At 45.2% G+C, this 288,358-nt stretch overlaps 3 protein-coding genes and 1 non-coding gene across 11 annotated transcripts; 2 read left to right on the forward strand and 2 right to left on the reverse strand.

Moving 5' to 3' along the window:
* The first annotated feature begins 9,380 nt into the window (after positions 1–9,380).
* On the forward strand, positions 9,381–39,378 carry LRRC32 (leucine rich repeat containing 32). 2 transcript variants are annotated; one of them, XM_061629036.1, is made up of 3 exons: positions 9,382–9,908; positions 22,188–22,278; positions 34,031–39,378. In XM_061629036.1, the coding sequence occupies exons 2-3, from the start codon at positions 22,192–22,194 to the stop codon at positions 35,960–35,962; spliced, it is 2,019 nt and encodes a 672-aa protein (XP_061485020.1). In that variant the 5' UTR covers positions 9,382–9,908; positions 22,188–22,191; the 3' UTR covers positions 35,963–39,378. The 2 variants fall into 2 exon arrangements, with proteins under 2 accessions (XP_061485021.1, XP_061485020.1); XM_061629037.1 differs by lacking the exon at positions 22,188–22,278 and having other exon boundaries at positions 9,381–9,908.
* A 36,935-nt stretch (positions 39,379–76,313) lies between these two features.
* Positions 76,314–129,509, reverse strand: EMSY (EMSY transcriptional repressor, BRCA2 interacting). 6 transcript variants are annotated; one of them, XM_061629040.1, is made up of 22 exons: positions 129,256–129,509; positions 115,002–115,110; positions 114,158–114,257; positions 112,862–112,936; positions 112,047–112,222; positions 110,748–110,900; positions 108,696–108,955; positions 107,468–107,750; positions 104,933–105,202; positions 104,171–104,320; positions 103,439–103,612; positions 102,078–102,113; positions 101,335–101,471; positions 98,685–98,858; positions 97,500–97,698; positions 95,627–95,791; positions 93,521–93,676; positions 91,322–91,381; positions 89,008–89,162; positions 83,658–84,209; positions 81,581–82,105; positions 76,314–78,458 (listed from the first exon to the last, which is right to left on the reverse strand). In XM_061629040.1, the coding sequence occupies exons 2-22, from the start codon at positions 115,069–115,071 to the stop codon at positions 78,267–78,269; spliced, it is 4,062 nt and encodes a 1,353-aa protein (XP_061485024.1). In that variant the 5' UTR covers positions 115,072–115,110; positions 129,256–129,509; the 3' UTR covers positions 76,314–78,266. The 6 variants fall into 6 exon arrangements, with proteins under 6 accessions (XP_061485024.1, XP_061485026.1, XP_061485022.1 ...); XM_061629038.1 differs by having other exon boundaries at positions 76,315–78,458; positions 112,041–112,222; XM_061629039.1 differs by having other exon boundaries at positions 76,315–78,458; positions 112,041–112,222; positions 129,221–129,509.
* A 12,706-nt stretch (positions 129,510–142,215) lies between these two features.
* Positions 142,216–162,857, forward strand: THAP12 (THAP domain containing 12). 2 transcript variants are annotated; one of them, XM_061629046.1, is made up of 5 exons: positions 142,216–142,485; positions 147,763–147,883; positions 155,315–155,422; positions 158,103–158,139; positions 159,626–162,850. In XM_061629046.1, the coding sequence occupies exons 1-5, from the start codon at positions 142,397–142,399 to the stop codon at positions 161,566–161,568; spliced, it is 2,298 nt and encodes a 765-aa protein (XP_061485030.1). In that variant the 5' UTR covers positions 142,216–142,396; the 3' UTR covers positions 161,569–162,850. The 2 variants fall into 2 exon arrangements, with proteins under 2 accessions (XP_061485030.1, XP_061485029.1); XM_061629045.1 differs by lacking the exon at positions 142,216–142,485 and adding an exon at positions 142,492–142,713 and having other exon boundaries at positions 159,626–162,857.
* Positions 162,858–250,563: 87,706 nt separating this feature from the next.
* TRNAS-UGA (transfer RNA serine (anticodon UGA)) lies at positions 250,564–250,639 on the reverse strand. Its single transcript has one exon. It is a non-coding gene; the product is annotated as a tRNA-Ser (tRNA).
* Positions 250,640–288,358: the final 37,719 nt, after the last annotated feature.

Here is a 288,358-nt window from a genome sequence, read left to right on the forward strand (position 1 = left end):
AGAGTGCAGGACACGGAATAATTGGCTCAACTTGCAGGAAGCCAGATTTCGACTGGACATCAGGAGAAACTTCCTAACTGTTAGAGCCATACGACAATGGAACCAATTACCTACAGAGGTAGTGGGCTCTCCGACACTGGAGGCCTTCAACAGGCAGCTGGACAGCCATCTGTCGGGATGCTTTGATTTGGATTCCTGCATTGAGCAGGGGGTTGGACTTGATGGCCTTATAGGCCCCTTCCAACTCTACTATTCTATGATTCTATGATCTTGCTAGGGGTCATCTACTGAACTTGGGCTTCCCAACAATAAAGTTCAAGTCCACATCTACCTTGAACTTGCTAGGTGATCTTGGGCTTAGCATAAATTATTTCTCTAAAATGGAAATAGCAGCTTCCTCTCTCTCAATCAATCACTCATTCTTTTAAAAAAGCTGTGAGGGTTGGAGAGACATCAAGACTGGAGGGAGAGAGATTTCTTTCTTTATATTTTGTAAGTCACTGTGGTAATGCTATATAATTAAATAAATAATCTGAACAGAGCTTACTAACCATCAAGGCTTAAGATGAATATTATTCTACACAGGGAGGCTGTTTTACACTATCAGACCATTGGCCCTTCTAGCTCATATTGTCCACATTGGCTGGCAGCAGCTCTCCAGGGCTTCAAACAGGAGTCCTTTTCCAGCCCTACCTGGAGATGCCCTTGGGGACTGAACCTGGGACCTTCTGCATGCAAAGCCAACGCTCTACCACTGAGCTATGGCCCTTCTTGATTTTGAGAATCCAGAGCTACGCCCCAATCCCAAATGCCATGTGTGTGTCCAATTACACATGCTGTGCACACTCATCGGGACAGCTCAGCTGTCAGCCAGGTGGAGAGCGGTGAGCTTATTGCAGTGAGCCCTGAGTCCACTTGAACTGACGTGCGCCCACAGATCACTAGTGGGGAACTGAATTTAAATAGAGCATGGGGTTCAGAAGAATAATAGAATAGTAGAGTTGGAAGGGCCCTATAAGGCCATCGAGTCCAACCCCCTACTCAATGCAGGAATCCATCTTAAAGCATACCCAACAGGTGGCTGTTTAATAAACATTAAACTCAATGATAAAGCTGGGCATGCTCAGTAAGAACCAACTGTCAGTGTTCTAAAAGCCAGACTCACAGCTGCTGGACTTGGCTAATCAGGGGGCCACACCCACACCCAGGGCCGGCGCCAGACATGCTGGGGCCCTGGCATGCATGTGCGCATGCACGTATACATGCGTGCGTGCACCCAGGGCCAGCCCCAGACACGCTGGAGCCCTTGGGCAAAAGCCTGACCCAGGCCCCAGCACTCCCCTTCTGCGATTTGCGCATGGTGAGAGCTTCGGGACTCCGCCATTCCCTTTCTTAACTTACCTTGTTCTGCAGTTGAGCATGCAGCAGTGCCCTTAAGGAGGATGGCGGCTGAGGTTTCCTTAAGGAGCTGAAGCCTCTGCCACCACCTTGGTTCATGGCAGGGATGTGAGTGCGCAGCACGCATGCGTGCCATCAGCCAAGATGGCGGCAGAGGCTTCAGCCCCTTAGGAAAGCCTCAGCCGCCATCTTTCTTAAGGGCACTGCTGCATGCTCAACCGCAGAACAAGGTAAGTTAAGGAAGGGAATGGCGGAGCCCCAAAGCTCTCGCCGTGCGATCTGCTGCAGTAATCCTGCCGCTAATCATGGAAGGGGAGCAGAGGGGCCCCTCAGGGGCTCCTGTAGCCTCAGGGGCCCTCAGGCCAGTGCCCCACCTGGCCTCCCCTTGGAACTGGCCCTGTCCAACCCCCTACTCAATGCAAGAATCCATCTTAAAGCATACCCAACAGGTGGCTGTCCAGCTGCCTCTCGAATGCCTCTAGTGTTGGAGAGCCCATGCTTCCCTAGTCATTGGTTCCATTGTTGTACCGCTCTAACATTTAGGGAGTTTTTTCCTGAAGTTCAGCCAATATTTGGCTTCATGTAACTTGAGTCCATTATTCCGTGTCCTACACTCTGGGATGATCAAGCAGAGATCATGGCCCTCATTTGTGTGGCAAAGAGTGCTATCCTATCTTCCCTTAGTCTTCTCTTCTCAAGGCTAAACATGCCCAGTTTTTTTCAGTCCCTCCTGACCGGGCTTTGTTTCCAGTCCTCTGATCATCCTCGTTGCTCTCCTCTGAACCTGTTCCAGTTTGTCTGCATCCTTCTTGAAGTGTGATGTCCAGAACTGGGTGCAGTACTCAAGATGAGGCCTAACCAGTGCCAAACAAAGGGCAATTATTATTTCACTCAATTTGGAAATCATGCTTCTGTTAATGCAGCCTAAAATAACGTTTACCCCACTGGATGCGGTAATCCAGTCAGGGAGAGAGATGAGGCAGACTATGTTTAGGGCACCTTTTCTAGCCCCCTCCCCATACGGGGTGAGCAGAGTGGATCCTGGACTGCTCAGTCATGGATATAGCTGCCAGACTACTCAATTGCCTCGGTCCTTGAGCCAGGACGACTGAATGTGTAACCACCGTCCATGTGCCGGTCCATGACTAGGGGCTTCCAGATTTCACAGTCCTGCCCCGTCACCATTTGCCGATCGCCACGGGACTTTTGGTTTGGTTTGGTTGGAAGATGGCTGTGCATTAATTTGTTTTATGTGGGGAGATCAGTGCACAACGATCAACACACAAATGGCATGGATACCACGACGATTGGAAGTCTTTTATCTGCTGCAGCCTTCATCTGCCTTCACAGCCGTTGTAACATACATATTGTTATCCTCCTCCTGTTCTGCCATTGAGGACATTATTGGATCATTCTTTGTCTGCTTCCTCTCCCTCAACCTTACCGCCATGGGTGACCCTGCTGGGAGTACATGACTCCCGACGGCAGCGCTCACAGGGTTCATTGGAACACACAAGCCCACTCACCACTACAAGGTGACGATCCAGCGAGGGGGCCCTGCTTATAGGACAACTTAAAGCTATGCAACTATTAATTTTTAAAAAATAAATGGAGAGACCATTGTGGGAATGGAAGTCTACATCAAAGCTTTTGCACTTGCGACAGAGCGGGGTACAAAGATGACTTGCAGATACTGCAGAAGGAAACACCTGGGTTAAGAAAACAAAGAACGAGAATTGCTTGGTGTATGACTTAAAAGGAATCTAGACAGGAAGGTGTGACTTCCAAAGTGTGCCAGGAATATGGCTTGGAGTGTGTCCATGGCAGAGTTCATTTAGGACGACAGAACAGAAGCTGAAGGTCAGGCAGAGGACACCATCCGGTCAAAGATTAGAGGCCAGGAGTCAGAGACGGAATGAAGGATTAGAAGACTGAAGCCAGCATCTCCCCCACAACCCCTGCAACCCTCCCCCCAAATAAACATCAATGCAAAACAAGAACCCCATGAGGAAACTCCAAAAAGTGTAGAGTTTAAAATGCTGCTTCATGCATTAACATGAATTAGTTGTGTTCACTAATTATATCTTAGATCAGGAATAGGTTCAAATCCCCATTCAGCTAGGGAGCTCCCTGAGTAAGCTTAGGTCAACTACTCTCTCTCAGCCTATCCTGCCTCATAGGGTTGTTGTGAGGATGAGATAAAGAGGAATAGTATTTATGCTGCCTTGATGGAAAAGGTGGGACATAATGCTGGGAAAAACAGAAGGAAGTAGAAAAAGAGGAAGGCCAAACAAGAGATGGATTGATTCCATAGAGGAAGCCACAGACCTGAACTTACAAGATCTGAACAGGGTGGTTCATGACAGATGCTATTGGAGGTTGCTGCCTCATACAGTCAGCATAAGTCGAAATTGATTTGAAGGCACATAGCAACAACAACCAACATATAAAAATAACAATATATTTGTTTATTATTTATTATTTATTTATTAAATTTATATACTGCCCTTCCTCCCAATAGGATACAGAATACTAATGCAACCTAGTAATTACAAAGCATACGAGTGGAAATTGCCACTGCCCCAGACTCATAAGAATCAGTGCTAAAAGACTTTTACTGGAGGGGCTTTGAGCTAGTCATCCACTATCGTTCAGCCTTGCCTACCTCACAGGGACACTGTTCATTCATTCATTGGCGATCACTCGTGGAGAAGGCTGAGGGGAGATATGATACCACTCTTCAAGTACATAAAAGATTGTCACATAGAAGAGGGCCAGGATCTCTTCTCGATTGTCCCAGAGTGCAGGACACGGAATAATGGGCTCAAGTTGCAGGAAGCCAGATTTCGACTGGACATCAGGAAAAACTTCCTAACTGTTAGAGCCATATGACAATGGAATCAATTACCTAGAGAGGTAGTGGGCTCTCCGACACTGGAGGCCTTCAAGAGGCAGCTGGACAGCCATCTGTTGGGAATGCTTTGATTTGCATTCCTGCATTGCGCAGGGGGTTGGACTTGATGGCCTTATAGGCCCCTTCCAACTCTACTATTCTATGATTGTGTTCCAAGATAAGGTCTGACAGTGGGTCCATAAGTGACTGTGGTGGCCAATTCTGGATCCACACAGCCTTCCACAGTGAGGACATAGGTATGTCATGCATGCTGACCTGAGCTCTCCCGAGGAAATGGCAAGATGCAATTGTGCAAATTGCCACTGAGCTCCAGCCCTTCCCCTGGGTCCTTTCCCAGTGTCCCAGTGTATGCTTAAGTCAACAATCTTGGTGAAGCTATATAGGGCTTTGTACACCAAAGCTAACACCTTGAACTTGGCTTGGTACGTTCCACCTTAAGTGGCATGAGTAGCCATCCTAGAAAGAGAAACTTTGAATACCATTCCTGGTTGCCATGTTCAGTGACAGCTGTGTGTTTACAAGGACAGTTTGTTCAGGTTTGCCAATTGACTAGTTAATTTGTTTAAGATTTGTCTGGAGGCAGCCAGGTAAAACCCTGAGATAAGCAGAAGCATAAAACATTTTTTTTTTAAGAAAAGACCGGAGGGGTGAGGGAAATAACAATCCAAAAACATTCATAAGAACATATGAAGAGCCCTGCTGATCAGGCCAGAGGCCCATCTAGTCCAGCATCCTGTTCTCATGGTGGCCAGCCAGGTGCCTCAATGGAAGCCCGAAAGCAGGAGCAGAGGGCGTCCTCTCCCCTCCTGCGGTTTCCAGAAACTGGTATTCAGAACCTTAGGTCGAGCAAAGCCATCATGGCTAGTAGCCACTAATAGCCTTATTCTCCATGAATTTGTTTTAAAGCTATCCAAGTTGGTGGCTTCTAGCGGGAGCCAATTCCATAGTGTAACCATGCTCTGGGAGAAGAAGTCCTTCCTTTTGTCCATCCTGAATCTTCCAACGGTCAGCTTCACTGAATGTCCATGAGCGTTAGGAGGGAGGGAGAAAAACTCTCTCTCCACTTTTTCCATGCCGTGTATAATTTTATGCATTTCTATTGTGTTGCCTCAATGAAGACTGGGCATGCTCAGTGGCCTTCAGAAGCAGAGCTTGGAAAAGTTACTTTTTTGAACTACAACTCCCATCAGCCCGATCCAGTGGCCATACTGGCTGGGGCTGATGGGAGTTGTAGTTCAAAAAAGTAACTTTTCCAAGCTGTGTTCAGAAGCCATTAAAATATTGAGCGTCTTTCAGAAAAGAAAAAACTGCAAACTGGGAGAGAGAAGCAGGAGAGTGAATTGGTCTGCCTGAGCCCCTTAGCTGAACGGATTGTGGGGAAGGGCATGATGAGCTGGCTGGAACCTTGAACAGGAACACTTTTGTGGAGGGCAATAATACTGGCTTACCTTACAGAGTTTTTGGAGGCATTCGGCTGGAAGGCAGTCCATCCATCACAACTAGTTGTGGCACAAAAAGCCCCATGAACATGCAAAACCAATGGGCAACTGTTAAGTATTTGTATTATTGAAAAGCACTAAACTTCACAAGCAGATACTTAAAGTTATTACCTTAATGTGGAAGGATAGTCTAAGAATTAAGCGGTGTAAAATGTAAATGTACTGCCTTCAAGTCGATTCATGCCGACCCTATCAATAGGGCTTTCATGAGGCTGAGAGGCAGTGACTGGCCCAAGGTCACCCAGTGAATTTCATGGCTGTGTGGGGATTTGAACCCTGGTCTCCCAGGTCGTAGTCCAACACCTTAACCACTACGCCACACTGGCTCTCTATTAAGGGGTGAGCCAGTCCCTTTTCACCACACCCTCCCTTCAAACAGCTCCATGTATGGGGTTTCCTTATGAACATGCTTTTTTCTAGGGATGTGCAGCAGATTTGGATGAATCATGAATCACAAGACAAAGCAGGGTGCTTCAGAGAGATTCTGTCTGAGATGAAGGTGCCTCAAAGTGAAGCAGGAGCTCTCCAATATGCTTTGAGGTGCCTTGGTGATTCAAAAAGAACACTGTAGACAGGTGTCTGCTAAAAGCAAAACTCATCTCTCTAAGTTTACCATCTAAGGAAAACACCAGGGTGAGGTGGGGGAAAAAGAGCAAATGCCAGAGTGGGGATCAGGAAGAAAAGTTATGTCATGATTGACAGGTCACACATGCAATTAGAGGCAATGACGGTCCAATCCCAGTGCTTTGCGGGAGGCATATTGAAGTGCCTCCTAGGGTACCTTTCACACTATTGAATCAGTACTCAGTGCCCACAAAGAAAAGTTACTGGAAGGAGGAAAGTGAATTCCTTTTACTTGTCTCCCCGGCCCCCAATCAGCTTTAAAGACTGAACACACACACACACACACAGAGAGAGAGAGAGAGAGAGAGAGAGAGAGAGAACTCTGCACAAATGGCTCCCTTAAATTCTGCACCCAATTTGTTGGTAGAGAAATGGCATGTGAACGATTTCATCCCTAGCAGCAAGAGAAAGTCTCCAATAGCATCATGGTGCTCACCATTAGCAGTGGCATTAGCACGGCATCTTCTCTCACCCTCCCACCCCACCCCCAAGGTGCTTTAATAAAATTAATATAGCTGCAAGTAGAGCATCAGCGAGTGTGTTGGCAGCTTGGCCTCTATTCTACGTCCCCCCCAAATGCCACAGACCTTGCAGAGAAAGGTCCATGGCTCAGTGGTAGAGCATCTGCTTTACATGAAGAAGGCCGTAAGTTCAATCCCCAGCATCTCCACGTGGAGCTGGAAATGCCCCATTTGAAACCCGTGAGAGCTGAGCTAGATGGATCAAAGGGCTGACTTTGCATAATACAGCTTCCCATGCTCCTGTGTTCCTAGCATACTTCCAGGGGATTGTAGGAAGGAAATGGTAACCACCAACAAAAAATGGTACAGAATAGTCAGAGACAATTATGCAAAATGGCCTTTTCTTTCTCTCTCTTTCTCTGTATAAAATAAAAATCTCAGAAATTTTCTCAGAGAAATAGAAATTTCAGCTGAAAGCCCTGAGCTCTGGTGTCTCCCCAGTGTTAGATCAGTGCCCCTCAATGTGCAGAAAGCTATCCTCATGTGAGGGCTGTGTGCAAGACTTTGCCGTATGATAGGCTCAGACAACATCATGCCCTATTTTTTTTTTAAATAAAGTACTCCTTAAACAAATTTCCAGGGGGGCGGGGAAGAAAGAAATTGGATGAGATTTGGAATTCCAAAAGACAGGATCTGAAATGTTGCCAAACGTTCAAATGTTGTGAACTTACATTTTAAGCACATTTTCTCTTCCTAAAAATGTGTGCCAAAACATTTTTTCATTGGGACTCAAATGAGGTGTGAAATTTAGGTTAAAATTCCCATTTTGGCCTTTGTATTTGGTTTATTTGTGAAAAAATTGTTTGCAGACATTAAAAGCTCACATGTTGCTTGTAACGCTGGAGAATGAACCCCAAATCTGGGCTGAACATCTACAGTTGCTTCCAGACAACATGCTTATTGAGCATTCATCTTGATTCGTTTGCAGAGTTTATGGGGAGGTTAGCCGGTGTGGGCTGCTTACTGACCATTAATTCTGATTTGTTTGTGGGGAGGCTAGATGATGTTGCATCCAGCAAAGGTTATCCCACATTTTCCAGTGGATTTCTCTACCACTTTCCTTATAGCAAAGAAGGCTGTTTGGGGAAGTGAGTTTGCTGCGCAAGAGCTCCCATAACAACTTTAATTGTGCAACCTGAATCTGCTGGTATGTGATTGAATCCCATCCAAAAAACGCAATAGTCTGGAAGCACCCTAGGATAAGAACAGAGGAAGCTGTTTTTATACTGAGTCAGACCAGTGGTTCATCAAGCACAGTGCTGTATGCACTGACTGGCAGCAGATTTCAAACAGGAATCTTTCCCAGCCTTACCTGAAGATGCTGAAGATTGAACCAGGGACCTTCTCATTGAAAGCAGATGCTCTGCCACTGACCTACAGCTATTCCCCTGTAGCATTTTAAAGACCAACAAATGTAGAGTGGCATTTTAAATTGTCATAAGCTTCAGCGTAACATAAGACATAAGAATTGTTCTGCTGAATCAGTCCAGAGTCTATCTGGTCCTCCAGTCTACCTCCAGCAGCAGCCAGTTTTGGGTGGAGCTCACATTGCCTTATCATTTGCCCTCAGCTTCAACACTTCAGAGGTACACTGCCTCTATCCATGGAGGTTCCACAGGTATAATAGCTATTGAGAGACCTGTTCTTCATGAATTTGTCTAACTCTTCATCTGAAGGCCTGGCTACAAAAGCTTATGTCAAGATTGTTAGGCTTTAAAGTGTCACAAGACTTTAAAAAAATGTTTTTAACGTTGCTTTAATGTATTTTAAGGTCTGTTTTTATGATGTTTTAAAGTGCTTTTAGCGCTTCTGTTTGCCGCCCTGGGCTCCTGGTGGGGGGAAGGGTGGGATATAAATCAAATAATAAATAAATAATAAATAAAACTCACTCTCTTTGATCACTTCAAGACAAACTGCTTATTGAGCACTCATTCTGATTTGTTTGCAGGGAAGTTAGATAACGTTGGACCAAGCACACTTTCTAGTCGATTTTCCTGTCACTTTCCTTATCACGAAAAAGTCTGGTCTTCTAAGGAAGTGGGTTTGTTGCACAAGACCTCCAAATCAACTTTGATTGCCCACCCTGAATTGTCAGTATGCGATTGAAAACCTCCTGAAAACAGCAACAGTCTGGAAGTGCCTTTTGTTATTTATGTTACTACAGGCTAAACTGCTACCCTTGTGGAACCAATTTCTTCTTTTAAAACAATAAAATAAATACACAAATGTTGCAGTGTTAAATTTCCTTTCTTTCCATGTGGCATGGGCAAAGGCACAAACCATTGCTAATTCCCACACAACGTTTGGCCATATGCTCTGATTCTAATGAACAGCAGGCTGCTCTTCCTCCCCCCTCCCCACAAGCTACCCCCATAACGCTTTCCGTTGATCACAACTTGACCCAGACACGCACATCTGCAACACAGGCAAGCTATCGCTGTCTCCGAGCAGAAATATTTGTTTGGGATCTGCAAAAGGGGATTTTGGCTGGCATTCTTAGGATGTTTGCATGTGTCAATGTGAGAGGAGAAGTCATCACCCACACGAGACGCTCCAGGAAACCAGCCGAGGTAAAATATGAGTGCTTGGAACATAAAGAATACAAGAGGAACAAAACACACACACACACACTTTAAAATCATTACTGTGAAGCTGATGCTCACATGCTTTGGGGGAGCTTGGTGAGGCAAGAGGAGTGCTGAGGAATCTAATCCATCCAAGGCTAATCTATGAGGAGTTCCTTCGCTTGCGTACCATTTCTCTCCCTCTCTCCTTCTCCCCACCCCTCCTTCAGTGACTTAAATTTTCTCTTGGCTTTCTGAGATCCTCAGTCAGCTTGAATGCCACAGGACAGTGAGTCCCAGAAACTCCAGCATTCCCTGGCAGAGCATTTTTGGCAAAGACGGCGGAGGGAGAACGTGAAACTGGACACATTCACCACCACAACACTAGGTGGGTACAGAAGAGAATTTATCTTAGTGGGATCAGAGGGGGAGAAATCTAAGCAGAGATTCCCCTGATGACAGAAACTACTCATGATTCTCTGATTTGTTCTGGGTACTCTTATAGTACAGGGTAACAGAAACAGCTGTGGTTTCTTTTTTAAATCTCTGGGGCACAATCAAGGTAAAGTGAAGCAATCTGGGAACTAATTTATTTCCCACCATGGGGCAATTAAGCATGTGCTTTAAGCATATAAAGCTGTGCTCTTCTGCAAAGTTACAGGACACTAAGCCCCATTCAACTCAATAGGACTTATGTTCAGGCAGGTTTTTGGGGTGGGTTAGGTTTTTACTGTTATGGTTTTAAATTTTAACGTTTTAATGTATTGTTATTTATCTTGTACATCGCCCAGAGTGGCTGGACAACCAGCCAGATGGGCGACTAATAAATTTAATAAATAAAATAAATGTTGGAGCAAACGTGCTAAGGATTGTATTGCATTGCAAATCTCTCCCACTGCAATCAACAGGACTACGATCCTATGCACGCTTTTACCTGAATAAGTTCCAATGAAAATGGTGAGACTTACTTAGGAGCAGGGATAGACAACTCTGACAATTTCAGATTCTCTTCGTTGCTCATTCTTCCAATCTTAAGTTTAGTTCACACATTTCCACATCAGTTTGCAATTAAAAAAACCCGCACCCCCCGCATTTTAATGTGCATTTTCCCCTAATATAACATTTTCATGCCTAGTTTTCATATGTTTGGCAAAGAATTCACCCTTACATAATGCATTTTTGTATGTTACACTAATTTATGCGTTTTTATGCACCATCTCCTAAAACATACCCCTTTTGTACACCTGTTTTGGTTGGAGAACTGGACTGCAAAACTGAGAGAAGTGCAAATTTTGAAGGCTAGTTGTGTTTTGGTTTGTGTATTGTTTCTGAAAGTGTGAATTAGGGAAGTTTGGATTAAAATGTGAATCAAACTGAATTTCTCCCCCATTCTCCCCCATTCTCACTTCTAAGTAAACACTTTTGCGATTGCACCGTCAGGGTTGCTAAACTTGGCCAGGTTGCATCCTGTATTGTTACGAATGTGATAGAGAATGGACTAAATAAAACTGGCAGTGATGTCACAGTTAGAGTGACTCGGGTTGACTGTTAAGGAGGAACAAGTTTATTCACCCTGATGGCTGTTTTACACTGTGACTCATGAACTGGTAACCTTGCTTCATAGTCAGCTAAGTCCCACTCAGAGTAGACCCACTGAAATTAATGAACCTAAATTGGTCATGTCCATTAACTCCAATGTGCTTATTCTGAATAGGACTAGTGTTGAATACAACCCCTTAAACTTAGACTACTGTAATGAGCTGTTTGTGGGGCTTCCTTTAGGATTGGTCTGGAAGCTGCGGGAGGTGCAGAATGCTGTGGCCATAGTCTTCAGTGAAGCATCTTCAGTGAAGACATTACACCTGTGCTCAGGGAACGGCACTGGCTGCCAATCAACTGCTGCGCCATGATCTTGCTGTTAACATACATAGCCCTGAACAACTCAGGACCGGGTTACCTGAAAGGCCACTTGCCCTTGTGTAGACATGTAAGATCGCTTAGATCATCTGGGTAAATTCTACTTGCGATAGTGCACATTCTGTAATATCATAAGGCAGTGACCCCCAAAATGGCATATGTGAAGCAGTAACTGTCAGCTGCCTCAGATGTCTTGTGAAGATGTATCATTTGGCCCTAACTTTTCCTGTTTTCCCCTTGTTTTTATTTGTCTGAATTCCCCGAATTCCTGCTTTTATTTGTTTCTATATCGTTTTACATGCTTTTATACTACTCAGTTCAATTCAGTGTATTGTACTAGCCAAAAGCCATGACAAATACATTAAAAACATAAAAATGTACAGAGGTATGTAGGAATATACAGAGAACAAATTGCTGTTGCAACCAATAATATAAAATAATTTTAGAGTTACCATCAGCGAGCTGAGTTTAAGACTCTGAATCTCCCGAACAATTTGTAGCAATTTTATCTAGTTCTTTCTTTCTAATCTTTTTCGCAGCAAGAGCAAAAAGAGCCACTTTGTAAGTCACGTAACAATTAGTATCACTCAGGAGGAATAGTACTGATTCTACAAGGCCATTCCCACTTCCTTGAGACAACAAAGGTTTCAAGAATCTCTCTCTTGGGTGCCCGTACAGAGGACAAATTAACATATAACGAACAATGTCCTCCACCTGACATTGGTCGCAAATATACAGTCTGTTTTCAAATGGCACCTTTTTGTAGCGTCCATCTAGTACTGCAGTTGGCATGACTTGGAAACTTTTATACTACCGTTTATTGGTTTTATGTTGCATCCTTGTCTTCATGATATTGTTTATCACATTTATGTTGCATACTGCTTAAGAGATTTTAAATGGTATCAAGCCATTTATAAACGCTTTACAGTAAATCAGTATTACATGGCAGGAAACGTGGATTTACCAAAGGGTACACCTTCAATGAAGAACAACCACCAATGCTGGCTTCTTGATGAGTGGACCAATGCAATGTTTGTGTTTGAAAGCGTGTCATGTTCCAGATGTTTGTCTGCATTTAAGGCACTTTAGATGAATGCCGGATATATCAGCTGTGTGAAGGAGGCCTGAGTCTTCTGTTCGTTTCTTTATTTCTTTATTATTTGATCTATATCCCGCCCTTCCTTCCAGCAGGAGCCCAGGGCTGCAGGAGCCCAGTTGCCTACTGGGCTTTCATTATTCTCAGGATATAAACACTGATGGATATTCCACGAAGGCTACAGCCCTATACACACCTACCTCTTTGTTCCTAGGAAGATGGGAAGTTGCCTTGTACCAAATCAGACCATTGCTCCACCTAACTCAGTATTGTCCACACTGACCGGCAGTAGCTCACCAGGGTTCCAGACAGGGATCTCTCCCAGACTTACCTAGAGATGCCAGGGATTGAACCTGGGACTTTTGGCATGCAGAGCAGATGTTCTACCACAGCTGCCAACTGTGTCATCCCAAAGTTATGGAGTAGCAAGTACTCCTTGAGTATTTTTAGTCCTTGAGTATTTTTAGAGCAGCCTCATGCCAATGGACGTTTAATGCCCAGCCTATGCTACCTATTCAGCTGGCGCACCATGGAGAGAGTGGCCCAGGCACCTGCCATTGGGACATGCAGAAGCTGTCTTTGTCTCTGTAGGGCATGCACTGTCCCTCATGTAAGTTATTGGAGATGTTGCAGTGAAGTGCTGCCTCCCATATGAATGCTCACCAGCTCATCCGGCCACTGACCCTTCTTTATCTACTCTGAATTACACCTCTTCAAACTGGGAATATTAATGTGCACAGGGCTGTCGTAAGAATGAGGATCTTATATCACACACTCTTCATCCTAAACTCAGCTATGAGAGATCACTATTGGGCTGGCGACTGGTTAAAGTTTTTTTTGTTCATTCACCATCTTCTTTTTAATTGATTAATTGGTGAGATTTAAATATTATTGCATATTTAGAACAAATTAAACCAGAACTGTCGCTAGAAGCTAAAATGATGAAACTGAGGTTATCATACTTTGGACACATAATGAGAAGTCGTGATTCACTAGAAAAGACCATAATGCTGGGGAAAACAGAAGGGAGTAGAAAAAGAGGAAGACCAAACAAGAGATGGATTGATTCCATAAGGGAAGCCACAGACCTGAACTTACAAGCTCTGAACAGGGTGGTTCATGACAGATGCTCTTGGAGGTCGCTGATTCATAAGTTCACCATAAGTCGTAATCAACTTGAAGGCACATAACAAAAACAACCACAAGGGGTGCAAGTTACAACCAGTAGATTAAACAACTAAAGCTGTAGAGCAAACCTTGGTTACAACTCGTGGTTAGTGGGGAGATTAAGCACGAATCCTGGTTCAGATCACATATTAAGCCAAACCTCGACTTAGCTCAGCACTGCGGGGAAAAGGACCAGGTAGAAGCAAAGCAACTGTAAGCTTCCTCTCCAGGAGTTTCTGCACATTCATATGCGCCCAGTAAGCCATCGTTTGCATTATGGTGTCATGTGAATGAGGCCCATGAGTGGTACAATTTGTCTATTAAATTATTTGCCACCTCAGATATCCTTCAGTTTCAGAAAGACAGAAAAGGGTGCCTACACTGAGGGCCTGTAAATATGAAAATATATTAAATGTAGGGATGGAAAGATCTGTTAATTTGGATTCTCTCCATTTCTCATTTTTCCAGTCTTAAATTTAGTTCTCCACACTTCTGTAGCAGTTTGTGATTTATTTATTTTTTAAAATCCTAATGAAAATTCTTCAGCATTTTAGTGAATATTTCTCCCACATTTTTGTATGCAGTTTTGATTAATGTACACATTTTCGCAAGCAATTTCTCCTAATGTAATGCACTTGTGTATGTTGTTTTCACTAATATATGCATTTTTATCTGCACACTTTCCCCTAATATATGTGCTTGGTTGGAGAACTGCATTGCAAAATTCAGGTAAGTGTGAATTTCAAAGGATGGCTGTGTCTCAGTCCTCACGTTGTTTTGGAAAGTGCGAATATGGTTGACTGAGCTTTAAATGCAAACTGAATCAGATTTCTCCCTCATCCCTAGTTAAATTTAATTGACCATTGAATCCGTTATAAGGTAAATGATCAATTAACTATGAAGTATTTCAATGTTTAACAGCTGTCCATATTGCAATAACCCTCTCTATGCATTCTCCCCTCATACAGTGAGCAATGCCATGATCCCAGGGTATACCTAAAAAAACCCCAAGTGAGGTCTAACATCCCACCCTCATTCCAGTCCAGGCAGAATTCACGAATAAACCTATGCACAGCACCACTGTATCATTACCATTTGTTAATTATTTACCGAGGAATTTGATAGCACAAGTGGCTCCTAGGTGATCACCATTTTTAGCTAATTCTTGGCCATATTGTCCCATTTGCTGTTGTTCTGTGGGCTACCACAGCTATTTCCTGTTTAGAGTATTGATGGTAAATGTGGTCTTTGCTCCCTTCTAGGCAACATTCATTGCAACATTATTGTTTGACACATTTATGATCTCAAGCAGTTAAGCTGGCACATGGCTTATTTTATTTATTACATAGGAACATAGGAAATTGCCTTATACCATGTCAGACCATTGGCCTATCTAGCTGAGTATTGTCTACAGCCCTGTTCTTCAACCTTGGGTCTCCAGATTTGGGCAGACTACAACTCCCATCAGCCCCAGCCAGCTTAGCTGGGAGTTGTAATCCAACAACATCTGGGCACCCAAGGTTGAAGAACAGTGGTCTACAGTGACCAGCAGTGGGTCTCCAGGGTTTCAGGCAGGGGACATTCCCAACCCTATTTGGTGATTCTGGGGATTGAACCTGAGCCTTCTGCATGCAAAACAGATGCTCTTCTATTGAGCTACAGCCCTTCCCCAATTACATTGCATCTACAACCTGCCATTCCTCCAGGGAGCTCAAGGTGGTAGACAAAGACTACTTAGGAGGTTTCCCATCCAGGAATCAGCCAGAACCAGACCTGCTTAGGTTCAGCAACATTGCTTAATCATAATGCCTTCACCTACTCAGAAAATTATCACAACTGAGTGAATATGCATAAGGAGAGAGAGAGAGATACTGTGACAGCAGGCTCCGTCCATGAACTACATGCACAGCTTGCTCAACCTAGTTGCCTACCAGACATTTTGGACTACAACTCCCATCATCCCTGACCATTGTCCATGCTGGGTGGGACTGATGGTAGATGTAGTCCAAAACATCTGGAGGGCAGCCTGCTATAAAGTGTGGGAACAGACCTTTTATGTGTGCAAACTGAAGATTGGTTGGCTTTGCACATGGACGTGGAAATCGTACTAAAATTCTGAGCTGCTCAGAGAAGCTGAGAACATGAGGAGACCTCTCCTGGATCATACCAAAAGTCCATGGCAATCCAGTATCTTTCATCTCTCAGGAGGCTAACCAGATGCCATTGGGAGGTCTACAAGCAGGCCTTGTAGGGCAGAGGTAGCCATCTTGATGCCCTCCTCATGTTGCTGGACTACAGTTCTCACCATCCAGCAATATCTGGAGGGCACCACATTGGCTACCCTTGTAGGCAGTTGATCTCCCCCCACTATGGCTCACCTGCACTGGACAAGGTACAAGGAGTTGAATCCAGACTAAGTTAGTTGAATTTTGATCCCATTGAAAGCAATATGACAAGTTTGTCATGACTCATGATGACCAACAGTTGAAAGTGGCTAGCATCCAAAACCAGAGAAAGAGTAGAAAGGGGAAAACCCCAAGATGCTAGAAAAAATATTTTATTTGTACAAAAGCCCAACGCGTTTCAAAATTGCTATGGTTGTATTAATGATAGCAATTTTGTTCACGGAAGGATACTACACACCAGCTATTCCCCGATGAAGGCCTGAATACATTGGCTGAAACGCGTTGGGCTTTTGTACAAATAAAATATTTTTTCTAGCATCTTGGGGTTTTCCCCTTTCTACTCTTTCCATGACTCATGATGCCCTGGGCTCGCACTGGGAGAAAGGGTGGGATATAAATCAAATAGATAGAGAGAGAGAGAGAGAGAGAGAGAGATAAGAAGAGCCTGCTGGATCAGGCCAGTGGCCCATCTAGTCCAGCATCCTGTTCTCACAGTGGCCAACCAGGGGCCTGGGGGAAGCCCGCAAGCAAGACCCGAGTGCAAGAACACTCTCCCCTCCTGAGGCTTCCGGCAACTGGTTTTCAGAAGCATGCTGCCTCTGACTAGGGTGGCAGAGCACAGCCATCATGGCTAGTAGCCATTGAAGTTACACAGACAGACAGACAGACAGATAGACAGATAGACAGATAGATAGATAGATAGATAGATAGATAGATAGATAGATAGATAGATAGATAGATAGATAGATAGATAGATAGATAGATAGATAGATAGATAGATAGATAGATAGATAGATAGATAGATAGATAGATTTCTAAGGGAAGAAACAGCACAATCCTAGACACATCTACTCATAAGAGTTTGATGTCGTTTATGACCAGGTAAGTGGGTATAGGTTTGCAGCCTCAGTGGAACTAACTTAATCTGGATCCAACCTCGTGTCTCTGAGCCTAGAGGTTCCGTATAGCATCATGAGTTGCAGAGAGTGCTGCTGCACTCGGGTGAGAATGCTGTTGCGGTTATATCCTGCTTGCAGGCTTCCCATCGGGGCATCCAGTTGGCCACTGTGAGAACAGAGTGCTGGACTAGATGGGCCCCCTTTGGCCTGAGCCAGTGCCAAGGCTTTGCTTAAGTTCTGATGTTCAGTGATAGATTTGTCCCTTGTGAATTCGTCTAACTGGCAACCATTCCCCCATTTCATGGCAGTGAATTCTGTAAAGCAATTAACTGTATATATCTGTCGATTTTGTTATGCAAGGATCAGGCCTGGTCTTGGAAATAAGAGTTGCAGGAGTATGGCATACAAAAGATGGATTCAGACAACCAGATTTCTCCCAATGGCCATTTACTTATGCATCGTTATCAGTGGCAGATGGCGGCTCCATGCCAGTGGGGCAGTGGAATCTGCTCCAGGTTTTAGTGCAGACTTTCAAGGAGCTGTCTAAGGACAGACAATTGGTCTATCTAGCAGACTATTGTCTACACTGAGTGGTATCAGCTCTCTGAGTTTTCAGGCAGGGTTTTTTTTACAACCCTATTGGGAGATACTGGTGATTAAACTGGGGACCTTCTGCATGCAAAGTAGATGTTGTATGACTGAGCTATGGGTTTGTTTCCTTGATTTTTTAAAATTATTATTGCCTTTAACATTGTTGTTTTACTGCTGCTATGGGGGTTGGGGGGCTTCTGCGGTTACCGATTGTACATAATGGTAATTTGGGGGGGGAGGTTGCTTATAATACAATATCATGGAAGAAGGATATAATTTTTGTTAATTTTTTTAAAGGCAAGCTAACTTAATGTGCACTTCATGAAACAATATACAAACAGAAACACTGCCATCCTTTGAAACTCTCAGGTCTGAGAAATTTGCAGTGCATAAAAACACGTATTGGTGAAAATTACATCCAAAAATGCATCATGCTAGGCCAATCTGCATACAAAAATGTGTATATTTGGAGAAATTCGCACTAAAATCCCAATGCATTTTCATGAGGACTTAGAAAAAATGGCAAACGGACGTGGTAATGTGGAGAACCAAACTTAAGATTGGGAAAAAATGAGAAACTGAAACTGAGAGAGTCATCGCTGCGCTTTATGGACATTCTTGAGTTCTTTTAATCCACAATCAGGTTTTGCAGGATTTTGAAGCAAAAACCTACAAAGTCTCTTCTACCAGATACAACAACGGGACAGAAAACTAAAGCGAGGGTGTGTGTGCACGCTTTGAGCAACGAGAGTTCTGTGATATCACTTACAACTTCCTGCAAACGCTTATCTCCAGTCTTTATGCTGAGTGATTTAAGAGCAACCCCCCCCCAACGACCCCCAGGTCTTTGATGTTTCTGCCATTCACTCCTTGGCTCCTTTGAAAATATGTTTGGGAATGTTTAGCAGACACAGAAAACCTAAAGTAAATACACATGCTGACTGATCCCTGCTGACTCAAACAATAAAAGCTATGGGTGATAAGTCAACCATTCCCCAATAGCAAAGCTGACTGATCAGGTAAAGAGCCTGTTTCTTTCTTTTTTTAAAAAAAATGTTATTTCTTTCATGCCAATTGCTCAAAGCCTACCGCCTTCTAGTTTCACCATCTCCATCCCCTCTAGACCTTGAGGGCTCTCTTGGCTATGCTCTGTCTTCATGACGGCTATGCTCTGTCTTCGTAGTGAGAGGCAGTATGCTTCTTAATAGAAGTTGCTGGAAGCCGCAGGAGGGGAGAGTGCTCTTGCGCTCAGGTCCTGTTTTTGGGCTTCCCATTGGAGGCATCTGGTTGGGCACTGTGAGAACAGGATGCTAGGCTAGATGGGCCCCCTTTGGCCTGTTCCAGGAGGCTCTTCTTATGTTCTTATGCTCTACCCATGACCCAGATTTTTTAATTTCAAGAGCTGCCAAGACTATTCCTCAGGAGTAGGAATGGGGGAGAAATTCTATTCAGTTTGCATTTAGAACCAAATTTGTCAAATGTGCACTTTCTGAAACAATATCTGGACCGAAAACAGCCATCCTTTGAAAATCACATTTACCCAAATGTTGTGATGCAATTCTCCAACCAAACAGTGTTTACAAGAATGCAACATATTAGGGAGAAATGTGTTTAAAAATGCATATATTCGTGAAAATAGTCTACAAAAATGCATCATATTAGGAGAAATTGCAAAAATGTGTCCATTGGTCAAAACCACTTACAAAACGACATTCTATCAGGAGGAATTCACACTAAAATGCTGAAGAATTTTCAAAAATGAGAAGGCAAGAGAACTGAAATGTACAGACCCTTCCATCCTACTCAGGAGTAACAGGGCCCCCTGATCCTTACTTGGGGCTCAGTGGCGGAGCATCTGCCTTGCATGCAGAAGGTCCCAGGTTCAATCCTCGGCATCTCCAGGTAGGGCTGGGAGAGACCCCTGCTTAAACCCTGGAGAGCTGCTGCCAGTCCGTGTAGACAATACTGAGCTAGATGGACCAATAATTTGACTCAATATAAGGCATCTTCCTGTGTGCCTATGTACTTAAATTTCCCACTTTACCCACAGAGACTTCTCTTCTCTGGAGCAGGAGCTGAGATGGGGAGGTGTGGAGAGCAAGGGCCAAATGTAGCTCTCTGTCTGGCCCTTAGAACTCTTCATAGGCTGCACCCCTTATTAGCCTTACGGTGGACCCTCCTCTGGCATGTTTTGTCTGGCTGGAGGATAGAGGATGTGTGAGTACGCGTAGAAACTCACCTACTGCACAAAGGTAACATTAACATTCATTGCTCCACCCACTTGTACCTCTGGCTCTACCCACCACTAGCATGTGGGTCTCAGAAGGTTGCCCAGGAGGGTACGTGGCCCATCTAGTCCAGTATCCTGTTCTCACAGTGGCCTGCCATCTGTCTATGGAATGCAAGACTTGAGTGCAACAGCGCTCTCCCTATTTGTGATTCTCAGCAGCTGGCATTCAGAGACATACTGCCTCTAGCTGTGGAGGTAGAACATAGCCATTAGGGCTGGTAGCGATTGATAGCCTTATGCTCCATGAATTTGTCTAATCTTCTTTGAAAGCCATATACGTTGGTGGCCATCTTTACATGGCATATTGGAATGATTGTGTCGTGAGTTGCTTGAGTCACCTGTTAGTCTAACCTCATTTCTCTTAGAAGGGTTGTACAGTAGGGCCCCGCTTTACAGTGCTTCGCTAATACATCGGTCTCAATTAGACACAATTAGACTAAAGCCCCACTAATACGGTGCTTGTTCCGCTTTTATGGCAGTTTTTGGGCATCGCGCGCCATTCTATTCAATGGGTTCTGCTTTACAATGGTTTTTGCTTTACAGCGGTGGTCTGGGACGTAACCCCCCGTATGAGTGGGGCCCTACTGTATATATATATATATATTAAAATAGCACACATACTGTATGTGTACATGTGAATATAGGTCCAGCCCTTTCCTTACAAAACAACAACAAATATTTTAAAAAGTAGTTGCACAAGGGTTCTGAGAATTGGGAGATGTTGATGTCACAGACACTTGTCAATAGACCATCACAGCTGGCCTTTCCCTAGGTCATACTGCACCATGCCAAAACTCTAAAAAACCATTTCCACTGACACCCAAGCCAGGGGTTAGACACAAGAACGAAAAGGCATATTATTTGAAGGACAGTGACTGCACAATCAAACTACCTCCACCTCTTACTGCTGAAGCTAAGCAGGGTCAGGTTTGGTCAGTGCCTGGATGGAAGACCTCCTGGGAACTGTATGTAAGCCGCCTTGGGTTTCAGTCATGAAAAGAAAGGCGGGGTATATATGTAATAAATAATAAATAGATCTGTCTTTACTTGTAGATTCTCCAAAATGTTGGATTCTGAACTCAAGATTAGGAAATAGAAGGATGTGCCAATTTTGGTTCTGTCACTTTCTAATCCCCCCCCTCTTAAATTCAGTTCTCCCCATTTTGCATCAACTTGCATTTTTTTGTTAAAAAAAGAGAAAATCTCATGACAATTCATCAGCAATTTGGTGCAAATTTTTATATGCAGTTTTGACTAATGTACACAATTTTGCAAGCAGTTTTCCTTAATATAATGTATTTTGTGTGTTATTTTTTCACCGATATATTCATTTCCATGCACACTTTCCCCTAATAGATAGATTTTTGTAAACACTGGTTGGTTGGAAAACTGCATTGCAAATTTCGGATAAGTGCAAATTTCGAAGGATGGCTGTGTTTTGGTTCTATTGTTTTGGAAAGTGTGAATGTGATCAATTCGGCTTTAAGTGTGAACTGAATTGAATTTCTCCCCCATGTATGCCCAGGAACACTTTATGCAGTTGGGTGGCGAGAAGGACTTCTTCACACAGCGCATAGTTAAACTATGGAACTCACTTCCCCAGGTAGCAGCGATGGCCACCAACTTGGAGGGCTTTAAAAGAAGATTAGACAAATTAATGGAGGACAGGGCTACCAGTGGCTACTAATTGCGATGGCTGTGTTCTGCAGGATGCTTTTGAATACCAGTTGCTAGAAACCACAGGAGGGGAGGGTGCCTCTTGCTCTCAGGTCCGGCTTGTGAACTTTGCATAATGGGCATCTGGTTGGCCACTCTGAGAACAAGATGCAAGACAAGATGGGCCACTGGCCGGATTCACCAGGGCTCTTCTGACTCTTACTCTCAGAACTGTAAGAATTCACACAGTCCTAAGTGGGCACTAATATGGCATCACGACCAATCCTCTCCCACAGCACAGGTCTGTCTTTCATGCTGCCTAACACCGCTTTCGCCTACGGCCATACTACCCTGAACAGGCTCAATCTCATTTGATCTCGGAAGCTAAGCAAGGTCAGGCCTGGTTGGATGGGAGACCGCCTGGGAACACCGGGTGCCGTAGGCTTAGAGGAAGGCAATGGTGAACCACCTCTGAACACCTCTTACCATGAAAACCCTATGAATATATCCAAAAAGATTCATAGGGTTGCCATAAGTCGGAATCGACTTGAAGGCATATAACAACAACAACGTTTTCAACTCCCCTCCCCCAATTGACTGGTTTGATTTCTAATCAGGACTCCTTTCCCCCCCCCCCATTCTACAGAGCCATGAAATTCTACCTCTTCCTCTTCCTGGCAGCGTTAAATGGTGGCATCTCAACCTTCCGGCCTATAGAAGTGTCGCCCTGTGAAATGGTAAGAACCTTGGCAAAGGACTCCAACCCATAGTGGGGAGTGTGTTGCTGTTGTGCCCAAGTCCTGTTGTTGGGCATCTCAGAAGAAGCATCTAGTTGGCCACTGCGAGAACAGGATGCTGGACTAGACCTTTGGCCTGAATCAAACAGGGCTTTTCTTATGTATTTAATTATTTTGCTGATACATATGACTGAGATTGTGATATAGTGGCTTGGCCTATCTATCTATCTATCTATCTATCTATCTATCTATCTATCTATCTATCTATCTATCTATCTATCTATCTATCTATCTATCTATCTATCTATCTATCTATCTATCTATCTATCTATCTATCTAATCTCCATCCTGAGCATATCTATCTATCTATCTATCTATCTATCTATCTATCTATCTATCTATCTATCTATCTATCTATCTATCTATCTATCTATCTATCTATCTATCTATCTATCTATCTATCTATCTATCTATCTATCTATCTATCTATCTATCTAATCTCCATCCTGAGCATATCTATCTATCTATCTATCTATCTATCTATCTATCTATCTATCTATCTATCTATCTATCTATCTATCTATCTATCTATCTATCTATCTATCTATCTATCATCTGTCTGTCTGTCTGTCTGTCTGTAGAGAGGACATGCTGGTTTTCTATGTAGATGGAATCTTTAATAGCTTGGGGGAGCATCTGGCTAAGCAACCATCACTATCACCTGCACCCTGCTATGGGCCAGCTGCCCTTACAGAAAATTTATAAGACACAGATTTTCCCACCAGAGTTCTACATATGTGTTAAGAAGAAGCCCCATGTTGGGCACCATGCTGAAATAGTCTGGACTACCTCATTGCAATGATTGCATAGGGGCGAGGGTTCATATGAGTTCCGTTTTAACCTTGTGGCTGTGCAGAACTCCCCTTCAGCCAACCCAAGCACTGTCTCTGAACATAGGATATATCCACAGGGGCAGATCAAAAGAGGAAAATCCCACCAAAGATTCTCTTAGGGATATATCAGCAAAATAACGGGACCTTTACAGCGGAATAACTAATAATGTTTATTTCATGCACACTTAATTCTTAGTTACATAGGTAGCACACATTCCGGGCTCTAGCCAGTCAACAGAGTTAAATTCCCAAAGTAAAGCAATAAGACAATGAGGTTTTGTTGTTGTTATGTGACTTCAGGTCGATTACAAGTTATGGCAACCCTATGAATCAGTGTCCTCCAATAGCATCTGTCATGAACCACCCTGTTCAGGTCTTGTAAGTTCAGGTCTGTGGCTTCCTTTATGGAATCAGTCCATCTCTTGTTTGGTCTTCCTCTTTTTCTACTCCCTTCTATTTTCCCCAGCATTATTATATTTTCTAGGGAATCATGTCTTCTCATTATGTGTCCAAAGTATGATAATCTCAGTTTCATCATTTTAGCTTCTAGTGACAGTTCTGGTTTAATTTGTTCTAACACCCAATTATTTGTCTTTTTCGCCGTCCATGGTATGTGCAAATCTCTCCTCCAGCACCACATTTCAAATGAGTTGATTTTTCTCTTACCCGCCTTTTTCACTGTCCAACTTTCACATCCATACATAGAGATTGGGAATACCATGGCCTGAATGATCCTGACTTTAGTGTTCAGTGATACATCTTTGCATTTGAAGACCTTTTCTAGTTCTCTCATAGCTGCCCTCCCCAGTCCTAGCCTTCTTCCGATTTCGTGACTATTGTCTCCATTTTGGTTAATGACTGTGCCAAGGTATTAATAATCCTTGACAAGTTCAATGTCCTCGTTGTCAATTTTAAAGTTACATAAATCTTCTGTTGTCATTACTTTAGTCTTTTGTGCTTTTGTGTTTTCCTCTTTCATCAGCATTCGTTTCAAATCATTACTGGTTTCTGCTGGTAGTATGGTATCGTCTGCAGATCTTAAATTATTGATATTTTTTCACACCTCCTTCATCTTGGTCCAGTCCCGCTTTCTGTATGATATGTTCTGCGTATAGCTTAAACAAATAGGGTGATAAAATACATCCCTATCTCACACCCTTTCTGATGGGGAACCAATCGGTTTCTCCATATTCTGTCCTTACAGTAGCCTCTTGTGCAGAGTATAGTTGCGCATCAGGACAATCAGATGCTGTGGCACCCCCATTTCTCTTAAAGCATTCCATAGTTTTTCATGATCTACACAGTCAAAGACTTTGCTGTAATCTCTAAAGCGCAGGGAGATTTTCTTCTGAAATTCCTTGGTCCGTTCCATTATCCAACGTATGTTTGCAATATGATCTCTGGTACCTCTTCCCTTTCTAAATCCAGCTTGGACGTCTGGCATTTATTGCTTCATAGCATTCAAGAGCATTTGCTGTAGAATCTTGAGCATTCCTTTACTTGCATGGGATATTAAGGCAGTAATTTGATAATTACTGCATTCCCTGGGATCCCCTTTCTTTGGAATTGGGATGTAGATGGAACACTTCCAGTCTGTGGGCCATTGTTTAGTTTTCCATATTTCTTGACAGATTTTAGTCAAAATTTGGACTGATTCAGTCTCAGTAGCTTGTAGCAACTCTATTGGTATGCCATCTGTTCCTGGTGATTTGTTTCTTCCAAGTATTTTAAGAACAGCTTTCACCTCACATTCTAAAATTTCTGGTTCTTCATCATAAGGTTCCTCCTTGAATGAATCTGTCATCTTTGCATCTCTTTTATAGAGTTCTTCAGTGTATTGCTTCCATCTTCCTTTTATTTCATCTCAGTCAGTCAGTGTGTTCTCCTTTTGATTATTCAACATCCCTGGACTGCCTTCAAGTCGATCCCGACTTATGGCAACCCTATGAAGAGGGTTTTCATGGTAAGCGGTATTCAGAGGGGGTTTACCATTGCCTTCCTCTGAGGCTGAGAGGCAGTGACTGGCCCAAGGTCACCCAGTGAGCTTCATGGCTGTGTGGGATTCAAACCCTGGCCTCCCAGGTTGTAGTCCAACACTCTAACCACTACAGCACACTGGCTCAACATCCCTACTCTTGGTTTAAATTTCCCTTTCATTTCTCTAATCTTTTGGAACAGGGCTCTTGTTCTACCCTTTTCGTTGTCCTCTTCTATTTCTATACAATAACTATTGTAATAGTTCTCTTTGTCCCCCTACGTACTAGTCGCTGTAGAGTTGCATTTCAGGTTCTAACCGTGTTTCTTTCTCCTTTTGCTTTTGCTTTCCTTCTGTCTTTAACCATTTTATTTAGAGAATGAGGTAGTCCAGATCAGAGCTTGGAAGATTACTTTTAAAAAGTAATAAATTACAGTTACATGGCCCAAAAAAGTAGTAATTACCGTTACAAATACAATTGCTCTGAAAGTAACTGATTACTTTACTTTTCCTCCAAAGTAATCTCTACAATTACATTTCAGTTACTTAGAAAAAAACACCTACAAGGTGCTGGCCTTGGCTGCTGCACATCTAAGTAGCCTAAAACAACATTAAAAATAAACACACACATATAGAGGTAGTAGAATAATTCTTTTTATTCATAAGATAGCAATGGTGGTCTCTCCGCTGGTAAGGGGGGAGAGGGAGGCTGAGGCCACTACTCAGATCTTTGCACGTCAAACCAAGTGCAACCCCCCCACTCAGCCAGCCAGCATAATCTCTCTCACTTAACCACCTCCCAGACCCTGCCCTGCCACCAACTAAGGAACACTCACTCAAGCACGCATTTTCCCCTGAGATGCAAAAAAGTTAAAATACTGCAAATGCAGCACAGTAGCCAGAGAGGGTGGTGGAGGCCAGTTTGTGTGACAAGTGCAAACACAGTATTCTCTCTCTCTCTCTCTCTCTCTCTCTCTCTCTCTCTCACACACACACACACACACACACACACACACACACACACACGCTGTCATCTTTCACCTCCACAGTTCTTTATCTCCATTCTGCTGCTGCCTCCTTCTCCTTTATCCATGTTCTTGACCTCCGGATCCTTTTCCCCTCCCCTCCATTCTTCACCACCACTATCCATTTTTTTAAATCATTGTTTTTTCCACTCCACCCCATCTCACTCTGCGCCTCCTCCCTCATTGCCTGCTACCCATCCACAGAGCATGAGGAAAGAGCGACACTGCACAGAAGCCCAGTTTGAGGCACATGATTTTCATCCACAAATCAGAGGAGCAGAAGACTTCCCCTGCTCCCCCCCCAAGTAATGCCCCAAAGTAATTCTGGAAACATTACAATTACTCCACAAAAGTAGTAATATTACTCCTAGTTCTATTACAATCAAAATGTAAAGGAATTCCCCACTCGTTACTCAAAAATGTAATGAATTACAAGTAATCCGTTACTTGTGACTAGTTACTTCCAAGCTCTGGTCCAGATTATTTCAACCCTTAAATGATTCCACTCAAGAAAAGCCGCAGTACTGGATTCTGCTAAGTATATTAACAGGCCCTTAGCAAAAGCACTCCCAGTGATAAGCTGTTGTATAATTCCCATCTAAAGTCATCTGATGCTACTGCCTTCCTCCTGTCTGTCGTAGTCTCCCAGACTGCACAAAAGGCTTCTAGTCTTAAGAAGCTGCCTTATACGAAATCAGACCGTTGGTCCATCTAGTTTACAGGAAGCAGCGGCTCTCTAGGATTACAGACAGAGGGCTCTCCCAACCTTAGCTGGAGAAGCCAGAAACTGATCCTGTGGCCTTCTGCATGCAGAACAGATGCTCTGCTACAGAGCTATGTCCCACCAGATTCTTTGATCCAGTTATGCGCAGTTAATGTTTCTTTCTTGGCCAAGTAGTCTAATGTGTCTCTACTGGAACAAATTAAAGACCGAGCAAAGTTCCCTCTCTCCCCTCATTGCTGATTAGGATGCTCTGGGAGGACACAGGGAGGTCAGAAGATTCAGGTTTCGTTAAGCCGCCTTGTCTTCGAGCCAGAGAGGCAGCTGTAACATGAAGCAAGGAGAAGCAACCATCTCTATTGGCAAATCTTGAAATTATGTTAATGCTCTCTTGCTCATTTCAACAAAGCTTCTGCAGAATAATTTCCTGGTGAATTTATGCCCCATGTTGATTAGGGAGTGGCCGTGTGCACAAAATTGTTTTAAGTGTTTCTTGTACATGAATGCTGGAATTCCGATGTTTTGTTTGCTCCTGTTGGAATCCACATGATGTCATTGCCAAATCGTTGCATTCCAGTGTTTGCTGTGTTGTCTCCCCTTGCTTCTTTTCCCGCCAATCTACCTTTTGGCTTTTTTGGAGGGGGGGCTCTAAAATTTATTTATTTATTTATTTGATTTATATCCCGCCCTTCCTCCCAGTAGGAAACCAGGGTGGCAAAATGCATTTCTAGCACCAGTCTATCTGGTGTGGACAAGCTAAGTGCTACTGAGGCTTTGAAAGAGCAAGTACACCTTTAATCAAAAGTTTCCTGTGTGCAAGTTCATTTGATTGCTTCCTATGGCACTATTACACTACAAAAAGAAAAGAAGAATGGCAGAAAGCCAGCAATAATTAAGACACACACATACACAAGAGCAGAAGATGACTGATTCATGGGCAATGCAGGGGCAATGCATTGCTAATCCCCCAGCTGTGCTGCAAATAGGAAGCTTTTAATTAAAATTTCAGGAGACCTTAGGTGAATAGGATTTATATTATAGAATGATTTTGGCCAAGGGGAAAGGAACAGCTAGTCAATACAGTGCCATATTAAGTGCTGTGTGGAGCTTCCATTTTGATCCCACTTCCTGTTAATTGTGAAAATGTAATGCCTCTGCAGTCCTAATGGGCTCTAGTGTAGAAGCAACTGTGAGCCGTCATCACGGTCAGTGAGCCAAGCATCTGGGGGATCAGCCATTTGGGTGGGGCCTCTGTTTTGTCTGGCATGTTAATGACATGACATGCATCTGGCGATGTACACATCTTGCATTACTCACAGGCACAAATGAGCTGGATGTTGTTCAGCTTCTTCGAAACAGCTCTGCCTGCCCACTTTTGTCCACTGTGAAATGTTAGCAGATGTTTTGGGGAGGGTTTTCCCAAGGAGCAGTCATTCTGGGGAACTATCACTTGGTTCTTCACAGGGATGAGGATTCACATGGCCTGCATGTTCCTCTCTCATTGTCAATTCTAAAACCACACTTGGGAGAATCAAGAGGGCTGTTGACATTCTGAATGGGCTCAAGTTGCAGGAAGCCAGATTTCGACTGGACATCAGGAAAAACTTCCTAACTGTTAGAGCCATACGACAATGGAACTGATTACCTAGAGAGGTAGTGGGCTCTCCAACACTGGAGGCCTTCAAGAGGCAGCTGGACAGCCACCTGTCGGGAATGCTTTGATTTGGATTCCTGCATTGAGCAGGGGGTTGGACTCGATGGCCTTGTAGGCCCCTTCCAACTCTACTGTTCTATGATTCTATGAAAGCTGCAGGGAAGGGCCATAGCTCAGTGTTAGAGCATCCGCTTTGCACGATGAAGGTCCCAGGTTCAATCCCCGGCATTTCCAGGTAGGGCTGAGAATGTCCCCTGCCTGAAACCACAAAGAGCCACTGCCAGTCAGTGTAGACACTACTGAGCTAAATGGTCTGACTCAATATAAGACAGTTTTTTATGTTACTAAATTATACACTGTACATTTAATAATAACAACCACCACCACCACCAACAATAATAAAGTCATTTCTATACCACTTTATATTATTTGGGAAACAAATCTCAAAGCAGTTTACAACCTAGATTAAAACACTGGGAAAAAATCACAAGATATTAAAAGAAAGCATTACAAATTCAGGCCAAATATAAAAAACACATTCACAACAGCATAATTAACAGAAACATAAAAGTATTCTCTTAAACATAAACATTATGAGTTAAGAATCAAGTACAAAATACAAACTCCCAAAACAGCATCGTTAGTTAATTGATGAAAACAACTATACTACACCCCCCCCAATAATCCCTCCCAAATAGGTCCTTACGGTCCTTAAATGTCCTTAACCTTTCCCCAAGGAATAGGAAATCTGAGGGTTAGTTTTCTTCTGAGGTGCTTTTTGGAAAAAGCTGTTTGTTTACATTCAGTGCGTAGGAAAGGAAGAAGACCTACGGGCTGCAGAGGCCCTCTTGGTAGTTCCACCACCCTCAGAGATTTGGGTCGTGGCAGCCTGGAACAGGGCATTCTCTATGACTGCCCCGAAGTTGTGGAATGCCCTCCCTGTGGAGGTGTATTTGGCGTCTTCGCTGTACAGTTTATTTGTTTCTTTGTTTGTTTATATCCCACCTTTTTCTCCAAGGAGCTCAAAGTGGTATACATGATTCTCTCCCCTCCTCATTTAATCCCCACAACAACCCTGTGAGGTAGGTTAGGCTGAGAGGCAGTGACTGGCCCAAGGTCACCCAGTGAGCTTCATGGCTAAGTGGGGATTCGAACCCTGGTCTCCCAGGTCCTGGTCCAGCACTCTAACCACTATACCACACTGGCTCAAATAAATACTCTAGGAGGAGCGGCTCATCACATCTGACCATCTTGAGAAAGCCAAAGTGGAATCAGTTGAGGAATGGGTCTATGAAATGGAAATGGACTGCCTTCAAGTCGATTCTGACTTACGGCGACCCTATGAATAGGGTGTCTATGGTAAGTGGTATTCAGAGGGGGTTTGCCATTGCCTTCCTCTGAGGCTGAGAGGCAGTGACTGGCCCAAGGTCACCCAGTGAGCTTCATGGCTGTGTGGGGATTCGAATCCTGGTCTCCCAGGTTCTGGTTCAGCACTCTAACCACTACACCACACTGGCTCAGTTTTCTGTGAAGGCTGAAGACGTCCCTCTTTTCTCTGCCCTTTGACAGCTGAGATATGCGCTTTCGGGACCCACCCAATTCTTGTGAGTGCAGTTTGGACCTGCTGGTGAAGGGTGGGAATAAATTTAATAGCAATCCCATAAGCAACATCAGACTAGCTCCCCAGGACCTTGGGGCCTGCATCCATCAGCAAGTAATCAGTTGTGTACATACATAGCTGCTTTATACTGAGTCAAGCCAGTAGCCCATCTTGCCTAATATTGTGTAGCTCAGAGTAGCAGCTACCTGTTGCCTGGGGAAAGGGCCGTAGCTCAGTGGCAGAGTGTCTGCCTGGCATGCAAGAGGTCCTGTGTTTATTCCCCGCCATCTCCAGCTTCATGCCCGAAGCCCTGGAGAACCTCTGCCAGTCAGTGCAGACAATATGGAGCTAGATAGATGGATGGTCTTGCGTAGTAGAAAGCAGCTTCCTATGTTCCCAAAAACATTCCCCTTGGGAACGGTTAGGACAAGGCTACTGTTCAAAAGAGCATGAGGGAGTTGAAGAAGAACAGGGCCCTTGGAGAGGTCCAGGGCATTGCGTAGCCCGAAACGGTTCTCTTGGCTGTTCCTGCGAGAATTGGACCCCATGCGAACGCTACACATCCTGTTTTCCTTCTGCATTCTTTTGTATTCCATGTGGAATACCCCTGAATAGACTGTGGTCACGGAGCCAAAAAAGAAAGGAGATTATATCATTTTGTGCGAGCAAAAAAAATTCAAATCAAAGAAAGGCAAAGGAGAAGAACATGAAGACAGGCCTGGAGAAATTTGGACGCAGTTCAAAAGGAATGTCTGGGCAGAAGGAAAGGAGAGGGCTGAAAGAGGACCCTCCCATCCCAATGTGGAAGGAGCTGCATTTGGAAATTATTATGGGTTGGGGGGCTCATTAAAATCCCTAATAATAGATGCGAACGACAAGGAAAGAATAAGAAGCAGAGGCTGAAGACAGCCTAATGTGAAGGATGCTTGCTTACGGCAGGGGCGGGGAGCCTCAGGCCTTGGCCCCCAAATGCAGCCCTCCAGGCCTCTCTACTTGGCCCTCAGGACTGTCTGCACACCAGGGCCTTCTCCCCAGGCCACGCCCCTCACCAGCCCTGCTTCCCACTCTCCTCAGGTTTCTTTGCCCGGCTGGGAGGTGTCCCTGAACTCTGACCATGCCTCTTCCTTGCCCGGGTGCGCAAATGCGTGTAGAAACCGGACTGCCATACAAAAGCAATATTTGCCTCTGACCTCACACTGGTGTGGCCCCCGGAAGGTTGCCCAGGAGGGGATGCGGCCCCGGAGCTGATAAAGGTTCCCCACTTCTGTGCTAGCTGCTAATTCTGTATTCAGCCAGTCTTGTCAGTTATGAGTTTGGAACCGACATCCTTCAGAGGCTCCAATTTCTGGAGTTTTGTTCATGGGTCTCATAATTTGGGGTGGCTGTACCTTCTCCTCTTTGGCAACAGTGCCACAATCCACTACACTACCAGAAAATGCCCCCAAAGATACCGCACCTGCTATGCTCCACCTAGACTTAGTGGAAAGGCACTAGCTCAGAGGCAGAGAGCATGTTTTGTATGCTGAAGGTCCTCAATCCAATCCCCGGGATCTCCAAGCAGGGCTGGGACAGATTCCGGTCTGAAATCCTGGAGAGCTGCTGCTAGGCTATGTAGAACAGGAGTGGGGAAATCTGTGGCCCTCCAGATGTTGTTGGACTCCAACTTCCATCAGCCCCAGACCAACCGTCAGGGATGATGGGAGCTGTAATCCAACAACATCTGCAGACCCAAGGCTGAAGAACATTGGTCTAGAGCAGTGCTTCCCAATCTTTATGAGTACGGGACCCCCTTTGTAAGCTCAAAAGATTTCATACCCCCCCCCCCCGGCTAATTGTAATTTTAGTCTCTGTTGATTGAAAAAACGGTGCATGGCAAAATCACACCTCCAAATATCCCTTTCCATAAAAAGCTCCCTGCAAACAGGGAGGTGTTGCTTTCTTTTCTTAAGGCAAAGGCCCAATCAAATTGGGATCTCCCTCTCTCCCCTCCCCCAACAGCCTGAAGATGTACAGTCCTGCCTCCCAACACCAGTGGGTTGCAGTGTTGGATTAAGATCCAGGTTCAAATCCCCACCCAGCCATGAAGCCCACTGGGTGACCTTGGACCAGGCACAGTCTCTCAGCCTGACCTACCTCACAGGGTTGGTGTAAGGATAAAATGGAAGGGGAGGAACCATGTGCACCACCTTGAGCAACTTGGAGAAAGGTGGGATATAAATGCAATAATAATTAAATAAATGAATGTATTTCAGCTGCAGTATATGGACCCCAGCCTCAGCCAACCTGCTGAGCTTTTTAATAACAACAACAACAACAACAACAACAATAAAAGAAGCAGCAATGTGGTAGCGGTGGGGCTGCTAGATTGTGAAGACAAAAGGGTGGATAGATTGAGGAGGGGGGTTAATGCTTTTAGGCCTTGGGATGATCATCAGAATGGATGACTTGGTTAGCGTGTGCTTGGGGGATGAGAATGGAGCAGAAGACAAATCAGCACACACACACATACATCTGCCCCTCCTGCAAGCATCTGCAGGCGTGTATGCATTTGGGCACGTGGGAGGGGGAAAACCTTCAACTGCTACAGCATCTTGGAGAGAGAGGTTGGGGGGCAGAGTGTAGGTGGAAGAAAGGAGGGATGCTGGCACACACAGCCTCAGAGATGGGGGGTGAGCAAGTCCTGAGCTTCCTCGCTGCTCCTTGGCTCTGTCTGGGCTGAAGGCGAGATCTGGGCAGCCTCGCAAATAAAAATAATTTTTAAAAGGAGGTGGCAGCGAAGCAAGAGCCAAGAAAGGCAAGCAGGCTGGCTGCCAGGAAGGACGGGGGAAAGCAGCCTTTCCTTGCAGCCTTGCGTTTTTGCTTCAAGAAAAGCCCTCTCATTCTCATCGCCAGCAGTGGCAGTGCGAGGAGATGGGAGTCAGTGATAGTAATCCCCCTCTTCTTCCTGATAGCTCCACTCTCAGCCTCCTTTGGCATCTGCCACGTGTTTTATAGGCAGACGCCTGCCCTCGGTGCACCTGAAAGACACTCTGGCGCTTCAGCAAAAGTCCTCCCCTCTTGTTCGGAGCAAGGGGGAGGTGTTGTCTGCAGCGGCAGCGGGGAGCAGACAGCATCCAAGGAGTGGAGACTTTTTAAAAAAAAATAATAATAAATAATTCATTTCTTTTTGTGGCTCCCTCTGGATTACTTGGTGGCCCCCCTGGGGATCACAGCCCACAGGTTGGGAACCAATAGTCTAGTGGATACTGAGGGTGATGGACCAACAGGTGAGTTGGTATGAGGCAGCTTCCTTTGTTCTTCCTGTGATATCCACCTGTCTCACCTCAGAGGGCGCCAGTACCACAGGCATCTCAGCTACCCCTTCCATGGCAATAGTAGCTCAGTGGTGGAGTACATGCATCGGATGCAGAAGGTCCTAGGTTCAGTCCCCAGTTAAACAGGTCTTCTTGTAGGAACATAAGAAGAGCCTGGCTGCTGGAACTGGCCAAATGCCCACCTAGTTCAATATTCCCTTCTCACAGTGGCCAACCAGATGCCTTTGGGAAGCCCTCAGCAGGGCCTGAGCACTACAACACCTGTGATTCCCAGAAACTGGTATTCAGAGATATACTGCCTCCAACAGTGGAGGTAGAACATAGCCATGTTGGGTTGGAGTAGCCATTGATAGCGCTAGTCTAAATGAACTTGCTTTATCCTCTCTTACAGTGAACCAAGTTGGTGGCCATAACTACTTTTTCTCAGAGCAAATTCCATAGTGTAACTATGTGAAGAAGTACTTTCTTTTTTTTCCTGTCCTGAATCTTCCAACTTTTGGCTTCATCGGATGGCCCTGGGTTGTATGCAATTTGAATGTCACAACTATTTCTCTCTCTCCTTTCCTACAGAGAGGTATGGAGGCATTTTGTCACGGCAAAGATCTTCACCAGATACCACCAGAGCTTCACCCGAACGTACATAAAATCGACCTCTCCAAAAATAAGCTCCAGAACATCACCGAGAGGCCGCTGATGTTTTATACCTCCCTCCGACATTTGGACTTAAGCTCCAACCATATCGGTTTCATCAAGTCTGAAATCTTCAAAGATATGAGGAGTTTGGAGGAGATCAACTTGGCCAACAATCAGCTCTATCAGTTGGCTCAGCACAACCTGTGGCTTGGATCGCTCGCCCGAGTCAGAACACTAGACTTGTCCCGCAACAGGCTCTACAATGGGATGGCTGAACATTTCATCCACAATGCTTCCTCACTTCAGTATCTTTCACTGGCAGAGAATAGCATTATTGAAATTTCACAGAGGACATTCCAGGGTTCTCCGGGTCTGATTGAAGTAAACCTGCATAGCAATATGATCATGGAGATAGAGGAAGGAGCCTTTGAGACTTTGCCACATCTCTCCAAGCTCAACCTTTCCATGAACTCACTCACCTGTATTGCTGGTTTCAACCTAAAGCAGCTGCGACTTCTAGACCTCAGCCGGAACAGCATCGAGAGTTTCCATTCCACCGAATCTGAGGAAGAGTTCGGCCTGGTCTGGGTAGATTTGAGTGAGAACAAACTTCTCCGGTTCCCAGTTCTCCCACAAGCAAGCAAACTGGCATACCTGAATTTATCTAAGAATATAATGCAGTTTGTTATGTTGGAATCTCCTAGTGATGGTGATATGGAGTACAGCTGGAAAGACACACCAATTGGCCTTCACTATGAGGATCAAAAGAGCAATGGAAGCTCTCCATACTTGCCCGGGCTGTTATATTTGGACCTGAGTTATAATGAGATCAAATCCGTCCCAAGCGAGTTCTTTATTTCCATGTCTGCCCTTCAGGTTCTCAACCTCAGCAAAAATTGCCTTCAGACATTTGTGGCTAGCACTGAGCTGGTCTCACTGGCCATCCTTGACATCAGTTTTAACTCTTTACAGAATCTGGAATGGGGTGCTGACACTCTGGGCAACTTGCAGGAGCTTTATCTTCAGGGCAACCATCTCCAAGCTCTACGGCCAGATATCTTTGCAAGCCTGCCTCATGTCTGGCTGCTGAACCTGCAAAGCAACAACCTCAGTCTTTGTGGCCTATTTTCAGGGCTAGCCAGAAAAAGGCTTGCAGGTGAGGACAAGGGCTGTGTCTCCTTTGTGGACCTTCCTGAACTTCAATATTTGTACCTGTCAGACAACAAGCTGAAGAGAATCCCCATGTATGGTTTCTACAGAACTCAGCTTGTGGCCTTGGACCTCGCTCTTAATCGGGGACTGCACATAGAGGCCAAATCTTTGTCAGGCTTGGAGATGTCTCTAAAATATTTGGATTTACATGGTAACGGCATGACAGCTTTGAGCATAAACTTCCCTCTTTTCCCGTGTCTCAAATACCTCAACTTGTCAGACAACCAGCTTAGCTGGCTGCCTGCGTGGTCTGAGGACTGCTGTGCTTTGGAAGTTCTGGATTTACAAAACAATCGCTTCAGCGACCTCAAGAGCAGTCAGATTCCCGCTTTGGAGAAAAACTTACGGAACTTGCACCTGGCTGGCAACCCGCTCACTTGCTGTGGGAACCTGTGGCTCTCTCATATGATCCACAGGGCCACCGTGGAGATCCCCAACGTGGACCGCATCAAATGCCAGTATGCCAAGAGTTTTGGCTATGAAGAAGAATTGGGTGTTAGAGACATCAGGCCAGAGGACTGCGAGAAGGAGGACCTCAAGACGATTAGCATGTTGATCTTGCTAGCGGCTGTACTGGCTCTGTCATTGATTGCCGTCGGAGTGGGAGTGTTTTGCTGCTATCGCAGACACATCTTTGGCCGACACTTTAAGGTGTAGACCGTGGGCACATTCACAGGTACACTTAAATCACTCCATCACTCACCACTGGATGATTCACAGCCAAAGGTGTGAATGGACCCCACGAAAGGGTGTGGGAGGTGATAGGATGAAAGTTCAATGTGTGGAATTATTCTCTGTGATGACTCATTCAGACATGCAAGGCATCACTTGGTGGACGCATTGATGAGAAACACCTCCCTCAACTTCTTTCAGGGTTCCTTAGCCAAGGAAGAGAAATCCAGTCAATATCTAGCCATGGTTCCCACACTTTTGAGACCTGGGGCACCATTGTTTTTTTTTTCTGGATTAAAATGGGAGGTGCATCATCCACTCTTACACTAAACAAAAGACACGCACATTTCCCCCCATCTGTCAGAGGGATGAGAACCTCATGCCCAGGGGGCAAATATCTTTCTATCTGGTCCTCAGAATTCTCAGGCCTTGAACTCTGAGAATGCCTCTTGCCGCCCTGGATGGAGAGAGATGTGTGATGTGTCAGCAGAGACGAGCAGACTGTACAAAGGCAAGATTCACCTTCAGTGTTGCTCTTGCTTTTGCCTCTGACCTCACACTGGCATTTCGACCCTGCAAGGTTGCACAAAAGAGAATGCGGCCCTCAGGTTGGAAAAAGTCCCCCCCCCCATTCTATCAGATTCCAGGACACTTGGCAAGCACCCTTCTTACTTCTTCATGGAGCGCATAGTGGCAGTGAGGGCCACCGACTTGGATGGCTTTAAAAGGATAGACAAATTCATGGAGGATGAGGCTGTAAATGACTACTAGCCATTGTGGCTGTGCTCTGCCATTATAGTCAGATGCAACATGCTTCTGAAAACTAGTTGCTGGTAGCCACAGGGGGGCAGAGTGCTCTTGCACTCAGGTCCTGCTTGTGGGCTTCCTGTTGGGGTATCTGGTTGGCCGCTGTGAGACCGGGATGCTGGACTAGGTGGGCCACTCGCCTGATCCAGCAGGCTCTTCTCATGTTCTTGTGTTCTTACAGGATACCCTGGTTAATATTGCCGCGGCATCACAGTCTTGCCTTTGCTCAGTCAGATTGGGCTGGGATGCTGCCTGCTGAGCAGCGATAATGCTTCTGGTGCCCCCCTTCCTCTCCAGACTTGTCAGCTGTAATGCAGACTTTGCAGGGAATCCCAGTTCATTATTATTATCTTCCTTGGGAATGATGTCACTGCCTATATATGGGCAGAGATGAGAAGCAATGCTGGACGGGAGCATGCGCTGCCTAAGGCAGGGGAACAGAAGCAGAGTGACAAATTCAGAAGTGCAGGCTGCCTCCATGCCCCTCACAGCCACCCCCCTTTCCACATTCCCTCATCTCCCTTGCCTTCGAGTCCACACTCCACTACAACAGATGTCTCTAGGAGCCAATCAGCATGGAAGGGGAGGTTGTGTGTTAGCTACTGAGAAGAGTCTTCTCAGCAGCCGAGTCACCTCCTTTCACTCTGATTGGCTTCAATCAGCATGAAGGGGCAAGGACTCTTCTCAGTGGCTAACTTGATTGGCTCCTGCATAGGGACCTGGCTGGGACTCTGCTTCCAAAAAAGTACAATTCCCCCCATGACCCCAGATGACTACACTCCTGCATGGGAGGGGGACCTCAGGCCTGGGGGCCAAATGTGGCCCTCTGTGCCTTTCTGTCTGGCCTTTAGGACTCTCTCCAGGCCTCACCACTCCTTAGCTATTCCCTCTCCAGGCAACATTCATCTCTGGCCTTGTTTCATATCATCCTTGAGTGTTTTTGCCTGGCTAGAAGGTCCTTGAACTCTGATAATGACTCTTGGTCATCTAGATGGAGGAAGAGGCCACATTTCTCCATTCATCTTCCAGGGGCTGCATGCCAGCATCTTGTGTTACATTCCAGAGGCAACAGTGGGCATAGCAACAAATCATCATCATCATCATCATCATCATCACTGTTTATTTGTATGCCGCCTTTCCATAACAATTTATGCACAAGGCGGCTCACAACATGAACAGAAAAAATTACACAATTCACTGCAAGAAACAAATTCAAATGGTCAATAAGTTAACAAAAACATACAATAAATTGATACATCCTTATAATTCCTAATAAAATCCAACAGTAAAATACAGAAGCATAATCCCAATAACAGCAAAACAAAAAAACTGACCAGCAGAATTAATTTTTTACCCAAACAGAAGCCCCTAAACAACAACCCACAGTCAAGGTGGTCTCTGGCATCTTCAGGTAGTTATACCTTTTGTAGCTGCAGTCAGTCAAGGCCCCGCCCTTCCAGGCCAGGTGGGAAGAGGCCAGCAAGCAGGGAGAGGGTCTTACAGCCAAGATGGTCTCATGCAAATTTTGCCTTTGTACAGTAGGCTAGTTTCTACACACCCCTCCCTATCCTCTATCCAAGGAAGCAAGAGGTGTTATCAGAGCTGAAAGACACACTCCAGCCAGGCACAATCACTCAAGGAGAGCGCAAAGCCCTGGAAGAGTCCCGAGGGCCAGATAGCAAGGCTTGGAGAGCCATATCCAGCTCCTGGACTGGAAGTTCTCCATCCTTGGTATATCAGCCTTGTTGGATGTATGGACCAGCATTTTTTCATCAGTGACTTGACCAGAGGTTTTGCACATTTCTGATCCTGCAAATGAAGACCTGGAGGATTGAAAACAAAACAAGTTGGTTGTTGAGGCTTCAAAGTAATAAACAACAGATAAGTTTACCTTCCATTTGTCAATACGGATCTTGTGTCTAGGGCAGACTTCTGTAACATGGTGCCCTCTGTGATGTTCCTGCTTATAGTGTAAATATGGTAAGTGCTGTTTATATAGAAGACATATGGTAAGTGGAGTGAAAGAGGAGGGGGGAGTACATGAGCAGTAGAATGCTGGATGATTGGCTGAGCGTTTGAATGGCTGGGAGTATAAATGGAAGAATGACAGTTGAATCGGGGTGGATGTTGGGAGTGTGGAGAAAGAGGTGTTTGAGGGTGGAGGTCAGGAGTGTGGAGAAAGAGGGAGTTGGAGTTCTGATTAATAATAAGTCAAGTACAAAACAGGAATAGATGAAACCATACGCTTGTGAAACATTCTAAAACGAATCTTGTTATTTCTGATATTTAATAAATACTTATTTGGTTTACCAAAGGCCTGATCCTTGGCTGGGGGATATACATACCAGAAGGGAGGGCAAGGTAATTACCAAGGCTGAACAGAAACAGTATCTAATGGTGGCAGCGGTGAAGGGAGAAATAATAACAATTCAAGTATCCAGAGCAACCCAGAGTTGTATGCGTTATCTATAAAGATACAAGGGGGTTGGGAACAGCATAAGCATGCAGTCACAAAAGTAACCAGCTAGAGAGAGACTCAGGCAAAGTCTCTGGGAGTATTGGTTATAGGACGTGACTGGTGGTGCTGCCTAGCAGGGGGATCTAGTGAGATCTGTGCTAGAGCGGAGTGAGAAACCATATAAAGGACGGTCCGGACTGGTGGTATCCCTGGTGGTGCCTCGTGAAAGGCAGTAGCCACAAGCAGGTGGGAACCTGACAGGGAGAACCAGGGAAGGACGTCACACCCTCCAGCTGTTTTGGCTTACAGTTCACCAGGTTGGGGAAGGCAGATATAGAAGACGAGAAGTCTTAATATGATGTGTATTCGAGCATGATGGCTTCTGCCTACTGGCAAAGTGGGTTTTTTGGTCTCACGAAGGGATCTACCCTTCATTTTGTACAGTTGGATGTAATTTGCCACACTGGGCTCCTGCTGGGAGGAAGGGTGCGATATCATTCTTTGTATGAAGAAGGTATCCCAGGATCAAAGGGCATCAGAGCAGACTACTAGCATGGGTGGGCCAATGGCCTAACAAGGCATCTTCACATCATGCTCAAATTTGCAATTAACTTGCAATCCAGTATTTATTGCCCCTTGGGATCCAATTATTCACAGTGCAGCTGAAAACCAACAGCCAGAGGGGTTGCTAAAGAAATATAACACACTAAAGATTGAGGTTATTTAATCCCAGTTCAGACAGAATTAGTTTAAATCCAAAGTGTTTAAATTGGACTGGTGGGGAAGAGCAGACCACCTGCCCTGCATGCAGAAGGTCCCAGGTTCAGTCCCCAAGAGCTCCAGGTAGGAGTCTGAGAGCTGCTGCTAGTCAGTGTAAATACTGGGACAAGGCAACTTCCGGTGTTCCTATGCCTTTGGGGAAGGGCTGCAGCTCAGTGGGTAGAGCATCTTCTGCTTTGCATGCAGAAGGTCCCAAGTTCAATCTCTGGCATCTCCAGGTAGGGCCAAGAGAGAACCCAGCCAGAAATTCTGGAGAGCCACTGCCAACCAGTGTAGACAGCACTGAGCTAGATAGACCAATGGTCTGACTCAGTATAAGGCAGTCTCCATGTTCCTATATACTGTGTCTAGTTCTTTTTAAGATGGCCATTGACAAATGGAGGACAATCAGGGTGGTGAGGAATCCTATCAGGAACGCTTGGAGGAGATGAATGGGGAGCCATGATAGCAGTCCTCAAATGTTTGGAAGGCTGTCAAAGAGAAGCGGGAGCAAGCTTGTTCTCTGTTGCTCCACAGCGCAGGGCTAGACTGGACGGACATTTCAGGAAAGCTGAAATTTCAGCAAAAGGTGAGAAGAAACTTCCTAATTGTTGACCAGCTCACACTGACTGTCTCAGGAGACGGCGGGCTCTCCTTAGGGATGGGGTAGAAATTCAATTCAGTTCACATTTAGAGGCAAGCCTCCCTAATTTGCACTATCCAAAACAATTTGTTGTTGTTATGTGCCTTCAAGTCGATTACGACTGATGGTGACCGTATGAATCAGCGACCTCCAAGAGAATCTGTCATGAACCACCCTGTTCAGATCTTGTAAGTTCAGGTCTGTGGCTTCCTTGATGGAATCAATCCATCTCTTGTTTGGCCTTCTCACATTCCATGTTGCTATTGTGTGCGTCGTACAACTCCGGACTCTCCTTTCGCATCTGTGCGCATCAGCCTCTGGGCTTCCTTTTGGCTTTGACCCAGCGGCATCACAGCGCTACTCGTACTTGTCCTTTGTTCTTCCCCAGTAGCTCAATGACTGCCATCTGACCTGGGGGTCTCGTCTTCCCATGTTGCATCTTGTGTTGCATTTTGGATATTCTGTTCATAGGGTTTTCGTGGTAAGAGGTATTCAGAGGTGGTTTACCACTGCGATACATAAACAGAAGCACAACCATCCATCGAAATCCACACTTTTCTGAATTTTTGCAGTGCAATTCTCCAGCCAAATCATGTGTATAAAAATGCATATACTAAAGTGTCCACAAAAATGCCTATATTAGTGAAAATAACATACAAAAAAATCATTATTTTAGGGGAAATTGCTTGGCAAAAATGTGCACATCAAGGAAATTTGCAGTAAAACATGTATATTAGGAAAAATGTGAACTGAATGGCTGACAAATTTTCATGAGGACTTTTTTTAGAAAAAATAAACAAATTGGGAATAGGAGGCACTGTTTTGCAGTGGTTCCGTTCCTTTCTCTCTGACAGGCATCAACAGGTAGCATTGGGAGATGAGGTTTCAGACCCTTGGCCCCTCACATGCAGAGTGCCACAGGGTTCTATCCTCTCTCCCATGCTATTTAACATCTATGTAAAGCCGCTGGGAGCTATCATCAGGAGTTTTGGGCTGCGATGTCATCAATATGCAGATGACACGCAGCTCTATCTCTCCTTTAAATCTTCACCAGAGATGGCTGTGGAGACCTTGTCCAAGTGCCTGGAATCCGTGAGTGGATGGATGGGAAGGAACAGACTGAAGCTCAATCCTGATAAGACCGAGGTGCTACTTGTGGGTGACAGGGGGAGGTTGGGTGCTGTTGACCTACAGTTTAATGGGGTGAGTTTACCCCTGAAAGATCAGGTCCGCAGCCTCGGGGTGGTTCTTGATTCCAAGCTGTCCATGGAGGCTCAGATTTCGGCAGTGAGCCGGGCAGCTTGGTACCAATTACATCTCATACGGAGGCTGCAACCCTACCTCCCTATTCATCAGCTCCCACTGGTGGTACACGCCCTGGTCACCTCTCGATTAGACTACTGCAATGTGCTCTACGTGGGGTTACCCTTGAAAACGGTCCGGAAACTACAACTGGTGCAGAATGCGGCGGCTCAGTTGCTTACAAACAGCCGCCGCCGTGATCACATCACGCCAGTATTATTTCACCTACATTAGCTGCCAGTTGTTTTCCGGGCCCAATTCAAGGTGTTGGTATTAACGTTTAAATCCCTATACCGTCTCGGCCCAGTTTATCTGAAGGAGCGCCTCCAGTACCACAAATTAAGCCGCCCAACCAGATCAGCCACGCAGGGCCTTCTCTCAGTCCCACCAACGAAAACAGCTAGGTTGGTAGGGACTAGAGAGAGGGCATTTTCAGTGGCGGCCCCCACTCTCTGGAACTCCCTCCCATTCGATCTCCGCCATGCCCCTTCCCTGGATATATTTCACCGGGCATTAAAAACTTGGCTTTTTGGACAGGCCTTCAGGAATTCCGGGGAGGGCTAACTTTTTTGGGATATTTTATTATCTATTGATCGCCCTAACTGATTTCATGCTGCTGTGATTAATGATCGTTCTGATTTTATTGTATTTTATCTGTATTGTATTGTAATTTACTGAATTTTAGTTTGTACGTCGCCTAGAGTGGCTTCGGCCAGATAGGCGACACAAAAATTAAATTTATTATTATTATTATTTAACTTAAAGAAATGAGCAACCAAAATGAACAGATTCGCTCATCCCTCATTTCTAACTTGCTGGAGGTATTGAAGCAGAGGCTAGACGGCCAACTGTCAGGGATGTTGTAGCTGCATCCTTCATTGCGGATCCTGCATTGTGCAGTGGGTTGGACTGGATGACCTCCAAGGTCTCTACTAGGATCCCACAATCCTATGTTCTAATTTGTTGGTGGATCCTGGGCAATTCTGATGTGTTGCTTATGGGCATATAAAAACTGCCTTATGCCGAATTAGATCATTGGTGCATCTGGCCCTGAACAGTCTGTGGCAGAACTGGGGGCCTGAGAGCCTCATTCCTTACTGGGCAGCCTTCTGGGGACCAGATGCGATTGCTGGGCAGGGCCAGAGGCAACAAGAGGGTGAAGAGGACTCTTAACGTTTGTTCAGTTAGTTTTTCCACCAAGCACACAAATGCAGTAGTTTCCAGTACACATGCACACTCCACATCTCTCCACTTAGGCAAGCATGAGGCATTCTCAGAGTCCACGGGTGCTTTTCCAGCCACACAAAAGCACAACAAAAGTGTGGAGCCGGGTCAGTGAGAGGAGATACCTGGGGAAAGCCCTGCAGGCCAAACAGAGAGGCGAGCAGGGCTGAATTTGGCTCCAGGACCAAATCCCCCACTCCTGGTTTTAAGGCAAGGGGAGGCCAACATGGTGTCTCCCAGATGCTGTTGGACTTTCCCTCCCCCAAACCAGGATAAGCAATGGTCAGGGATGATGGGAGTTGTGCTCCCGTGACATCTGGAGGGCAACCATGTGGACTACTAGAAAAGGTCCTCAAATGCAAAGATGTATCGCTGAACACCAAAGTCAGGATCATTCAGACCATGGTATCCCTGATCTCTATGTATGGATGTGAAAGTTGGACAGTGAAAAAAGCAGATAAGAGAAAAATCAAATCATTTGAAATGTGGTGCTGGAGGAGAGCTTTGCGCATACCATGGACTGCAAAAAAGACAAATAATTGGGTGTTAGAACGAATTAAAGCAGAACTGTCATTAGAAGCTAAACTGATGAAACTGAGGTTATCATACTTTGGGCACATAATGAGAAGACGATTCACTCGAAAAGACAAATGCTGGGAAAAACCGTAGTCTAGTATGGCTTGCAAGTGGCAGTAACAATTCCAAGTATTTGAGAGAGAGAGAGAGAGAGAGAGAAGTGGGACCCATGACAAAATGTTGCAATCTGTTTTCTTCTGCTTTTCCCTGGTTTTCCACTTCCCCCTCCAGAATTCCATGGCCTCTGAGCATGTCCAGTCGTCATTGGGATGCTTTTGAATCCTCCCAGTTAGACAGGGATTGGGACACACAGCCTGAACATTGGAAACAGAAGCAACCGAGGGCTTGAGCAACTGATCCCAAAGGGATTGTGCAGAACGGATTGTACAATATAACGAATAAAAGCCTCAGAGCAGCTTGGTGAGGGAAGCTAGGCTGAGAGAAAGGGACACGCTCAATGCCATCCAATAAAGCTTCATGTTTGAGAAGGCATTTTTTGAACCTGGGTCTCCTACGGTCAAGTTCAATGTTCCATCCCCTTATTTATAGCTCAAGCTGAAAAGTCACGCAAAGAAAAAGCAAGCAAGCATGCACTTAAAAAAAACACACTTTCTCAGCTTTCACATAAGCAAAACAAAGTTTCTAGCCCTTAAGATTACAAAGACAACTTTGAAAGCGTTTGGTGTGACCTGCAGCCCAGAACAGATACGACGAATGAAGCCTGGTGGATTGCAGGTACTAAGTAGCCACTAAGGGCTAGAAACTTGATTTGTTTTGCTTAAGTGAAAGCTGAGAAAAGTTTTTTTTTTTAAATGTGCATGCTATCTTTTTCTTTTTGTGATTCTTCCGCTTGAGTTGTTGGAAAGGGCAGCACAATATAAAGACAGTAAAACACTTTCTCAAGTAAACATGCCATGTAAATGTGAGGGACATGTGCCACCCACAGCAATGAGTAGAGGCCTGTTTTTCAAGGGCGTTCAATTTGTACAAATTAAGCTTAACGGAAGTTGTCATTGCTGACGCACACCAGCCCTTCGAAGTTCCACAGGACCTGAGCTGAGCGTTAGTTGTGCGATGTGCAGCAAAACTAAGAAAGCAGTTATTAAGTAATTAAAACAGCCTTTTCAACAAAGCAGAAAAGCATTACTGTAGATGCGGAGCTTATCTAACGATCTGGGCCAGGCACAAGTACAGTTTACATTCCATATATCCAGCTATTGTTTCTTGGCAAACCGGATGCAGACTGACTGGGGAAACGGCATATGGTATGAATTGTTCTTTTGGAAACAAGGATGACAACAGCAAAAAATAATATCCTTTGTTCCAATTAAAGGGAAAGCTGCCAACCAGACAATTTCCTCCTTACAGTAACAACAGCAGCAACAATTAGCATTTTAGAGTATTCAATGCACTTAACATACATCTTCTTGATAATCCTTATCCATGTGAAATAAGCCAGGATTGTTAGCTCCCTATTGCAGGTGAGAGGTCTAAGGCTTACCTAAACCTACTAGGTGAGTTCAGGGCAAAGACAAATTTTAAACAGAGACATCTTCATTCATAGCATACTTGCTTCATTGCTACATGACTGTGCCTTCATCCAAGCACTAAAAAAACCCAACAACCTTGCACATAGAAAACTAGCATGTCAAGAAAGTAGCTCTAACCAAGCCATTTCCCACATATGCTAGTTTTCTATATGCAGGAAGGTGCTTTTGTTTGTTTAGTCAGGAGGAACACTCCATCATGTGAGCACCCACCTGCAGTGGTACATCCCACACCGGTTTATTCTCTCCATGAGAACTAGGCTTGTCAGCACAATCTTATGCATATTTACTCAGAAGTAGGGATGGAAATATCTCAGTTTTGGTTCTCTCAGTGTCTAATTTTTCCATTGTTAAATTCAGTTCTCCACATTTCTGCAGCAATTCACAATTTTGTAAAAAAGTCTTCATGAAAATTTGTACTTTCCAAAACAATATGAGAACCCAAACACAACCATACTTGGAAATTTGTGCTTAACTGAATTTTGCAATGCAGTTTGCCAACCAACCAATGTTTTAAGAAATGAATATACCACTGAAAATAACGTGCAAAAGTATAATATATGACAAGAAAAGGCTTGCAAATACGTACATTAGTCAAAACCGCCTACAACAATGTGTTTATCCAGAGATTGACACTATAATGCTGAAGAATTTTCATGAGGATTTTTTAAAATAAAATCAGCAAATTACTGCAGAAATGTGGAGAACCAAAATGGGCAGATCTTTCCATCTCTGGTACTGATGCACACTATTAAAGCAACCAGAGACTCTGGTTTTATGCCCTAGATATTATTTGTCCTTCTGTAAACCTTGGGGTTTATTCCTGCCACCCAAGAATGCCAGTACCTCTCTCTTGCACTCATATATTTGCACTCATATTTTGTCTTCATAAGGACCATAAGTATCTTCTCCTCTCGTGGGACTTTTTCAGATGAGAAAGCCCAGGCAGCTGGGGAGGCTGCAGCATGCTGGAGAAATTTTTATTGTAAAGAAAAAGATAACCCTCCAGCCTGATCTGCTAGGGATAAAAACTCTTCCGGGAAACAACTGCAGTCAATGAGCCGCACAGCACTTCCTTGCACCAATCTCCTGCAAGTTTATTTATTTATTTTATTTTTGTATTAAATTTATTAGTCACCCATCTGGCTGGTTGTCCAGCCACTCTGGGCAACGCACAACATAAAAAACATACAATTCACATTAGAGCCTTAAAATTCCAACAATAAAACTAAAATCTAACCCACCCCAAAGGCCTGCCTGAAGAGCCAGGTTTTCAGGGTCTGGCGGAAGCTCATCATGGAGGGGGCATGGCGGATGTCATCTGGGAGGGAATTCCATAGAGTGGGTGCCACGATTGAAAAAGCCCTCTCCCTAGTTCTCAGCAGTCTAGCTGTTTTAACTGGTGGGATGGAGAGAAGGACTTTTGAGACTGATCTTGTTGGGCAGCAACGTTGATGATGCAGTTGTGCAGCTAAGGGCCAAACACAATGTATAATACCCATTTAGAACCATCTAAGGTAGGGACCATCACCACATCTTGTGGCAATGAGTGTCATAAGTTAATTATGTTCACAATTAAATACAAAAATAACAAGATCAAATAAACATAAGAACATCAGGAGCACCAAGCTAAAGGCCCATCTAGTCCAGCCTCTTGTCCTCACAGTGGCCAACCGGATGCCTATGGGAAGCCCGCAAGTAGGACTTGAGTGCAAGAGCACTCTCCCCACCTGCGTTTCCCAGCAACTGGTATTTAGGGTCATACTGCCTCCAAACGTGGAGGCAGAGCATAGCAATCATGTCTAGGGTACATTGATAGCCTTGTCCACGACTCTTCAGCCCAAGGTGGCAGCCATCCCTACACCTTGCAGTAGCAAAGACACAGCCCATAAGACAAACCTAGGAACAGAATAGGGGCCAAGCATATGGACCAGAAAACAGGGATGGTCCCTGAACAACAGAGTAAATAGAGACAGTTGGGGCAGATATGAAGATAATAAAGGGCTTCTTTGATGGGAGTAGAGGTCACTCATAATCAGGAGAGGCCTGGAAAGAATCTGGAATGTTCATAACTGAATTTTATTAGCTAAAGGTCTGCTTGCGATCAAATTAAGTGCCTGAATTAGCTCATTTCCTGCATTGTACTGACTCAGAATGCATAATTAGGGACACATGAACGGAATAAGGCAATAATTTTGCAAAATAGCTACTCCTCTCTGTTTTGTTCCTGACTGAGCATCTGAACTCTCTGCGTGTGGTTCAACCCCTGACTACCACCCCCACTGGCCCTTTCAAAATGAGCTCGTCCTAATGAACGCAGTGCCTCCCCGGGTCAGTGGGGCTGAGGCAGCCACGGAGGTGCTCACTGAAGTTTGTCCCATCAGCTTATGAAGATGCCAAAGCCTGATGGCTCGCCGGCCTGAAACAAACCGCCAAGCCTGACAAGAAATCTGAGCATTCCTGAAAGCAGTTAGGAGAGCATCAAATTAATCTGAACCGGAAAATGGCATACAGTGTGGATGCTGGAAACGTTGTGGCTGAGCATGTACCATTGTTGGTCCCATTTAAGCAGGTTCCTGGGCTTACATCAAATGGGACACCATGCCGATTCCTCGCATTCAGGAATCAACGAGGGCATATAGTTAAAGTTGCCAACAAGACTAAAATTGTCTTTAGTCTTGTCTTTAAAGGCTGTCATGATGATCTTTTAGAAACATGCCAATGTCTGGCCAGAGCCTTGAACCTGATCACAGAGCGTTAATAGCCCAGCAATGTGCTTCCATGGGTACTCTTTCTTAGACCATTCCCCTTTTGTTTTTGAAATGGCTAGGAAATATCTGAAAGGGGATATAGACGGACCTCTCCTCTCTGTGAACTGTGACACCCTCCATTAAAAAACACCCCCCGCTTTGCAATTTGTCTGGAAATAATGGTGTCAACAGAAGACCCTGCCCACTGGCAACTTTGGCTCTGCCCACCTTTTGAGACCCACCCAGCGCTAGCATGTGGCCATCAAAGGTTGGCAATGAGGGAATGCACTCCTCTGAGTCAAAAGGTTTTCCCACCTCTGTACTGGATCTCTTCCTGGGACGGCTCAGAATCCTTTTAGCCCACAGTTTGGACACTGAGCAATTTTGCCTGGGTGCCCAAAATGGATCTACCCCTTCCGATGGAAAGTTCACCAGGAAGCCCCATCAGGAACTATCTTGTTACAGGTAGGTATACCAGTTCCTCTCCATCAGAAGCACATCTGCGTAATCTGCGATGCCACAGTGGTGGTGCAGAGGGAAGAACTGTTACAGAAATCTGTTAGAAGAAACGGAGAAGATGTTTGCAACAAAAAAACACAGACATATCTATCTACGGTTATCTACAGATGAATGATAAACTGTGTGAAATTGGACAGGGCCATCATAGTACAGAATGTGGGAGGCATTTAACCAATCAAAGCGTGGCTGATTCACTATCGTTCCAAAGGGGGGAAAATGAAATTGAGGTGAGAGTGAGTCGCGTGGAGGGGGGCTTGCGCGTGCGTGATGTGATTATTTGGTCTTAACATCATGCTAATCACAAATTCCCCAGAGTTTTATATGGCTGTGAATCATGGCGAAATATCCTGAGGAGAGAAATTCTCCAGCCCCCACTCCCCAGAGAATTGCAACTGCCCAGATTCCTGGGAATTAATACGCTGATCTGCAGAAAAATCAGATGGGCCAAGCCACTTCAGTCTGTCTGCATCAGTTTAGAACAGAAAGGGTTAGCGTGAAGGCATTTTTGCATGCTTGAATGGTCTGCTGCATTTTTATATAGATGATTAGCACAGCAAGGAGAGAAGGCTAGGAGGGATTCTTCCCTGACTTGCTAGCTTTCAGTGCACAGGGTGTTGTTGACATGACAAAAGTGCAGGGGAGGAACAATCAATCAAAAATACAATCCGCAAACAATACTTGCAAGTAGTAGCAGTACAAGGTAGCTTTATTTCTTAATGTGAGGACAGGCTTTTAGTCTACACACATCTCTTGGGACGTACTAAGATAAAAATTGAACGTGGAAGAGGCGGTATCTCTTTGATATATGATACAGAGAACAAACAAAAAGGGAACGTAGTTGGATCAGGCTAAATGCCCATCTCGTCCAGCATCCTGTTCTCACAGCAGCCAACCAGGTGTCCACAGGAAGCCCACAAATGGAGCACAACTCCACTCTCACACTGTTGAACCCCGCAAACTGGTATTCAGTGGCACAATGACTCTGATTGTGGACATAACCATCATAGCCACGGATAGCCTTATCCTCCATGAATTTGTCTGATGCTCTTTTAGAGCCATCTAAGTCAGTGGCCATCACTGCCTCTTGTGGGAGAGAATTCCGTAATTTGACTATGTGCTCTGCGAAGAAGAACTTTCTTTTGTCTGTCCTGAATCTTCCGATATTCAGCTTTGTTAGATGTCTATTAGTTCTAGAGTTATGAGAGAGGGAGAGGGATAGTGAATTTCAATAATAATAATCAGAGCTTGGAAAAGTTACTTTTTTTGAACTACGACTCCCATCAGCCCCAGCCAGCATGGCCACCGGATTGGGCTGATGGGAGTTGTAGTTCAAAAAAAGTAATTTTTCCAAGCTCTGATAATAATGATAATGATGATGATGATGATAATAATGATAATAATATAGATTTCTTACCACCCCTTAACTACGAGGGCCAAGATTATTATTGTCATAACATAAGAACATCAAAAGCGCCTGGCTGCTGAATCAAGCCAAAGGCCCACCTAGTCCAGCATATTGTTCTCACAGTGGCTAACCAAATGCCTCAATGAGAAGCCCACAAGCAGGACTTGAGCACAAATGAATTCTCTTCTCCTGCCCTGTCCAGCAATTGGTATTCAGAAGCACGCGGCCACTGATCTTGGAAGGAGAGCATAGCCACCATGGCTAGTAGCCGCTGAAAGCCTCATCCTCCATGAATTTGTCTAATGCTGTTTTAAAGCCCTCCAAATTGGTCGCCTTCACGGCCTCCTGCCCTGAATCTTTCAGCGTTTAGCTTCTGCAGATGAACCTACAATTATGAGAGAGGGGAAAAAAGGTCGCCTTCTCTTGGAAGGATCTGTCCATTTCACTTCTCTCAGTTTCTCACTTTTCCGGTCTTGAATTCAGTTTTCCACATTTCCACAGCAATTTGCAAATGATTATTTTTCCAAAAAAAGCCTCATGAAAATTCTCCAGCATTGTAGTGCAAATTTCTCCTAATAAAACACATTTGTGTAAGCAATTTCTCCTAATATAATTTTATTTATTTTATTTGTTTCATTTATAGACCGCCCATAGCGAGTGGCTCTCTGGGCGGTGTACAAATGCATATAATGCATGCTTGTATGTTGTTTTCACTAATATATTCATTTTCATGCACGCTTTCCCCTAATGTATGCATTTTTGTAAACATTGGTCGGTTGGAGAACTGCAATTGCAAAGTTCTGGTAAGCGCAAATGCTGAAGGATGCCTCTGTTTCAGATTTTACATAGTTTTGGAAAGCGTGAATTTGACAGAGTCGGCTTTATTTGCCGACTGAATCGAATTTCTCTGCCATCCCTACTTTCGCTACGCCACGTACAATAAGAGAAGTCTGTCCCCCACCATATCTTGTGTGTGAGCTACCCAGAGGCCCAGTATCGGAAACAGACGGCTGGATTAGATAGACCTTTTCTCTGATGCAGAAAGGCGGCTATCATGTTCTAATGAGAGTAGAACTGCCTTAATGGAGAACATGTAGCTCAAGAGCTCACCTCCACTGTCCATTGATAGGGCGATTAAGTCCCATAAAAAGTAATGTCTCCCTTGGTGCATTTCTCAAAGTCCTGAGATTGAGATCTTTATCTAGTTTCGGAATTTTAGACACTTATTCCTGCTTTCCGTTCTCCTTTTAGTAAACAGAGAGAGAGAGCTATTTAAACACTGAGTGACGCAATCACACAGACAACTTAATCGCTGGCCATCCCAAAATAGCTTCACAGCAGCAAGACAAGGGGGCAGAGGTGGGGGCAGCAGGCGTGGTGGTGGAGGACTCTTAAAGGCAAATTCACTCCCTCATTGAGGATGGTGTTCTGGGCAACCATTCACACTATTTCCATGCAGCCGAAATGTCACCATCCACGCACAAGGGAGAGGTATTAGCAGGCGTGAGGGAAAACCCCTAAGTTTGTAGTGGTACATAAGATCTAGTGGGGGAGAAAAAGCCTAAGGGAGGGAGAGAGGAAATTACAAAAAATAGCCTGTTGCTCAGTGGATATAGAATGTTAACTGAGTATTGGTGGTGGCGAAACAGAAGACTGGGTGGGAGGGGGAAATGGAATGAAGTATCCTAGAGGAGGGCCTGGCTGTCTAGAACCCTGAACGGGATCAATCCATATTGCAACATTTTGGTGCAGGTGCCTCATCTCCACTGCTATTAGCCATGATAATGAAGAACATAGGAAGAACCATTTTTGCCCACCATTCTGCTCCCACAGTAGCTAAACAGTTGTGTATATTAAGCCTGCAGGCAGGAACCCAACAAAGCAATGCTTTCCCCACTTGCAATTCCCAGCAACTGGCATTCTTCGGCAGATGGCCTGGTTGACACTGACAGAGCCTTTTCAGTGGTGGCTTCCCATTTGTGGAATGCCCTCCCCAGTAAGGTCTCTTTGACTTTCAGGAGGAAATTGAAAACATTCCTGTTTACCCACACATTCGATGGCTAAAGGGGACTACTTCTGGCAACCCAAAGATCACTGATTTTAACTGTACTTTGGAATATTTTTAACTGTGTTTTAGAATGTTTTTAATTGTTGTTTTGGAGTGTTTTTAGCTGTTTTTAGTATGCTTTTCTTTTTGTTGTTAAATTGTTTTGTTTATGTTTCCCGCCCTGGGCTCCTTTGGGAGGAAGGGTGGGATATAAACTAAACTAACTAACTAACTAACTAACTAAAGCCACCAACAGTGGAAATTCATGGCTCATAATCATTGATAGTCCAGCATCCTGTTCTCCCAGTGGCCAACCAGACGCCCCGATGGGAAGCCTGCAAACTCGTCATGAGCACAAGAGCACCTCTCCTCACATGTGATTCCCATGAACTGGCATTCGGAGGCATAATGCTTTCAGCAATGGAGGTAGAAAGCCATTGTGGCTAGTGGCCATTGATAGCCTTGTCCTCCATGAATTTGTCTAATCCTCTTTTAAAGCCATCCAAGTTGGTGGCCATCACTGCCTCTTGTGGGAGCGAGTTCCATAGTTTAACTATGTACTTCCTTTTGTCCATCCTGAGTCTTCCAACATTCAGCTTCATTGGAAAGTCCCAAGTTTTATAGTATTCTGAAAGACTGTCTTACTCCTTATATACCCAGTTGATCACTGTGCTCTGCAGGTGAGGGCCTCCTACAGACACCATCTTATCAGGAGGTCCATTCTGTACAACAGAGGAAGTGGACCTTTAGTGTTGTGAGAGCTTGGAAAAGTTACTTTTTTGAACTACAACTCCCATCAGCCCTAGGCAACATGGCCACTGGATTAGGCTGATGGGAGTTGTAGTTCAAAAAAGTAACTTTTCCAAGCTCTGGTTGTGACACCGACCCTTTGGAATTCCCTCCCCTTAAATATTAGACAGACGCCATCTCTATTATCTTTTCGGGGCCTAGTGAAGACCTTCCTCTTTCAACAAGCCTTTTAACTAGAGCAGCCTTTCCCAACCAGTGTGCCTCCAGATGTTGTTGGACCACAACTCCCATCAACCTCAGCCAGCATTGCCAATGGTCAGGAAAGATGGGAATTGTGGTCCAACAACATCTGGAGGCACACTGGTTGGGAAAGGCTGAACTAGAGACCTTATCCCAGTCTGCATCTGTGTTGGAATTGCTCTTCAAGATGTTTTTAACACTTCTTTTTAAAAAGATGTTTTGAAAGCTTTTAAAAAAATGTTTTAAAGATTTTTTATTTTAATATGTTTTTAAAGATGTTTTGTTTTTAATATATTTTAAAGACTGTTTTTATGAAGTTGTAAAGTGTTTTTTGTGCCTGTGTTTGCCGCTCTGGGCTCCTACTGGGAGGAAGGGCAGGATATAAATCTAGTAAATAAATAAATATGAAAGAGAGAGAAAAACTTCTCCCTGTCCACCTTCTCCACTCTAAGCATCATTTTATAAACCTCTCTCCCATCCTCCGCTGGCTTGCCTGCCTAAATGTTACCAGAGACAAGCTCTTGCGCTCCATGTTTTCCATTAAGCCAAAACATGGTTAACAATTGTCTGCATTGGACAAAACGAGGTGCCTCTTTACCCAGTGCATGATTAAAGTATGGAATTTGCTCCCGCAGGAAGCAGTGATGGCCCCCAACCTGGATGGCTTTAAAAGATTAGACAAATTCATGGAGGCTGAGGCTATTGCACCAGGAACTGCCTCCAGTATCAAAGGCAGTATGGCTCTGAGCGCCGGTTGCTGGGAATCACAGGTGGGGAGAATGCTGTTGCGCTCAGGTCCTTCTTGTGGGATTCCCGGGAGAGGCCTCTGGTTGGCCACTGTGCGAACAAGACGCTGGACTAGGTGGCCTTTTGTCCAATCCAAAAGGGCTCTTCTTATGCTTTTAGTTGTTATTCGCTGTTTATTTATTTATAATAATAATAATTTAATTTATGTGCCGCCTATCTGGCCGGTGGCCACTCTAGGCGACGTACAACTCAGTTACAATAAAATACATCATAATAATACAATACAAACGATAAAATTATAAAACAATGACAGTTCAGAGTAATAGGCAATTAGTCATAAAGATTAACCCTCCCTGGAAGTCCTGAAGGCCTGTCTGAAAAGCCAGGTCTTCAAGGCCTGGCGGAATACATTCAGGGAAGGGGCATGCCGGAGATCATACGGGAGGGAGTTCCAGAGAGTGGGGGCCGCCACTGAGAATGCCCTCTCTCTAGTCCCTACCAACCTAGCTGTTTTAGTTGGTGGGACTGAGAGAAGGCCCTGAGTGGCTGATCTTGTCGGGCGGCATAATTGGTGGCGTTGGAGGCGCTCCATCAGATAAGCTGGGCCGAGACCGTGTAGGGATTTAAAGGTTAATACCAACACCTTGAATTGGGCCCGGAAAACAACTGGAAGCCAATGTAGGTGAAATAATACTGGCGTGATGTGATCATGGCGGCGGCTGTTTGTAAGCAACTGCGCCGCCGCATTCTGCACCAGTTGTAGTTTCCAGACCATTTTCAAGGGTAGCCCCACGTAGAGCGCATTACAGTAATCCAAACGAGAGGTGACCAGGGCATGTACCACCAGTGGGAGCTGATGAACAGGAAGGTAGGGTTGCAGTCTACATATGAGGTGTAATTGATACCAAGCTGCCCGGCTCACTGCCGAGATCTGAGCCTCCATGGACAGCTTGGAATCCAGAACAACCCCAAGGCTGCGGACCTGATCCTTTAGGGGCAGTTTCACCCCATCGAACATCAAGTCAATATCTCCCAACCTTCCCTTGTCCCCCACGAGTAGCACCTCGGTCTTATCGGGATTCAGCTTCAACCTGTTCCTTCCCATCCATCCATTCACGGATTCCAGGCACTTGGACATGGTCTCCACAGTCAACTCTGGTGAGGATTTAAACGAGAGATAGAGCTGAGTGTCATCCGCATATTGGTGACACTGCAGCCCAAATCTCCTAATGATTGACCCCAGCGGCTTCATATAGATATTAAATAGCATGGGAGAGAGGATAGAGCCCTGTGGCACACCACAATTGAGAGGCCAAGGGTCTGAAACCTCTTCCCCCAATGCTACTTGTTGATGCCTATCGGAGAGAAAGGAGCGGAACCACTGCAGTACAGTGCCTCCTATTCCCAATCCCTCCAGGCGATGTAGAAGGATACTGTGGTCAACAGTATCGAAAGCCGCTGAGAGATCGAGGAGGACAAGAAAGGTGAATTCTCCCCTATCTAATGCCCTCCTCATATCATCCACAAGAGCGACCAAGGCTGTTTCAGTTCCATGTCCAGTTCTGAAAACCGATTGGTATGGATCTAAATAATCAGTTTCATCCAAGTGTGCCGACAGCTGATTGGCCACCACTCACTCAATGACCTTGCCCAAGAATGGTAAATTTGAAATTGGGCGAAAGTTGTTCAAAACTTGGGGATCCAAGGAGGGCTTCTTTAAGATGGGTTTTACAATTGCCTTCTTGAGGGCTAATGGCATTACACCCTCTTCCAGGGATGCATTAACCACCGCCTTAATCCCCTCACCCAATTTCTCTTTGCAGCTCACAAGGAGCCACGACGGGCAAGGATCATTTAGACATGTGGTAGGCTTCACAGTTGAGAGCACCTTGTCCACATCCTCAGAAGAGAGAGGCCGAAACCGATCCCATTTGACCGGCTTGCAACTGGTCAACTCTGGTTCATTCACTGTATCCAAGTTCCGCAAGTGTTCGATTTTGTCAGCAAAGTGCTTTGCTAATTTGTCACAGGAGGCTTTTGACTGTTTCCAGGGTTCCTGAGCAACTGGACCGACCAGGCTTCGGACCACTTGGAACAACCTCCTGGGACAGCACTCTGCGGACGCAATGGAGGCAGCAAAGAACTTCTTCTTTTCTGCCTTCACTGCCACTTGATAGGCAGCAATTGCTGCTCTAACCTGTGTCCGGACATCTTCGGAACGTGATTTCCGCCACCGGCGTTCTAGTCGTCTCACCTCCTGTCTCAGATTATGCAACCGTGGTGTATACCATGGTGCTAACTGAATTCTGTTCAGGGGGAGAGGACGTTTCGGAGCCACCCGGTCCAATGCCCTGGTGATTCCCTCGTTCCACTCTATCACCAGGGCATTGACCGGGTGGTCTTCAGCAGGTTCCAATTCCCCAAGCGCAGTCAGGAATCCTTCTGGATCCATCAGGCGCCTGGGGCAGACCATTCTAATAGGTCCTTTTCCCCTGTGGAGGGAGTGTGGCATCGAGAAGTCTATATTTACCAGATAGTGATCTGACCATGACACAGGGGTGGAATAAACCACCCCCAACTTCAGAGCACTTCCCTCCCCTCCCAGGACAAACATAAGGTCGAGAGCATGACCGGCTACATGGGTGGGCCCAATATTACTAAGGTGCAGTTCCCAGGAAGCCATGGTTTCCAGGAAATCCCGAGGGGCTCCAATGAGAGCGGTCTCGGCATGTACGTTGAAGTCACCCAGCACCAATAATTCTGGGGACAACGCCCGTACAGCCGAGACCACCTCCAGCACCTCGGCCAGGGAGTCTGCTGTGCAGTGGGGTGGGCGGTACACAAGCAGGATCCCCAAACTGCCCTTCGGGCCCAACCTCCAGTACATGCAGTCAACAAACTTAGTCCTATGAAGAGGAGGTCTGGCAAAAACTAAAGACTCCCGATAGATGACTGCCACTCCCCCTCCCCGCCTTCCTACCCTCGGCTGCTGTGCGTAACGGAAACCCGGCGGGCACATGGCCTCAAGAATGGGAGCTGAGGCCTCATCCAGCCAAGTCTCCATAATACATGCCAGGTCTGCCCGCTCATCCAAGATAATATCATGGATGTGTGATGTTTTTTGTACTACAGACCTGGCATTACACAGCAGTAGTCGAAGGTCAGTCGGAATCCTGCATCCCCCAGTTATCATCTGGTTCTGGACAGACCCGGAACATGGGATGGGTATTAAGCATCTATCCCGTGTTCCCCTAATCTGGCCTGGTCTGCCAGCAGTACCATTCCAGCGTCTGCCGCCCACTTTTTCTATAGTTTGGCCCCTCACTCTCCCTGTCACATCCCCCCCTGGCTTGCACATGCCCCTATCCCCGTCCGCCGATCAGACAGGCCACCCTCCCTAAAACAATAATAAACCGGAGACCCGCCTCTATCACACTCTGCAACTGTAAATTAATTTAAATTAAAATTAAAATTAAAATCAGTGCAATCAGTGCAAAATTTATTTATTACATTCATATACCACCTCATAGCCAAAGCGCTCTGGGAGGTTTACAGCAGTTAAAAACAATAAAAACAAATATACACTTTTTAAAACACAAAAAACCATTTAAAAACACAATTTAAAATATTTAAGAACAATTTAAAAACACATGCTAAAATGCCTGAGAGAAGAGGAAAGTCTTGACCTGGTGCCGAAAAGATAAGTGTTGACGGCAGGCGCACCTTGTCAGGGACATCATTCCATAATTTGAGGGCCACCACTGAGAAGGCCCTCTCCCTTGTTGCCAGACTCCCAGCTTCCCTCGCAGTAGGGACCCGCAGGAGGGCCTTGGATGTTGAGCGTAGTGTACAGGTGGGTTCGTGTCAGGAGAGGCATTCTATCAGGTATTGTGGTCTCAAGTCGTGTAAGGCTTGATAGGTTAAAACCAGCACCTTGAATCGAGCCCGGAAACATACAGGCAGCCAATGCAATGTTGTTTTATGTTGCATTTTAATTGCTGTATTTGTTTCCTGCACCACAATGCCATGATGTGGTGGCCACATCAATTCAGTAGCTATGTAAGGCTGCAATCCTAACCCAATTTACCTGGGAGCAAGCTTCATTGAATTCAATGAATGCTGCCCTGGGCTCCTGCCAGGAGGAAGGGCAGGATATCAATCAATCAATCAATCAAACTTACTTCTTTGTAAACTTGATTAAGATTGTGCTGTAACCAACCAAGCAAATAGTAACCCTTCAATAGTGAATTTCATAGTGATTTTTTAATTATTTTACAAAAATTGAAATTGAAAAAGTTGGAATATTGCTGAATTCATGTGAGATAAGCAAAAAAAATGGAAAATTTGGCCCATTGCTCACATATTTCATCTTCCCTGAATCACCAGAGCTTGGAAAAGTTACTTTTTTGAACTACAACTCCCATCAGCCCAATCCAGTGGCCATGCTGGTTGGGGCTGATGGGAGTTGTAGTTCAAAAAAGACTTAGAAAGAATGAGAACACACACACAGGATATGGGGTAATATGGACAACGCAAGTCTGTCCCAGTGTGTTTGTGGAAAGGGAATCAGTTTCACAAGAAAAATGAGTCATCTCCTTGAACTTCTGAGTTGCGAGTCATTCCAGCCTAAACCTCATTCGCCTGTTTGAGAAAAGTGAGGCAATTCTCCTCGGGCATTTCATTAAATCAGCGGGCTGGAGTTGTGGTTTGGTGTTGTGTGCAGGCCATGGGGTCTGTGGCTAGCTGAGTGCAAGTTCTCCTGCCTCCAGAGGGTTCAGTGATCCAAAACCAATGGCAAACCAGCCCTTAATGAGACACTCTGTTTGGAAAGAGGAATGCTTGGAAGCAGACTGGGACATCAGCTGGCAAGAGAATTTATGAGGGGTTTGGGCTTGCCTTGCTGGATGTTTGATGGTTCCATGTCTGTGTCACACATGGGGCAGTGACTTGAACTCAGAGACCTGCCGCTGTCCTTTTTAAAAAAAATATGTGATTTTTGAAGAAGGAATTCCATCTCCAGTTCTGTTTTCCGACCTATGTAGCAAATGGATATATGAAGCAGCCTTGTAATCAGACCATTGGTTCAGCTAAGCCAGTATTGATCACCCCAACTGACAGTGGCTCAACAGAGTCTCAGAGACAGGAGGGCCCTTCCCTTCCTAACAATAAAGTTGGGTTTATCGTTCCCAAAAGCCATTAGTGGTGAACCGCAATTTTGACAGCAGCTGTTTATGTCTTTCTTTGGAAGGAGTGATCCGGCTTTCGTTACAGGACTGTAGGGGGGAGTCTATGGAATGATTTAAAGTGGTTTGAGAAGTGACCAATAGTCTAACCTCTGAGCGTTTCCCTTTTTACCTTAAAGTCAATTAGAATTCAAGGAATCCATTTAGACTTCCAGCTTTGAGGTGCTGCTTGAAAAAATGAACAAGAGATTGTCGGTCAGATTAAAGCCAAGAGTCACTCCGAGATACACTGGTAAGTAATCTGAGGATTTCAAATGCTACAGTCCTAAGCATCCTTACTAGGATGAGCAGGAAAGATATCATGGATACATAGGGAGGTGCCTTATATTGAGGTAGGCCATTACGTAGCTCCATATTATCTACACAAGTTGTTCCCAAATTTATCCCCCCCACCCCATGGACCCCTTCATTTTTCTGTCTGTTGCAATTGTAATGCACTGTGGCAGATGCTGTATAATTTTTAATTGTGTTTTAATTGCTTCTTCTATTTCTTATGAGAGCCAGTGTGGTGTAGTGGTTAGAGTGTTAGACTATGACCTGGGAGACGAGGGTTCGAATCCCCACACAGCCATGAAGCTCACTGGGTGACCTTGGGCCAGTCACTGCCTCTCAGCCTCAGAGGAAGGCAATGGTAAATCCCCTCTGAATACTGCTTACCATGAAAACCCTATTCGTAGGGTCACCAGAAGTTGAGATCGACTTGAAGGCAGTCCATTTCCATTTTCAAGCATGATTGCACAGAAATAAATCCCATTGAACTCAATAAGCATGCAAATGATCAAACCTGCCCTCCCCTCCTCCCTCTTGCCTCTCCCCTCTCCCTTCCTTCACCCCTCCCCTCCCCTCCCCATCCCCTCCTTCTCCTTCCTCTCCCCTCCCCCTCCTCCTCCCTCTCCCCCATGGTCAGCTTTACTTATCCTAGGACTAAGACCAGGAGACCAGGATTCGAATCCCCACACCGCCATGAAGCTCCCTGGGTGACCTTGGGCCACTCACTGCCTCTCAGCCTCAGAGGGAGGCAATGGCAAACCCCCTCTGAATACCGCTTACCATGAAAACCCTATTCGTAGGGTCGCCATAAGTCGGGATCGACTTGAAGGCAGTCCATTTTTATTTCCTATATTGTGTTAAATTTGAATTCCATGGAATTATAAATTTTCTTCATCACAGACATGCCACAGACCATGATGAACTCAGAATGGACCTCACAAGACACTGGTGGTCTGCAGATCAGAGTTTGGGAACCCCTGGTTTACACTGACTGTCACGGTCAGCAGGTCTCCAGGGTTTCAGACAAGGGACATCCCCCTCTTTCCCTGGAGATGCCTAGGATTGAACCAGGGACACCTTCTGCATGCAGAGCAGATGCTCTACCACTGGAGAGCATAATGAAAACATTGACCCAGGGTGCGGCAGCTGCAAAACAGGCACATTTGATGATAGGGATTTTTAGGCAAGGGACTGAAAATAAAACTGCCAATAGCATAATGCCATTATACAAATCTATGGTGTGACCACACTTGGGAATACTGTGTGTAGTTCTGGTTGCCTCACCTCAAAAAGGTTCAGAAAAGGGCAACCAGAATGATCAAGGGGCTGGAGCGACTCCCTTACGAGGAAAAATTGCAGCATTTGGGGCTTTTTAGTTTAGAGAAAAGGCGAGTCAGAGGAGACATGATCAAAAGTGTATAAAATTATGCATGGCATGGAGAAAGTGGATAGGGAGTAGTTTTTTCTCCTTCTCTCATACTAGAACTTGGGCACAGTAGCATAGTGGCAAATCCAGAAGTGCAGGATCTCATGTTAGCACAGCCACACACCCTTCCCCCTTTTTTGCTGCTGTGTTGAGAATGAGATCCTTGTTAATGCCTTCTCCCACAACAACAGACATCCCTAGGAGCCAATAAGCATGAAAGGGGAGAGTGTTGCCTCCTGAGAAGAGTCTTCTCAGTGGCTGACTGACCTTTCACTCTGATTGGCTCCAATCAGCAGGAAAGGACAAGGAAGCATGTTAGAAGACTCTTCTCAGTGGCTAACACTTGCTACCGGGCCAAGTTCAAGGTTCTAGTTTTGGCGTACAAAGCCCTATACAGCTCGGGACCAGGATACCTGAAAGACTGTCTTGCCCCTTATATACCCAGCCGATCACTGCGCTCTGCAGGTGAGGGCCTCCTGCAGATACCATCTTATCAGGAGGTTCATTCTGCACAATATAGGAAACGAACCTTTAGTCTGGCGGCACCTGCCCTTTGGAATTCCCTCCCTTTGAATATTAGGCAGGCGCCATCTCTGCTATCTTTTCGGCGCCTTTTGAAGACTTTTCTTTTTCAACAAGCCTTTTAAGTTGAGACCTATCCCAGTCTGTCTCTGTGTCAGATTTGCTTAATGTTTTTAATAATGTTTTTAACCTTTTTTTAAAAAGTTTTTAACGCTGTTTTGTCTTAATGTATTTTAAGATTTGTTTTTATGATGTTTTAAAGTGTTTAAAGTGTTTTTAGTGCCTTGTTTGGCGCCCTGGGCTCCTGCTGGGAGGGCGGGATACAAATTAAATAATTAATTAATTAAATAAATAAATAAATAACACACTTCCCTTTCATGCTGATTGGCTCACAGGATGCTGGAGACATAGGGGCTCTGCTCCCAAAAAAGCAAAGGGTCTAAGACCTCCCCTGGATGACTACACCCTTGCTTGTGTACATCCAATGAAGATGAATGTTGGAAGATTGAGGGCAAACAAAAGACAGCAATTCTTCACACAGCGCACAGTGAAGTTATGGAATTCACTACTACAAGATGGGCAACGGCCATCAAACTGGAGTGCTTTAAAAGGGGGTAGTCAAGTTCATGGAGGATCAGGCTTTCACTGGCTACTGGCCGCAATGTCTATGTTCTACCTCCACTGTCAAGGCAGTATACCTCCGAATACCAGCTGCTGGGGAATCACAGGAGGGGAGAGTGCAGTTGAGCTTGGGTCCTGCTTGCGGGCTTTCATAGAATCATAGAACAGTAGAGTTGGAAGGGGCCTATAAGGCCATCAAGTCCAACCCCCTGCTCAGTGCAGGAATCCAAGTCAAAGCATTCCCGACAGATGGCTGTCCAGCTGCCTCTTGAAGGCCTCCAGTGTCGGAGAGCCCACTACCTCTCCAGGTAATTGGTTCCATTGTCATATGGCTCTAACAGTTAGGAAGTTTTTCCTGATGTCCAGTCGAAATCTGGCTTCCTCTTACTTGAGCCCATTATTCCGTGTCCTGCACTCTGGGACGATCGAGAAGAGATCCCGGCCCTCCTCTATGTGACAACCTTTCATGTACTTGAAGAGTGCTATCATATCTCCCCCTCAGTCTTCTCTTCTCCAGGCTAAACATGCCCAGTTCTTTCAGTTCTTTTGATTGGGACGGCTGGTTTGCCACGGTGGGAACAGGATGCTAGACTAGATGGGTTCAAAGGAAGGTTCCCCCCCCCAATAAAATTATAAACCGCTTCACAACCAAAAGTTACCAAAGCGGTGTACAATAAAATAAGATAGAAAAGACGACACAGTAAACTGAAAGCAATACAGCCATGTCTACCACTGTACAATTTATTTATTTATTTATTATTTGATTTATATCCCGCCCTTCCTCTCAGCAGGAACCCAGGGCGGCAATTATTGTATGCCTCTGAGTACCAGCTGCTGGGAATCACAGGAAGGGACTTGCAAGGGTTCCGGTAGGCACCTGGTCAGCTGCTGTGGGAACAGGATGGTAGACTAGATGGACCTTCTGATCCGACAGGTCACTTACTGCATTTTTAGGGTTGTCCTTATGAAATAAGCCCTGTTGAGCTCAGACTAGACTAGAAATATGTAGATAATATCTTGCTCTGTCATGGTCTTTGGACTTGCACCCTCCCCTTACTAAATATAAGGACATGAAAATCTTAATACATATCGAGGCATTTTTTTAGATTTCCGGCTTTCGTTGATTGCATTCTGTTTAATTTTCTGCTGACGTTTTTTCATTCTTGTACAGCAGCTTGGGGCCCGCAGGCTGAAAAAGAATATACAAATAAAACATTTCTCACTTATTCTAATGTTACATCAGACCAACAGAGCCATGGGGGAGGGGGTACAGTTTGACTGAAACAGTCACGATGGGGAGGATGTGCTTTCCTCTGTGGGACATGTCCCCAAAGTGAATCCCTCAAGTTGTTCTTGGGTAGGAAAAGATATTGGGGCCCACATGTGTTTTCTCTACAGGGTGAAAAACAGCTGGGGAGGAAAGGTCCACAGAGAAAAGGTTAAGCAACCCATCCTCGCCACGCTGCTGCTCTGATAAAAATTTGTATTAAAGTAAAAATGAAGACTTATCAGGAGACACTCAACAATTCTCTCCATGATCATGCTGAGTTCAACCTCCAGAGAGAGAATTTTGGAGCTGTGAGTTGGTTGAAACTGGAGCATTCTTGGTCTGTACAATGTCTGTCCTTGGAGACCTGAGGTAGGACTAGCGGTTGAGCTATCTTGGAATATCTTCGCCTCCACTCTGATCTGCTTGGGGAAGGGCCGTAGCTCAGTGGTAGGCCTCAGGTTCAGTTATCCACAGCATCTCCAGGGATGGTTGGGGAAGACGACTTCTGCCTGAAACCCTGGAGAGCCGCTGCCAGTCAGTGTACAGAAACCATAGCTAGATGGCTAGATGTGCAGTTCTCCAACCAAACAATGTTTACCGAAATGCATATATTAAGGGGAAATGTGTGCAAAAAATTATTTATGCATTTTTATTTTAACAAAATTTATATACCGCTTGAATGCAAAGACCTCTAAGCTATTTGCAAAAAACATGAAAATGAATACATTATGAAAATAACGTACAAAAATGCATTGTATTGGGAGAAATTGCTTGCAAAAATGTAGAGATTTGTCAAAACTGCATGCAAAACGTGTTTATAAGGAGAAATTTGCATTGAAATGCTGAAGAATTTCCATGAGTATGTATGTATGTATCTATCAATCAATCAAAAAGCCCAGCAGATTCCTGCAGAAATGTGGAGAGCTGAATTTATGACGGGGAAAAATGAGTAGCGGAGGGAACTGAAATTGACAGATCCTTCCTCCCTTGCTGGGAATGTCCCCGACCTGAAACCCTGGAGAGCTGCTGCCAGTCAGTGCCAACAATACTGAAGTAGATGGACCAATGGCCTGATCTGGTGTGAGGCAGCTTCCAACACCTCCAGTGTTTTCGCCCATCCAAAGGAAACGAAATCTTGCATGCCTAATGGCATGAGCTCAGACTGAGTCCCATGCAGTGCAGTGGCTGAGAACAGTTTTTTCCACTGTTCAGTTTGAATGCACAAGTGACAGCAGTAACTCCAGTGCGGGACGCTTGCACGGGCCCCCGCTCGGGTGAAAGAATAAAAGAAATGTTGGGAAACTCTGCCAAAGAGAGAACAGACTTTGTAATGTTTTCCCAAGGGAGTGAGAGTCTGTAGGAAATGAGCACTAAGGTATCAGACGGCATCCCTCCTCGTCTAAAAAGAGACACCGCTCCCTCCACCCCCCACCCCCCAGGGATGTGTTGTTAAATCAAACAATCATGTTACACCATTCCTTTCCCTTTCCAGCAACTCCTGGCACCAGGGTGGGCAGCGGACGCTTCTCCATTGACGAAATGCACCAGAGAGAGAGAGAGACTGCTCACATCCTGTGGGGGCACATCTGGTTCTAGTAATGGAAAAAGACAACAGTCGGGAGCATGACACATGAGTCAGCAGACGGCTCAGGGAGAAACTGGGGGCAGGAAAAGGCTGTGCAGGGCTCAGAAAAAGCACCATTGGTCTGGCCCACAGCTGCCACAGAGCAGTAAGGGATGAGATGGAGAGCAGGGTGGCTAACAGAGGTACGCAAGGATTCCCCCCATTTTGCAACTGTATTATTTTTTGTTAATAGAGCCTGCTTTTGTTTTCTTATGAATTCATTGAAATTGCATTTGGTTCGTAATTTACGGCTCACTTACATGATGGTTTAGTGTGTGTTTGGTGCTACTCACAACCCCTTTTAATTTGCATGGTTCACATGACATTACTGGCAAACAGAAGCTATCACACAGTTTCCCCCCTGTAAATCTGTACTAACCCAATCCTTTGATAATACAAAAAGGGAAGGAAAAAAAATCTTCACTCCATATCTCTAGTGCTTGCAGACACTTTGCTTCGATGCTTTTAGGTGGGTGTGTCAATCGTTCCCCTCTCCACGCCCACTCACTCCTCCTTCCTTCATTCATTTCATTTCCGGTGTGTTGACAAACAACTTCCAGCTGCTCTCCCCCATTTTGCAAGCCTTTTTTATGTTGCTGCAAATGGTGCATTATTTTTCTTTCCCCCCTAACATGTGCGCAAAAGCGTAACACTGCTCAAACAAAGATTTGTATTTCGGCTATATTGTAGAGAAATACAAATAATCACACTTCCAGGTTGTTGTTTTCTTAAATGAAATTTACTGGTAGAACAAACTGGGCATGCTTGGTTGCCAGGTTACCAGAGGGAGTGGAAATGTTAACTTAGAGGGTGTGGTCCTTAGGAAATTGCATGATTGATCCTTCCTCTCAGTGTAAATAGAAAACACCATGTTTGCAGCTGGCATTGAGCCCTTACTGTGGACGATGCAAACAGAAAATGGAGATAAAAACAGCATCTTCCGTACGAAGTAATGCTCCAATGTGGATAAGCCCTTATTTGAAGTGTAGGACCAGTCACGACAATTATGACTTCATGGGCTAGCCTTGAAGTTGATTTGGAACCTGCAGTTACTACAGGATGCAACTGTCCAGGTTGTTATGTGGTTCAGCCAGTCGGAGCCATATATCTCTGGTTCTGAAAGAGTTGCACCCCAATACACTTCTGGTCCTAGTTCAAAGTATGGATGAAAATGAAATGGACTGCCTTCAAGTCGATCCCGAGTTGTGGCGATCCTATGAATACCATTTCATGGTAAGCGGTATTCAGAGGGGGTTTACCATTGCCTTCCTCTGAGGCTGAGAAGCAGTGACTGGCCCAAGGTCACCCAGTGAGCTTCATGGCTGTGTGGGGATTTGAACCCTGGTCTCCCAGGTCGTAGTCCAACACTCTAACCCAGCCTTTCCCAACCAGTGTGCCTCCATATGTTGTTGGACCACAACTCCCATCAGCCTCAGCCAGCATTGCCAATGGTCAGGAAAGATGGGAATTGTGGTCCAACAACATCTGGAGGCACACTGGTTGGGAAAGGCTGCTCTAACCACTACACCACACTGGCTCTCAAAGTATGGATAGGAGGGAGAAATTCATTTGGTACATACTTCAGTGCAAACCTAGCTAATTCACACATTATGAACCAAAATGCAGCCACCCTTAAAAATTTATCCTTATCTGAATGTTAAGATACAACCTTCCAAACCAAAAATGGAGACATAAAGTGTATATTAGGGGAAAGTGCACAAAAAAGCCTTGTACTAATGAAAGTGATATATAAAAATGTTTTATATTAGGGAAAATGCTTACAAAAACACACATACTAGGAAAAACAGCACACAAAAACGGATACGTCAAGTGAGGGAAGAAATTCACAAACTGACGTGGAAATGGGGAGAACTGTCGGGTCCCAGTCAAAGGAGTCCACAATGGAGAAAACCCAGAGGCTCCGGTGTCAGACCAAGCCCTGGCCCTGGTTACATCTGAGAGTGAGAAGCCAGGGTCCTATGACAAGTTCACCCTCCGACATCGAGGCCGAATGGGTGCCAAGCCCACGGGAGAGGCATTGCCTGAAATACCAGCTGGAGACCCTGCCCATCCGGAGGAGCGCCCGACTACAGGTCGGTACATACTTTGCTCCTTGGGAGCAAAGGTCTGGCTGCAGGTTGTCAGTGGGAGTCAGCTAAGGCAGTGCCAGTCTGGGAGAGCTGCTGGAACAGTCTATACATCAGCTCGGCACCCTGACCTGTCTGCCGATTGCCCGTTGACTCCAGGCCTGACCTCACGCTCCTCTGGACCTTTTGCCTTGCCCTGTGTTGCCTACGGACTGCTCTGACCTTGCTTGTTGGCTGACCCCTTTGCTGTCGTGGACTGTCTCAGGGCTCTGACTTTGGACTGGCCCTGGATACTGCCTTGGTGTTGCCTGCAACTGTATCAACTTTAAATGTACATGTTGTTGCTGTTATGTGCCTTCAAGTCGATTACGACTTATGGCGACCCTATGAATCAGCGACCTCCAAGAGCATCTGTCATGAACCACCCTGTTCAGATCTTGTAAGTTCAGGTCTGTGGCTTCCTTGATGGAATCAATCCATCTCTTGTTTGGCCTTCCTCTTTTTCTACTCCTGTTTTTGTTTCACTGTATATATTGTCTTCTTCACTGTATATAAAGCACTTAATATAAAAATATAAAGCACTTAAAAAAGACAAATAATTGGGTGTTAGAACAAATTAAACCAGAACTATCACTAGAAGTTAAAATGATGAAACTGAGGTTATCATACTTTGGACACATAATGAGAAGACAGGATTCACTAGAAAAGACAATAATGCTGGGAAAAACAGAAGGGAGTAGAAAAAGAGGAAGGCGAAACAAGAGATGGGTTGATTCCATAAAGGAAGCCACAGACCTGAATTCACAAGATCTGAACAGGGCGGTTCACGACAGACGCTATTGGAGGACACTGATTCACAAGGTCGCCATAAGTCGTAATCAACTTGAAGGCACATAACAACAACAAAAGCACTTAATGCTTTTGGGACCTAGCGACTTCCAGAGTTGTCTCTCCTCTATATTGTCCTGTCTGGGCTTGAAGACTTTCCAGGGAGGCTTTTCACAGAGCCACACCCACAGGAGCCATTCATGATGCAAGGAAGTGCTCTCTGTTGTGGCACCCCGATGGTGGAATGCCATTTTTCTGGGTTCTAATCAATAAAATCTTTTTATTTTTTGGTGCAAACTCCAAATGGTGGCTGTTTTCTTGGAAATGTGCAGGTTGTAAGTTGCTAGTCCACTTTGAAATAACATAGCGGCTTGACAGCTTAATGACAGTTGATTGTTTTAGCAACACTCTTAATTTACTGTACTGGAACCATTGTGTTTTAAGTGGAATTTAATGTAGCATGCCATGCTATCAATATGACGAAGGGCGGGTTATAAATATTTCAAGCCAATATGGTTGCAGCTGGGCCTTTAAGAATTACAGCGGTGCTGTGGCATGAAATAAACACTCTATTGGCAGAGTCCTGGTTTGACGTTTATAAAGCACGTTAGGTAATCAGGTGCCAGGGCTATGTATGGCCTTTGCGCATAAAATCCAGTTGTCTGCCTCCATTTAGCTGTCCCTTCATTTCCTTTTTGGAAAAAGCATAGTTCCTGTCATCTATCAGGATCAAAAAATGACTTCACTTAGATGGTCTTCATTATTTATTTTTTTTGCAAATTACAATGGCCAGAAAAATAAACAGAACGCAAACCTCCCACGGGCAGACACACAGCAGCCCTCCACAGGTTCCTCCGAGAACTTATTGTTTCAATAGTGCCAACAGTGCAACACTTTGAGAAATGGGAGAAGGTGTTTTATTTATTTTATTTATATATTACATTTATTACCCCACCTTTCCTTTCATGATAGAAACCCAAGGCGGCTTACATATGGTTCCCAGGAGGTCTCCCATCCAGGCACTGACCAGACCTGACCCTGCTTAGCTTCAGCAGGGTGCTGGCCTCATGTGCCTTCAGACCATAGCCTGGGAGAGTGTCTTAAGAAAAGCAGGAAAATTTGGGGAAGGGGACTGGACTCTTCTTTACTTGGAGCTGAAAGCATGGAAGCTATGCAGACAGAGCACAGCCATCATGGCTAGCATCCACTGCCTTGAAATGCAAATGATATGAAAAGAAGTGTACATAGTGTTGTCAGTTTGTGTGTATGTATGCAAAATAAGCCTGCTCCACCTTTCAGTGGTTTACTTTGTGGCCACCCTCAAAAAACATCACCACCACCCTGGAGCAATTCCTGTGGACGCTCATGAGTATGCGTCTTCTCTTCCTAATACTGCTGGCCAAGTCGTAAAACCTGGCATCCCCAAAGCTGTGCCCGTGGGCATCATGGCGCCCTCAGACACATCTCCCTATGGCCCCCTGCCTCTCTTCATTTTTAGTTTAAATGCAGTTTTTGTTTGATAATGGGGAGGTTGTTTTTCTTTTCAGAGGGCCTGAGTTTTGGTTTGGAGTGGGCATAGATGTTTTGTCTTTTGGGGCGGGGCAAGGATCTGAGCATCCCCAGTTTCTCTTCTGTGAAACGGGAGGATTTTGTGGTGTCCCTAGCAGCATTAGATTTTGAAAGGTGTCCTCCCCCCCCCCCGCAGCCCAAAAAAGGCTGGAGACTCCTCTACACCTAAAAGATGCTCAGCAGGACAAAATCATTGCTCCCTGTGGCTGTGGTAGAGCCTTGCCTACGCAGGACACTAATGGACTTTTTATAGGAATGCACTCGATAAGTGCTAAGTGATTTCAGATATTTTTAAAAAGACATTTTATAATACTGTCTTGCAGCCAACAGATAAGACAGCTGCTGTTCCTTAGGAAGTTACCTCCTCGTTCTGTCCCTGACTACATGACCCAGGTTTAGCCTCTGTAAGAGCAGATTGGGGTGGGCTGGCTATACTTTTTCCTGTTTTCTGAGAAAGATTCCAACTGGGGAGGCAAAATGCAAAAGTCTACCCCACCCGCTCATCACGACGGCCCTATCAGAAACGTAGGGGTGGGTTATGTCGAGGGGATTCCCCATTTTGGTTTTTTTTGAAAAGAAGGAAGAGGTCAAGTCTACCCTCTAGCCCACCCTAGAGGACAATGAAGGAATTTCAGACTCAACAAGACAACAGGTGCCATGTTAAGCCATGGCAATATTATCACAAGGTTAGAGCGCATGCTTACGTAGTGCCCCCAAAACAAACACATCATAAAAAGAGGACATGGACTGCATAAAATCTGCACATGCTAATTCACGTGTGTAGATGTAATGTAGAAATAATGAAATACAAAATATTTCACCATAGTGTGGAAGGCTCTGACCAGGCAGCCTCTCTGCTTGCTTGGCCTGCTGTCCAGTGTGGAAAGGCAATTTCAAGGCCCCTCCTGCTTTCCCTCAGGGGTGTGTGTTTCTTTAAGTCAGCCTCGGATTGGGCAGCTCTTCAGATAGAGGACTGGCTGCTGTAAAGTAGGGCACCCGGTGGCCTGAAGACCCCATATGAAGGATGCATTTATTTATTTATTTATTTATTATCTGATTTATATCCCACCCTTCCTCCCAGCAGGTGCCCAGGGCGGCAAAGAAAAGCACTAAAAACACTTTAAAACATCATAAAAACAGAGTTTAAAATACATTAAAGCAAAACATCTTTAAAAACATTTTTTTTCAAGACATCTTTAAAAAAAGGTTAAAACATTTTTAAAAAAGGTTTAAAAACATATTAAAAAGCAATTCCAACACAGATGCAGACTGGGACAAGGTCTTAGTTTAAAAGGCTTGTTGAAAGAGGAAGGTCTTCAGTAGGCGCCGAAAAGATAACAGAGATGGCGCTTGTCTAATATTTAAGGGGAGGGAGTTCCACAGGGTAGGTGCCGCCACACTAAAGGTCCGCTTCCTATGTTGTGCAGAATGGACCTCCTGATAAGATGGTATCTGCAGGAGGCCCTCACCTGCAGAGCGCAGTGATCGACTGGACATATAAGGGATAAGACAGTCTTTCAGGTATCCTGGTCCCAAGCTGTATAGGGCTGTACACCAAAACTAGAACCTTGAACTTGGCCTGGTAGCAAATGGGCAGCCAGTGCAATTCTTTCAGCAATGGGGTGACATGTTGGCGATACCCTGCCCCAGTGCGCAGTTCTGCCGCTTTAATGGACATTCAAAGTATTAGTGCCATTTGATATGTGAAGGTAGAAAGAATATGGGGGGGAGGGGTTGGCTTGGTCTGACATCTCTCTCTGCCAGACCCTTTGGCTCTCCAGATGCTGTTGAACTACAATTCACATCAGCCCCAACAAGTATGGTCAAAGGGAAGGGATGATGAGAGTTGTGGCTTAGCAACATGTGAAGGGTGAAAAGTCTCCCCCACCGGCTCTATGCAGAGCCAAACATGTACAAGAGACATAAGGTTCTCAGTTCTTATTTGATACCCATTCGGACCTGTTCCTATTGGGCTGTCTTGCTTAAACTGTGCAGCTGGTGGTGTATCCAGTGCAGATTATTGCAAGCCATTTTCAAGACTTTGGTCCAGAGGGAACCCAAGTCCACCAAAAAAGGGGGCAGCGGGAAATGATAGGGAGCTATGCTTGCTGCTTCAGGCAAACTTCCAAAATTCAGAAGAACTCCCTGATGGTATGAGGTGACTGCTGCAGGTGGTGGTGGACTCTTCTTCATTAGAGGTTTTTAAGCAGAGCCTGCATGTCCACCTGTCAGGGACGCTGTAGGAATGGATTTCCTGCATTGGTAGCGGGTTGGACTGGATGACCTTTGGAGGTACTTTTCAACTGTTGCGATTCCTGTGCACTAGAGGTATCATGCACCCATTCCTGGTGAGAGTTGAAAAGTTCCAAAATATCCAAAGGGCACCAAGCTGATGATGGCTGGGCTAAGTACTACCAAGCTGAATCCTGTTGATTCACGCTTAAGTTATTCAGAACCTTTACCTCAACTCCGAACAAGCTGCGCAGATGATCTATCTCGCAGGGTTGTTGTAAGGATAACATGGGGAAGAAGAGAATCATGTATGCCACCTTCAGCTCCTTGGGGGAAAGGTGGGATATAAATGCACGAGTAATATTAATAATGATTTGTGCACAGACCTGCTGACATTATCCAACCACCGCATTGGATCCTTGGCTTGAGCTCAAATTTATAATCTCATGGGACTCCCAATTCTTGGGGGACGGGGAATGCTCCTTTGGATTTAGCTTAAGTACACACATACAGCATACCCAACTAATAGATTAGGTCAGCCTTTGCCAACCTGGCACCCTCAAGACGCTTTGGACACGCAGCTGATCGTTGTAGTCCAAAACACCTGAAGGGCACCGCGTTGGCGGAGGCTGGATAAGAAGCACATTTCCTCCTTGAAAGCTATAAATGGGTAAGATAAACACATGACATTGTCCAGGAACATATCACAGTCGAGAACATCCTCAAAAAGGATTCTTTTTTAGAGTATACCAACTATATTTTTTCCTCCAAGGATACTTAAAAAAAAAAAGCCAGCTGGGACAGGGCTTTGTGGAACTCAAAAGCTCGCACGCTGTGGTGGTCCTTTTATTGTCTTCGTAATTTTATCCAAATGCAGCAACGTGGCTGCCTTTTCCTGCTCTTCCTCAAAGTGTTGGCAGCCTGCTTTGCAAAATTGAGAAATGCTGCTCTTTTCTGCTTAATGTAGGAAAACCAGCATTGAAAGATTGAATGTGTTCCTGCAGGGCTAGGAACACAGGAAGTAGCCTTATAATAAGCCAGACCGCCTAGCTCGGTAATGTCTACACTGACTGGCAGGCGCTCTGCAGGATTTCAAGCAGGGAAACTTTCCCAGGCCTGCCTAGAGAGGCCAGGGATTGAACCTGGAACTGTCTGCATGAAAAGCAAACACTCTCCCACTGAGCTACAGCCCTGCCCAAGGCCTTGATGGATGACTGGCTCTAGGTCTGAGGGGATCCTGGGCAATGTCATTTCTGGGGGGCCCTCCCCTTTGCCAGCTCACACTGGCAGGCTTACCTGGAACAGAAGCAGCTGGCATCACTCCAAATAGCGCTGGATGGGTGCGGGGGGAGAGAAGGGCTGGACCTAGCACTACTTAAATCCCCCCAATGGCCCAGAACCATAATTAGCCAAGGGCACTGTGGAAAAGTAAATTGGTGGCTAGACCCAGCTCTCATCCAACACCACATTTCAAACGAGTTGATTTTATCCACATCATTAAAAGACATGATTCCCTAGAAAAGACAATAATGCTGGGAAAAGCAGAAGGGAGTAGAAAACGAGGAAGGCCAAACAAGAGATGGGTTGATTCCATAAAGGAAGCCACAGACCTGAACTTACAAAATCTGAGCAGGGTGGTTCATGACAGATGCTCTTGGAGGCCACTGATTCATAGGGTCGCCATAAGTCGTTATCGACTTGAAGGCACATAACAACAACAAAATAAACCCAGCCGGTTGATGCTGCTTGAAGGGCCAAGAGAGAAAAATAAAAGGGGGAGGTGAAGGGCAAACATCAGCACTGGGTACTGCCAGTTTACTGTGGCCCTCACAGCTGCCAAAGGATGCCAGGTGCTGATGCCAGCCTTGCTTTGAGGGATTAATCACTGCAATTAATTGATCAGTATTTAGACTGAACTAACCTTCTGTTATAAAAGGTCCATTACCTCTCGTTTTGCTGTTACCAAGGAGTTTTTCCTATCTATACTTTTAAAACTTTTATCATCTTAATTCTCGTCTTGCTCCTTCATACGTCTCTGCTCTGATCGGCTCTCTCATTCTTTACATCAGGGCTTGCCAAACTTAAGCCTGTCTGTCCATTTGGATGTTTGAGCTTCTCCCAGGCATTTTAGTATTTAGTATTTTAATATGTGTTTTTGTCTGTCTTAAAATGTTTACAATTTTGAAATTTGGATGTAGTTTTAAAATTGTTTAAATATGTGTTTCAATTGTAGATGGAAGTTTTAGTTTGTACACCGCCCAGAGAGCTTTGGCTATGGGGCGGTATAGAAATTTAATAAAATAAATAAATAAAAATAAATTGAGCGAGTGCTGTGGCCACCACCTGCTCTGGCCACTTCTCTTCCCCCAGATCAGCCACCCTTCAGACTTAGCTTTTCCAAAGGGGTCTCAGTGAAAGTCAGAGCCAGTAGACCTCATCTGAGCTTTGAAAAGCACAGAGCTGAAAGAGGAAGTGGGAAAGAGCGTCCCTCTTCCAACTTCCTCTTTCAGCTCTATGTACTTTCCAAGGGAGAAAAAGGAAACCACACTCATGACCAAGGGGCAGCGAGAGTGCGGGGGCTCAAAGGCTGTGTGGGTGCTAGGGGAGACCTCAAAAGCACCATTGTGACTGGCAACACATTGACAACCCGTGCTCTTCATTCTGCTCATCTTAAGCTTTTGGATGGACCTTCTTTCAACTGCACTCCGTGCCCCCTTCAGCCGATTGGCTTTTATATGCCTGGGCATTTTGGTCTTTTAACAAATAAATAGTTAAATGTTAAAAGGTATATCCTGCTTTTCCACCACATGATGCTCAACACAGTCAAACACAAAAGAACCATCCAAACATAAAAAACAGGTAGGTAATAACTTCAGTAGAAATGAATGAACAAACACACAGCAGTTGAACACACTGCAGTATTCAGTGGTCATAACCATCAGCTTATGAACCCAAAGGCTAGTCTGGATAAAATTGCCTTTGCTAGACTACGGAAAGGTCAGGGGAGGGGCTAGATGGGCCCTCCTTGGGAAGGAGTTCCAGAGCCCAGGAACAGCCAACCGAGAAGGCCCTCTATTGGTGGGACAGAAAGAACAGCCTTTCCCAAAGGGTAGGCTCTGTGGGAGAAAACTGTCTTCCAGATAACTTAGTCCCAGGTTGATAGTGCTTTGGAGGACCTAACCAACACATTGAATGGTTAAGTGGAAACAGGGCAATAGCCAGTGAAGCTGTCTGAACATGTGAGCCACATCCACATCTATTTGGGCCCCAGTAAATAGTCTTGACTGCATCCTTCAAACTCAGTCCCATGCAGGGTGTGTCACAGCCATCCAAATGAGATGCAGCCAAGGCAGCCTTGGTCAACCTAGTCCCCTCAACACGTTTTGGACTACAAACTCCCATCAGCCCCAGCCAGCAATGCTGCGCAGCCTTATAGTTCAAAACATCTTGAAGGGCACTGGGTTGGGGAAGGCTGCCATAGGGCAACAGGAGCCACCCATTACCATCTTCTGGAGCTGGTCCTCCAAGGCCCAGAGCCATTAAGTGCCATCTGAGCCATGCGGTCTTGAACGTTTCCAATATCAATAGCATTAAAAGCCACAGTTCGGTCTAGCAGAACCAACAGGGACGTACTCTCCATGCACACTGCTCAGCATAGATTGTTCACCAAAATGGCTGAAGCCATCTCTGACCCATAACCAGGCCTGCAGCTCGATTGAAATTGATCTAGATCAGGGATAGCCACGGTGGTGCCCTCCAGCTGCTGCTGAGGTTCCAGCATGGGCAATGGTCAGGGATGATGGGAGTTGTGAGTCCAGCAACCTCTGGAGGACCTAAGATTCCCTAGTCCTGATTTAGGGTACGATTCTTGCTTTGACTGTGAGAGGTTCTGGGTTCAAGTCCCAGATAAGCCCATGAGCTCCCTCGGGGGGGGGAGTTGGGGGCTATAGCTCAGCAGAGGAGCACATGGTTTGCCCAAAAAAGGTCACAGGTTCAACCCCCATCATCTCCAGATAGGGCTGCAAAAGATCCGCCCTGAAAGCTTGCAGCGCTGAGCAAGATGGATCAATGGCCTAACTCCCACCTAAAATAGGCTTCTATGTTTCCCGAAGCATCAAGCAGCAGATAATGGGAAGGACACCTGCTGGGATTCCTGAAGAGCTACAACAAATCATAGGATTTAAGATCATCTGCCTCAGGTCTCCTCTGCATGCCTGGAGTGAAAGATGTTAGACTGACAAGCATGCGGGAGAGCCTTTTCAGTGGTGGCCCCCAAGCTTTGGAATACCCTACCCCAAGAAGTCTGCTCTGCTCACTTCCTGATGGCTTTCCAGAGACTTCTGAAAACGATCTTGTTCCAGAGAGCCTTTGGGATGGAATGAAGGTAGAGCCTGACACTGATTTTATGCCTTCTACGTTTTTACCTCAGTAGTCCCTTCAGTACCACTACCTATATATGCATGTGTATGTATGTATATATATTATTTTATATGTATATATGTATTATAATTGCATTGTATGTATTGTAATTTATTTTAATGTTTTTGTGATTTTTTTATGTGTACAATTTTATTATGTACATGCTTGATTTGATTGTAAGCTGCCTGGAGTGCCCTATTATAGGGTAGAAGTATGGGATAGAAATATTTTAAATAAATAAATAATAGGGGACATTACTGGGCTAGGCAGACCAGCAGCCTGACTCTGTATAAAGCAGCTAGTTCACCGATGCATTTTGTAGTTGATGCAATACACATTGCAAACAGGGTTTCATCAAACTGGACAGATTCACCTCATCAGAACAGAGGACGCTGCCTTCTAGTGAGTCAGACCATTGATCTATCCAGCTTAATATTGTCTATACTGACCGGCAGTGGCTCTCCAGTTTCTGCTGGAGTACATTCTCAGCCCTACCTGGAGATGCTGGGGACTGGACCTGGGGCTTTCTGCATGCAAGGGAGATGGCCTACCACTGAGCAATGGTCCTTCCCTTCTCAAACTGGATCGGAACTGCTATCATGGAAGTGAAACAGACACTGAATTCACATCTCTCTTAGCTATTCAGAGGGGAACTTTATATGGAAGACGTCCATCTCGAGAACAGCTTCTGCTGGGCATCCGAAGAAGGCACTGCTGTGTCATGTTTAAAGAAGCACACACAGACTCACACAGAGTACAGCAAGGGTCACTGAACAACTTCTCTTTGGTCTGGAGCAAATGAGTAGGATTATCACAACAGGGGAAAAGGCTTTTATAGAGAAGTTAACGACCATCAGAAGTTCAAGAATGGCCAACAGCACCATCTGGGGGAAGGAAAGGGTTACACACACAGAGGATGCTTAAAAAGGAGAACGGAATGTTTTTATCATCATACTTCAGTTCCCGGAAAGTTCTCTCAAGTGGCCATTTAATTACAAAACACTAAAATCACAGTTTAGAAAATATTTGACACAAGTTGTATTAGAGCCTTCAGAGAATGTCTACTTAAAGTAGTATTTCAGCACCAAAAACGGGCAGTTGAACTGATATGTTTATATACAGGATACATCAAAAATCTTAAAATGCTTATTTATAATGAAATCTATACAAAAAAAAAGTTAAAAACCTGTTCCAATATACAGTTCTCTTTTCTTTCTTTTTTTAAAAAAGCACTGTCTTCATCACTAAGATGTACAGACTTTTTTTTTTTTTTAAACTCTGGTTGATTTAGCTATCGCAAACCCCCAATGTGTTATTTGTTGTGCAAACAAAACAGATAAGGCTGGAAAGGATCACCTCAAGAACAAAACTATAAAAAAGTCAGTTTTTTTAAAGCTTCCTAACAGTCATAATTTCCTTAAAAAAAAAAAAACACCAAAAAAAGCATGTTACGTATAACAGAAATTTCTGAATGCTGCAACCCACAAGAGAGTTCATATCTTGGATTATCAATGCCCTTGTTCTGAACAAATCTTTTTTTGAAGTTGAGATATATTTCTCCCATCCTGCAGCTTAAAGATTAAACCGTGTTGTTTGAGAAAAGTCTAAGATTACTGGGCTTGTTTAACAGGACCCAGGACCATCAGCTAGAATTCTCTTTCAGTTTTTATACTTAAATAAATAAAAATATCACCAATGTGGGACTATTTCATCTGTGCATGACAGAGAAATGCTTTCTTGATGTCTGGCCAGTAAGAGGATCTCCTCGCAGTATGTTTTCCCCAACGATCCCAAGTATTGCTGGACAATAATGGTTCATTTCTGTTGTTTTTTTTTAAAAAAAGAGCCAATCTTCTTAAGCTTATTTAAAAACAAAACAAAAAAATTGGCACATTAGTGCAGGGAAGCCACCTCAACGCACTTGACAAAACTTCTTAGATGCTTTCCCAGCACCAAAGGACCAGGCGTGCTAATTTTTTTTTAAAAAAAAAAATTACAAACATTTCCTTGTGATGGAGTTTCATTCAACTGCAAACACAGATCGCTGCTGATGTTTTCAAACGAGGTTTTAGCAGCTAGTCCAGAATATTGTCGCAACTCCACCCCCCCAAGCACACTTCAGCACACCTTTAAAAATAAAATAAAACCGCTGCATGTTTTTTGTCTTCTTTGCTCGAAGAAAATACATTCCCACTGTCGTACGCTTACTGCAGCATGGCAGCACCACCTCCCTCTGAAATTGTTTCATGACCGCACCACGCCAATACTGTCTCACCGACGCTTGGCGCATCCCCCGAATGCCTCTGACAGGCAAAGTGCTTCTGAAGAATAATACAAGGGCCTCTTCGACACAAGCAGCCGACTTCCTTTTGTTTCTAAAGTGCACGCCTGCGGCCCAGATGCGCTACGATTGTTCGGAACTCTGCATCGGGCTGGGCTCAGTTCCTTCCTCGTTGCTGCTGTCGACGTCCTGTTCCATCACAGTCTCCTCATCGTCGAGGCGTTGGCTGGTGAAGTTGTTGAGCTCAAGGAGGCCGCTGGGCTCTACAACCACGTTGGAGGTGGAATGACATGCCACGGAATACTGAGGGATCGTCTGAAAAAGGAGGAGGGAGACCGCGTGTTATTGGAGATTGGTCACAAAGGAAGAGACTTCTCTCGACAGAGCAAACAAATGGGAAAAGGGCAATCCTCTATACACCAGGCTCCCCCCCCAAAACAGGGCCTTTCAGATGTCTTGGACTACAATTCTCATCAGCCCCCAGCCAGCCAGCACAGCACAGACAGAATCACATCGCCCTCTGTGTGGCTCAACCTTGGAAGCCCCAATGGCTTGTACGCTTCAGGAAATGGAAATGCTGTCCAGGTCCTGGGAACAAAGTCACCAAGATAAAGCATTAAGGTTTATAATCTCTCTCTGGATAAATATTTGTCTACTGGTCGCCACGCTCTAAGACCCTGGGTTTTGATCATGACGCCGGTGAGGACAGGGCAGTCATAACTGATGGGTGTTTTCCAGCATGGCATGCCTTGCTCAAGGGGACCCATTGTCTCCAGATCTGACCTTCCCAGAGATCCGCAGGGCTTTATGCAAAACTCAGATCCCAAGTGATGCTCCTCTACCTTGAGAGGAGGCAACGAAACAAAAATGTATCTTTGATTGTAACCAGATTGAAGATCTGGTACATTATCTGCTGTTCTGTCTCTTCTACCTGGCGAAAACATCCCTATCAGACTGTTCTCCAGTAACAGACAGGCCAAACTCCCCAGGATGTGGTGGTGGAAATACTGGCTGATATGTCAACTTTACACAGATCATTACATGGCAGCCTGTTTACTAGACTCTTGTTTTGTATTGTTCCAATACATCAATCTAAGATACAGGAGGGCCCTTTACAGCGATTTGCTAATACAGCAGTCTCAATTAGACGCAATTAGACTAAAGCCGGCGCTTGTTCCGCTTTTACGGCAGTTTTCAGGCATCGCACGCCATTCTATTCAATGAGTTCCGCTTTACAGCAGGGGTCCGGAACGTAACCCGCCGTATGAGCGGGGCCCTACTGTACTTTTTTCCCCTTAGTATATGGGCTACCAGAACATGACCCTGCATTTTAAAGGTGATTCTTGTATCTCATACAACCCTGTTTTACCATCAGTACTGGTTTTCTTTCTTTGAATTCAGTGTCGATTTTACTAATCCCCTCTTTCCCATTGTAATGTTCTTTGGTTTTATACAACTGTGACTGTGTTGCCAAGCTGGCTCAGGTATTAACAGTTCTTAGAGGCCCCCAACTTTTTCACTTGCTCATCTGACCCATGTGTACCCTAGGCTAGTCATTTGTGGTGCGCTGGCAGTCTGGAAAAAGAGCTAAAAGCTTTCCCTCACTTACAAAAGCTTCCATACTGGTCTCTTGGGGGAGATTGTCACTCGCCATAGGTGACTGAGCGAGGGGTTATTAACAAGGCAGCCTTAAGGGATCTCCAACAAGGCTTTGCAAATGTGCTTTCTGGCATACAGATATACTGACGTTTATGGGACAGCGGCGGTGAAGTAATATTGCAGGGGTCAGGGGACCTTTTTCAGCCCCCAAAGAGCCACGTTCCCTTCTGGACAACCTTCCAGGGGCCACATGCCAGCAGCGGGCAAGGCCAGAGGCAGACGTTGGTGGAGAAATGAATGTAAGTTTTACCCTGGTACGGTAGGCTAGTTTCTACACATACTCACACACTCCTCTCTATTTTCCATCCAGAGAAGAGGCATTGCTAACATTCAGAGACCCCTTTCTGTCTGGCAAAAACACTTGGCAAGAAGCAAGGCAGAGAGGGAGTGGTCTGGGGAGAGCTCCAAGGGCCAGACAGGAGAGGCTTGGAGGGATGCCCTTGCCCCCATGGGAACACAGGAGGATGCCTTGGTCAGGCCATTGGTCCATCAAGCTCAGTGTCGTCTGCGCTGCCTGGCAGAGACTCTCCAGGGTCTCTGCCAGCGCTATCTGGAAGTGCCAGGGACCTTCTCCATGCGAAGCAGACGCTCTGCCACTGAGCTATGCCCTTTCCCTCTGCCCCATGCTAGACTAGGACAGATTCTCCCTCTTTTCCCTACAGATGGGAACAGAGAAACCTGTAACACTAGCTCATGCTACCTTCTCAGCCCTTCCCTTTTCACAGAAGTGGTTAAATTTGCAGGCACAGGAGACCCTCCGCTGGGCCTGATGCTCCCCACTCCTCCTGTACTGCACCGCCCCATGAGTCTTGGTGCAAATGCAGAAGAGTTCATTTCATCGACGACTTGCTCCCAGTAATGAGCCAGACACATGGGCTCAGGAACCTGAATAAAGCTAGTGGATGCGGCGAGGGACACACAAAGGGGATTAGAGAAATACATGGAGGAGACTATCAATGGCTAGTTGCCATGACTGGAGACAGAGAGCCTCTGAATACCAGATGCTGGGACCAGTAGTCATGTGCTCTTGCTCTCTGGAGAGGATCTGGCTGACCATTGCAGGAAACAGAACGGTGGTCCAGGTAGGTCTTTGGTCTGATCCAGCAACCAGGCTCATCTTATGCTTTAATCGTCACCCAAAACAGAGGCTATGCTTGGGGCAGAGAACGGGTTGGGTTGGCAAGGATGAGAAATCTGCACCCTTCATCCAAGCTTGGAGAAAAGCAGCAATTCCTAAAGGAAGGAGTCATTGCTTTTTATGCGGCAGCAGCTGTACTCTGGAACTCGCTGCCTATTGATATTAAGCAGGCATCATCACTGCACTCTTTTGAGACGCCTATTGAAAACTTCTGTTTGGGGGCACCTATCCAGAAACGTGATTTGGTTGCTTCGGTTCTTAAATTTGCTTTGGATGCTTCATTGCTTTTAGATGTTTTTAACATTTTTTTCAATGTATTGATTTTATTTTTATTTTTTCCCCCACAGAAGTGTTCGCCACTGGGTTCCTTTGGAAGGAAGGGTGGGATATAAATGTAATAAATATATTATTGCTATTATTAACAGTAAAAATAATAATACCGAAATCTTGAGGTATTTTCCCAAGGACCTTTGATGGTCAGTGCGGTAAGGATGAGCCCTGCCCCTTCCTCTTCAAAGTGCTGAGGAAGAGGCAGGGGAAGAGAGAAAAGAGGGACCGGATTGGTGGCAAGAACAAGCATCTGCTGGCCAAAGCCTGTGGAACCCATATATACCCCCAAAGGGTCTTTTTCGTAGCTTACCTGGATCAAGATCTCTGCAGGAATCTCTTCTGCTTTCTTTGGGGAGATATTCTGGATGCGAATGAACTGGCTGGCTGCAGGTGGAGCCACGACAGTCTGTTTCCTCTCTGGCAAAGAAAGCCCGACAGCAGGAGGGCCCGAAGCGGAGTCCAAGCGCTTGGGTTGCTGGAGGACAGACGCAGCCACTGCCGTCGCCGTCCCAACCGTGGCCACCCTCAGCACTGAGGCGGGGTGCACCGATTCTGCTTCGCCGGGCAGGCTGCTGGCAGGAGAAGCCTTGCTGCTGGGTGGGTCCACTAGCATACGGTCGACGCTCGTGTCAATCTGAGCTTCCATCATGGACATTTTCAAAATGTCCGCTACCGCCGTCTTTGCTGACACCTGGGCGGGAAAGAGGTTTGGGAGTGGCGGCGCCAGCTTCGGCACCGAACTGACACTAGCCACCTTGGAGACGGTAGGCGGCTGGTGGCCTTCGAAAGTTATCTTTGTAACAGAGGATCCTTGGGTTATTATGGGCTGGTGCACCTGAAAATTAAAGTTTGGTTTGTGCATGTTACAGAGGCAGGTTGGTTGGACTGATTTTTTTGAAAAATATTGCTCCTATTTAGGGAATAATAACAACAACAACAACAACACAAGCAACACTTTTTATGGGGAAGCAATTTGGAAAGTCAAGATGTTAAGAAGAGACTAATCACTAGCAACATGGTGGTGGGATGATAAGTAAGAGGCCAAAATAAGCTTTCAGACTGCTAGATGACTTGTTTTGGCAACTGTGTCCCAGCAGTCCCGTTTTCCTTTGGGATTTACACCCCCCAAAGCACTGCCCTGTCCGATTCCCCCTCAAAAGGTTCTCTTTCCCCCCACACCCTTCAAGTGTCTATGATCAATACACACTTTTGTTTGCAAATTAATTTTCCTTGGTCCACTTGTGGCTTTGGCCCTACCAAGGAAAATGACATTTGCTCTTCTCGAAGAAAGCAGTTTAGTAAGCCGAGGGTGATGTAAAATGACAAAGGAAGACGTACAATGGAGGTCCTTAGACTGTTGCCAGGTATTCGTCTTCATTTCCCACAGAAATTAAAAAAAGGTACTACGGGGACGGAAATCAATAATTTTATACCTAAAATAAGAGCGAAACAAACAAACAAAAAATTAGGAATTGGTCAATGTAATGGCAGTTGCAAAAGATTTGCATTTACGAAGTGTCTGAATGAACAGAATTGCAAGTCTGATGGCGCTTCCCACCCCCCAACATAGAGACTCCTTTCTTGCATCCAACTCTAACCTTCAGTAAAAACACTGCTAGCATAGTTCAGTTTAAACATGAGCTTAAAATGCTTGACTAGGGCCTCGGCAACTATGGTTCAAACCCCACTCAGCTGTGAAACGCAAAGGGTGACCTATCTCTCACTCTGAGAGCTGAGGCTCAGCAGCAGAGCATCTGCTTTGCATGCAGAAGATCCCAGGTTCAACCCGTGGCATCTCCAGGTGCAGCTGGGAGAGACCCCCCCCGTCTGAAACCCTGGACAGCTGCTGCCAGTCAGTGTAGACAGTGTTCAGCTAGATCAGCCTTTCCCAACTAGTGCACCACCAGATGTTGTTGGACCACAACTCCCATCAGCCTCAGCCAGCATTGCCAATGGTAAGGAAAGATGGGAGTTGTGGTCCAACAACATCTGGTGGCCCACTGGTTGGGAAAGGCTGAGCTAGATGGACCAATGGTCTGGCTCAGTAAGCAGCCGCTTCTTATGTTCTTCCTAACCTACCTCACAGGGCTGTTGTGGAGCTTAAATGGTGAAGGGGGCAACCATCTACACCGGCTTGTGCTCCTTGAAGAAAACAAGTAATAAATAAATAAAACAAAAATAAACTAACAGCATAGGGAAGAGCCCCTGGGAACAGAAGGGGCTACACTGAAACCCCCGGCATTTGCTAGTTATCTCCTGAGTCCTTGCCAAAGCATCAACTTCATCGTAGGCAACAAGTATGAGCGCAATGTGCAAGCCAAAATGGCCCTTTCACAGGAGCAGACACGGTCATTCCCCACCCCCTTGCCCCTGCAGGAGTTCGTTACCTGGCTCACCGGCTGCTTCTCGGAAGGGGCTGAGAGCTGCACTTGGCCCTGGGGGGACTGGACGTAGATCTTCTGGGCTGTGGGCGCCTGCTGCAGCTTGGGCAGCTGCTGGGTGGTCTTGACGGCCAGGACCTGGACCACCGTCTGTTGGGGCTGGGCCACCAAGGTGGGGAGCTGCCTCTCGCGTGCTAACGTGGGGTGGGGAGAGGCCTGCAGGGCATCCAGCTTGGGCTGGGCCGGGTCCTGCGGTAGCGGGGCGAGCTTGTGGTGCCGGATGGAGAGCTGGGGCATCTGCGGTAGCTTGTGGGGGAGCTGCTCCGCCTGCAGGTGGATGGTCTGCTTCTGCTTGGCCTGGAAGCACTGGAGGGTCTTGACCTGCAGCTGCGTCTGCTCCAGCGGCGGCTGGCTCAGCTTCTGCTGCTTCTGCACCAAGGCCGAGCGGTAGAAGAGCCCCGTCTGCGGGTCCAAGGTGTCCATCTCCTCCACCTCCCCTTCCTCCGTCCCGAGGGGCTCGCTGTGCTTGGTGAAGGCCGTGTGGCTGCTGCTCAGGGCCTTGGCGGACACAGGGGAGAGACAGGGGAACACAAGAGGCAGAGGCAAGCGTTTCATTCGTTTGGTTTTTGATTAACAAAACGCGTGTCGCGCTCAACTGCGGCAAAACCCCTAAGCGGTTTACGAGAAACACCAAAACAACCAATGAAAAACAGCTGAAGGCAATGCAAAAGGTTGGAAAGGCAATTTAAAATCGGCAGTAAACGAAAAAGAAATTAAACCGCATCAACATCTGCGTGTCTGGATGGGCTCGCCTAAAGAGAAATGCGCTAAGCAGGCGCCGAGACACAAATGCAACATCCCAAGACCAACACAAGAGCAGGTGATGGAGTGGGGATTAGGGACACAGACAGCTGTCTTATACAAAGGCACACCATTGGTCCATCTACCACAATACTGTCTACCCTGACCGGCAACAACTCTTCAGAGTTTCAGGCAGGGAATCTCTCCCAGCCCTACCTGGAGATGACACTGGGGACTGAACCTGGGACCTTCTGCATGCAAAGCAGATGTTCTGCTACTGAGCTACCGCCTCTCTCAGGGGAAAGTGTGGCTGAAGTGGCAGCATGGGGCTTTGCAGAGGTCCAAATCCCCACTTGACGATGAAACTCATCGCCGTACCAACCTCATAGGGTTACAGAGAGGATAACATGGGATTTGGGATGTGTGGGCAGGGCCACATGCACGCTGCCTTGATCTCCCTGGAAGAAGAGGCAATAAGCAATCAGAATAAAGAAAGAAAACTAGGAAATACAAGTTTGGAGCTACTGCATTTGTGGAATGGCAGGAGTGCCTTGCAATTTGAGGGTGGGACTGTCCCTCAGCAACAGAGCACAGGCTTGGCACGCAGGAGGCCCCACGTTCAAACCCTGGCCCTCTCCAGCTTAAAGAATCAGGTAGCAGATGATAGGAAAGGCCCCTCTCCACCTGAGACCCTGAAGAGCCATGGGGAGGGCACAGCACGACGGACTGGAGAGACAAATAGCCTGGCCATGGTGTAAAGGTAGCTGCCCAACTGGGAAGAATCCCATGTGGCAAGTCCAGCATATTTATCGACTGAAATATTTAGCACCTCCATTTTCATAAAATATATCAAGGCGGTGCGCAACATACAAATAAAAATCAGTAAAAGGATCTGTAAAACCGGGCTAAGTTCAAGGTTCTAGTCTTGGTGTACAAAGTCCTATACAGCTTGGGACCAGAATACCTGACAGTTCATCTTACCCCTTATACACCCAGTCAATCACTGCGCTCTGCAAGTGAGGGCCTCCTGCAGATACCGTCTTATCAGGAGGTCTGTTCTGTACAACATAGGAAATAGACCTTTAGTGTAGTGGCACCTACCTTGTGGAATTCCCTCCCCTTAAATATTAGGCAGGTGCCATCTCTGTTATCTTTTTGGAGCCTACTGAAGACCTTCCTCTTTCAACAAGCCTTTTAAGCAGAGACCTTATCCCAGTCTGCGTCTGTGTTGGAATTGCTTTCTAATATGTTTTTAAACTGCTTTTTAAAAACAGATGTTTTTAAAGCTTTTTTAAAAATGTTTTTAAAGATGTTGTGTTTTAGTATCTTTTAAAGTCTGTTTTTATGATGTTTTAACGTGTTTTTAGTGCTTTTGTTTGCCGCCCTGGGCTCCTACTGGGCGGAAGGATGGGATACAAATCTAATAAAGAAATAATAATAAATAATAAATACAAACCATGAACAAGACAGCAGTAAACGCTGGCAGGTTAAAAACGAAACAATGCATATGATGAAGGCCTATCTAAACAATACCAATTTCAGATAATGTCTGAAGGGAGAGTTCCTGCTGAACCTCTATTGGCAGAGAACTCTACAGGGCAGGGCCTGCCATATTAAAGGCTCCGTCCCTGGTGGAGGCCAACCAAACCTTAGGGGCTATGTGGGGAATCACCAGAGATGCCCCATTACAGGATATCAGGGATCGAGGTGGAAGAAAGACGGTCCTTTGTGAATTGACACTAGTGGCTCGCGTTGGATTACCGCAGGGGAGACTCCGGTTCAACTCCCAGCTCAGCCATGAACTTCATGCCCTTGAGTCAGTCATTTTATCTCTCATCCCAGCCCATCTCAGAGGAGTAGTTGAAAGGATGAAATGCAAGGGGGTGGGTAGGGGAACAAAGAGCATCTACATTGCTGCCCCAAACTCTTTGGAGACAGGGCAGGTTTATTATTTATGTTATGCCTTCACTCTGCATGACCCTTTACAGAATACAAGAGAATCATAGAATCACAGAATAGTAGAGTTGGAAGGGGCCTACATAAGACCATTGAGTCCAACCCCCTGCTGAATGCAGGAATCCAAGAGGACAGGTTCCTGTCCCAAGGAGCTTACAATCCAGCATTTGACACAAAAGAAACAGACGGATCATGTGACCACTTTATCCATTACATTTCTATCCCGCCCTTCCTCCCAAAGGAGCCTAGGATGGGAAAAACACAAACAATTAATATGTCTAAAAATAATCCCAACACAGGTGCAAGCTGGGAAGAACCTTTACTTAAATGTCGCTTTGGCTTCACTTATTTAATAATACTAATACTAATGATAGCAGCAGCTAGATCCTAATTTTTTTTAAGGTAATAACCAGCACCTTGAATTGCACTTGGAAACAAACTGGCTGCCAGTTCAACTGTCCAATCGTCTCATCCTTTATAAGATTAAGGATTGTTGGCAGAGGAAAGGCTTTGGTAGGCGCCAAAAACACAACAGAGACAGCGCCTAATATTTAAAGGGAGGGAATTCCAAAGCGTAGGTGCCACTACATTAAAGGCCCAATTCCTATATTGTGCGGAACGGACCTCCTGATAAGATGGTAACTACAGGAGGCCCCCACCTGCAGATTGCAGGGAATAAGTGGGTATATAAGGGTAAGATGATTGTACAGCTGGATTGGCAGCTAGTTTGTTTTCTAGTGCAATCTAAGGTCCTGGCTATTACCTTAAAACCACTTAGGATCTAGCTACTAGAAAGACCATTTCTCCTTGTGCTGAATTTGCCTTTCCTTTAAAATCAGCTGTTGCCATTGTCTCCTCAGGCACAGATGGGGGCAATGTACTGCTTTCAGTGCCTTGCTTAGGCGAGCGACATGCGGTTTTATTTTTTACATCTGTTTTAAACCTGCAGATTTTATCTATACTTCGATAAACTGTATATCTACTAGTTTTTTGAAGTACGCTTTTATCGGTATTTTATTATGAATACTTTATATTGCTTTATGTAAACCACTTCGGGGTTTCCATTGATTAAGGAGCATATAAATCTTGTTTAAAAACATGTGGAAGAGCACTCTCGCTTTGACAGCCCCCCCAATGACGTGTCCCAAGAGGCTAGGGGTCCTCTTCCTCTCTTTCTCCCCGTGTGTGCCACTGGCAACTGAAGACGTAGACACCATATATTTGAAAGCACATTGCTTTCCCCACAGAACCCTGGGAACTGTGGTCCAGCGCTCACGGAGCTACCATTCCCAACATCCTTTACAAGCTATAGTTCCTGGGGGAAAGTCATGTGCTTTCAACGTCTGGTGTGGACGCAGCCATTGGATTCTGCTGCTGCTTAATTTAACTTGCTGTTTGTTAGTTTGGGCGCTTTTGCATTCTTGCACTTAAACTTTAGCAAGGTCTTCTGATAACCCGCTGTTATTTTGTGGACGTCAACTCCCATCAGCCCCAGCCAGCATGGCCAACGGCGAGGGAGGAGGGGAGCTGCTGTCCATCATCTTCTAGATTTCCTCCAGGGCAGAAATCAGCATGCATGACCATCAGAATGTCCAATTTTTGCAGTTAGCCACAAATCCTCACTAAGGAGGAACTGAAACTATCCCTGGCATCTCCAAGAAGGGCTGGAAAAAAAGGAAACCCCAAAGAGCCACTGCTGGTCGCTGTAGACAATACTGAACTGGGTGGACCAATGATCTGACTCAGTATAAGCAGTAGAATAGCAGCAGATCCAGAAGTGCAGAGTCCCTCCATGTTAGTCACAGCCACGCCCCCCCCTTTTCTGCTATGGGGTTGAATATGAGATCCTTGTTAATACTTTCTCCCACAACCACAGGCATCCCTAGGACCCAATAAGCATAAAAGAGAGTGTTTGCTACTGAGAAGAGTCTTCTCAGTGGTTGACTTACCTCCTTTCACTCCGATAGTCTCCAATCAGCAGGAAAGGACAAGGAAGCATAATAGAAGACTCTTCTCAGTGGCAAATACTCTCCTTTCATGCTGATAGGCTTGTAGGATGCTGGAGACATAGGGACCCTGCTCCCAAAAAAGTATGGGGCGTAAGACGCCCTAAGACCCTGGACAACTACACCCCTGCGTATAGGGCAGCGGCCTATGTTCCTATTAATTTTTTTAAAAGGCTCGTTCAGGACTGCATTGCACAGGAGAAAAACGGCATGTGGAAACTGACACAGGGTTCAGTTTCTTGAGAAGCAGCTACCTAGCTGTTATGGACATAAAGATGTATCTTTAAAAAAACAAGCAACAACATGGAGAACATACAGCCCTGTGCTGATACTTTAGGCTCTTCAAGAGCAACCTGCGCTGTTTGCAGGGTTCAGGTGCTGCATGGATGAGAGGAGATGACTGGGCAGCTTAAGACACGCCAACAAGGAGAGACGTGCGTCTCCGCTGTGAATAGACTCCTCTTGAGTTTCAACTGGGTGATCCCGGTTCCTGGCACTGCCTCCCCAGAGAGGCAACACTGCTTGACGCTGCAGACCCAGTCGCCGGCACCCCGTAGAGTGCAAAAGGCCGGGCGGAGAAGGCTGCGGCCTACCTGCTGCATGATGTGGGTGATGGCACTAGCGGAGGACGCAGGGATGGACTTCACCACGACGGACGTCTGCGTTGCCGTCTGGGACTGAGCCACGTGTTGCAGCAGAGTCCGCTGGGGCTGGGAGGACTGCTGGTGAGGCTGAGACCGGTGGCTAACTGGAAAAGGGAGAAAGGAAGAGGTCGATGGTAGCTTCCTGGGACACATCGCCAGCCGCCTGCTCAGTTGAAATCCCCATGAAGCACAATAAACACAGGTAAGAAGGTTGAAAATAAATGTTAAGACACCAGCATTACTATTACACGCTTGTTTCAAGCAGCCTTCACCAGCTTGGGGAAAGAGGGCTCCAGTTGTTTGGAACTACAACTCCCATCAGCCCCAGCCAGCACAGAATTGCTGGCTGGGGCTGATGGGAGCTGTAGTCCAACACACCTGGAGGGCCCCAGGCTGGTGAAGACTGATGCAGACCTATGCCAGGGTGGCAGTAGTGGTGGTGAGAATGTCATGGGGGAAAGGGAAGGAGAAGAGAGCACCACCCTCAAATTGACGCGTTCCGAAACGTACTCATGAGTTTGCAGAACGCACAACATTATCATCACAACAACATGGAGTGGGGTTGCATAGGGCAAGGATCCCTCCACATCCACAGGTTCTCTGTCAGCGAGTTTCAGGGCGAAGGGGAGGTTTTGCCCTTGCTACAAGAATGATCTCAACTGCAGAGCTTTAACGTCACCCCGTAGAAATGCATGACCATTCACTCTAGGCCATTTCTTTACTCCTATGGGGAAACATAAAGGGGGCCGGGAGCAAACGGGATTAAATCTGCTCCCTCCCACGGAGTTCCACGTCTCCTCTGACTGAGGGTTTTTTTTAGTCACAGTGAGCTTGATAAAAGTATTGTAAAGCGGTCCTCCACAGCGGACTGGATGGAGGCTGTTAAGGACTAGGTTTTCCTGAGCCCTCATCAGAATATCTCATCTTCCTTCCTTTGTAGTTCAAGCACACACACACGAGGCAGCTTTGCAAACAATGCCTAAATGCCATCACGCAGATGTGGGGAAAGTAGTGTACAGATGACCACCTTTCTGCTCTCCCAGTTAAAAGGAAGGTGTACATTCGCCAGGCCTTTCAAATGAGCTCCATTTTCAGAAGACTTGTGGGCACCAAAGGTGACTCTTTGTCCACACCGTATGAAGCTTCAGACATAGTAAGAGGTTCTGTGCTTTTAAAAAAGGGTTAGGTACAAAAATACACTCTCAACACCCCATGCAAACACACTTAGTGAATAACCTAAGAATGGAAGGGCCCCGCTAATCAGGCCAAAGGCTCATCTGGTCCAGTATACTGTTATCACAGTGGCCAACCAGATGCCTCTGGGAATTTCTGATTAAAGGTGCCATATTTTGGTCGTTCTCTATAGGCTTCTGTACTACAGTGATTGCACAAGTGAACTGCTTGCATGGTTTATTACGCTTAACTGGGCAGCACTCAGCTGTGATGAAGTCTGTGGCACGGTTCTCCCCTTAATTTGACAGCTCACAGAGCTATTGATTTAATTAACTCTGCCCGCGCAGAATGTTCTGTACAGCAAGAAATCAAACAGAATCTTGGTTATCAATTCTGAGTAGGCACAAGCCCACCTGGTGTTATTGTTTTTTAATCAAGGAATAATTTGCTGGTACACTCCAGTGAGGAAAAAGAAAAGAGATTGCTAGCAGTCCTTAATCTTTAAGAAATCCATGGGAAACTCAATAGGCCCATCAAAATCCATCAGGAATTACCTATGCATCCATTTTTTCAGGCAAGGCTCTGAACACCTTTCAAGATTATGAGCTAATTTACACAGGAACTTGTGAACAAGCCTTTATGTGGTCAGAAGCCTCCGTGTGTTTATTGTAGTTATCAGTCCCGACAGCTACCACGGCTACCTCTAGAAAGCTCCCTTCCAGACTTGTCTTAGTGCCATGACTCACAGACTTGCCCAGTCTCTGGAAGTTCCAGGCTTTTCTTTTTCTTTGCAACAGCATAGAAGAACAGCAACTTTCTAGTTCTCTCTGCTATCACAAAAAGGCTGAAATAAAATTCTCATGGGTGACAGTAGCAGTTGTCACAACCAACAGCCAATACAGTCAGCCAGAGACTTCAGACTATTCAGCCATAAAGCTCTTGGGTAACTCTTTCCAATTTAAAAAATAGAAACTGATCCAAATAACATGATGAATCTTCTGGGGGAGAAATGTTCTATCAGGTCATCCAAAGTGCCTCCAGTATGATCTACAAATTTTTAAAAATGCCTTTTAGAAAGAAAACGTCTAACCTATGTGGCTTTGGAGATATTCTTCCGAATGTGAAGGAACACAGTGCTGTCCTCCTGAGTCTGCAGATAGATAAAAATGTTAGAGCCACGAGAAGAGGCCAGTTGCTCTGCTCATCTCTAGCCACTGTCCACTCTAAAGCAAAACCAACTATTTGCTTTGATCTGTCGGCAAGTCCCTCACCCTTCTCGTTCCACACGCAAGCAGAAAAATTCAGAGAGGAAAAAAGACATATGCTTCGAACTCCACACACAGGAGACAGACTTAAAATGTCTGAAGGTCTGCCTTGCTGAATGAGATCCAGCCCAGCACGCCCCTCCCAACAGCAGGATGCCCTGGGAAGCTCAAATGGAGGACTCGATAAGTATAGCCCCTGCTGCTGTTGCTCACCCGCATCTCAGGGCTCAAGCAGATGTGACAGGGAAGGTCTGTGATCAGATCCGCAGGCTTTTTGCTTTTTAACCACCACCTGTAAAGCACTCGTGGAGAATCTGATTACAACAGGAGCAGCAGTTCTGGAGGAGAGGGATTGAAAGTCTGCTATTTTCCCGTTACCCCTTTCAATAGAGAGCCAGTGTGCTGTAGTGGTTAAGGTGTTGGCCTATGACCTGGGAGACCAGGGTTCGAATCCCCACACAGCCATGAAGCTCACTGGGTGATCTTGGGCCAGTCACTGCCTCTCAGCCTTAGAGGGAGGCAATGGCAAACCCCCTCTGAATACCGCTTACCATGAAAACCCTATTGTAGGGTCGCCATAAGTCGGGATCGACTTGAAGGCAGTCCATTTCCATTTACCCCCTTCAAGCTGCTATCAACTTAAAACTTCTGGGGGAGAAATGTTCTGTCAGGTCATCAAAAGTGCCTCCAGTATGATCTACAAATTTTTAAAAATGCCTTTTAGAAATAAAACGTCTAACCTATGCATTTGAGGATACTGAAAAGCTACACCCTTTGGGCAATGGAAGCCCTGTCCCCTTCTGCTCTGAAATACGGATGGAGAAAGGTGAGCGTGGGTAGTGACAAGATGTATCCCGCGTCTATTTGAAGTTCTGTGAATTCTTGCCTACGGTGCAGGTTCAGGTTCCAGTTCTGGCTGCCCCCTCCTCCCTCCCCAAGTGCTGGCACTTGTTTCCCCCAAAGATCTGTCAGGGCTCATATACGAGTCCTACTGATCAGACCACAAGGCCCATCTAGGCCTCAAATCTCTGCCCCAACCAGATGCCTCCAGGGAGCCCACAAGGACGGCATGAAAGCAATTGCCCTCTTCCCGCTATTTGTCCCCAGTTCTCTGGTATTCAAAGGTAGACTGTCTCTGAATATGGAAGTTCAATAAGCTATCACCTCCATGGATTTATCTAATCCCCTTCAAAGTCATCCAAACTGAGGTCCACGCCACAATTTGGGGAAGCAAATTCCATGTTATTTATATATTGTTCAATGAGAATCTACTCTCTCCATACTGTTAATAGATTTTTTAACATATGAAGGTGTGTGTCTGTACACACACAATCTTCCCATTCTGCCCTCTGCTGTCTTCAGATAGAAAAAGACAAGATGGCAAGAGTATCTTTTGGAAGTGACCCCAAACTCCCTTGTTATGCCAACATATAATGGCTGGAAATGAACAAGGTCCTCTCTAGAACATTAAGTTAATCTAAGACAGCACCAACCTTTTTGTATTTGAAAAGTGGTTTTATTTAGCACCGGGAAGCTAGCCGCACCCAAGTGTTTAGGGATGAGGTGGATTAGATGTCAAGGAGGGCTCCCAGAGAGTCGCTATTTTCAGGTGGAATTTAATCACACGTCAGCAAATTCAGGTTGATCTGGAGCTCTCGCACAAGAAGCCACCAAAAACAAGTCTTTTTTGAAATTAGGAAAGCAACGGGGAAACGCTCCGAGAAGCACGGGCTAATGCTTGCTTTGTCATAGAATCACAGAATAGTAGAGTTGGAAGGGGCCTATAAGGCCATCAAGTCCAACCCCCTGCTCAATGCAGGAATCCAAATCAAAGCATTCCCAACAGGTGGCTGTCCAGCTGCCTCTTGAAGGCCTCCAGTGTCGGAGAGCCCATCATCTAACCTCTCTGCAAACAAACCAGGACAAATGCTCGATAAACAGGGTCCACCTGGAAGTGCCTGAAATATGTGCCATTTCCCCCTCTCCTGCTTGCAAGCCCCCAAAGGGGCCTCCGTGCAACTTACCGGTGGTGATATATTCCGCAACCAGCTCTGACTCCACCACAGCAATCGATGGGCTTTCTGGAGAATGCCGCTTCTCTTGAGCCATCTGGATGGGGACAGCCATTTGGCTCAGGTCAATCGTCGGCTGCCTTGGCTTGGATTCCAATTTCTCCTTCACTGTCCCAGCCAAAGGGGAAAAAGAACAGAAAATAAGAAGGGTGTACTTTTTTTTTTTTTTTAAACGACTCAGTTTAGTGGACTGCATGGTGGGTCCAGATGACATATACAACACAGGAAAAAAGAGCTTGCAGCACACAACAGGACCCGAGGGCAGAAGATGGCCCAGAATCAGGTTGCCGCTCCAGCCTGCCTTTTGATGGGAGCGCTGGGGGAACCACTTTTAGCCAGAGGGCCAGATCACGGAGCTGCAGGCCTTGCGTGAGTGGATCCGATCCCGACTGAAAGTAGTGGGGCCTGCATTCGGCGCCAAATTGAAAACAGTGCCAAATACAAGTCACGCGTGCAGTGGAATAATCCGGAATGTGCTCTAAGACTCCCAATAGTTTCTTTGGAGCCACAGCTTTACCTGTCCCACACTGGATGTCAGGTGAGCGACAGGTGCGTGTGGCCCAAAGAATCTAACAGCCTGGTGGGCCACACTGGAAGGCCTGATGGGCCTCATTTGGCCCAAGGTCCAGAGGTCCCCCACCCCTGCTTTAAATGCAACCATGGACAGACTTCAGGCTAACCGGATCTATTTTTGTTTTTAACTAGAACGCAGAGGTCCCTCAACCAAGGGGAAGGATTAGGTACATACTGCACCCCGTTAGCTACACACTGGGCTGGCCTGCTATACAAGCATAAATCTACACCCGGGTTACTGCATATCAAGAGTTCCAACAGCCTGAGAAGGAGAAAAACCTTTTTGTTGTCGCTATGGTTAAAACAACTGGGAGACAGAAGCTTTTGCCAACCTACTGCAACATGTCCAGTGATCAACATATCCGGTGAAGCCATATATACCTTCTGCCCACCCCTCCTCTAACAACTATAAACTGCAACTGGCTGAGTGGACTAGATAAGAAGCCATAGGCAAGCATGATGTGGTTTTACGTGTCATGCATGGGCTTGATTTTCTTTTGTTTAAAAGGCTAGTAAACCTGTTGCATTTCTTTCCAATAACCATGGGCATTTCTCTCTGCCTAAGAATGTCAGTCATGCATTCGGGTTACCGAGCTACAATGCCTCAAAGTAAAAAAGAAAAGAAAAATGGTTTGAGTCCTTCCTCATGCAGTTCACGACAGCTGGATGCTGGATTATACCCATTTTAAGGAAAAGAAAGCAAGAAAGATTATGACGTTGATGATACACCCTTTGTGGAGAGTGAACAGCCACTAACCAGCAGCTTACAACTCACTAGTTCCACCTGTTGTTTTGTTCATTATTTCACACTTGAGAGTAAGGATGTCTCTTTACTTTTGTGGCGCTTTCTGCAGTTCCAAACAATGGTGCTTGATATCTGCAGAAACACCACGGAGTGTTTCAGGACTAACCATTTCTGCACATGCTGTCCCCTACTCTCTCTCCCTCCCCAGTTCTGTAAAAAAAGCTGATGGTCCTGGAAAGCAGAGTGATGCTCTCTTGGGTTAAGGGCCAGGACAAAACTGAAAGATCTTTCCACCAGGGCTGGAAGTCCCCTTACCCCAACCCATGTTCTATCAATTTCACTAAGGCCTTTTGCACAGTGGAGCAGAAAACTCCCTCGCTTAAGCTGAAGGAATGTGGCCATCGCTACAAAAAACAGCACTGAAACTGGCAAGCAAGGTTGACGCAGATCTGGGAAACAAGCACTACGATCTGTATGAAAGAGAGAATACTTTGGGCAGTCTTCATCCACGCCTTCTCCTTACAAAACACGAGGGGATGAAAGAGGATTCCAGTTAGACAGCTTTAAAAAAAACTCTGATTTGCTTGCCTCAACTCCTAAATAGAACTTTCATTTGACTGGGGGCCCAATAGCATTCAAAGCCCGTTTGTGGCTTCTGAAATATAAAGAAAAACATACGCTAGTTGACACAAAGTAGATAAGCAGGAAGCCATGGTCACTCCAGAATCAGAAGTGCCCACCTGTCGTTTGCTGGAGCTCCAACAGCGCTTTGATTGTTGAAGTGGCCGACTGAGATTCACTGGAGACATCCTGGTAGATTATGGTGGGGCTGGAGTCCACAGCAATCTCGTGTTCAGACCAATCCTGGCTTCGGGAAGCGATGACATGAACCACAGGCTGGGAATCTGAGACACAGGAGAAGAGGACGTCTCTAATTGACCAATTTTGGTCTCTGTCTTTTTCGGTGAGCCAAGCCACAGACACATCTTGCAGCTTGCGAGCTGTTCATGTTAGATCCCTGCTCTTCAATATGAAGCCCACGTAAACACATCTGGCAGGTCAAAGCCTTCGCTTCTCTGTCTCTCTTTAACCCCCCGCCTGCCCCCAATCACACTCGAGGTGGGTGGGTAGGAGTCTGGGGGTGGCAGTGGCCGCACAGGTGAGGCAAGCAGGTTGGGGTGGGGAGTGCCAGTGGGTGGTGGGTGGCAAGGGGGAGCATCTTACTCTGTGTGTTGTGTCCGTGTGTGTTTGGGGATGCCTTGGGTGTGTGTGTCAGGTGGTGGAGGCTTTGGTAACCCATGGGGGCAGGGGGAGCTTTGACTATCTGTGGAGGGGAAAAGGGGGAAGCGGGGTTGGTGAGCGAAGCGAGCAGGGGTGGAGCCCCTCGTGCACAGAGAGTACAAGACAGTGCCGCATGTGCTTTTTAAGATCACCACATAGTATTGGAGGGCCATAGCTCAGTGGCAAAGTAGCTGCTTTGCATGGAGAAGGATCCCAGGGTCAATCTCTGACATTTCCAAAGTAGGATATTCCCTGTCTGAAATTCTGGAAAGCCCATCAGTGTGAAAAATACTGAGCTAGATGGACCAATGGTCTGACTCAGTATAAGCGCTTCCTATCATTAAGGAAATATGGCAACTAAGATGAAGGGACTGGTCACCACTGGAACAACTATCGGCAGGTGGGCAGGTTATTGCCTCGCAGAAGTCAAGTCAAGTCAGGCTGACGGCTGGGCATCGGCGGTGAACGCCATGCCCTCCTTCACTTCCCATCGTCCCCAGCTAGCATGGGCAATAGTCAGCGACGATGGGAGTTGGGACTCCAGCAAGATCTGGAGGTCATATGTTACATTTCAAGTTGTGATGGTAGGCTACTGGGCAACCATGCGAGGGCCACACAGCAGTGGTAGGCAAGATAAAGGGCAAGAAATGTGGATTTCCCTTTTGTGCAGTAGGGTAGTTTCTACACACACACACACACACCCCTCTGTCCTCCATCCATGCCAGCACGAGACATGATCAGAGTTGAAGGACACATTTCAGCCAATCAAAAACACAAGGAGGGCGCAAGGCAGGATTGATGAGGAGTGCAGCTAGGGAGGGGGTGCGGTGAGGGAGAGTTCTGAAGGCCAGAGGGGAGGCTTAGCCTGTTGGGAATAGGAAGGAGTTTTAAATAAACGGCAGAAGACACACCACACGAGATGTTTGTTTAGATGCAGTGCTGAAAGCATATTCCTCCTTCCTTGCAGCCACTCTGTTGGCGATGCAAGGAAAAAACACCAACGCACACACGCCACAAGACAAGATGACCATTCAGTGGGCAAAGGCATACTCAATGGGCTTCTACTGGGAGGAAGGGCGGGGGATATCTATACAAATAAATACATATAATACATACTAAAGACACGATGCAAAAACACACCTCATGAACATGCAGAGGAGTCAAGAGCACAGAGAGGCTCAGAAACTTGCTACAGGTCTGGCCAAGGCCTACATCCTCCTATAGTCCAGTTTCGTATCAGCCATTAAGTTCCCCAAACCGCTGTGCACCTCCAGAGGAGAAAAAAAAATCAATCCCAGCCACAACGCTCAAGGAGATCTATAGAAATTTAACCTTGGCAGCCCTGTGAGGATTCTGTCAGAGAGGAACTGCTGTCAGCGTACGCCTGAGTCTCTTCTTTCAGCTCCGGCAGCAAAGCGGTCCCCGTCTCCACCACTCGGGATGCTTGCTGCAGCGTTTCCGTTACCAGCTGCCTCGTCTGCTCACTCACAACCGTCGCCTGGAAGGTTACTGGCTTTGGCTTGATAAGGACCTGAAAAAAAAAAAGGGGGGGATTTCACTTTAGAGCTGAGGTGGAACATATTTCACACCAAGGGCCACATTACCCCAGTGCAAAGCTATCGGGGGCCATATTCCTTACTTAGTGTGGCTAGACACACAATCACAATTCTTCCCACTAAAACAGAGGCATATATTTAATTCCACTTGAGTTTCACCTTCCATTTTCTTATTTTTTTTTTTTTAAAGCAAGGGTTGTTTTATGTTTGTGGGGGAGTGTTCACCAACGCCTTTTATCTGTCGCAATTGTGCACTCACCAATCCTAGCACAAGAATGCAACTAAGGCTGATGCACTACTGACCTGGAAGTCCTGCCTTACAGTTAATTTAAAGCCTTAAACTTCAAAATGCAATTGCACCCTGAAAATTGCACATATGCAGTTGCAAAATGCATGGACTACTTGCTGCGTATCTGCAAGGAACGCAAATCTGCCGAGGCCTTTTCCCTCTCTGCGTTGATCTTCTTGGAGCGGAAGGATGTGCAACTGCACTCTGCACAACTTGAAAGCCCTTTTCTCTCCCTGCTGAACAGCTGATAGTTACAGGAGCTTTCCAAAGGGCAGGGTGAGTTGGTTCCCCCACCCCTGAGTTAAAGGTTCTGCTTTTGAGTTTTTACACAAGTCTACCTCAACCTGGCACCCTCCTGAAGGCTGGGGCTGATGGGAACTGTAGTCCCAAACACCTGGAGGGCACTTGGCTGGGGAAGGATAATTTACACATACAGATTATTCCAACCATGATTTCTGAAAAAAACTAACAATGCTACTTTGCCTTATAACATTTCAAAGTAATCGCCATCTTCATGCCCATGAAATTAGTACCTCCTCTTTGCACCCTTTCCTTCCATTCACTCTTAATTTTGTGTCCTCTTCAGACTGAGAGACCTCTTGGCCACTGGAGGGTGGATTGAGAACGTCTGCCCTCTCCGCTGCCTCCCCTCCCCATGGTTCTTGAGCATACCTGCGTTTTCCCTTGCTGCCCATACACTATTTTGGTCGGGATGATTTTGGTAGCTGGCTGGACGGTAGACCCGATCCCTTTGGGCTGCGTGACGATCATTTTGGTGATGGGCCTGGTGGCTGTGATGATGGCTGGCTTCGCTCCAGCGGGCACTGCCTGGATCGTTTTCTCCCCCTGAGGGCAAAAACTTGCAAATTACAACTGTGAGGTCATTAAAAAGGTAAAGGGGGCCCCTGCCTTAAGTCCAGGGCCGGAAGGAAAAAAAAGCCACATGCTTCCAGTGGCTTGGGCTCACTCGCTCCAGGTATCGGAAATACCTGCTCTGCAGACACATTTCTGCTGCGCATCTGCAGACATTTTATTATTTTTACTTATTTAACAAAATGTATACACCACTTGAATGTAAAGATCTCTACGCGGTTTGCAAAAAGGCTTAAAATGATCAATAAAACAGTTAAAACCAGTAATTAAAAACAATTAAAACAGGTACTAACTAAAAGAAAATAAAACAGATCAACATCTATGGGGTGGTATCCAGTTCCACTAGCTGCACAATGGAACTTTCCTCTGCTCTCTCCTCTCCCCTGCCCCCCACGTGCCCCATTCATCTGCTCTGGAGGATTGGGGGAAGCCCAGAACAGATTTAAGAGTCATGTGGGGAGAGGAGAGGGTGGGCAAGTTCTATTGCGAAGTGGCACACTGGGCTTGCTTAGCCTGGAGAAAAGAAAATTTAGGAGAGATATGATAACACTCTTCAAGTGCTTGAAAGGTTGCCACACAGAGGACCAGGATCTCTTCTCGATCGTCCCAGAGTGCAGGACATGGAAAAATGGGCTCAAGTTGCAGTAGGCCAGATTTCAACTGAACATCAGGAAAAACTTCCTAGCTGTTAGAGCACTACGACAATGGAACCAATTACCTAGGGATGTAGTGAGCTCTCTAACACTGGTGGCCTTCAAGAGGCAGCCGGGCAGCCTCCTGTCAGGTATGCTTTAACCTGGATTCCTGCATTGAGCAGGGGGTTGGCCTCGATGGCCTTATGGGCCCCTTCCAACTCTATGATTCATGGACTCCACACCACCTTCTGATGAGGCCTGCAGATACTCCTAAAGTCAACCGTCTCAGATATCCTTTAAGCATCCTTTGCATGCTGTGTTTTTGAAGGGCTTGTCAATACAGGAGTTTAAAATGTCAGTCTAGCTCCTAACACAGATATGAGCAGAAAGGTGGGCTAGAAAAAAAAAATCTTGGCTACTAACCTACGTGGGTTCATTTTCAAGCTTTAGCTCCGTGCTTTTTGCCTGCATTTTCCCCAGCCGAGGGATGCCAACAAGGGAAGACACCATGGAGCTCAGGGACAGAGCACATATTTTGGGGGCAGAAGGATGCAGGTTCAGGCCCCACAGTCTCCACTTGGACCACGCAGAAGGTGAAGGGAAAGTCCTCTGCCAGAGGCTCTGGAGAGCTGTGGCCAGTCAGTCTTGGGCTAGATGAAGAAGTGTCTGGCCTGGTGGAAAGCAGCTTCCAACAACACTGCCAGATGAGCTGGTGGGCTTATGATGGCAACCGGATGGAGAGCGTATTAGGACCTTTTTAAATGAAGAGGCCATCACACCTCGCTTGCACGTTATCAAGCATTCCCTCCCCCCTGCAGCCTGAAGAGTCAAAATGTGCCACGACTGCATCTTTGGGGAGACAGCTAGGCAGGAATCTTAAACTCCTGCTGGGAGGAAGGGTGGGATATAGATCAAATAATAAATAAACTGCATCAGCGGTGCATAATTTATGCATGGCTGGCTAGCCCAGGTTTGCTTACTGACTGGCAACAGCTTTCCAAGGGCAGAGGCAAAGACAGTTTCATGGAGAACAAGGCTATCAATGGCTACTAGCCACAATGCATTTATATGAGAGAGAAAAAATTATATCCTGCTTTCCACCATCTAGGTCTCAAAGCGGCCTATAACATTAAAAATATACAATGTCTAAAGCAGAAATTAAACCTAAAGCCTCCCAAATTTAAAATCTGAAAAGTTTACGCTAAAAACACAATTTAAAAAAAGCAGAGAAGTATTCATGATGCAAAGGTTTACAGTTACTGTAAACCGCCCAGAGAGCTTTGGCTATGGGGCGGTACATAAATACAGTAAATAAATAAATAAAATAAAGGCCTACTGAAGAAAAACAGTTCCAACCGAGCATCTGAAACTCAGCAGGGACAGTGTGTCTCTTGGCTAAGTTCTCCCTCCACTGTCATGGGCAGGGTGACTCTGAACACCAGTTGCTGGGAATCGCCGGCAGAGAGGGAGAGCTGCCGTGCTCAGGTCCTGCTTTTGGGCTTCCCAGAGGCATCTGATTGAAGAGTGTGAAAACAGGATGTTGGACAAGACGGGCCCTTTGCTGATCACTTGCAGCATGATCTTTTTTTCAACTGGACGTGTCTGGGACTGCACCTGGGACCTTCTGCATGTAAAGCATGTGATCAACTCCTCACTGGGGCAGCGATTAACACCTAACATGTACAACTTCTTGCACATGCACTCCACGATCTGTTGTTCTAGCATTGGGACCAAACGTAAGCTCTAGATATCCCAGCTCTCGGCTCTCTCTGTTGCTGCTCATAGCTAAGCCGACAACATTTCGTCTCACTTACCCCTGCATTGAGCAACGTCGTGACCACATTTTTGCCAGGAAGGCCTTGGATGGTGGTGCCTTTGCCAGTCGTCTTTTGCACGACTATCACGTTGGGCTTGGATGTCACGGGGATGGTCGTGATTTTGGTCGTAGTGCCTTAGTGGGAGGGGGGGAAAATGGGAAGGAGGTTTGGTAAGGAGTTAGGGTTGTACCACTGCTGCCACAGCGCCCCCTCCCCACATCGTTCCAATTTAAAACGGTTTGATCTAGGCACAATTTAGGGGGCACCATGCACAAGAAAACACTGACCCCCTCCCCCGATGTAGCTCTCTCTTTTGCAGGCGAGGGAGCCCAGAACCACTTCCTCATTCATGGCAATGGGGGGAGCCAAGGTGATCAGCAGCCTCCATGGAAGCCATTGGGGCCCTGTGTCTACACAAACTCCATGCACATGCATCAGAGGGCATATAGAAGACCTTGGGAAGGAGAAAGCTGGCTTGGCATTGGACGCAACCTCAAACTGGGTCAGGCCTAACTGGGAAAAAGTGACTGGCAAAACAAGTTTTCACTTGTCAGATGAGATCATTAGTTAAGAACAGGAGACCATGTTGTCCCAGGCGACAAGCTAGCCGTTTTCCCTGTCACTGGTGAAATAATGGCAAAGTCACATTCAACGTGGGAGGTGGGGGGGGGGTTATCTATGGCACTCGAGGAGGAAAAAATTCAAAGAAAAGTTTCTAGAGCATTGCAAGTTTTTGATACCTTTTTGTTGGAAATAGGTCTTCATCAAGGAGTTACCTTTAAAAAAAAGTGAAAATAAAACAGCTTGGTCTACAAACAGTGGTATTTGCTTGGTATATTGCCAGCTTGCAGGGGGAGGGGATACTTGAATGAAGAATACAGATGTAATAAAAATGTGGCACTGTTTCATAGATCAGCGTTCATTTTTCTTTTTAACCGTGAAGAAAAAGGGCTTCATGTCCTCCTGTGCACGTCAACTATTGCTGTTACTGCAAAATGCTTATCATTGAAGTTATTTCCTCATCAAATCCACCATTCCCCTTTGCACAGTGCCCTAACTTGCAGATCGCCCAAACATGCAATCCCAGTACCAGCCCCCAACAATTCCACGCTTTCAGACCACCCATGTGTTGCCACTGAAAACCCACTCCATCAGGGATCGGTTGGGGCGGCATCTGATGCTGCCAGGAACGAAAACTGTCTCCGCTTCAAGCACATACACGGTGCTTTCTACATCCCAGGTCATGCGTTAATGGTGAGATTGTTTTCAACGGAGGCAACAGTTCACCAAGGGAAGCTTGCTTTTAAGGACAGATAAATATGATGCTCATATAATGTGCAGCGCAACGTAAGCACAATGTTGCCTCCCCAAGACAATTGTTGTTTTGCAAGCTATTACGCTAAGAATCTCTGATAGCCACGAGGCAGATGTTCTACCACTGAGCTGTGGGGGAAGGGCCACAGCTCAGCGGAAGAGCATCTGCCTTGCGTGCAGAAGGCCCCAAGTTCAATCCCCGGAATCTCCGGGTAGAGCTGGGAGAAACTCCCACCTGAAACCATGGAGAGCTGCTGCCAGTCAGTGTAGACAATACTGAGCTAGATGAACCAATGGTCTGAGTATAAGGCGGCTTCCTATGTTTCTATGCTCCTCGGTGGCACCTACTGGCTTTACTTATGCCCCCCCTCCCCTTTGCTTTGGCTTCTAGCCCTGCCCACTTCCCCAAACGCTTCTGCAGCAACAGCCAACAAGAAGCTTCCAATTTCCTGCTATCACCTTTCTAAAAGCCCCTGCGAGGTAGACAAATACGACCATCTGCCACATTGCAGATGGGCAACTGGCACTAATACAACGAGGCTTGCCTAAGATGTGAACTCAGGACTTCTGAGTTCATAGCATTTAGCCGTGGTGGTACAGCAAGCCTGGTCTCCTCCCAACATCCCTTTGCACTGCTGTCATACTCTTTTCCCACCAGCCTCGGATATGTGCCTACTTATTTATTCCTTGCTGAAGCCTAGTGCTGGCGCTAGGAGCACCCCTCGAACATCCAGCAATGGTCCAGGAGCAGCAGCCCATGGGATACCAACCTGATGAAGCTACCTACCGGAAACAATATTGCTGCTGATGATCTTGCCTCCCAGTGTGGCAAGTGATTTGGGGACAACCGTAATGATGCTGCCGCTGGTGGTCTTCATGTAAGTTGCACCACCTGGTGTGCCAGTCATGCGCGTCGCAATGGACGGGCTAACCGTTGGACGAGTGTAAGTCGCTTGAGTCCCTGGTTCAAAAGAGAAGGGGGGGAGCGAGGGAGGACAGGACAGGCATCAGATGAACAAAGCGATTTAAAGGACACCAGGGGAGATGAACACTGCCAGAAAAGTTCACATTATGCACTGTCTTCCACCCACCCCAAATCCTGCAAACGTGGAGGGGTAGCAAGCCTAGCGTCTCAGGTATAACACTGCAGACAAGGGCTCACAGGACTGAATGCTCCTCCTTGCGCATACAAAATCCCAGCACATAGAAAATGAACATGTCAGGGAGAAGGGTAGGTGGGAACCCTTCACCCCAATGTGTTAATTTGGCAGAGTATGGAGGGGGACGCCTTAATTTCGCAGAATACGGACCCCATGTCATTATAAAGAGCAGAGAGGGGGAAGTCTACTCTTTTCCCAACCTTTCTCTTTTGTATTTTCATTTAATTTGGCTAGAAAATGATTCAAATGCACCAGGGGTTAGCTACTCTGCATTCCGAGATCGTTTTCTCCATGCACCAGGCTTACCTCCTGGGCTTAAAATGCTTTCCTCCCTCTCCAAAGTATTAGGAAAAACTTACCAGCAGGGGCCGTGACCAGTTTGGTTGTCATGATGGTCCCGTTACTGCTCACCACCATAATAGGGGAATTGCTACTGCTGGGCAAAGTGGCCGTGACCGGCTTGGGGAGGATTTTGCTGGGCTGTACTTGTTGGGTGATTATTTTGACACCTAGGAAAGAAGGGGCAACGCGGGTGGGAGAAGGGCATAGAAAGCAAAGGTTAAAAAAGGAAGGAACAGGAAGGTAGAAGTAACCAACCGCCACCAGCACACCCAAGAGCGAACTCCTATAAGCACAGGCAGCCCTTAATCCTAAGAAGGACCTAAAGCTCAATCAGTGGTACAATAAAATGAAAAGTTACAGTTTCATCTTGCTAAGACAGTAAGAGAGATCACAGCTCAGGGGCAGAGCACTTGCTTTGCATGCAAAAGGTGCCAGGTGTAATCTCAGGCAAGAAGAGCTTCCTTGTTCTACTGCTAGCACTGGATTAGTGCACAGATTCTCCCTGACAACACCAGGCAGATGCAATAGTGTTGGAGGTCCTCTGCACACTCACCTGTGGAATGGATGACTGGTCTTGGGCTAGGTGGAGACTTCAAAGTAGAAGCCGAGGCCACATTTTAGAAGAAACCCTGTCCTTCCCCGTCTAGGGAGTATGGCTTAAAGACACAAATACCATGTAAAAGCCCCCTATATAAAATGTATGAAACCCTCTCTCGGCTCTATTCCAGATCGATCGATCAATCCCTTCCTCCCTCCCTCTTTCACACACACACAAATACCTGATTCCTGTTTGATCTGGATGGTGGGCTTGATGCCTGGCGGCAGGGGAGACTGCTGGGGGAGCGGGGCTGGGTGCTGCTGCGGGGGCTGCTGGGCCACGGGCAAAGCCTGGGTGAGCTGCTGGTGCGCCTGCTGAAGCTGCTGTTTGGGGGACGGCTGTTGCTGCTGCTGTTTGGGAAACGGTGCCAGGATCTGGGCTGGCGTCCCCACCAGGCTCTTGGGCGAAGGCAACCTGGCCGAGGCAACTTTAATGGCCGATGTGCAGACACCTAGAAGAGAGGAGGCGGGCAGAGATTTGGTGCTTTGGACCAAACTGGCCTTTTAACAGCAGCCCAGGCAATTGCGCTTTACCATCCCTCTCCTTTCTTCTTTGTTGCATGATTCAGGTCACATCTTCTCCATTGGGAGGGGGGATGTACCATGGTCTGCTAATGGACGAACAGTCCATTTTCCAGCACACCAGCCACCGCAGGCTGGCGGCTGGGATTTTTGAGAGGAACAGTGCACTGCAGGGAACCGGTGGCCCCTCCAGATGTCATTGGACTCCCAACTCCCAACAGCCCCAGCCAGGGCGGCCAATGACCAGGGACGATAGCAGCTGGAGTCCCCAAGAAGATGCAAAGAAACGGAAAAACAAAAGCCATTCCCGGGAGGTAGACTGAAGCACAACATTGGGAATGATTAAAAATGATTGTGAATTACTACTAAAATAAGTATAAAAAATAATAATTCAACTTTAATCTTTCTAACAATCTGAACGTAATGCTTTCAATAGTATTGCTGGTCACATGCGCTCGATGTTCAGACATCACCTCATATTGTTGTTTTCAATGACTGCAATTTAGAATCTTCATTTATATGTCTTACATATGTTCAGATTGTTGGAAAGATTAAAGTTAAATTACATTTTTATACATATTTTAGTAGTAATTCACATATATTTTCACTGGGGGATGTAGTCCCAAGACTTTGTCCCTGGGCTAAGTTCAAGGTGCTGGTTTGAGTGTATAAAGTCCTACTCAGGACCAGGATACCTGAAGATCGTCTTATCCCTTATATTCCCAGTTGATCACTGCGCTCCGCAGGAGAGCACTGCCTGCAGATACATCTTATCATGAGGTCCGCTCTACACAACTTGGAAACACACCTGCGGTGTTGTGGCACTGACCCTTTGGAATTCCCTCCCCTTAAACATTAGATAGGCACCATCTCTGTTGTCTTTTCAGCAACTACTTTCCACTTTCAACAAGTCTTTTAAGTAGAGACTTTATCCCAGTGCGCATCTGTGTTGGAATCGTTCTGAAATATTTTTTTAAAAGGTGTTTTTAGTGTTTTATTATTGGCTTGCTGCCCTGGGCTCCTTCTGGACAGAATGGCAGGATATACATTTAACTAATAAATACATTCTGTTATGTGCTTTCAAGTCGATTTCAACTTATGGCGACCCTATGAATCAGCAACCTCCAATAGCATCTGTCATGAACCACCCTATTCAGATCTTGTAAGCTCAGGACTGTGGCTTCCTTTATGGAATCAATCCATCTCTTGTTTGGCCTTCCTCTTTTTCTACTCCCTTCTGTTTTTCCCAGCATTATTGTCTTTGCTAGTGAATTCTGTCTTCTCATGATGTGTCCACAGTACGATAACCTCAGTTTCATCATTTTAGCTTCTAGTGATAGTTCCAGTTTATTTTGTTCTAACATCCAATTATTTGTTTTTTCACAATCCATGGTATGTGCAAAGCTCTCCTCCAACACCAAATGAGTTAATTTTTCTCTTATCCTCTTTTTTCACTCTCCAACTTTCACATCTATACATAGAGATGGGGAATACCATGGTCTGAATGATCCTGATTCTAGTGTTCAGTGATACATCTTTGCATTTGAGGACCTTTTCTAGTTCTCTCATAGCTAAGTCCTAGCCTTCCTCTGATTTCTTGACTATTGTTTCCATTTTTGTTAATGACTGTGCCAAGGTATTGACAATCCTTGATAAGTTCAATGTCCTCGTCGTCAGCTTTAAAGTTACATAAATCTTCTGTTGCCATTACTTTAGCCTTCTTGACATTCAGCTGTGGTCCTGCTTTTGTGCTTTCCTCTTTAACTTTTATCAGCATTCATTTATGTTCACCGCCCAGAGAGCTATTGCTAGTCGGGCGGTATATAAATTTAATAAATAAATAAATAAATAAAATAAATAAATAAATCATTACCTTATTGTACTGGCAAGACCTTAGGCTCGATTTTGAAAGGCAATGCGTCAGGAATCAGGAGATCCCAGGTCTATGCTTTGTAGGCATGGGTTTTAGACCACAATGGAGTGAAGAGGGAGCACCCTTTCTAGAGCAGCTGGTGCAGCACTGAAGCTGCTATCTCTGCGCTACAGACGCTGAAACTGACATAGAGCACATGCTTTTACATACTAAGGACCCCTCCAGACTGTTTACTTTTGAAGGTGTAGGTGTATCCTGCAACATTTCTGACTGAACTACAGATCCTCCACTAACTTTTCATGAAAAACAGAAAACATCTCACCTTGTGCTACTGTTGACATAACCACAGACGGCGTCGAGGATACCACGGTGGTCACCGCAACTGTGCTGGGAGCTGTGGAAGGAATGGAACAGCCCCCGGCAGAGGTGCTGGTGGTGGTGCTGGCCAACGAGGACTGGGATGCCGTTATAACCACCGGCTGCTTCTGAGTGGTGGAGGCGATGACCGATGTCGGGACAAGTTTGGTGACGGCTGCATAGTTGTGAGACTTTGAGAGGATGTTGGGGACAAAGGTGGAACTAGGAGATGTGGTTACTATGATTACCTGAAAAAGAATGTACACAAAAAGGGTTTCATTTATTACTGCTTATGCCGACACGACACGCTGTTCGTTTCAAGGGGATTGTTCCAAAATGAGAGCATTCATCCATTCAGAGTAAGGCCAACGCTGATCCAGAAACCACTGCCTTCATTCTCAATTGGCTTTATGACACATAGCCCAATCTGGCTGGCTGTTGTTACAATGTCATCATGTTCTCTACGGATATGCAATTGGGTGACAACACCCAAAACGATGACACAGCAGTTAAACCTGGAAGCGGGGTTGAGGTTCTCTCAAACTTCTTTATATTCTACAGTTTCTCCCAGGAGCAGCAATCAAGGTTGCATTCACAAGACTATTTTAGTTTACTCCACTTATCCGGATTTTGGGGAGTTTATGACCCTGACTCTTCCCACAGCCAGGCATGTGTTGGTCTTCAAGCTGTGAGTCATAACATAAGCAACTATCTTTTGGAATATGGGGTGGGGGGCTTACTGAAGGAGGAAGACAGAAGCACAATAGACAGGCACTCAGTCAGAGAGAAGAAAGGAAATTATAAACAATTAAACAGAATTTATGTTGCAGGATGGGGTCAAAAGCAGGTCCTACTCTAAACTACGATTGGGTTTAACATTTAGCGGGGGGGGGGAGGAGAACAGCGACAACCGCCACTTCCCTACTTTTGGATTTTTGGGATATGGGTACACAATGATGGGAGTGTTCCTTGCAGATCTGATTGACTAGGACCTGGCATTTACCCCCTAGACTGAGAAAACCAAAATAGCACCCAGCAGCCAATTAGAGCTGCAAGTCGCTCTGTTATGCCACCTGCCAGAAATCACCAAAATGTCACTCAACTTCACAAACTGCAAAAAGAGTGTGTGCGCGCATGTGGATTGTGGCCCAGCCCTACTGTAGATGAAGAGAACATTCCACACACACCCCTACCTTCTGGGTGGTTGTGTTGGTAGTCTGGGTGGACGGCTTCGTGAAGGTAATCTTCACCGGGGACATGTGTGGCGGTAAGGAGTTGGCGATGCTCTGCATGATGCTGCTCATCTTGGGGCTCCCGCTGACGGGCACCGTGATGGTCTTGGTGACCGGCGTGACGGCCTTCGGAACCTCCTTCAGGAGGACGGGGGAGGAGCTTGAGGAGTTGGTACGGCGCCTTTTGCGGGGCTTCTCGTCGTCGTCTGAGCAGCTCACACCTGTCATGAGATACACTCCTCTGACGAACCCAAAGAGAAGGTCATTGCGTGACTCAATCCCCCCACCCTGCAGGATGAACCAGAGTCAGCAGTGCAGCTCAGCTAGGTAATTCAGACTCTGGACCTAATGGGCTGCATCCAACTAAGTCCTACTCAAGAGTAGACCCACTGAAATTAATGGACCTAAGTTAGCCATTTCCATTCATTTCAGTGGGTCTTATCTAAGCAGAAGTAACTTTAATGAAACCCAGTGATTATTTGGGGGGACAGGACTCCTTTAGGCAGCCATGTGTCTTAGCACACATTCCACTTCTTCCCTCCCCCCACTCGCTGCCATTCCACGCTTGAAACTGCTTCTAAACCTTGACAGGTTAGAGCAAGGGAAGCCAACATAGATCCCTTCTGATGCTGATGGATGACAACCCCCATCATTCCTGACCAAATGGCCATGCTAACCAAGGCTAATGGAGTTAAGAGTCCAGCAACATCTGGATTGAGACAGAAGTTTAACCCGTTGTGATTGTTCATTTTTTTCCTTCCGTTTACTTTTGAATTGATTATATAGGTGTTAATAGTTTGAGTTAGTAGGCTAATTCTCTACTCAATTACTGTTTCTCTTTCCCCTTTTTATTAATATACAGGAACACTTCAAACAAAAACAAAAAAGCAAACGGAAAACACTATACTATTTGAATCACAAGATAAAGTAGTGTTTTCTGAGCTATAAAAAAAAGACAAGAGAAAATACAAAAAAAGAGTCCAGCAACACCTGGAGGGCATCACATTAACCATCTCTGTAGAACAACGGAACAAAAATAGTTTCCCAGCCCTGTAATAAATATACAGGGGTGTGTGTGCGGGTACGTGTGCAAGTGTCTGCAGTCTCCGTTTGTGTTTCTTTGCATATAAACTCACTTAAATCATAGCTTACTCGGAAATACATACCATTTAGTGGCAGAAAAGGATAAAGCATTTTTAAAATAAAAAATGATAAAAATGAGCATCTATAACCATGCATATGCCCAGCCAGCAGCCCCTGGACTATAATTAAAAATAAATAAAAAAGAAGTCATTATCACCAGCCCTGGTAGGCCTCAGCCAGCGCATAATCCTCGGTGCCAATGCAAAGTTTGTATGCCGCTTACTCCATCATCTGTGATTCTCTGGGTGGTCATATGGAGGTCTCCTGGGGTGTGGGGCTTTGGCCTCAAGGACCAGCCCTAGATGCACCACTGACCCGAAGAGAGATCAATATTTATCCTTCCTCGCTTAAATTATCCAAGAGAAGGAAAATGATGCCATTTCCTTCCCACCACCTTGCTTCAAATTATAGCCCATTTCAAATAATTTTTTACATTTATCCATTTATTCTTGCTCAGCCACAAAATTGGTAAACACAAGGACACTTTCAAAAGTGGTTTGCAGCACTGTGTGAGAGTGTGTGTGTGTGTAGGGTGGGGAAAGCATGGAGCTTGCTGTTCGAAATAAAAAAATCCCTCTGGCCACGCTCAAGTCCTTGCCTACCTCTGATGTGGCTCTTTGGAGCCTGAGCCCAGAGTTTCCCCTTTTGAGTTTCAAACTACTACTATGTTCCACCTCAACCGACAGAGGCAGCATGCTTCTGAGTACCAACTGCTGGAAACCGCAGATGGGGGAGCTGCTGTTGCACTCGGGTCCTGCTTGCGAGCTTCCCGGGGGCACCTGGTTGGCCGCTGTGAGAACAGGATGCTGGACTAGACAGGTGGGCCACTGCCTTGACCCAGCAGGGCTCTTCTTATGAAATGCCACTCACTTTTGACGTAAACAGCACTTCCGCTTGGCAAGACGACAACGTTGGAAGCTGGACTGGCAGGCCTCGGGGATTTCACAGTGGCGATGCTGCCGCTTGGAACCGGGGTTGACGTCGGGGTGGAGGTGGTACTCGTGTAAGAGTAGGAAACCACCACTGAAGAAAAAGAGAAGACAATGCTTCTTGCATAAACTGGAGCCTTTTTATTTATTTACGGCATTCGTATGCCACCTATCCCCCATGGAGATCAAGATGGCACACAGGGTGTGTCCCCCCCCTGCAAATTTATCCTCACAACCCTGTGAGGTAGGTTAGGCTGAGAGCAGGGATTTGAACCCGGGTTTCCTCAGTCAGACACAGCAACACCACAATGGCTTACGACATCTGACCGGTGCCACACTCCTGTGACAGCTTAAAGGTGCAGGTTTACTCTTTTAACTTCTGGAACCTAAAGCACACTTTGTCTGAAACACTGTGAGACCCATCAAAATGAACGCATCTTTCACTCATTCAAAACCAGAGTGCCGTAGTCCCATGAAAATCCAAGTGGGCTCCCACTACATCTTTCCAACCGCAGTTCATGATCTTTTGGGAGCGCAAACAACTTCTTACCTTCCTCTGAAGCAAATCTGGTAGTTTCCCACAGGGTACTGGGAGAGGAGGTGCATTGTGGGATGCTGGCCAGAGACAGCAAAGCTCTGTGTGTGTGTGTGGTGGTGAGGGACTTGGTCAGACTTGCTTCAGCCTGTGGAAACCTTGGACAGCTCCCAGAGCTGCAATCCTTCAGCAAGGCCACAGCCAATACTCGCCTTGGGTCTCCCCACTGACAAACATTTGGATCCAAGAGCCGCCATTTTAATTTCATGACAATGCTCCAGAACGACATTACACTGAGGGGGAATTAAAATGGGAAGCTCCTGGGTTGAGCTGCCTGGTGCCACTCACCAGTGTATATTGGGGGGGGCACCAGAGGCCACTTTCCGAAGGGGCCCCTCAAACCACAAGCTGGCCCTTGACTTGGTAGTGCCGGGGGGCGGTCCTCTATATGAGTGGTTGAGGGGCACTGATATATTTGGCAAGGTTTAAGAAAGGACCCAGATGCTGTTGGACGTCAACTCCCATCCGTCCCAGCTAGCATAGCCCCCAGTCTGGGTCGATGGGGTCTGAAGCCCAACCACATCTGGAGGACAACAGGTTCTCCATCCCGAGTTTAAGGCCTAAGCAGGATGACCTTTTCGAGCATTCAGACCCTCCTCCTCCCATTCCCAATGTCAAAATGAGAGAGAGGCCACCTACCCTCACCTTCTTTGCTTCCTGTCTCGGCTGGGGAAGGGAGAGCCGCGTTGTGCTGGAGAGCCGCGTTGGCAACAGCATTTGCTGTGACAGTGAAAGCAGTCTGGGGAACCAGCCGGGGCATCAGAGGGACTAACCGGCGGCCTTCGATGGACCATTCGGAAGAGCTGTTGGGCCCAGACATGCTGAAGAGAAACACACTCCTGTAAACTGCCCATTCAAGTCAAAAAAAGCTATGATATAGTATTCAGTTTATTAATAAGTTGTTTATAGCCATAGGCTGTTACAACAAGTTATGATATAGTAACTCATTAATTCTATGCTATCATCACCACCACCACCACCACCCTTCACCAGAAGGTTCCAGGGCAGGTTGCAACAATTTAAAATTCAGGATTGAAAATGGTTAAAACCAATTACAGTCAAAGGAATAGGATCGGTCCTAATAACATACATCTCAGGTGTCAAGAGCCAGGGTTCTTCACTGTACAGATTCGGCAAATTCTGAAGGTGCCAGGCACACCTCCGTGCAGATAGAATTCCACAACTTAGGGGCTGCCACGGAGAAGGCCCTCTCCCAGGCCACCATTCCCCAAACTTCTGAGTGTGGCCAAACTACCAAGAAGGCCCCCTCTGTTGATCATAACACCCAAGAGGGTCTCTGTAGGGAAGGAGGAGGTCTTTCAGATACCCTACATCTAACACCCAATATTCAGTGTTATTTTCATTATATGTTTCCTGTTGAATTCATGTTAAGGCCATAGTTTTGGGGAAACAATTTTTAAAAAGTGAAAGAGATTTAAATAGCCCCCCTCTCATCTTACTTATGTGCAATAGTCGTCAACCGCTCATCGTTGACCGCCCTTCGAACTTCAGCTCGATGTCTTTCAGTTGAAATACTGTTGAGAGGCCAGAGAGTTTGACACAGAAAACTGGACCAGAAGCAAGACTAGGCTTCAAACTCCTTAAAAATCAAAGTGAAATGGATGGCTGCCAACAGCAATGCTATTCTGGGACTTAACGCTGGTTCACCTGCTCTGCCTTCAACGCAACACATACTGTAGCCCCGCAACAACGCCCTTTTGCTATATACATAGGACAAACAGGTTCATCTCCCCACAAAAATAAAGACTGGATACAAATGTGACATTTAAAAAAATGAAAACATTCAAATGCCCAGAAACCTCCGAGGCCAGCTTGGAAGTTGATGTTCTTCAGCAAAACAGCTTCAAAGGGAGATCCCAGCCACGGAATCGCTGAACTAGGGTTTTAAAGTATATTTGACTCTATGCACTCTGGACTTGATGAAGACCAAGATATTGTTCCCAATCTGCTAGCTTAAATACTACACAGTCCCTTTCTTCTCAAATGGGCTTCTCCAAGTTTTCTTCTCCATCAATAACTAGTCATTGTTTTGGGGATACATAAACAGCCAATGGCAGTTTTGTGGAAAGAAATGGACACCCTGGTTTGCCAGTGATTAACCATCTTTCTGTTGTAACTGATTGCCATTGCTATCTTTTGCAAGGTCAGCAATGTGGATAGCACACATTGGGAACATCCTGCTCCACTTACTTTCGATGCTTCTCAAAAATGTTTTGCCCTGAATTTGTTCTGTGCTGCATCGTCTGCTGTTTTGTATTACAGGGCTTTTGGTTTGGAGTTTTTATCATGTTGCTTTGATTGACCATTGTGCATGGCATACAGGATTTTTTCTTTCCTTGGAAGGCAGGGTATAATGCTCACTAATAAAAAGAAACTTTCATGTTGCATCTAGCAACGTTAGGCACAGTACATAGTAAAAGAACAGGCCCTTTTTGGTTATGGCACCTGTTCCGTGGAACTCTCTTCTGCGGGAGGCCAATCAGCCACCTTCTATCAGAGAGGAAAGCAAGTTGGTGAAAACAAAACTATTCTGCCAATTCACTGGCTGTTAGGATCTGCAGTATCAGCTGATTTCTGCTGCTGTTTCTTGCAGCTTTTTAAACTGATGCAAACTGTTTTACGATTCCTTTCCCAGCACCCAATTACTTGGTTTTAAGCACCGATGGTTTATACTACATCTTTTGTGGCTGAATTGGCAGGGTATAAACCCGAACAATGGAACAAGTTTGCTCTACCTAAGCACTCTGGAGAGTTCCCCAAGGAGGTCTTTCTTCTCTTTCGTGAGATCCCCCTGCGCACGCAAGGCAGTGATGACTCCGGCATATGCCTCCAATTCTGTCAAGGAAAGGAGATTTCAATCAAGAATAAATTTCGGGGATTGGGAGGGGAATCACTAGAAAAGTCACAGAATCACATAGCTGTAACAGGCCTCAAAGGTCATTCAGTCCAACTATATGCAGGGCATCTGCCTCTACAGCAGGAGTGGGGACCCTGTGGCCCTCCAGATGTTGTTGGACTACCATCCCTATTGTCTCTGACCACTGGCCATGCTGGCTGGGGTTGATGCAAGTTCCCTTACATCTGGAGGGCCACAGGTTCCCCACCCTGATCAACAGCATCCCCGACAGGCCTCTAATGAAGAGGGGGAGAAAATACAGTAGCAGGAAATTTTTCACCACATACGTACTGTTCTACTACAGGTGTAGGGAACATTTGGCCCTCCAGATATCGGTGAACTACAACTCCCATCACCCCTGGCCACTGCCCATGCTGGATGGGGTTGATGGGAGTTGTAATTCCCCAACATCTGGAGGAATGAAGGTTTCCCACACTTGCTCTAATACAACATAATAATTGAAGAGGAGGGGGGAAAAAAAAAAAAGCTCAAAGCTGTCCCAGATGGCTAATGGTCCAAAGACTTGGTACCTACATCAGGTAATATGGAAAGTTTTTCTGCATTACAGTAACGAGTCCCGTAATATCCACAGTCCAACTTGAGGACCCGGGTCTTGTTCACGCATGCCAGCGACAAGTCAGTGCCCAGAAGAGGAGCCCCAGCAGAGAAACCCTGAAGCATACCGAGTTTGCGAAGGACCCTTTTGCACTCATCCCTGCTGAGATCCAGAAGGGTTGGCCACACAACAGGCATCGTTCCTCGGTCGGTCTGCTCCCACGGAGCTCAGCCACCCTGCAAAGGTACACAAAGACGGGTGGTTACGAAGAAAGCAGCTTTCCACCACGCTCTTCCGACCACTGAAACAATCAAACTAGCATCAGCCATCTGTAATGCTTTTCGGAGCCAAACCACAACTCTGAGGGAGTTCAAAGAATTAAACAGCAGTTAACAAAGCCCCCGGCGTACACAGGCAAAGGAGGTCAGTTTCCCCCCTCTCACTCCTTGGGGCCAGATGGGAGTGGGCTGCAGAAATCTGATCTGTGTAGACTCCAAGGTGAGAACCCTCTGGGACTGTGGGACCACCACGGGAGCAGGTACGGTGGACAAGACCTGGAGTCAGGGAACGTAGGAGGCTGCCTTGTGCCAAGTCAGACCAGTGGTCCATCTAGCGTGGCCTACACTGACTGACCATGGCTCCCCAGGATTCCAAACACAGTCCCCTCCCAAACCTATCTGGAGGTGCCAAGGTTTGAACCTGGGACCTTCTGCATGCAAAGCAGGTGCTCTACCACTGAGCTGCAGCCTTTCCCCTATTGAGATGGTGGCGGAAATGGTGGGGTGGGGAGATTAAAAAGACCCTGATCCTTGCATCTCGACTGTATCCATATTGTGGGATCATCATCCTCACCACCACCACCACATGTCTTGAGAGTTCCAAGAGTTTCACAAACTTATAAAGAAACGCGCAAAATAGGTAAGGAATATTTTATTTTAGATCCTGATTAACCCCCCTTAAAGAGGGTCCTCAAAGTGGATAATCACCATCACCGTAAAAAAGTTTTTAAAAAAAGCATAAGAAGAGCCTGCTGGATCAAGCCAGCGGCCCATCTAGTCCAGCATCCTGTTCTCACAGTGCCCAAACAAATGCAAGAAGTGGCAACAATCAATGAAACAGAACAAATATTGAAATAATTCAGGGCCCCAGCTGAAAAACAAAACACACAGAATTCAACTGGGGGGGCGGGGGGACGCCAAGAAGGCCCTGATCCATGCACTCATCAACTGCAGCCTAGATAGCAGTAGAGCTGTTCTCTGAAGACTAGAACACGCAGGCAGATTCACAGGAGCAGAGGTGATCCTTTAGATACGGAACTCCCAAGTTGTTTGGGTTTTAAGACAGGAAGGGGGAACTTTCAGATCATGCTAGGCTCCATCATCGTTCCTGACCACGTACCATACCAGCTGGGACTTGCAGTCCAACAACAGCAGGGCCTGCTCCAGTCTGATTCCCCCCTCCCCCCCCCAAAAAACACCACAGGAGCAACTTTATATTTTCTATCATTTATATGTTGTGGTATTTAAAACCGTAAACTGCTTTGAGTGCCTTGGCAGAAATACAATTTTTAAAAAATCTATATGCGGGGAACCTTTGGCCCTCCAGATGTGGCTGAACTACAACTCCCACTAGCACCCAGCCAACATGGCCAATAGCCAGGAATGATGGGAGTTGTAGTTCAGCAATATCTGGAGGGCCCCATGTTTCCCTACCCCTGCTTTAAAAGGTCAAAATCTGCACTTCGGGAAGCTGGCTTGAAACATGCCGGGGCCAGCAAAATTGGTATAAGATGAATGGTAAGTGAATGAATCATCAGACACCCGCTGGGAGTTTACCTGCTGCGATTTTCAGCAGTCGATGTTCCCAGATGCTTTCCAAAGGCACCCCATGGCAAAATCATCACAGCAGTCCGATCTGTGGACAGACCGGCCTTCAACAGGGAAGGCGCATCTGCCATGAGCAGATGATAAGCTAATGCAGCAAGAACATAATTGTTTTGTAATCTGCTAAGAAAGCAGCATACACATTTTGTTAGCAAAAATAAATAAAATAATGAAGAGCAGCCTTGATGGATCAGGCTAAATGTCTATCCCAGGTGTAGGGACCTTTTGCCTACCCCAGTGTTGCTCTGGATGTTGGCCACGCTTGCTGGGGCTGATGGATGCTGTTACTCAGTCACATTTGGAGAGCCAAAGGTTTCCCACACCTGGTCCATCCGGTCCAGCATTCCGTTTTTCCACAGTGGCCAACCACGTGCCTCTGGGAAGCCCACAAGCAGGACACAAAGGAAATATCAGGAGCTCACCTTGCCTAAGGCTGTCTTGTTTATTTGAGACAGAAGTGAGATCTGAGCTCCCAATTTGAAGTTCAGGCCCTTCGCTGCTGTGCAACACAGCTCACACACTGGGAACAGTGGTATCCATTTGATTACCCTTAAGGTTGGTCTGGAAGCTGCGGCTGGTGCAAAATGCGGTGGCGCAACTGCTCACTGGGGCAGGATATTGCCAACATGTCACCCCGCTGCTGAAAGAATAGGCTCACACACTTCCTCCAGCCGCTCAAGCACTTCCTTGCTTGACCTGAACTATAATTTGCTGTTGCATCCAAATTGGCAAACCATGGTTTGCACTAGCCCCTCCCCCAACAAAAATTACTACTGCCTCGTAGCTTTGACCTTTTAAACACAAGAACTTCAGGCGCCTGACCAACACTTTCTTGTTCCAGCAGGCCTATTCAGACTATGTTCAGTTTTTAATTAAAATGTTGTGCTTTTACTGCTTCATTTTTTGTTTTGTGTGTACCCCGCTTAGAAATGTGAATTGTGGTTTATACGTGTCATAAATAAATAAATAACACTACAGAAATCAAGTAATCAGGCCTAGACAGCCCAACCCAGAGCCAAGAGGGAGATATCAGACAACTTAGTGGAGCCCCAAGGTTTGCCAAAGTACAAAAAAGGGTGAAAAAACTAAGTGGGGACCCCCAAAACAGCTCAGTGAAGACTGAGCAAGCTCAGCAACCAGCGCATGGACCACTATGGCCAGATTACCTCTGTCCAGGAGTGACCACAGATGGTGTATTAGCCAGGAGCCAGCCACCCCTGCAGCAAGGTCAGCCTGTGTTATTATCTCCCACGTTACGAATGGGAAGATACGAGTCTTGTACAGCAGCTGGGAGAGGCATTTAGGACTTTACTTGAGATGGGACTGCATTCAAGTCAATCCCAACTTATGGCGACCCTATGAATCGGGATTTCATGGTAAGCGGTATTCCGAGGGGGTTTCCCATTGCCTCCCTCTGAGGCTAGTCCTCCCCAGCTGGCTAGGGCCTGCTCAGCTTGCCACAGCTGCACAAGCCAGCCCCTTCCTTGTCCGCAACTGCCAGCTGGGGGGCAACTGGGCTCCTTGGGACTCTGCAGCTTGCCCACGGCTGCACAGGTGGCAGGGCACGTCACCCCTGAGCCACTCACTGTGGGGGGATCTTTAGCTGGCCCTTGACGCCCAGGAGACACGAGCGGGGATTTGAACTCACAGACTCTGGACGCCCAGCCAGGCTCTCCTCCCCACTGTGCTATCCATTTACTTCACAGCTTTTCATTGGGTTGGCTATATTGTTATACTACATTGTCCGGCAGGGGTGGGGAGGGATCCTGTGGCCCTTCAGTAGCTGTTGGGCTACAACTTAGGAACACAGGAAGATGCCTTACAATGAGCCAAACCACTGGCCCCTTTAGCTCAGTACTGCCTACACTGACTGGCAGTGGCTCTCCAGGGTTTCAGGCAGGGGTCTCTCCCAGCCCTACCTGGAGATGCCAGGGATTGAACCATGGGCCTTCTGCATGCAAGGCAGATGCTCCGCTGGTGAGGTACAGCTGTTCCCCTAACTTCCATCAGCTGCGGCCAGCAAGGCCAATGATGAGAGCTGTAACCCTGAAAAGTCTGGACGGTCACAAGCGTTCTGTCCCTGGTTTTCTTTTAATTGTCAGTTCCTGTACAAGACTTGTTTTGTGCCTATAACCTTCTTTATTCATGTCCCATTATCATGCCCATCTCCCCTCAAAGGAAAGAAATTGGGGGGGGTGGAAGAGAGAGAGAACAGGAATGGTCATTTAAACGGCCGAATTGCCACGGCACTCATTTATCAGAACTGAAAAACTATGCTGCTCTGAAACACCCAAAGACTCAATTCCAAACCGGTTAAGAAATCAAATTCCAGAACTATCAATTATTTACACCCAGCAACGTTGAGCAAATAAAGTACCGATGCAAACAAGAGATTTAACAGCCCTCCTTGCCTTTAATCTCAAAACTCAGGGGGAAGGATTAGGGAGTTATAAAAAGAGGAATTAAAGACATAAAACACACACACCAAATGAAAGAGAGAAAACTTTTTTAAATGGTGCTCTGCTTATAAGGCAAGGAGCAAAAACCCTCTTGTGTTCTTACAGACAAAATTTGTCAAAGAGGGAGAATGAATGGAAGCCCCATATTCAAAAGCAGTTTGCTCCTATTCCGCTGGTCTCAAGGCCCGAACTGGCAGGTAGTGGAGGAGGTGCTCATTTAAGTATTTCTAGAGCTTTATGCACTAATACCAGCACCTTGAATTGGGGCTGGTGGACTACACCTCCCATCAGCCCCTGCCAACACGGCCATACTGGCTGGGGCTGATAGGAATTGTAGTCCAAAACATCTTGAAAGGCCCCAGGTTGAGGAAGGCTAGCTTCAACAGTCCACCCATTTCCCTACCTCATCTGCAGGCAGAGAAAAATCGGGGGTGCTTCAGCATTTTTAGGGGATAAAACGGAGGCAAAAATGCAAGCTTTATAAGCATCTGTGTGGCTCTAGGTGGCACCACCATTTCCCCTCTTCCCAAACTCCCCTGGGCATGAGATACTGATGATGAAGGACTGTATCTATGGTTTATCTACGGTGGCTTCTATAGCTGTCCAGTGCGACACTCTCGCTCCACCCAATTTCAAGTGGAACGTTCTCACCAGAGTCTTGCTCAGGGGTCCCTCAGCTGAAGTCCAGGTGCACATTATTCCCCGATGGGAGAAAGTGGTTATGCTTTAACTGGAGATGGACCCAGACCTGCTGCAGGGTTGGGGGAGCAATGCGCCGTTTTCTTGGCCAAGGGCTCGATTCACAGAGGGGGCAGAGGAAGGTCCAACAGGGCTGGGTGGTAGCTGCAAGAATGGAGTTTGTGCCCTAGGACATGTCCCAGGAGTCTCTGCAATGAGCTGGGGCCAGGCTCCAGGGGAAGATGCTCAGGGCTTCCTGGAAAGGACAAAATCATTCCCTGAGTAAATGGAAAAGGACTGCCTTCATATCGATCCTGACTTATGGCGACCCTATGAAGAGGGTGTTCATGGTAAGCAGTATTCAGAGGGGCTTTTCCATTGCCTTCCTCTGAGGCTGAGAGGCAGTGACTGGCCCAAGGTCACCCAGTGAGCTTCATGGCTGTGTGGGGATTCGAACCCTGGTCTCCCAGGTCGTAGTCCAGCACTCTAACCACTAAGCCACAGCTCAGTGGCAGAGTGCAAAAGGCCCAAGCTCAATCCCTGGCGTCTCCAGGCAGTGGAAGCTAGTCCATCAGAGCAATGGGGCCCAAGCCCCACCCACCTCAGTCTGTCCTCAGCTAGCTCCCACCAGCCTGCAACCTTACTTGCATCCTGTCCAGCTGCTAGCTTCCTCCTCTTCCTCACTCTCAGGGTTGCGAGTGCAGACCTCAGCAGAGAGGAGGATGGGCACAAGACTAGAAGCAGTTGGCTTTGCCTCCAGAGACTGCTGGAACTCTCTGCCTTCTACCCTAGCAGTCCCAACAGGTGCCAGCCTCCGCTGCCTCCAGGTTGGGCTGGGAGAAAATCTGGAGAGCTGCTACCAGTCAGTGGGGACACTACTGAGCGAGATGGACCAGTGGTCCAGCTTATTTTATTTATCTTATTTAACTACATTTGCATACCGCTTGTTAAAAAAAGGAACCCTCTAAGCCAGCCTTTCTCAACCTTTGGGTCCCCTGATGTTGCTGGATTACAACTCCCCAGCATGGCCAACAGTCCAGGAGTTGTAGTCCTGCAACATCTGGGGACCCCAAGGTTGGGAAAGGCTGCTCTCAGCAGTTTGCAAAAAAATGAAAAGACAGCCTCCTATAGGGTCGTTGCTGTGCAGAATATGTGCCCTTGCTACAGGCTTCTTGCTCTGCTAAGTCATGGATCAATGTGGGCTGAAGCGATTCCACACCTGCCCTACCCTTCACACGCTCCGGGGAGATGAGGAGCACACGGCAGCATTTCTGATCCTCTAAACTAGAAACTGTCCAGACCCACAAACAAATGAGTGTTTGAAACAGGAAAGATGGAGAAACCAAAATTGCTTGTGTGATCTGATCTGCCTTCAAATTCATCCACTTTGGGGCTACTCTGACAAATAGCGCGTCTGGTCCCTAGGCTGAAGAATTCTCAAAATAGTATTATTATTATTAATATTATTTATTATGCACCCTTCGGCCTGAGGGCAGGCTACAACAGTTTTAAAAGACATTTAACAACAACTTGCAATCACAAGAATAAGGTGGGTCCTAAAAACATACATTTCAGGTGTCAAAAGCAGGGCTGTGGGTACGTCAAACCTTCGACTCCAACTCCTCTATTTTTCTACTGTCCGACTCCTTCATAAATGGCAAATGTATATTAACTGATTAATATTAATAAATTAATATTATTAATATTAAAATATTAATTTTATTTTGAAGCCGGAGTCAGAGTCGGTACATTTCTACCGACTCTGACTGCACCCAAAATTGCTTCCAACTCCGACTCCACGATCCTGACTCCACAGCCCTGGTCAAAAGGCCCCTACTGGGATTTGCATATAGAGATGGCGCACAAATTAACAATCACCACTTTCGCCTCCTCTCTTCCTGCATCCTTACATTTTTCCTACGATGTGGAGACCATTTTGCGCCTCATGCCAGTCAGGAACTCTCATGTTGCATCCCCAGACATGGCAGCTAACATCCTGACTGATTTGAAGGGGGGGGGAGAGAAGTCAGAGAAGACGTTCAAAGTGAGCTACAGGGAGCTTTGAAGAAACTCGGCACAGGAACCCTTTTTCACACTAGGAAACTCCAAAGTCCTACTCAGAGTAAACCCACTGAAATTAATGAACTCAAGTTAGTCATGTTTATTAACTCCAATGGGTCTACTCTGAATAGGACTAGCACAGAGTATTCAAGGGTGAAAGATTTCAGGGTCCACATAATTGCAGAAATTGGTACCAGATGCACAACTCAGCTTCTTGACCATCTAATTAAAAAAAAATCTAATTCTTTTGTTGCAAAAATAGACTTGGATGTGTATATGTGTGTTGGGGAGAGCCTGGTTAGATCTTACTAGCAGGAGGAGTGCAGGGATTCAGCGTTCTAGAGAACCGGAAAGGGCAACCAAAATTATCAAGGTGTCGCAGCAGCTCCCTGTCAAGAATAGCTAACTTTGGTCAAGCTAAAATGGTTCAACCAGAGAGAATTCTGGGAGCCTTGTGGATCCCTGGGATGCCCTACAGAGGGAGATCCACGGCTCAGCGCCAGACAGGCAATTTGCAAGTCAAAAAGATGTAACTGAACCTTAGCTGTTATCTCTTATCTGCTTCCTGAGATCAAAAGTCAGGAAGAGGGTGAGTAAATGGGGACATGACAGAGATGTATAAAATTATGCACAGCGTGGATAGAAATAAGTTTCCCTTCTCTCATATTACTAGAACCTGGGACCATCCAACGAAGCTGAAGTACTTCTTCACACGGTACATAGTTAAACTATGGAATTTCCACACACAAGATTTAGTCATAGCCCCAACCTGGATGGCTTCAAAGAGGATCGGACAATTCATGGGAGGATAAGGCTATCAACAACTGTTAGCCACAATGGCTACGCTCCACCTTCACCGTCAGCAACAGTATGCCTATGAATACCAGTTGCTGCGGATTCAGCAGCCAGGCTCTTCTTATATTCTTAGAGCGTTAACTGAAGGTGGAACCAGATCTGCTATGCGGTTGGTACATCTCATGCAGACTAATGCAAATTTGCACAATATGCATAACTCACACAGCTTGCGTAGTTGTGAATGCAATAGCTCTGCTGGATCAGGCCAGTGGCCCAACAGCATCCTGTTCTCACAGTAGCCAACCAGATGCCCCAATGGGAAGCCCACAAGCAGGGCATGAGCACAACCAAGTGATCCTGAACAACGGTACCTCCAATACCAGAAGCAAGAGAGCCAGCGCAGTACATTCACAGTCCTCGTTCACTCACTGCAAATCTGGCTGGGGCCCTCCTCCACAGAGTAATTAATCAACCCTGTGGTTAGTACAGCCCAGAGTTCAGCAGCTGCCTGCAGCTACATAAAGAGCATATCCATGCCCACACACAGGAACACATCTCATTTTGTAACCCGGCAGCAAAATCATCATTCCATTTGTTCCGAACGCCAAGTGTCAACTTGCCCAACTTCATCAGTTTGCAATGTGCATAATGCTACAGACGTTTTTTGCTTTCCTATCCCATAGCCAGTATAAACACTACCCCCCCCACACACACACCATTAGCCAAAAAGGTGACTCGATTTGGGCAAGGACACACTGTCTGAATGCTCTGCCATCTGGAAGTGCAAGTGCATTTGTAAAAAAAATATTTTAAAGTAGTTTTGTTTTGACGTATTTTAGGGTCTGTTTTGATGATGTTTTGATGTGTTTTTAGCGCTTCTGTTTGCCGCCCTGGGTTCCTGCTGGGAGGAAGGGTGGGATATAAATCAAATAATAAACAAACAAATAAGTGCAAAGCCCACGGGTCACAGATAAACATACCAGATTTGGCAGTGCGGGAAAAAAACCCAGTAATTGCAGAACACCAAGCGGCAAGGAGATGCCAAACTAGTTAAGGATGTCAACCAACTTAGGGATTTTTGTTTTAAAACTGACTGGCTGCATTTTAACCACTTCAGCGGTAAAATGTAAATATATTAGCCTGTTACCACAACCTCCCTTTTGACATGCAGAAGGAAGAAAGAGACAACTTAACTACCAAGACACAACTCATGCAGAACCACTATCTGCATTTTCTTTTTCCTTTTTTCAGTAACAAACCAGAGCCAAAGCAACCACTAAGAAGTAAATTCACCAAGTTTGTGTCCTTAATTCAGAGTCTCAGAGATTCATGCTTGTCCCCTCCAAATACCATTTATTTGGCATCGCCTTATCCCATCTGCCCTCTCGACCACGTAACACTCACCCCGCACTTGTAAGAAATTGTTCTTTTAGTGTGGCAGTACCTACGCTTTGGAACTCCTTGCATATTGACACCAGGTAGGCACCTTTGCAATAGGAGGGAGAAACATCAATAATTTGAGATATGCAGACGATACCATACTCTTAGCGGAAACCAGTAATGATTTGAAACGAATGCTGAGGAAAGTTAAAGAGGAAAGCACAAAAGCAGGACTATAGCTGAACGTCAAAAAGACTAAAGTAATGAAAAAAAGATTTATGTAACTGTAAAGTTGACAATGAGGACATTGAACTTGTCAAGGATTATCAATACCTCAGCACAGTCATTAACCAAAATGGAGACAATAGTCAAGAAATCAGAAGAAGGCTAGGACTGGGGAGGGCACCTATGAGAGAACTAGAAAAGGTCCTCAAATGCAAAGATGTATCACTGAACACTAAAGTCAGGATCATTCAGACCGTGGTATTCCCGATCTCTATGTATGGATGTGAAAGTTGGACAGTGAAAAAAGCGGATAAGAGAAGAATCAACTCATTTGAAATGTGGTGTTGGAGGAGAGCTTTGCGCATACCATGGACTGCAAAAAAGACAAATAATTGGGTGTTAGAACAAATTAAACCAGAACTGTCACTAGAAGCTAAAAGGATGAAACTGAGGTTATCATACATTGGACACATCACGAGAAGACATGATTCACTAGAAAAGACAATAAAGCTGGGAAAAACAGCAGGAAGTAGAAAAAGAGGAAGGCCAAACAAGAGATGGATTGATTCCATAAAGGAAGCCACAGACCTGAACTTACAAGATCTGAACAGGGTGGTTCATGACAGATGCTGTTGGAGGTCGCTGATTCATAGGGTCGCCATAAGTCGTAATCGACTTGAAGGCACATAACAACAGGCACCTTTGCTGTATTCTGCTGTAAAGCACCTGCTTAAAATATTTCTGTTTAGGCAAGCCTATCCAGACACATAGATGTTGATGTGTATTTTTAGCTTACTGCTGATTTTAACTGTCTTTTAAATGTTTTTGATTAACTTGCTTTTAACTGCTTTTATTGACAATTTTAAAATTTCTTGAAAACCACTTAGAGATTTTAACTTGAGTGGTATATAAATTTGGTTAAATAAAATAAATAACTAATTCAGCTAACAGTGCAAGTCAAATGTAAACCCAGATTAGTCTAATGGGAGTTACTCCCAGGTAACTGTGGTTAGGACTACAACCTAAAGCTTTCTGCTGATCTATGGATCTCCTCTTTACAGGTTTCAGCTCTCCTTATCCCTAATTTATAGCCATTCTGTTCCAAACAGATCTGGGAAACATGCAAGAACTTTGATACAAAGGGACAGGGATTGAAGCAGAGCATGCAAGAATGGTGCATGCAGCCAGAGATCAGGGACGGAGAACCTGGTGGTCTCCAGAAGTTATTGAACTACAACTCCCATCAGTCGCAGCTTGTATAGCCAATGATCAGGAAGGATGAAAGCTGTAGTCCGATATCTGAAGGGCACCAGGTTCCCTATCCAACCTTTGTTGTTATGTGCCTTCAAGTCTATTACAACTTATGATGACCCTATGAATCAGAGACCTCCAATAGTATCTGTTATAAACCACCCTGTTCAGATCTTCTAAGTTCAGGTCTGTGGCTTCCTTTATGGAATCAATCCATCTCTTGTTTGGCCTTCCTCTTTTTCTACTCCCTTCTGTTTTTCCCAGCATTATTGTATTTTCTAGTGAATCAGGTCTTCCCATGATGTGTCCAAAGTATGATAACCTCAGTTTCATCATTTTAGCTTCTAGTGACAGTTCTGGTTTAATTTGTTCTAACACCCAATTATTTGTCTTTTTCGCAAGTCCATGGTATGCGCAAAGCTCTCCTCCAACACCACATTTCAAATGTTTTGATTTTCCTCCTATCTGCTTTTTTCACTATCCAACTTTCACATCAATACATAGAGATCGGGAATAACATGGTCTGAACGATCCTGACTTTAGTGTTCAGTGATTCATCTTTGCATTTGAGGACCTTTTCTAGTTCTCTCATAGCTGCCCTCCCCAGTCCTAGCCTAGTATTGATAATCCTTGACAAGTACAATATCCTCGTTGTCGACTTTAAAGTTACATGAATCTTCTGTTGTCACTACTTTAGTCTTCTTGAAGTTCAGCTGTAGTCCTGCTTTTGTGTTTTCCTCTTTAACTTTCATCAATATTTGTTTCAGATCATTACCGGTTTCTGCTAGTAGTATGGTATCATCTGCATATCTTAAATTGATATTTCGCCCTCCAATTTTCACACATCTTGGTCCAATCCTGCTTTCCATATGATATGTTCTGCGTATAGATTAAACAAGTAGGGTTATAAAATACACCAGTCTCACACCCTTTCCTATTGGGAACCAATCGGTTTCTCCATATTCTGTCCTTACAGTAGCCTCTTGTCCAAGAGTATAGGCTGCACATCAGAGCAAACAGATGCTGTGGCACCCCCATTTCTTTTAAGGCATTCCATAGTTTTTCATGATCTACACAGTCAAAGACTTTGCTGTAATCTATAAAGCACAGGGTGATTTCCTTCTGAAATTGCTTGGTCCATTCCATTATCCAACGTATGTTTGCGATATGATCTCTGGTGCCTCTTCCCTTTCTAAATCCAGCTGGGATGTCTGGCATTTCTCGCTCCATATATGGTAAGAGCCTTTATTGTAGAATCTTGGGCATTACTTTACTTGCATGGGATATTAAGGCAATAGTTCGATAATTACTGCATTCCCTGGGATCTCTTTTCTTTGGAATTGGGATGTACATTGAATGCTTCCAGTCTGTGGGCCATTGTTTAGTTTTCCATATTTCTTGACAAATTTTTGTCAAAGTTTGGACAGATTCCGTCTCAGTTGCTTGTAGCAACTCTATTGGTATGCCATCTGTTCCTGGTGATTTCTTTCTTCCAAGTATTTTAACAGCAGCTTTCACCTCGCATTCTAAAATTTCTGGTTCTGCATCAGTAGAATTTCTGGTTCTTCATCATACAGTTCCTCTGTGAATGCGTCTGTCATCCTTGCATCTCTTTTACAGAGTTTTTCAGTGTACTGCTTCCACCTTCCTTTTATTTCATCTCGGTCAGTCAGTGTGTTCCCCTGTTGATTATTCAACATCCCTACCCTTGGTTTAAATTTCCCTTTCATTTCTCTAATCTTTCGGAACAGGGCTCTTCTTTAGATGGATCCACCTTTTGATGGATATATATACCGGTGGGTCCATCATGCTGCACAGGAACTGGTTCCAGCAGCAAGTTTATAATCTGGATAGACTCAAGTCCTGATGGGTGGACTAAGATGGAGATGGCACAATAACACTGATTTTTTTGGGGGGGGGAGAGGAGGGGGTGCTCCCAATCCTTGGGTGGCCTGACCTTACGCATGTTTATGTAAGAGTGAGTCAAAACAAACACAACAGGACTTGCTCCCAAGTAAGCAAACGCAAGGCTGCAGGCTCTGAGGAGAGAGGAAGGGGGAGGTTCAGCACGGGCTGCCTTGCAAGACTGAATCTCTCATAACAGCTTTGGGGGAAAAACAAAACTAGAGGGGCATCTTTCATTCTCACCCTCTACACCTGCAACAGCAGCCGACCTATCCCTGGTTATTCTTGACTGTGGACAATGACCGGGGGGGGGGGGGGGGGGAGGGAGGAAAGGGAATGCCCAAGGAGAGATGCGATTCCACTGGCCAACAAAAGCAGACCATCATCTGGGCAGGCCGGAAAAGGGGGCGGGGGAGGAGGGGGGCACAGAGGAATCTCTGGTGTTAAAGAAAGAAATGGCTCCACCTGGCAAGTCACACTTACAGGGAGAAGAATCAGAGGCATACACAGAGAAAACAGCTACGCAAATCAATGGGGGGGGGGGACAGATGTGGAGGAAAATAGTGCGCTCTTTCTTTCCTGCCCTGAAAAAAGCAACACGCCAACATAAGAACCACAGCAATTAATTGGAGAGGAAGAGAAAGACAAGCATGCAAAGTAGCATCAGCCAACTAATCATGGAGGCGGAAGGAGGATACGGAGAAGAGCACAGTTATTTCTTTATTGTGAAAAAAAATCAGAGAGGGGGAAAGGCTAGGGGGGAGGAAATGCACTGCAAAGAGGCAATGCCTACAAATTAATTGGGGGGGGTGATGAAAAGGAGAAGAGCTATTTTCTCTCTCTCTCTCTCTCTTTTCTCCTCCTCTAAAAAAAAAAAAGAAATCAAGGAAGGAGAAAAAGTAGGAAGGCGTGTAAAGCAGTAGCTGCCAATTAGTAATAACCCCCCCCCATCAATGAAGAGGAAAAGGGTTATGGAGGGAGCAGTGAGGGTAAAAAAAGGGCATCTAAAGGAGAATCAGCTGTGAAGCAGCCAACCAATCATTGGGGGGTGGGGAGATGAGAGGAAACACCAACGACTTCTTCCCCCATGTATGTGTGGGTGCATGTATGTGTATATATATGCGTGTGTGTCTGCGTATAAAGATATATATATATATATATCTCTACCCACATGTGGAAAACTGGCAGGCAAAGGATATCAGTCGTCCGTCAGTCAAACAGTCAAGATGGGGAAGGGGGGGCATATATAGCAAAAAACAGTTATTTCTGTGTTCTGTCCTCCCCCCCCCCCAAAAAAAACCAAGGGGAGAGTGAAAAAGGAGGCAAAGAAAGAAAACAAAACAGCGGCAGGGGCCTATCCACCGCGGTTTTGGGGGTGGGGAGGAGGATGTGCAGAGGCTGAAAGGCATTGGGGGGGTTATTTCTCCCCCCCCAAAAAAACGCGAGGGAAGGGACGGAGACGAAGGTAGGCGCGTAGAATGAGATTCAGAAGCCATCCCTCCACCACAGATATAACTATTATTATTTGCCTCTCTCTTTTTGTCCTCCCCACCCCAAGGGGGAAAAAAACACCCCCTTTCCTTCTCCTTCCCTCTCTTTTGCCCTCCCTCAGACCCCCCCTTAAAGGAAAAAAGGAGAGGAAGAGGATGATGAAGATGATGATGGTCTTCCTCTTCTTCCTCCTCCCCCGGGGGGGGCACTGGGCCTACCTTCCTCCTCCTCCTTCCCGCCCGGGGGGACCCACCTGCCAATCCGCCCCCGGAGCGACCATGGATCCCGCCCTTCTCCTCTATCTTCCGCGCCCCGTCGCCAGCGCACAGCCCGGCGGGCACCTTCGGGGGCTTGTTTGGCGTCGGCGGCAGCTGAAGGCGGCCAAGATGGCAGGCAGAAAAGGACCCCGCGCGCAGGCGCACATGCCGTCCGAAGCACTCTGGGGGATGTAGTCTTTTTTTATTGTTGTTATTATTCCTTCCCTCCCTTCTCCCGCTCGCGCGCAGAGCCTACGACCGCCCCCCTCCCCGCGGCATTATGGTCAGGGGGGAGGGGCACCGTCGCTTAAGGAGGGAGGCCAAAGAGATTAAAAAAAAAAGGCATTCAAGCGCTATACACGTCCGGTTCCAAACTGCAAACCACGGGATTCGCTGATTGATTGAGGGGCAGAAGAGGAGTTGAAAGTGTATTTATATTTCTACTACAGCTGGTATTGTATTATTATTATTAGTTTTATTAGTTTCTATTGCTATGGCTATTATTGTTGTTGTTCTCGTTTTAAGTTTAGAGAAAAGGTGGGTCAGAGGAGACATGATAGAAGTGTATAAAATTATGCATGGCATTGAGAAAGTGGATAGAGAAAAGTTCTTCTCCCTCTCTCATAATACTAGAACTCGTGGACATTCAAAGAAGCTGAATGTTGGAAGATTCAGGACAGACAAAAGGAAGTACTTCTTTACTCAGTGCATAGTTAAACTATGGAATTTGCTCCCACAAGATGCAGTCATGGCCACCAGCTTGGACGGCTTTAAAAGAAGATTAGACAAATTCATGGAGGACAGGGCTATCAATGGCTACTAGCCATGATGGCTGTGCTCTGCCACCCTAGTCAGAGGCAGCATGCTTCTGAAAACCAGTTGCCGGAAGCCTCAGGAGGGGAGAGTGTTCTTGCACTCGGGTCCTGCTTGTGGGCTTCCCCCAGGCACCTGGTTGGCCACTGTGAGAACAGGATGCTGGACTAGATGGGCCACTGGCCTGATCCAGCAGGCTCTTCTTATGTTCTTAATACGCAACATATTTTATTATGGTTTGTTGTTATGTGCCTTCAACTCATTCACGACTTATGGCGACCCCATGAATCAGGGACCTCCAGTAGCATCTGTCGTGACGTGAACCACCCTGTTCAGATCTTGTAAGTTCAGGTCTGTGGCTTCCTTTATGGAATCAATCCATCTTTGTTTGGCCTTCCTCTTTTTCTACTCCCTTGTTTTCCCCAGCATTGTCTTTTCTAATGAATCACGTCTTCTCATTATGTGTCCAAAGTATGATAACCTCATTTTCATCATTTTAGCTTCTAGTGACGGTTCTGGCTTAATTTGTTCTGACACTTAATTATTTGTCTTTTTTACAGTCCATGGTATGCGCAAAGTTCTCCTCCAACACCACATTTCAAATGAGTTGATTATTGTTGAAATGAGTTGTTATGGTATTTCATGCTATATTTTATGTTATATTTATGCTGTTATAGAAATCACTGGAAGATGGGTTCATATGAATCAGGCAGGGCTGAGAAGCAGTTCTGAAGCCATCCAAGTTGCTGGCCAGCACTGCCTCTTGCGGGAGTGAGTTCCATAGTTCGAATCCCCCCACAGCCATGAAGCTCACTGGGTGACCTTGAGCCAGTCACTGCCTCTCAGCTTCAGAGGAAGGCAATGGTGAACCACCTCTGAATACCGCTTACTGTGAAAACCCTATTCATAGGTCGCCATAAGTATGAACTGACTTAAAGGCTGTACTCACAACAAAATAGTTTTGAGCGTTGGGATATGGTCCTAACGGTCTGCCTTCAAGTCGATTCCGACTTATGGCGACCCTACAAATAGGGTTTTCAGAGGGGATTTACCATTGCCTCCCTCTGAGGCTGAGAGGCAGTGACCGGCCCAAGGTCACCCAGTGAGCTTCACGGCTGCTGGGGGATTCGAACCCTGGTCTCTCAGGTTGTAGTCCACCTTAACCACTACACCACACTGGCTCTCTTGGGATATGGAAGGTGCGGTTATTTCAACACAACTACAACGAAATGCAGCTTCTATCTAATCCTGCCTTTTTTATTTGAATTTTCTCATTAATTATTTTGTGTTTCCACCTTCCAGTTGCAATTGGAAACCGCAAATATTAGTGGAGCGTCACTTAATCTGTATCCTCTTAGGGCGAGTACATTGAGAAAGTGGAGTATGGATAGCGAGGTGGGACTGTAGGGTTCTTTTGGCGTGCCGTGTTCTGGCGGCAAAGCGGGCTGCAGATTTGCAGATCGCAGGAGAGTGGGAAAATGCTTTGTGTATCAGTAGGGCAGCAAGGGGTACTGTTTGCAGAAGGTCCAGATGGACCAATGGCCTGACTCAGTAAAAGGCAGCGATCTATGTCAGCAGCACTTTTATGATATAAATAGGCATGATTGCTTAGAGGTGTTCTACTGCATCCAGTGTTAGTCCTATTCAGAGTAGACCCACTGAATCCAATGTGGCAGTTTCAATGGGTCTGCTCTGAGTATAACTTAGTTGGGCACAACATTTTGTTTTGTTGTTTTGAAGAACAGCAGTTGGTATCCCTGCATTCGCCTTAATGGCCTCATATTCCAATTCCCCAATCTGGACAGCCGTGCATTTTGTGTGAAATGTTTGTTCATTACGCAAACCAGTTAGTGTGACTGGGGGAAAGGTTAAACAACCCTCATCTTCCCCCTCCAAATCACTCCTTGCAAAGTTGTTTTATAGGAAGAAATCAATGGTTGGCCCCTTTCTTCCATATGTTTGCATGTAATTTAAGCTCTCAAAAGCCAAATAAGAATGATGCATTGTCGGAAGGAGGGGTTTGCATGAACCACAAGATTCAGTTTGGACCCCAGTTTGGTGTATTGCAGTCTGCCCAATTTGGATCCAGGACCATCAAAGCCTGTTTCATCTCCCTCAAATTTGCAATTAGGGGATAAAAACAGCTATAATTTTTTTCCTTTTTGAATGGAAGTGGATGAAATTTGCAGGCATTCTATCCCCTCCAGAGTAGATAAAACCTGCCAAGTGTTTAGGAGCTCAGTGCTGGGCGCCTTAAAGTATAATATCCTTTATTTTGGGGTGGAGAGTTGCATGACGTCTGCAGGCAACATAGCTCTTTCTGGGGTTATAGATCTTGCCAAGTTTCAGCTGCATTTCCCCCTGCCCCCCAAGGATTACAACGTTAAAGTTGGCAAAAAGGAGCCCCTTTCCACTACTTAGCTTTATCAACGTGTCTTGATTCACAAAACCAAGTTACATCAGTGGTACATGCTCTGGTAACCTCACGTTTGGATTACTGTAATGCGCTTTACGTAGGGCTACCTTTGAAGACAGTTCGGAAGCTACAACTAGTGCAAAATGCGGCGGCCAGATTGCTGACAAGGACCAAGCGGTCCGAGCATATAACACCTGTTCTGGCCAGCTTGCACTGGTTGCCAATATGTTTCCGGGCTAGATTCAAAGTGTTGGTATTAACCTATAAAGCCTTATACGGTGCGGGACCACGATACCTTGCGGAACGCCTCTTCCGATATGAACCGGCCCATGCACTACATTCTGCTACGAAGGCCCTCCTCCGGGTTCCAACTCACAGGGAGGCCCGGAGGGTGATGACAAGATCTAGGGCCTTCTCAGTGGTGGCCCCCGAACTATGGAACAGTCTCCCCGAGGAAGTACGCCTGGCGCCGACTCTGCTCTCCTTCCGGCTCCAGGTCAAAACCTTCCTATTCTCTGAAGCATTTTAAGTTACACTGATTTACTTTTTAAAATGTTTATTGTATTGGATTGATGATTGTATTTTAGTATTATTTTGTTATTCATTGTATTTTTATGCTATTTTATGTTCACCGCCCAGAGAGCTATTGCTAGTCGGGCGGTATATAAATTTAATAAATAAATAAATAAATAAATAAAACCTCCTGGCCTGTGTGTGTGGCTCATTTTGTGTACAGTATCTTCATGACTGGATAATTTTTTGTGTGCATTAGAAAATTTTCTGATGCCTTCGAGCAGTGGCTCCCAAACTTCTTCCCCCCATAGACTACTTGAAAATTGTTAAGGGTCCTGGCAGACCACTTAATGATTTTTCTACCTGTAGCAGCAGTTTATGGTGCAGTTTGCTAGATGCCGTATGGTTTTTAATTGTATTTTTACTGCTGCTTTTGTTTCTTACATGGTGTATTTTGTTGCATTCGACAGAATTTGAATTGTTATAAAATAAAAACAATGGAAGAAAAAAAGGAAGCAATTAAAATACAATTAAAATTCAATATGAATTTTTAATCAACAAATGTGCCATTTCCTGCATCCAGTGATAAATCCACAGACACACAGAGGACCGTCTGAATGAAACTTGCAGACCACTAGTGGTCCATTGACCACAGTTTGGGATCTAATCTAGCATGTTTATTTTACTTGTATTTAGTAAACAGAGCTAAAGACTTTGAAACTCCCAAGATTGCCTAAGATTTACAATTAGAACCCATTCATTGTTACTAATGGAAAAAATTCTGCCTCACATCAGTGAATCTTGTACATGTCTACTCAGGAGGAAGTCCCATTGAGTTCAGTGCGGCTTACTCCCAGGCACATAGGTATAGGATTGCAACCTAAATCTCTGCTTTTGGAAAACTAAATAGTGGACATCCAACAAAGGTGAATGTTGGAAGATTCAGGGAAGACAAAAGAAAGCATTTCTTCACACAGCGCACAGTTGGCTCTATGAAACTTGCTCCCACAGGAGGCAGTCATGGCCACCAACTTAGATAGCTTTAATATAGGAGGGTAAGGCTATCGATGGCTACTAATAGCTCCAATAGCTACGTCTTGCCTCTACTGTTGGAGCGAGGCAGTGCGCCTTGGCATGCCAGTTGCTGGAAACTACAGGTGTGGAGAACACTCATGCGCTTAGGTCTTGCTTATGGGCTTCCCATAGGTATCTGTTTGGTATCTGTGAGAACAGGATGCTGGACGAACTAGGCCTTTGGAAGTAAACCCCACTATGTCCATCTGTTTACTCTCAGATGAATGTGGCTAGGTTTAGTCTTAATTATGGCCATTTGCTCCCACCATTTACATTTTCAGCTTTGAACCCTTAGCCACAACAGCTGGTATGGCACAGTGGGGAGAAGTGCCTGGCTGGGAGTCCAGAGTCTGCGAGTTCAAATCCCCGCTCGTGTCTCCTGGGTGTCAAGGGCCAGCTAAAGATCACCCCACAGTGAGTGGCCCAGGGGTTACATGCCCTGCCACCTGTGCAAGCTGCAGAGTCCCAAGGAGCCCAGTTGCCCCCCCAGCTGGCAGTTGCAGACAAGGCACGGGCTGGCTTGTAAAGCTGTGGCAAGCTGAGCAGGCCCTAGCCAGCTGGGGAAGACTAGCCTCAGAAGGAGGCAATGGTAAACCCCCTCTGAATACCGCTTACCATGAAAACCCTATTCATAGGGTTGCCATAAGGCGGGATCGACTTGAAGGCAGTCCACCCTTAGCCACACATATAGATGAATAATCTACCAACTGCAGATAACTCATCATGCATCTCATGAAATGAGTTCTAGTCCACCAAAGGTTCTGCCATAGAATGAATCCATTAAGTCTTTAAGACGAGACTCTTAGTTGCTTTTGCTGCAAGAAACTAAGGGTACAGTACCTCCAGACTATCAGTATTTTGCAGGGAAGATTCAAGAGCATACCAGGAAATTTAGGTTTGCGCAACTAAAGTGGATGAAAGGGCTCTATTGCGCGAGTGGAACAAATCCATTCTTTTAAATGACTTTCTGCAGCGACACGGAAATTCACTAAAAAGTGTGGGATGAAATTATGATTAATGGCACCATCTCTGCTATCTTTTCGGTGATTTGAAGACTTTCCTCTTTCAACAAGCCTTTTATGTTGAGACCTATCCCAGTCTGCGTCTGTGTTAGAATTGCTTAATATGTTTTTAATAATGTTTTAAACCCTTTTTTAAAGTCATTTTTAAAAATGTTTTTAACGCTGTTTTGTTTTAATATATTTCAAGATCTGTTTTTATGATGTTTTAAAGTGTTTTTAGCTCTTTGTTTGCCGCCCTGGGCTTCTGCTGGGAGGAAGGGCGGGATACAAATTAAATAGTAAATAAATAAATGTAAACTGCTTGCAAGCAAATCAGGACGAATGCTTCATAAAGATCAAATCTAACCTCCACATAAGCTGTGTGCAAGCAAATTGGGATGAATGCTGAATTAATAGGTTGTCTGGAGGAACCCGAACACAGCCGACCCACTGGAAGTCTTCATTAATGCAGCCTTCATTAATACGCCTCGTGTCCTCCAGATGTTTTGAACGACAACTCCCAGTAGCCCCAACCAGCATGGCTGTGCTGGCTGGGGCCAGTGAGATTTGCAGCCGAAAACATCTGGAGGGCATCAGATTGAAGGCTGATTTTGTGGAATTGTTCTGGTAGTCCTGTAGCGAACGGGTGCAGCAAAACCCCTATAGGGGCCAGCCTGGGGAGGGGAGAGAAAACAGAGCCCCCCTCCCAGGGAATGTTACAATTTTTCTCTTTGCCATCACACCCCAGATGTGCATCTCTTTCTTCCTCCTGGGCCAGAGTGCTGACATCAGCCATTACTGACTACTAGACATTAGCCATGGAAGGTCCAAGACTGGAGAGCAACGCTCATTTAAAGCAAGGAGGAAAAAACATCTTGTTGACAGCCTCTTGGTATTGGGGGTTTGACTCAGGCCAATTTTTCCATGGAAATTACCAGTTTGGGATTACCTGCAAATGCTGCAGAGGCCTCTGTGCTAATGGAGCCTGGAGGGAAAGTGCTAAAATAAGGAAGCGTCTGTCAGAATTCTGGAGCTCGGCAACTTGAGTGCCGCAGTGCCTCGCTTCGCGTCATTGCCACAGCACGAGGGTTTGGTTCAGAACTGTCATTGAGGCATCAGCCAAACCTGTTTTCATTTTCTAGAACAGCCGAGGATCCGCTTTCCCCATTCCCATTTTTTCCCCTGTGTGTAGCTTCTAACAGCAGGTTGAAACGATTCACAATTTTCCAGTGAGATTGCACGAAGAGGGAAGGTTTTGTTTTAATATGTTTTTAAAGATGCTGTGTTTTAATACGTTCTTAAGGATGTGTTGTTTTAATATGTTTTAACGTCTTTTGTTTTTAAAATGTTTTAGAGTGTTTTTGTTTGCTGCCCTGGGCTTCTTCTGGGAGGAAGACTGGGATACAAATTTAATAAATAAAATAAAGGTAAAATGAAGACTTCAAGCTTGGGTGTAAGGCAGGGACTCAGGAGAGGGTGCAGTTCCCGTCCCCTAGTTTATATTTAGTCCTAGTTTAAAATTGGGTTTAGCCTCTTAATGATAGGCTACCAGTGATGTAACCCCATCGTTCTGCATATGCACCTAGAGGATTGCTGGTAACTGTTGAGTGGGAGATTCTGTTTGTGTGGGTGATTATGTGTAGGTGTAGGGTGATTGATGTATGGGTGCATTAGTGGGTGTGGAATTTGTGCAGGTATTGAGTGTGTAAAATCCTGTTTAGGGATTTTGATGGTTTATCTACTAGAGAGAGAGAGAGAGAGTCTCTCTCTCTCTCTCTCTGCACTTTTATTTATATCCCGCCCTTCCTCCCAGCAGGAGCCCAGGGCAGCAAATCTCTCTCTTTCTCTCTCTCTCTCTCTCTCACGCACACGCACGCACACACACGCACACGCCTGGTTCAGAACAGCACCTCTCCCTGCTTGTAAAGATCCAGATTTATTTATTTATTTATTTATTTACTAGATTTATATCCCACCCTTCCTCCCAGTAGGTGCCCAATGTGGCAAACAAAACACTCGAAAACATCATAAAAACAGACTTTAAAATAGACTTTAAAATATATTAAAACAAGCCAACCTTAAAAACATATTAAAATAAAACATATTTTTTAAAAAAAGCTTTAAAAACATATTAAAAAGCAATTCCAACACAGACGCAAACTGGATAAGGTCTCTTCTTAAAAGGCTTGTTGAAAGAGGAAGGTCTTCAGTAGGTGCCAAAAAGATAAGAGATGGCGCCTGTCTAATATTTAAGGGGAGTTCCAAAGTGTTGGTGCCACTACACTAAAGGTCCACTTCCTATGTTGTGCAGAACAGACCTCCTGATAAGATGGTACCTGTAGGAGGTCCTCACCTGCAGAGCATAGTGATCAACTGGGTATATAAGACGATCTTTCTGGTATCCTGGTCCCAAGCTATATAGGGCTTTGTACCCCAAACCAGCACCTTAGCCCAGTAGCGAATAGGTAGCCAGTGAAATTCTTTCAGCAGCGGGGTGACATGTTGGCGATACCCTGCCCCAGTGAGCAGTCACATTGCTGCATTCTGTATCAGCTGCAGCTGGTTGTCTTTTTGGCACTTACTGAAGACCTTCTTTCAACAAGCCTTTTAAGTAGAGACCTTATCCCAGTCTACATCCGTACTGCATTGTAAAAACACTGGCAAAAAAGAGCATATTCGCAAAAGAAATGAGGGGTTTGCCAATTTATTATATCTTCCCACTAAAAAATAATCAGTGAATTTGACCAACTACAACCTTCAGTTGGAAACAGGATGCAGCTTTTGAAACCTCCATATCGTCTATCTCTGAGATCTCTGCAGCAGCTGATCAAATTAATCTCTCCATAGATAGTTCAGGTGCTGAATAGTCATAAAATTCTTATCTATATTATTATTGCACATGAATAGACGTGTGAGTGTGTGTGAGAGTATATATAATTTATTTTCTCTGTCTTCATTGACACACACACACACAAACTTTTTCTTCTTTTTCTCAACAGGAGAAATTCAGGAATGACATTTTTCTGGAGCGTGGCTGCTGATATATCACTATATCACTTTCATATCGTTCCATCTGCGTGCCAGGTTTTGGATAAAAATTCTACAGTTAATCTGCACAACCCAGGCAAACACCATTCCTATTCACCCACCCCAGAGAAAAGAGAAAAACCGATAAATGTTCCTTGGACTGTGCTACAGTGCAGCTCTGAAGCTCCCAACACACTGAAAACATAAAAAGAACTATGTGTACACATCTGGAAAGCTCTTTAGAAAAGCATACAGCCAGGGCATATTTGAATGCTGATGGTTTCAAAGAAAGAAGAGTAACAATAATAGTACATAGAGGGATTTTATGAAATGTAAAGAGGGATTCTCTCAGTTAAATAGAACGCATGCATACGCTTAAAAACTCATTACCAAACAGGAAAAATCTTTTTAACGGTTTGGCTCTGGATATTCTATTATGGATGAGCCGTTCGCAGGATGGTGGTGTGTGTCTGGAAGCTTTTATCACAAAGGAGGCTTGGTACCTCTGCTAAAACAATAGTTGGGAGATGAAATGGAATGAAGACATTCTGGATAGGAAAATCAAACTGGGAGCGGGGAGTGCTGTAATGGAAATAAATAGAGGACAAGAAACTCCAGAACAGATTTTTAAAGGAGGAATTCGCCTCACATCATTCTCAGTAATCAAATCAAGATTTCAAATTGCAATTCTGAGAGCAATTACAGCCAGTGGGATTTATTCCAAGGAAAGAAAAGATGCCTTGCAGCCTGGTGAGTGAGTGAAGCCTACAAGTCTTCAACATACACAGACATGGCTCCAAACTTACTTGAGGAACAAAGAAGGGGGGAAGCACCAATCAGTAGTCAAAACAAAAGGAGACAAGCGCTGGTGCTATGTAGATGATTTATTTCGTGCTCTGCGCGTTTCCGAGAATATATCTCCTTCCTCAGGAGCTAAAAGCAGAAACATTCAATTGAACAGAATTAATATAAAGACAACGCCATGGTCATTGCTATGAACATACTTTTACAACAATCCAAAGGCTACCTCCATTGTGAAAACTTAACTTTCTAAAAAACTTGTTTTATTACCAGTAGTTGCATCTGCAGTCACATAGCATAAAATACTACTATGCCCTGACCTTTAGCAAAATAATCTAAGAATTGCCATATTTCACAACTGCATAGCCATTGACAACTCACCCCCCCCAACAAACAATGCTCTACTGACACGCACAGAGGTGTGTCAAAAATCACACTGACTTTTCACCAGCGTAATTGTCATGATGTGCAGCAAAGTATCCTAAGAATTGTAGTCTGATGAAGGGTGGCTCCAATGACTGCTTCTCCTATCACCCCCTAAACTAATAATAATTATATCCAGCAGTGTAGTGGCAAAATCAGAAGTGCAGGGTCCCTTCATGATAGTCCCACCACACCCCTCACAGCTACATCCCCTTTTCCATGTTCCCTCAGCTCCCTTGCTCTCCCTGTCATCTTGAGAGTTCCACACTCTAGCAGCCGATCAGCATGAAAGGGAAGGCTGTGTATTAGCTACTGAGAAGAGTCTTCTCAGTGGCCAGGTCACTTCCTTTCACTAATTGGCTCCAATCAGCATGAAAGGAGAAGGCTCTTCTCAGAGGCTAACATGCTCCCTTTTCATGCTGATTGGCTCATACATAGGGACCTGGCTGGGACCCTGCTCCCAAAACAGTAATGGATCTATGCCTCCCTGACCCTGGATGACTACACCCTATTATATCTCTTCCTCACTCGTTTCTCAGTATGGAAGTCAAAGTGCTCAGTCCCCAAAGTGTCCAATTAGCTTGGTGCTTCCCAACCCAACTTATTCCGGAGAGCCTGCTGGAGTTTTACACATTTCACTGTTGTTTGGCAAAGTGGTAGTGCCACAGTTCCAAGCAGGAACTGCAATAGTCCATCATTTTTCTGCTAACTTCTATCTCCTCTTCCCTTTGTGTCCTCCCCAGTCGATTTGTTTGCTTTGCATAAAATTTCACATTGATATTGCCAAGTTCTCGCCTGTCTTTTAATCCTCGCGCATGCGCACCCCTCCCACTTCAGCTGCCTGCAAGACGCGGCACATTTGGACCTCCCGCGTCAGAAAAAAGCGAGGGTGGATTGGCCCCGCCCATTTTCCGTAGTACGAAGCGGGCAGGCTCGGCAGCTCTGCATCCAGGTATCGCGTGGGAGGTCAGGGTCCGCACAGCTAAGGAACGCTCCGTATGCAAAGGGGCACGGAGACTATGATGCGAACTATATAAGTGACAATTGCGGTTGTCAGTGAACCATGACAGCTGGGGTGCAAAGCGTGCATTTTGCCTTTCTCCTTTTTCCTTTTCTTTTTTTTTTAATGCATCAGGTTAAACTGGGCTGAAGAAAAGTAATTTTTTGGTGGGAGGAATAGGGTAGACTCAAATTTATTTATGCAAATTAGCTTTATCATCTTCAGTAAAAAAAAAAAAAGGTTCCCAGAGCAGCTTGCAAATGTCGGTGATAAGGCAGTCCCTGGCCTCAGGTTTACAATCTCAAAGACACAGCACAAAAGGAAACGGGGATTGAGAGGGAGGAGGAAAAAAGGAAATTCAAGCACTATTTTGGAGGATGCATACGCACCATACAAGCATGTTCCTCCCACGCAAGTATTCTGGCAACTGTAGTTTATTAAGGGTGCTGGAAATGTGGCTCTATGAGGGGTAAGCTAGAGTTCTCAGGATTCTTTGGGGGGAAACGATGTGTTTTAAGTGGGTGGCGGGTACGCTGCCTTTGTTACAGATGTTTTATAAAGACCAGCAGGGATGGAAAGATTTCAAGGAGAGGAGCCAAAAGTTGCTGGCCTTTCCACAGAGCTGATGGAAAGGCTCTGTGGTCTCCTGTCTCCTCTTCTGTTGCCTGGTGATGACAAGTTAGGGAGGAACACGGAAAAGTAGGATTGGACCAAGATGAAAGAAGTGTGAAAATTGGAGGGAGAAACATCAATAATTTAAGATATGCAGACGATACCATACTACTAGCAGAAACCAGTAATGATTTGAAAATAATGCTGATGAAAGTTAAAGAGGAAAGCACAAAAGCAGGACTACAGCTGAACGTCAAAAAGACTAAAGTAATGACAAAATATTTATGCAACTTTACAGTTGACAATGAGGACATTGAACTTGTCAAGGATTATCAATACCTTGGCACAATTATTAACCAAAATGGAGACAACAGTCAAGAAATCAGAAGAAGGCTAGGACTGGGGAGGGTAGCTGTGAGAGAACTAGAAAAGGTCCTCAAATGCAAAGATGTATCACTGAACACTAAAGTCAGGATCATTCAGACCATGGTATTCCCGATGTCTATGTATGGATGTGAAAGTTGGACAGTGAAAAAAGCAGGTAAGAGAAAAATCAACTCATTCAAAATGTGGTGTTGGAGGAGAGCTTTGCGCATACCATGGACTGCGAAAAAGACAAATAATTGGGTGTTAGAACAAATTAAACCAGAACTCTCACTGGAAGCTAAAATGATGAAGCTGAGGTTATCATACTTTGGACACATAATGAGAAGACATGATTAATGAGAAAAGACAATAATGCTGGGAAAAAAAGAAGGGAGTAGAAAAAGAGGGCCAAACAAGAGATGGATTGATTCCATCAAGGAAGCCACAGACCTGAACTTAGAAAATCTGAACAGGGTGGTTCATGACAGGTGCTATTGGAGGTCACTGGTTCATACTCGTAGTCGACTTGGAGGCACATAACAACAATACACACCATAAAAGGGAAATGGAATGGGGAAGGAAGAGGAAAACACTGGAGCAGCTGCTCCTTCCCTGGCTGATGAAGGGAGCAGGGCTGCCTTTCCAACTTACCATTTTTATTACATTGCTAACCTTAAAAAAAAAAAAGTACAACTTGCTAATAAAGAAAAAGAAGAACACATAGCGAAGGCTCGCTTCCCTAACGTTTTATTTCCTGCTCTCGCCGGCCCAGCAAAACGCCGGCGTTCCTATTACCGGAAGTTGTGTTTGCCAAAGCCCTCGCATCGCTCTCATCTCTATAGAAAAAAAAAAAGAAAGAAAGATGAAGGCGGCGGGAGGAAGGCATATATGCGTATTGGGTGGGCGCTTCCGCGCCTGCGCAGACGCCCACACCGCCTCGATGGTGGTTGGCGGAGGGGCCGGGAAGCGGTGCATGCTGGGAAGGCGGCGGCGAGCCTCCCTCCCTCAGTACGGAGGCGCTTCTCTGCCGCTTCCCGTTCGGCTGGGCGCGCGGGGCGTTTGAAGGAGCCGCCGCGGCCCCCCTCCTGAGGATGCCGAATTTCTGCGCAGCCCCGAACTGCACCCGCAAGAGCACGCAGAGCGACTTGGCCTTTTTCCGCTTCCCGCGCGACCCCGCCCGGTCAGTGAGGGGTGTGTGGAGCATGTCAGTGTGTGTGGCGGGGATATTTGGGGAAGGGGTGTGTGCGCATGCCTGGTACACAGAGGAGGAGGGCGGCGAGCCTGAGGGAAATTTCCCGCGTGAGGAGGAAGAGGAGGAGGATGCACACGTTACGCGGCGGCACAGACTCGGGTTTCGTCGTGAGACTCGCGAGCTGGGATGGTGGCCGTGGGGACATCCCCGCTCCGGGTAGGCAAGCGCGCGCGTTTACGTGTCGGTCAATCGCCTCGTCCTCAAGGGCGGGCTCACAAATGCGTGTGCGTGACCGTATACGTGATAATAGGTTCTCACGTGGCGATATTATTATTAGCGTTATCATTTATTACCTGCCGTTCAGCGGATAAGAGAAAAATCATTTGATATGTGGTGTTGGAGTAGAGCTTTGCACATACCATGGACTACGAAAAAGACAAATAATTGGGTGTTAGAACAAATTAAACCAGAATTATAACTGGAAGCTAAAGTGATGAAACTGCGGTTATCATACTTTGGACACATCATGAGAAGACAGGATTCACTAGAAAAGACCATAATGCTGGGAAAAACAGAAGGGAGTAGGTAAAGAGGAAGGCCAAACGAGATGGATTGATTCCATAAAGGAAGCCACAGACCTGAACTTACAAGATCTTTACAGGGTGGTTCATAACAGATGCTCTTGGAGGTCGCTGATTCATAGGGTCGCCATAAGTCGTAATTGACTTGAAGGCACATAACAACAACAACCCACCCTTCATCCAAAGGTCCCAGGGCAGGTTACACAGAGAGAGAGAGGGAGAGAGAAAACAATTTTAAAGCACATAATTAAAAACAGTTAAAAACCACCTAAACAACACGGAAAATAGGGTGGGTTCTAAAACTATGCATTTGAGTTGTCGAAGGCCAGGGTGAAGATGTTGTTCTTGATATGTCACCAGAAGGTCTCCTAGTGCCTTAGCAGTATATTTGAGACATAAATGTAAATGTGTTGTGCCATGAAAGCAAGACAAACGAAACCCCCGTAACAGCTGCCGGAAGCATGTACTGCATTTTGTTAATGCAGGATGGGGAGCCTGTGGCCCGTGACCTCTGGTCATGCAGACTGTGTCATCAGACTGGTCATCAGACATGATGGGAGCTGGAATTCGACGTCTGCAGGGCCACAGGTTCCTTGTTCCTCCTTTAAAGGCAGGCTTGCATGGGGATGCGCTGCTGTACACTTCAAGGCAGGTTTATGCGTTTTGTATGCTGGAGGGGTGGATCATGCAAGCATGCATTCAGGGCTAGATTACTGTTCTCTGCTGTTCTCTTAGGGCCATGTTCTGCACATGATTGTGCTACTGTGTGGATAAGAATAGGCTCACACTTGTGTGTATACATCACTTGATTACTGTACACTTAGACAACTTTACATGTGACCTGAGGGATAGGTTCATGTACGCTTGTGTGTGTGTCTCCTACAGTGGAGGCAGAACATACCCATGAGGATTAGTGGCCATTGACAGCCCTGTCCTCCATGAATCTGTCTACTCTTTTAAAGCTATCCAAATTGGTGGTCATGGCTATTCTTGTGAGAGAGAATTGCATATGGTCTGTGTGAAGAAGTGCTTTCTTTTGTCTGCTCTGAATGTTCCAACATTCAGCTTCGTTAGATACCCTTGAGTATTACATGGGGGGAGGGGAAATTCTCCCTATCCCCTTTCTCCACACCATGCATAATCTTAAAAATAACATTTTTCAGGTGAGGTGGGCACAACTGTGCACATGTTCTGTGTATGTGTGTGTACATGCAGGTTGCATGGTAATTATGATGGGAAGGGCAGGTACGCAGCCTTGTAGACAAAGTCCATAAAAGCTCTTACTAGCCCTCTTGGCCACACATCTGTACATCTAGTTGCTGCTGGACGGTGGGGTAGAGTGGGGGGTTGGGGCAACCATGACAGTCTAAAGGCAAAGGGAACCAAGTCTCTACCAATCTCAGAAACATCTACCGCCTAGTTTCTTGGAGGTAGCTTTTACTCCAGACCACCAGGTGAATGGCGATTTATAAGTCAGTCTCTTAAACTTCTTTTTACATGACTAGTGTTGGCTAACTGCAGGTGTATTGCCATAGAAACATCTATGTAGTGATGCTTCCAGGAGAAGGGGGTAATCCTTCCCTCCCCACTCACCTGGCTGGAGGCCACGACATACTAAGGGAAGGCGAACAGTAGGCCAAGGACTACTCTAGTCTAGTCTACTCTGGAACTGGGAAGACTTGGAGGCTTGACTTTGTTCTCTGCACTGAAACCAAATGGACCCCTCCCCCTGCCCCAAGAAACCTAATGGAGAAGTAAGATCTGTTGGCGTGTTAACGCTGTGATCCCTTTCATCGGATGCTCAGCCTGTGTGCCTGCAAATAAACCTTACCTCACAAAGACACCACTGTCTCTAGTGACCATCATTCCAAGGAGACCAAACCTGAGGGATGTGCTTTGGGGAAGGGTGGTAGCTCAGTGGCGGAGGACCTGCTTTGCACGTAGAAGTTCCCAGGTCCAATCTCTGCCATCCCCAGGTAGGGCTGGGGGAGACCCCTGCCTGAAACGCGGGGGTGCCATTGCCAGTCAGTGCAGTCCATACTGAGCTAGACGGACCAGTGGCCTGACTCGGTATAAGGCAACTTCCTGTGTTCCTAAGATGGCACCCCTGAAGCCTCCCGCTGCTCAGAGATTGGGATGTGGATGACAGTGTGTTGGAGCAAAACATGTAAGCTGGGGGGGGGGAAGCAAAATAACATATCACATAGCAAAGAAAGATGCCCACCTCTTTGAAAATAAAGTGTCTTTAAATCAAGAATCATTCATTCATTGGCAATCACTTGTGGCCAAGTAAGATTGTCTTCCAGGGTAAGGTTTTTAACAGTGGGTCCGTAAATGACTGTGGAGGCCAATTCTGGATCCACACAGCCTCCCACAGTGAGGACATAGGTTTCCAGATGGAAGATGGTCGCAATGGGGATTTGGTTGACGTGCCTTCCGCTTAGCTTGTTTGTCCCGTTCGCCCTGTACTCGTGCTTCTTCAAAGTCTATAGCACCTTTCATAATGGCCGACCTCCATTTGGGACGTTCATGGGCCAAGACTTCCCAGTTCTCGATGCTCATGTTACATTTTTTTAGATTCACTTTAAGAACATCTTTAAACCTCTTTTGCTGTCCACCGATATTCCGTTTTCCATCCTTAAGTTGGGAGTAAAGTAGCTGCTTTGGAAGACAGTGATCAGGCATTTGAACAACATGGCCGATCCAGCAAAGTTGATGTTGAAGGATCATTGTTTCAACACCCAGAGTATGGTTGTGCTTCATCGCCAACTGTATCAATGTAAAAAGAATAAATGTTGACAGTTTTCTGACAAATTGTTTCTAATTTGTACAGTTTTGACGAGCTCAAATATAATTTGCTGATCTGTATGTTTCATCTATGCCCCAAACCCTATAAAACAAGATAGTGGGGGTTCTATTTCCCCCCACAATATATGGCAGTTTAGATTTTAACTGCTGCAAATATTAGGTTGTTTTTAACACAAAGCAATAACTGATTTGTGCTGTCTTCCCTGGCACAAATATTTTGAAACCATTTAAACATATTTTTCTGGAAATACTTCACACTCATAAATTACAGGTTGAATGATTGGTTATAAAAGTTTGTTTTGGTACCTTAAATGGCCACCTTATTGCTTCTTTCCTCTTTAAAAAAAATCAGAGACGTACAGAATAGCAGGTGTGGGTTAGTAGAAATATTGTCAGGTTTATATGTCTTTGTTTTGCACAGATTTAGTTTCTGTTGAGCATTTCGGAGACATGGGCAACCATCCAATACATTCATGCTGATTTTGCTCCTTAAAAGATGTTGTGCATGTTTCTTAAATGGGTTTGTTTAAAAATATCAAAATCTGTCAATACGGAAGTGGCATAATTAGTGTGGTTTCATTATATGCAAGTAGAATTTGAAAAAGTTAGTTAACATTAATACAGCTGGATCTTCTTCAGATCTATTTTTCCCTCCCTTCCACCTCCAGAAGTATATTTATCATTCTTGTTATTGGATCTACCATTTAGAATTTATAAATTTGCCTTTAGAGAGCCATTTGGCAACAGGAAAATAATTGAAAATGTCATGTCAGCATCATAGTTAGCTGTGGTATCTTCCTGTCATTAAGTCACTGTTCATCAGCAGGTGCAAGATGGAAAGAAATTCTTGAGACACATTCCTTTTCCAATACTTTTCTCACAGGAGGCAGAAACGTTATTTGAGGCAATGAATAATCAGAATGTTTGTTCATTCGTTCATACTTATATCCCACCTTTCCTTCCAATAGGAGCTTTTTACCCCAATGGCATAAGGTTTTAAGCAAGAGTCAGTTTGTGCTTAATTCCTCCTTCGTGAAAGGTCATTGAAAAGAATTGAATATGAACAATGAAGCTAATTTCAGAAGATACCATTTTTATTCTGACAGTCTTAATGCAGAGTGTTTTAAATGAAGAGTGTTTTAAATTTGCAAGCAGTGTCGCCCAAATGTCTAATAGCAGAGACATAACTTACTGCATTAAGGTGGGAATGAATCTCCAATTTTAACACTTCCCAAAAGATTTACTTTTACTTAGTTACCCTTCTAACTAAGCTCACAAAAGTTACTTACTTGCTTAGAAATTCACTAGCCTATTGCGGTCTAGCAGGGGTGGGGACAAGAGCTCCTCCCCTCTGTCATCAGCCCACTGCACTTCTGTGCTGGGCCTCGAGGAAGGATGGAGTGCTCTGTCTTACTTTCATGGAATTCCTTATCACCTGTGACTACCAGGCGAATACTAAAGTACAAGGCTTTCTTGATTGCATGAGAGTAAGCATTACCTACCTGACCTATGAAAAGTTCACTCCTTGTGTTTCTACATCAGTCACTGACCAAGCCTTGCCTTCTGATTCATGCAGAGGTGCAGTAGGTAGCCTTATCTGAGCCCAGGTAATTCTGCTGCTTGTATGCATTGAATAATTCCAATGCAGAGATGTGGCAGTATTAACAATTTCCTGCAGAGGCTGGTTGACCTTAATTTGTCTTCCCAGAGCAGTTAATCATGCATGGATACAACAGGCAGTCTCCTCTGTGGGGAGATATGTTGAGCTTACAGGGTCTTTTTAATTATTAAATCTGTTGGGTGGTGGGCGGCAACTTGCTTGGCAACTACTGTTTTGGGAAATGCCCAGGCAACTAAATATCTATATCTTTTGCAGATGCCAGCGGTGGGTTGAGAACTGCCGAAGGGCTGATTTGGAAGATAAGACGCCCGACCAATTGAATAAGCATTACAGATTATGTGCAAAACACTTTGAAACCTCGATGATATGTAGAAGTGTAAGTGAAAAGAAATAGCAGTAATAATCTCTGCTTACTATATAACATGCAACTGGATTGTTATTTTTTCCACCTTATGTATGCCAGAAGCAGAAGATGAATTTCTGAATGGGAATGTCTTATCAAACATAATGCTTTTTGTGACTTGATTTATTGCCTGTTGCTAATTGAGTGGCTCTTCCTGTGGAATTTGCAGCAAACTGGAATGCGTGGCTTGCATTCTGCCCTCTCCTGTGCGTGCCTAACCTGTGTGTTTTCTGAACTTCTAAACCTCGCTGGGTTACTTAAATATGAACAAATGCAGGGGCGAATTGGTGTTTGGGGAATTGCCACAGCGTGTTCTAGAGAAAAGCAATGGCTGAGCTTCCCCTTTGGAAATACTGGATTTCATTGAAGAGGCTCGCCTGGAACTCTATTGGGGAGAATTCCCATCTCTGAAATTAAAACTGTGTTTTATATGTTTTTAAAACAATATTTTAAATAGCTGAGTGGATTAACTGGTGCAAGGATTATAAAACCACCTGGCTTTGCTTTTGCTACATTTGTGTGGAGTTTTTATTTTAAAACATTGGATGCCCCCGCCTGTTGAGAAAGCATAGCATATGATTTAATATAATTTCCTGCAAGCAGCAAGCTTCTCCTCCCCCAAATAGTTACATTTTAAAATCCTTTGTTGAAAGTTTCTTTGGGGTGGGGGTATTCAAAGTGTAAGTATGTCAAACTTTTGCTAGACACCATCATCGCTCGGCTTAGAGTTTGATGACCAAAAGCCTTAACTATTCATAACTCTGCTTGACGGAAGCGAGTGGCTAACAAGGGTCTATTCCCTCTTCCAAACTTTCACCTGAGGTGCAATTTGGAAGAGGTAGAAAGCAGCAGGAGACTCTCCCACTGTTTTCTTGGCCTTTCCCCCCGCCCAGCACAACTGAGGAAAAACCTCTGCTTCTTCTTCCTGCTCCCTCCCCAGCCCAGTGTGTATGCCGCAGGACTTGGGGGATGACCAGGAGCTGGAGGGAGCCATATATAGAGGCTGGCTGGCAAAGCCACGTTTTGTAGACCAGCCTTGTATGTCATGAGAATTGCCAGACGTGGCAGCTTTTTTCTCATGCGTACCTTGAAGTTTGTGGATTCCACGCCCAGTGCGGGAGTTGGATGATTTCCTCTGCCATGAGAGCCATACACTGCCGTCTTGTGCCCACTGTGGTTAAGGGACAGGGAACAGGTTGCAGGATCTTGGGCCCTTAACCTCTTGCACAAATTCCTTTTGGACTCCCCCTGCTGGCTTCAACTATGGAGAAGGACCGTAGCTCAGTTTTGCATGCAGAAGGTCTCAGGTTCGGTCCTCACTATCACTAGGTATTTATTTATTTATTTTTATTATAGGTAGGGCTAGGAGAGATTCCCTGCCTGAAACTCTGGAGAGCTGCTGCGCCAGTCAGTGTGGACAATACTGAGCTGGATGGACCAAGAGTCTGACTCAATATAAAGGCAGTTTCCTATGTCTGGCACAAACCTGAAACGTAGTGAGCCCTAAGTAACGTCTGCGTTTATTAAGCCAGGTTTGAAGCCTTGGAAGCTGTAGCCAACCCATGTGTTTGCAGGGGAATAGTTTTCAAATTTCATTTATATTCCAGCTTTTCCCCCTAGGAGCTCACAGTGGTGTACATGGCTCTCCCCCTCCCCATTTAATCACACAACAACCCTGTGAGGTAGGTTAAGTTAAGCGAATGGCTGGCCCAAGGTCACACTCAGTGAGTTTCATGGCTGAGTGGGGATTTGAACTCTGGCCAATGTGGTGCAGTGGATAAGGTGTTGGCCTATGACCTGGGAGACAAGGGTTCGAATCCCCACACAGCCATGAAGCTCACTGGGGGACAATGGGGCAGTCACTGCCTCTCAGCCTCAGAGGGAGGCAATGGTGAACCCCCTCTGAATACCGCTTATCATGAAAACCCCGTTCATAGGGTCGCCATAAGTTGGAATCGACTTGAAGGCAGTCGATTTCCATTTTTTCTCCCATGTCCTAGTCTAATCCTGTAACCACTACACTATGCTGGCTCTGCATCACTCTGCATGCTTGTGTATGCAGTTTTCTCATATTAACCGCCTACTTATTTTTGCATGTATATACCATCCAATTAGCTATATGGTGGCTTTACAGTTTAAACCAGAACTATCACTAGAAGTTAAAATGATGAAACTGAGGTTATCATACTTGGGACACGTCATGAGAAGGCCTGATTCACTAGCAAAGACAATAATACTGGGAAAAACAGAAGGGGGTAGAAAAAGAGGGAGGCCAAACAAGAGATGGATTGATCCCATAAACGAAGCCACAGACCTGAACTTACAAGATCTGAACAGGGTGGCTTATAACAGATCCTGTTGGAGGTCACTGATTCATAGGGTCACCGTAAGTCATAATCAACTTGAAGGCAGATGACAACAACAACTAATTATAAAAGCAGCCCTAGCAGAAAATGTGCAAAAAGGACAGGAAAAAACCCAGCATAATCTATATCCATGTTACATGCTAGCTGCTGCACAGATGCGTCTTTCCAATATGAATCTTGTAACGCAAAACAGCCCTGCCTGCCCTTAAATGGATTTTGGGGAATGAGAAGATCCCTCCTGAATCCCACTTGCTCAGGTGGGTGAGTGGGCAAGCAGCATCTGCTTCCTTTGTGCCTTGCTTGAAGGCTCCTTAAAGTCATCCCTTTGCGGTAGTTGGACACTGGTTGCTGGAAGATGCACCATTGGTCCGGCTCAGCAGGGCAACAGACCTGAATTTAGGTAAATGCTTGTTTGTGATGCATTGGCTTTCATTGAAGTAAACGTGAATCTCCGCTATCAAGAAACACCTGTTAGTACAGTTCTTGCAGTGGTTTAAATGCTAAGTGTTAGTAATTGTCACTGAGAGTCACAATTTTAGACAATTCAGTCTTTGGTGCCTAATTTGGGCAGTTCTGTGTATCACGGTGGAAAACCGAAGTGTTGCCATTAGAAGGGCATTCCCCAGCTGTAGCTGATTCGTGAATGAGTTTATCCATATGACAAATGTTCCAAATGTGCTTGTCTCAGTCATGTTTTTCACATGTAGGAGCAAAAGAATAAACAAAGTCAAGGTACTAAAGAAACATGCGTTTTTATAACATAGATATGAATAGATTTTCAGACTTTACAAACGCGTCTTTGGACTATGGCCGGTATAATATACCAGCGGTTCCCAAACTTTCTTCCGGTGGACCGCTTGAAAACTGCTGACTGTCGCGGCCCACCACTTCATCATTTTTCTACTTGTTGTAGCAAAGGTAAGGAATGGAATTCATTGGCTGGCACCGGTTCAAAAGCATTCCATCGACTTCACAGGCTGGCATCGATTTGAGATTATTCTTTATCCGCTAGCCACTGCTTTTACCGATTCTTGGGGGGGGTGTTCTCGGATGGAATAATCAAATATTAATATTGATATTGTTAAAAGGAAATAAAATTGATATTTTTAAAGGAAATATCAATAAATTATCATTCTTAAAATTGATATTTTCCAAAAATAGTTGGAGAAATTACCTACATTAAAATCTGATCCTCAGTGATTGAGAATAAGCAAGTTAATGGAAAATTCAGTACCAAATCCGACTTGGGCGAAATTCTAGCACATCCCTAAGCAAATGTAATGTGCTGTGCTAGGTGCAGTATGATCTTTAATTATATTTTTATTGCTTCTTTTATTTTTTTATGTTGTACTTTATTTTATTAGAGTTTGAGTTCCATAGAATTCAATTTGTAATTTGTTGTTGTTGTGTGCCTTCAAGTCAACTACGACTTATGGTGACCCTATAAGTCGTAGTCGACTTGAAGGCACATAACAACAAATTACAATTTGAATTCTATGGAACTCAAATTCTAATACAATGTAAGAAATAAAAGAAGCGATAAACACACAAATAAAAATCAATATGAATACTTAATGCAGACATGCCATAGAACACCTGAATGAAGTTCACAGACCACTGGTGGTCCATTGACCACAGTCTGGGACTCCTTTGAATATACAATAATAACCAAACAATCTTATGTGGCTTCACAGCACTGAAATACAGACACTGTGTATAATGTCAGAGGCCCACTGTGAATTGTTTGCAAGGCACTTTGACAGTAAAGTTGCCTCTGTAGCAATCTTTGTAGTCCCCAGTGAGGTGTCTAATGCAATGTCTGCTGCAACTTCTTGGGATCAATTTCAGTTGATCCGGCCTGATGACGTTAACAAGGTGCTTGAGACAATGCGCCAGCAATGTGTCCTCTCGACCCTTGCCTTTCTTGGCTTATTAAAGCTTGCTGAGGGGGTTGGACCGAGTGGATCCAGGGTGTGGTCAATGCATCATTGTGGGAGGGAGTGGTTCCAGCCGCCCTGAAAAACCCCACCCTGGATCCCTTGGTTTGCGACAACTACCCACTGGTCTCAAATACCCGCTTAGGGAAGGTGATTGAGAGGGTTGTGGCGCAGCAATTGCAAGTACTCTTGGATGAAACAGATTATCTTGACCAATGCCAACCTGGGTTCAGGCCTTGGTTGCCCTTATGGATGACCTTTATTGGGAGAAGGACAGGAGGAGTGTGACCATGTTATTCTTACTTGATCTGTTGGTGACTTTTGATACCATTGACCATGGTATCCTTCTGGGCTGACTTGGTGAGATGGGTATTGGAGACACTGTTTTACAGTGGTTGCAATCTGATCTCCAGGTTCGTTTTCAGAGAATGGCATTGTGTGATTGTGTTTTGGTCTTCAGGCAGTTGTGCTGTGGGGTGCTGAAGGGTACCATCTTGTCCCCCATGTTGTATAACATCAGTACGAAGCCCTTCAGAGCGGTTGTCAGGAGATTTGGGGCGAGGTTTCAGCAGTATGCTGATACCCAGCTCTATTTCTCTGTAACATCTGAATCGGGAGAAGCCATGCAAGCCCTGGACCGCTGCCTGGACTCAATGATGGGCTGGATGAAGGCCAATAAACTGAGTCTGAATACTAGCAAGACGGAGACGCTATGGGTTGGTGGTTCCCAAGTTCGAATATTTGGTCAGTTGCCTGCTTTGGATGGGCCGTACTCGCTCTGAAAGAGCTGGTCCATCGTCTGGGGCTGCTCCTCAATTCATTTTTGTCAGTAGAGGCCCAGGTGACTTCGGTGGGAGTGCCTTTTACCAGCTTTGGCTGGTAAGACAACTGTGACCATTTCTGGACCGAGATAGGCTGACCACTGTTGTCCATACACTGGTAACTTCCAGGCTGGATTACTGTAATGTGCTCTATGTGAGGCTACCCTTGAGGTTGGTCCGGAAGCTGCAGCTGGTGCAAAATGTGGCAGTGAGGCTGCTTCCTGGGGCAGGATATTGCCAACATGTCACTCCGCTGATGAAAGAGTTGCACTGATTACCTATAGTTTTTGTGTACAAAGCCTTATACAGCTTGGGACCAGGATATCTGAAAGACCGTCTTATCCGTTATATACCCAGTCGATCACTGTGCTCTGCAGGTGAGGGCTGTGATGTTCCTATATATTAGTGTATATATGGTAAGTGCTGGTTGTTTAGAGTATACATGGTAAGTAGTGAAAGAGGAGGGGGAGTGAATGGGCAATAGAATGCTTGATGATTGGCTGAATGTTTAAAATGGCTGACAGTATAAATGAAAGGATGACAGGTAAATCTGGGTGAATGTGAGGTGGTGAATTGTGGAATCTGGGGGGAGAAGAGAAAGAGTGGATTGCTTGGTGGGGTTTAGAGAGTTGTTTGCCAGGAGAGAGTGAAGAAGGAGGGGGGTGGAGTTCAGATTAGTATTGAGTAAAACCATATGCTTATGTGCCTTAAGAAGAAATCTTGTTAATCTTGTTAGCTTTGTTATCTGTAATAAATACTTAATTTGGTTTACCAAAGGCCTGATCCTTGGCTGGGGTTTCACAGACCAGAAGGGAGGGTAAGGTAATGACCAAGGCTGAAGGGGAACTGTAACAAATGGTGGCAGCAGTGAAGAGAATAACAATACCAGTATTCAGAGTCTCTGGGAATACTAGTATTGGGACGTTACTGGTGGTTGCCTAGCAGGGGGATCTGTTGAGATCTGTGCTAGAGCGGGGAGAGAAATCATAAGAGAGAGCGGTCCGGACTGGTGGAGTCCCTGGTGGTGCCTAGAGACAGGCAGTAACCACGAGCAGGTAGGAACCTGACAGGGAGAGCCAGGGAAGGACGCATCACAAGGGCCTCCTGCAGATACCATCTTATCAGGAGATAATGTTCTGCACAAGATAGGAAATGGACCTTTAGTGTGATGGCACCTACCCTGTGGAACTCCCTATGCTTAAATATTAGACAAGCACCATGCCATCTCTGTTATCTTTTCAGCACCTATTGAAGACCTTCCTCTTTCAACAAGCCTTTTAAATAGAGATCTTATCCAAGTGTGCATCTGTGTTGGAATTGCTTTTCGATATGTTTTTAAACCTTATCTTTTTTTTTAAAAAAAAGATGGGTTTAAAGCTTTTATGAAAAAGATGTTTTTAAAGATGTTTTGTTTTAATATATTTTAAAGTCTGTTATGATGTTTTAAAGTGCTTTTAGTGCTTTTGTTTGGGCTTCTGCTGGGAAGAAGGGTGGGATATAAATCGAATAATAAAATAAAATGAATAAATAAACAAATCATCTTTAAAACATCTTTAAAAAGCAACTTTAAAAACAAACAGCAATTTTTAAAAAACGGCACTGTCTCGGCAGCAGATTGCCCTGTGCCAAGCCTAGTTCACGTTGAATATCTTTCCGTTCTTGAAATGTTCTGGATCTGATCAGGTAGGGAAGAGGGCTTTTGGGGCAGGGGGAACACAACTGCTCTGTTAAGGCAACGCACCCACAGTTGCCACGGATGCCAGCTAAACGTTGCTGCTCTTAATTGCATTTATAAGAACTGTTATTTAAGAACCTGTTTGAGTTTGCTTTTCCCTCCTTCCTCCCATTCCTTTTTCCTTATGCATCATGTCTTTTTAGCATGTAAGCCTGAGGGCAGGGGTCATCTGAGTACTGATTTTTGTAACCTGCTCTTTCTAGCTAAAGGGTGGGGTATATATGCCGTATTTTCATATTCTTCCATGGCTCTGCACTTTTGAGAGTTGTTCGCAGTTCAGCACAACCATAATTTGGTTTGAACTGTTTGTGTTTGGCAAAGATGGATATGAGTTAAGTAAATCCAAAAGCTAAGATATATAAAAAAGAAAATTAACTATGTGTGCTCTTAGTGGATTGCTGTTTGAGGGATTCCCTCCTGCATCTAAATGCAGGATGTTCGTGTAAGAAATCCCTCTGCACCTTTCCTTGGGGCTTCATTTTCCCCACTTAAAGAAACTTGCTATAAAATGATAAGAAATGAAGACTTTTCTTTTCTTTTTGCAGAGCCCTTACAGGACTGTTTTACGAGACAACGCCGTTCCAACAATTTTTGACCTCACGAGCCATTTGAACAATCCACATAGCAGACACAGGAAAAGAATTAAAGAGCTGGTAGGTCTGTCTTGGACTGAGATACTACAGTTAAGACATGGTCATGTGGTTGCTCAGGGTTAAAACAATGAAGAAATAAAATAGAAATTACAACATAACAAAATATTCACAATAGCAATATAATCTCATTTATTGTACTACTGAGAAGGTAGAAAATCATCTCGAACTTTAGAAGCTGCCAAGGTGAATCCCACCACTGCTGATAGAGTCACCCTGTTGCAATTTTCTGAAATTGAGACCAGTTTGGTTTCTCCTCAAGTGCTGGATCTAAATATATTGTACAAATGGCAAACAAAATAGGACAGCAGACTAAATAACCCCCCACAAAACCAGTGCCACAAGGGCAAAGTCTAAATTCATGTGATATTTTCCTTAAACGACCTTCTAAAACCGCACTTAGTGTCTGTTATAATTAGTGATGTAATTACGATACACAATTGTGAAAGTTAAAGAGGAAAGCACAAAAGCAGGACTACAGCTGAACATCAAGAAGACTAAAGTAATGACAACAGAAGAGTTACGTAACTTTAAAGTTGACAACAAGGACATTGAACTTGTCAAGGATTATCAATACCTTGGCACAGTCATTAACCAAAATGGAGACAATAGTCAAGAAATCAGAAGAAGGCTAGGACTGGACAGGGCAGCTATGAGAGAACTAGAAAAGGTCCTCAAGTGCAAAGATGTATCACTGAACATCAAAGTCAGGATCATTCAGACCATGGTAGTCCCGATCTCTGTGTATGGATGTGAAAGTTGGACAGTGAAAAAAGCGGATAAGAAAAAAATCAACTCATTTGAAATGTGGTGTTGGAGGAGAGCTTTGCGCATACCATGGACTGAGAAAAAGACAAATAATTGGGTGTTAGAACAAATTAAACCAGACCTATCAGTAGAAGCTAAAATGATGAAACAGGATATCATACTTTGGACACATAATGAGAAGACATGATTCACTAGAGAAGACAATCATGCTGGGAAAAACAGAAGGGGGTAGAAAAAGAGGAAGACCAAACTGGAGATGGATTGATTCCATAAAGGAAGCCACAGACCTGAACTTACAAGATCTGAACAGGGTGGTTCCTGAAAGATGCTCTTGGAGGTCTCTGATTCATAGGGTCGCCATAAGTTGAAATCGACTTGAAGGCACGTAACAACAGCAATTATGATACCCAAAAGGATATAGTTCAGTGCAATAGCAATGCAAACCATCCCTCATATGACATCCCAGATTCTCTTCTCAATTTGCAGCTTGAATCTGTGTTTTGCCACATCCCCAGATATGAATCTCTTGTTCATTTTAATATCCTCAATCTTAGGTGACATTGCCTGTTGATGGGTCGCTTCTAAAAGAGCAGTTGAATATTTCTATCTTGGAATTTATTATTATTATTTATATCCTGTCCTTCCTCTCAAAGGCGCCTAGGGTGGCAAGCAACAAGCGATAAAACAATAAAAACCATCTTAAAAACAGTCCCAATACAGATGCAGACTGGGATAAAGGTCTCTGCTTAAAAGGCTTGTTGAAAGAGGAAGGTCTTCAGCAGGCACCGAAAAGACAACAGAGATAGTCACTGTCTACTACTTAAGGGGAGGGAATTCCAGAGTGTCGGTGTCACAACGATAAATTTATAAGAAGGTCACAGTGTTTCCTCCACTGCTACCCTGTGTGGGTTGTTGTAGGAGATCCTAGGCAGGGATCCCCAAATCTTGGCTGCTAGTCACTATTGTAGCTGATGCTGACCTCACCTTTCCTGAATCCGAGGACATGTTTGTCGAGTGCTTGAGAGGCATGGCTGGTTTCTTAGTTTGGGGAAGGGTGAAGCAGTGCAAGTCTCTGTTGCACTGTCCACCATATGTCTCTCACTGTCCACCATAATATGAGGCAAGACCCTCTCTCGGCTTCCTCTAGTCCTGTGTGGACTTGAAGGGTGGGCAGGGTAGATCCTTGGCCTTGTACAGTGAAATATCCAATCACTCCTGAATCGTGGGCCATTTTCCGGCAACTTGGGGGGGGGGATATTTGCACTGGGTTTCCAGGGCAAACGGTGAAGGGCAGTTAAAGCAGGTGACCATATCAGTAGCCTCCAGTCGCCTATGCCATAAAACGGGTGGGAAACCCTGGGCCACGCTCTAGGTGTGGGTGAGGTCAGAGGCAAAGAGCACAAAGTAATGAACGCAAATGTTACCTTTGTATAGTAAGCAGTTTCTACACACATTCATCCACAGCCCTCTTTGTCCTCCGTCTAGGCAACCGAGGGACATTGTCAGAGCTCCAGGATACATCTCAGCAAAACACTTGAGGAGGGTATGAAGGAGGGTTGATGGAGGGTGTAGTCTGGGGAGAGGAGGGGTAATTGAAAAGGGGGAGTGGCCTGATAGAGAGGCCTGGAGGGCCTGAGCTCCTTTAAAAAGATGGCAAGGTTTCAACGTGGTCAGAGAGGAAGTTGGTAAACTAATATGAAATAAACACCCTCTCTTTCTATAGGCTTCACATCCTCTTCCTAAGTCATGCAGCCAAAGAATGTTTTATTGCTTTGAAGTTTATTCCTTTTTGACTGAATACACATTTGGATTCGAAAGATTTGTGTTTATAAAATAAGTAAATTTCCATTTATGTGACTTGGTTTTTAAGGAGACCTTATCAGATGACTTATGAAATGTATTTTTCTCTCTCCAGAGCGAAGAAGAAATAAGAACATTAAAGCAGCAAAAGAGTAAGTGTTCTGTCGAAGTATTGATCACCTCTAGAGACTATTAGGAATATGCCCTGTTTTTGTCCTGCTTCATCCTAAAGCTGCTTCCTCCTTGGATAGAATGCAGATACAATACAATATGGGTGAATGGTATTAAATGGGTTGCGAGACATACACAAACAACACAATCCAGCCAAGTCCTGTTTGTGTAAATGGAAGAGTTTAGTGTGTGTTTTTAAAGCCTCTCTCTTTGAAAGAAATGGGACTTTGGTTGAGTCGTACCCAGTGTGCTATCTGTGAAGAGGCGCAAAGCTTTCACACGCAGCATTCTTAGCAGGGCACCTAAGGATATTCCTTTGATGGCCATATACTTGCAAACACATACAGCCTTAGCCAACTTGGTGCCCTGCAGATGCTTGGGACTACAGCTTCCATCAGTCCCAGCTCTTCTTCCAGTTTTGTTTCTTTTTAAAAAAGGAAGAAGATAAAAATGCAAACCCAGGCAATGGTTACAAAGCCCAGAAGGTCATGGAGTTGGATCTAAGCACAATGCAAGGGCTGCTGCCTGCCCTCCTTTTGGTGGTTTCTGTGATGGCCATTGGTAGCCAGAGGGTGGGGCAGCTCTCAGCTGACGCTTTTTCCAGGAGGGGTACTTTAAAGAGGATGTCTTGGGGCTTTGTGCAGCTTTGTATTCATAATTTTTTTTTTTATTTAACAAACTGCAGGGGCGTCACTACCGGGGTGCGGAGGGTGCGGACCGCACCCGGGTGACACCCTGAGGGGGGTGACACCCAGAGCCGCGCCACACCGTTGCCCAGCAAAGGAGCCGAGAAGCGCTCCGGGTTGGCGCAGCCAGCTCCTCCTTGGAGGCGGGCTGGCGAGACGGAAAGCAGGCGCCCGCTCACTGGCGGTGAAGCTGGGACGGGCCTTCCAGGGCCAACCTGGAGTGCGTGTGCGCGTGCAAGGACGCGCGCCAGAGGTCCGCACCCCCCCCCCCCCCGCACTCCCGCTAGTGACGCCGCTGACAAAATGTATAGCTTGCTAGAACAAAAGACCCCTAAGCGGTTTACAATAGTCTAAAATATGCATTGAAAATACAAATAAAAAGCAAACATTAAAAAGCCACATTAAAAAATTAAAATATAAGATAAAACCAGTAATTTTAAAACATGTATGCATGCTAGAACAAAAAAAGTTTTTAACAGGTGCCATAAACACTACACTAAAGACACCTGCCTAATATCAATATTAATTGAGAAGTATTCATGCGACTGTTAATATTGTTACACCTGATTTGTCCAGGGTAGGGAGCATGGTGCCTTTCAGATGTTGTGGCCCCAACCCCGCCTGGCCAATTGTCAGAAATGAAGGGAGTTGTAGTCTACACAATCGAGAGGGCGCCATGTCAGCTACCCCTGTTCTAAGTGTTTTGGAACTTTAATAATATAAGGATGGTGTTGCTGGTGTTTCCGTGTTAAATATACTTTTTCAATATCTTTTCTCGTAGTTGACGCTTTTGAGCAAGAAAAGATGAATCAAGAATCTGTTGACGACGACATTCAGAACCCAGCCTCTGAGGAAGGAGGAGATGAGCCCGTTGAAGATGAGGTCCCCTTAACGCAAGAGGAGAGGGAAAATAAAGATTACCTTAAATCTTTGTTTGAAATCTTAATCTTGATGGGGAAGCAAAACGTTCCTTTGGATGGCCACAGTGCCGATGAACTCCCGGAAGGCATCTTTACTCCAGACAACTTCCAAGCTCTCTTGGAATTCAGGATAAATTCTGGAGATGAGGTTCTAAGGAAGCGGTTTGAGACAACAGCTGTGAATCTGGCTTATTGCTCTAAAGCCCAGCAGAAGCAAATGCTGGAGATCTGTGAAGGCTGTGTGCGGGAAGAGACTCTCAGGGAAGTGAGAGACTCTCATTTCTTCTCCATCATCACGGATGAAATGGTGGATCTCGCTGGAGAGGAACACTTGCCGGTCCTGGTGAGATTTGTAGACGATTCTCACAACCTGAGGGAAGAATTCATAGGGTTCCTACCGTACGAGGCAGATCCTGAAATTCTGGCTGTTAAATTCCACACAACGATTACCGAAAAATGGGGCCTAAACATGGAGTATTGTCGAGGCCAAGCCTATATTGTCTCCAGTGGATTTGCTTCAAAAATGAAGACTGTGGCCACAAGGATCTTGGAAAAATACCCACAAGCTGTATATACGCTGTCCTCCTCTTGTGCCTTGAACATATGGCTAGCCAAATCTATTCCAGTATTGGGCATTTCCATCGTGCTTGGGACAATAGAGGAAGTTTGCTTGTTCTTTCAGCAGTCGCCCCAGTTATTAGCCGATTTGGACAATGTCATCTCCATTCTCTTTCAGAACAGCGAGGAAAGGGGGAATGAGCTGAAGGAGATTGTCCGCTGCCATTGGACAGGCCGGCACGATACTTTTGAGATTGTCGTTGATCTCATGCAGGCGTTTGTGCTGTGCTTGGACGCCATAAATGACGCTTCTGTCAGGTGGAACAGCTCAGTTGCTGGCCGAGCACATATACTTTCCACTGCCTTGGCAGATTTTGACTTTGTAGTCACAGTTGTGATTATCAAAAACATTCTCTCCTTCACACGGGCCTTTGGCAAGAACCTCCAAGGTCAAACGTCGGATGTCTTCTTTGCAGCTAGCAGCTTGACGGCAGTATTGCATTCGCTGAATGAGGTGATGGAGAACATTGAGGTTTATCATGAATTCTGGTTTGAGGAAGCCACAAACCTGGCCACAAAGCTAGACCTGCCAATTAAGCTCCCTGGGAAATTTTGCCGGGCCCAGCAAGGGAGCATGGACTCGGAAATAACCCCAGAAAACTACTACAAAGAAGCACTTAGCATTCCAGCCGTGGAGCACATAATTCAGGAGCTGAAAGATATCTTCTCAGAGCAGCACCTGCGGGCGCTCAAGTGTTTGTCTTTAGTTCCCTCGGTCATGGGGCAGCTCAAATTTAATACGTCTGAGGAGCATCACGCTGACATGCACAAAAATGACCTCCCCAATCCGGATACGCTGTCTGCGGAACTCCATTGCTGGAGAATCAAGTGGAAACACAGGGGGAAGGATATAGAGCTCCCCACCACTATTTACGAAGCCCTTCATTTGCCAGACATCAAGTTTTTCCCTAATGTCTACGCGCTGCTTAAGGTTCTGTGCATCCTCCCAGTGATGAAGGTGGAGAACAAGAAATTTGAAGTTGGCCGAAGACGCTTGAAGGCCTACCTAAAGAACACGTTGACAGAGCAGAGGTCAAGTAACCTCGCGTTGCTTAACATAAACTTTGATATTAAACATGACTTGGATTTAATGGTCGACACCTATATCAAACTGTATCCAGAGAAACCAGAATTTCAGGAGGAATTCCTTCCCCCTAACAATTCAGAGTCAACGGAAGAGACTTAACTGAATGAGGAACAGGGTGGAATGGTCTCTTGTCTGTTTTGGATAATTGGTTTCGCCTTTAAAACGACAAAAACAAATGGCAAATACTCATAACTGGAAGAGGAGTAGCTGGCCACTGCAAACATCTTTCTGTTTTCAGGGTGTCTCTCTTTGACAAGACACGAGCAATTGTCCCAGCTTGGATTTGGTTGGTTCTTAAACTTTTTTCCTGATTTACCATTCTGTAAAGTTCCTTTTACAAAAAGTACACAATGTCTGAAGTTGCCATGACTTGTGCGTCAGCTCTCTCCTGCCACCAATATGATACTGTTTAATTTTGTCACTTGAGGAAAACCCAGTTCATGGTGGCCATGTATCCTCTCTGGCATTGCCATGTTTCTGCCCAAATAACTGAAAGGGCCAATTTTAAAAAAATGAATGAAATGTATTGATTGCTCTTTCAGCTTCCAGATGACCTTTCCCCCCTCCCTCAACAGGAAAAGCTGGTATGGATTTAAGTAAACTAGTGGGATGATTTAAGTTTGGCCTCATTCATGCCCTAGGCCTGGGGTAGCCAAGGTGGTGTCCTCCAGATGTTGCTGGACTTTGATTCCCATCATCCTTGATGAGCACCACGTTGGCTGCCTCTGCCTTAAACTCTGCTGTTAAAGTCTTGAATCTTTTATGTGCCTGAAATTAAGTTCCCATGAGATTTGTGGGACTTCCCCCAAGCCTCTGCACTGAGGATTTTAGACAAAGGGGTGACCCAGTAAGCGCACAGCCCATCTCATTTCAGTGATCCTTGTGTGGCTCTACCAGAGGACAGCGTCTGTCTTGAGTACAGAGAAGTATGTTAATAATTTCAGCTGGTTGCCCTTGTTCACCTTCTGTTGCATTGCCTGTGCAAGTGGCCCTCTTAAACCTTTGCTCTGCTTTTTGTGGCTGGAAGAGAGCTCATTTCATAAATTAAGCTATATTGTAAAAGAAAAGACAAAACTATATTCTATGAGGATCTAAAACTGTGTGTCAGCCAGGCTTGTATCTAAGTTTTTACTTGCTTCCCTCTTGCCTCCAGGATACGAATTGTAAGCCTAGCCAGGCAGGAGAGCAAAGAAGAGGGTTTGTGTTGTTTTTGCTTTTTTAAAAAAAAATATGTAGAAGTTGTATGAAGATTTTTTTCTGTTGATTTTTTTGGCAAAAAAAAAAAAAGGAAACGTTTTTGTATAGTTTATTTCCATCCAGAATAAAATGTGACTTTGCTATTTTAGTACTATCAATGTGCTGTGGCTGTAGAGCAGCTCCTGTGTGTGTAAGTGATTTGTCTGTATAACCAGTTCTATGGAACCCTTAAAAAGAGATCCTGCAACTGAAGCAATGGTTTTTCAAACGTTCAATTATCCTGGAACTCTTTTCAACATTGGTTCGCCTGCTGATGGACCCCTGTGTGTCTGCCACAGCAGTCTTGCCCAGAAGGAGATTTGAGAGTGCCCATTTGATTCTTGGGGAGGTAACGAGCAAGGCCTATTAACAACATAAGAAAAGGCCTCCTGAATCAGGCCAGCGGCCCATCTAGTCCAGCATCCTATTCTCACAACGGCCAACCTGATGCTCCAATGGGAAGCCCACAAACAGGACTCAGATCACTTATGATACCCCAGCAACTGGTATTCAGAGGCATACTGCTTCTGACATTAGAGATAGAACAAAGCCGTCATGGCTGGTAGCCACTGCTTGGGTTCTTTCTCCATTTGAACAAGGTGCAACCGAGAACATGCTGAACAATCTCTTTGGGAAGCCGATTTCAACAGAAGATGGCAGCAATGGGAAAGCTTGTCTGTGGTCTCTGACCGTCTCATTGGTAAAGCTGATGGAAGTTGTAGTGCGGCAACATCTGGAGGGCCAAAGGTCCACCACTGCTGAACTACAGCTCCCTGACCTCAACTAAACCGCAGTCTCCAACCCATTGACGTACTAAACCTTAAACAAAACTATGCAGGTAAGAAGCCAGCAGGGGTGTGGGGGCTTTCCAGGGTTTTGCACCGCCTGCAGCATGTACGACTGTCTGCCTGTTGGACAGAAGTTGTGGGTGTGCTCTCGGTGCAATGAGCTCCTGGCTGTCCGGGAACGACTTCATTTCCTTGAGGCCAAGGTGGTGGACCTGGAAAAGCTGAGAGAGACAGAGAGGTGTGTGGAGGAGGCCTTCAGGGACGTTATAGCTGTGTCCCACTCCAACGATGATAGCTCTCCCGCTATCATGGACAACGATGGTCTCGGGGAAGGAGAGCATCCAGCTGATGAAGAGGGAAACGATCCCTTAGAAGGGACCCATTCCTTGGGGGATGAGCAGCTATCCTCTCGTGCCGAGGATATATCTCCAGGGGCTGGAGGGATCCTTGTAGTGGGTGATTCGATCATTAGGAACATAGACAGTGGGGTGTGTGATGGGCGTGTAGACCGCAAGGTGTTTTGCCTGCCTGGTGCGAAGGTTGCGGATATCGCCCGTCGTTTAGATAGTTTGGTAGACAGTGCTGGGAAGGAGTCAGTGGTCGTGGTGCACGTTGGCACCAACGACATGGGGAAATGCAGCCGTGAGGTCCTGGAAGCAAAATTTAGGTTGCTAGGTAGGATGCTGAAAGCCAGGACCTCCAAGGTGGCTTTCTCTGAAATGCTACCGGTTCCACACGCAGGACCAGCCAGACAGGCCCAGCTTCGCAGTCTCAATGCGTGGATGAGACGATGGTGTCGGGTGGAAGGGTTTGGATTTGTTAGGCACTGGGGAACATTTTGGGACAAGCCGGGCCTGTACAAAAGGGACGGGCTCCACTTGAACCAGAATGGAACCAGACTGCTGGCACTTAAAATTAAAAAGGTGGCAGAGCAGCTTTTAAACTGACTGAGGGGGGAAACCTGACAGGAGCTGAGAAAGGTCCGGTTCGGAATAAACCTCCCCCCTGGGATAAAAACCAAAGAAATGATGAAATTTTAAAAGGGGTAGGCCTAGAAGTAGGCATTGTGAGAGCAGGGGCACAGGATATAAATTCAGAAGAGCAAAATTACCACAGGCCTAACCACAAGTGCCAAAGACACTTGAAGAGAGACACTGCTTACAAGTGCCTGTACGCTAATGCTAGGAGCCTGCGAACCAAGATGGGAGAACTGGAGTGCTTGGTCTTAGAGGACAGCATTGATATAGTGAGCATAACGGAGACCTGGTGGAATGGAGAAAACCAGTGGGATACGGTTATTCCTGGATATAAACTATATCGGAAGGACAGGGAAGGATGTATTGGTGGTGGAGTCGCTCTAGACGTGAAAGAAGGCATTGAATCCAGCAAGCTCGAAACCCCCAAAGAGGCAGACTCCTCCACAGAATCGTTGTGGGTGGTGATACCGTGCCCCAGGAGGGACTTAATACTGGGAACGATCTATCGTCCCCCTGATCAAAATGCTCAGGGAGACCTTGAGATGAGATATGAAATTGAGGAAGCATCCAAACTAGGAAATGTGGTAGTAATGGGTGACTTCAACTACCCGGACATAGACTGGCTGCAAATGTGTTCCAGTCATGACAAAGAAGCAAAGTATCTAGATATTCTAAATGACTGTTCCCTAGACCAGTTGGTCATGGAACCGACCAGAGGGACGGCAACCCTGGACTTAATCCTCAGTGGGGACCGGGACCTGGTGCGAGATGTAAGTGTTGTTGAACCGATTGGGAGCAGTGACCACAGTGCTATTAAATTAAACATACATGTAACTGGCCAATTGCCAAGAAAATCCAACACGGTCACATTTGACTTCAAAAGAGGAAACTTCACAAAAATGAGGGGATTGGTAAAAAGAAAGCTGAAAAACAAAGTCCAGAGGGTCACATCACTCGAAAATGCTTGGAAGTTGTTTAAAAACACTATATTAGAAGCTCAACTGGAGTGCATACCGCAGATCAGAAAAGGTACCGCCAGGGCCAAGAAGATGCCAGCATGGTTAACGAGCAAAGTCAAGGAAGCTCTTAGAGGCAAAAAGTCTTCCTTCAGAAAATGGAAGTCTTGTCCGAATGAAGAAAATGAAAAAGAACACAAACTCTGGCAAAAGAAATGCAAGAAGACAATAAGGGATGCTAAAAAAGAATTTGAGGAGCACATTGCTAAGAACATAAAAACCAACAACAAAAAATTCTATAAATACATTCAAAGCAGGAGACCATCTAGGGAGACAATTGGACCCTTGGATGATAAGGGAGTCAAAGGTGTACTAAAGAACGACAAGGAGATTGCAGAGAAGCTAAATGAATTCTTTGCATCTGTCTTCACAGTGGAAGATATAGGGCAGATCCCTGAACCTGAACTAACATTTGCAGGAAGGGATTCTGAGGAACTGAGACAAATAGTGGTAACGAGAGAGGAAGTTCTAAGCTTAATGGACAATATAAAAACTGACAAATCACCGGGCCCGGATGGCATCCACCCGAGAGTTCTCAAAGAACTCAAAGGTGAAATTGCTGATCTGCTAACTAAAATATGTAACTTGTCCCTCGGGTCCTCCTCCGTGCCTGAGGACTGGAAAGTGGCAAATGTAACGCCAATCTTCAAAAAGGGATCCAGAGGGGATCCCGGAAATTACAGGCCAGTTAGCTTAACTTCTGTCCCTGGAAAACTGGTAGAAAGTATGATTAAAGCTAGATTAACTAAGCACATAGAAGAACAAGCCTTGCTGAAGCAGAGCCAGCATGGCTTCTGCAAGGGAAAGTCCTGTCTCAGTAACCTATTAGAATTCTTTGAGAGTGTCAACAAGCATATAGATAGAGGTGATCCAGTGGACATAGTGTACTTAGACTTTCAAAAAGCGTTTGACAAGGTACTTCACCAAAGGCTTCTGAGGAAGCTTAGCAGTCATGGAATAAGAGGAGAGGTCCTCTTGTGGATAAGGAATTGGTTAAGAAGCAGAAAGCAGAGAGTAGGAATAAACGGACAGTTCTCCCAATGGAGGGCTGTAGAAAGTGGAGTCCCTCAGGGATCGGTATTGGGACCTGTACTTTTCAACTTGTTCATTAATGACCTAGAATTAGGAGTGAGCAGTCAAGTGGCCAAGTTTGCTGACGACACTAAATTGTTCAGGGTTGTTAAAACAAAAAGGGATTGCGAAGAGCTCCAAAAAGACCTCTCCAAACTGAGTGAATGGGCGGAAAAATGGCAAATGCAATTCAATATAAACAAGTGTAAAATTCTGCATATTGGAGCAAAAAATCTGAATTTCACATATACGCTCATGGGGTCTGAACTGGCAGTGACCGACCAGGAGAGAGACCTCGGGGTTGTAGTGGACAGCACAATGAAAATGTCGACCCAGTGTGCGGCAGCTGTGAAAAAGGCAAATTCCATGCTAGCAATAAAGGTATTGAAAATAAAACAGCCGATATCATAATGCCGTTGTATAAATCTATGGTGCGGCCGCATTTGGAATACTGTGTGCAGTTCTGGTCGCCTCATCTCAAAAAGGCTATTCTAGAGTTGGAAAAGGTTCAGAAGAGGGCAACCAGAATGATCAAGGGGATGGAGCGACTCCCTTACGAGGAAAGGTTGCAGCATTTGGGGCTTTTTAGTTTAGAGAAAAGGCGGGTCAGAGGAGACATGATAGAAGTGTATAAAATTATGCATGGCATTGAGAGGGTGGATAGAGAAAGGTTCTTCTCCCTCTCTCATAATACTAGAACTCGTGGACATTCAAAGAAGCTGAATGTGGGAAGATTCAGGACAGACAAAAGGAAGTACTTCTTTACTCAGCGCATAGTTAAACTATGGAATTTGCTCCCACAAGATGCAGTAATGGCCAGCAGCTTGGACGGCTTTAAAAGAAGATTAGACAAATTCATGGAGGACAGGGCTATCAATGGCTACTAGCCATGATGGCTGTGCTCTGCCACCCTAGTCAGAGGCAGCATGCTTCTGAAAACCAGTTGCCGGAAGCTTCAGGAGGGGAGAGTGTTCTTGCAGTCGGGTCCTGCTTGCGGGCTTCCCCCAGGCACCTGGTTGGCCACTGTGAGAACAGGATGCTGGACTAGATGGGCCACTGGCCTGATCCAGCAGGCTCTTCTTATGTTCTTAAACTCCTAAGCTTCTAAGACACCCAGGGTCTTCCTCAACAGTTTAGAAAACCAAAACAGTTCCCAATACTAGTCTAGCCTTGGATGAAAATTCTAGTGAAGAAGATCCTCTGCCCCCTAGAGAGGTTGTTATTTTGCTCAGGTGGGATCTCAAATGCCCCAAGACAGCTTCCCCCAACCTGCCGCCTTTGAGATGTTGGCTGGAGATGATGGAAGTTGTAGTTTGCAACATCTGGAAGTCACCAGGTTTGGAAAGGCTGCCGTAAAACAGTGTACTGGTAATTCAACCCCTTCTAGTTACACAAGCTGGCCATGACTTGGCACTCTCTGTGGCACTCACTAAGAAAGTTGAATGGTGTCAGTGCCTCTCTCCTCCCCACCCCAATAATTTGGCTCCAGCCTAACTGTCCCCACTTCCTTTGGTGCTCCTGAAGTACCACATATCTGAGAGACTGCCTCCTTCCTTACAGACCCTTTCAGGGCATTAAGATCAGCAGCGGGGCCCCTCTTGGCACTTCTGTTGCCCTTAGAGTTTTGAGGGTTGGTGGCCTGGGCGAGGGCACTCTCTGTGGTAGCCCCTGAACTGTGGAATTCCCTTCCCACAGAGTTGCTTCTGGCAACTTCACTGCAATTTTTGGCAAATGCTAAAGGTAGACTTGCCCTGGCTTTTGACACCTGAGATGTATGTTGTTAGGATCAACCCTATTTCTGTGATTGTAATTTTTAAAGTGTTTTTAATACTGAATTTGAAACTGTTGTAACACACCCTGGAACCTTCTGATGAATAATGGTAGTAGTAGTTGTTAAAGCTTTTGCCTACGATGAAAACTGACTAGGTGGCATGTATAGAAGGAAGCCTTATCTCAAATGCCCTAGTTTCCTTGCATCTCCCAGGTTCTCTTTAGGATATTTTGTTGTTTAAAGTAAAGGGGTTGGCTAGACCACATTATTTCCTTCCAAGACAGAAGGAAACTACTATTCCATAGTTCCTAGTCTGTCCCCCTGGGGCTTCTCTGATCTCCCGTTTCCCAAAGGTTCTCCACTTTTGTTATTCAATTTGTTCTGTTCTCCACAGTTATTCACTGTGCCGTTTGAGCTGCCCCAGTATGAACAGCAGTTGAGACTTTGGTGGGCGTGCTGCTGGGAGGAAGGGTGGGATATAATATAATAATGCCTTAGGCTGTTCAGAGTCCCATTTAGTTGTGTCTTGCCTAATGCAGGGTGATGAATGGTTGAAGTGGATATAGAGCAGGTATAGCCAACAGAGCTCTCCAGAGGTGGATTATAGTTCCCATCAACCCCAGCCAGAATAGCCAGTGTTCAGGAACGATGGGAGTTGTAGTCCATAACCTCTGGAGGGTACTACGTTGGCTACCCTTGATGTCTACCTAGCCAGAACGCTGGTTCAAACCAAAGGCCTTTCTCAGGAAAGGAGAACCTGTAGCCCTCCAGATGTTGGACTACAACTCCCATGATCCCCAACCAACTATCCAGCCAGGAGGGTCAAAGTCTAAAACCATCTGGGGTGCCGTAGGCTCCCCAGTATTCTAGATCAATTTTCTGTCTCACAGTGGCCAACCTGATGCCTCCGGGAAGCCCACAAACAGGATATGATAGCCCCCTCCCTCTGGTATCAGTGCACCCCAGCTGCCATTTTAAATTTCTCGCAGTGCCCCAGAGCACTGTGGGAAATGTTAAAACAATGGAATATTCCCAGAAGCAGCTGCTCAATCCAAGGGGCAGAGCCAGCACTGGCAAGGGTCCCTGCTTGGGGAGACCTGGACTGGGCTTGGGCCCAGTTAGCTGCCCAAGTGTGCCAGGTGCTGATGCTGGGACCGGCCTAAGAGTAACACTGATGCCTGTCATCGTGCCCCACAGTTGCAGCTGGTGGCTCCATGTCAATGGGGAGGTGAAATCCGCTCTGGGCTTTAGTCTGAACTTTCAAGGGGCTGTCCCAAGGTGCTTTCAGGTCACTGTCATGGAGTCACCTGCCACCACTGTAGTGTACTTGCGTGATATGTCAGTTGTGAAGCAGTTCTCTGTCATACTAGCTTGCTGCATTGACTCCTTTGCCACATGCAACAGTGCGGTGAATTTTATGAACAGCCATGGCTGTATTTCAGGAAGTAGCAGTGTTGAAGATCAGCTTCTTTCCTGGCTCAGTTTTGAGCCACTTGAAACTAAATTCAGAATCACACTTGTTTGTATTTTAAGTAGCATATTAAAGTTTCCAGTCTTTTAAGAGGTCTTCCGTTCTCTTTCTCCCTGCCCCCCCCCAAAAAAATCCCTCCACAACCTTAGGGAGAAATAATTCTTACAGAACACACCCAGAAAATGGGAATTTCCCGAGCTACTTTGACGGCGCAGGCTGCCCTCAGTCGCCAGAGGGGGTGCCAGAGATATCTCAAATCTTTCAAGAACTTTGGAAATACTTAAAAAGAGGCTCATTGGCATAGGAAAGGTTCCGCACAAAATCCAAAATGCAACCTGAGTACTGTCACCTTTGCTGTTTTCAGTGACAAGGCAGCTTCTTTGATTTCACGCTCGTGTCTGAAAGCACAGCATCGCTGAAAGAATGGTAATCTGAAATGGCTCGTTCTTGCCCCTGCTGCTAGGGGTTGGCCTGTGATTTGGACTTGGCCAAGTAGTTCTTGTTAACTGGTGCCTTGTAGTTTTCCTTGAGGCCTGGCAAAGAGGGATGAATGAGATGCAGTGGGCCTTGGAGAGCTTAGCCCAAGAGGTTTTGAGCTCTTCTGAGAAACCTAGAGGCTCTTCAGCTGGAACGGGCACAAAGAACCTCAGACCCAGAGGCCAAATGTGGTCCTCCAATCCTCTCTATCCAGCCCTTGGGACTCTTGTCACACCCTTCACCAGCTGGCCCTGCTCTGTGGCCTCCCCAAGGGCTTTTGCCTGGCTGGGACGTGTCCTTGGACTGTGATGATGCCTCTTGCCTGCCTAGATGTGTGCGGCTACTGGAATGTAGCCTGCTGTACAAAAGTAAAGGATTGCATCTGGTTTTTTTGCCTACTTTTTGCCTTTGCCTCTGCCTACCACTAGCGAGGTTGCCTGGAGGAAGTACGGCCTGTGGGCTGGCAAAAGTTCTCCATCCCTGAGTTAGAAGATCAAAGGCACTGTTGTAGCTGGGATTGATGGGAGTTATAGTCCAAAATATCTGGAGGGCACCAAGTTGGCGAAGGCTGCTCTATGGCCTCTTATGAGAACCTGGTTGGCCACTGTGAGAACAGGATGCTGGACTAGATGGGCCACTGGCCTGATCCAGCAGGCTCTTCTTATGTTCTTATGTTCTTATACAGTGGCCTTTCCCACTATAGCTGTCTCAGATCCTTTCTCCCTGCAGATGTTTGAGGCCTAAAGGCCCAGGCTGCATTGCAGCAACAATAGTAATGCAAATAAAAACCAGACATATGCAACAAGAGCCATACATTAAACTATTGAACAGCACAGGGGTATCTTTGGCCCTTCAGATGTTGCTACAACTACCATCATCTCTAACCATTGGCCATGCTGGTGGGGGCTGGTGGGAACTGCAGTCGAACAGTTGAAGGGCCAAAGATTCCTTGGCCCTGAATTATAAGGCATGCGACACGTGTAGCTCCTTTTAAGCACTTTGGATATTTCTGAAAATGTGGAGTCCAAATTGGGTGTGAAGAAAGAATTTTATTATTTCTAAACTTGAAGAGATGGGAAGTCCAACTTTCCAGGTCCTTTCTGTCTTGAAAATGAGCCACACGTGAAATTTTGCATCACCAAACTGCAATGGCAGCGACGTCCCCATGTAGGAGAAATTTTTCTCCATTGGGATCTTTTGCTGGAGGTCCTTAAATAAATTTGAAGACACAGGCTTGAAGCAAAAAGGTAGGCCTTTATTCTTTACAAGCATATGCAGGGACATATGCAGGGTTAGCCCCTCAGAAACATCCAGGAGAGACTGCACTGAGGCACTGTGTACAAGCTCTTTTATAGAGTACAGTTACAACATGTGACAATGATTTCACCAATCTTAAGAGTTCCTGCTCACCCAACATCACAGTTCCTCCTCTCTGCAGTCATTCCAAACCAATCAGAAAGTATTAGCTAACTCCAGTGGTGATTCCAAACTTCTGTCCACCTTGTTAATATCTCCATTGTCTTACTGTCTTTTCAAGAATAATGAATTTTGGTTCTAGTTGGAACAGTTACTACTGTTAATATGTTTTCAAGCATACCCAGTACATTCCATATGCCACTGTTGCATTGTTTCTGATCAGTCAGGCTGACCCAGGTACATCTGGAAATATTTTGGACAAGTTCCTTGAGTTAAGTTTGGGAACTTAACTCAAGGTGTTTTGTGAATGTATGAGCACCCCCAGTTCTATTCCTTTGCCATGGGGCCTCTTATGTCCTTATTCTTTCTCAGAAATCCCATTTCCTTACTTATAAAATACATAGCTCAAGAGAGGGGATTATATTTAAAACACTTGAGCTCATTTTGAAGCCACACAGACTAAAGGAAAAGACTGGTTAACTCTGGCTAACTAGCATTTTTCTGCCTGAGATATAGAGGCAGGCAAGCAGGCCACCCCAAATGTACCCTTTTCTTTTTGAGAACACACTTATAAAGTTGTAAATTTAATACGCTGGATTGTTTTAAAATCATTATTAAAATCTTTCTATTTCTCTTCATTAAAACATTTAATTATGCTATAAAACTTTTCTCCTTTCGATGTCATTCAAGAATCAAACATTGGCAATCACAGCTTCTTCTCACAATTTATACACTCCTTGATTCCAAACAATAAAGTAATTAATTTTCTGCATCGGGTCTTGACAAAGAAACAGAAGGTCTCTGTGACCGCTGCTGTTTTGCAACAGGTTTTTCTTTCAGATCTGAATTAAATGCTAAGATTCAGGGTTTTCTATAAGCATGAATCTCAGGGCCCCAATAGGCCTGAAGTTAAGAACATAAGAAGAGCCTGCTGGATCAGGCCAGTGGCCCATCTAGTCCAGCATCCTGTTCTCACAGTGGCCAACCAGGTGCCTGGGGGAAGCCCGCAAGCAGGACCCGAGTGCAAGAACACTCTCCCCTCCTGGGGCTTCCGGCAACTGGTTTTCAGAAGCATGCTGCCTCTGACTAGGGTGGCAGAGCACAGCCATCATGGCTAGTAGCCATTGATAGCCCTGTCCTCCATGAATTTGTCTAATCTATAAGAAATAGAAATAAGAAATAAGTTCAATGCTTATGATTATAAAACATATACCTTCTTAATAGCTATGATCATATATGTATGGATATATAAAATTCCCCATTACCCGAAGGAATTAGAAGACTTGGTATTGGTGGTGCAGCTGCCGTTTGTTCTGCAGCAGCTTTGCATAAATCTAAGGATTACTTTCTAATGTTCTCTGTGTGCTAATTTCCTGCTGTTACTGAGCTGAATCGAGTGCTATAACTGATTGTCCAGATGGTGCCATGAGAAATGTCTTGTAAGGTTATGCTGAATTGACGGCTATTCTCGGAACTGTTTGTCGTGCACAGGAAGCTGCCTTTTACTGAGTCAAACCATTGGTCCATCTAGCTTAGAATTGTTCACACTGACTAGCAACGGCTCTGCAGGGTTTCAGGCAGGGGGCATTCCCAGCCCTACTGGGTGATGTCAGGAATTGACCCTGCCACCTTCTGCATGCAAAGCAGGTGCCCTGCCACTGAGCTATAACCCTTCTGTAGCAAGCTGCGGAAACTGTACAATGGATGTGAAGTAATCTTTTCATCCAGCTGTTTCTGAAACTTAGTTGGACATCTTAGGGCAATTGTGTGAAATTAAGGTTTTTCTTGCTCCAATAATCATAACTTTACGCTTCCTTTCATTGAATTGCATTTGCCATTTTTCCGCCCATTCACTCCGTTTGGAGATGTCCTTTTGGAGCTCTTTGCAATCCCTTTTTGTTTAAGCAACCATGAACAGTTTAGCATGGTCAATGATTTTAATTTTTATTGCTGCTTTTTTATATATATATTGCATTTTATTCTATCACAATTCCAGAGAATATAGATTTTAATACAATAAAGTACAATATAGGAAATAAAAGAAGCAAGTGTACAATTAATATGAATATGAATATTTAACATGATGGATGTTCCATCTCCCGTCTTCAACCACAAATCCAGAGACGTTCAGAGGACCACCTGGATGAAGTTTGCAGACCACCAGTGGGCCATGCTGCTCTAGTGATTTATTTCATTTCACTGAGATGCATCTCTCCTCTCTAAAAATCAATGTTTTTATATCCATCCATCCATTCTTCTCTCCCACCATGCAACTTTCCCAATGAAAATCACCTCCCTCCAGAATTTGGTCTTGGAACTTCCCAGTGGGTTACAGAGCATTAGATGTAGGGAGGCAAAGATGCTACTCTTCCACTTCCAGGTAATGAAAGCAGAACAGCAAACTCGTGTGTGGAAGCACCCCTTGTCTATAACAGTTGTGTGGAAGGATTTGCACCTCTCAGTAAGTTGCTTTTGATCTCCTCCTGTGTTGATTTGCATGCTGATTACCAATGAGACCATGCCCTAAGCATCCCACAACAGCAATAAATACATAACAATTCCTGAAATGCAATAGGAGCAATTATAAATAACCCTACATGTAAAGCTACCACTTTAACAGCCTTGGAGAATCCTGGGAATCGTAGATTGTTAAGGGTGCTGGGAATTCTATGAGCTCAGCACCCTTAACAAACTACCGTTCAAAGGATTCTTTGGGCGAGGCTGTTACTGTTGAAGTGGTATAAGAATGCCTTAAACGTACGGAGTGGAGGTGAACTCAGTATCAGGAAATAAAGGCATAATAAAAAATATCAAATCATCCATACAGTTTTGCATAAAGCAATAGAAATAAAACGACCAAGTCCAACAGTTCAAAGCTAAACAGAGAGAGGATAAAACAGCCTTTGCCAACGTGGTGTCCTCCAGATGTTTTGGATGCCAACTTCCATAATTCCTGACCATTGGCTATGCTGTCTGGGGACGTTGGGAGTTGTAGACCAAGAGGTCTTGAGGGTACCAGGTTGGCAAAGGCCAAGATAAAGTTTGGAGATGAACTGCAGCAGCTTGAAAAACATCACGCTGGGGTTGCATTCAAGACAGAAGAAGCGGCTGCAGGAGTGGTTAATTAATGTTGTCATATTGTTAAGTTCTTAAGCTTCTCTTATTTTCCCTAAAAAAACAGACCACCCTGGATCGGTTTTGCATCCAGCAAAGCATGAGCTTAAAAGTTAAAGCGGAACAGCTGTCTTCAGACGGCCACTGCAACAGGTGATGCAAAACGAACAGACAATGTTGAACGCTGTCAAAGCCAAATCTGAAAAGTCCCTGACAAAAACCATAATGGCTTGGGACAGTGGAGAAGAAAGCATGGAGCAGAAGAACGATACCCCGCCAGTCAACACAGCAGCTGTAGCAACGGGGAATTGGGACACGTGGCCAAAGCAGAAGTAGGCCTGGGTCACATCTCTAAAGCCCTTAATATATTGAGAGCCTTTAAAACCAGGATAGGATGTGGCCCTCTTGATGCTGCTGGACTGCAGTTCCCATCAGCCCTGACCATTGAGCATGCTGGTTAAGGCTGATAGGAGCTGGAATCCAACAATAGCTGGGGACTGTTATGGAAATAGGTTTATATATGCAGAGATCCTCAGCGGTCTGAGCTGCATGTGTATTTACCTGAGAAGCATGCTTTTACCCTGCATTTAGACCACTGAGACTTAAGACTTAGTAAAATAAGAAAAGCTACTTTATTTATAGAAGTACATCATAGATAGGAAAGGCATACCTAGTTCTAACTAACTAACTAATTGGGAGGCACAACACCCAGACTCGGGTATCACCCTCATGGCTCAGGAGAGAGAACAAAGAGAAAGATGTCTACTCCTTGGGCAGTCGAAGAAGACGAAGGAGGGGCAGATCAGCTTCCCTGAGCATATCAGTTTACAACGGAAGGAAGTTAGGTAGAGAAGAGCACAGGTAAAGGTAGGCAAGCCTAGCCAGCTGGAGGACCCAAACTCTATCTTCCTTCTGGAATACAAACAAAAGAACCCAAACAGGAGTTGCTCTTGCCCCACTTCCAAAAGAGACCACTGTGATGCCCCCCCCCCAGTTTAGAGTGTTAGGTCAGGACTGGAGAGACTGGGAACTGGAATTCAGACCCGAACAGCCCTTTAAATTAACTCATGGGGTTGTGAGGATAAAAGAGGCCAGGAAAGGGCCATAAATGCTTCTTGGAGGACATGTGGTGGGTGGTAAGACTATTTTCCTCCCATTGGACATCCACAACACACTTCTTAGGACTTTCTCAAGGCATCATGGCTGCTCCTGGTCCACGTGGCAGTCCCAATACCATCTGCGTCCTGTCCTGAGATCCTAGCATTAACCAACACCAGCCAGTTCCTGTTTTTTGTTTTTTACAGGCTGCTCTTTGATAATTGGAAAACTCTTTGTCCAATTTTCCACTGCACAGAGTATTGCTCTGTAAATTATCAGAAGGGGACAGTGGCAGCCAGTGGCTCCATGTCAGTGGGGCAGTGGAATCCACTCCGGTTTTTAGTCTGAACTTTCAAGGCACTGTCCAAGAAAGTTTGGACTAAAACCTGGTGTGGATTCTACTGCCCCACTGACATGGAGTCACCGGCCGCCACTGGAAAGGGAAGCCTGTGTGGAATAGGGAAAGTCTCAGTAAACAGCAAGAGCCTGGCAAATTATTCACCGATGTTTCTGTAAAAAAAAAAAAAAAAAAGGCTTGAATAACTAGGGCCAACACTTAGAACTGGAGAGTAGGCATGCATGTGCAAGGTGATCCAACATGCTCAGAGGGCACACAAAGTCACTTCCGTTTAGCCTTGCCTCCGACACTGACCAGCAAAAAGCCACCAATAGCCTCTTCTCCCCACCCCATCTTTTCACCCCAAGCCCATATCTCTGGCCCTGTAGCAATTTTCATAATTACATTTTACATAAATAGCACCTAAAATATTCCAAATGCTTTCAAAAGAAATTAAACAGGTCCCCCGGCCTATGAATTTGCAATCAAGAGAGACAGATCTGGAGAAATGAGGTGGTTTTTTCTTTCATCCGCGTAACTAGATCTTAACAGCTCTTGATTCTATACTGAGAAAGAAGCCAAGAGGAGGAGCCAGGAGAACAGTCCATATCCTTTTTCTGTGTAAAGATTCATGCCCGCTCATGTATTGCCTAACTCAGCCTTTTCCCAACCTGGTATCCTCCAGATGTTGGTAGACTCCAACTCCCATCAGCCCCAGCCAGCATGTCCAGTGGGCAGAGACGAAGGGAGTTGCAGGCCAACAATATTTGGAGGGCTACCGGCTCCATACAAGCCTTAGAGCTGTTGCCTCTGTCTCAGTCCTATCAATAGCTGCAAACTGTGGAGATCTTGCATCTTTCTTGGCACCAAAGAACACAGCTCTCTGCCTAGGATCACTCCCACTTACTCTTGCACCTCCCGTCAGGATGCCTCTTGGCTTGCTGCGCAACCCTGGATGCATTTGCTAGCTCTCCTGCTGGGTTCTGCTCAGACAAGAACCTCCGGAGACACCTTTCGGTTTTATAACTCAGTCTCCAGGATGGAGGATCTCAGCCAAGAGAAAATGGGAACTGTTTGATCCAGATGCTCCATCTCCAGCACAGCTCCCCTATAAGATAAATCCAGCCGCCCTTGAATTTTACGGGTTTATTTGCTAGGCAGAATGAGTGCAGGAGAAGCTTAGGGCTGGAATTATAAAAGCTCCCCTTGGGTATATATATTTCCTGATTCTCAGCTTGCTCTCGGCCTGGCTAGCACAAGGTTTGTTTAAATAATTTCTCTCCACCCCCTAATTTATCTCCAGCTCCAGCTGTCACTGATGTTTTGCCTTGTGCCCAGTTTGCAACTTGCCTTGGCTAAAAAAAACCCTTTAGGATGCACACCTTAACGTGGTGAGGGGGTTTGAGAGTGTTGAAGAAGCTGAGAGCAATGCCGTCAGGAGTCTAGACCAAGAGGCTAGACTCCTAGCAGGGGCACCCACAGCGGAATGGTCAAAGCTGAGACACCAGACTAAGACGCATCCAAACTCAGAGGAAGGCAATGGTGAACCACCTCTGAATACCTCTTACCACGAAAACCCTACGAACAGAGTATCCAAACTGCAACACGAGATAGTGCTGGAAGATGAGCACCCAGGTCAGAAGGCACTCAGCAAGCTACTGGGGAAGAACAAAGGACAAGTACGAGTAGCACTGTGACTAATGACGCAGCTGGGTCAAAGCCGAAAGGAAGCCCAGAGGCTGATGCGAAAGGAGAGTCCGGAGTTGTACGACACACACAATAGCAACATGGAATGTGAGGCCACAGACCTGAACTTACAAGATCTGAACAGGGTGGTTCATGACAGATGCTCTTGGAGGTCACTGATTCATAGGGTCTCCATAAGTCGTAATCGACTTGACGGCACATAACAACAAACAACCCGGCTAAAATGAGGAAGGCAAGTGGCTTGGCCAGTCAGCCTGTAATTCATCCATGCTCTACGCTCATCTTGCTTGGATTTAGGTCCCATCAACGCTTCTGTATGGACAAGAAATAAAAATCCATCCCGTTGCCTCTTAGGGGTGTGGAAGGTGTAGCTTTCCAGATGTTGCTGGACTACAATTCCCATCGTCTCTGCTCCCTGGCCAAGCAAGCTGGGGCTGATGGAAAATGGAGTCCAACTGCAGTGGAAGGGCCACAAGTGTTCCCCACACCTGCTCAGCCATTTTCCGTCTTGCAATCCCTTTCACCTGGGTCAGCTGGAATGTGCTTGAGGAACACAGGAAGCTGTTTTGTACTGAGTCAGGCCGTTGGTCCATCTAGCTCAGTACTGTCTGCACTGACTGGCAGGGGTTCAAAGCAGGAGTCTCTCCCAGCCCTACTTGGAGATGATGGAGATTGAACCTGGGACCTTCTGCATGCAAAGCAGATGTTCTACCACTGAGCTACGGCCCTTCCCTGTTAACTTCCTGTTAGAAGGGCACTTGGATCATTCTTTGTCTGGTTCCTCTCCCTTGACCTTACCACCATGGGTGACCCTGCTGGGAGTACATGACTCCTGACAGCATCGCTCACAGGGTTCATTGGAATATGCAAGCCCACTCACCACTACAAGGTGATGATCCAGCAAGTGAGATTTTATATATATATTCACATTATATACATTATAATGTTATATATTATATTATATATATTATATATTATTATATATATATTACATTAACATTTTAACATCGAGGATCACAGCCTGTTGGACTTTTCCATTACAGCGATAGAGATGCCAGCAGATCCAGCAGCATTGACTAAAAGGGATTTACTCTCTGGACACAGTGGCACCACATGGCCTGAACCTGGAGGACAGCACCACCACTACTTAGCTTCTGCAAATGAAGCCCTCTGAGCATTCCATCCTCAAAGCTCTATAACTGCCACCTTGGTAACAGCATTTGTATGTTGGCAGCTGATGAAGGCGGAAGCTGAGACGTTTTGTTAATACAATAAAAACCTCTGTTTGGTTAATCACAATTACGTTGATCTAGATCTAGATATATAGATATATATAACATTTGGAAGGTGTACACTGACATATCTGAAGGGCAATCTGTTAGGAAAAACTGTTCCAGTGTTCTGAGAACCCCTTTCTCTGTGCCATGTATCACTTCATAAACTTTTATCATTCCCCCAATCATTGGCGATCGCTCATGGCCAAGTAAGATTGTCTTGCAGGATAAGGTCTTTAACGGTGGGTCCATAAGTGACTGTGGAGGCCAATTCTGGATCCACACAGCCTCCCACTGTGAGGACATAGGTTTCCAGATGGAAGATGGTCGCGATGAGGATTTGCTTGATGTGCCTTCCGCTTAGCTCGTTTGTCCCTTTCGCCCTGTACTCGTGCTTCTTCAAAGTCCACAGCACCTTTCATAATGGCCGACCTCCATTTGGGATGTTCATGGGCCAAGACTTCCCAGTTGTTGATGTTCATGTTACATTTTTTTAGATTCTCTCTAAGAACATCTTTAAATCTCTTTTGCTGTCCACCGATGTTCTGTTTTCCATCCTTAAGTTGGGAACAGAGTAGCTGCTTTGGAAGATGGTGATCAGGTATTCAAACAACATGGCCAATTCAGCGAAGTTGATGTTGAAGGATCATTGTTTCAACACTGGTAGTCTTTGCTTCTTCCAAAACGCTAACATAAGTCCGTCTGTCTTCCCAAGTAATTTGCAGAATTTTCCAGAGGCAGCATCCCCCCACTTAGAATGCAGTCCTGTGTGCTCACTGGTAAGCCCCATTGAACTTACTCCTGAGTAGACATGCATAGCATGGCACTGCTAATCATATTTTCCCCTAAACCTGCCAGCCTCAACCTGGTGCTCTCCAGACATTTTGGACTACAATTCCTATCAGCACCAGCAAGGAGCCATGAATTGAAACTGGGCCCTTCTGCATGAAAAGCGGGTACTCTCCCAACGAGCTGTTCAGACCTTATCAGGAGGGAACATATTGGGTGACCCGTTATGCTTTGTCAAAAAAGAGGATTTGCGTCACCAAAAAGAGGCAGCCCGGAGGCAGCGGGTGGCTAGGTCGGGCACTGGCTGAGGGCCCTGCAGCTGGGAGGTGGAGCTCCCGCTCTGTGACATCCACCAGCATCGGATTGTGCGAATTGTGGAGCAGGAGGTCTGCCCTCCCAGCCAACATCATCCCTGCACGTGTGCGCAGCTGGTGGGCGCTTAAATATACCCGGTTGCTTCACCTCGCGCATCAGTTGCATATCCCTACCATCACCCAAGATGGTAGTGCAGCCAGGGCATATTTAAGTGCAGGTGTGCACGCATGCACTCATGCAGAAACACACAAACACACACACAGGGGAGAGGCCAGGCCCCACGGCAGCCCTGAAAAGAGGAACCAATTGAAATAAACTTTGCATGTGGTAATTTGTACGCATAGATGCAAATGTAGAAATAAGCACTATAACTGCAATAGACGTACAATACCTTTCCATAGTGGGGAAGACTGTGGCCAGGGGACTGGTACGCCTCTCTGTCAGCTGACTAGGTGTTGCTGACTGATGGTTGGCAAGTTTAAGGCACCTGCTGTGTCCTTTTATAGTTTCTGATTTTTAAACCAGACTTGTACTGGACAGCCCTCCAAGAAAAGATACCTTCACATAGAAGACTGTCCTCCGACAGCCCTTCCTCTGCAAAATAGGACACATGGCCACCCTAGGCACATATGGAATTGCTTTTAGATTCATTTGCTGCTTACTTTACCCCTGAGTAGCGTCTTGGGCTCCCTGGTTGCAGGTGGCGATGGCGGGAGATGTTGGAATGCTTATGCACATTTCCAAACGCAGCAAAAACAATTTCATTGCTGCAATCCCATCCAAACTCTCTTACCTGGTGCTAAATCACCTGCATGCTCCCCGCAGTCTGGTTTTACCATTTGCCAGGGTCAGGTTTCCATGCTGCAAATGTCTTGGCTGGTAGCAGTTCCCTGCCAGCTGTGAAGTTCAGAAGTGTGGACTTTATGCAGCCAGAATTGAGCAGCAACCCTTTGACACTCTTTGCCATTGAAGTTGAGAGGCGGAGAGAGGGCAGGATGGAGAGAGAAAGGGACATTTCTAGAGCTTTGTCTCAATGCACATATTGTTAACGCTGGTTCTCTGAAGAATACATTTATTTATTATTTATTATTTGAGTTATATCCCACCCTTCCTCCCAGCAGGAGCCCATGGTGGCAAAGAAAAGCACTAAAAACTTTAAAACATCATAAGAACAAACTTTAAAACACATTAAAACAAAAAATCTTCAAAAACGTTTCTAAAAAACAAGCTTTCAAAACATCTAAGATTAAAAACATTTTAAAAAAGAAGGTTTAAGAACATATTAAAAAGCAATTCCAGCACAGACGCAGACTGGGATAACGTCTCTACTTAAAAGGCTTGTTGAAAGAGGAAGGAATACATAGGAAGAGTCCTGCTGAATCAGGCCAGTAACCCATCAAGACCAGCATCCGGCTCTCCCAGTTGCCAACCAGATGCCCATCAGAAGCCCACAAGCAGGACATGAGTGCAAGAGCACTCTCCCCACTAATTGTATAAAGATCTGAAGAATGCCCTGCACACCGGGGGATGTTGGGGATAGGACTTGTGTGTACACACACCACCCTGTCTACAGTTTAGCCCTTCACATGTTCAGGCAAACACACCTGAGCGCAGCTAATATTCTTTCTGCTTTGTTTGTTTCTTGTTCTGAGGTACTATTCAGGCTACTAAAGCGATGCTTGCTGGCTTTTTCCCACCTGGCCTGGAAGGGCGGGGCCTTGACTGACTGCAGCTACAAAAGGTATCACTACCTGAAGATGCCAGAGACCACCTCGACTGTGGGGTGTTGTTTAGGGGCTTCTGTTTGGGTAAAAGTTTAATTTCCGCTGGTCAGTTTTTTTGTTTTGCTGTTATTGGGATTATGCTTCTGTATTTTACTGTTGGATTTTATTAGGAATTATAAGGATGTATCAATTTATTGTATGTTTTTGTTAACTTATTGAGCATTTGAATTTGTTTCTTGCAGTGAATTGTGTAATTTTTTCTGTTCATGTTGTGAGCCGCCTTGTGCATAAATTGTTATGGAAAGGCGGCATACAAATAGACAGTGGTGGTGATGATGAGGAGGCCTACACCACAAACATAGGTTGGCTTGGTTGTCATGGCTGCATCAAAAGAACCCTGGGAATTGTAGCACAGATGAGGTACAGTCGTTGCTAGTCATTTGTAGGGCTGTGTACGCCCCCTGACCTTGATCCCATTCAGGGCCCGATCTGATCTGGGATGAGCTGGGGCCCAAATCAAATCAGAGGCCTTGCGCTGTGTTTAATTAGAGTTTTAAATCCTAATTAAACATGCGGTTGGGGGGGGAGAAGGTGATGCCCAATTGCTCCCTTTTGATGTCCCTAGACAGCTCCTGGTGTACCCGATCAGATCTGGGGTGATCAGGGGCTGCCTCAACTGACTCCAGCCAAATCCTGGATCAACCTGACTTGGCCCAATTTGTTTTGGGATCCGGGATTCAGCCAGAGTGGTTGCACAACCCTATTCACTATTTCATGATTTCATCATATTATTGAAGTTTTACTGGTTTTATTGTACACAGCCATGATGTTTTTTGAATGAGTTGGCAGTTTAGAAATACTCTAGATAGATAGATAGATAGACAGAATCATAAGAGTTGGGAGGGGTCTATAAGGCCATCAAGTCCAAGCCCCTGCTCAGTGCAGGAATCCAAATTAAAGCATACCCGACAGGTTGCTGTCCAGCTGCCTCTTGAAGGCCTCCAGTGTTGGAGAGCCCATCACCTCCCTAGGACATTGGTTCCATTGTCATACCGCTCTGACAGTTAGGAAGTTTTTCCTAATATTCATTTGAAATCTGTCTTCCTGTAACTTGAGCCCATTATTCCATGTCCTGGACTCTGGGATGATTGAGAAGAGATCCTGGCAGTCTTTCAAGAACATGAAGAGTGCTATCATATCTCCCCTCAGTCTTCTCTTCTCAAGGCTAAACATGCCCAGTTCTTAGTCTCTTAGATAGATAGAGATCCCTAGGTATCACTACCAGAATTACAAATCCCTGGGAAAAGGGAATGATCTTTTCCCCAATTCAAGCATTTAAGTAGATATATTTTATATTTTTAACAAATTTTATATACTTCTTGATCAAACACACACCCATACGCAAAACCTTCTACACTGTTCACATAAAATAATATATTTGTAAGAATACGCCGATAAAATCAGGAGGCTTTAAAAACAAGTAGACATAATACCATTATCAAAATAGAGTTAAAATCAACTGACTTTAAAAACAAGTAGACATAATAAAATTATCCAAATAAAGATAAAATCAACAGACTTTAAAAACAAAGAGACATAATAAAGTTTCATGTCTGTCTAAGCTTGCCTAAACAAAAATGTTTTTAGCAGGGGTTGAAATGGTACAATGAAGATGCTTGCCTAATATTAATACTCTGCTACCTTCTTATTTATTTATTACATTTAGGAATTACTTTCTCTGAAGCTTTTCGAAATGATTTTACAATACAATAAAAAGCAAACACAAAACAATATATATACATATGTGCGAAGACTTAAAACAATTACACATATAAAACCAGTTTCAAAAACATGCAAATGCTAGCTGGGATAAACATCTCCACGTGCTGAAAGAGGAAAATGAAAGAGAGAGACTAATTTCTTCAAACTGGTTTCTTAATTTCTCCATTGCGGCAGACATTTGTGAATTGTACAGATTGATTTTTATCCTTTGAACCAATAGGTGGCACAACAACCCTGACTATCAGCTCAAAACAGGGCACACCATAGCCCTCTGGCTATCTGCTTGTTCCTGTCCCAAAGGAAACACCCCACATTTCTTCCTCTGGACTTTGTGGGCTCATCTACAAGGTGGTTTAGGCTGTGTTGCTCCCTCCAACCCTGATTGCTAAAACCCCTAAACCAAGCCATTTTGGGAATGCTGGAAAAGAAAACCAAGCTGGGGAAAAAAAATGAAATGGCTTTCCCCCCCTTTTTTTTTGCAAGAAGCGTCAAATGAGAATGTCCCTGAGAATGTATTCCCTCCTTTAGCTTTCAGCTTTGCCTTAGGCCATATCCGCACTATACACTTCAAGCAGTTTTATACCACCTTAAACAGTCGTGGCTTCCCCCAGAAAATCCTGGGAACTATAGTTTGTGAAGGGTGCGGAGAGTGGTTAGGAGACCCTCATTTCCCTCACAGAGCGACCGTTCCCAGAGTTCCCTAGGAAGGGGGGATTGACAGAAAAACTCTCAGCAACCTTAACAAATGACTATTCTCAGGATTCTTTGGGGGAAGCCATGAGTGTTAAAGTGGTATCATACTGCTTTGAACAGATAGCGTGGGCAGCTGTGGCCTGAGATCACAAGTATCAGATCAGAAGGGTGAGCAAGTGGCCTCTCAAACATTCCCCCTCCCCAATTCAGTGGAGGGAGGAAACCGTTTCATTGACTTTCTCCAGAGGGAGGAGAAATTCCGCACCAGTGGGTCTTGCCATGAGCTGTACCATTAGCACAACTTCTCTCTCTCTGGGCTCATCCAGACGACTGCAAAATGTGTGACACGTGCGCTATGTGTGTTTATTATTTTTCGGTCGTCCAAATGACGTCGCGCTGTGTCACACATTTTCATGGGTTAAATCCGCTCCTTCCAATACCGGCAAAAATGCGATTTGCTATTTGAAATCGGGAATCTCGCTGGCAAATGAAAAAAGTGTTTTTTCCATTGGGAAACAGCGGGGAAAAAGGCAAAGTGAGGACTATCAGCTGACAACCCGAATAGGAAACAGTGGATTATCCCGCTCCGTTTGGATAAGCCCTCTCTCTCTCTCTCTGTCTCTCTCTCTCCAGCTTTGCTGGCGCTGCTGTAAGTGGTAGCCACAGCAACTGCGTTTTCTGCCTGGCCGCCACTTTGCATCCTCCCCCAGTGTAGCCCTGTAGCCAAGGTGGGGCAAATGGGTGCACTGCCCCACCCCCAGAGCTGGCCTTCAATTCCCTGCCCCCCAGGATTTGTGTGTGTGTGTGTGTGTGGTGTGTGTGTGTGTGTGTGGAAAATGGTCTTTTTCATTTGTGACATGACAGATCATGGCAGCTTCCATTTAATGTATGTCAGCTTGTTTTAAGAACAGGCGCAATTTACGAATTGGACCCTCTGAGAAATTCACTGAAAAAGGCAGGGTGAGTGCACAGCAAATGCCCCCCCACAAGTCTGCTCATTTAGGACTTTCCCTCGAGGGTGGATTTTTCATTATCACACTATAGTTACTTACATTTTTTTTCTTTTAATAATGTTATTTGTTATTTAATTTTGAGAATTGCATTATTTTATTGATGTATGTATTGCTATATTCTTGTTTTTGTGAGCCGCCTTGAGGGCCTTTTGGCCATAAGGCGGGGTATAAATTTAATTAATTAATTAATTAATAATAATAATAATAATAATAATAATACACAGTCCTGAAAAAAAACCAGCCTGTATAGTAACATGACTCTTGTATTATTGGCTAGAGTTAATTTCCACCTCTTGGACTTTCCTTTGCTCTGTGTTTCAGTTGTGTTCTCTACCTAGCCTGCAGCAAGGAAGTGTTTGCTTATTCTGCTGTTATTGTGATGAGTAGAGCAGAGGGTGCTTATTGCTAAATGGTGAAATAAAGAGAGAATTAAAATATTCTGAAAAAATATGTACCCTAAGTCATCCTTTACTCTTTTAAAGCATTCCTTATGCTCACAGTCCTCCGTGGCGCAGAGTGGTAAGCGGTGGTAACGCAGTTGAAGCTCTGCTCACGGCCGGAGTTCGATTCCAACAGAAGGAGGAAGTCGAATCTCCGGTAAAAGGGGTCGAGGTCCACTCAGCCTTCCATCCGTCCATGGTTGGTAAAATGTGTACCCGGGATATGCTGGGGGGTAAAGAAAGGCCGGGGACGGAACTGGCAATCTCACCCCATATATACGGTCTGCCTAGTAAATGTTGCAAGATGTCACCCTAAGAGTCGGAGACAACTTGCAGTACAAGTGCGAGGACACCTTTACCTTTTTATGCTCACAGTGGCTATTTTTTCTTCTTTTTCTTGAATACTTCATGGCAAAGGATGGAACAGCCCTGGAAGGCTGCTGTGCACATAGTACAGTAATCTGGCTGGCTAGCTAGCAAGCTTGGCTGCTGTAACTCAGGCCTAATTTCTGATTTTCCCAAAGTGTGCAGAGCAGCATGAGGCCTTTTCAGGGTTTCTGGACAGAGAAACCAACCCAGCAACCAGTTTAAAAAAATCCAATTGCTTTCCACAACTAGTTTCTAACCACTTAGTTGGTCCCTTATATAGCAACCAGATAAAATGTTTTCCCTTGATTGTCCAACAGGAAGGAAAATCTAAAGGTCAGGAGCAAGTCTAGAAAGAGGGGCCCTCAAGGAGGAATGAACATCTTTTGGTGGCCCCATGTTTACTGTATCGTTAACATCCCTTTTTCTTATGAAAAAAAAAAGCCAGTATTTTAATTCCTGGTGTTCATACTAAATTTTCTGTTAGCTTGACTTTTACATTGCCCATTCTGTAAGTTAACACAGTCTGCATGGAGGAGAAAGAGAGAAGGGGAAGGTCACTGCCAGGGCCAGTTCTAAAGGGCGGCCAGGTGGGGCACTGGCCCGAGGGCCCCTGGAGCTACAGGAGGCCCTCCACTCTCCTTCCGTGATTCACTATCCCCCCACTGTCCCCCCATTTTACCTACCTTTCCACTGTTTTTTGCGGCGCACAGATTTGCCATCAATTAAGATGACGGCCGAGGTTTCCTTGAGGGGCTGAAGCCTCTGCCGCCATCTTTGCTGATGGCACGCATGCGTGCTACACGTGCATTGCTGCCATCAAGAAAGATGGCAGCAGAGGCTTCAGCCCCTTAGGGAAACCTCGGCAGCCATCTTGATTGATGGCAAACCTGTGCACGCTGCAAAAAACAACGGAAAGGTAGGTAAAGCGTGGGGCTAGCGGGGGGATGGCAGGCGGTGTGGAAGCTCCTGTCTTGTGGTCCGTGGATGCTTAAGTTCCGCGGATCGCGGAGGGGGAGCAGAGGGGCCCAGGGCAGGCTGGTACCCAAGGGCCCCGGCATGCCTGGGGCCGGCTCTGGTCACTGCCTTTCCCTTCCCCTGGCCCTCACATCCTCTCTGCCACTGGGGGTGGGTGGGATTGCCTTGTGCTATGCACTTCGCCCCCAAATGACCCACCTAGAAATGTGGCTGGCTCACCTAACAAGAAAAGCTGGCTCCAGGGCTGCCACAATGCCCCAGACTAGTGTAATTCCAGAGCACAGGTGGGCGGGTGGGGAGGGAACACACACAAAATGATGGCAAATATTTGGAGAACATTCTGCAAAATGGATTTTACTTTGTGGAGCAAAGGTATGAACCTTTTTTAAAAATTTATTTATTATTTGATTTATATCCCACCCTTCCTCCCAGCAGGAGCCCAGGGCGGCAAACAAAAGCACTAAAAACACTTTAAACATCATAAAAACAGACTTTAAAATACATTAAAACAAAACATCTTTAAAAACATTTTTTTAAAAGCTTCCAAGACTCTTTTTTTTTTTAAAAAGGTTAAAAACATTGGTTTTCAGCCCAAAGGGCCGCATTCCCTTCTGGGCACCCTTCTGCGGGCCAGTGGTGGGCAGGGCCAGAAACAAAACTGAGCAGAAGTGTACGTTTGTACAGCAGGCTACAGTCACACACACCCATCCTCCATATAGACAAACAAGAGGCATTCTTAGAGTTTAGGGACACTTTTCAGGCAGGCAAAAACCCTCATGGTATGCAGCAGGACTGGAGAGCAGCGTGGCCTGGGGGAAGATGTGGTGTGGGGAGAGTCCTGAGAGGCTTGGAGTATAGGACACTGGGCCCAATGTCGTGTAGGACCCTGCAGAGTTGCGCAGCGGAATGGAGAGTTTTGAGCGAGCTTGTGTGTGTGTGTTTGAATCTTTGCTAAGATTCTACCTTCCCTGCAAATTAGTCAGACAGAGGCTTTAAGCTTGAAAATAATAAATAACTACTTTATTCTGGAAGTACATGCTTGATAGGAAAGAGTTCTCTATCTAGCTAACTAGCTATGTTTGAGCAGCGAGCACTGATCCCAGTGCTGGCCCTCATGCTGGATGAGAGGGAGAGAAAAGGAAAGATGTCTGCTCCCCTCTCGAGAAAGAAGAAGACCGGGAAGGAGGGAAGGAACTGGGATCAACATCCCTTGCATATCAGTCTAGCAGGAAGGAAGAGACAGCAGGAGATCAAAGGACAGGTATAGCCTAGCAACCAAAAGGTCTCCTCTCTAGCTACCCTTTTTAACCCCATGCAGCCTCAACCCACAAGTTGGAGTTGAACCTCATACATTCCAACATGTTCTATGTGGGGAGTAAAAAAAAACATCTCAGACATTTTCTCAGAGAAACGTCGTCTGAGAAGTTTCGGCTCAGCTCTAGAGCAGATCAGGCCCCAACCACCAAGGATTTCACTGAAAAGACATGGTTGTCTGCATACAACACCCCCTGTTCTTCCCACAGATTTCCTCTCTCTGCTGTGAAACATTGCTCAAGGCTTTTCTTCACTCGCTGCTAGGGATGGGGGAGAATTTCAATTCAGTTCGCATTTCAAGCAGGATTTATCAAATTCGCCATTTCCGAAACAATATGAGAACCAAAACACAGCCGTCCTTCGAAATTCACATTTATTAGAATTTTGGGATGCAGTTCACCAACTAAACGACATTTACAAAAATGCATGTATTAGGGGAAAGTGTGCATTAAAATACATGAGTGAGGATACATGCAAAAAAAGGAATGAAATGATGAGAAACGGCTTGCAAAATGTGTACCTTTGTCAAAACTGCCTACATTTATTTGGAGAAATTCGCACTAAAATGGTGGAGAATTGTCCTGAGGATTGTTTTTTTTTAAAAAAAATCACAGATCGCTGTAGAAATGTAGAGAATCGAATTTAACATTGGAAAAATGAGAAACGGAGAGAACCGAAAGAGACAGATCTTTCTATCCCTGTTCGCTGCATGTTGTTTGCATTTTGTACTGCAATGGCCTGATCTGCAGCGGTTTCAAAGCAAAGAGGGCGTGCAGTTCTAAGCTGTAACACTCTCCTACTTAACAGTGCAAAATGAACTTCGGCATGTGAATGGCAAGCGACTTATACATCAACCTGCCCTTGGGCTGAGATCATCAGGCTGGGAATGTCCCCGGCTCGTCAGTGCTGACAGTTTGGAGCTAGATGGGCCAGTTGCCTGACACGATAAAAGGCCTCATCAGAGAAGGATGTGTCATGATGCGTGACGTTGTGATGCATGGGGCAGAAAAGACCACCATGTTTGGCATCCTACATTCCCAAGATGCACTTGGGTGATGTGCCCGAGTAAAAATTAGAAGACACTTTCAGAATCTCATTTATTTATTTATTTTATTTTAAATATTTCTATCCCGCCCTTCTACCCTACAATAGGGCACTCAGGGTGGCTACAATAAAATCACACACATATATAATAAGATACACAATAAAACATTAAAAATTACAGTAAATTAAAATGTATAAAATACTATTAAAATACATAAAATGCATTATGCATAAACATACAAACATAAAACATGTATATATGTGCATACACATATGAGGGAGTGAGAATAAAATAACTTAAAAGATAAAAACAAAAGGTAAAAAACTTAAAACAGTGTCAGGCTGACCTGTCAGTCCCAACCAAAGGCTCTCCGGAACAAAATAGTTTTTACGAGTTTCCGGAAGACCATCAGGGAGGGAGCAAAGCGGGCTTCTTGGGGCAGGGAATTCCAAAGTCTGGGAGCCACAATTGAAAAGGCTCTCTCCCGCGTTCCTGACAATCTAATTTCTTTCATTCCAGGCACGCAGAGGAGACAAGAGTAGATGATTTTAAATCATAAATGCAGGGAGCTTTCATCCAAGTTAATATCGTTGGATTTGTGTGAGCAAATTCTGAAATACGATAGGGTCAGTTATCCCATCAACAGCATAAGGGCGGGGGGAATTGGGAGAAATTAGGAACAGCACTTTCCCCAGGTAAACACAGACAAGTTGGAGCATAAGTTTGAGTCAACCCATTCCCAACATCTCTGTGCACTGGAGTGTTCAATGGCGTCGCGCTCACTGTCAGAACCCTTAGCAATTAGTAGTGTTTGTCTGAGGAAACTCATAACTCTTCACTTGCAAATGATTTATGAGTTTCTCCTGGTTTTGGGCTTGGCTGGAAGCAGAAAGGTTTCCCAGGCACATTTCCAGTCTGTCGTTCATTGCTAGGCTAGTGCGGGGGGGGGTGACGATTGGGGAGACAGGGACTCTCTCCCCAACTCTGACAGCTTGGTCCGGATAAGCCCGAGGCTCTAGACTTTGAGCCAGTTTATTGTCCTGGAAGTCGAAGGGGGGGGGATCAACTTAAATCCAAAACCCAAGACCTGTGCCTTCATGAGCTTGGAGATGGGGGCCATGAAAAACTCACAAAACTGTGAAAACTGCAGTGATGCAAGCCGACTAGACTGAACATTGTTTTGTTTTAATAAGAGATGCTCTATGTGACAGATTAGGGAACGATAGCCAGTAAGACTCCCTCAAATTTAGCAGTTTTGGAGCTAATGACACATTCACCTCTCTTGTGAGAGGGACACTCTATGGACAGCTGGTTGGAGCTCAGGACCACCTTCATACAGGACTTCTTTGTTTTATTTATTTATGTTATTGTTTGATTTATATCCCAGCAGGAGCCCAGGGCAGCAAGCAAAAGCACTAAAAACACTATAAAACATCATAAAAACAGACATTAAAATACATTAAAGCAAAACAACTTTAAAAACATTTATTTAAAGCTTTGAAGAACTTTTTTTCTTTTTAAAAATGGTTAAAAAACATATTGTTAAAGTAAAGGTTTAAAAGCATATCAAAAAGCATTTCCAACACAGAAGCAGACTGGGACAAGGTCTCAACTTAAAAGGCTTGTTGAAAGAGGAAGGACTTCAATAGGGGCTGAAAAGATAACAGAGATGGCGCTCGGTGTGGCCTCCTTCCACAGAACATGGGGAGAGCCTGGCTGGATCAGGCCCATCTAGTCCAGCATCCATCCTCTTCTCGATGCCATCAACCAGATGGAAAGGGGTGAGACGAGGCAGGGAGCGTTCATGAATCCATACTCCTATTTTTATTCTGCCACCTGTATGTATTCGTTCTTTCTAAGAAGAGAAAACGCACGCTTTCTGCAGGCTTACATGTTTAGATTTGTTGATGTGATTTCACAGGGGCAATTTCCCCCCATAAATATATATATATATATATATATTTAAAAAAACACAATCGATTGGGCTGGAGATCTGTCAAACACAAAGGAAAGAGAGGAAAGTTACCTGGGGAAAATTGGCTGAGGATAAAAACACCCAATGTAGACTCTTTTTAATTGGGGCCTATTATCACCTCTCTCAGAGCCTGCAAGGAGAATCGAGTGTGCTGAAGTAATTAATTGGGTGTGAAGTAGTTACCGTGCCAAAACTTGCTTGCACAGAATGAAAGGCGCAGACGTTTCGACCAGGAATCTACCTGCAAAGCCAGCCAGTCTGCCCATTTTGCTTCTGGAGAGCATAAAAAGAGCCTTCCTGCTGGATCAGTCCAGAGTTCCATCTCGGCAGGGCTCTGTTCTCACAGTGGCCAACCAGGTGCCATGGGAAGCCTGGAAGAACGAGTTGTAGGTATGTCAGGAATGGAGAACCTCAGGTTCGGGATGAGGGTTGCCAGGTTCAGGGCCTGAGACTGATCCTGTATCTTTAGCAGAAGAGAAAGTCAGCCAAGTGCAGGTGTTCTTGCAACACCGTAATGGGAAAAACCACAAGGTGGAATTCTCCCTTCCCCCTGCACAACTTGTAAAGATACAGAAGACCTCTGGGAGGCTGGGCCTGGCAACCAAGAGGTCTTCCGTATATTTAAAAGTTGTGCAGAGGGAAGGGAGAATTCCACCTTGTGGTTTTTCCCATTGCAGTGTTGCAAGACCACCTGCTCTCGGCTGACTTTCTCTTCTCCTAAAGATGCAGGATCAGTCTCAGGCCCTGAGCCTGGCAACCCTATTTGGGATACAAATGCGGCCCTTTGGGCCTCTGTGCCTGGCCCTCAGCACTCTCTCCAGGCCACACGCCATCCCGAGCCACATCCCTCATTGGCACTCTTGAGTTTTTTGCCCTCTTGCTTGGATGGAGGAGAGGAAAGGGCGTGTCAGGGTGAAGAAACAAGCCTACTATACAAAGGTAAAATTCGCATTCAGTGCTCTATAGCTCCGTTTGCCTCTGGCCCTGCCCACCACTGGCATGCGGCCCTCGGAAGGTTGCTCAGAAGACAGTGCAGCCCTTGGGCTGAAAAAAGCCACAGGGAGCACGCAAAGCAGCGCAGGCACAGTCATGCTGGTGTGATGGCAGCAGTGTCAGATTGGCTCCGTCGCTACACCCACACTGTGCTGTGCTCCATGTGCCTCGCCGCTTCCCCCTTCCCTCTTGGTAAGTGGGAGCACTTGCCGTTTGGAGGCCAGCTGTGCAACGCCGTCCTGGGCTCCTGCTGGGAGGAAGGGCGGGATATTAATCAAATAATAAATAAATTAACACCATCCCTCCTTTCCTGCCCCACCCCTGAGGGATGGTATCAAAGGCTTGATTCATGCATACATACTGCAACGGAAGCCACTAGCATGGCCTTCTTTTTCTTGTTGGTTTGGCTTTTGTGCTGTTAACGGGAGTCTGACACTTAGGAATTTTGCAGAAACAAAGGAACATAAGGCACATGACTGGTGCCTTGTGCCAGTCAGACCATTGATGCATCTAGTTCAGTATGGCCTACACCAGTAATCCCCTCGCTGGATCGTCACCTTGTAGTGGTGAGTGGGCTTGAGTGTTCCAATGAACCCTGTGAGCGATGCTGTCAGGAGTACTCCCAGCAGGGTCACCCATGGCGGTAAGGTCGAGGGAGAGGAACCAGACAAAGAACGATCCAAGAATGTCCTCAACGGCAGAACAGGCGGAGGATAACAATGTGTATGTTACAACGGCTGTGAAGGCGGATGAAGGCTGCAGCAGATAAAAGACTTCCAGTCGTCGTGGTCTCCATGCCATTGGATTGTGTGTTGATTGTCGTGCACCGATCTCCCCACATAAAACAAATTCATGCACAGGCGTCTTCCAAGCCAATCCATCTGGAAACCAATGTCCTCACTGTGGGAGGCTGTGTGGATCCAGAATTGGCCTCCACAGTCACTTACGGACCCACCGTTAAAGACCTTATCTTGGAAGACAATCTTACTCGGCCACAAGGGATTGCCAATGACAAAATGACACCAGTAATCCCCAAACTCTCCCCTCCCTCCCCATGGACCACTTAAAAATTGTTGAGGATCTTGGTAGACCGCTGAATGATATATTTTTTTTGCCTTTTGCAGCAATTGTAATGTGCCGTGCTAGATGCTGTATGAGTTTTAATTGTAGTTTTACAGACATGATGCTTCCCACCCAAACGAAGCTTGTGAAGCAGTGGTGGTCCATGGATCACAGTTTGGGAACCCCTGGCCCACAATGACTGGCAGCAACTCTCAGGGTTTTTTGGCAGCTAAGGAGAGTGTGGCTGGAAAAAGGGTGTGGTCTGGGGAGAATTCACAGGGCTGGGCAGAGAGTCTTGGAGGGCCGCATTTGGCCCCTGGGCTCAGAGTCCCTCACCCCTGCTCTAGATGTTACTGAGCTACATCTCCCATCACCTCTAAGTGTTGGTCTTGTGGGTTTATGGGGGGTTGGAGTCCAGCAACCCGACTCAGGAGGTCCACAGGTTCTCCATCCCTGGTTTACAGAGTCTTGCTCTTGGTGCCAGCCGGCATAGAGAGATCTCACCTCCATGGCTGCTCCACCATCACAGCTCAACTCAAAGCTTTCTGAATTATTATCCAAGCTTTGGATCAGACCCCTAAGCAGCTGTTAGCCAGAGCATAGATTTCTACCAGATGTGGAGGAGCTTTAGGAATGGGGGGGGAAACAAAGTCCAAAAGCAGGCTGAAAATGGAGATCAGCAGAGATAAGATTTATGGGCTGAATTATCCGTGAGCTGAGATGTTGTATGGGGCGAGGGTGAGGGATTTAATATAGAAATATTGTTCACAATGTTAAATTTCTGTTTCCTTTGCTCCATGAAACCCAGCTGGGTACATTGGGGTTATCTCGGAGTGCTTGGTGTGAAGCTTTCAGTGAGGCCTCCCCCATCTCACCCTCGCTCGTCCACCAGCCCACCTCCCCTAAATGGAGCTCTCTTGTTCCCATCACCTCTAAGTGAGCCCTGGGCTATGACTGCTTGGGGCCCTCAATTACCTTCTCATCCCTTCATGCATTAGTCAGTGCAGCCCTCCCAGCAATTTGCTGCCCTATATGGTTGCCCAGGTGTCCCTGGAAAGATATTGTTCTGTTCCTTAAGGGACGGGGAACACCTACTACTGCTAGAGGAAATGGCCAAAATAGAAGCATTCAGACAGCCATGACAAAAGCTAAGAACATCAGAAGAGCCCACTAGATCAGGCCAAAGGCCCATCTAGTCCAGCATCCTTTTCTCACAGTGGCCAACCAGGTGCAAGTCTGGAAGTCTGCAAGCTGGACATGAGTGTGACAGCACTCTGTCCACCTGTGCTTCCCAGCAACTGATATTCAAGGCATATTGCCTCCAACAGGGCAATACTGGGCCAAGTTCAAGGTTCTAGTTTTGGTGTACAAAGCCCTATAGAGCTCGGGACCAGGATACATGAAAGACCGTCTTACCCCTTATATACCCAGTCGATCACTGCGCTCTGCAGGTGAGGGCCTCCTGCAGATACCTTCTCATCAGGAGGTTCGTTCTGCACAATATTGGAAACTGACCTTTAGTGTGGCGGCACCTACCCTGTGGAATTCCCTCCCTTTGAATATTAGGCAGGCGCCATCTTTGCTATCTTTTCAGCATCTTTTGAACTTTCGTCTTTCAACAAGCCTTTTAAGTTGAGACCTATCCCAGTCTGCATCTGTGTCAGAATTGTTTAATAGGTTTTTTAATGTTTTTAACCCTTTTTTAAAGTTGTTTTTTTAAAAATGTTTTTAATGCTATTTTCTTTTAATGTATTTTAAGACCTGTTTTTATGAAGTTTTAAAGTGTTTTAGTGCTTTGTTTGCTGCCCCAGCCTCCTGCTGGAGGAAGGGCGGGATACAAATTAATTAATTAATTAAATAAATAATAAACAAGGGAGGTGGAACATAGCAGTCATGGCTAGTAGCCACTGATAGCTGGATCCTCCATGAATTTGTCCAACATTGGAGGGAGAACATACCCATCAAGGGTAGCAGACCTTTCTGCAGCTAGACCAGAGCGTATGTTGGGGGCAGAGTCCCCACGCCCCTGTTTGTGTTGTGATTCGTTAAAAACATAAGAAGGGCCCTGTTGGATCAGATCAAATGCCCATTGAGTCCAGCATCCTGTTCTCATAGTGGCCAACCAGATGTCAATGGGAAGCCTCCAAGCAGGACCTGAGCGCAACAGCACTCTCCCCACTTTGGATTACCAACATTTTTTTTGGTATGGAGTGGAAATGGATTGCCTTCAAGTCGATCCCGACTTATGGCGACACAATGAATAGGGTATTTATGGTAAGCGGTATTCAGAGGGGGTTTACCATTGCCTCCCTTTGAGGCTGAGATGCAGTGACTGGCCCAAGGTCACCCAGTGAGCTTTGCCTGTGTGGGGATTGGAATCCTGGTCTCCCAGGTGTAGTCCTAGGATAGGTAAAACTGACCATGGGGCAGGGGGAGGAGGGCGGATGGGAGGGGAAGGAGGAGGGGGGAAGGAGGGGGGAAGGAAGGGGGAGGGAAGGGGCAAGGGGAGGTGATGGGAGGGAGGAGGAGGGGAAGGCAGGTCTGATCATTTGCACGCTTATTGAGTTCAGTGGGATTTACTCCTGTGCAATCATGGCTAGGATAGGTAAAACTGACCATGGGGGAGGAGGAGGGGATAATAGAGGAAAGGAAGAAGGGGGAGAGGGGAGCAGTAGGAGTGGGAGGGGGAAGGAGGGGATTGGAAGGGGAGGGGGGAGTGGTGAAGGAAGGGGGAGGGAAGGGGCAAAAGGGAGGTGATGGGAGGGGGAGGAGGGGAAGACAGGTTTGATCATTTGCATAGTTATTGAGTTCAATGGGATTTACTCCCATGTAATCATGCTTGAAAATGGAAATGGGCTGCCTTCAAGTCAATCCCGACTTATGGCAACCCCATGAATAGGGTTTTCATGGTAAGCGGTATTCAGAGGGGGTTTACCATTGCCTCCCTCTGAGGCTGAGAGGCAGTGACTGGCCCAAGGCCACTCAGTGAGCTTCGTGGCTGTTGGGGATTCGAACCCTGGTCTCCCAGGTCGTAGTCCTAGGGTAGGTAAAATACAAATAGGGACTATACAGACCGAGGCCACAAAGTAAACTCAAGCTGAGACTCCCTGTGTGAAAATGGAAATGGACTGCCTTCAAGTCGATCCCGACTTATGGCGACCCTATGAATAGGGCTTTCATGGTAAGCGGTTTTCAGAGGGGGTTTACCATTTCCTTTCTGTGAGGCTGAGAGGCAGTGACTGGCCCAAGGTCACCCAGTGAGCTTCGTGGCTGTGTGAGGATTCGAACCCTGGTCTCCCAGGTTATAGAGTTTTAATCATGTTTCCTCTTATTCGCCTGTTCTTTAAACTCAAAAACTGAATTCATCTAAAAGCTAGCGCTGGTCAGCCAGTTTACTGAATCACAGAATGCAGCATGTGTGAATAGAATCTTGAGTGGGACATTGGAAGTGGCCTTATCCTGACTCAGACTACTGGCCCATCTGGCTCAGTATATTATTTAACACCAGCCTTTCCTAACCGGTTGGGCCTGCAACTCTCATCAACCCCATCCAGCCCCAGGTCAGGGTTTATTTACTGTTTATTTATTAAATTTATATCCCACCTTCCTCCCAGTAAGAGCCCAGGGCGGCGAACAAAAATACTAAAAACACTGTAAAACATCTCAAAAGCAGACTTTAAAATATATTAAAACGAAACAGCTTTAAAAACATCTTAACAAGCAATTCCAGCACAGATGCAGACTGGGATAAGGTCTCTACTTTTAAAAGGCTTGTTGAAAGAGGAAGGTCTTCAGTAGGCACCGAAAAGATAGCAGAGATGGTGCCTGTCTAATATTTAAGGGGAGGGCATTCCAAAGGGTAGGTGGGCATTGTCATCTAAGGTTGGAGAAGCCTGTCTACACTGAGTCCAGGGTTTCAGACAGTCGTCTTCCTCAGCGCTACTTGGAGACACCAAGAACTGAACCCCTGGGACCTTCTGCATGCAAATCAGGTGTCCTGCCACAGAGCTACCTACAGCAACATGTGGATTTCTTGCACTGAACTTTGTCTAGTTCAGGGATGGGAAATTCTCCAGATGTTGTGGGACAATATAGGAAGTGGAACTGGGCCTTTAGTGTGGTGGCAACTACCCTTTGGAATTCCCTCCCCTTAAATGATAGTCAGGCGCCATCTGTTGTCTTTTTGGCGCCTACTGAAGGCCTTCCTCTTTCAACAAGCCTTTTAATTAGAGACCTCTGTCCCATTTTGCATCTGTATTGGAACTATTTTTAAGACATTTTGCTTTTCAGATGCTGTCAGGAGCAGAAAGTACTTTTTTGAACTACAACTCCCATCTGCCCAATCCAGTGGCCATGCTGGCTGGGGCTGATGGGAGTTGTAGTTCAAAAAAGTAACTTTTCCAAGCTCTGGTCAGGAGACCAAAATTCCCCTCACAAAGCGACAATATCTAGAGCTAGGAAGAGCATTAAACCTGTCTGAGAATTGCAGCTCTGTGAGGGAAACAGGTGTCTCCTAACAACTCTCAACACCCTTAACAAACTACATTTCCCAGGATTCTTTGGGGGAAGCCATGATGGTTTAAAGTGGCACGATACAACTTTAAATTTACAGTCCAGATTTGGGCAGGGGGCTGTGTTAAGTGAGAAGAGCAAGAATGTGAAGTATTTGCAAGCAAATTTAAATAAAGAACATTTCTTTAACATTTCCCCTTTAATTTGTTTCAGCTCTAAATGGAACACATGCCAATGCATGGGGCATATTCTTTATATGGGGTATCTGAATCATAAAATAAATGGGGGACAATGCTTTTTTTTTTTTTGCATCTCATTTTTCGAAATCTAAAGCTCCCAGTGAGTTTTGCCATAACCGTTATCTGACCCAGGCCATGAGTACCTTAAGGAGTGCTTCTTGCAGTGCCGCAGGAGACCGCAATATCTGTGCCAAACTTTTATCTTGCCGTCTGTGTCACACTGTGCAGAAGAAACCTTCCCTTTGAAAAACATCTCCGCCCCCCCCCCTTGGACTCCCCCACTGACTTGTGGGTAGGTTGCTCTGTCGGAAAGCGGCAGTAACCATCTGTCGGGCTGCCAAGTTCAAATCTGCTCACTCGCCACGAGCTTCCAAGCCAGAGACTGAGGCCGGGAGGTTACATCTCCCGACTCCCGACCTTTCAGTTCCTGTCCATTGTCCCGGCGTCAGAAGGTGGGGGAAATGATGAGTATAATGGAAGGGGTTTATATTTCAGGTGAGTTATGGATGCACAAAAAGATCTGGCCAGATGGAAGAAATCAAGAGGCCAGGAGGATGAAGCGTATTAGGGGGGGATTTTTTTCGCCTGCCTGTGAGTGGAGGTCTGTCTTTCACCACCTTGGATCCTTCCAGCTCTGCCACATAACTCACTATTGTAGCAAAACTGGCTGCTTCAACACAGGCCTGATATAGAGGCCCAGCTCTCTGGATCTGAGCCCACAATGGGTGTTGAATGGGTGACTCGGTGGCCACTAGGTGGGGAGGGTGCCACCATCCAGCTCTGGCCAAAGAAGGGTACTGCAGAGAGTCTAGCCACACCAATCAGAGAAGCTTGCTTAACCCTGATAGGCCAGACTCTGCTTGACCAAACATCCCCAGATGGAGATGGCCAATTGAACCGCCATGTTGATGGTGCCCCTTGAGCACATGTCTGTGCTTCCTCCCATGCAAATGAATGGCTGCCGTCCATTCCTATGGAGAAAACTAGACTGGGCATCATTTATTTGTGTGTGTGTGTGTGTGTGCGTGTGCGGATGGTGGTGTCCAGGCAGGGCCAGGTCAGTAAAAGCTGGCCTGGCCTTACCCCTCACTCTACTAGAGGCAAGTGATGGATGGGAGAGTGAGGGCAGAGAAGTAAGGGAGCAAGGAAAGGAATGCAATTACACTCTTCCTCCCCACCTGTCAAACTAGGTGGGTCCTTAGCCAGCCCATTAACAACACCCAGTGCCAAAGGGCAGCCCCAGGGAAGGTAGGAGGATGCTTTGACCCATGCTGGGCCCTTGGGCCAGCTTCCTCCCTCTTTCGCATTCAGCCCTGAGCAAATGGACTGCGAAGTGGTGCCTTTTCATGCTAGACGCTATTGCCAATGGAGCGGGTGTTCATGGCTCCCCGTGGGCCTCCAACCACCTGTATTTACAGCTGAGCTCACCGCAGTCCTGACGTGATGGCTGGCCTACCAGAGCAGTCTGAGATGGATGGAGCGTTTGTCAGCTGCCCTCCTACGCCTGCCTGGTTTACTGCTGTCGGCTCCCCTGGTCCTCCATGGAAAAGGGGACCCTCGCTGTTCAGACTGGTTGGGGTATCAGAATGGCTGGGTGGCCTGAAACTCAAGGCATGGTGCTCTTGACCTCCTGGGATGATCTGGCCTCCTGAGAAGAAGCATGGTTTGAAATCCCACTCCTGGCTTTTGGGAGGGGCCATAAATCATGGGTGGAGGCTCCAGGTTCAGTCCTTGGTATTTACAGTGACAAGGGCAACATTGGGGAAACTGTTGCTAGAGATCCAGTAGACCTGATGCCAGCAAAAGCAGTCATTAATGGGCTAGGTCAAGGGTAGCTAGCATGGTGCTCTCGAGATTCTGCTGGACTACATCTCCCATCAGCCCCAACCAGCATGGCCAGTGGTCAAGGATAATGGGAATTGGCCCCAACAACATCTGGAGGGCACCACGTTGGGTTCCCGTGGGCTAGGAGGAGGGATGGTTCGACTCAGGAAACTTTGTGTGTGTTTTATTCTGATGCCTTGCTGGAAGGGATGGACGAATCTGCCCATTTCCATTTCTCATGTTTCCAATCAGGTTCAGTTTGCAATATTTCCACATCAGTTAGCACTTACAAAAAAAGTCTTCCTAAAAAGGCAATTTTAGCGCACATTTCTCCTAAAACAAACGTTTTTGACATTTTGGCAAGCATTTTCCTTCGATACAATGAATTTTGTATGTTACTTTCACTAATTATAATTTTCCTCTAATGTTTCCTTTTCTGTACGCATTGCATGGTTGGAGAACTTCATTGCAAAATTTGGAGAAATATGTATTTAGAAGGATGGCTGTGTTTCAGTTCACATATTAGTTTGAGAAGTATATATTAAGTATTTCCTCATTACATGCAAACAAAATCAAACTACTCCTAAATCCCCAGCTTTGTGCCACACTCCTCCTGCCTGAGTGTGAAAAAGTCAATTTTTATGATTCTGAATCCAGGCAGAAAACAGATTGGATTGAGATTTGGCACTGGCTGGGGGTGGGGGTTGCTAAGAGATAAATTTTGCTGGGATAATAGGGTGCTGGACTGAGACTGCTTTAGGGTTGGTATTGCTTGCACCCACCCATGCCTACACACACCATGGGTGTCCATTTGTCCTGTGCATTTGTCAATAACAATTTGTTTTTACAGGCTTCAGGACTTTTCCCTCACTGTGAAGCGACCTCCAGAACCTCCAGCCACATGGGGAAAGTGAGACTCAGGAAACATTATAAATTCCCCGTCACCCTGAGCCCTGATCTATGCTTGGATGGATCTGAGTTGGCAAAAGCAAGAGAGGAACGGAAAGTTGCTCTTTGCAGGCGGTTAAGTGCTAACAGTTGCTTGTTTTCTTTGGATCTGCCTGTTCCAGAATTGGTCAGCATTACAACAAGGAACAGGAACTCAACTGAAGGCCTGGGGTGCTCATCAGGATTGGTTTATAATTATGGACCAGCATCTTCCCTCTGACAAAATAGCACATGCAAAGGGAGGGGGGACCCCCTCCAGAGAATGGGGGTGGGGGCATGCACGGGGAACAAACATGATTGAGTTTTAATTTATGGAGGCTGGAACGATTCCGGCTTGTTGCAGCCCGACCTTGCAAAATTTTGGCATGTGTCGGCGTCCGTGAAAACACACAATTCTTAGTGCACCATTTGCGTTTGTAAGAGTTAAATCTCTGCCATTTGACCCACCTCAGGTGCTCGGCTCCCCGAGAGAAGAGGGTGAAAAGATGCCTGGGATGGTTGTCTGCTTATCGACAGCGAACTCCTGTTGGCATCTGAAAGGCTGGGCCAGCCGAGTGTTAGAAAAGGCCATCAAGTGCCTGAGAAACATCTCAGTTGCAGAAGGTGCAGAAGCAAGCAACCCACATCTGGATTTCCATGAGCTAATCAAGAGGGACCCATCAGACATGATGAGGTTTGCAACAAAGGGAAGAGTGGAGGAGATTGCCCAAGGTCAGAGTCAGTCATCTGATGGGAAGGCTCCCTTGCTAGCTTTAAACAGGACAGTGAGGGGAAAGCAATGGCAGATGAAGGATCGGGATTGTAGCCAGCCTCATTGAACTTTTATGTAGGGAAGCACTAACTGAAAACGGTTTGCTGAATCCCCTTCAAACCTTTCTGCAGCCATTTTTAAAGGTAAAAAATCAAACAAACATGGGATGGCCAGTTCCATATGTCTTTCTTTTTCTACTTTTTCTTTTATGAAAAGCATCCACTAGCTATGATGTCTATGCTCTGCCAGAGCTTGGAAAAGTTACTTTTTGAACTACAATTCCCATCAGCCCAATCCAGTGGCCATGCTGGCTGGGGCTGATGGGAGTTGTAGTTCAAAAAAAGTAAATTTTCCAAGCTCTGTGCTCTGCCTCCATAGTCAGAGGCGGTATGGTTGCAAATACCAGTTGCTGGAAACCGCAGGAGGGGAGAGTTGCTCTTGCACTCAGGTCCTACTTGCGGGCTTCCCATGGGTATCTGGTTGGCCACTGAGAGAACAGGATGCTGGACTAGATGGGCCACTGGCCTGCTTCAGCAGCGCTCTTCTTACGTTCTTAAGTTCACAGATGGCTGAAATCATGAGCAAATGACCAGCAGGGCGGGGAGGGGCAGTTTAACCCATTTGCTGACAAGTTTTCATGAGGATTCTACTAAAAAACAAATAAATCACAAATTGGTGCAATAATGTGGGAGACTGAATTTAAGTCGGACAAAATGAGAAACTGACGGATTTGTCTGACCTTCCTACAAAACCCAGTAGCTCAAAATAGCCGAATGGCCACGAAATGCAACAACCCAAAAGCATTGGTATGATTCACAACCGATGAAGGGCTGCTGGTTTGGCCATAAGAACATAAGACAAGCCTCCTGGATCAGGCCAACGGCCCATCTAATCCAGCACGATGTTGTCACAGTGGCCAACCAGTTGCCCCTGGGAAACCTGCAAACTGGACATGATGGCAAGAGCTCTCTCCCCTCCTGCGGTTGTCAGCAACTGGCATCCTGAAGTGTAGTGCATTCGCTATGGAAGCTAGTAGCTGTAGATAGCCTTTTCCTTCATGAATTTGTCTATCCCTCTTTGAAAACCAGCCAAGTCAGTGGCCATCGCTGCCTTCTGTGGGAGCAAATGCCACAGTTTAACTATGTGCTGTGTTAAGAAGTATTTTCTTTTGTCTGTCCGGATTCTTGCAACATTCAGCTTAATTGAATGTCCCCTATGAGATATAAGGAGAGCCCTGCTGAACAGGCCTAAGGCCCATCTAGTTGTCATCATTCATCATCATAATATTTATATACCGCTTAATACGCAAAAATGGAAATGGACTGCCTTCAAGTCGATTCCGACTTATGGTGACCCTAGGAATAGGGATTTCATGGTAAGTGGTATTCAGAGGGGGTTTACCTTTGCCTCCCTGTGAGGCTGAGAGGCAGTGACTGGCCCAAGGTCACCCAGGGATCTTCATGGCTGTGTGGGGATTCGAACCCTGGTCTCCCAGGTCGTAGTCCAACACTCTGATCACTATACCACACACAGAAATATATCAGTAAAAACAGGGAATCCATCAATAAAACATTGTTAAATATCAATAAATAATAAAAGAGCAGTGTGATTAATCTTAGGAACCTATGTTACCGCAAAGCAATAACGTGCAAGACTGATGGGAGCTTCATGCAGACAGAGATTTCGCTGCAGGTGCCAGTCAAATGACATTGCCACTGTCACTTGAAAAGGTTGGCACACAGATGAACACCACGCTGGCGTCTTCACTGAACCCAAGGAAGGATGATCATCTAGAAGGGAATCCAGGAGGAGCTGACACAAGATAGATCTTTCATGCTTGTGAGGCAGTTGAAAGAGGTTATGACTTAGCTGTAGACATCTCCACAGACGCAGATGTTATGCTTCTGCCATTGCACTTCCTGACCGTTAAAGTAACTGAAATCTAACCAGTCTCTGTAATGGTTAGAAAACAAAGCTGCTACCTGTTATATAGTCTGGTATCTTGTTCTCACAGTGGCCAACCAGATGCCCCAATGGGAAGCTCACATCTTTCCCTCCGTTCCTGATTTGCAGTATTTGGGATAATAAAATGCAATTGCAGCACTAACCTCAGCGGTGTGGACAAAGAAGGCATTATTGAAAGTTTTAAGGGCTCCTGTGCCTTTAATTTAACACTTCCTTTCCCCAGGCTTAGTGTTTTATTGCTTTCTGATGAGTTCACTTGGGGGATAATAATGATTAGCTTGTAAGAGTGGAGCACGATAGAAGTATATAAAATTATGTGTGGTAGTAACACTGCATGTGGTAGAGTGGAGACACCCTCCCAACACCTGCATCGCTGCTGCTTATTGGGGTGGGGTAGGGGTGAGGAAGGGAGGCAGCAAGGACGGGGCTGTACAGGTGCATTGATGGGTGCACACCACAATCATCCTGGCAGTCCTGCTGGGGCACCCATGCACTTCAAACCTCACCCCTGCCCTGCCCCATCCCAGCCCCGTCCACTGGTAGCAATACCAGTGTTGGGAGGGCAGCTCTGCACCTTTGCCCTATCACATGCAAAGGGATGGGGGAGAAATCCAGTTCAGTTTGCATTTCAAACTGAATCTATCAAATTTGCACTTTCTGAAACAATATGAGAACCGTCCTTGGAAATTTGCATTTATACAGATTTTGCAATGCAGTTTGTCAACAAAACAATGTTTGCAAAAATGCACATATTAGGAGCAGCTTTGGGAAGAGCTTCATTTATTCATCTGTATAAAAAGAATAACATGCCTTGCAGAGAACAAATGTGATAAAGATGGTGGCAAAAACCTTTGCAAATAAAAAAGTGGTATAAAATCATCTGCAACAGAGGACATTGAGAGGAGGAAAAACCCAAAGCAAGCCAGGGTGCTTATGAATCCTCTCAGGTCTCTCCACCCTGCCTGGCCTTGTCATCCACTGGGTGTGGGCAATGTGTTGCTGTTCTGCATTTTCTATCACACCCTGTGCAAACACCTTTGGCAGTGTAGATTTATCTGCAAGACGGCAGCAAATGTGCAGGGTGAAGAGCCTCCTAAGTGGGCGAGAAAACTCCCAGGGCATTCTCAAAATAGTGCAGTATTTTTTGAGGCCAGAAGGGCCTGTTACATTCTTCTAATCTGATCTACCACAAAAAATAGAGGCAAGAGGATTTCACCCAGAGATTCCTGCATCCAGCTTGGATGCCCCATTGAGTGAGATTTTTACATTTCCCCCCAGCCTGATTTCCACAGTCCCTCGATGGATCTGATGTATTATTACTATTATTATTATTATTATCATCATCATCATCATCATCATTATTAAAAATAATAATGTTAAAACATTTAATTAAAACAATGTAAAACAACCTAAAGAACATCACAGAAATTAGGGTAGGTCCTAAAAATATGCGTCTCTATGACCCGGGAGACCAGGGTTCGAATCCCCACACAGCCATGAAGCTGACTGGGTGACCTTGGGCCAGTCCCTGCCTCTCAGCCTCATGAAAACCCTATTCATAGGGTCGCCATAAGTCGGAATCGGCTTGAAGGCAGCACATTTACATTTTACAGGTGTCGAAGGCCAGGGTAAAGAGGTGCATCTTTAGCAATCACTGAAAGTTGTGCAATGAAGTTGCCAGACGAACCTCGGTGGGGAGGTAATTCCATAGTTTCGGGGCTGCCACAGAGAAGGCCATACAGAGTATCTTAAGGGCCATGCATTCATTCGTCACTGGAGGGATCTGTTGTCTTCAGAACCAGGGTACTGGAACGGAATGTATGGAAGATTTACTCAGGAGTAAGTATCCCACCCTGCACTATCCACATATCTTTTGTGTACACAAACCTATTCAAGGCTTAATGCTTATATATATCTGTGTGAGTGGCATCATTTACAGTGCAAACCAATGCATATTTACTCAAAAGTAAGTCCTTCTGCATTCAGTGGGGCTTACTCCCTAGTAATGGTAGGGCAACAAAGCTATTTATTCCCTGGGATCCCCTTTCTTTGGAATTTGGGATGTATATTGAATGCTTCCAGTCTGTGGGCCGTTGTTTCCTTTTCCATATTTGTTGACAAATTTTTGTCAGCATTTGGACAGTTTTACTTTTAATAAAACCTTTCTTTAATTTGCCTTTGTGGTTTGAAGTGCTGTTTGTGACAAACCCAAGGGACTGTGCTCTTCATAGCTGAGTTGACTTACCACTACCTAAGCGTGTCTCATGGGACTCTGAAATTTCTTCCTGAACAGAGTTAAAGCAAATAACAGGTGACAGTGGCTACAGACAACCAAATGCTGCTGTCGTGACTGGCCTTCCCTGCAAAGCCAGTTGTAGTTATGGTCAGTATTACAGGGGCACTTTGGAGATGCTGGATTCAGTTCACATTTAAAGGCAAACTGACTTAATTCACACTTTCTGAAACAATAAACAACCGTCCTTTAAAATGTGCACTTCTCTAAATTTTGTGATGCAGTTTTCCAGCCATGTTACGTGTACACAAAATCCATCTACTGGGATAAAGTGTCTATAGAAATCCATATATAATATAACATATGAAAATGCATCATATTAGGGGAAATTGCTCTGCAAAAAAAATGTGTATTTTGGGCAAAATTGCATACAAACGTGTGCATATTTGGTGAATTTCCATGTGGATTTAAACAAAAATTGCAAACTGCTGTAGCAAGGAGGTGAACTGAACTTAAGATTGGAAAAATGAGAGAGAGGATTTTGCCTATCCTTATACTACATCCCACCTTTTCTCTGCAGAATCTCATCTCGCTGGCATGGAAGGGTATCAAATTGGGTTTGTCTGTTCTTTTGGTTCCACTTGTCAAGAGCAACCACGTTGTCAACAGCAGCAACTGTCGGATGACATTTCTCCAGAACATGAGTGGGGGGGGGAGGCAAAAAAGCAGGCAACCCCCACGAGCTCAGGAAGTGGCCTGTACTGGTATACCAGGAGAGCTTCTCCTTCGAAAAGTTGGACGCTCCTAGTGCAAAGGAAACCATTGGGAAGGAGGTGTGCAAGGAGAAGCCCAAAGTAAAGCCAGCTAACGAGGATGGGTGTTAGGAATTGGCCACTGACAAATGAGGTGATGATGGGGAAATCTGCCTAGCGGTCATGTGAGATGATGCCCCGGAGGAGCAGGAAATGACTCAGCACAGCTGTGATCAGGTGCAAAGAGATGGAATCATGAGAGAGGTTTTGATTCTCATCTGGAAGGTGATGTCGCCTCCACCCAGTGATGGAGGCCTGTCCATTGGGGCAAATAGGACACTGTCTCACTAACCTCAGCCTGGATTCCTTCAAGCACATCTGCCTTCTTACTTGCAACCAGTCCAGAAGGGGGCACTGGCTGTCCGCTTCCACCTCCTTAGTCTCAGTGTTGCTCAGTGTTGTACATCTCAGTAGGGAGGATGGGGACAAAGCTAGAATTAGTTGGGTCCACCTTCCACCCCACAAGTCCCAATGGGCACCACTGATCATTGCTATCCAGAGAACATATCCTGGAGAGCCAGTGAAGTGTAGTGGTTAGAGTGGCTGGGGAGGACAGTGTGTAATTTCTCACTCAGCCGCAAGCTCACTGGGTGACCCTCTAAACTACCTCACAGGGCTGTTGTGATGATAAAGGGAGGGTAACCGTCATCCACTCTGAGTTCAAGAGAGGAAGGAATTCAGGAGCATAGGAAGGTGTGTTGTATCACTGGTCCATATAGCTCAGTAGTGTCTACACTGACTGGCAACGACTCTCCAGGATTTCAGGCAGGGGACATTTCCAGCCCTACTTGGAGGTTCTGAAGACTGAATCTGGGATTTTCTGCATTCAAAACAGACCACAGAGTTGGAAAGGGCCTATAAGGCCATCAAGTCCAACCCCCTGCTCTCCACTGAGCTATAACCCTTCCCCAGGGTTGAGCTCCACTGATGCTCTCCACTGAGCTATAACCCTTCCCCAGGGTTGGATACCTGGCTTCCTCCTAGCTTGATGGAGCTGGGGTGGGTTGATGCAACCATACTGTAATTCTTGCTGGAGTAAGGAAAGTATGGATTAGGGTCAGTTGAATGACACATTGTTTGAGAGGCAGAGCTGCTCTGGAGGCAGACTCGTCCAATTTTGGCCAAAGAAATCACTTTTTCTCTAGTAAAAAAAAGAAAAGGAAAACACCCTCTTCTGATTTCCAAGTTTGCAGTGCTGTGAACAGTACTGATTGGCTAGCTTCTGTAACGCCATCAAGAAATTGGAATCACAATGAATGTGCATTTGTGTTTGACAAACTAAAGTCCAGCAAATGCTGGGCTCACCCCATGGGAGTAAGAATAAAAAGAAGGTAGTCATTACTGCTGTTGTGATTGTATGCAACCTTAATTTCCATGTTTAGCTACACATGGCAAGGACAACAGTAAAATACTACTCATAGTAGTAGCATAGTAGTTACAAAAATGGTCTTAAAAGTTTGAGCTTCTCTTGGCTTAGCTGGAGGCAGGACTCAATCCTGAGCTAGATTGACAAATTGCTAACAGACAAGTGCAAAGGCCTCCAATCTAGGATTCAATTGAGAAGGAACATATACTGATTCTTAGTCTATAGAATGAGGCATCCAATCACTCTCATCTCTAAGCATTTGTGGGTGTATCTTTCAGCAACATAGAAAGCTGCCCTATAGTGAGCCAGGCCATTGGCCCATCTAGTTCAGTAGTGTCTACACTGACCGGCAGTGACTCCAAGGTTTCAGGCAAGGGACATTCTCAGTCCTATCTGGAGATGCCAGAGATTGAACTTGGGACTTTCTGCATGCAAAGCAGATGTCCTGCCACTGAGCTATGGCCCACCCCAGAAGGTCACTTCCTATAATGGGCCACAAGATCTTTGGCAAGATTAGGAAGATGAAGAGTGGGTTACAGATGTCACGGAGGGGACTGGGGAAAACACAGGAGAGATGTTCCCAGAAATCTCTGGTGTCACTGAGTCTGGTGCCCACAATCCCCACTCCCTGTGCCTATCATAGAGAGAAGGGAATTCCCAGTGACACCCAGCCCAGAACTAGCTGTCAAACATATAACAAGTTACGAACAACCTGGAGTTTTCCAGAGAGAGGAAAGCGAAAGTACTTTTTCTGAGCCTGAATTTACACTCTTGCCAAGGTCACGTAGATTAGACAAAAGACAGCAGCAGCTAAAGAAAATGCTCTCTACTTCTAGGAGAAGCATTCGCCTTATAGCAAAAGCAAGAAAGGTCTACAGAATGCTCACACAAGTATGTGCACGCCCACCTTCCTTATATTTACAATGAGTGGACAAGATTAAGTAATTGAGACAGTGTCTGCTGTTGCCTCCACATACCCAGTCTGTTTCTGAAAGATGCCTAGTCTGTTAATGCCTAGTCTGTTTCTGGGAGATGCCTAGTGTGTTTGTGTTCTGCAACCCGACTCATGCCTAGAAAGCTGCATTTCTGTACTGATTGCTTGAATAAAGCTTCATGAAAACCTAGGCTCTGAGTCCTGAGTCTGCTTCTTTGGTTGGGAGCCAAAATACTACCACTACTGGGCTCCTTCTGGGAGGAAGGGCAGAATATAACAACAACAACAATAATAATTTAACCCAAAGGTGGGGAACCTGGATTGTTGTTGTTGTTGTTGTTATTTAGTCCAAAGGTGGGGAACCTCAGGCCCAGGGCCAAATGCAGCCCTCCAGGCTTCTCTATCAGACTCTCAGGACTCTTCCCAGTTCAAACCACTTCCCAATCCACACCTCTCAATGGCCGAGACAAGTGCTTTTGCCTGGCTGGAATGTTTCATGTACTGTGATAACGCTTCTTGCTTGCCTCTGGTTCTACTTCCCACTGGCATGCGACCCCTGCAAGGTTGCTTATGAAGGAATGTGGCCCTTGGACTGAAAAATGTTCCCTACCCCTGATCTAATCCAATAGTCTACTCTTCATTTATCTTTATTAGTCCAAAATTAGCCACAATATCGTCAATTCTTGCCTGCTAATTGTATACACTGTTGTTGTTTTTAAAATGTATGGTTATATTGTTGTTACCCTTCCTTGGGCTTTATGGTGAAGGGAGAGTAAGAAATCTTTTGAATAAATAATTACAAAGAAATAAAAAATAAATGCTCTGACTGGAGGTTCTCCAGGATCTCAGGCACGGGGTCTTCTCTGTCATCTACCACCTGACCATTTATCTGGAAACACCTGGGATTTGACCTTCTGCACAGAGAGTCTGTGTTTTACCACTCAGTCATGGCACCAATCATCTTACACTGCATCATATGCTACCCTTCATCCAAGAAGCATGGGGTGAGATGCATGGTGTGCTCCACTTTTTTTCCTTACAACTCTCCTGTGTGGTGGGCCAGTGTGAGAGATATTGACTGGCCCAAGGTCACTCAATACTCTTTGCAGCTAAGTGGGGATGGATGCAACCTCTGAACCTGAAGGTCCCGTATCTCCTATATTTCCCAAGATGGTCATCACACTAAAGGAGCAGATGTCACTTCCATGGGAACATGGAGGGGAAGGAGCATATCATGGATGTGGCCTCTAAGCTATGTCTGTACATACTCGTAACAGTGAGGGGGGGGAAGTGGTGGGTAAAACAACAGGAGAGGTCTGAATAGGTTGGGAAGGAAGGAACATTGAGGACTGATGTTTTTTAAAGTTTTAACAAGAAGAAATAGTGGAGATGGGTACAACACAAAAGGTAACAACAAAAAGCTAACATGGGTACAACAGAGCCTACCCCAAATCCTTTCTTGCTGTATTCAAACCTCTCCTGCTGTTTAAAGCCAACACATTTTCCCTCTCATGCCCTTCCATCTTTACTTTACTCAAACTGGGCTCCTGATGGAGGAAGGGCAGAATATAAATCAAATAATAAATAAATAAAACATCTCCTATTGTTTAAAACCAACTCTTTCCCCTTTCATGTTCCTCCATCCTTGCTTTATTCAAACCACTCCCGTTGTTTTAAACACTTCTCCCAGTATTTCCCCATCTTTGCTTTACTCAAACGTCTCCCATTGTTTTTAAACACTTCCCCTCAGTGTTCCTCCATCCCTAATTTAATCATATGTCTCCCATTGTTTAAAATGGGGTGTGTGTGAAAAGGGGGGCTGCAGAATAAGAGGGAGGAGGAGGCATGGAAATGGGAGTGGTCTATGTGCAAGGGGGAGTTGAGAAAAGGACAGAGGAGGAAGAGGGAAGAAAAAAGGGTGAAGGTGAAAATGGGGAGGGCAAGGGGGTTAAAAAGGAGGGAGTAGGAGGCATGGGAATGGGAGTGAAAATGGGTACAAAAGGGGTGGAAGAATAGTTGTGCCTTCATAATAGGGCAGAAGGTGAAAAGGGTGCTTCGTAGTTGTAATGTGTGAGAGGAGGAAGATGCAGGTGGTTACTATGCTGGTGGTGGGTTGCAGAAAAGGAGGGGGAGGAGGAAGCATGGAGGGTGAAAAATGGGTGTAAAGTGGGGCTGCAGAATAGGAGGGAGATGTGGCTTCAGAAATGGGGTTAGGAAGGTGAAAGGAGGGTTTAGGAGTTGCATGGGGTAGGAGGAAGTAGTTCTGGGGGGATAATCATGGCAGAAGTGGTGGGAGTGGGACAGCATAGTGAACAGGAGCACAGACCATACTAGAACATAAGAAGAGCCTGCTGGATCATGTTCTCACAGAGGCCAACCAGATGCCTATGGGGAGCCTTCAAGCAGGACTTGAGCACAAGAGCACTGTCCCATCATGTGGTTTCTAGCAACTGCTACTCAGAAGCATACTGCCTCCAACTGTGGAGGTAGAACATAGCCATTGTGGTCAGTAACTACTGATAGCCTTATCCTTTATGAATGTCTCTAATCCTCTTTTAAAGCCATCTAAGTTGGTGGCCATCGCTGCCTCTTATGGGAGCAAATTCCATAGTTCAACTATGTGCTGTGTGAAGAAGGACTTCCTTTTCTCTGTCCTGAATCGCCCAACATTCAGCTTCACTGGATGTCCCCTTTTCTCTGTTTACTTTCTCCACACCATGCACAATTTTATAATTTATTTATTTGTTTGTTTCTTTGTTTATATCCCGCCTTTCCTCCCAGTAGGAGCTTCTAGCATGTCGTCTCTTACGTGCTTTTTCTCTAAACTAAAAAGCCCCAAATGTTCTAACTTTAGCCATCATAACAGCCATCATGGCCATCAGATCTTGCAATTCAAAATTTCAGATCCAAACTTCAAACTTTTCAGATGTGTGTGAAATTTCAGCTTGGGATTAACGACATGAAATATCACCTCTTTAAAGAATGAGGGAAATTTATCCCAATGACCTTCCGTCCTGCTTAAATCCTCTGCCAGAGAAACAGCACACTGAAGAATGAAACAAAAAGACAAAATAAATCAACAAAGCAAATTAGCCCCCAATGTTTCAAACATCATGTGATAGTCCTTGCTGATCTCGTCCCACATCATTAATCAGCACAGTGTGGCTGTTAAAACAGTTGCCTCTGTCCAGCCCCAGACAGTGGTTGCATTTCAATGATGTGTGAAGCGATTTGGCCCTGTATTCTACACTTTATCTCAGATTGTTAAACTTGTAACTTGGAGGCTCTTTTGGTTGGCAGTTCTATACAAGAAACACAAGTTGTCCCAAGAAAGGGAGAATTTGAAACTTTGGCTGCTGAAGAAAAACTGTTCCTCTCCACCTTCTCCGTAGGGTGTCGTGAGCCATGCAGGGAGGGGACAGATAGACGAGGGTGAAACAGAGGATGAGGACTTGGCCTGGGAACCTGGGGATGGGGCAGACAATGGGATGGACTCACAGGGTGCCCCAGCCTCCATCTTTGACAGCTCAGCCCCCTCAGCTCCTGAGCCTCCCTGTGGAAGCACCACCTGGCACGTCTGACACTCTCCAACTGGACATGCCGCCGTTGTTGCCACCACCACCACCGGCCAGAGATTCAACCTTGCACATCAGATGTTTCCGAGCTGAGCGCTGTCCAGCTTCCCATGCCCGAACTGACAGCTAGCAGCCCCCTCTGTTGGAGGGGGAAGCTGAGATCAAACCACCTTCGTCCTGTGCTCAGAGGCGGTTGAGGCAGGAAGTTCAACAGACTAAGCTGAGGCGGAGTCTTCGCTTGTGCACACAATCCAAGCCTACTTAAGGGGACTCGGAGGAACCCAGTTGCTGAGTCAACATCTTAGAGTTGCGAAGTCATGCTTAGACCTAGAGCAGAGCTGAGTCCCTAGAAAGAGTAGTTAACGTTAACGAGGCAAACTGCTTTGGATGTATCTATTACTTTAATAAAAAGAGAAAAGTCACAGCCGAGTCTAAATCCCTCAACTTCGGAGAGGGCATAGGGATGGCTCAGAAATTCAATTCAATTCACACTTAAAGACAATCCTACCCAATTCATACCTTGAGAAACAACATGCTAAGTGAAAGGCAGCCATTCTTTAAAATTCACACCCCTTCAAATTTTGCAGTGCAGTTTTCCAGCCAAGTAATGTGTACAAGAGTGCATATGCTTGGATGCACCGTGTGCATGAAAGTGCAAATATTGGTGAAAATGGCATACAAAAATGCATTATATTGGGAGAAATCGCTTTGCAAAAAATGTGTATATTAGGAAAAAAATTGGCTACAAAAATGTTGGCAGAAATTCACACTGAAATGCTAATAAATTTTCAGGAGAAACCTTTTTTCCAAAGCACAAACTGATGTGGAAGTATGGAGAACAAAACTTAAGGAGAACCTGAGAGAAACGGACAGATAATGCCCACCCCTAGTTCTGAATACAATTACACCTCCTTAGGTTTTGTTTCCAAGTTGGGGGCCCGTACTAGTGGCCTATGTCCGATGCTTCCTGGAAGATGTAACTTCAAATCAAGAGTGATCGAATGAGATGGAATCATGTTGGTGTTTTAAGGATTAGGAGCATGGGGAAAGGCGGTAGCTCTGTGGCAGAGAACATGCTTTGCATGCAGAAGGCCCCAGGTTCAGTCTCTGGGGTCTCCAGGTAGGGCTACACCTTGGAGAGCCACTCCTAGTCAGTATAGACCTGGAGTGGGGAACCCCCAATCCGTGGACAGAATGTGACCCTCCAGGACTCTCTATCCAGCCCCCATGACTCTTCCCAGGCCATGTCCAATCTCCCAGGGGCCCCTCACTGGCCTAGGTCTGTGCCCCCCTCAAGTCCGTTTGTGTCCTTGAACTGTGATAGTGTCTCTAAGTCGACTGGATGGAGGATGGAGAGATTGGTGTACGTGTGTTGGGGTGTAGAAACCTCTGACGTTTGCTTGGCTGAAGTGTAGCCTTCTGTACAAAGGTAAGAGTCATGTCTATTGCTCCACCCACTTTTGCCTCTGGCCACACCTACCCCTGGCATGCGATCCCCAGATATTTGCCTGGGAGGGAATATGGCTCTTAGACTAGGAAGGTTCCCCCATCCGTGGTTAGACAAAGATTAGACAAATTCATGGAGGACAGGGCTATCAATGACTACTAGCCATGATGGCTGTGCTCTGCCACCCTAGTCAGAGGCAGCATGCTTCTGAAAACTAGTTGCCGGAAGCCTCAGGAGGGGAGAGTGTTCTTGCACTCGGGTCCTGCTTGCGGGCTTCCCCCAGGCACCTGGTTGGCCACTGTGAGAACAGGATGCTGGACTAGATGGGCCACTGGCCTGATCCAGCAGGCTCTTCTTATGTTCTTATGTGGTGTAGATACTGAGTTAGATCGAGCAATGATCTGACTCAGTCTAAGGGTGCTACCAGATGTGGAAGTGGTGCTTCTCAGTCATGCAAGTTTTTTGCAGCACCCCAATACCTTAGGGACCACCTTTCCCCACTGGAACCTCCCCAGACCCTGTGTTCATCACCTGAGGCCCATCTTCATGTTCCCCCTCCAAGGGATGTGCAGAAGGTGGAAAAACAAGACCAGTCCTTCTCAGTGGTTGTGCCCCAACTGTGGAATGCCCTCCACAAGGAGATGTGCCAAGGGCCATCACCACCAACCTTTAGGCGCCAGGTGAAGATTCCCTACTAACCAAGGCATTTTGCTCTTGATTGATGTCCATCCTTTAGTTGGGTAGGGTAGGAGATGTCTTTTTTATGATATTGCAGGATGAGCACTTTTAGTTAATAATGTTGTTTCAATAAGTCAATTTATTGCTCATTGGCCACCATATACACATAATAAAAACAATGTTGCTTTATCTTACAATGTGTACTTTAAATTTGGCATTGTTTGCTTTTAAAAAAAGTTAGTTGCTTTGAGAAAATTGTTTTTGTTGTACACAACACATTAATAACAAAATGGAGGACAGGGCTGTTAAGGTCTGATAGCCGTGATGGCTAAGTTCTTCTCCACTGTTGGAAGCAGTATGTCTCAAATACCAGTTGCTGGGAATCACAAGCAGAGAGAATGCTGTTGCACTCACATCCGGCTTTTGGGCTTCTAAGTGGGGCATCTGGTTGGCCAACGTGAGAACAGGATGCTGGACTAGGCGGGCCTTTGGCCTGATCGAGCAGCCAGGCTCCGCTTATGGTCTTATGCTGTTGTCGGCATAAGAATGTCAGCCCATATCCCCCCCTTGCAATCCATATTTATCCTTCCTGCAGAAATTCCAGTAAGTTAAAAAAAAATCTGTCTTCCTAATGACCCATTTGTGATATCTGAAGAGCCCCTTTGCAACATGAAGCCTGCATATGCAAGCATCCTAGGCCAGATCCCTGTGTCCCAAGCAAGGAGGAGCGAGGGAGGACGGGCAAGGTCATTTAGCGAGTCCTGGATTTTTGTGCCCTCTCCATGCCCCCCTCCCCATCTAAAATATGACCCTAATCATCTTTGGAGTTATTCGGGGGGGGGGGTTGACTAAAGGCGGTTTAAAATTAGATGTGGAATGAATGTTTATCTCTAAATAGGTCAGGCAGCCTTATCCCCTCCCCCCGCTAATCTTCCTCTTCAACCTCTTGAATTGCCCTCTTCAAACAGGGGAGGAAAACGGCACGTCAAAAATTTGCCTTGAGAACAGTGTGTGTGTGTGGGGAAAAATAATCAGATCCGCAATTTCCCCTCCATCCCTCCCTCGGCCCCTTGTCCCATTTCCCCCTCTTTTGGTCAGCAGGTAATTGTTACAAGCTTCGACAATTAGTTTTTCTTCATTTGTTTCAGGAATAGTAATCACAAGAACAGCAAAACTCGTTGCAGCTCACCTAGGAGCGTATTACATAGATTACTTCAAAGATGTCATTGAGGCGGCCAGAAGGGGTTCCCGCCCTGGGCTCCTCTTCTTTCAAGCCCATTTGTAGCCTGTTCTGAATGTTTTCTTTCAAGGTAGGGCCAGGATGCCTTTGAAGCTTTGCCAGCCAGGAGGGAAAAGGCTATTTGTGGATGATGTCTCAGGAGGGCATTAGGGAAGTGTGCGTCCATGTGAGCGTGAGAGCGAGCGAGCGAGAGCCTAAGAAGATCTCCCTGTTGGATCAGGCCATCTGGTGTAGCAATATATATATATATTGTTTTTTATGTATTGTAATTGTATTTTATGTATTTCAATTTACTTTAATGTTTTTGTGTTTTTTGTTGTGTACAATGTTATTATGCATGTGTGCTACTTTATTGTAAGCCGCCCTGAGTGCCCTATTGTAGGGCAGAAAGGCGGGATAGAAACATTTTGAATAAATCCTAAAATAAATAAATCCTGTTCTTACGGTAGCCACCCAGATGTAGTAGACGCTGACCTATTAGGGCTACTGAGATGTAGCCTTACGAAGTGAAACACCCAGCATTTTAAAAAACAGTCTCTCCAACATCTCAGAGCCACACTCTTTTCTGTCCCCCATATCTTTCCATAATCCATTTTAACATAGAGAGAGTCCTGGGTACTTTTCTACCAATCTCCCATGGTCTGGCCAATCAGCCATTTGTACCACTCAGCCAATCAAAATCCAAAAGGATTGCTATGTCCAGGAGATCCCACCCATCTGTCTCCAAACAGAAAAACCAATTTGTTTTAGCTTACGGGGTAAATGGCCATTTGTCCTAGCTGTGCAAATTTCCCCCTCCCTCCTGTTGTCATTTTCTCATACCTTCTAATGTATCTAACCTTAATTGGGCTACTTTTTGGGTAGCCCAGGGAGCTCTTCTGAGCATACTCCAGATTCCAGAGCTGTTTTCTGCTAGACCACACTCTTGCTAGGCACAAAGGAGAAGGATGTGGCTTTGAGAGGGAATTTCACCTTATATACAAACCTTTGTATGCAGTTTTGGCAAATATACACATTTTGCAAGCAATTCCCCCTAAGACAATGCATTTTTCTAAGTTATTTATGAATTTTAATGAATGCATTTTTATGCACTCTTTCCCCTAATATATGGATCTTGTTCATGTTGTTTAGCTGGAGAACTGCATTGCAAGATACAGAGAAGTGTGAATTTCAAAGGATAATTGTGTTTTGGTTTGTGTGTTAGTTTGATAATTGCGAATTAAATAATTTCTGAGTCAAATGCAAACAAAATTGAATTTCTCCCCCACCCCTAGTCAGGAAATAGATTTCAAAAAGAGGTACAGCATGCTTGCAGAGAAAATAATATAATGATCTTCCTTCTTCTCCCTCCTCTCCTTCCCCATTGGTACAATCTTTTCGCCCATCCCTCCCTCTAGATATTTATATATTTATTTGTTAAATTTATATCCCATCCTCCCTCCCAGAAGAAGCCCAGGGCAGTAAACAAAAACGCTAAAACATGTTGAAAACAAGAGACTAAATCGTACTAAAACAAAACATCTTAAATGTATCTTAAAAAAAAACCTTTAAAAACATCTTAAAAAGCAATTCCAACACAGACGCAGACTGGGATAAGGTCTCTACTTAAATGGCTTGTTGAAAGAGAAAGGTCTTCAGTAGGCGCTGAAAAGATAACAGAGATGGTGCCTGTCTAATATTTAAGGGGAGGGAATTCCAGAGGTCACTACACTAAAGGGTCCACTTCCTTTGTTGTGCAGAATGGACCTCCTAATAAGATGGTAGCTGCAGGAGGCCCTCACCAGCAGAACGCAGTGATCAACTGGGTATGTAAGGGGTAAGATGGTCTTTCAGCATCCTGGTCCCAAGCTGTGTAGGGCTTTGTACACCAAACTCAGAACCTTGGACTTGGCCCGGTAGCTAATGGGCAGCCAGTGCAGAGATGAAGGGAATAATCTGGTGCTGCATGTGCAAGTCCCATGTGGAAGCCTTACCCTAGGCAGGCATGTTGTCAGCTAACCTAGCACACCTGTGAGCTTGGAAAATGCTTTCAGGTATACAGATGTGCCTGACTAGCTGATGGCCCTGAGATTTAACTTACTGCCCCAAGGCCCTGAGAATGAGCCCCCAAACTTGAGTCTCAGAGCCAAAGCTGGCAACTGTATCCGTCTCTGTATTGTCCATGGAGATGAAGAAACCAAAGGTAGTTCTCTCGCCTTTGTGACGATGGAGAGAGATGAGAGGGTTAGGGACTACCCACGTGAAATAACCTCCTCTTCTTCCATTACTGGCCTATAAATCATTACAGAAAGACTGAATGTTATCAGTAGCAGGAATCGCTCCTTTGGAACTCTGTTTTATATAGTAACTCCTTTCTACTGGACTCCGGATTAAATTTCTGGTAGTGCTCATATATCGTCCCTTTAATTAAAAGCAAATGTCTCCATGGGGAAAACAATCCAGTAAACGTGAACATCAGTGCTCGTGCCTAGGTTGAAAATGAGAATAATCAAGTGCAGCCCCAGAAATCACAATCTTGGGATGTTGTTCCTGCTTGCAAACTCAGTAAGCCCAAAGAGAACATCTGTGCTGTCATGTTGGTTCATGCAACCAGAGAAATGGACGGGAACTCAAGAGGTCATCTAGCACAGTCCCCAAATTTCATGCCTGGTGGGTGCTCATTCAGCCTTCTGATATGAATCTCTGCAAGAAAAGAATCTTTAGACTGACTGGCAATGGGGATGAAATTCTGTTCGGTTCACATGAATTTGCAGTTCCCGAAAGAATATGCAACCTACGATGTAGCTAGCCTTCAAAATTCACACTTCTCTCAAGCTTGTGATGCAGTTGTCCAACAACAACAAAAAAGAGTGTACTTTAGGCAAAAGTGTACATAAAAATGCATATAACATTGAAAATAACATACAAAAATGCATTATACTAGGGGAAGGTGCTCACACAAATATGTGTATTAGGAAAAAATGTACACAAAAATGCTGATGAATTTTTGTGAGGACTTTAAAAAGTAATTTCAAACTGATGCAGAAATGAGGTGAAATGTACTTTTGAGTTGAGAGATGGGAACCTGGGAGAAACCAGAAGTGACAGTTTTGCCGATTCCTAGGGCTGACATGCCACACAACATACATATTAAACATTTGAAATAAATGAATGTCATACAAGACACCTGTAAATGGTCTATCCATGGATGAGAGACAGGGGTGTGCATTCAATCAGCACATCTACAATATCAAAGTCTGTTCACCTTCTCTTCCTGTACCATTTTATAACATAATATATTTGTCTAAGGCTGTTGTCACACTGTATTTCACAGTGCCATGTGCCAACAGATGTTGGCAGCTTTCTAAATGCTGCCAGGCCATTGCAGCAGTGTCAAAGGGCACCTTCAGGCAGCCCAGGTGAGCCGCAGAGGACAGTCATGACAGGCCAGGGCCGCTCTTCATCAACTATCCTGTTTTGCTGCTGCCTGCCTCACCAACAACTCCATGTGAGCCTTAGTGGCGGAAGGGGGTTGGGTGGTGGGTGGGCGAGTGAAGTGAAGCGAGCGGGGGCGGCAGCCCCTAGTTACAATGTTGGCACAAGAGGTATTGCTGGGAAGCCGAGAGGGAAAGGAAGGCGACATGCTGATTTTGTGGGACTTGCAATGTTTCACTTGGGAGGAAGCCTCCCAAATGTCCCTGACCCTTCCTGGAACCTCAGTGGGAAATAGCACTATGTCCGTGCATTTGTGGCAGCAGCAATCACAACTCCATCCTTCACAGTGTTGTTACAGACCTGTTTGCATGCTTAGCAGACCACATTCTTTACATTGAGTATATAAAGGGTAAGGCAATCTTTCAGATATCCTGGTCCCAAGCTGCATAGGGCTTTGTACACACAGCTTTGGATTCTTCCAGATCCTTTGCTTCTTCTTCTTTTTTATTTTTGGCCCCATTCTGGTTACTGACACATGCACATAAGCACACACTAGGAGGACAAATTTGATTCAGTTTGGATTAAAGTTGAACTTACCTACTCTGCACTTTCTGAAACAATACATGAACCAAAACACAGCTATCCCTTGACTTGTGCACTTTTTTGAATTTTGCAATGCAGTTCTCTGGCCAATGTGTAGAAAAATTATGTACTGGGGTAAAGTGTGCTTAAAAATCGGTGTTAGCCACTTAGAAGAGTTGGCTAACAACATGGTTCCTTGTTCTTTTGTGCTGATTGGAGTGAAAGGAGGTGAGTCAGTCACTGAGATAACACACACCTTTCAGGCTGATGAGCTCCTAGGGTAAGTGAGGAGGGAGCTTCATCGCAAAGTACCTTGGTCTCCGAAATCCTAGTCCCACACCTGGCTTCACTTCAAAATTATGAAAATCAAAACATTTCTGGCAAAGTTTAGTCACCGCAGAGAGAGAAAGCCTATGCACACAAGAGTTTTATTCTGGTTCTATAATTCTGAAATTGCTGAAGAGACCCTGCACTTCTGAATTTGCCACTGCGCTACTGCTAAAAACCCTTTGCAAAATCACTGAAGCCACTTCTCCTTTAAGTGAGCGACTGAGTGAGTGGCATGGGGGGGGAGAGAAGAAAGGAGCCTGCCCACCTCATAACTGCCACATGACCACCCACTCACTTAAAGAAGGTGAGCTGCTTTGCAGAGTTCTCTTGCAAAGGGCTTCAAACCTTGCTCATCAGGGGATGAGGGTGCATCGCTAATGCAGGATTAAACCCAGTCCTCCTGCTCTTCAGCTGACATCACCAGCTGATGGACATGGTTTGAGGAAAATGGCTTCCTGGGCAAAACTGGACCCTCTAGCAGACCAAGACTGGCCGTCAGGCTGGGGGTTCCCTTGATCTAAATGATCTTACAGGTCCGTAGAGGGGCAGGTGGCCAGTGGTCTTTCAGGTCACCTGGCCTCAAGTTGTTTAGGGCTTTATATATTAGCCACAAGACCTTGAAGTTGGCCTGGTAGCTGATTGGACAGATGGATCTCACAGGGGCACAGGACAAGTAATTTAGCACCTCAGGTTTTAGTGAGAAATTTGGACAGGGTGAATGTCTTTAAGCACTGCTCCCTGCCCAAATCATAAGAACATCGGAAGAGCCTGCTGGATCAGGCCAATGGCCCATCTAATCCAGCATCCTCACTGTGGCCAACCAAATGGCCATGGGAAGCCCGCAAACGGGATCTCAGCACAAGAGCACTCTCCCCTCCTGCGGTTTCCGGCACCGGGTATTTAGAAGCATACAGGGGAGGCAGAGCACAGCCGTCGTGGCTAGTAACCCTTGATAGCTTTATCCCCCATGGAGTCTTCTTCTCTCTCTCAGTCCTTGACAGGCTCTTTGAAATGGCCTGTTGCAAGCAGCCTTTGTGCAAAGTGGTCAGATGTCGGAAACTTTCAAAAGGGGAGTCGAGGGCCAAACCAGCTCCCGAGGCCTCGTATCTCCCACCATTTCACCAAGTAAACTCAGCATCAGAAACGAAGAGCTGATGACTCTCCAAGTTTGGGAAGGCTTCGGTAGTTTCTGTGCAACTTCCCACAGACGTCCTTTTGACACTTCACTTTTTTTTCACCTCCCAGCAAAGTGGGTAGATGAAAGTCCATCCTTAGCCGGCATAGCCAGCCCACCCAGCCTCACTGGACTTGTTAACAGTGGGCTCCTTTAGTAGCAGAGGGCAGTCTGTTTGCTAAGAGAGCGGAGCTGGCATCTTCAAACAAATTCCAGTTGCTTCTGTTTTCACCCCCCTTTCCCTTATACACTCCTCCTTGTCCCTTTAATACGATGAGCTGGCTTTTTTCAAGCAAAGCAGCAGAACTTTGAACGCTTCATCAGTGGCATACATTGCAAGCACATCCTACCACCTCTGAGCCAAGGGATGGGAGGGTTATTCACAAAGCCTGGGTTTGTTGAGTTGCAAGGGGGCTGTCTCTGTCTACAGCAGGGTCACAACTCCCCCCCTCCCCAATTACTGGATGGTCTGAAGATCTAAGGCAGTCTTGGGATTAGCCCACAAAAGCGTCAGCCCCATGAAAGGGGGAGAAGTTTGAAAGCATCGCTTTACAAGGTACCTTCAAAACCGTTTCCAAAACCGGTGAGTTCCCATAACACGAGAAGGCCCAGAGTACACACACACACATGCACAGAGAGAGAAAGAGAGAGAGAACAGGCTGGTGGAAGAATTGGCCTGACCCTCAAAAGATCAACAAATAATTATGAGAGCAAACATCCTCCCTTGGATCTTGGCACCGCAGCCTCCCCAGACTGCAAAGGAAAGGAAAAGGCTTTTTAAAGAGGATTTTCAAGAACGAAACACAAGGATGATATATTTCGGGGGCCAATTCACAAGCAGCCTTGATGGTTGCACTCAACACTGGATGACAGCTGACGAAAGGAAGGAGGCGGTAGAGATGAGAGGTGGTAGGGTGGGCTGTGCCATCTTAGCACTTTGAGGGCTCCTCCAGATGCCCTGTTTATTGAACAGACATCCTAACTGTGGAGTGGTGAGACTGTACTGACAATGAGCCTTTGTTCTGATTTGCTGGTGCAGCATTTACAGGTCTTTGCACTCAATCATTCTTTTATCTCACACTTTTCTGTGCATTTCCCCATCACTTTCCTAACTGAAAAAAGCTCCAGTCCTTTTAAAAATGGATTTGTTGCAGCAGAAGATAGGACTTTAATCCATTTTAATTGTGCAAATCTAAATTTCTAGTATGTGCTTCAATCACCCCCACCCCACCCACAAAATAGTGACAGTGTGGATGAAGATGACATATGAGTTACACCCTCGCTATACTAATTTTCTATTTGGGATGATGGATGGGTGTGTATGGGAGCATTAAAAAATTATATTTCCCCCCCTACAAGTAATAACTGTTCCTGGCTGCCGTCCCATGCATTCTAAGTGAGTCTGCCAATGCCCCTGGGAATGCTGATGATGTGCCATCCCTCCCAAAGACATTGTACAGAAAAATTCCTACTTACCAAAACAATATGAGATCCAAAATACAGCCATCTTTTGAAATTCGCACTTAATTTGAATTTTGCAATGCAGTTCGACACCAATGTTTACAAAAGTGCATACATTAGGGGAGCATGCGCATAAAAGAACATGCAAAAATGCATTATCAATGCATTATATGAGGAGGAATGCCTTGCAAACATGTGTACATTAGCCAAAATTGCCTACCTACATGTGTTTATTAGGAGAAATTTGCACTAAAGTGCTAAAGTTTTTATGAGGGTTTTTTTTAAAAAAAGGCAAATTGCTGCAGAAATTTGGAGAACTGAATTTGAGATTGGAAAAATGAGAAAGTGAGATAACCGAAATTGACAGATCCTTCCATCTCTACCAGTGGCCCAACTAGTCCATTGTTCTCACTGTGGCTGACGATGTGCCTATGAGAAGCCCAGAAGGAGGACTTAAGTGCAAGAGCACTCTCCCTTCCTCTGGTTTCCAGCATCTGGCATTCAGAAGCAAACTGCCTCCAACTGTGGAGGTAGAACTGTGGAGGTAGAACATTGCCTGGTACCCACTAAAACCCGGAGCAGATTCACTGCCCTACTGATATTGGAATCATCAGTCTCCACTGGACAAGAATACTCTAAGTAGCTCCAGGAGCTGGATCTAGCCCGTTTCCATTTCTTGCAGTGTCCTGTAGTGACATGACATCAACTGGGACAGCTCTGAGCAACTGCATGGAACCTCTGTGTGATTGCATGTGTGCATGTTCAATAGGAGCCCAGGGCACATGCCAGCCACGGGCCCTGCAGTGAGCCCTGTGGCCCTGGCAGCTGCCCACAGTTACCAGGTGCTGACACCTTTAATATGCCATGGTGTGCGAGCTTGGCGGAGACCCTGTTGTGTGGTGGGCAAGAACTGAGCAGGAAAACCATTCTCTCATAGAGGGTGACTAGAAGCACGATGGAGCAGCAAGAATATGGTCCCAAACAGCAGAGCCAGCTAAAGATTCAGATGAGTGGGGGTGGCAGCTCACCTTGCCGTCCATGACTGATGTATTGTACTTTTATTGACATTATTGTCATTCTTTCTGCATTGCTACTTCTACTGAAATTAAGATCTTGGGAGCAGTGGAAAAGTTACTTTTTTCAACTACAACTCCCATCAGCCCCAGCCAGCATGTCCACTGGATTGGGCTGATGGGAGTTGTAGTTCAAAAAAGTAACTTTTCCAAGCTCTGCCCCCTACCCCCTGCCTATGGAAGCCTCGGTGCTGCCTGAATTGGTGATGCCAAAGGGGACAGTGAACCTTTGGGTTAGATCCACCTGATTTTTGGCTAATTTGCAGTGGACTTAGAAGCAGTGGCTATTTATTTATTCATTATTAAATTTATATCCCACCTTTCCTGCAAGGAGCTCAATGTGGTATACAAACTTTGTTCTCCCCCTCCCAGTTCTATCCTCACAACAACCCTGTGAGGTAGGTAGGCTGAGAGACAGTGACTGGCCCAACTTTACCCGGTGAGCTTCATGGCAGAGTGGGGATTTGAACCCTGGACTCCCAGGTCCCAACCTGACATGTCATTCTGCTGCTGAAAGCATTACACTGGCTGCCCATTAGTGACTGGGCTAAGTTCAAGATGCTGGTTTTGGTGTATAAAGTCCTATACAGCTTGGGACCAGGATACCTGAAAGATTGTCTTACCCCTTATATACCCAGTCGATCACTATGCTGCGCAGGTGAGGGCTTCCTGCAGATACCATCTTATCAGGAGGTCCATTCTGCACAACATTGGAAGTGGACTTTAGTGTGGTGGCACCTACCCTGTGGAACTCCCTACCCTTAAATATTACACAGGAGCCATCTCTGTTATCTTTTTGACGCGTATTGAAGACCTTCCTCTTTCAACAAGCCTTTTAAGTTGAGACCTTATCCCAGTCTGCATCTGTGTTGGAATTGCTTTTTAAGATGTTTTTGAAGTTTTTCTTTAAAAGATGTTTTTAAAGATGTTTTGTTTTAATATGTTTTTAAAATCTGTTTTTAAGATGTTTCAGAGTGTTTTGAGTGTTTTTGTTTGCTGCCCTGGAGGAAGGGCAGGATATACATTTAATTAATTAATTAATAATTGCATTGACACATTTTTTTAAAGTGCTATTACGTTGCTGTTTTATTATTGCTGTTATTCTGAATTTGTTCTTGCAGTTGTTGATTTTGTGTCATATTGCTGTTGTAAGTCTCTTTGAGCATTATTTTTGTGTGGAAAGGCAGCATAAAAACAAAGTGATGATGATTTGCATCTAGACATATAAATTAACATATGCAAATTTAATGTAAATCTGTGTCCTCTTTTGTCATTTTTTTAAAAAAGATGCATTTCCTTTTTCTTTTTTTTGGCAATGTGTCAATGGCCACCCAGTCTATGTCTTATCACTTACTTATTTGGCTCATGTATGCAAAGTAGGGGAGGAGGGGAGGGTCTCCAAAGCTGCAGGGAAGGCTCTTTCTCTGAATCATGAATCTCATTAAAACATATGAGGGTTTCTCAAAGCAGAAAATCAAACTTTGAGATACCTTTCAAGACCTAAGCCGCAGCTTTGATGTGCCAGGAATAGATTCTAAAATCATATATCCAACACCTTGGAAATATGTCAACGTTAGGAAAAGAACCTAACAGATCTCTGAACCAGCCAGACCCCAGAAAGATTCCTGAGGTCTCTGGGACAGATGCCATGTGTATGGCTGTATATAAATAACCCGCCAAAGCCTGGTGGCCCCCTCAGGGCCTTTCAATGTATATACCATTCGTCCTTTCCAAAGGGCAAAGCAGTTAATTGTTATAAACACACATTCTACCATGCTGCGATTCCTTTCCTCAGACTCTCTTGTTTGCAAGGCAAAAGTTGTGTGAAGAATTTGGGATGCTAGAGCCTACTCCATTCCTGCAGACATGATCCTCAGTCTCTCCCCCCCCCCCAATGGCTGTGGAAAATGTGCTTTCGGTAAACACCGTGCTGGGCCGAGTGGTTAGGGACAGGAAGGCAATTCGATTCTGTTCGAATTTAAAGGTGAACTTACCTAATTTGCATGTTGCAAAGCAATATGCACCCAAAGAACCGCCATCCTTTGGAATTCACCCAAATTTTGCAATGAAGTTCTCCAGCCAAGTCATGTGTGCAAAAATGAATAACGTAAAGTCAGAGTTTGGAAAAGTTACTTTTTTGAACTACAGCTCCCATCAGCCCAATCCAGTGGCCATGCTGGTTGGGGCTGATGGGAGTAGTAGTTCAAAAAAGTAACTTTTCCAAGCTGTGCGTAAAGTGTGCCTGTAAATGCATATTTTGGTGAAAACAACATATAAAAATGCATTAGAGTCACATTTTGGGGTGAATTTCTCGTACTATACACATTTCATGTGCAATTTTCCCTGACAAATTTTCATGAGAACTTTTTCTTTTTTAAAACAGATACAAACTGATGTGGAAATATGGAGAACTGGATCTAAGATCTGAAATATGAGAACAAAAGAACAGCCTGATGGATTGGGTCAGTGGCTCATCTGATTCAAGATCCTCTTCTCACAGCGGCCAGCCAGACGCCTCCAATGGGAAGCCCTCAAGCAGAACCAGAGAGCAAGAGGACTCTCAGCTGACTATGATGGCAGAGCATAGCCATCCTGGCTACAAGCCACTGATACCCTTTTCCTCCATGAATTTGTCTAATCCTCCTTCAAAGCCATCCTTGTTGATGGCCATCCCTGCCTCTTGTGGAAGCAAATTTCATAGTTTAACTCTGCACTGTGTGAAGAAGTATTTTTTATTTTTTGGTCTGTCCTGAATCTTCCAACGTTCAGTTTCATTGGAAGTCCTGGAAATGCAGTTGTATGAGAGAGGGAGAATTTTTTTTCTCTGTCCACTATCTCTATCCATAATTATATACAGCTATCATGTCACCTCTGACTCTGACTCGCCTTCTCTCTAAAAAGAGAAACCAAAACTGACATATTTGCTCAGCCCTTTGAGTAGTTGCCTTTTTTTCTTTAAGATGCTGTTCTTTGTCCTCTGTGCTTGATCCTCTCTTGTCATAACTGTTGTGTGAGTGAGTCATGCTATCTCTTTAAGCTTGGCCTGGTCCTTGCTAGGGGAGATTCTGCTCACCTGTGTGCCTGCTTCTGTGCCACTGTAAGACCTGCTAAACCTATACACTTGTCTCAAGAGTTGTTATACCAAAGGAAGCATAACCCTGGAAAACCTGTTCTAGGCTCCCCACCACTCAGGTTAAGGTGAGCAGAAATAACATATAAAGCTATTTATGCTATCCTGGGCTCCTTTGTGAGGAAGGGTGGGATATAAATGAATGAATGAATAAATAAATAAATAAGCTTTTGCCTGCCTATTCCCTGAACGCCTTCTTCAAAGCATATTATGTTTCATTTTTTTCCTACCCCAGTTTTGGCAATGTTATCTCCAAAGAAGGGGGAGGGCTGGGGAATGTACAGTAATACCTCAGTTAATGAATCCTCCAGGAACAAAGCTCCTTTTAAGGAAAGCTTTTTTAAAAGTTGAAACTGAGTAGCTTTGCTTTGCTATGGATGAACTTTCAAGCCTGTGCTTGTGCCTTTAAGGTGAAACTGACCAGCCTGTATCTTTGCTGTGCTATGGATAACCTTTCAAGCCTTTCCTTTGCTAGGGTGAAACTAACAAGGCCGTGTGTTTGCTTTGCATTAAAGAGACTCTCTTGCTTTCTCCCAGGGCTGTAGAGGGAAGGATCCAGTAGGATTCAGAGTAGGGGAGGGGAGGGGAGGGGGAGGGGGAGGGGGAGGGGGAGGGGGAGGGGGTGAGTGCCAGGAAGGCACCCTTTAAAGCCCCTGTTGAAGCAACCCCCACCATCTACAAGTGGGTGTAGGAAACTATCCCTATTCTTTCCATGTTAGTCCTACCTCTGGTACCAAAGTTTCTGTTACAGAAGTAATGTCCAGGAACGTATCTACTTTGTTAACTGAAATATTACTGTGAATCAATGATAATGTAGTCTCCGCACATTCAGAGGAAGATCTTCAAACTATCTTAAATGTCTTTGCAGAAGCATATGAAAAGCTTGGCCTCTCGCTTAACATCAAAAAACCCAAAGTGCTTCATCAGCAAGTGCGAACCAATCCCTCTGTAGCACCATCAATCCAGCTTAATGGTGCGACGCTGGAGAATGTTGATCACTTTTCTTATCTTGGCAGCCATCTCTCTGTAAAAGCTGACATCGATGCTGAAACTCAACATTGTCTGAGCTCTGCGAGTGCCGCATTCTCCCGAATGAAGCGTAGAGTGTTCGAGGATCAGGATATTCGCAGGGAGACCAAAATGCTTATTTACAAAGCCATTGTACTACCGACCTTACTGTACGCCTGTGAAACATGGACCATCTATAAACACCATTCCCAACTTCTTCAAAGATTCCACCAATGCTGCCTCCGGAAAATTCTGCAAATTACTTGGGAAGACAGGTGGACTAATGTTAGCATATTAGAAGAAGCAAAGACCACCAGTGTTGAAACAATGATCCTCCAACATCAACTTCGCTGGACCGGCCCTGTTGTTCGAATGCCTGATCACTGTCTTCCAAAGCAGCTACTTTACTCCCAACTTAAGGATGGAAAACGGAATATTGGTGGACAGCAAAAGAGGTTTAAAGATGTTCTCAAAGCTAATCTAAAAACATGTAACATAAGCATCGAGAACTGGGAAGCCTTGGCCCATGAGTGTCCCTATTGGAGGTCAGCCATTATCAAAGGTGCTATGGACTTTGAAGAAGCACGAGTACAGGGCAAAAGGGACAAACAAGCTAAGCGGAAGGCACATCAAGCAAATCCTCATCGTGACCATCTTCCATCTGGAAACCTATGTCCTCACTGTGGGAGGCTGTGTGGATCCAGAATTGGCCTCCACAGTCACTTACAGACCCACCGTTAAAGACCTTACCCTGGAAGACAATCTTACTCGGCCACGAGTGATTGCCAATGAATAATGAGCATCCTGATTCAAGGAAAGTCATTTGCAAAGTCCCAGCTGACAACAATGAAGGAGGTCAATCGTAACTGTTTTTTAAAAATTGCTTTTTAAAATTTTTTTTTTAATTTGTATATTTGTTTTTATTGTTTTTAATTGTAAACCGCCCAGAGAGCTTTGGCTATGGGTTGGTATTCAAATACAATCAATCAATCAATCAATCAATCAATAACTGGAGTCCGTTCATTTCAATGGGAGTTTAAGCATGTCAGACCTTCTCTGGATTAGGGCCTGCACGTATGTGTGTGTGTGTGTGCATGTGCGTGTGTCTCTCTGTGTACGTGTACGTAGCTTAGGTGGAAGCATGTGAAGGGCAAGGCAACAGCCTTCTTTTTTGCTTGCTTGCTTGTTTGTTTTTGAGAAAGTCTGAAATGTGAAGTGGGACAACCCTTTGCTTGTCAGATCCACATTTTTTTTTTTTGTAATCAGATGAGGTGCCCTCTCTCCCCCACTTCCAGTTTTAATTCAACATTGTTTTTTCTGCTCTTGGTGTGACGATTTTGTCCTCCCTTAATCCCAGTGAATAGATCCATCAACAGGGTGGTTTTGCCTACAGCAACGTTAGGGTGAGAGCCATCGTGGATTTTGCAAATGAATGTTCCTATCATCATCATCATCAACAACAACAACAACAACATCCCACCCTTCCTCCCAAAAGGAGTCCAGGGTAGCGATAAAACATTAAAAACATCAACAAAAGGATCTTAAAAACATATATCAAAACAAAACATCTTCAAAAACAATTCCAACACAAATGACCCTGGGATGTTTCTGGAATGGCCAGTTCACCTGAAGGGACCAGAACTCTGCAGGACACATATCTTGTGGGGAAAACCACAGCCCACTTTTGGAAATGGATGGAGAGACACAGCTGGCTAAAACTGGGGGTGGATTGCTTGCTGGAGCATGTGACTTCCTGCTGTGCAAAAGCCTGTTAGCCTTTCCAGAAGCTTCGCTTATACACATTTAAATAAAGCACGTATTTCATAAATGCCATTAAGCCTCCAACACTTTCCCATCGAAAGGAAATCAGATGTGAACTTGTTGCCCCTAGCACTGCTCAGGAAAGTGGGGAGAGCATATCATTATATATTGTGTGTTATATTTTGCACAGCATGGGGAAGGGTTGTAGCTCAGTGGTACAGCATCTACTTTGCATGCAGAAGGTCCCAGGCTCAGTCTCCACCACCTCAAGGTAGGGCTGGGAGAGTCCCTTGCCTGAAACCCTGGAGAGCTGCTGCCAGTCAGTGCAGACAATACTGAGCTAGGTGGACCAATGGCCTGACTCAGTATAAGGCAGCTTCCCATGTGTGGAGTATTTAATGTATGTATTGTGGAGTCAAACCAGGACATCTTGCAAGTTCTAGACTGTGAGCACACTAGTTGCTTTTCCATTGGCCACACCTGGAAGGGGAATGGGTTGATCTGCCAATCAGTTGCAAAATCTCCTTGCATTTTTTAAAAAAATGCACTCAAGCTGATCCTACCAAGTTTTACAGTAAAAAAAAGTGAGGTTTGATTAGTGTCATGTGCCTCCGTTTTCAGAAAAGAGCTGTGGAGACGCACTGGAACCGACAGAACAATGAGTGTGTCTCTACGCCTCATCTAACACTCTCTGTCCCTGCATGTTAAACCTGAACATATCTCAGTTTTCTCCTCCCTGTTGTCTGCTACTAATTCCTACATTTGAAACAGATGTTGGGTATATTTTTATTGCTTGGCAATCCTAGCCCAAAGCCTATTGTATATCAATGCGCAAAAGAAGAAAGAATGAATATGATGGGGATGTCAAGGAAAGGAAATGGGAGAGAAACACTATCGTGCAGGATTAAATGTTGTTGGTTGTTCCACCAGATCTGTGGAAGATGTGGAAAAAGAAGTTCCTGGGAGGGAGAAGGGGAGGAAAAGAGATCCAAATTGGATGTTTTTCAGGCTGAGGACATTATCGTCTGTTGACCCTAGAAATCATCACAACCATAACTGTTGAGCGCCAAGATCTTCAGTATCTGCCGGATAGGAATTTGGGTGGCCATGTGTCCTACTTTTACAGACAGCAGTCCTCTGCTTGAAGCAGGGATGGTTTTCAGGCAGTGGGTCTCTTGCAGTGAAACCTGAAGGCTTTGGGGATTGAAATGGAGACCCTCTGCATGAAATGCAGGTGCTCTACCGCTGAGTGACAGCCTTTGAGACTCATCTCCAGAGTTTTCACCAGCTCCCTGGAAATCCAGAGCTTTATCTTGGGAACTCTCCAGCTCTGCACCCTCCAAAATAGACGGAATTGTACCTTATGACAATGCTGTTACGTTCCTTCAAGTCAATTACGACTTATGGCAACCCTATGAATCAGTGACCTCCAAGAGCATCTGTCGTGAACCACCCTGTTCAGATCTTGTAAGTTCAGGTCTGTGGCTTCTTTTATGGAATCAATCCTTCTCTTGTTTGGCCTTCCTCTTTTTCTACTCCCTCCTGTTTTTCCCAGCATTAGTGTCTTTTCTAGTGAATCATGTCTTCTCATTATGTGTCCAAAGTATGATAACCTCAGTCTCATCATTTTAGCTTCTACTGATAGTTCTGGTTTAATTTGTTCTAACACCCAATTGTTTGTCTTTTTCGCGGTCCATGCTATCCACAAAGCTCTCCTCCAGCACCACATTTCAAAGAGTTGATTTTTCTCTTATCTGCTTTTTTTACTCTCCAACTTTCACATCCATACATAGAAATCAGGAATACTATGGTCCGAATGATCCTGACTTTAGTGTTCAGTGATTCATCTTTGCATTTGAGGACCTTTTCTAGTTCTAGTTTCTCCCCAGTCCTAGCCTTCTTCTCATTTCTTGACTATTGTCTCCATTTTGGTTAATGACTGTGCCGAGGTATTGATAATCCTTGACAAGTTCAACGTCCTCTTTGCCAACTTTATGTATGTATGTACTGCCTTCAAGTCGATTCCGACTTATGGCGACCCTATGAATCTTCTGTTGTCAGGGCCTGATTCCTGACAAACTGTTTGTCACAAGGCTACATTTATTCAGTTATACCTCCAACCTCCCATGTTTCAGGCAAAAAATGAGAGATTCACAGTTTGACCATAAAGGAATTATTAACGTCACATCTCTCCACTGCTACTTTAATAAGATTTAAATCCTGCTTACCCTTTTTGACTAGGTCACCAAAGTCATAAATCAGAAACTGTACGTCAGTTTTACAGCGTGCTAAGTGCTAAGAGTGATGGAAAGTCGAAGTGTTTTCTGGGGGAAGGAGCATTCCATAAGCATCAATGCCGCCTTGGCTTTTGAGAAGGAGAAAGTCTTCTGTTGATTTCATTGGGCTCTTGATCAATCCCAAATCTTCTAGGGAAGAAAATGGAAAATACTAAAAGAGCAGAACCCATCAAATGTCCTGGTGTTTCAACAGGATGTGATTTCCTGGCTGTATCTTGCATTCCTTTAGGTAAATATTCTATGACTGGATTTGATCAGTCCAGCTCCTTGTACTGGAACCCAACAGCTTACCCCAGCAAAGACGGCTGCAGGAGAGATGCTAAAGAGGAAGTGATGGTTGGGACAACTTGGATTATGGGATTGGAAGGAGAGAAAAAGAAAGTGTCTGGAAAGGAGAGCTCTTCCTTCCCCTCCAAAACCCCCCACAAACCCTAACATTGTCTAAGATAAAAGATGCTTGGCTTCAAAAAGCTGTGTGTCATGTTTAAGATGGAAAGATGCTCCTATAGGGATTTGCAAAATCTCCTTTACCTTTAAGGAATTATTATCTCAAGGTATTTTATTTCCTTTCCAGGATAAGCAAATGCATTACGGGCTTCTGAGCCAACAGCTTTTGATTCTTTAAGACCGACTTGAGGAAAACAAGGCAAACTTGACCTTCTACAAGAGGCTGAAGTAAGACAAATGGAAACTCTTCAGAGAGCTGAGTCAATCCAATACAGACGGATCCCATTGCTACTCTCTTGGATTTCATGGAAAGTAAACATTCCACAAGATGCCAGCTATGGAGATCATGCCCTGCTGGGTTGATCATTGCTGTGGGATTACTGGCACGCATGCATGCATTCACACACGCATGCACACACCCACACCCCGGTGAAACAGATCCCTGATTTGCAGGAGGAATGGACAAATCTGCCAATTTCAGTATCTCATTTTTCCCACTCATAAGTCCTGTTCACCCCATTTCTGCCTTGGTTTGCAATTTATTCATTTTTTTTAAAGTGTTCATGAAAATTCATCAGCGTTTTGGTGCATATTTTGCTCAAAGGATGATGATGATTAGAATTTATATACCACCTTTTATTTCAAAAAATAGCAAGGCAGTATATACACATTTTTGTACTCAGTTTTGCCTAATATGCACAGTTGTGCAAGCAATTCCCCCCCAATGCACTGTATTTGCGTATGTTATCTTCACGGATGTAAGCAGTTGGATGCATACTTTACCCTAATATATTCATTTTGTACACATTTTTGGGGTTGGAGCAGTGCATTGCAACATTTGGAGAAGTGCAAAGTTTGAAGGCTGTGTTTCGGTTCATATATTGTTTTGGGAAGTGCAGATTAGTCAGGTTCTCATTTAGACGCAAACGGAACCCAGCCTCTCCCACATTCCTTGATGGCTCTCCCTCTTGGCAGATTTTGTGCCTTCCCACAACGGCAATGAATGGGGCGAAACCATTTTCTTCTTCCTGATTTTGTTTCGAGCGACTGGAAATGGACAATGCATCTTTCATCTTCCTGCAGCAAATGATAAACGTGTTTTGCGTGGAAGTTAGTCCCACTGTGCTCAGTAGCACTAGGGCTGAATGGCAAGGAAGAACCTCAACAACCTATTATGAGGAGCACGAGGGGTTAAAAAGGAAACACTTCAGAAAATGTGCAGTGTGATGCCAACACATTGGTGTTTCCCTATGACATCACCTCCCCGACGCTCTGCTTCATTGGCTACTCCTTGCAGGAGGGAGGGAATGTTAATGCAATGACATCATGTTAACACAAAGGACACCAAATCTTGTTTGTGCCAGCTGGCAAGGAAGGCGAGGGGAAATGGAAGAGGGCAGCAAATCTACCTGCACGTTGCTCCCTAACAGCCTTATTGATCTTGAAGCCCGTGAGTTTTTATCAGTCACTTTTCTCACCAGGTGACCCAAAGCGACTTACATAATTTTTTTTTAAAAAACAACAACAGAAAATTTAATTTTAACACAAAGTCATTTTACATTGTTCCTTCCTGTACTTAACTGTTTTCCTCAGCGATCATGTTGTTTTAGTTTGCTTTTCCTATCGCCTTTACCAAAATCTCTCTCCTTGTGCTACGGAAGATTTCCAAAGCTGTTCAAAATACGTTTCGCTTCTGGTTATTCTCAAGGCCTCTGCAGCTCCTGTGAGCAAGGGGTGGGAGGTTCTTGCTGTGGATGCCTGTAGGCAACAGTTCACGCTGCTCAGGGCGAGAGCCTGGATGGTTTGCAGAGTGGAGGTGAAAGGTGTGGAGTTGTCCAAAAGCCACAGAGGGAGAGTCTGCTGGTATCAAGTGGGCTCCTTCTGGGGTGAGAGACAGAGAGGGAGTGAGTGGGCTGCCACAACTGAAAGATTCAGCAGGAGTTGTTGCTAGGGCCATTGGTTGTTTAGTCTGCTTGAATGGGCTGTGTCTGTTTTTATCTAGGGTCAATTGGAAGTTTTACGTTTTGTTCTTCTTGCAGTTTTGCCTGCCTGCCTTCTGACAGAAGTGCTGATTTGTTTACTGGACCTGTTTATAGGTATAGCCCAGTGGGGAGGAGAGCCTGGCTGGGAGTCCAGAGTCTGTGAGTTCAAATCTCCTGGGCGTCAAGGGCCAGCTAAAGATCACCCCACAGCGAGTGGCTCAGGGGTGACATGCCCTGCCACCTGTGCAGCCGTGGGCAAGCGGCAGAGTCCCGAAGAGCCCAGTTGCCCCCCAGCTGGCAGTTGTGGACAAGGAAGGGGCTGGCTTGTGCAACTGTGGCAAGCTGAGCAGGCCCTAGCCAGCTGGGGAGGACTAGCCTCAGAGGGAGGCAATGGGAAATCCCCTCTGAATACCGCTTACCATGAAAGCCATATTTATAGGGTCGCCATAAGTCGGGATCGACTTGAAGGCAGTCCATTTCCATGGTGTCTCTACACATTCATAAAGGCAACTCAATAAAGGTCTACAAAGAAAGTGGGAAATGAGTATAGTTATAGTTTGGTATAGCACAGTGGAGAGGATAGCTTGGCTGGGAGTCCAGAGCCTGTGAGTTCAAATCCCCACACGTGTCTCCTGGGTGTCAAGGGCCAGCTAAAGATACCGCTTACCATGAAAACCCTGTTCATGGGGTCGCCATAAGTCGGGATCGACTTGAAGGCAGTCCATTTCCATTTTTTATAGGATCATGCCGTTTTTGCATACTTTTTTTCCTGCTCATCTTTACAGTTTTGTTCCCTGCTCTGGGACTGAAACTATTTATGAAAGTCCGGGCTATAAATACTGTAAATAAATAAATGTCCCACTCTCCCCCTTCTTTTCACAAGGCTTCACCAGAGCGTCAAGCCGTAGGACCTGATTTTAATGCATATGCGAACCCAGGAAGCATGGCATAAGAGTTGTGTTTTTGGCCCAAGCAAGGAGATTGGACTCCAAGTCCTCAGTCAGCCATGATGCTTACTAAGGAACCTCCATCACGGCAATGCTTAATAAAAAAAACTCAGATTAACCTACTTCACAGGGTTACTGCAAGGATAAAATATGGGGGTGGGGAGGATTGTACATGCCACCCTTTTGGAGCAAGATTTTTAAAAATAATAATACTAAATACAGAATCATAGAACAGTAGAGTTGGAAGGGGCCTATAAGGCCATCAAGTCCAACCCCCTGCTCAATGCAGGAATCATATTCTTATGAATGTGATGAGGGCTCCAGCACAGATGCTTATTGGATGCACTGGCACACAGGAAGCTGCCTTGTACCAAGTCAGACCATTGGTCTATCTATCTAGCATTGTCTGCACTGACTGGCAGCTGCTCCTCTGGGATTTCAGGCAGGGGACATTCACAGCCCTACCTGGAAATGCTGGGGATTGATCCTGGGACCTTCTGCATGCAAGGCAAATGCTCTACCAGTAAGATGTGGTCGTTTCCCCAGTGCATGCTTTTATCAACTCGATGTCAGTTGCAACTCTTCTTTAAGTGCTGGTTTAATGATTAGCTCCATTTGCTATTGTTGCTGCGTGATGATTATTTACGACATTTCCTACCTACCTTTCTCTCAGACTTTAAAGACCCCAAGCGGGTTTACAGATAGATAAAACCAGTCAGCGCTAACAGACAAACCAGCAAACGATCATAAAAGAGCACATTTGAGGGATGACATCACACCATCCCAAATGCCTTCCAAAAGAGGAAAATCTTCACAATGTCTTGGAAGGAACCCAAAGCTTGGACCCTTCGGCTGTCCTTGGGCAGGACGTTCCACAATTGTGGCGCCACATTTCCTGGATAATGAAGTCAAGCAAGTCCCACAGCAACTTCCTGTGCCTTCCAGCTTTCTCTTTAAAATGACAGGGATGCTATAATTTGGTCATCTCCAGCCGTCAAGGACTTGACTAGTTTCTAGGAACTGCGTAAGGAGCTGCCTTACCCTGAGTCAGACTGTTGCTCCAAGAGCTCAGGATTGTTGGCACTGACTGGCAGCGGGTCTCTCAGGATTTCACACAGGAGGGCTTTTCCCAAGCCTACCTGGAGATGGCAGGGATTGAACCGGGGACCTTCTGCATGCACAGCAGATCTCTACTACTGAGCCACGGCCTGTCCCCAAGGCCCAGGTTGCTTTTCAATGAATGTCACCATCGAGAGAAATCCGATGGGGACAGGTCACAGGAACACAGCAAGCTGCCGCACATAGAGGCACAACATTGGCCCATCTAGCCTGGTCCTTTATTTTGTACTGATGTCTTTTTAGTTCTGTTTTTTTCTTTTAAAATGATTGATTGTGTTTGTTTTAAAATGGTTTGACTGTATTGATGCGTTTTTAGGTTCTACTGACTGTTTTAACTGGTTTTAATGTAACTTGCTTTGGGTCACTTCTGTGAGAAAAGTGACTAATAAGTATAATCAATAGTAATAATAACAGGAATAATAGGAATAACAATAACAGCAACAAATAAATGTAATCGATAGTAATAATACTAGGAATAATAGGAATGACATTAATAGCAACTAATAAATATAATCAATAGTAATAATAATAGTAATAATAGTAATAACATTAATAGCAACTAATAAATATAATCAATAGTAATAATAATAGTAATAATAGTAATAACATTAATAGCAACTAATAAATATAATCAATAGTAATAATAATAGTAATAATAGTAATAACATTAATAGCAACTAATAAATATAATCAATAGTAATAATAATAGTAATAATAGGAATAACATTAATAGCAACTAATAAATATAATTATTATTTATTTATTCTTTGATTTATATCCCACCCTTCTTCCCAGCAGGAGCCCAGAGCGGCAATCAGAAGCGCTAAAAACACTTTAAAATATCATAAAAACAGACCTTAAAATACATGAAAACAAAACAACGTTAAAAACACTTTTTTAAAAAAAGTTTTAAAAACATATTTAAAAAAGGGTTAAAAACATTATTAAAAAAACATATTAACAAGCAATTCTAACACAAACGCAGACTTAAAAGGCTTGTTGAAAGAAGAAAGTCTTCAAAAGGCACTGAAAAGATAGCAGAGATGGCACCTGCCTAATATTCAAGGGGAGGGAATTAATTAATTAATTAATAGTAATAGCAATAACAATAGTAGTGATAATAGTAATAATAAAAACAATAACAATAATAGCTTAGTATTGTTGATACTGAATGGCGATGGCTGTCTGGGGTTGAAGGCAGGAGTCTTTCCTAGTCCTACCTGAAGATACCAGGATAGAACTTGGGGCCATTACTCCTCCCACTTTTGCCTTTGGCCACACCCATCACTGGCATGCAGCCCCTCGAAAGGGAATGCACCTGAAAAAGATTCTCTGACCCCTGCTTTAAGAGGGTCACCACTTTGACCACCACCACTTTGCGATGGCAGCAAAGAGGCAGTGATTCTCCTTCAGTCTCAGGCAGATGCTGTCAGCAGGTCAACATCAGATGGGCCAGGTATGTTGTGTGGCACCAATCGCCACTCTTCCCAACCAGCCACCTGAGACAAGAGGCTCACGTTGGCTAATGAGAGGGCCGGCCCTGCTTCTCATATGCATCATTTCTCTCCCTCACTCAATGTGGAATTATTGAGCGCTACAAACTTCCACCTGAAGCCTAAAAGGCCATGATCCAGAAACACTTTTTTCCACCTCATCTAGTTGCCTGGTTTTAAAAGAGGATTAATCACATTCATGGAGGATGAGGTTATCAATGGCTACTACTAGCCATGATGGCTATGTTCTCCCTCCACTGTTGGAGGCGGTAAGCTTCTGAATACAAGTTGCTAGGGAACATGAATGGGAAGAGTGCTCTTGCACTCAGGTCCTGCTTACAGGCTTCCCAGAGACATCTGGTTGGCCACTGTGAGAACAGGATGTTGGACTAGATGGGCCATTGGCCTGATCCAGGAGCCAGGCTCTTCTTACGTTCTTAAGCATGCGTCTTGAGCAGAGCTTGGAAAAGTTACTTTTTTGAACTACAACTCCCATCAGCCCAATCCAGTGGCCATGCTGGCTGGGGCTGATGGGAGTTGTAGTTCAAAAAAGTAACTTTTCCAAGCTCTGGTCTTGAGAGAACTTGGATGACTGGCTGATTCCCACTCTCTCAAGGCTACGACAATGTTTTTCTCTTCACCTTGAGCATGTCTCCAAGTGGTGATGCATTCCCAGTGCCCTCTACAGGCGAAATATGTCATAAACTGGCCACTTGAGGGGTCCTCCTCTCTCACCTTGCTCTGAATCATCATTTTTGGCTATAGTCGGAGACAATACACAACTCTAGATGGATCACCGGGATCATTAGACATGGCAGTTCCTGTGTTTCCAGATGCAGGAGGTGACTACAATTCGTTAAGAAGTGAGGGGATCCCTTTAATATATATGTCAGTGTGCGTGTAAGGCCTTATTTTTACTAATAATCCTAATTTATTGCTCAGCTCCACCTGTAATTTGAACAAGGAGAGCCTTTTGTCATTCCCCTCCATCTCTGCTGCCCTCAGAGCAATTTACTGTTTGTCAAGAAGAAATAAAAGCAGGAAAAGACCTTTCTCCTTAGCAGGGCAATCCGGGGACGTTCCCGAAACGGATGGGAAGAGAACAGGGATGGGAATAAATCTTTTGCACTCAAAGCTTCAGATCCCGTTTTCTCAAATAAAAAGGTTTGCTTTGCAGACTTCCCCCCACTAAACCAGTTGTGTGTGCTTGTGTTGTTAATAATAGAAAAGGAATTTATCAATGGAGGGCTGGTTCAGACACTATTTCTCCCACTTGTGTGAGGATTCCAAACTGGTCCCTCAAGAAAATATTAATTTATAGGAAACTGCTAGGGATGGGTGAGAATTTTGATTCAGTTCGCATTTCAAGCAGCATTTATCAAATTCACAATTTCTGAAACCGTACGAGAACCAAAACCCAGCCATCCTTCGAAATTCTCGTTTATTAGAATTTTGGGATGCAGTTCGTCAACTAAACAACATTTACAAAAATGCATATATGAGGGGAAAGTGTGGATAAAAATGAATACATGAGTGAAAATTACATGCATAATAGGCATGAAATGATGAGAAAAGGCTTGCAAAAATGTGTACCTTTGTGAAAACTGCCTACAAAAATGTGTTTATTTGGAGAAATTCGCACTAAAATAGTGGAGAATTTTCATGAGGATTTTTTAAATAAAAATTCGCAGATCGCTGTAGAGATGTAGAGAACTGAATTTAACACTGGAATAATGAGAAACAGAGAGAACCGAAAGAGACAGATCTTTCTATCCCTAGAAACCGCTTTATACTGAGTCAGACCGTTGGGTCCATCTAGGTCAGTTCTGTCTACACTGACTGGAAGTGGCATTCCAGGGTTTCAGAGAGGGGGCCTGTCCCAGTCCTACCTGGAGACACCAGGGATTGAACCTGGGACCTTCTGCATGCAAAACAAACACTCCGCCACTGAGCTACAGCCCTTCCCCCTTAAACCATGGTTTGACCAGCTGAACTTGCTGGTCCTGGTAAAGCAGACCCTGTCCCTGGAGGGTCTCGAGAGGCCCTCACATACAAGGTTTCAGGCACGAGCCTCTCCCAGCCTGACTTGGAGATGCCATTGGGGACTGAACCTGGGCCTTCTGCATGGAAAACAGAAGAACATAAGAAGATCCAGCTGGATCAGACAAGTGGCCCATCTAGTCCAGCATCCTGTTTTCACAATGGCCAACGAGATGTCCCAATAGGAAGCCCACAAGGCGTACCCAAGGCAAGAGCATTCGTCCCTCCCGCGGTTTCCAGCAACTTGGTTTCAGAAGCATGCTGCCTCAAATTGTGGAGGGAGAGCATAGCCACTGTGGCTAGTAGCCGTTCATACCGTTACCCTCTGTGAATTTGTCTAATCTTCTTTTAAAGCCATCCAAGCTGGTGGTCATTACTGCATCTTGTGGGAGCAAATTCCATAGTTTAACTATGCGCTTCCTTTTGTCCGTCCTGAATCTTCCAGCATTCATCTTCATTGGCTGTCCACGAGTTCTAGTATTATGAGAGAGGAAGAAAAACGTCTCTCTAGCCACTCTCTTCATGCCATACACAAGTTTATACGCTTCTATCATGGCAGGACAGAATATGGAGAAACCGACTGGTTCCCAGTGGGAAAGGGTGTGAGATGGGTGTATTTTATCACCCTATTTGTTTAATCTATATGCAGAACATATATGGAAAGCGGGATTGGACCAAGATGAAGTAAGTGTGAAAACTGGAGGGAGAAATATCAATAACTTAAGATATGCAGACGATACCATACTACTAGCAGAAACCAGTAATGATTTCAAACGAATGCTGATTTATTTATTCATTCATTTATTACATTTATATACCACCCCATAGCCGAAGCTCTCTGGGCGGTTGACAGCAATTAAAAACTTGCTGATGAACGTTAAAGAGGAAAGCACAAAAGCAGGACTACAGCTGAACGTCAAGAAGACTAAAGTAATGACAACAGAAGATTTATGTAACTTTAAAGTTGACAATGGGGACATTGAACCTTATCAATACCTTGGCACAGTCTTTAACCGAAATGGAGACAATAGTAAAGAAATGAATTAATAAAAATGAGTTTAACACTGCCACTTCGATGCTCCAGTGCATGGTTCTGTAGACCCAAAGGCACCTTGGCTATTCTGGATATCCCCATGAAGATCCATCACACCAGGGGTCTACCTACCTAACCCAGTGAAAGATAGACAGGAGGCACCAGCAGAAAACTGAAGAGAGAATGTCCAAGGAGCTCTGAGAATGATTTAAAAGCCTGACATGTTTCAGCTGGTACAACGCTCTGCAGCCAGAATGTTAACTGGGGCTGATTACAGGGACCATACAACTCCCCTGTTAAAAAAGCTCCACTGGCTGCCATTTTGTTTCCGGACACAATTCAAAGTGCTGGTGTTGACCTATAAAGCCCTACACGGCTTGGGTCCAGGCTATTTGTCAGACCGCATCGCCCTCTATGTGCCTGCCCGGGCCCTGAGATCCTCAGGAGAGGCCCTTTTTTCAATACCTTCATCTGCACAAGTACAACTAGTGAGGATACGAGATAGGGCCTTCTCGGTGGCGGCCCCTAGGCTTTGGAATTCCCTCCCTAAGGAGATAAGAATGGCCTCTTCCCTGCAGTCCTTTCGTCGACAGGTAAAAACGTTCTTATTTCAGCAAGCCTTTGATTCTGAATATAGGCCCAAAAGGAGGTTATATTGTTCTTGCTTGTTTATTTTTTAATTATTCTGATTTTATGAGTATAGTTTTTAATTATCAGAAACAGTTTAATGCTATTTTAAATTAGAGTTCATTTTTTAATTATATCTGTCTATATTTATTTATTTATGTATTATATGCTTTTAACTTTGGTAGGTTTTAATTGTATCTGTTTTTTATCTGGAAGCCGCCGTGAGTTCCAATTTGGAAAAACGGCAGGGTATAAATAAAGTTAATCATAATAATAATAATGTTTCAGACTGTGTTCAGTGGCAACAAGGAATGGGGAGCAAGGAGGGAGGAATTCAGTTTTAATGTGAACCTACCTAATTTGCACTTCCTGAAAAAATACGTGAACAAAAATGGAGCTATCCTTGAAAATGCGTACTTCCCTGAATTTTGCAATTCATATCTCCAACCAAAAAATGCTTACAAAAATATTTATGCGTATGTTAGTGCACCATATGGCAATGAAAAAGCTGTGTGTGTTTGTGAAAATAACATACAAACATGCATTATATTCGGCAAACTTGCACACAAAAATTTGTACACTAGATGGGCCTTTGGCCTGATCCAGCAGGCTCTTCTTATGTTCTCAAGGCATCCTTTGCTTGCTCTGATGCTCTTCTGCACCACACAAGTTGGGTCAGGAACCCACTGTTGGAGAAGTACCACTTGGATTCCAACCCTCGGGGCCCACAGAGTTGGCTGGGATTCATGGCTGGAAGTGGAAGAGAAGCAGTTTGATTGCACAGGGAAAGGTGGGCAATGTAGCCAAAGACCACAGCACCCCAGAACAGCAGCTCATGACGATATACTCAGCAAGACCAGTGAAGGAGAGAAGGAGAGGAAGGAGAGGGGGGAGAGGTGATGGATTTGGCAGGGAACAGGGGAAACAGCCTGCTCCTAATTTACTCCCGTGAAGAGCAGCGCCTTCTAAGCGCATCAGGGAGGGCTGCCCTAGGACTTCATCGAGAGCCTCAAAAGTGTTTATAGGACAATTTGTGCAGAGCAAGTTCCTCTGGAAGCGGCTCACAATGGAGCGGGGGGGGGGAATGGAGCATTGTGGAGAAGGGCTTGCTGTTGCTCATTGGAGGCCTGATTCTCATTGATACGAACACGCTGGGAATCAAGTCATCTAACAGATGTTTGCGATTTAAGGAAAAATCTCTGGAAGAGAGAGGAAATACTTGGCAGGCACCGGCAATGGGGTAAAAATCAAACAATTCATTCCTGGGTGCAATCAAAGCCAAATCTATTCTTTGTGTGTATTTGAGGGAGTGGGGAGCAAGGGGGGCATAGTGTTGGGGTGTTTTTTTTATAGGGCCTGAGACTGGATCCTCCAAAGCTTTATAGAGCATGGATCTTTCCAAAGAGGTAGCACTACTGCACTCTTCAGCACCGAGCATCTGCAGAAATTTTTTATGAAGGTTTTTCTTTTAAGGATAGGAACTCTGCATACGTTCAGGGATGTGCTAGAATTCCACCCAGTTCAGATTTGGGAGCAAATTTTTCATTTATTCACTTACTCTATGCACCAATTTTCTGCCGCTATTTTTGAAAACTGAAAGTAACATTTCCTTTAAAATTATTACTATTAATATCAATATTTTTACATTGATCTGAGCTAAAAGGCAGAAAAGCAATAAATTTGTTGTTATGTGCCTTCAAGTCAATTATGACTTATGGCAACCCTATGAATCAGTGGCCTCCAAGAGCATCTGTCATGAACCACCCTGTTCAGATCTTGTAAGTTCAGGTCTGTGGCTTCCTTTATGGAATCAACCCATCTCTTGTTTGGTCTTCCTCTTTTTCTACTCCCTTCTGTTTTTCCCAGCGTTAGTGTCTTTTCTAGTGAATCGTGTCTTCTCATGATGTGTCCAAAGTATGATAACCTCAGTTACATCATTTTAGCTTCTACTGATAGTTCTGATTTAATCCATGCTATGCGAAAGGTTCTCCTCCAACACCACATTTCAAATGAGTTGATTTTTCTCTTATCCACCTTTTTCACTGTCCAACTTTTACATCCATACATAGAGATCGGGAATGCCATGGTCTGAATGATCCTGACTTTAGTGTTCAGTGATACATCTTTGCATTTGAGGACCTTTTCTAGCTCTCTCATAGCTGCCCTCCCCAGTCCCACCCTTCTTCTGATTTCTTGACGGTGTCCTATCTAATTTGGATCTTATTTGATGGAGTGGGTGGGAAAATGCATGGAGGATTGATCTATCAGTGGCAAAAAGGGTGTTCCCAGAATTCTCCCTGAATTTTTGAATTCTTTAGGCATCTGGTTGACCACTGTGAGAACAGTATGCGGGACTAGATGGACTACTTGATCCAGTAGGCAGACTCTTCTTATGTTATGTACTTTCTGAAGAGGAACTCATCTGTTAGGAATTCTCCATTATTCTGTTGTTTCATTTCCAAATGTTGTATGGAACCACTGTACCAAAGCTTGCCATAAACGTCCAGATGATGATGATGATTTGCTCTTCACCAGCAGGTCCCAGGGTAGGTTTCTATAGTTTAGGTATTAAAAACATTTGAAACCAATTACAGTCGCAGGAATTGGGTGGGTCCTGAAAACACACGTCTTAGAAGTCAAAGGCCAGAGCAGAGAAGTGCATCTTCAGCATTCACCGAAAACTGTACAGTGAAGATGCCAGGCGCATCTCAGTGGGGAAGGAGTTCCACAACTTAGAGGCTGCCTCAGACAGTGCCCTCTCCCAGAACACCACCACCCAAATTTCTGAGGGTGGCAGAACTACCAAAAGGGCCCCCTCTGCAGATCTGTACACCCGAGAGAGTCTGTAGAGAAGGAGACGGTCTCTCAGATATTTGGGGCCTAAGGCATTTAGGGATTTAAACACTAGTGTGAGCGCATTAGATTAGGTTGGAAAATGAATTGGCAAGCAAGGCAGATGATTTCGAACAGGGGTTATACGAGTTCTAAAGGCAACCCCAGCCAGTAATCTGGCAGCTGCATTTTGGACCAGTTGAAGTTCTGAGGGAACAGATAATCTCTCCCCCTGCCCACATCATTGGCAGGACATGTGTGGGCACATTGATTGAACACAGTAGAAATGCAATGTGGATCTTTACACAGATTTTTGTGTTAAGGTTCTTCTTGTGTGCAGGAGGATATATACGTGCACACCAAGAAAACACACCAAGAAAATCTTCATACAGTTGTAGGTACGGTGATGATACCATGATACTTTATTTTTTGAGGCAGTGTTTTATCCATCAGCACATCTGCATCCATAGCATATGGGAAGGGGAGGCATAAATGGACAGAAGGAACTGAAGTCTATGGCAAATGATGCATTCAAGAGAAGTGGGATGTGAACTTGTGGGAAAACAAACAGGTACACCTGCTCAGCCCTTCATAGCAGCAGTGCAGCGGCAAATTCAGAAGTACGAGATCCCTTCTTGATAGTCACAGCCACGCCACACACCCTTTGTTTGCTGCTGGGTTGAGAATGAGATCCTTGTTAATGCCTTCCCCCCACAACAGACATCCTTAGGAGCCAAACAGCACAAAGGGGGAGAGTGTTAGCTACTGAAAAGAGTCTTCTCAGTGGCTGACTCGCCTCCTTTCCCTCAGTTTGGCTCCAATCAGCAGGAGAGGACAAGTAAGCATGTTAGAAGACTCTTCTCAGTGGCTAACACACTCCCCTTTCATGCTGATTGGCCAGCAGGATGCTGGAAACATAGGAACCCTGCTGGGACCCGGCTCCTAAAAAAGTAAAGGGTCTAAGATCCCCCAAGGCCCTCGACAACTACACACCTGCTTAATAGCCAAAATAGATAAATGCCAGGTTCAGAGACAAAAGGCTAAGCAAGGTGGAAGAGCTGCTGCCTTCATACCCTACTCCTGGGGCTTCTTAGAGACATCTGATTGGCCACTGTAGGAAACAAGTGGCTGGAGGTCCTGGCCAACCCTGTTGGATTCATACTCAGACTCACTGGTGTGTTTTTCTCCATTACATTTAATCTTAGTGTAAAGCATTTCATAGATCAGTTTACAGATTATACAGAACTCTGCGTCTTTACACAGCATAACTACGCATGGCCACTCAAGCCAAGATGTTGCTGCTGCAATTAAAGCTTTTTAAAAAAACATGTTTGTTCTAATGTATTTTAAAGTCTGTTTTTAAGATGTTTTAGAGTGTTTTTAGTGTTTTTGTTTGCCGCCTTGGGTTCCTACTGGGAGGAAGGGTGGGATATAAATCTAATAAATAACTAATAATACATAAATAATGAGACACGTCCCTTTGAGACCCTTTAAGTAGGCTCGGGGCGGGCTCTCTATTTGCGTGAGGAATGTTTTTCCAGAGGGGACTGTGTGAGTCAATGAGCACTCCTACAAAGAGGTGGAAAAGCTGGCGCTATCTGCTTGCGCCTGCAAAGCTGCTGGTGTGCCCTTGGTGGCAGAGTCAGTAGTACTTCAGCCAGAACCTCATTTGGCACCGCCTGCGGCTGAGCCTTCAACTGCTCCTGCTGTGGAGGAGATGCGAGTGGTGGCTCAAATGAAAAGGCAGGGTTAAGAGGCGGCACCAGGACCTGTCCATTATCAGACAGCGCTTCTTCAGCCATAACCGGAGAGAAGGTGGTGGACCTTTCATTGCCTATACTCTCTGAAGCCATCCCCTGTTTCAAGCTCGTCCTACTGCAGCCTCCTAGGTCCTTCCCCAGAATCCCAGTTGTCGCCGTCCCCCTCCCTTCCGGATCACTCCACCGTGAACTCTTCACATGCCCTGTGCCCTGTGCCACTGGATTCCAACCCCCATCAGTCTCAAAGCCAGCAGGAACAGTTCTTAGGGATGATGGGAGGGTGTTGTTCAGAGGACCACAGGTTCCCCATTTTCTGGTCTAGATGGTAGACGCTTGGCTTGACCGATGAGGACATGGAATAATAGGCACAAGTTGCAGGAATCCAGATTTCAACTGGACATTAGGAAAAACTTCCTAACTGTTAAAGTAGCATGGCAATGGAACCAATGACCGAGGGAGGTGGTGGGCGCATCAGCACTGAAGGCCTTCAAGAGACATCTGGACAGGCACCTGTTGGGTATGCTTTAACTTGGAATCCTGCGTTGAGCAGGAGGCTGGTCTTGATGGCCTTATAGGCCCCTTCCAACTATTTGATTCTATGATTCTTATATACTTCAGTTTTTTCCCCTTCTGGTTTGCGCCATTGATGAGGCTTGGCTTGAGCGGCCATTTGAGTCTGCAGAGCAAAGGCGGTGCTGTAATACTGCCGAAAGGGATGGATGGATTGGCCTAGTTTTGGTCTGTGTCCGTTTCACATGTGTTCATTCACAAGTCCTTTCCGACCCATTTAAACATCCACACGTGCTCCAATACGTGTTTAAATGGGTATTTTTGAACATATTTTCTCACAAAGTATACATGCAGAAATGTATTTTAAATTTTATTATATCTGGGATGGGGAAGCTGTGGCCCTCCAGATGTTGAACTCCCTCACCCGAAAAGCAAATCAGGCTTCTTGGGGGGGGGGGATCTGGGCTTGGGCTGAGTCAGGCTGAGACAGCCCTGGAGTGCCCCAGTTTGGACTGCCCAGAGTGATCCAGGGCTGTCAGAGGACAGGGCGGGGAGGGTGCAAATACCAGCAGGATACTCCTTCGTAACTGCCTTTCTCCCAGGGAAGCAGCACCCTGCAGGATTTGAACCCTCAGCTGGTGAGTATCTCCTTCTCCCATCCCCCTCCCAACCATATTTTATTTAGGGTCTCTCGTTTCTGTAGCTAAGGTCTGCTGATCTTGCCCCCCCCCCAGTCTGCAGTCTGTCACTCAATTGGAGGCCAGCTTCCCAAATGCTTCTCTGATGGTCTGCTGATTCGTGGTGTCTCCCGACAAGAAGTGTGGAATGTCACTCGCCTCTTTCCTTTGCGGGAATGCTCATTTTGACTGTCACGTTTTAACTGCCCTGCTTGGCTGTTTTCAGCACCTACATTTAACGTCCCAGCCTGGAGAATTCTGGCAAGTGTGGATTCTGGGACAAGGTCTCTTTGAGTGGTCCAGTCAGCTTACAGGTCACCATCAGCAGCTCCTGTGTAATTCCGGACTAGAAGCATTGAAGTGGATCTGGAGCTTAACTCTACTGCCAGGGGGAAGGAGTCAGCTTCTGAATACCGGGAACTGCAGGTTGAGAGAATGAACTTGCACTCCTATCTCTCTTGTGGGCTTCCCTTTAGGGCATCTGGTTGGCTGGACCTGATGGCCCATTGGCCTGATCCAACAGGCTCTTCTTATACTTTTATATTCTTAACTTCTTGTTTGTGTGTTTTCAGCGGCATCACTAGCGGGAGTGCAGGGGTGTGTGGACCTCCAGCACGCGCCCTCCCAGGGCATGGATGGGGGGGCTGGTCTTGTGTGCGTGTGCACATACGCACTCACCATGTGCTCCAGGCTGGTGGTGGAACGCCTGTCCCGGCTTCACCGCCAGCGAGCAGGCGCCTGCTGTCGGTCTCGCCCACCTGCCTCCAAGGAGGAGTTGGCTGTGCTGACCCGGAGCGCTTCTCGGCTCCTTTGCCGGCCGACGGGATGGGGCGGCTCTGGGTGTCACCCCCCTCAGGGTGTCACCTGGGTGCGGTCCGCAACCTCCGCACCCCGGTAGTGACGCCCCTGCGTGTTTTTGTGTAAAAAAAAATGGATTCATTTACACACACACACACATTCCTGTTGCTTTTGGTCCACCACCAATTTGCTCTAAAACAAGGACCCCAAACCCTTTTGGGCCCAGGGGCACCTTGAAAATCTACAATGAATGATTCAGGACAGATGAAAGTCCTTCGTCATGCAGTGCAAACTATGGAATTCACTCCCACAAGAGCCACTGATGGCCACCAACGTGGATGGCTTTAAAAGAGGATTAGACAAACTCATGGAAGATGAGGCTATCAGTGGCTACTAGCCACGATGGCTGTGTTTTACCTCCACTGTCGGAAGTAGTATGCCACTGAAAGCCAGTTGCTGGGAATCACAAGTGAGGAGAGAGCTCTGCCTACTTCCATATGTATGCCTCCGGATACCAGTTGCTGGGAATGGCAGGCAGGGAGAAATGCTGTTGCACTCAGGTCCTGCGTGGCTTCCCATGGGCATGTGGTTGGCCACTGTGAGAACAGAGTGCTGGATCAGATAAACCTTTGGGGCCTGCTAGTATTGTTGTTTAAAAGAAGAAGCGACGACCATGCGAACCATCCACCGGCCGCCTTTTTAAAACGGCATTCTTTAAGGCTTTCTCAGTCATGCCATTGACATTCCTCACTCTGACAGCAGCAATGGCTGCGGCTCTCTCAAACTCCAGGCGATGAAAAGCCAACAGCCGTCTGAGGTGTAATATGAAATGTGAGAACAGAAGGGCCCTGCATTCACATGGCCACAGCAGGGCAAGCTCTCTGGGAGCCATCATCACAGTTGCCGGGCAGTTGCCCCTGCGGAAACCAAATCTCCTTTGAGATGGGGCCATTAACAAGGAGGAAGAGGAGCGGGGTGTGTGTGAGAGAGGAGGGGATGGATGGATGGATGGATGGATGGAACACAAGCCTGATAGGAAAAGAGAGCATTTGGTTTGGGAACCACTCAAATGGGGTTTGGGAACTGCTCAAATTGGGGAATCTGGCAAAATATGTTGGACTTTGGCAGGAATGCGGGGAGAAGACTCTGTTTTATTATTTATTTAATTAATTTTTATCCTGCCCTTCCAGAAGTGGCAAAGAAAACACAAAAAATCCCTAAAGCATCTTAAAAACAGACTTTAACATATATTAAAACATCTTAAAACACATCTTAAAAATATTTTTAAAAGCTTTAAAAACATTAAAAAAACCAATATTTCCATTCATCCCAAATTTGCACATCTATCCATAGTCAGGCTCTACTCTGGTACACCCTGGATTAGCCTCACCACTGATTTATTTTTAGATCATACAAATACTCTGGTTTCTGTTGACATCTCCTTGCAAAGCCCACTTTCAGGGACACCCTTCACAAAATGAGCCTGTTCCATAGCAACAGCAGTGAGAAAAAGCTGACATTTCAGAGACTCGGGCCTTGAACTGGGAGAAATGGGAAAATCTGTGTCATTTTCATTTTGAAGATAACACATGTATCTTGCTTGGCACTTGGTGAGGATTTGGCTGGTCATGCATCTTACTCCACAGAGAGCAGTCTTCCATCTGAAGGGCTGCCCAAGGGTGGTCCTCTGGATGAAGGTGTCTACTGTTTGAAAGACATAGGAAGCTGCCGTATAATAATGTCAGACAACGGTCCACCTAGTGCAGGGTTGTCTACACTGAGTGGCAGCAGCTCTCCATGGTTCCAGTCACGGCACTTCTTCCCAGCCCTATCTGGGGAGGCTGGGGATTGAACCTAGGACCTTCTGCATTCAAAGTAGATGCTCTACCACTGAGCTATGGCCCTTCCCAGTATAAACCCACCCTAAAGCTAAACAACCCTGAGAAGAGAAAGCAACATGGGCCACCAACAGTGAGCACTTGGACAGCAGACTGAGGTGGCATGTAGCAGCGGAGGCTGGTCCACTTGGGCAAATAGGGCACTGCCCCATCATCCTCAGTCTCCTTAGCCAGCCCACACCTGCCTGTTTCCTTTTTACAACCAGTCCATCAGGTGACACGGCTGTCAGTCCACTCTTGCTTAGCCTTAGTGTTGCCTTTGGAGAATTCAGCAGGGAGGAGGTTGGGGAGAAACCCAGAATCAGTTAGCTCTCTGTATCACAGGCTCCAGCTCTGCCTGCCATTGACTCTAGCTCTTCCTATTGTTGGGCTCCTTGCCTTACACCCTGCCACTCCCAATGGGCACCAGCCTCCACTGGCACCTAGGCCACCAGATCTTCCCCACTGTGGTGAGATGTACCACATTTCTACTTAATAATCTCTCCCACAATTTCCTGAAGGTTTTCCTCACCAGCAAAAAAATGGAAATGGCCTGCCTTCAAGTCAATCCCAACTTACGGTGACCCTATGAACAGGGATTTCATGGTAAGCGGTATTCAGAGGGGGTTTACCATTGCCTCCCTCTGAGGCTAGTCCTCCTTAGCTGGCTAGGGCCTGCTCAGCTTGCCACAGCTGCACAAGCCAGCCCCTGCCTTGTCCGCAACTGCCAGCTGGGGGCAACTGGACTCCTTGGGACTATGCAGCTTGCCCACAGCTGCACAGGTGGCAGGGCACATCACCCCTGAGCCACTTGCTGTGTGGTGATCTTTAGCTGGCCCTTGACACCCAGGAGACACGAGCGGATATTTGAACTCGCAGACTCTGTACTCCCAGCCAGGCTCTCCTCCACTGTGCTACACCAGGTATATCACTGCTGGTGGAAGCTGGAGTCCGACAACAGCTGAAGGGCACTAAGCTGGCAAAAAGTTGGTTTAGCATTCATGCAGACTTGTGGGGTACTTTTGGACCCAATGTACACTTTTCATGGTGTAATTTACACATACATAAGCGTACAGGTCACCCAGTGAGCTTCATGGCTGTGTGGGGATTTGAACCCTCATCTCCCAGGTCATAGTCCAACGCTCTAATCACTACGCCACACTGGCTCTTCAAAATGAAAATGGACTGCCTTCAAGTCGATTCCGACTTATGAAGATCCTAGAAATAGGGTTTTCATGGTAAGTGATATTCAGAGGGGGTTTACTGTGGCCTTCCTCTGAGGCTGAGAGGCAGTGACTGGCCCAAGGTCACCCAGTGAGCTTCACACCTCTGTGGGGATTCGAACCCTGGTCTCCCAGGTCATAGGCCAACACCTTAACCACTACACCACAAGCACACTTTTATTGTGTAATTTACACATGAGTAGACCCACTGGGGTGTCCTCCTAAGACATTATCACAAGCTGTCACCTGTACAATGTTCCCCAAACTTCAGCCAGTTACCACTTGCCGTTTTCCTCTGGGGTCCAAAGATACCCCAGAAATTGTGTTGTTCACTTGCTATGCATGCGGAGAATGTATGCTCAGAAAAATTCTACCTCCTCTGAATAAGTCTTTTTTGGCTCATGGTGCTTTGGTATTGTCAAGCAGACTTGTGCTGACACCACAGGGAAAAAATGGCCACTGGGTGACAAAGTTACCCCCTCCTTCTGTTAGAAATCTCAGTGGGGTAGAAACAGACCCCAAAATCAGCCAATGTGGTTTTTTTTTTTTTGCCGGCTCTGCATGAGGGCTAGTCTTCTTCACATATTTTTTCCCAGCGACAAACACAAACGTGGCTGCGTATATAAATAACGGTGTGGCAGCAGCAGTATGAAGCTAGATAAACTAATAGTCTGGACTCAGCCTAAGGCAAGATCATACGGAAACGAGAGCAGACGGTCTCAGTGGCCCCTGGTGTTCATTGGGGCTGGTGGGGTGGAAGGCAGGGACCCCTACACTAGGGCGAGCCAGAACTACTTCTAGTTTTGTCCCCATCCTTTTCCCTGCTGAATTTTACAAAGTCAACACTGAGACAAAGGATGTTGAGCCTTTGCTCACCCACGAGGGCTTGGGAGAGGGAAGACATGAGCTTCAGAATCCGCAGCTGTCAGGAGGCATGGAAGACGCAGGAGTGATGGAGTCTCAACAAGACCTTGGCTGGGAGAGTGAGATTGGAGTTGGGCCATTTCCCACGGATGGTGCGATATCTGGAGAAGAGAGGGCGCCACCCTCGACAGATCAGAAGAGCCGTCGGAGGTTGCCTCTGAGCATGCATTAACTCCCTGGTCACCGAGCGACTCGAGGGAGCGTCCAAGTGCGTCTCTGCCCCCTGACTTAGAGCCTGTTGCTAAGGAGCCGGTTCTTTCAGATGAGTCACTGGAGGCACGCCCCCCGTCACCCCGCTGGCACTGCCGCGAGAAGCGGACAGGACAGAGGTCGGATGTGCGCAGGAGTCAGAGATTGCGATCGAGGACTTTCCCTACTTAAGACTGCAGCTTTCCGGTTTAAGCTGCTGAGTCAACTTTCTTCACACGCTGCAGAGCATGTCTAGAGTGTAGTTAGGGAACTCTAGTGAGCTAGCATAGAGATTCTTATGAAGCGCACTGCTTTTGATGCATCCATTACTTTAATAAAACAAGATTTAATTGCACCTGTGTCTCAGCCAGAGCTTGGAAGTAACTCGTTATTTTTAATGAGTTACTTTTAATTCGTTACAATTTTAAATAACGAGTGGGTAATTCCATTACATTTGGCAAGTAACGGAACGAATAGTAATTTCCCTACTTTTCAGCTTCAACTTTAACGTTTCCACATTAGGTTGGACGTTACTTGGGGGCAGAAACAAGGGGAAGTCAGCTCCTGGCTGTGATTGGTTAACACAAGACATGTGCCTCACACTGATTGGACCTCTGCGCAGACTGTCTCTTCCCTCATGATCTGTGTTAGGAGGCACGATAGAAGAGATGAATAGGCAGGGGGAGCCTGCTAGCATCTGACTCTGAGAGGAAAAAATGGATGCCGGAGGAAAAAGTCAGGGCAAGGAAGGCAGAATGGCGAAGAGCTGTGGAGGTGAGTGACGATGATTTGTGTGTGTGTGTGCCCCGGTGTGTGTGTTTTCGGCTGGAGTCTCTGGTTTTGGGGGGGGCTCCGGCTCTCTGGCTACCACCCCTTACTCTCTGGACTCTCCGATTCAATTTATAAAAAAAAAGTTTCTAGGTGGTCTAATTCCCGAGATATACACCAAAACGTAACCCCCCCTGCACAACTTTTTTTTAAACAGATCATGCTCTAGCTACAACTCCCATCAGCCCAATCCAGTGGCCATGCTGGCTGGGGCTGATGGGAGTTGTAGTTTAAAGTAACTTTTCAAAGCTCTGGCTGCAACCCCGCCCTTTCATGATTGTGAGTAAAGTGCAGACTTGTGTTTGTGTTGTAAATCTCTCTCCCTCCAACCCTATTTTTAAAGAAATTAGGCAGGGTTTATCACAGTTTTTATTATGTAGGAAACTAATACTCATTTTTTAAAAAAATGAATGAAGTTTATTTATTTATTTTTATTGTTTTATTTATATCCCACCCTTCCTCCCAGTAGGAGCCCAGGGCAGCAAACAAAAGCACTAAAAGCACTTTAAAAATCATAAAAACAGACTTTAAAATATATTAAAATAAAACATCTTTAAAAACATTTTTAAAAGCTTTAAAAACATTTTTTTTAAGAAAAATTTTAAAAACATATTAAAAAGCAATTTCAACACAGACGCAGACTGGGATAAGCTCTCAACTTAAAGGACTTGTTAAAAGAACAAGTTCCTTATCACTTGAGGCTGCAGTTTTCCCTGGTTGAGTAAGCCCCATTGAATACATTGGGACTTGCTTCTGAGTAAACAAACATAGGATTGCACTATAAATATCTTTACAGGTTATATAAATAAACATATTTGATAGTCATGCTTATATAAATATTTTCTTAGAATAGTAGAGTTGGAAGGGGCCTATAAGGCCATCAAGTCCAACCCCCTGCTCAATGCAGGAATCCAAATCAAAGCATTCCCGACAGATGGCTGTCCTGCTGCCTCTTGAATGCCTCCAGTGTCGGAGATCCCACTACCTCTCTAGTAATTAGTTCCATTGTTGTATGGCTCTAACAGTTAGGAAGCTTTTCCTGATGTCCAGTCGAAATCTGGCTTCTTGCAACTTGAGCCCATTATTCTGTGTCCTGCACTCTGGGATCATTGAGAAGAGATCCTGGCCCTCCTCTGTGTGGCAACCTTTCAAATACTTGAAGAGTGCTATCATATCTCTCCTCAGTCTTCTCTTCTCCAGGTTAAATATGCCCAGTTCCTTCAGTCTCTCCTCATAGGGCGTTGTTTCCAGTCCCCTGATCATCCTTGTTGCCCTCTTTTGAACCTGTTCCAGTTTGTCTGCATCCTTCTTGAAGTGCAGAGACCAGAACTGGACACAGCACTCAAGATGAGGCCTAACCAGTGCTGAATAGAGGGGAACTAATACTTCACATGATTTGGAAACTATACTTCTGTTAATGCAGCCTGATATAGCATTTGCCTTTTTTGCAGCCACATCACACTGTTGGCTCATATTCAGCTTGTGATCAACAACAATTCCAAGATCCTTCTTGCATGTCGTACTGCTGAGCCAAGTATCCCCCATCTTATAACTGTGCATTTGGTTTCTTTTTCCTAAGTGTAGAACTTTTACTTCCACCCAGTTTTGTCATGCTGTGTCCCTATAAGTATCCAATTGCATACTATGGTTGTACAATACTTCCTTTACATTTTAAGTATGCCTTGGGGTAGTCATGGTTCTCCATTGTTTTCATCCTGAGGGGCAGATAGGCTGAGAAATGGTGAGTAGCCCATGGTCACCCACTACACTTTATAGCTTATTTTCATTTTGAAAAATTAATTAAAACAATTTACATGCAGGCAAAATTTATTAAGCGGATTCACACAATATGTGTAAAGCACATCCAACTCGCATTTAAAGCGTATGACTTCCCCTAAAGAATTCTGGGAAGTGTCATTTCCCCCTCACAGTTATAGTTCTCACCACTCTTAACAAACTGATTGATTTTGTGGTGGGATTCATGTGCTTCAAATGGGTGTAGAATGTGCTTTAAAGGAATGGTGTGGATCTGCCCTAGGTATGATGTTCATTCAAGAGTGAATTGAAAAGAACAATTTTAAAAGATACTTCTTACTCTTACTCATTTTTCAGACCTCTTTCTGAAGTAAAGGGTCAAATCTGTAAAAACATTTTGGAGCAGCCACATTAAAAGATAAGGGCAGGGTATTCCAGGGTATTCCAGGCAGGGGGTTGCCAACCCTGCTTGGATATGGATGTCTTTGCGTCTAAGGCCCTCCTCCAGGTACCAACCCATCGGGAAGCCCGGAGGACAGTTACTCGATCTAGGGCCTTTTCTGTAGTGGCCCCCGAATTGTGGAATAGCCTCCCCGAAGAAATACGCCTGGCGCCGACGCTTCTATCTTTTCGGCGCCAGGTTAAGACCTGGCTATGTTCCCAGGCATTTTAATGCGTTTAATGTTACAATTTTAAATCTCTTTGTTTCAGTTTATTTATTGTGATATTTTGTATTTCTGTACTTTTAATCTTTTGTACACCGCCCAGAGAGCTATTCGCTATGGGCGGTTTAAAAATAAAATAAATAAATAAATAAATAAATAAATAAATAAGAACCCTAGTCAAGGTTTACCAACAGCACAGTCCAAACTATATCTACTTAGAAGTCAGTCCTGTTGAGTTCTATGGGGCTTAATCCCTTAGTAAGTGTGTTTAGAATTGCAGCCTTCAGGAGCCTCCATCTTTACTCCCCAAAGCTCCCATCTAACATCTCCACAACACTGTGGCCTTCTGGTGACTGCCCTAGCCTGAAGGCACTTAACCCTTCTTGCTGAAAGCAAGTAGGCTAGATTAAATGTTCCCTACCCAGGCTCATATATATAAAAGATAAACGGCATTTTGTCAAAAGTATTTTTGTCTACATTTTATACCTCATCCTTGGTTTTCCAAGCTTGGCATGGAATGCTTCTCATACAGAATTGATTTGAAATGCTGCATATTTATTATCCTAATCATCATATTCAAAATAAAAAATATATGTACCGCCTTCAAGTTGATTCCAACTTATGGTGACCCTATGAATAGGGTTTTCATGAGGCTGAGAGGCAGTGACTGGCCCAAGGTCACTCAGTGAGCTTCATGGCTATGTGGGGATTTGAACCCTAGTCTCATTTTGTTCTCACAACAACCCTGTGAGATAGTAGGTTAGACTGGCCCAGGCAGGGTTATTCAGTGAGCAAATAGGATCTCTTTTAATTGTGCTATCAACCTGCTTACTTCCACTCTGACTGGGGGATCTTGCAGCATGGGGAAGAGATGGGGGCACATCACAGCTGAAGTTCACCCATATAGGAGCATTATCTCTTGTTTATTACAGAGACGCCTGTTGCAGGTTTTGCTGCTGAGAGCAGCAGTCAGTTAGTGCGGCCACTTGAGTCACAGCTTGTTGATCCTGAGGAGGCAAAACTAGAAAGTGAGGTTCAGAAAGGAGGCCCTGTGCACGAGGAGGAGGAGGGCATGAAGCAGTGCCAGTTGCCCACAGCCACATCTGCAGAACAGCAAGTACCATGGTTTGGCTTTGAGAAAGCTTGTACATTTGTGAGCCAGAGTGGGAAAAATGTTGTTGTACGATGCAATTACTGCCTTCCAAGGATCAAAAATCTGAGATCAGCTGTTTCCCCCTCATCCAATGTGAAGAAACCTTTTGAGGTAAGCCTTTGTCATGCTGGTCCTCAAAGAGTGTCCATTGTCTATTTATGTTTAAATTGTGAAGTTCCTCTTCCATTTTTTCTTGGATTCATGCTTTGTTCTTCTTCCTCAGAGGGCACACCCTGAGAAGCTGAGAGCAATTGAAGAAGCAATAAAGGCAAGGAGACGTGGCCTTCCTGAACCAATGCATGACACCCCTCCTCCCAAAATGCTGAAGCAGCAGCAGACAACCCTTGAGAGGTGGGGATCTGGCAGGGATCTGCTTCTTCTGGCAGCCTGCGTACACCCTCGCTTCAAACTAGATTGGCTGGAATCATGTCAGGCCACCACCCATACCAACAAGTAAGAACATTAGGGAAGCCCTTTGGGTGGATTACTCCAAGGGAAATGTTGTCTCAAGGGAGGCATCAGAGGGCTTAAGGTGGTAGGCAGGGGCTGGGCCTTTTCTTCCTGGGGCTCCTCATCACAACCTTGGGTTGCTGCAGGTAATCCTTAAGGGTCTGCTGTGCTGCCCCATGAGTGTGGTGACTTGGTCACCTTCCTACCTTCCATGTCATCATCCACAGGCTCAGGCTGGACCCTGAACCAGGGGACATGACAAGCATCAGGAAATGAAGAGCAGATGATGGTTTCCTAACATATATGTGTTAACATATCCTCTCTCTTTCTTAGATACACAATGGAAGCCTTGTTGAAAGCTGAAATAAAGATGGGTGTACTTAATGAGGACAGTGATCAGTCTTCAGATAAAGACCAGGAAGGAGATGACTTAGCAGATGACTTCTTTAACTTTCTGCCCCAGGGCAAGAAGTCAGCAGTGGACACTGCTGAGGAGGGACTGGTGAGGTACCTGAGGTCTCCCAGCAGGGAAGTGTCATCACTCCATGGCTTTCCACGTGTGCTGCGGTGTTTTTTGCAGCACAACACAGGCATGCCTTCAAGCGCCGCAGTAGAACGCCTGTTCAGTACTGGTGGCAACGTAATGACTGTAAAAAGACATTCCTTGTCTGACATGCTCTTTGAGCATCTTGTTCTTTTGAGACATAACAGAAACATATTATAAAAGCATTTCAAGTGTAAAATTTGATTTCAAGAGTTGGGGTATCTTCATTGCTTGGGGGGATGTGAGATTCTGTTATGCCATTATGTTAATCTTATGGATAATTTTTTTTATTCTACTACCCCCTGTGTGTGTGTGTTTATTTTTAATATTGTTTTAGGCTTCTTAGATGTGCAGCAGCCAAGGCCAGCACCTTGTAGGAGTTTTTTTAAAAAAGTAACTGAAATGTAATTGTAGTGATTACTTTTGAGAAAAAGTAAAGTAATCAGTTACTTTCAGAGCAATTGTAATTGTAACGGTAATTACTACTTTTTTTGGGCCAAGTAATTGTAACTGTAATTTATTACTTTTTAAAAGTAATCTTCCAAGCTCTGGTCTCAGCTTCGTGGATCCCGCTCTGAACGGGACAAAGGAGGAGGAAGCAAGTCGTGCCACCACCAGTAGAGTAGTGGCAAATTCAGAAGTTCAGGGTCCCTTCAAGTTAGTCACAGCCCCTCCCCCTTTGCTGCTGCTGGGCTGAGAATGAGATCCTAGTTCATGCCTCCTCCCACAACAACAGACATCCCTAGTAGCCAGTGAGCATGAAAGGGAGGAGTGTTAGCTACTGAAAAGAGTCTTCTCAGTGGCTGACTTGCCTCCTTTAACTCTGATTGGCCCCAAGCAACAGGAAATGACAAGGAAGCATCTTAGAAGACTTACTGATGCACCTTAATTTGGGAGGGAGGGAAGAGCAGGGCAGCATTTGCTGCTCACCTTCACACCACACCAAAGCTATTGTCCATTCTTCCTCCTCCGTGCCCGCAATCTTACTATACTCGTGGGTTTGTGAATGGGAAAGAACCCAAAAGAAAATGATAGAGAGGTATCAAGCGGGACCTTCCTTAGTGAACAGCTGGTGCATCGCTCCCTCTAATACTGAGCATGGGTGGTGAGTGCTGACACAAAAGGGGGCCACCCGTGGTGGCCGGTGCCCACTGGGACTGGTGGGGCAGAAGGCAGGTCGCCCAGACGGCAAGGGGAGCCACAGACGAGGAGAGGCAGAGCCAGCCGAATTCTAGTTTTGCCTCCATCCTCCTCTCTGCAACACGGAGACTGACTATGGAGGAGGAGGAAGAGAAGAGCAGAGTCATCCCCTGGACTGGTTGTAAGTGGGGAGGTAGGCAGGTGGGGCCTGGTAGGGGCTCGAAGGTGAGACACAGAGAAGAGTCAGTGGATAGGCGGTGCTATTGGATGGACCATCATCCATCCATAACTCAGATGGCATTAGGATGGGTAGATGGACCATTATCCATCAGGGAGACCTCCAAAACCTATGTAGGCCTCTCTCTGCCATCAGTGTGGTCAGTGTGCTGTAGTGATTAGAGTGTCGGACTGGGACCTAGGAGACCAGGGTTCAAATCTCCTCTTGGCCTTGAAGCCCACTGGGTGACCTTAGGCCAGTCACTATCTATCTGCCTAACCTTCCTCACAGGGTTGTTGTGAGGATAAAATCGAGAGAGGGTGAACCATGAAAATATGCTACCTTGGAGTTCCTTGGAGGAAAGGTGGGATATAAATGCACTACTACTAGTAGTGTTGTGTGTAGTGTAGTGTAGTGTAGTTTAGAGCCAGTGTGGTGTAGTGGTTAAGGTGTTGGACTATGACCTGGAAGACCAGGGTTTGAATCCCCACATAGCTGTTGTCCACGCACTGGTAACCTCCAGGCTGGATTACTGTAATGCACTCTATGTGGGGCTGCCCTTGAGGTTGATCCGGAAGCTGCAGCTGGTGCAAAATGCGGCGGCGAGACTGCTCACTGGAGCAGGGTATCACCAACATGTCACCTCGCTGCTGAAAGAATTGCACTGGCTGCCCATTTGCTACCGGGCCAAGTTCAAGGTTCTAGTTTTGACATACAAAGCCCTATACAGCTCGGGACCAGGATACCTGAAAGACCGTCTTACCCCTTATATGCCCAGTCGATCACTGCACTCTGCAGGTGAGGGCCTCCTGCAGATACCTTCTCATCAGGAGGTTTGTTCTGCACAACATAGGAAGCGGACCTTTAGTGTGGCGGCACCTACCCTGTGGAATTCCCTCCCTTGGAATATTAGACAGGCTATCTTTTCGGCGCCTTTTGAAGACTTTCCTCTTTCAACAAGCCTTTGAAGTTGAGACCTATCCCAGTCTGCATCTGTGTCAGAATTGTTTAATATGTTTTTAATAATGTTTTTAACCCTTTTTTAAGGTTGTTTTTTTAAAATGTTTTTAATGCTGTTTTGTTTTAATGTATTTTACGATCTGTTTTTATGATGTCTTAAAGTGTTTTAGTGCTTTGTTTGCCACCCTGGGCTCCTGCTGGGAGGAAGGGAGGGTTCCAAATTAAATAAATAAATAAATAAATAGCTATGAAGCTCCCTGGGTGACCTTGGGCCAGTCACTGCCTCTCAGCCTCATGAAAACCTTCTTCATAGGGTCGCCATAAGTCAGAATCGACTTGAAGACAGCACATTTACAATTACTACTACTACTACCACCAATAATCAGGATGGACGGACTGTCATCCATCTGTAAGTCAGATGGCACTGGGGCTCTGAGTTACTCTCTTCAAAGTAAGAAGGCAGGCTGAATGGGGCTATGAAGAGAAGAAGGCTGAGAGGCAAGGCCATCGGGAGGCAAGCAGGTGGGGTCTGGCTGAGGGCAGACTGAGATTGGCAGGGTTAGGGCCCCATTTGCTCTAATGGACCAGCCTCCACTGAGTCCCCCCCCAAGTCCTGTACAGGGCTGCACCCAAGGAACAGCTGCTGGCAGGCAATCCCTACCATCCGCCGAGAAGGGCCGCTAGATCCGGGCAACTGTAATTCCTAAGGACTAAGAGGACTAACATCTCGACATGCAGAGAAGCCCTCTGCTTCCCGTGATAAAATCAGGAACAGATTCCAGGTGTAGCCTCATGCTTATGCTGTGCATCAGAAGCCAGCCATCTGTGCATGGTGTGCTATTGTACGGTTTTCTCTCTTCAGTGGATGAGAAAAGGTGGAGGGAAGCATTAAGTGTTATTAGGTGAAGAGAATTTGGATTCCTGTTCCAAAGTTCTCCCTTCAGGCTAGGAACAATCTCCTGCTGTTATTCCACTCCACAACCCCACCAGACACTTCAAGACGAAGCATGCACTTCAAAGAGGCATTCTTAAAATGCATCATCACAGTCCGCCCCAAAACACGACAGGCATCCGTTAGCGAAAGTATCGCTCTTGTGATACGCTACAGATTGCTGCGGTTTATAAACCAGACCCCAAGGTCACGAACGGCTGGATCTGCACTTAATACGACTTGACAGCTTGTATTATATTCTCTCACTCATGGATGGTAGAGCCAGGTCCCATTACATATGAAGGAAATCCCTCCAGGTCAAGGTGGAAGCAACAGCAAAAAATATTTGAGCACAGCGTATCCCTGAAAAGCCGTTGCCCTCCAGAGCACTGTTTGGCACACGTGCACTTTTGTATGCTTGTTGCCTTTGCCAAAAGGATGAATGAGCAACGATGGCCATTCTAGCACCCAGGCGTCAAGAGCAGAAATGCAAGAGGCATCCTTGGTAGCTGTGCTCAGGCTGTTGGAACTCCCTTCATCCAGAGCACAGGTGCAGGCCCTTTTTCAGCCAAGGGCCAAGGGCCACAAGGCAGTGATGAATGGAGCCAGAAGCAAGAGCAGGTAAAGCAACAAACAAATTCTACTTTTGTACAGTAAGCTAGTACACACACACACACCTCTGTCCTCTACCCAGGTAAGCCAGTTTGTTGTTGTTATGTGCCTTCAAGTCGATTACGACTTATGGCGACCTTATGAATCAGCGACCTCCAAGAGCATCTGTCATGAACCACCCTGTTTAGATCTTGTAAGTTCAGGTCTGTGGCTTCCTTTACGGAATCAATCCATCTCTTGTTTGGCCTTCCTCCTTTTCTACTCCCTTCTGTTTTCCCCAGCATTATTGTCTTTTCTAGTGAAAGGTAAGCCAGAGGAAGGGTTATCTTTGTGGGAACGGATACAGCCCAGGGACAGAGCATCTGCCTTGCATGCAGAAGGTCCCCGGTTCAATCCTCGGCATCTCCAGGTAAGGCTGGGAGAGATTCGCTGCCTGAAACCCAGGAGAGTAGCTGCCAGTCGGTGTTGACAGTAACAAGCCTGAGGCAACCACTTCCCTTCTGCCAAATGGCAGGGCCGGCCCTGGGTACATTTCATCACGTCCACCTCACTGCAGAAGCATCTAGCCCACATTTTAGTCAGCTTGTCAACAAGAATATCATGGGGAACCTTGACAAAGGCCTTGCATACTTCTCTCCTAGGTGGTAAATTTGTGACTGGGCTGTACCATATGCCACCACTGGTCAGATCTCACATGGTGGAACGAATGATCCTTTGTACAAAAATATCCCTACAAATAAAAAGCCAGCATGTCACAAAGAAGACCACACTAAAACCCTCCCCCCGATGCTATTTTTCCAAGTGGAGGACATTTGTTTGAACGGAAAAGCATTCAGTTGTGTGAGCTGGCATCTACAGTCTGAAGTGATACACAGATTTACCGTATCATGCTCAATGAGATGTGGCCAGGGAAAACCCTTAGGACCCCCCTTTACAAAAAGCAGCCGTTGTATACATGTGTGTGTGTTAGGTATGGGTGAGAATTTCAATTCAGCTCGCACTTCAAGCAGAATTTATCAAATTCACAATTTCCAAAACAATATAAGAACCAAAACACAGCCATCCTTCAAAATTCATATTTATTAGAATTTTGGGACGCAGTTTGCCAACGACACAATATTTACAAAAATGCATATGTAAGGGGAAAGTGTGCATAAAAATGAATATATGAGTGAAAATAACATGCAAAAAGGCATGATGTGATGAGAAGTGGCTTGCAAAAATGTGTCAAAACTGCTTACAAAAATGTGTTTATTTGGAGAAATTCGCACTAAAATGGTGAATTTTCATGAGGATTTTTTTAAAAAAAATCTGATTGCTGATGAAATGTAGAGGACTAAATTTAACATTAGAAAAGTGGGGGGTCTTTGATCCCGGCAGGGTCCCTATGCTTCCAGCATCCTACAAGTCAATCAGCATGAAAGGGGAGTGTATTACCCCTTGAGAAGAGTCTTCTAATTTGCTTCCTTTTCTTTTCCTGCTGATTGGAGCCAATCAGACTGAAAGGTGGTGAGTCAGCCATGGAGACACAGAAAGCAGTATACAAGCCCGCCCAGGTTATTCTGTAATTTTAGAAAGTTGTATAATATTAGAAGAGGGCGTTGTTGTGATGGGGGTGTGGCTGTGAAGGGGCATTGCTATGACCCTTATGAAGGAACATGCACTTCTGAATTTACCACTACACTACTGGTGTGAAGGGGATTCTGCCAAAGATTTAAGGCGAGTAATAGGTGACAGATAGCACTGTATAAAATTATGGATAAAGTGGATAGAGAAATATTTTTCTTCCTCTCTCATAATGCTAGGATTTGGAGACATCCAATCAAGTTGAAGGTTGAAAGATTCAGTACAGACAAAAGAGAGTACTTCTTCACGCAACACATAGTTAAACTATGTAATTTGCTCCCACAGGAGTCAGTGATGGCCACCATCTTGGATGGCTTTGAAAAAGAGAATTAGGGCTCATTCAGACGGGCGCTGAACTTCGCAGTAAAGACGCAGCTTTTGCCATCGCAATAGATTTGCAAGGTTCACACTTCCTACCTTCAAATCCACTGTTTTCCTTTCACACAAGTAGGCGTTCCTCTGGAAAGGTTTAGTATTGCTGTTTCTTTGTGGCCCCGCCCCTTAGTTTACATTTTTACTCCCTCTGGAGTAAGGATATTGCTAATGGAGAAGGGAAGGGTTTTTTTGTCATTTTCATTGTTTCTTGTCAATTGCACACCTTCAGCAGAGAGAGTGACACCAAACTGGATGAAACTGAATAGAGAGGGGAGTGAGTGAAAGGCAAAGCAGGGAGCAGCTGCCACAGCTTTTGCAGGCAGCAGAAAGAGAGGGAGCTGGTGATGGGAGATAAGAGAGCCCACCCACTAAAAACATTGAGGCAAAGCGCCTACACAGAGGAGCGCAGCGAAGCTGAGATGGTTTTTCTTTTCCTCTTTGCATTAGAATTGGATTGGGTAGATATGGGAAAACTGTGTGATAGCTGCTGATTGCTGCAATGTCATGTGAACCATGCAGATTAAACGGGGATGCAAGTAGCACCAATCCCACAGTAAATCGCTGTGTGAACGAGCCCTTAGATAAATGGTGGGATTTGTAGTCCCACAGCATTTGGAAGGCCATAGAGGTATATATGAACTGGATCTTGGAAAGAAGTACTTCCAGATGTGCTTAAGCCCTGGTTCAACAACTTATTCTGAATTTCAAGGAGTGGCCCTACCCTGAGCTCCATGGACTTGCCCCACTGCACTTTGTTTGCAAGGGATCCCAACATGCTTTTGAAAGAATATGGAAAAATTGTATGTGAGCCGGGGGGGAGCAGTGGGAAAGGTATATTCCAGCTTCACACGGTAGAATAGTGTTTTCCATGAAACTTGGGACTGCTTGTTCTTTTAATCAGTTTAATACTGCAGTTCTGTACATATTTCAGGTAACAGGATCTCTCTGTGTGTGTTTTTTCCTTCACAATGTCTGATTTAAGGATCTGTACGGCAGCTTCCCCAATTTCCACGTTACTCTACCTTCGGTTAGTCTTGTGAAATCTGGAATAGGGCTCCCTGGAAAAACTATTGAAAAGCAAACCTACTTTCATGTCCCCTATAAAATTCGGTTCTGTTCAGGCTAATTCTCCATTCCAGACATTCAAAACCTTTACTGAACCATTAAAAGCCATTTATCCACCTTGCGATTAAAGGACAGAATATTTTGGCAAAAGTATAGATCTCTCCTTCAGACAGGGTGTATTTTGTCTACCTCATTTACAGACCGAACAAAGCCATATTTGAGACTTTGCTATTTTTCCATTTGCTTTCCTAGCAGCCCTGCCCCATAAAATGGCTTTACTTTTCTTTGTGCTGTGGCACATCAGTGCAATTTTAAAAGGTTTTGCTCATACAGTCCACTGATATTGAGACACACATTAATTTTGCTCCATCATACTTTTGTGACCCAACATAAATTTGCAAAACCCAACAGCAGATTAATTTTATTTTTTAAATTAACCGCTGGGTCATACAGGATTATGGAGGTCGGGATGGGCAAATCTTGTGTTTCAGTTTCTCATTTTTTAAATGTTTTCAGTTCTCCACATTTCTACATTAGTTTGTGATTTTTATTATTTTTAAAAGAACTCGTGAAAAAATTTCAGCATTTTAGTGAGAATTTCTCCTAAGGCACACAGATTTGTACGCAATGTTGCCCACTATGTATATTTTGCAAGCATTTTGTCAATGTTGGGGAAATGATGGGGCTTTGGGGGTGGTATAACGACACCTGGCCCAAACATGCCAACAGCATACCCTGTCCTACCTCCAAAGGTAAAACCCAGCTGCAAGAGGATCCTAAGGCCTTTCAGCCAGCAGCTGGAAAAGTATAGGACTGCTCCTTTGAATTAATTTTATGGATCGCTTGACTCGACTTTGACATCTTCTAACTAGCTTTTTTTTAATGGCATTTCATTTGATACTGTGCATTTATGTTTTTATGTAAGCTGGCTTGGGAGGGCTTTTTCTTTTTTGCCCTGAAAGGCAGCTTGGAAATACAATAAATAAATAAATAAATAAATAAATATCTTCCTAGTTGTTAGAATGGTACGACAATGGAACTAATGACCTAGGGAGGTGGTGGGCTTTCCAGCACTGGAGGCCTTCAAGAGACAGGTGGACTGCCACCTAGGGTTACCAGACCCTTGTTTTTCAGCCGGAGACTCTGATTTTTGGGGGTCCCTTCCTGGTTTCCGGGTGAGTCACCTTAATCTCTGGATTCTCAGCTTTCATTTAAAAAACATTAAGTTTCTAGGTGGTCTGGTTCCAGAGATAGATACCAAAACGTCAGCAGCCCCATGCAACTAATTAGTTGCTCTAAGTTCTGCTCTAATCCCTGCCCTTTCAGGTTTTTAGCCAATAAGAAGTCAGGGTTGTGATTGACAAGGAATTATAGAGCCAAAAAGTTAGAGTCAAATTGAATTGTCTGCCTTCAAGTCAATTCTAACTTATGGCGACCCTATGAATAGCGTTTTCATGGTAAGCCGTATTCAGGGGGGTTTACCATTGCCTCCCTCTGAGGCTGAGAGGCAGTGACTGGTCCAAGGCTCAGAAACATGCTTTTTCCTGCTTTTCTGAACATCTCACAGATTGAATAAGGAAGCTTTCAGTCTTTTTCTCTCTTGTGTGTAGGAGTCAAGACAGGTTTAAATTTTGAAGAGGGCAGTGTTTTGCAAACTTCCCAAATTGAAGCTTTAATCCTCTTTCCTCTTCTCTCAAGCATTTTAACAGCATTTTAATAACATGTGTTTTTAATTTGCTTATCTGTTTTTATGGGTTTTAATGGTTTAAATTTGTATACTTGTTTTTAATGTTTTTAATTGCGGTAAACCGCCCAGAGAGCTTCAGCTATGGGGCGGTATATAAATGCAATAAATAATAGTAATAATAATAATAATCCAGTGCTTGCCTTTCCAGAGTAAACATATCCAGAGTAAACCCCATTGAATTCAATAGGATTTCCTTTTGAGTAGACGTGGCTAGGATTGTGCTGTAAATTGATGGGACTTTTGAGTGAACATAGGAAAGAATTGTGCTTGTGTTGTATATCTTTCTCTCCCCCTCCAATCCTATTTTTAAAGCAACTAGGCAGGGCTTACTTAGGTATCACTGTTTTTATTATGTAGGAAACTAATACTGATTTTTTTTATGTTCTGCAATGAGCAACTGGTTTTTACAATAAACTATTATATGGGGTGTATGTATTTTTATATCTCCAGTGTGTGTGTGTATATGGGAATTTTTCCAACAACCCTGTGGAGGTAGGGTTGCAGTCTGGAAACCAAGGCAGCTCACAATAAGAAATAAATCCCTTTAACCAGTAACCATAAAAACAAGTATAAACAGTTGCAAAACAGCTTAAAGTGGCATGATTCTGAATTTTGGGTTGCGTGAATGAAGTTCCTTATCACTTGAGGTTGCAGTTCTGTCCCTGTTTGACTAAGCCCCACTGAATACATTGGGACTTGCTTCTGAATAAATAAACATAGGATTGCACTATAAATATCTTTACAGGTTGTGTAAATAACAAATATTTTTGATAGTCATGCTTATACAAATATTTCTTCATACTTCATATTTTTGGTTTTTGGTTAGGAATCCTGACTGGTTGTGAGATGCTTAGTTTTCTGCCTTACTCGTAGGAATCTTGTTGTGGTTGATATGGTATTGCATTTAAGAAATCAGTGTCTTTTGTTCTTTTTTTATTTGTATTTCATTTATCTTTATCCTCACTCCTTTTTATCCATAGAAGCAACAACAGCGGTTCCATGTGCTCCGCTCAACCTTCTTAAACCCACTGATGATGCATCTTGTTGTTTGTTTCTTGCCCAATAGCGTTAAAAGATAATTCACATATTTGGAAGTGTGGCTGTAATTGTTGTTCCCAAGCTGCTGCCTATGAAGGTAGACGAAATCATGTGTGCTTTCTCTCTGTCAATTATAGTCACTGGAGTTGAGTTGGCTGATAAAGTGAGTTTATAGCTCACAGGGGAGACAGAAAAGGGTAGAGAATCTTCTTACTCACTACTCAGACCTCTTTCTGAAGTGAAGGGTCAAATTGTAAAGAAATTTGGACATTAAAAGGTAGGGGCAGGGCATTCCAGGCAGGGGGTTGCCAACCCTACTTGGATATGGATATCTTTGCTTTATCAACAACACAGTTCAAACCATATCTACTGAGAAGTCAGTCCTATTGAGTTCTATGGGATTTAGTCCCTTAGTAAGTGTGTTTAGAATTGCAGCTCTTCGGGCATCCATTTTTACTCCTGAGTGCTCCCATCTAACATCTCCATAACACTAGGCTCCTTTCTTCCTACAATGGCCTTCTGGTGACTGGCCTGACCTGGCCTGAGGGCACTTGCACCCTTTTTACCAGAAGCGAATTGGCTAGGTTAAATGTTCCCTACCCTTCTATCTTAATTTCCAATCAGATAAATGTTTTTGTATGAATTGTATGTGCCAAGCAACTGTGGTTGATGCTTAATGTGTCATGCTTAATGATGTCACTTGGACCTGCCCCATGACATCACTTGGACCTACCCCATGATGTCACTTGGGCCCGCCCCATGACATCACTCAGGGTTTGGGATGCTTCTGACCTGGCAACCCTACTGCCACCTGTCGGGTAGGCTTTCATTTGGATTCCTGCACTCAGCAGGGGGTTGGACTCGATGGCCTTATAGGCCCCTTCCAACTCTACAATTCTATGATTCTATGAAATAATCATGCTTTTTCCTTTGGAGTGATTATTTCCCCCCTTTTCCCACATGTAAATAAATGCTGACTTAATTGATTAGTTGAAAGAAAGATAATCACCCACTCAATCTCATATACTACCATAGCAGTGGCAGAAGTGTTTTATGTGAAAGGTCATGTAAGGTGCATCATTTTCTGTTGCAAACCTAAGAAGATCCCTGCTGGAGGCCTGCAAAGGCCCATCTAGTCCGGCATCATGTGCTCACAGTGGCCAGCCAAAAGCCTCTTCTGGGTAGCCCACAAGTAGGACCTGAGTGCAACGGCAGTCACCTCACCAATGATTCCCAGCAACTGGAATTCAGAGGCATACCAGCTCTGAGTCTGATGTAGGGTTGCCAGGCTCAGGCTTGAGAATGATTCTGTATCTTTAAGAGAAGAGAAAATTCAGCCAAGTGCAGGTTTTCTTGCAACACCATAATGGGAAAAACCACAAGGTGGAATTCTCCCTCCCCCCTGCACAACTTTTAAAGATACAAAAGACCGCTTGGAGGCTGGGCCTGGCAACAAAGAAGTCTTCTGTATCTTTAAAAGTTGTGCAGGGGGAAGGGAGAATTCCACCTTGTGGTTTTTCCCATTACGCTATTGCATGAAAACCTGCACTTGGCTGAATTTTCTCTTCTCTTAAAGATACAGAATCATTCTCAGGCCCTGAGCCTGGCAAACTTAGCCTGATGGAGGAGGTTGGGCATAGCCATCATGGCTAGTAGCCAGTAATGACTCTTGAGTGGCATATCTAGCGCAAGCAAAACAATTTTTGCAAGTGTACATAATGCTGCTGAATTTGACATTTCCTGGCAGAATGTGGTTGCAAAATTTTGATTTCTGTAAAACAAAACAAACCTTTTAAAGCTCAGAATAGATACAACACCAGTAATAAGGAAGAGGAAAACTCCTTTATCCAAAGCATTCAATATCCTTTTTGCCTTTCAAAGAGCATTGGGGTGTACAGGGGGCGAAGAGACACATGTTATTTTCTTTAAAAATGATTTCACCTAATTGTAAAAGTCCCCAAAGAGTCAGTTGTGCATAAATCAGTGGTGCTTATTTTATTAGTGGTTTTAAATATAATAGCCACATTTTTATGATTTGGCCCTTAACTGCATTCCCTGCTCCAACACAGCATCTCTTCATTTGAGTTGGCTGCGGTCGTCAAGTAAACGACAAAGCTGGATCCCATTAAAAACACAGGGAGAAAAACACCTTACGAAAGCAAAGAAGAAGAAATTTGTTTGTTGTAAAGAATCTAGCAGGTTAAAAGCTTGCCGCAAAAGAGCTCTTAAAAGAAACCAGTGCTTGTGTTCCAGCTTGTCGGATTATGATGCCTTATCTGTTTGGCCTGTGATCAAAAACTCAGCAATTATCGGAGTAAGAAGGCTGGCAGAGCTGGTGAGCCAGATGGGATATGTGTGACATATACATCTTCCTGCTTGCTATTTTAATTAAAAGGGCTGGTGAGGATGGGGGATAAATTTGATTCCGTTTGCATTTAAAGGTGAAACTACTGAATTTGCACTTTCTGAAACAATATGAAACCGAAACTCAGCCATCCCTCAAAAATTGCACTTTTTAAAATTTTGTGATGACATTCTCCAAGCACATGTTTACAAAAACGCATATATTAGGGAAAGGTTTGCATAAAAGTTTGCATATTAGTGAAACTAATGTACAAAAATGCATTACATAAGGGCAAATGGGTTGCAAATGTGTATGTTGCTCAAAACTGCATACAAAAATGTGTTTAATAGGAAAAATTCACACTAAAACACTGGTGAATTTCCATGAGGATTTTTAAAAACCAAAAACAAACTCAAATTGAGCTTTAGTTTGGAAAAATTAGAAGAGAGAGAACGAAAATTGGCAGACCTTCCATCCTTAAAGGCTGGACCTAGAAATAAAGAGTCTATAGTTTGGGATGGGTGAGAATTTCGATTCAGTTCACATTTAATGCTGAATTTACCAAATTTGCACTTTCTGAAGCAATATGAGAACTGAAACACAGCCATCCTTCAAAATTCGTACTTATGCAAATTTTGAGATGCAGGTCTCCAACTAGGCAATGTTTACACAAGTGCATATGAAAAAGTATGAAGATAACATACAAAAATGCATTGCATCAGAACAAACTGATTGCAAAAGCGTGTACATTAGTCAAAGCTGCATACACAAATGTGTTTGTTAGGAGAAATTCACACTAAAGAGCTAAAACTTTTCATGAGATTTTTTTTTTAAATGCATACTGCTGCAAAAATGTGGAGAACCGAATTTAAGATTAGAAAAATGAGAAACTTGGCGAACCATAATTGATAGACCATTCCACCCCTAGTCTGTAGCAAAAAGGCTGGTCCTAATTGCTTTGTTTAGCACAGCCTTCCTTGTTGTTGTTATGTACCTTCAAGTCAACTACGACTTATGGTGACCCTATGAATCAGCGATCTCCAACAGCATCTGTCATGAACCACCCTGTTCAGATCTTGTAAGTTCAGGTCTGCGGCTTCCTTTATGGAATCAGTCCATCTCTTGTTTGACCTTCCTCTTTTTCTACTCCCTTCTGTTTTCCCCAGCATTATGGTCTGTTCTAGTGAATCATGTCTTCTCATGATGTGTCCAAAGTATGATAACCTCAGTTTCATCATCTTAGCTTCTAGTGACTGTTCTGGTTTAATTTGTTCTAACACCCAATTATTTGTCTTTTTTGCAGTCCATGATATGCGCAAAGCTCTCCTCCAATACCCTCCAACACTCCTCCAACCACCCAGAGAGCTTTGGCTATGGGGCGGTATATAAATGTAATAAATAAATAAACACCACATTTCAAAGGAGTTGATTTTTCTCTTATCCGCCTTTTTCACTGTCCAACTTTCACATCCATACATAGAGATCGGGAATACCATGGTCTGAATGATCCTGACTTTAGTGTTCAGTGATGCATTTTTGCATTTGAGGACCTTTTCTAGTTCTCTCATAGCTGCCCTCCCCAGTCCTAGCCTTCTTCTGGTTCCTTGACTATCTGATTTCTTGACAGCCTTCCTTATCTTGGCGCTTTCCAGATGTTAAGAATATAAGAAGAATCCTGTTGGATCAGGACAAAGGCCCATCTAGCCCAGCATTCTGTTAGGAACATAATAAACTACCTTATACTGAGTCAGACTACAAGTCTATTTAGCTTAGTACTGTCTACACTAATGGGCAGCAGTTCTCCATGATTTCAGGCTGGACACATTTGCAGGCCTGCCTGGAGATGCTGGGGATTGAACTTGGGACCTTCTGCATGCAAAGCAGATGCACTGAGCTACAGCTCACAGTGGTGAACCAGCTGCCCCTGGGACACCCCCAAGCAGGACCTGAATGCCACAGCACTCTCCCCACTTGTGATTCCCAGCAACCGGTATTCAGAGGCATCCTGCCTCCAACAGTGGAGGAAAAACATAGCATCATGGGTAGCAGCCACTGGGAGCTTTATCCCCCGTGAGTTTGTCTAATCCTCTTTCAACTCTGACTGGGTTTGTGAGTTAGTTTAGTTTAGTTTATAGTTTATTTATATACTACTTTTTGCCCAAAAGGCCCCCAAAGTGGTGAACAACATATTAAAACATATTACCAAAACAAAAAAATCAGAGCTTGGAAAAGTTACTTTTTTAAACTACAACTCCCATCAGCCCCAGCCTGCATGGCCACTGGATTGGGCTGATGGGAGTTGTAGTTCAAAAAAGTAACTTTTCCAAGCTCTGAAAAAAATACATAAGAAAAAACCAGTAAAAAACATACAGTAAAAATACAATGCAACACAAACAATGCAACAAGAACAAAGTAAGACACAGAAAATAAGAGGAACTATGAGAGAAATCCCCCCCCCCAAAAAAACCCTCCAAACTCATGCAGAAATGTGTCAAGGAATTAGAAAGTTAAAAGTAAAACCTCACATTGATGACACTGTTCAGCCAGTGAGCCTACCACAGTGAGTTAGTGGAGTAAAGGGCTTTGTTTCCCTAGCACAACAAATCCACTATTCAAAAGAATTGTTGCAGTTTGGAAAGTGGCAAAGGAATGCACTGGAAAGTGTGGGGCACGAATTACTAATGAGAATATGAGTAAAACGCCCCACAAGCAAATGAGGATGAGTGCAGGATGAACGCTCGTTGCTGTATCATTTCTCTGCAAACAGCTCAGAACAAATGTTCAACAAGGATCATGTATAACCTAATCTCTGCACAAGCGTTGCGCAAGGAAATCAGGATGGATGCTTAATAAACAGGTTGTCTGGAGGCAGGGCCGGTTCTAAAGGGCGGCCAGGTGGGGCACTGGCCTGACAGCCCCTGGAGCTACAGGGGGCCCCTCAGCCACCCCTCTACTCCCCTTCCACAATCCACACACCCCCATGCCCCCCTACCTGTCTGCTGTCTTTTACCATTGCCCTTAACGAAGATGGCGGCCATGGTTTCCCTAAGGTACTGAAGTCCCTGCCACCATCTTAGTTGATGGCAGAGATGTGCGTGCGTGTGCCATCAACAAAGATGGCGGTGGAGGCGTCATCCCCTTAGGGAAACTGTGCCTGCCTTCTTCGTTAAGGGCAATGGTAAAAGACAGCAGACAGGTAGGGGGGGGCATGGGGGGCTGCATGCGCATGCGCAGAGGCCCATGACAAGCTGATGCCCAAGGGCTCCAGCATTCCTGGAGCCGGCCCTGTCTAGAGGGGCCCTAAAACACTGGCTGATAAAAAATGCTAAGTTTGTTAAAAATGCAGAAAGCTATCAAAAGGCCTGCTAGAAAAAGAAGCCCTTCAACTGGTGCTGAAGAGATTGTAAAGTGGGCACCAGGCATATCTCTCTGGGCAGAGCATTCCAAGGTGTGGGCATGGAGGGCATTGCTTTAAAGGCCCTCTCTCTCGCTGCCACCCTCCCGATACATTTAAACATGTATAGATGTGGGAATCATTGCAGTCTCTCCCCCCCTGCACCGCCCCCTGTAGCCTGAAGTCTTGGCAAGGAGTCCCACACAGTCTGGACTCCTTGATTTGTAAATGCTCCTGTAATTATAGCATGGAAACAGAGACACAGATTACTTCAGCGCTGATAGTATCTCCTTTGCCTGGAGGAATGAGAAAGTGCAGCCACCATCATGAGCAACGTTTCAGCCTGAAGAGGCCTGCAGATTTTTAAAGTGTGTGTGTCAGGCTCCTACCTGTGGTCACTGCCTTGTCATGGTCCCACCTCAGGCTCCTGGTCTCTTAAAGGTTCTCTCACCGGCTCTAGCAAAGATCTCTCAAGATCCCCCTGCTAGGCAGCACCACCAGGCACTCCCTGTAAACAATATTGCCTTGAGACTGTGCCTTCGTCTCCTCCTGGCTTATTGCTACTTTGTGTCTGGGTGCACTTACAGGCCACAACCCCCTGTATCTTTGTGCCTATAAAGATTACAGCCCTGGGTTGCTCTGGATACCTGATGATGTTACACTATCACTTCACCGCTGCCACCATTGATACTGCTTCCCAACCTTGGTATATGCCCTGCCCACCCTTCTGGTCTGTGTAAACCCAGCCAAGGATCAGGCGTTTTGGTAAACCAAGAAATATTTATTTATATACACAGGCAATAACAAGATTACTTAAAGGTTCAGTCAACAAGTGTGTGGTTTCATAAGATGCGTTACTCTTTATGTTTCTAGTCATCAATAACCTGCCTCACTACCCGCCTAATCCAATCCACCCAACAACCCTCTCCAAAACCAACCAACCCTCCAAAACCCTCAGAACAAACTCCCCCAACGCAACTGTCATCCTCTCATTTATACCTTCAGACACTCAAACACTCAGCCAATAATCATACAACGCTCATCAACATTCCAACCCATGTACTCCCCCCTCTCACTCAGTCTATTTACCACATATACTCTAATAAACTTGAACTTACCATATTTACAGTATTATATACATACAGGGACATCACAGCGTGCCTTTTCACCTTCAAAAAAATGAATGATATTAAAGAGAACAGTGGAAAAAACATAGAAACATATGATGCTGCCTTATACCAAGTCAGACTATTTATTTATTTCATTTATACCCTGCCTTTCTTTTTGTGATAGAAACCCAAGGCGGCTTACATATGGTTCCCAGGTGGTCTCCCATCCAGGCACTGACCAGACCTGCTGGCCTCATGTGCAGACCATAGCCTGGGACCATAACCTGGGATTATTGGTCCCTCTAACTCAGTATTATCTAAACTGACTGGCAGTAGCTCTCCATGGTTTCAGAGAGGGGATATTCTCAGTTCTACCTGGAGATGCCAGGGATTGAACCTGGGACTGTCTGCATGCAAAGCAGATGCCCTGCCACTGAGCTACGGCCCTTTTCCAGAAGGTCACTTACCTGTTGTGGGCCCCAAAGAGAACCTTTGGCAAGATTGGGAGGATGAAGAGTGGGTTACAGATGTCACGGAGGGGGTGGGGGAAAATGCAGGAGAAATGTTATCAGAAATCTCTGGTATCTCTGAGTCTGGTAAGGCTAACGGTGCCCACAATCCCCACTCCCTGTGCCTATCACAGAGAGAAGGGAATTCCCAATGGCACCCAGCCCAGAACTAGCTGTGAAACAGATAACAAGTTATGAACAACCACCTTATACCAAGTCAGACTATTGGTCCATCTAGCTCAGTATTGTCTACACTGACTGGCAGTGGCACACCAGGGTTTCAGGCAAGAGTCTCTCCCAGCCCTTCCTGGTGATGCCAGGGACTGAACCTGGGTCCTTCTGCAGGCAAAGCAGGTGTCCTACCACTGAGTTACAGCCCTTCCTCCTAAAACCTCTGCTAGTAAAGTTGCCATCTTTTTCATTAAAAACCAGACCTAAAAAACTATCCCTGCTGTCCGTCTACAGGTTTCTTGAACAGGGAGTCATGCTTTTCCAATAGTTTGTCTTCATTTTGGGAACACCACCACATGTTTCATTTCTGCATGTATTAACTGGGATTCATGACATAGGAGCGGGGCCAGAACAAAATGTGGCAACCTGTCCTACCTCTCATGGCACAAGTGGGGCTGCTAACTGACCGGAGGGGGGGAATGCCTGGCCTGTTCTTCTGCCTCTTGTGCAGGTGACGTTCTTGCAGCATGGAGATAAACTTGGCCACTCGTTAATACCTTGCAGAGGAAATGAATTTTGCCTCTACAGACTGTAAGTATGCACTCTGCTTTTATAGACTGTTTTGTAGTATATGAAAAAAATTAATATTGTCTGTCTGTTGGTTTGGGGATTATGGGGTTAACTTGTTATTCTCTGTCAACCACAGAACAAACTGAAGGGTAGTAGGTAAATTGAAGACAGGGTAGATAGCACGTAGGCTGTCTGGAATTGTGAATTAAATGCCTCTTTCTGCCTTGATTTTTTGTGTGTATTGCAAGTCATGGATCCAGAGGCTATGTATGGGGGTAATTGGCTTTGAGAGAGATTCAAGGTGGACTCTCAGAGAGGACAACGGATTCTATGCAGAGCTTGGAATATTACTTTTTAAAAGTAATAAATTACTTTTACATGGGCCAAAAAAGTAGTAGTTACCGTTACAATTACAATTGCTCCGAAAGTAACTGATTACTTTACTTTTCCTCCAAAGTAATCTCTACAATGACATTTCAGTTACTTAGAAAAAAACACCTACAAGGTGCTGGCCTTGGCTGCTGCACATCTAAGTAGCCTAAAACAACATTAAAAATAAACACACACATACAGAGGTAGTAGAATAATTAAGGGTGGTGGGGAGGGAGGCTGAGGTCGCTACTCAGATCTTGGCATGTCAAACCAAGTGCAGCCCCCCCCCTCAGCCAGCCAGCATAATCTCTCTCACTTACCCACCTCCTGGACCCTGCCCTGCCACAAACTAAGGGACACTCACTCAAGCAAACATTTTCCTGAGATGCAAAAAAATACTGCAAATGTAGCACAGTAGCCAGAGAGGGTGGTGGAGGCCACTTTGTGTGCCAAGTGCAAACACAGTTTTCACACACACACACACACACACACACTCACAGAGTTTGAGTCACATGATTTTCATCCACAAATCAGAGGAGCAGAAGACTTCCCCTGTCCCCCCCCCAAGTAATGCCCCAAAGTAATTCTGGAAATGTTATAATTACTCTACAAAAGTAGTAAAATTACTCCTAGTTCTATTACAATCAAAATGTAAAGGAATTACCCACTTGTTACTCAAAAAAGTAATGAATTACAAGTAATTCGTTACTTGTAACTAGTTCCTTCCAAGCTCTGATTCTATGCCAGGGAGAGAGGCACCAAGAAGCGTTGTACTGGCATCATACAGAGGACTGCAAACGGTTGCAAGTCAGCAGGGAAAGTCTTAGTAAGAGAGAAAGAGGAATTTGTTATTTTGTTAGTTTGTTCCATAGGGAAGCTGCTTTTATATTAGCAACCTATCTTGGTTATACCCATATTCTAAGAACTTTTCTTTTTTTAAAAAAAAAACTTTAGTAAATGTTTTATTTCCTCCTATATATAATAAAAATGTAAGTGTTGTGCTGCAGTTTGCTTGGCTACAGACAGGTGGTGCTGTGAACAACAGTGTGACAACCTGCAGCGTTCCATGGTGGCAGCCAGTCTAGGAACAATGGGACAGTGAGCATGTGAGGAGGGCAAGTGAGGCATGTGGCCAACAGGTGTGCATATGAGTGAGTGAATACCTGAGGAGCATGAGCAGGCTGCTGAGCCAATTGGCCAGGTGCCAATGCGTGGAGGCACTGGGAGGTATGGTAAAGGGGGTTGGGTGCCTGGGGTTCCTGTTCCTGAGGTTAGCTGGGGAGGCTGGTGTGCAAAGCATGCAGGAGTGGACGTCCCTAGTCCCTGCAGTCTGGAAGCTACAGCTGGTGCAAAATGCAGTGGCACAACTGCTCACTGGGGCAGGGTATCACCAACATGTCACTGGGCTGCTGAAAGAATTGCGCTGGCTGCCCATTTGCTACCGGGCCAAGTTCAAGGTTCTAGTTTTGACATACAAAGCCCTATACAGCTCGGGACCAGGATACCTGAAAGACCTTCTTACCCCTTATATACCCAGTCGATCACTGTGCTCTGCACAACATAGGAAACAGACTTTTTGTGTAGTGGCACCTACCCTTTGGAATTCCCTCCCCTGAAATATTAGCCAGGCGCCATCTCTGTTATCTTTTTGGTGCCTACTGAAGGCCTTCCTCTTTCAACAAGCCTTTTCAGCGGAGACCTTATCCCAGTCTGTGTCTGTGTTGGAATTGCTTTTTAATATGTTTTTAAACCTTTTTTTTTTAAAGTTGTTTTTAAAGCTTTTTTTAAAAAAGTTTTTAAATATCTTTTGTTTTAATATATTTCAAAGTCTGTTTTTATGATGTTTTAAAGTGTTTTTAGTGCTTTTGTTTGCCGTCCTGGGCTCCTACTGGGAAGAAGGGAGGGATATAAATATTATAATAATAATAATAATAATAATAATAATAATAATAATAATAATAATAATAATAATAATATTAATAATAAAGTTATTCCATTGTGGATTTTCATTAATTTCATTTTAATCACCTCCATGCCTAGAAGCCATAAACTGCACTAATATGAGATGCTCCAAGAAGAACCAAGGAAGTTTTAACGCTGACTGGCATAGCTGCTCTTTCTCTGGTGGCAGCAGTAGCAAATGCTTAAATGGGAAAGGTGGGCCAGAAGACACGTACACTCTGTTGTGGCTGGATCTCCCTCCACATTGTGGCGCAAGACCCAAGATGGCTAGGGGGTGGCCACACCTTTACACATCAAACTGCTAAAGGCAGATCTATGGCAGGCAGATGGTCAAATGTGGCAACCCCAACACCAGATCCCAGGTCTCTACCATGTAGAGAGGAGACGCTCAGGAGAGCAGAATCCCCAGAACCTGCATTTTCTTGCAGAGTGAGGAGAGAAGGAACATCGTAATGCCTTAAACGTGAACTAAAAGCACTGCTGCAGTACAAGGAGAACTTACACAAACACTCGAACAGGATCATCCGTGGCAGTATTCCTGACTAGAGGCCCTTGTTTCTGTATAAAAATGTATTTGCACTGATTCATACCTAGGGCTTGAGTACCCAATACTTGAGGAAGCCAAGGTCTCATCTGCAAACATAGTAGAATAATATGTGGAAAAGATGGAAGACTGTTGAAAGTGACAGCCTGGATTGTACTTCTGCAGAGCGCAGGTGAGGGAGGGCATTTTTCAAATGCTCCCTTCCATTAAAACCACAACAGCCCTCTCCACAAGTTAAAAAAAAAGTGCTGTCACAGAGAGCATTCGAAAAAGAAAAAGAATTAACACAGGGAGTTTGGGATTAGTTTTATATGAGGAAGCTTTTTTAAAAAAGCAAAACCTCCCCCACCTGAAGTACAGTCCACTCTACACCGCTTCCACTTCTCAGACTAGTTCCTTCTGCTTGCACGTGTAGACCAGGCTTCTCTGTGTGTCAATTTTAAGCAGTGTTTTCACTGATAAGAAAAAAAAATGCACTTACCCATTCACACATGGGGAGGAGCGGTGGCTAGCGATGGGGGAGAATTCCGATTCAGTTCGCATTTCAAGCGGAATTTATCAAATTCGCAATTTCCGAAATGACATGAGAACCGAAAAACAGCCATCCTTCGAAATTCGCATTTATTTGAATTTTGAGATGCAGTTTGCCAACGAACGACATTTACAAAAATGCATATATTAGGGGAAAGGGTGCATAAAAATGAACACACATGAGTGAAAATAGCATGCAAAAAAGCATGATGTGATGAGAAATGGCTTGCAAAAATGTGTACCTTTGTCAAAACAGCCTACAAAACTGTGTTTATTTGGAGAAACTCGTACTAAAATGGTGGAGAATTTTCATGAGGATTTTTTTTTTAAAAAAATTGCAGATCACTGTAAAAATGTAGATAAATGAATTTAACGTTGGAAAAATCAGAAACTGAGACAACCAAAACAGACGGATCTTCCCATCCTTAGTGGTGGCTCAGTGGTAGAGCGGATGCCTTGCATGCAGAAGGTCTTGGGTTCATTCCCAAGCACCTCCAGTTTCAGGTGGCAGGAGGGTGAGAAAGACAAATGTGTGGGAGTCACTGACAGTCAGAGTAGTCCATTAGGCCATAGTGGTCTGATTTGGTATGAGGCATCTCTCATATATTCACATGCAAAGGATCATGATGCTGCAATTCAGGGCTGGCCCAATAACGAAGTGGGAAAGACAATTGTCTCTTTGTCTGCTTCTGTGGTGGAACTGTTTTTAAAGATTTTATTTTAAAAAAACATGTTTTTAAGATGTTTTGCTTTTAAGATCCTGTTTCCTGACTCCTAACTGAGCAAAGCAGAGGGAGCCGTGTCAGCTGGTCTAGAGGATATACAAGCAAGCCAGCTCTCAGAGAACGAGCGAACAGGGAGAGCGAACAGGAGTTTGGCAAAGGAGTTCAGCGGGGGAGGTCAGGGGGGAGGTCCCTAAAACTTTTTCCCTTGTACGGTGCACCACATACCAGTGGGACTCTCCTATTTATCCTGAAGGAGGATAGGACAAAGCACAGGCCCTTTCAATACAAGTAGGAAAGAAAGAAAGAAAGAAAGAGAGAGAGAGAGAGAGAGAGAGAGAGAGAGAGAGAGAAAGAAAAAAGAAAGAAAGAAAGAAAGAAAGAAAGAAAGAAAGAAAGAAAGAAAGAAAGAGAAAAGGCAGTAGAGACTATGGACGGGAAGGATGATCCAGTGGCAGTGACCTGCAAGGTGTGTGCAATGTTTGTTTTCTTGCCTGAGAACAACATGGTGTACACGTGCAACGAGTGCAAGCTGGTGGTGCTGTTGGAAGAAAACGTGAGGGGCCAGGAACGGCGGGTGACCACACTGAAGACTATAAGAGAAGGTGAAGAGTTCTCGGATAGAATGCTGGAACAACAGCGGCAAAGAGAAGTACAGGTGGTGGAAGACCAACAGCACATGGAAGAAGAAGAGGAGACTGTTGTTGAGAGCAACAATGAAGTGGAGGAAACTCAATGGAAAAAGGTGACAGGAGCAGAAGAGCGAGAAGACACCCTTCACCAGTGGAACTACGGAACCACTTCCAGGCACTTGAGGATAAGAATACAGAATATTCTGCAGGGGAAGAATTACGGGAGACCCCACCTGACCGTGAGCGAGAGGCTGAAGCTCAGTCAAGCAGAGGCAATGAAACCACACCCCAAGCCAAAAAGAAGAGAAGAGTAATAGTGGTGGGAGACTCCCTACTGTGTGGGTTTGACACCCAAGTATGCCGAGAAGATCCATGGACTCACCAGGTATGCTGCCTCCCTGGAGGACGGATTAGAGGTGGGTTGCCATCACTCATAAAGCCCACTCACAGATATCCCTTTCTAATCATCCATGTGGGAACGAATGATGCTGCCAAGTGCACCTACGAAGAAATCACGTCAGACTTTGAAGCTCTGGGAAGGAAACTCAAGGACTTGTGTTGGAGGTAACTTCCTCCTACAGAAAGTGGAAGAAGCAACTAGAGGATCAGCTATCCTTGACTTGATTCTAACTAACAGAGATGACTTGGTAGATGAAGTGGCAGTTATGGGATCTCTGGGAGAAAGTGACCACACTATACCAGAGTTCTTGATTTTAAAGGAAGCAAAAGCTGAGGGTAACCATACACATACCCTGGACTTCAGGAAAGCCAATTTTAATAAACTCAGAACAATGATAAGTAAGGTTCCATGGCAAGCGACCCTAATGAGAAAAGGAGTCCAAGATGGGTGGGAGTTTCTAAAAGAGGAAATTCTAAAGATACAATGGCAAACAAGGAAAAAGGGGGGAAGATAGCAGAAGAAGCCAATGTGGCTTCACAAAAAGCTTAGAGATGACCTGAAAACAAAAAAGGACACATACAGGAAGTGGAAGGAAGGCCAGACCACAAAGGAAGAGTACAAACAGGTAGCACAGAATTGCAGGGATGGCGTCAGGAAGGCTAAAGCCGAGAATGACCTGAGTTTAGAGAGATGCTAAAAGCAACAAAAAACCTTCTTCAGGTACATCCACAGTAAAAAACAGAGAAAAGAAATGGTGGTACAGCTATTCAATAAGGATGGCAAAATGATAACAGATGACAAAGAAAAGGCAGAAGGGCTCAATTCCTGCTTTGGCTCAGTCTTCTCCCCAAAGAGGGTCTATGACTGTCTGGGAAACATGAAGTAGAAGGGGCAGGATTGGAGCTTGAGATTGATAGACTAATGGTCAAGGAACGCCTAATCACTTTGAATGAGTTCAAATCTGCAGGGCCCGATGAACTGCATCCCAGAATACTGAAGGAACTGGCTGAAGAACTCTCAGAACCACTGTCTATTATCGAAATCATGGAGGACTGGTGAAGTGCCGGATGACTGGAGGAGAGCTAATGTTGCCCCAATCTTCAAAAAGGGCAAAAAGGAGGAACGTGGGAACTACAGACCAGTCAGCCTGACATCGATCCCTGGGGAAATTATGGAGCAATTTATACAGCAGTCAATCTGTAAAAATGTAAATGTACTGCCTTCAAGTCGATCCTGACTTATGGCGACCCTATGAATAGGGTTTTCATGAGGCTGAGAGGCAGTGACTGGCCCAAGGTCACCCAGTGAGCTTCATGGCTATGTGGGGATTTGAACCCTGGTCTCCCAGGTTGTAGTCCAATCTGTAAGCACCTTGAAAACAATGCAGTGATTACTAGAAACCAACCTGGATTTATCAAGAACAAATCCTGCCAGACTAATCTTATCTCATTTTTTGATCGGGTAATGTCCTGCCCAAACAACTCAGACACGGCTGGGGTTTTTTTCCTTTTATTGAACTAAGAGACAGTTTCAGTTCAGTGCACTTCATGAATCTACCTACAGCTTACTCAGAACTTAGCATCTCTCGAGGATTAACTAGGCAGAACTTTACACAGCTAAGACATTGACTCAGCAACTATCCCCCCCTTGCCTGGCTGAAGTAAGGCTGTGTGATCCCCCAGCTTGCATATGCCGACTATCATTGTTGGATGTGCCCATTTCAGTGGAGACTCTGCCTCAACTGTGTTTGTTGAATCTCCTGCTGCATTCACCTTCTGTTGGACATATAAGAGTAGTAAAGATGAGGGCATTAGCCCATAGTTTTGTTTGGTGGCCAGGAATAGACCAACAAATCGAACAGCTTGCAATGAATTGTTCAGGTTGTCAGCATGTCCAAACGATGCCAAAACCAGCCCCACTTCACCCATGGGAATGGCCTGCCTTGCCCAGGCAGAGAATTCACATAGACTTTGCAGGACCATTTCTGGGCACAACCTTTTTAGTTGTGGTGAATGCATGTTCCAAGGAGCCAGAAGTGTTTCCAATGACTTCAACAACAGCCATGCATACCATAGAGGTATTGCGAGACCCCTTTGTAAGAACAGGTGTTCCTGAACATTTAGTGAGTGACAATGGACCGCAGTTTGTAGCCGAACAGTTCCAGACATTCCTGAAAAAGAATGGGATTAGACACATAACATCAGCACCATATCATCCAGCTACAAACAGAGCTACAAAAGGAAAGCAAAAGGAGATAGAAACAAATTTTGCCCACATTTTGACAAAAAATTGTCAACAAATATGGAAAATAAAACGATGGGCCACAGACTGGAAGCATTCAATATACATCCAAAGAAAGGGGATCCCAGGGAATGCAGTAATTATTGAACTATTGCCTTAATATCCCATGCAAGTAAAGTAATGCTCAAGATTCTACAACAAAGGCTCTTACCATATATGGAGCAAGAAATGTCAGATGTCCAAGCTGGATTTAGAAAAGGAAGAGGCACCAGAGATCATATCGCAAACATATGTTGGATAATGAAATGGACCAAAGAATTTCAGAAGAAAATCACCATAGATTACAGCAAAGCCTCTGATTGTGTAGATCATGAAAAACTATGGAATGCTTTAAAAGAAATGGGTGTGCCACAGCACCTGCTTGTCCTGAATTCAGAGCTTGGAAAAGTTACTTTTTTGAACTACAACTCCCATCAGCCTAATCCAGTGGCCATGCTGGATGGGGCTGATGGGAGTTGTAGTTCAAAAAAGTAACTTTTTCAAGCTCTGGTCCTGATGATCAAACTTTACTGTGGACAAGAGGCTACTGTAAGGACAGAATATGGAGGAAGGGTGAGAGATAGGGGTGTACTTTATCACCCTATTTGTTTAATCTGTATGCAGAACATATCATACTGAAAGCGGGATTGAATCAAAATGAAAGAGGTGTGAAAATTGGAGGGAGAAATATCAATAATTTAAGATATGCAGATGATACCATACTATTAGCAGAAACTAGTAATGATTTGAAATGAATGCTGATGAAAGTTAAAGAGGAAAGTACAAAAGCAGGTCTACAGTTGAACATCAAGAAGACTAAAATAATGACAACAGATTTATGTAACTTTAAAGTTGACAATGAGGACGTTGAACTTGTCAAGGATTATCAATACCTTGGCACAGTCATTTACCAAAATGGTCAAGAAATCAGAAGAAGGCTAGGACTGGGGAGGGCAGCTATGAGAGAACTAGAAAAGGTTCTCCAATGCAAAGATGTATCACTGAACACTAAAGTCAGGATCATTCAGACCACGGTATTCCCGATCTCTATGTATGGATGTGAAAGTTGGACAGTGGAAAAAGGGGATAAGAGAAAAATCAACGCATTTGAAATGTGGTGTTGGAGAGCTTTGCAGATACCATGGACAGCAAAAAAGACAAATAATTGGGTGTTAGAACAAATTAAACCAGAACTATCAGTAGAAGCTAAAATGATGTAACTGAGGTTATCATACTTTGGACACATCATGAGAAGACACGATTCACTAGAAAAGACACTAACGCTGGGAAAAACAGAAGGGAGTAGAAAAAGAGGAAGGCCAAACAAGAGATGGATTGATTCCATCAAGGAAGCCACAGACCTGAACTTACAAGATCTGAACAGGGTGGTTCATGACAGATGCTCTTGGAGGTCGCTGCTTCATAGGGTCACCATAAGTCGTAATCGATTTGAAGGCACATAACAACAACAACACCTGAGTACGTGCATTCTTGTACACATTACTTGACTGGAAAACTGCATTGCAAAATTTGTAGGGGTGAGAATTTCAAAGAGTGGCTGTGTCCATCCCCACCAGTAATAAAGACCTCTTGGCCTCTTTGCGACGCTTAGATATCAGGTTAGCATCAATCTCACTGCTTTGCTTTCTGGATCCGAACTGGAATGTTTTTTGTTCTGCCGCCTAAGAGCAGAGCTTAGGAGAGCTAAAAATACCCTCCAATTTGTTTCTATCTTTATGTGACATTGTTTACACAGGCTCTTATAAGCAGGAACTGGCAAATTGTTGCAGGGTTGGGTGGAGGAAGCTTCCAAATAAAGGATAATTTGAGCTGGTCTCTGGCACAGAGAAGATAGCAGAATGCATTGAAATATAAGCAGCTAGGGCATTTTTCGACACACACCAGGCCTGGCTCTTTGACAGTTCACATCCATAAAAAAGTGCACAGGGACTCAGAACTGGCAAAAACAAAATCTCACTTGTGATCATTTTGAGCAGTGATCAAAGATTTTCGCATCGGTGGTATTTGCATTGGGGGGACTGATTGCATGTTACAGGTGGATGTATGCAACAAAGCCCAGATTTTTTTTATTATTATTGAAAGGAAGTCTCCTGGGGCTGTAATTCTGAGTGGAAGAGAGGTGAGGATGGATTACACATAATGTGGAAAAAGTGGATACAAAACCCCCCACGTTTTTCTCCCTCTCTCATAATATTAGAACTTGGGGCCATCCAACGAAAGTGAATGTTGGAAGATTGGGACAAACAAAAGAAAATCCTTCTTCACACAGCACATACTTAAACTATGGCATTTGCTCCCACAGGAGGCAGTGATGGCCACCAAGAGGATTAGACAAATTCGTGGAGGAAAAGGCCATCAGTGGCTTCTACCCATGATTGCTGTACTCTTACCCCATGGTCAGAGGAAGTATGCTTCCAAATACCAGTTGCTGGAAATCAGGGATGTAGCTGTCTTGGGTCTCGGGGGGGGTGTCTTAGGCCCCTTACTTTTTTGGGAGTAGGGTCCCAATGTCTATAGCATCCTATGAGACAATCAGCATGAAAGGGGAGTGTGTTAGCCACTGAGAAGGGCCTTCTAACATGCTTCCTTGTCTTTTCCTGCAGATTTGAGGCAATCAGAGTGAAAGGAGAAGACTCTTCTCAGTAGCCAACACACTTCCTTTTATGCTGATTGGCTCCTAGGGACCTCTGTTGTTGTGGGAGAAGGCATTAACAAGGATCTCATTCCCAACCAAGCAGCAAAAAAGGGGGGAGGGGGCATGGCTGTGACTATCATGAAGGGACCCTGTGCTTCTGAATTTGCCACCACATTTCTGGAAACTGCAGGAGGAGAGAGGGCTCTTGTGTGTGGGTCCTGCTTGTGGGCTTCCCATGGGCAACTGGTTAGCCATTGTGAGAACAGGAAGCTGGACTAGATGGCCCATTGGCCTGATCCAGCAAAGGGCTCTGCTTATGCTTTTATGAGGGGTGCTTGATGCATTCCTTGCAGACTGATTTTCTACTCAAGATTGCTTCCCTCCCAACTCCTTTTCCAGGATTTTGAGTTGGAAAATGGCTCTCCCGCCCCCGTCCGCCTTCTGCTACACCTCTGTGCTTGGTCACAGCAGACTGCTTTTCACAACTGTGATACAACTGTGCCTGCACATTTTTCTTTTTATCTAATTTGTGGAGGGGAGGAGAATAATGTTTTGCCATTTTTACTGGTTCAAGGTGTGCAGTAATAAGGGACTGAATGCAAATCACCTGTTCAAGGGCATGCCACAGAAGCTATTTCTCTGAAGCTTCTGACAATGTTTGGCCATAGCCAAGCCTGAGAAATGCGGAAGAGACCAGATGAAATAGCGCCAGGACCTGATTAGGATGGAGTGTTGGGAAAAATCTCACAGAACAGCCTAGGCCAGTGATTCCTAAACAATGTGCTGGGATACAGTCGCAAATAGTAAGGGGATTATGGCAAGATTAATTTGGGAGCATTATTATTATTATATTTTATTTATATAGCACCATCGGATGCACTTGGTGCTGCACATAAATTAAACGATAAAAACAAGTCTCTGCCCCCAAAGACGTACAATCTGAATAAAATAAGGACAACAAAGGAAAGAAGAGGAAACAGATAGAGGACAAAGCAAGGACTTCAAATACACATACTCTAGGTATACAAATGGAGAAAATAAAACAACAACAACACCCAAGTTGAAACTCCAAACGCTTTGGAAAAAAGGAAGGTTTTCAAAATAAGACTTAAAAACTGAAATTGAGGGAGTATGACTAGCATACATCGGGGTGGGGATCCTTGGGCCTGTGGGCCAAATGTGGCCCTTCAGCCATCTCAGTCTGGGCCTCATGACTCTCCTCAAACCACTCCCCCTTCTCCCCAGGCCACACCCCTCACTGGCTGTGGTTTGCACCCAACGTGCTTTTGCCTGCCTGGACTGTCAAGCTCTGATCATGCCTCTGTATTTCCTGGATGGAGGATAGGGAGGGGTGTGCGAGTGTGTGTAGACACTAGCCTACTGGACAGAGAAAAAATTAATATTTGTTGCTGTGCTCACTTTTGCCTCTAGCCCTGCCCACTACTGGCACGCAGCCTTCGGATGTGGCCCTCGGCTGACAACGGTCCTCCACTCTGGCACCGATGGTTCAACCTCCTCCCCCTGCAATTTTCTTTTCACCGCAAGCCCTGTCTGGTAGGTTAGGCTCATGCACAGTGACTGGCATGAGGTCAACTACTGAATTTCACGGCTATCTGGGGATTTGAACTTGGGACTCCAAAATCCTAATGACCTAACCCAACACTCTAAACTCTACACCATTAGGAGGATTGCTCTGGCAGATATGTGAACTGAAATGCAGCTATGCCTCGAAATTTGTACTTCTCTGACTTTTGGGATGCAGTTCCCCGACCAAAGAACGTGTACAAAAAAGAGTATATTAGGGGAAAGTGCACATAGAAATGCATATAATTGTAAAAATGCATACATTCAGCAACCTTGCATACAAATTAGTATATTTTATGGGAAATGCATAGGACTTTTTTTTAAAAAAATAGCAAACTAATGCGAAAATGCGGCAAACTGAACATTAAGAATGGGGAAAATGTGAAACTGAAAAAAACTGAAATTGACCAATTTGTCCATCTCTCTCTCTCTCTCTCTCTCTCTCACTCTCACTCACTCACTCTCTGGGTGGGAGTTCCCCTTGTTTTCCCATTTCAGCTACATGCTGGTTCCCCTTCAGTTCCTCTTG

Source organism: Rhineura floridana, chromosome 5 (assembly GCF_030035675.1).
Source record: "Rhineura floridana isolate rRhiFlo1 chromosome 5, rRhiFlo1.hap2, whole genome shotgun sequence".
NCBI classification, from domain to species: domain Eukaryota; kingdom Metazoa; phylum Chordata; class Lepidosauria; order Squamata; family Rhineuridae; genus Rhineura; species Rhineura floridana.

What these genes read in the sequence shown, in the direction of transcription:
- LRRC32 (XM_061629036.1), top strand. Translation starts at nt 22,192, where the DNA reads ATGAAATTCTACCTCTTCCTCTTCCTGGCAGCGTTAAATGGTGGCATC. An exon ending in AAGTGTCGCCCTGTGAAATG is followed by an intron (nt 22,279 to 34,030) that starts GTAAGAACCTTG and finishes CCTTTCCTACAG; the next exon opens with AGAGGTATGGAGGCATTTTG.
- EMSY (XM_061629038.1), bottom strand. Translation starts at nt 115,071, where the DNA reads ATGCCTGTTGTGTGGCCAACCCTTCTGGATCTCAGCAGGGATGAGTGC. An exon ending in GAACTCTCCAGAGTGCTTAG is followed by an intron (nt 112,937 to 114,157) that starts GTAGAGCAAACT and finishes GCCTCTCAACAG; the next exon opens with TATTTCAACTGAAAGACATC. An exon ending in CTGCAGAGATCTTGATCCAG is followed by an intron (nt 78,459 to 81,580) that starts GTAAGCTACGAA and finishes CTCCTTTTTCAG; the next exon opens with ACGATCCCTCAGTATTCCGT.
- THAP12 (XM_061629045.1), top strand. Translation starts at nt 142,508, where the DNA reads ATGTCAGTGTGTGTGGCGGGGATATTTGGGGAAGGGGTGTGTGCGCAT. An exon ending in CCTCGATGATATGTAGAAGT is followed by an intron (nt 147,884 to 155,314) that starts GTAAGTGAAAAG and finishes TTCTTTTTGCAG; the next exon opens with AGCCCTTACAGGACTGTTTT. An exon ending in GGAAAAGAATTAAAGAGCTG is followed by an intron (nt 155,423 to 158,102) that starts GTAGGTCTGTCT and finishes TTCTCTCTCCAG; the next exon opens with AGCGAAGAAGAAATAAGAAC.